The sequence below is a fragment of the Sturnus vulgaris genome, chromosome 19 (genome assembly GCF_052056855.1).
Source record: "Sturnus vulgaris isolate bStuVul1 chromosome 19, bStuVul1.hap1, whole genome shotgun sequence".
NCBI classification, from domain to species: Eukaryota; Metazoa; Chordata; class Aves; order Passeriformes; family Sturnidae; genus Sturnus; species Sturnus vulgaris.
In genome coordinates, this window is record NC_142261.1 from 12,550,668 (window position 1) to 12,808,249 (window position 257,582).

At 55.5% G+C, this 257,582-nt stretch overlaps 17 protein-coding genes across 45 annotated transcripts; 8 read left to right on the plus strand and 9 right to left on the minus strand.

The window, feature by feature from the left end:
* Positions 1 to 1,744: 1,744 nt before the first annotated feature.
* Positions 1,745 to 3,467, minus strand: LIF (LIF interleukin 6 family cytokine). The gene is made up of 2 exons (XM_014894456.2): positions 3,372 to 3,467; positions 1,745 to 3,232 (listed from the first exon to the last, which is right to left on the minus strand). Exon 2 carries the CDS (start codon positions 3,119 to 3,121, stop codon positions 2,795 to 2,797), a length of 327 nt encoding a protein of 108 aa, XP_014749942.2. The 5' UTR covers positions 3,122 to 3,232; positions 3,372 to 3,467; the 3' UTR covers positions 1,745 to 2,794.
* A 5,706-nt stretch (positions 3,468 to 9,173) lies between these two features.
* LOC106864793 (uncharacterized) lies at positions 9,174 to 11,867 on the minus strand. The gene is made up of 3 exons (XM_014894457.2): positions 11,694 to 11,867; positions 10,859 to 10,995; positions 9,174 to 10,745 (listed from the first exon to the last, which is right to left on the minus strand). Exons 1-3 carry the CDS (start codon positions 11,728 to 11,730, stop codon positions 10,281 to 10,283), a joined length of 639 nt encoding a protein of 212 aa, XP_014749943.2. The 5' UTR covers positions 11,731 to 11,867; the 3' UTR covers positions 9,174 to 10,280.
* Positions 11,868 to 13,973: 2,106 nt separating this feature from the next.
* On the minus strand, positions 13,974 to 19,443 carry CASTOR1 (cytosolic arginine sensor for mTORC1 subunit 1). Of its 2 annotated transcripts, none has more exons than XM_014894484.2 (9): positions 19,276 to 19,443; positions 19,081 to 19,151; positions 16,710 to 16,903; positions 16,481 to 16,613; positions 15,786 to 15,909; positions 15,122 to 15,238; positions 14,957 to 15,039; positions 14,740 to 14,834; positions 13,974 to 14,659 (listed from the first exon to the last, which is right to left on the minus strand). In XM_014894484.2, exons 1-9 carry the CDS (start codon positions 19,386 to 19,388, stop codon positions 14,594 to 14,596), a joined length of 996 nt encoding a protein of 331 aa, XP_014749970.1. In that variant the 5' UTR covers positions 19,389 to 19,443; the 3' UTR covers positions 13,974 to 14,593. The 2 variants fall into 2 exon arrangements, with proteins under 2 accessions (XP_014749970.1, XP_014749971.1); XM_014894485.2 differs by having other exon boundaries at positions 15,122 to 15,235; positions 19,276 to 19,442.
* Positions 19,444 to 20,673: 1,230 nt separating this feature from the next.
* Positions 20,674 to 31,581, minus strand: TBC1D10A (TBC1 domain family member 10A). The gene is made up of 9 exons (XM_014894779.2): positions 31,343 to 31,581; positions 28,117 to 28,216; positions 24,854 to 24,961; positions 24,602 to 24,708; positions 23,964 to 24,078; positions 23,680 to 23,745; positions 22,583 to 22,772; positions 22,148 to 22,302; positions 20,674 to 21,965 (listed from the first exon to the last, which is right to left on the minus strand). The coding sequence occupies exons 1-9, from the start codon at positions 31,540 to 31,542 to the stop codon at positions 21,573 to 21,575; spliced, it is 1,434 nt and encodes a 477-aa protein (XP_014750265.1). The 5' UTR covers positions 31,543 to 31,581; the 3' UTR covers positions 20,674 to 21,572.
* Positions 31,582 to 33,836: 2,255 nt separating this feature from the next.
* SF3A1 (splicing factor 3a subunit 1) lies at positions 33,837 to 46,776 on the minus strand. The gene is made up of 16 exons (XM_014894781.2): positions 46,559 to 46,776; positions 44,389 to 44,501; positions 43,093 to 43,297; positions 42,087 to 42,344; positions 41,605 to 41,679; positions 40,949 to 41,099; positions 40,301 to 40,494; positions 39,586 to 39,703; positions 39,305 to 39,490; positions 38,883 to 39,004; positions 38,456 to 38,698; positions 37,641 to 37,851; positions 36,767 to 36,921; positions 35,705 to 35,806; positions 35,480 to 35,551; positions 33,837 to 34,516 (listed from the first exon to the last, which is right to left on the minus strand). The coding sequence occupies exons 1-16, from the start codon at positions 46,622 to 46,624 to the stop codon at positions 34,415 to 34,417; spliced, it is 2,373 nt and encodes a 790-aa protein (XP_014750267.1). The 5' UTR covers positions 46,625 to 46,776; the 3' UTR covers positions 33,837 to 34,414.
* A 128-nt stretch (positions 46,777 to 46,904) lies between these two features.
* CCDC157 (coiled-coil domain containing 157) lies at positions 46,905 to 54,450 on the plus strand. Of its 2 annotated transcripts, none has more exons than XM_088176317.1 (10): positions 46,905 to 47,428; positions 48,574 to 48,745; positions 49,417 to 50,071; positions 50,382 to 50,459; positions 51,187 to 51,344; positions 51,483 to 51,650; positions 52,087 to 52,255; positions 52,646 to 52,785; positions 53,041 to 53,102; positions 53,180 to 54,450. In XM_088176317.1, exons 1-10 carry the CDS (start codon positions 47,181 to 47,183, stop codon positions 53,379 to 53,381), a joined length of 2,052 nt encoding a protein of 683 aa, XP_088032443.1. In that variant the 5' UTR covers positions 46,905 to 47,180; the 3' UTR covers positions 53,382 to 54,450. The 2 variants fall into 2 exon arrangements, with proteins under 2 accessions (XP_088032443.1, XP_088032442.1); XM_088176316.1 differs by having other exon boundaries at positions 46,907 to 47,428; positions 51,187 to 51,377.
* On the minus strand, positions 53,874 to 61,473 carry RNF215 (ring finger protein 215). 5 transcript variants are annotated; one of them, XR_015807726.1, is made up of 10 exons: positions 57,705 to 57,995; positions 56,945 to 57,076; positions 56,573 to 56,639; positions 56,409 to 56,494; positions 55,691 to 55,745; positions 55,287 to 55,391; positions 55,092 to 55,205; positions 54,881 to 55,018; positions 54,640 to 54,742; positions 53,874 to 54,536 (listed from the first exon to the last, which is right to left on the minus strand). XR_015807726.1 is itself a non-coding variant. In XM_088176321.1 (10 exons), exons 1-10 carry the CDS (start codon positions 61,456 to 61,458, stop codon positions 54,514 to 54,516), a joined length of 936 nt encoding a protein of 311 aa, XP_088032447.1. In that variant the 5' UTR covers positions 61,459 to 61,473; the 3' UTR covers positions 53,874 to 54,513. The 5 variants fall into 5 exon arrangements, 3 of the variants coding, with proteins under 3 accessions (XP_088032447.1, XP_088032446.1, XP_088032445.1); XR_015807725.1 differs by having other exon boundaries at positions 55,092 to 55,208; XM_088176321.1 differs by lacking the exon at positions 57,705 to 57,995 and adding an exon at positions 61,354 to 61,473 and having other exon boundaries at positions 55,092 to 55,208; positions 56,568 to 56,639.
* Positions 60,918 to 66,090, plus strand: SEC14L2 (SEC14 like lipid binding 2). Its single transcript, XM_014894784.2, has 12 exons — positions 60,918 to 61,046; positions 63,092 to 63,167; positions 63,251 to 63,294; positions 63,453 to 63,512; positions 63,614 to 63,802; positions 64,506 to 64,601; positions 64,767 to 64,827; positions 64,902 to 64,985; positions 65,108 to 65,214; positions 65,290 to 65,429; positions 65,512 to 65,681; positions 65,760 to 66,090. Exons 1-12 carry the CDS (start codon positions 60,993 to 60,995, stop codon positions 65,888 to 65,890), a joined length of 1,212 nt encoding a protein of 403 aa, XP_014750270.1. The 5' UTR covers positions 60,918 to 60,992; the 3' UTR covers positions 65,891 to 66,090.
* A 114-nt stretch (positions 66,091 to 66,204) lies between these two features.
* Positions 66,205 to 68,645, plus strand: MTFP1 (mitochondrial fission process 1). Its single transcript, XM_014894792.2, has 4 exons — positions 66,205 to 66,633; positions 67,650 to 67,777; positions 67,852 to 68,075; positions 68,440 to 68,645. Exons 1-4 carry the CDS (start codon positions 66,582 to 66,584, stop codon positions 68,513 to 68,515), a joined length of 480 nt encoding a protein of 159 aa, XP_014750278.1. The 5' UTR covers positions 66,205 to 66,581; the 3' UTR covers positions 68,516 to 68,645.
* On the minus strand, positions 68,623 to 73,109 carry LOC148221666 (uncharacterized). The gene is given in 9 exon segments (XM_088176261.1): positions 68,623 to 68,695; positions 68,819 to 68,945; positions 69,113 to 69,337; positions 69,436 to 69,516; positions 69,613 to 69,703; positions 69,706 to 70,068; positions 70,246 to 70,360; positions 70,494 to 70,677; positions 71,158 to 73,109. Coding segments are annotated over 9 exon segments (1,398 nt in total). The 5' UTR covers positions 71,297 to 73,109.
* Positions 73,110 to 73,191: 82 nt separating this feature from the next.
* Positions 73,192 to 79,973, minus strand: GAL3ST1 (galactose-3-O-sulfotransferase 1). Of its 4 annotated transcripts, none has more exons than XM_014894786.2 (4): positions 79,856 to 79,973; positions 79,308 to 79,529; positions 76,413 to 76,546; positions 73,192 to 75,391 (listed from the first exon to the last, which is right to left on the minus strand). In XM_014894786.2, exons 3-4 carry the CDS (start codon positions 76,535 to 76,537, stop codon positions 74,242 to 74,244), a joined length of 1,275 nt encoding a protein of 424 aa, XP_014750272.1. In that variant the 5' UTR covers positions 76,538 to 76,546; positions 79,308 to 79,529; positions 79,856 to 79,973; the 3' UTR covers positions 73,192 to 74,241. The 4 variants fall into 4 exon arrangements, with proteins under 4 accessions (XP_014750272.1, XP_014750273.1, XP_088032449.1 ...); XM_014894787.2 differs by having other exon boundaries at positions 79,897 to 79,962; XM_088176323.1 differs by lacking the exons at positions 79,308 to 79,529; positions 79,856 to 79,973 and adding an exon at positions 77,910 to 79,051.
* Positions 79,974 to 82,112: 2,139 nt separating this feature from the next.
* On the minus strand, positions 82,113 to 89,674 carry PES1 (pescadillo ribosomal biogenesis factor 1). The gene is made up of 15 exons (XM_014894785.2): positions 89,366 to 89,674; positions 88,893 to 88,972; positions 88,121 to 88,274; positions 87,937 to 88,046; positions 86,793 to 86,964; positions 86,507 to 86,596; positions 85,176 to 85,292; positions 84,960 to 85,037; positions 84,517 to 84,606; positions 84,234 to 84,364; positions 83,975 to 84,100; positions 83,696 to 83,880; positions 83,456 to 83,610; positions 82,904 to 83,071; positions 82,113 to 82,596 (listed from the first exon to the last, which is right to left on the minus strand). Exons 1-15 carry the CDS (start codon positions 89,387 to 89,389, stop codon positions 82,510 to 82,512), a joined length of 1,767 nt encoding a protein of 588 aa, XP_014750271.2. The 5' UTR covers positions 89,390 to 89,674; the 3' UTR covers positions 82,113 to 82,509.
* A 968-nt stretch (positions 89,675 to 90,642) lies between these two features.
* Positions 90,643 to 93,447, plus strand: TCN2 (transcobalamin 2). Its single transcript, XM_014894790.2, has 10 exons — positions 90,643 to 90,821; positions 91,291 to 91,480; positions 91,556 to 91,603; positions 91,684 to 91,817; positions 91,914 to 92,072; positions 92,149 to 92,324; positions 92,506 to 92,680; positions 92,767 to 92,959; positions 93,123 to 93,244; positions 93,341 to 93,447. Exons 1-10 carry the CDS (start codon positions 90,761 to 90,763, stop codon positions 93,400 to 93,402), a joined length of 1,320 nt encoding a protein of 439 aa, XP_014750276.2. The 5' UTR covers positions 90,643 to 90,760; the 3' UTR covers positions 93,403 to 93,447.
* A 731-nt stretch (positions 93,448 to 94,178) lies between these two features.
* SLC35E4 (solute carrier family 35 member E4) lies at positions 94,179 to 96,855 on the plus strand. The gene is made up of 2 exons (XM_014894791.2): positions 94,179 to 94,948; positions 96,288 to 96,855. Exons 1-2 carry the CDS (start codon positions 94,333 to 94,335, stop codon positions 96,713 to 96,715), a joined length of 1,044 nt encoding a protein of 347 aa, XP_014750277.2. The 5' UTR covers positions 94,179 to 94,332; the 3' UTR covers positions 96,716 to 96,855.
* A 13,785-nt stretch (positions 96,856 to 110,640) lies between these two features.
* On the plus strand, positions 110,641 to 117,373 carry DRC10 (dynein regulatory complex subunit 10). Of its 9 annotated transcripts, XM_088175928.1 has the most exons (6): positions 110,697 to 110,819; positions 111,432 to 111,508; positions 111,583 to 112,214; positions 113,408 to 113,641; positions 115,831 to 115,902; positions 116,811 to 117,373. In XM_088175928.1, exons 3-6 carry the CDS (start codon positions 111,600 to 111,602, stop codon positions 117,081 to 117,083), a joined length of 1,194 nt encoding a protein of 397 aa, XP_088032054.1. In that variant the 5' UTR covers positions 110,697 to 110,819; positions 111,432 to 111,508; positions 111,583 to 111,599; the 3' UTR covers positions 117,084 to 117,373. The 9 variants fall into 9 exon arrangements, with proteins under 9 accessions (XP_088032052.1, XP_088032054.1, XP_088032051.1 ...); XM_088175926.1 differs by lacking the exon at positions 110,697 to 110,819 and adding an exon at positions 110,641 to 110,668 and having other exon boundaries at positions 111,432 to 112,214; XM_088175925.1 differs by having other exon boundaries at positions 111,432 to 112,214.
* Positions 117,374 to 118,836: 1,463 nt separating this feature from the next.
* Positions 118,837 to 213,555, plus strand: OSBP2 (oxysterol binding protein 2). Of its 12 annotated transcripts, none has more exons than XM_088176213.1 (16): positions 118,837 to 119,175; positions 126,678 to 126,755; positions 129,251 to 129,280; positions 143,993 to 144,201; positions 181,606 to 181,856; positions 196,563 to 196,848; positions 199,080 to 199,200; positions 200,091 to 200,157; positions 200,497 to 200,664; positions 203,683 to 203,928; positions 206,689 to 206,809; positions 207,502 to 207,605; positions 207,883 to 207,978; positions 208,323 to 208,507; positions 209,411 to 209,631; positions 210,570 to 213,555. In XM_088176213.1, exons 1-16 carry the CDS (start codon positions 118,910 to 118,912, stop codon positions 210,710 to 210,712), a joined length of 2,592 nt encoding a protein of 863 aa, XP_088032339.1. In that variant the 5' UTR covers positions 118,837 to 118,909; the 3' UTR covers positions 210,713 to 213,555. The 12 variants fall into 12 exon arrangements, with proteins under 12 accessions (XP_088032339.1, XP_088032340.1, XP_088032341.1 ...); XM_088176214.1 differs by having other exon boundaries at positions 199,083 to 199,200; XM_088176216.1 differs by having other exon boundaries at positions 118,838 to 119,175; positions 196,650 to 196,848.
* Positions 213,556 to 214,557: 1,002 nt separating this feature from the next.
* Positions 214,558 to 220,903, plus strand: LOC148221667 (uncharacterized). The gene is made up of 10 exons (XM_088176224.1): positions 214,558 to 214,598; positions 215,036 to 215,097; positions 215,250 to 215,322; positions 215,989 to 216,687; positions 217,201 to 217,286; positions 217,428 to 217,497; positions 217,665 to 217,763; positions 218,305 to 218,436; positions 218,829 to 219,430; positions 219,703 to 220,903. The coding sequence occupies exons 3-10, from the start codon at positions 215,316 to 215,318 to the stop codon at positions 219,940 to 219,942; spliced, it is 1,935 nt and encodes a 644-aa protein (XP_088032350.1). The 5' UTR covers positions 214,558 to 214,598; positions 215,036 to 215,097; positions 215,250 to 215,315; the 3' UTR covers positions 219,943 to 220,903.
* The last annotated feature ends 36,679 nt before the right edge of the window (positions 220,904 to 257,582 follow it).

Sequence of the window (257,582 nt, forward strand, 5' to 3'; positions counted from 1 at the left end):
TGGCACCCCATGGCACCTGCCACATCCCTGGCGGGGATGAACTGTGGGTGTTGACACAAGGAAGGGCGAAGTTTGGCTGTCCAGCCCTGGACTTCCCAGCATAGGAAATGTTGGCCATAAAATGCCATGGTAACAATAGCCATGGGGACACCTGTGTGTCCCCAGCTGCAGGGTCAGGGTGACCCTGGCAGCCATCAGGGTGTCATGGTGACAAGTGCTGCAGGACCTGGCCCTGAGGCATAATGCCCATCCTAATATGGTGATGCCCTGCCCCATGCCTGTGCATTCTGGGGGGTTGTATTGCTTTGAGTGCATTTTATGTCACAGTGCAGGCAGGAAATGGGCCCCACAAATGCAACTCCCAAATGGGCATCCTCCAGGGCAGGGACACGGGAGACACCCATGGTCCCTTCCTTGACGGCAGGCTGGGCGATGGAAGAAAGCCACATCATGCGTGGGGACACACCGTGGCATGCAGGGATGTCCCTGGGTGCCTCGGCTCTGGGATGGAGGAGCCCCTTCTGTTTTGGCAGTCACCCCTTCCATGAAGGGACAGCAGGGCCAGGCTGGAAATGGGCACCACTGGCCCTGCTGTCACCACTGAATTGTGCTGTCATCACTGGTGCAGCACGAGGCTGCCACTGGCACAGGCCAGTGCCAGTCTGGGGTCAAACCCACACCATGAAACCTCCCATAGGAGCTGGGGGACACAACTGGGCAGCACCAGCCTGCGGGGCAGAGGAAGATGGGCTGAGGGGGCAACTTCTGAATTTCTTCGATGATCTTTAGGTCGGGGCTCCTCTGAGACACGAGAGATGATCACACAGGATCTTAGCTCATCCGCTTGCTGTCTCATGCCTGGGAGGTTTGGCCAGTGGCCCAAGGGCTCTGGAGGAGGAGGAAAATTTCATCATCCTGCTCCAACGTCTCCTGTATAATCAGCCTCTTGTTAACCGCTCCAGCCCCATGCGAGGCGCTCGCTGAGGACCGGGGCACTGGTGCAGCCTTAGGTGGTCTTGGCCGTGGCAAAGCTCTGCTGAGCCTCTCCCAGCCCAGCCTGGGAAGCGGCTGTGATTTTATCTGGTGTGTCCCCTCCACCTCGCACATGCTCACTCAGCTCCCTCAGCCTCTTCCCAGCCTTTCTGCATTTCCCCAGGAACTTGCAGTGTTTCCAGAGCGGGACTCCCCATACCACGGTGCTCCACACGCTGGGATGGTCCCCTCACCATGATGGTACCCACACCACACCCACACCCACTCCCCATGCCAGGACAATCCCTGCACCACCATGGTCGCCACTTTTCACCATCATCCCAGAACTTTTGAGCAGCTGGTGAGTGTCAATTTAAACATTCCCCCCAGAAAAATATATATCCAATCAGCCATCCTATAGCAGGTGGGAAGAGAGGAAGGAACAAGGCGACAAGGGACTGTGATGCCCTGAGGGATTTTGGGGCAGCCCCGAGGTTGCTTTGGGGGAGCAGAGGTGTCTGAGGGTGAGCACAAAAGGGACCCAACGAAGAGCAGCCAAACACAGTCTGTTTCTATGGGTTTATTTTAAAAAAGTAGGGCAAGAAGTATAAAAAAATAAATATTTAAATAGAATTCCACATATTATATATATATTATATATATACATATATATATACATATATATACATATATACATATATACATATATACATATATACATATATACATATTATATATATATATATATATATATATATATAATATTCCACATATTATATAATATAATATATTACCACAAATCTTAGTAATAATTATTAATTATTATTAACAATAAAATTATTAAAAGTTATCTCTCAGTGCATGCTGGGCTTTCTACGGAGGAAATAAATAACACTCACAGCCCACTCTGGTGCCAGGAGCAAGCCAGCGCCACCTGCCACCGGCCTGGGGCCCATCCCTGTGTCCCTGTGTCCCCATGTCCCCATGCCCCCGTGTCCCGGTGTCCCATGTCCCACATCCATGTGTCCCTGTGTCTCATGTCCCCATGTCCCCGTGTCCCACCTCCCCTTGTCCCCGTGTCCCATTCCCCCATGCCAGGGCTGCGTTCAGCCGTGCAAAGCCCAGCCCGTGGCCGTTAGTACATTCAGAGCTCTTCCAATGGGAAAAGCGCTTTCCCAAAGGAGAGCACATTCCGTGCCCCGCCGTGCCCGCGCGGGGGGATGGTGCTCCACAGTGAGGTGACTGTCCCACACAGGTGGCCTTGTCCCCGACGGTGGGACCCAGCCCCAGCCAGCACAGCCACCAGTACCCTCAGTTTGGCTCCTTGCAGAGGAGCCCAGCCTTGAAATGTGCAGGGGGAGCGTGTCCCCATGTCTCCACGTCCCTGCCAGCCTCTTCATCCCAATGTCCTTCCTCACAGTCCTTTTTCCAGGGAAGTGACAGCCTTCAGACGGTGCTCAAGGTCATCTGTCCGCTTGCTCTCCGTGGTGACACCGTCCTTGGGGGACAGAGTCCGGCCCTGCCGCCAGCCCCACAGCTCCCCGCACCCCATGGGAGCACGGGGATGGCTGAGGCACACCCTGGGACCAGCCCCACGCCCCGGCATCTCCTTGGGGATGCGCTGCTTCGTCCTGCTGGATGCTGGCTCTGCTCTGCCCGGGACACTCCGGGCTGCAATGGTCACCCCCTCAAGGGGCAATAAATTACCGGAGGGCGGATGGGGCCAGCTCAGGGTCCGTGTAATAAATAGGGAGGCGGGAATTCGGGAGGCAGCGGCGGGAGCCGGCCAGCAGCAGAGAGGCAGCGCAGCCGGGGCGGGCGCTCATGAGGGGCTGAGATGAGGTAGGAGGACACGCGCTGCCTGGCCGATGACCTGCACGTACTTCCTGAGCACCTGGCAGCCCTGCTGCTTCTTCTTGAAGGCGCTCTTGCCCTTGGAGCTGTCCCCGTACCTGACGTCCACCTGGAAGATGTTGTAGTTCTTGCAGAGGAGGCAAGTGAGGTTGGAGATGAGGCCTCGGGTGGTCTTGGTGGTGTTGTGGAGCCGCTCCAGGAGCTCTTTGGCCATGGGGTTGAGCTCCTCCTGGTCTCGTGTGATGTTGCCCAGCGAGGCGTTGAGGAAGGCGAAGAGTTTGTACATGGCCACCATCACTTCCTTCCTCTCGCTCGTCCGGTTGACGCGGAAAGCGGGGAAGAAGATGCCAGCGGGGTTGCAGAGCTTGTCACTCTCGCTGCTGAACGGCTCTCCCTGGCACTTCAGCTGAGGGGAGAGGCGAGCGTCACCCCATGTCCCTTGTGTCCCCCCTGCCGCCGTCCCCGCCGTGTCCCCAGCCCTCCCCCTTCATGCACTTGTGGCTCAAACCCCCCACGGTCCCTGGCCGTCCCCAAGAGCCACTTACATAGAGGCTGAAGAGCTCCTGGGCGGTGGCGTTGAGCACGGCCACCTGCCTGCGGGTCTGCTCCTGCACGTTGGAGCGGCACAAGCCGTGGCTGGGGCAGCCGGAGCCGGTCACCAGCAGCGCCCGGCCGGCCACGGGCCGCCGCTGCAGCAGGAGCAGGGCCACGAAGGGCACGACGCCTGTGTGGGGAGAGAGGCCGGTGTCACGGTGGTGGCCCACGGGGACCAAGTTACAGCCGGTGCAGAGCATCCACCGAGGATGGCTCCGGTTCCAGGCATCCAAAGGGAGGATGTCCAGCTGGAGCGGGACTCATCCCGCTAGGGTGAGCGCGCAGCTCAGCTGGAATCCCCAGACCCCCCACTCTGCCGTCCCGGCCGTGCCGCAGCTCCCATCCCGCTGCCGTCCCCCTCACCTGCCCCCCGGCGGGCGCTCCCCCGCCTCCCTTCCCGGCGGGGGGCCCCGCAGCATTCCCACATTTCGCAACCGGCCCGGTGGCGACCTGGCGGGTTTAATCAAACGTGCAAGACGCTTTTTACTCCGTTACCCTGGTCCGGGCGCTTCGGGAGCAAGGCCCCACCCCGGGCCGGCTGACTCAGCGGGGCTCCCGCAAGGAAACCTGCTCTCGGCGTGCCCTCCCTCCTTCCTCCCGCCCCTGGCCCCACCGCCTGCCTCAGTTTCCCCGTCTGAGAAGTGGGCGCAGCGCCGAGGAGCCCTGGGGAGAGACGATGCAGCTGCCAGAGACTCCAGCCAGGAAATCCCTGGACGCGGAACAAGGGGACCCTTGAGCCTCCGGCAGCTGGGTCGCCCCGGCGTCCCCTCCTGAGAGCGGGGCGCTGCAACCCCCAATCCGCTGGGACTCCCCCAAACCGGGATCCGTCCCTGCTCGAGGAGGCCAAACCGCTCCTGGAGCCCGCAGTGCGCTGGGCATCCTTGGGGAGGGTGGCCCGGGGTGTCCCCTCTGCTGGGTGACTTTGACCAGCAGGGCCCCGTCAGGGTGGGGGTCCCATGTCCCGCAGCCGCCAGGCGAAGCCCCCGGGCCGTGTCGAGCGCCGAAGTCGCCCGCACTTGTCAGCGCCTCGGACGTGCCGCCGGTGCCGGGTAACCCAAGCCTCGATTTATTTACCCTGCCCAGGTGGGAGAGGACTTACCTGGGCGTGTTCCGATCCCTGCCCCGCCGCTCCCCTCCCGCACGGGACGGGGGGACCCTGCCTCCCCGCGCCCCCGGGGCCCCGGGTGTTCCCACGGGATGCAGATTCCCTGACCCCTCACGAGCCCCTCTCGCTGTGTCCCCCCGGCCGCTGCTTCTGCCATTTCACAGCTGGGCAGGGCGAGGCTCGGTACCCACGTGTGCCAAGGGCTGGGTGGGTGGGGGGTCCCGGGTGGGTGCTGTCCCGTGGGACCCCCCCAGAACGGCTTCTGGGGTGGGGGCTGCTCCCTCCAACCCCCCTCCTGCACTTGGCAGCCTCCCCATCCTTCCAGTGCTCCCGGCAGAGGCTCGCGGCATCGGGAGACCCAGATGGAGGAAAAGCAGGAGGGGGGGGAAAAGTATTTAAAAGTACAAAAAAAAAAAAAAAATCCCCCCCTCCTTGAGATTTTTTTCTTTCCTTGGAAGCATTTCCAGTTATATAAGTGTCCAGATGTTGGCTGTACCGCGCCAGCTCCGCGCTCCGCTCCCGCTGCCAATTCCCAGAGATGCTCATCCCGGGGGGGACGCAGCGCGGCGGGAGCCCTCGCTCCGTCTCCAGCGGTGGCATCCAGCCGGGAAGCGCTTGCACCCGAGCATCACCGGCAAAAGGAGGGGAGGGGGAGGAAAAAAGGGGGAGGGGGAGAACGGGACATAGTATCCCCAAAGTCGATTTTTTTATTTTTTTTACCTGCCGGCACGAACTTCATTGTGAGCCGCGTCCCGGGAGCTACTTAATAGGGATTGGTGTTGGCAGAGGAAGTTTTCAGAAATTCATGTTCATACTGGGGGACTTCTCGGGGTTTATATACCGGTCCGCAGACAGCCTATGTTGTAAGAAGAGGGAGGAGAGGGGGGTGGGAGAGAATCACGGACTATAGTTAATGTTATTGAACGGGAAATCAGGGAGTCAGTTAGGAAATAGTGAATGATTCTTAAACTTCTGAAAAAAAAAGTTTATGTCACACCGAATTTTGTTTCGTCTTTTGTTTCTCGCGGGCTCGGAAAAGTGGGTGGGCTGGGAAAGATGAATTGAAGCCCCCCCAAGGGAGGTGCGCGGCCGCACGTGGGGTTCGGGGGTGCCGAGGCGCGGTGATGAAGACGCGGTGCTGACTCAGGAGCCGCAAGCACTTTCACCCCCGGGTCCCCCTCCCTGGGCCGGGGTTTCTCCCCTTGGCTGCCGGAGCAGGCAATAAAATGAAGGAGGAAAAAAAAAGTCTGGATTGAGGTTTTTGGGGGGTTTTGGAGGGATGAAAGGCGCGGGAAAGTGGTGGCGGGATGCCGCACTCCTCGGTCACGGTGGGATGGCCGCGGTGGCAGCGGTGTCCCCCAGCCCGCCGCTGGCTCATCCCTTTGGGCAAGAATATTATCAGTAAAGGGTGGGTTTTCTGCAGGAAAAAGGACAAGCCCACCCAGGGGGAGAGGCCGGACCGGCCCCCCCAGGGTTAACCCTTCCCTCGGCGGGGCTGTCCCCTGCCTGGAGCGGACAGGAGGGCGCAGGGTCACCGTCTCGTGGGGATCCCATGGGATCGGGACACCGTGGGGCTACTCGCTGCCCGATTGGGGTGAAAAACTGGTTAAATGGATTTTTCTGTCCTTCTCTGTATTTTTTTCTCACCGTGGCCGAACTGAAACTTTAATCAGGTTTAGCAAGTTTGTGCCCCGGAGGGTGAGCCGGCGGTGACAGTCCAGGAACGATGACGCAAGAGCCACCACGACCCCGAGTGTCCTCCCTTGGCGTGGGGGACACGGCCAGGGGGACACGAAGACCCACCTGTGCTGGCGGGGTTGGGCCATAGCTGCTGCGTGCCTCAGTTTCCCCATGCAAGGACCAGCCTCGTTTGCCGGTGGCATTGATGCCCCAGCCCAGTTTAGCCCAGTCTGGTCTTAGGGGGACATCAGAGATGAGCTGAGGACTGTGGAGGGCGGGACCATGAGCTCCATCTCCCGCCTTGCAGCCCCATCCCAGTCTTTTTGGGATACGGGGAGCAGCACATCACGTATTGATGGACATCTGATGGCCTGACGCACTTAATTAGCTGAGGAATTAATAACACTTAATTATTAGCATAGGGAACGTCCTGGGCGGGGGTTGACATGGATTTTGCCCTTTCCCTGGATTTCCCAGGAGCGACTGAGTCCAGGCTGGAGCTGAGCTGGGCTTTGGCCACCGAGAGGTGTGGGACCCCTGATCATGGTGGGATCATCAAGGTGACACCGGTGTCCCCATCCGCAGCTCAGGCCTTAGGGCTAAAGCGCGAGGATTAAAGGATGGGTTTTCTCTAGGAAAAAAGACAAACCCGCGGAGAGACGCTGGATCTCTGCAGGGGGGATGCTCCGATGGGAAAACCCGAATTCCCGCTCCAGACAGGCGGGATAGGGAGATGGCAGAATGGGAGATGCCAGGGTGGGAGGTACCAGGATGGGAGATGATGCCCAGCAATGTCCCCTTTCCCAAACCCTTTGGTAGCAGGAATTTCCCCTCACGGATCCTGTGCCGATGCCCCATGGAGATGGACAGCAGGAACGGGGATGCAGGAGCGTGAAGAGACGGTGACAGGGGCGGGGGGACCCAGAGTGTCCCAAGGAGGCGAGGGAGCAGGGACGGGGGGAGCCAGCCCTCCCCGTCAGAAAAGACTGGGGATCAGGGACCTGGGGGATTTGGGGGCTCCAGGGGCAGGTTGGTCAGAGCACAGCTGTCCCCCCTGTTCCCCCTGTCCCCCCTGTCCCCCCTGTCCCCACTACCCCCTTCATCCCCACTGCCGACATGCCCAGTGACAGGAGGAGAAGCCCAGGCTGTTCCAAGGCCACCGCTGCCATGCTGCTGCTCTGTGCCCTCCGAGCGGTCCCCTCCGAGCACCCATGCCCATCACTGTCCTCAGCTCCATCGCAGACACCCTGCCCCGTCCCTGTCCCCTTCCCTGTCCCCATGATGCCTCTCTGCCGCAACCCTGTCCCCCTGCTGTTCCCTCTTCCCTGTCCCTATGCTGCCCCCTCCTCATCCCTGTTCCATGCTCGCTCATCCCTGTCCCATCCCAGTCCCCATCCCTGTCCCCGTGCTGCCCCCTGCTGCCCCAGCCCAGAACTGGCCTCTCCCCATCCCATAATTGCCCCCGCCGCCCCATCCTAGCTCAGAACTGATCCATCCCCATCCCTGCTCCGGAGCTGCCCCCTGCCCCTTCCCCACCCCAGACCTCTCCTCTCCCCAGCCAGTAACTCTCCCCTCCAGCCCATCCCCCTCCCATCATTGTCCCCCTCGCCCCAGCCCCTCTCAGAACTGCCCCAGCCCCTCTCAGAACTGCCCCCACTCCCCCCATTATTGCCCCACCTCATAATTGCCCCCCAAGCCCGATCCTTACCCCTTTGGCTCCCCTCCAGGTCCCCATCTCACGGTGTCCCCGTGCAGGGGAGACACCCAGATTCCAGGGTCACCAAAAGCCCTGGGTGTCCCCCAAGTGTGGGTATGAGGCTGTGGTGGGATCAGGGGTGTCTGGGGGCCCCTCCCAGGGGGCTGAGCTGGGGCTGAGAGAGGCAGGTGCTCCTGTCCCGGGGAAATCCAGAGCTGAATAACGGAGGGCACCGAATTCCCCTTTGACTCACGACGGGTCCCTGCTGGGGCTTCCTCACCCCTGTCCTTGTGCCCCACTGCTGTCACCCCACTGGTGCCATCCCACCCTTCCACCTCACCAATGTTACCCCACCCGTGCCACTTCAGCAGCGTCACCCACAGGTGTCACCCATCCAGGAGTGGGCACTGGGTCCCCTTGGGTGTCCCCTTGGGAACACCAGAGAAGCCACCATCCCTTCAGGGACACTCAGCTGGTGTCACCGTATTTTTGGGGTCCCCCAGCCCTCCCCATGGTCCCGGGATGTCACGTACCTGCCCCTCCCCTCCGCAGCCCTCTCCAGAGCTGGCTGGGAAGCTCGGTGGTGGCACAGTCACGGTCACTGTCACGGTCACCCACAGCATGCCAAGCTGGCCCGGGCTGCTTCATGGTGACATGGTCCCACCACGAATGTCCCCAGATGGCCGTGGTGGCCGTCCTGGTGGCGATGCTCCCGGGACTGACTCAGGCAGCAGTGCCGGCCGCAGAGCCGGGCAGTGCGGGCAGCGCACAGGGCACCCACAGGGAACGAGTGACTCCATGGGGACACATGACCAGGTCTCAGGATTTTTGACTCAGAGGCTCTGGTGGCAGCGGGTGGCCCTGGCCAGACTGCAGGACACTGCACTCAGCGTGGCTGTGGCGATGACCCAGACAGGGCTGTGACACGTGGCACAAGGTGTCCTGCGGCCTGTGCCGTACCATGGCATGGCACATTCCTGGCACTGCCAGGCCCTGTCGTGGCACCATGGCCTGTCGTGTCACATGTCCTGTGCCACATCCCACGGTGTGCCACATTCTGTGCCATGCCATGGGCCACATCCCAGCATGTGCCGTGCCACGTGTCACACCATGTTGTCCCACATTCCCCACTGCGTGCCACACCACCCCATGTCACATCCCATGTGTCCTGCCAAGGACATCGGGCACAACCTGGCCACCAGAATACAGCCTGTCCCTGCCCACAGCCACCAGGACAGACACAGGGACAAAGGGACACAGAGACACGACATCTCAATGGTCCATGGGCCTCGGTCAGCACTTTATTTCCTTCTGCCATTGTACAAAAAATAAAGAAGTGCCACGTGGACGGGGGCACTGCCCTCCTATGTGTACCAAAAATATCAACGTACATAAATAAATCCTTGTGATGCTCACAGTTTAACACCGTACAAAAAATATAATAAAAATAGATATTTATATATTAGAAATGTCCTTAAATACTTCTGCAAGCTGCAGGAGTTAAATTAACCCCAACAATCAATAAATACAATGAACACACAAATATTAATGTATAAATTAGGGGGAGGCAGTGGGGGCTGTCACCCACTGTCACAGTGCAGTGGCCAGAGCCGAGTCCCTGCTGGGTACAGTCAGGGCTGTGGTGGCACGGCCTGGGAGGCTCAGGGGGGATATGGAGGAAACAGGGATGCTGGGAATATGGGAACATCCAGTGTGCAGGAGTGAGCCTGGGGACACTGGAGCACGGGGACACCGAGCACAGGGGACACTGAGCGTACAGGATGAGGACAGGGATGTGCAAAGGCACACAGAGCTTGGGGACACCAAGCACAGAGGGACACAGACTGTGCAGGGACACAGAATTCCACTCCCAGCTGCTCTCTGGGAGCAGAGCTCGCACAGGGCAGGCAGGAGGTGACAACACCGGTGACAGTCGCCGGTGGCAGCAGCGCTCTCTGTGGGCCCCTGTGTCGGGTGCTGGGCGAGCAGCTCTTAGTCAGGCTGTGTCACCCGACCCATTGAATCACTGGAAAATCCGGCAGGGCTGGGGACAGGGAACAGCTGAGCATCCGGGGGACACCCGCCTCCACTGGGGCTACCTGGATCCACAGGAAAGTGGGGCAGGATGTGGGAGAGCCAACCAGGGCTGTCCTGCAGCCGAGTGGTGGCACGGGGACAGCAGAGTCCCCACGAGGAGCCGAAGCGGCAGGAGATGCTGTCAGCGCATCCGAGCCCTGGCTCCGGTGAGGTGAGAGGGGCTCCGTGGTGCCATCGGACGCATCTCCAACCTGGGAATGGGGTTGGGATCGCGTCACATGGGGTGGAGATGGAGGAGATGATGGAGATGCAGACGGGAACTCCGGTGCCGGCGGGGCTGCCCTAGGGGCGGGCAGGCAGCCGTGAGCCCCGCTGCGATCTCCCCTTCTCCCGGCGCGTCCGGCGGCTCCCGGCGCTCAGCTCGGCGCTGCGCTCGGCCATGAAGCGGGCGTAGCTCCAGAGGATCTGGCACCCCTGCAGCTTCTGTTGGAAGATGCCGAGGGATGCCGCGGGGCTGGGGAGGGGCCGGTGGCCGGGGCGAGGGTTGGGGGCCGGGAAGAGCCCCGCCAGGTTGTTGAGGAGCGCTCGCACCTTACGGTGGGTCCTGCTCAAGCGCCGAAGGATTTCGGCCTCGGGGTGGTGGAGGTTGCGCTGGTGCCGGATGATGTCCTGCAGCGCCTGGTCCATGTGGATCATGGGCCTCCGCAGCCTCCGCAGCCCCCAAGGCCCCTTCGCCGGCCTCCGCAGCCACTCGGGGGTATTGTCGGTGCGGCAGATGTTGTCGATGTCCAGGTGCTGCTCCTTCTCCTGCCCAGAGATTGGAGAGGAAGATCAGGTATGTGGAAGCGGCACGGGGACCGCCCCCACCTGCCCTGTGGAGGGGACAGGCGTGACCCCTCGTCCTGGGGAAGGGGACTCACGTAGAAAGTGAAGAGCTCCTGCGCGTCCTCGGCCATGAGCCTCACTAGCGCCTGGGTCTGCTGCACGGTGGGGGCCAGCGGGGACCTGCCCCCCTGGCCCGGCACTGCCCAGAGGATGAGGAGCCCTTTGGTGACAGCTAGGGAGGAAGAGGAGGGGTCAGGGGCCATTGGGGCATCGCTGGGTGCAGGGACACTGCCCTCTCTCACAGGGTGTCACTACCTCCGCGCCAGGAATGTTGCCTGCACCACAGTCTCCATCCCCTCTCCAGGGATGATCCAGCCCCTGCCCCAAAAACCTGCTGGGCAGCCGGCGGGGAGGAGGATGAGGGTGCTGGAGGTGCTATGGAGCAGTCAGGATGCGCAGACCAACCACAGCAGCTGCTCCAGCAGCTCCCCCTGCCAGTGCGGGCCACCGCAAAGGAAGGGACAGCAGCGACACTCCCGGATCCAGTCCCTCTATCCAGCTCTGGCCAGTCACTGTCTCAGTGCCGTTGTCACGTACAGGACTAGGGATATGGCACTGGGGTGACACACAGCCTTTGTCCCTTTGGAAAGCTGACCCCTGACCTTCTGCCATTGGTCCCCAAACTGTCCCCTCCTGCCTATCTCTCCCAGCATCCCCTCTCTCCCAGTGCTCCCCATGTGCCACGGCGGGGAATGTCCTCGTCCCCGCCAGCGCCCGAGGGAGGCGACACTGCCGTGGGACACCCTCGGTGCCATCTGCCACGGCACGGCTGACTCAAGCGCCATGGGGGCCCCGCGGCCGCGCTCCCTCCGCTTCGCTCCGCGGCCGGGGCGAGCGAGAGGGGACACGGGGACACGGGCACACACGTACCTGCCAGCACCTGCCAGGGCCGCCCGTCGCACCGCATGGCCGGGGCAGGGTGTCCGCCCGGGGCTGCCGGGCGCGCAAGCCACTTCCTTAAGTGCTCGGCGATGGGGAAGCTCGGCTTTTAAAGCGCACCCGAGTCACCCCCACCTCCGAAGGAGGCACCCGGACCCAACGGAAGGCAACGAGAAGTGAAGCCATGCCCCGGGGGCCAATGAACAGGGTGAGAGCAGCGCCGGGAGGAAATGGGGCCGGACGGATGATGGGGATGTTCTTCGAGTCAGTTCCTCGAGGGAGTCCCGGTGGGTCCAGCCTGGGAGGCTGCGGTCCCACTGCTCATCCCGGATCCGGCAGCACTCCCGAGTCCTGGCTTCTTGGGAAAGAGACTTTTTGATTCACGCTGATGTCACCGCTCAGCATCCGACACTGAACTGAAACCAGCGCCGGCTGCCCCGAAACCCCAATGCAAAAGAGGGCAGCGGCGGCTGGCAGCGGGGACAGGGATGTCACCCATGTGCCACCACGGGGTGTTTCGCAACCCAAATCCAGCTATGGGAGGCAAAAATCTACTCTGGCAAGGAGAGAGGTGTGGGAAGAGCAGGGCACCCCAGCACTGCCTGATGCTCCGGGGGATGTTCCATTCTCCTGCTCACACCCACCCACACCTCTGGGTGACAAATTTGGGTGCTGAACCAAGTGAGGGACAGCAGGCTTAGCCTCCCTGCCCAGCAGCACCCACGGGAACACCGAGGGCGCCGAGTGTTGCCCAAGGCAGAGCTGCCCCTTGTGCAACAGTGCCCTGGGAGAGCCCTGGGGCTGCCACGGCCTCGGCACAGCCAGCAGCACCCAGGGTAGTCCCTTGTCCCCTGAGCTCCCCTCCCTGGCAGGCGCAGCCCGGCACCGACAGGAGATTTTCCCGTTCCTTAGAGATGAATGTCGCCGATCAGCGTTTCGAGGTGTGGCGCAATCCCGTTGATTTTGGTGACCCTCGCCGAATTTACGCATTTGGAGAGTTCGATATTGGCGCAGGGAGATGACCCAGAAATTAGCAGCTCCTTCCAGGAGGAAGGATGCAGCGATGACTCACTTTCAGAAATGCTTTCTTTTCCCAAAATTTCCCTGCCCCGGCCGCGCCATGACCTGCACGGTCTGCTTCCCCCAGCAGCTGCTTCTGACGACTCCTCCTCTTCCTCCTCCCCGGGGCCTCCCCGGCAGAGGTGGCGGCTGGGGTGGGTTCCATGGGGCCAGGGTGGGCAGGGCTGTACCCAGGGCACTCCTGGAGAGGTGGAGGAACCAGGAGAAGATCTCACTCACTCCACAGCAGTTTGTCCATCCCTCAGGCTGCCTAGACAGGATGTCCATCCATCCATCCATCCATCCATCCATCCATCCATCCATCCATCCATCCATCCATCCATCCATCCATCCATTTTTTCCTGTTCCATTCTTATCCATCCATCCATGCCCTGTCACGAGGGTGATCAGGGCCCCCACCCTCAGCTCTCCCCAAGCCACAGGTGGCCCTGGCCCCTCCATGTGGCACTGTCACCCCCTGGGCTGGGCCAGCAGGACACCATGGTGGTGGCCAGGACTGTGCAATACCCAACAGGGACAAAAATAGCGCTGGTGACCGCATGGGCCAGTGGCAATTTCTTCATCGCTGGGAGCGCGTCACCGGCGTCCCATGACTTCGAGAAGGGACCGACACAGGAAAGAGAGCACCCAGAGAGTGGCAGGAAGCTGGTGGCTGCAAGTGTGTGGGGCTGACGTGGGCAAGATGTGCCAGGACGAGGGCACAGTCCTGCTTGGAACGTAGGAGAGCAGGGGGCAGATTTTGGGGACAGGATGGGAGCAGAGGTTCCCACCATGCTCGTGCTGGGTCTGGCTGAGGAGCAGGGATGCCCTGGGGGCACCCAATGGCTGCAGCACCCCCCGGAGGGCACAGTCCCCACCCCATGTACCCCACTTTGCCACAGGGTGCCATGCTGCCAGCAAGGGAACAGGACGTGGGGACACAGTGGCAGTGTGACAGGGACATCCCTGTCAAGCTCGTGCCTGGCCCAGTGTGGGGCAGGAGCAGGCCATAAATGTGGGCCTGGGTTTCCCCAGGGCCAGTGATTTGCTGGGGGCTGCAGTTTTAACCCATTTTTTCACCCAAAATACAGAGCAGAGAAAGTGGCCATGTCCCAGTCACCTCACAGCAGGACTCTGTCTCCCTGTCCCATCCCAACCCCTGTAACCAACACAGGGACCAACTCTGATCAACCTCCCTGGGCTACACAGAAATAAAAATAAGAAGAATTTTATTGACTTATCAAAAACTATGTGAAAATACAACTTGTGAGGGGCTGGAGATCACTGTTACTCCTCCATGACAGGTGACAGCCAGGGCTGGCAGTGAAACAGAGCCCATCCACTGCCCCCTTTGAGATTTTTGGAGTGCCAGGGGTAACCCCAGCTCCAGGAATGCTCTCCCCTCCATGGGCTTGTCCCTGAGCATCGTGGCTACCCCTCCCTTCCCAAGGGGACACATCACATCGGCCCCAGGCTGTCCCCTATAGCACCAGGGTGGCACATCATCGCTCTTTGGCATGTCCCCCCTCTGCCCCCACCGTGTCCCCTCCACCTGGACACACCCACTCTGCCCTTGGCCACCCACCCTGCACAGGCCAGGCTACAGGGAGAGGATGGCACACAGGCACTGACCCCTCTCCTGTGGGCCAGTGCCCACGGGCACAAGGCCACCATGTCCCCAAAGCCACCACTCCCCCAGCACAGAGGGAGCGATGCTGTGCCCGGTTCTGTCCTGTGCTGGGGGATCATTAAAATTCATAACTAATGAATTTGGGTGGGGAGGAGGGGGGACACCACGCTGGGACAGTCAGTCAGTGTGGGGACAGTCACCCCTATCTGCTGCTCTCCTGCCGCTGCTGCAGCAGCTGGATGACCTCGGCGATGCCCTCCTCGGGGACCTGCCGGGGGACACGGGGGTGTCAGCCCCAGGGGACACCCCGGGGCTGGCAGGGGGACCCGGGGAGGGGCAGGGGCTCACCAAGGCATGATCAAAGTTGAAGGTGCTGATGTAATAGGCCGAGATGTCGGCGGCTGCCAGCGGCTCTGCGATCTGCGCCACGATGCCACACTCGTCTGGGGGGGCAAAGGGGGGCTTGGGTCACTGCCATGGGGACATACGGGGACAGCAGAGGCCCAGAGCACTCCCTGGGTGGCAGTGGCACAAGAGGGGACACGGCCACCACGGTCAGACTCACCGAAGCCGAGGGGCTGCCCCCCAATCCGCACCATCCGCCACAGCTCCCCTGTGGAGCTGGTCAGCAGGAGGTCACTGGGGAAGCTGAGGGGATGAAGCCAAGTGTCACTCTTTGAGCTCAGTGTCACCCAGACCCAGAGACAGACAGCCCCAGGATGGCACCTACCGCTTCTGGGTCTCAGCATCCATCACGATGGAGATGTAGCCCTCGATGAGGGAGAAGGAGAAGAAGGTGATGGAGTCGAGGTCCTGGCTGCTGGTGGCTGCATCCCACGGGGGGCTGCTGAGGGGGAAGGGGACACAGGGAGGGGTCATGACCCCCAAAATGAGGAGGAGAAGGGCTTGGTGCTGGCACTGGGTGTCTGAGCATCATACTGGGGTGCTGCAGGGTGGGGAGAGAAAGGACAGGAGCAGGTGGTCCCCACAGGGTCTGCAGCTCAGAGGTGACAGACACTAGGTTTTGAGGAATGCTCAAAAGACCACAGTCACTCTGGAGCATGCCACCAGAAGGGACCCCATCCCAGGCGACACGGGAGGACCCGATCAGGAGCATTTCTTCCTCCCAGCTCCATTCCCACTGCCTTTTCCAAACTCACACCCTCTTGCTTTACAGTCTCCCCTCCGGGATTTGCTACAATGGTGGCTTTGTCACTTGTGTCACCTCGGGGTTCCCACCCCTCACAGTGTAGCTCCCGGGAAGGCAAAACCAATTTGGAAAACACACCCAGAGTCTGAAAACCCACTGGGACCAATGGCTGGGATTAATGCCACTGCAGTTCAGGTAGCACCAGGCAAGAGGCCACCCCCATGTCCCCATCCCCGGGACTCACCTGTGGGAGTAGAAGAGGACGTCGATGAGCATGGTGGCGATGGCGGGCAGCGTGTCGGGGGCCACCGTCAGGACACAGAAGCGGGTCTGGGGGCTCTGCACTGGGTGCAGCGTGGGGCTGGTGGCTGGCAGGGGAACGGTCGCGCATCAGGCCTGGGGACAGCTCGGGGACAGTCCCGCAGTGCCACCCCGTGGCCACCGCGCCCACAGCCCGGAGTCTCTCAGAGAGCAGAGAGGCGGCCCGGGGGTCCCAAAGGATGGGGGTACCACCGGTGGGAGCTGCAACATCTCGGTGGGGACTGGATGGCCCTGGGTGTGCTCAGATGGGCAACTCCAGTGGGAACTGGAGCATCTTGGTGGGTCCCCCAAATACCTAAGTACCACTGATGGAAGCAGGAGTACCTTGGCAGGGACTTGGGTGGTCTTGGGAACAGGGTGACCATGGGGGTCCCCCAGGATATGGGAAACATCCATGGGAGTAGCATCTTGGCAGCGACTGGATGGCTCTGGGACAGTGTGGCCTGGGGACAGGGTGGCCTTGGGGGTCCCCCAAAGATGTGGGTTCCACTGCTGGAAACTGTATCACCTCTATGGGGCCTGGGTGGCCCTGGAGGTCCCTCAAGGATATAGGCACCACCAGCTATAGCTGGAGGATCTGGGTGGGCCCCAGGGGACGCAGAGCCCAGTGTCACTCACGTGGCTTGGGCTTGAGGAAGCCGTTGCTCACATCATCGCAGGTGACAGGGACACACTCGCCACTCTCCTCCCTGTAGATGTCGAACTCCCCGGCCAGCGTGTGGATCACGACGGGCAGGTCCCGCTCCCGCACCTGCCCCAGGGCAGGGTCAGTGCCTGCACTGCCACCCCTCCTGCAGGGCACAGAGTGCCACCGTGCCAGCCAGGTGCCACCGTGCCCGTCACTCACCAGGATGAAGTCAGTCTGGTACGTGGAGAGCATCAGCACCGAGACGTGGTGCTCGGCCAGCGGCGCGATGACCGACCGCGCGATCTTGGTGACACCGGTGGCCTGGCAGCCGGGGGGCTCCCGCCCGTTGGAGACGACACTGAGCACCAGCCACGTGGAATCTGCCACCTGCATGAACTCGGAAGGAGGCAGCTCTGCGAGGGACAAGGGACACTGAGGCAGGTGGCTCCACAGGGCTCACCATAGCTGGACACAGAGGCAGTGGCAGCTCAGGCACTGCATGTCACACCATCCCCTGGGTGACGGGGGACCCAAGACAGGATGAGCCCCAGGTGTGGGGACACTGGTTTGGAGGTGCAGATGAGCCCTATCCACAGGTGGAATGAGCCAGACAGGGCTCAGCCTCTCCACACGGGGATTTGGCCAGGAGGAGGCCCAAGCCCACAGCCCCCCCAAACCCCAAGATGTGTCTCTCCTCCCTGGTGCCAGCATTCCAGGCTGGGTGCATAGGGGTGTTGGCACTGCACCTCAAAAATAGCCCTGGGGCTGCCCAGCTCATCCTCTGTCCCCAGAAGCACCCAACCTGGCACCCACCACCAGGGATGCACACGGAGCATTGGAGGGAACAAAGGGAGGGTCATCCCGCTGTCCTGGGGGTCCCAGCACCTGGTGCCAGCCTGGTGCAGAGAGCCCAGGCTGGCAGAGGGCCCAGGGTGGCATATGCCAGCTGTTCCTGCCTCCCACCTCCCTTGCTGCCACCCTCCTGCCCAGCAGAGGGGCTGGCACTGCTGGAGTCGCCAGGACTCAGCCAGGCTGCACCCTCCTCTCTGGGCTCTCCTTCCCAGCAAGGGATGGGCCAGGGCACTCAAGAGGTCTCCAATCCACTCCTCCCATCCAGGAAAGGTGGGAGCAGCTCCCATGGGAGATCACACATGCCCCAAGCCCTTCGGTGGGCATTCAGCGCCCAAGCCCATCTGGGACCCCAAACACATCCCAGCAGTGGTGGAGGGGAGCACGGGGGGAGGGTCCAGCACCCACTGAGAGGGATTCCATCTGTACTCTGCTCCCAAACTCGGCCCGGGGCAGGGCGGGAGCGGGGCCGGATCCAGGGCCTCGGCGGGTGTTCCCAGCGCCTGTTCCTGTGCAGGAAGCGCCAGAACAGCCTCGGCTCCAGCCCAGGGCCCAGTGCTGGGAACAGGGGGGCGGGACAGAGACTCGGGGACATGGGGACCTGTCCCAGAGCTCAGTGTTTAATTGCTTTTCAACACCACCCTGGGCGAGGCTGAATGCAAGGGGACCCCGCTGTCCCTGTGTCACTCACCCCAGGGCTTAATCCTGATCCCCAAGGGAAGGGGGGTGCAGCTCTCCTCTGCTGGGAGTCCCCTTCCAGCCCGGCAGCGGGGGGACACTGGCAGCCCCCCAGCCGAGGGGGGCTCACAGGGCACTGCAGGCTCGCAGGACTATTGTTCAGCACTTCCCGCCCTCCCCTCGGGATCGGGGAATATTTGTCCGCAGGCCCCGAAATAAAACAATACATGGGGAACAGCTCTGGCTCTGGGAGCGGGGAGAGCCCGGGACGCGGGAGGCGAGCCTGGGACCTGGCCGTGAGTGGCCGTGGCAGGAGCCCTGACCCTTGTTCCTTGGGTCACGGCCAAGGATCCGCTGTGCCCGGCTCCTGCGGCCTCGGCAGGAAGGTTTGGGCGTGGGAAGCCGGGCCAGGATCCGGACCCTCCGGCTCAGCCCGTTGGGCCGGTACCGCCGGCAGGAGCGGCGGTGAGGGCGATGCACAGCACGAGTCGTGTCACCAGCGCTGGGGACGTCACCAAATGGCACATCCCTGCAAGACGGACTGGCCCGGAAGGGATCAAACCTCCTAAGGACACCCCAAAACCTGCACCCTGCTGCCGGACAGGGCTCACCCCTGCCAGCCTGGATGGGCCTGTGCTTTACCCTCCTCTGCCAAAGCTCCGGTTGGCCCTCACGGGGCGGAGGGACGGGATGAAATTGGACACGGGAATGATGACAGAGATGCGAGAGCCTGGAGCGCTGCCCGCGGGCACCTCGGGAGGTCCCTGCGCCCTGCCGGGAGCACCCGGGCTCCGGGCTGGCACCGGGCTCTCCGCAGTCCGGTACCACAGCCGGGGGGCAGCTCTGCTGTCGGAGCGGGGGCAGCCACGCCGGGAGAGCCTCGGCCGGGCAAGCCGGCACATCCCGGCGCAGGCGCCGAGGGGACGGGATGGGCACGTTCCGAGGGAGCCAAGCACAAGCCGGGACTCGCTCCCTGCGGCCCGAGCATGGAGCTGGGCTGGGGACGCGCACAGCCCGTGCCTGCGGTGCCAGCCCGCCCTGCCAAGAGGCCACAGCCCGGTACCTTTGAAGCCCTCCTCGTCCAGCATGACTGTGTAGTCCTCGGGGGTCTCCGTCAGGCTGAAGAACTTGCATCTGAAGAAGAAGAAATCGGCGCTGCTGATCCCAAAACCGCCGCCGTCTCTCGGGGCGGGGAATCGGGGGAAGAAGAGGAGAAGGAGGAGGAGGAGGAGGGTGGTGGGGGGAGAGAAGCCGGTACCGGCAGCGCTGGGGCAGGAAGAGCAGCTTGAGCAGCGGGTGGGTGTAGAGCCAGAGCCCGCGGCGGGCCAGGCTCAGCACCCGCACCCGGTGCTCCAAGATGTGCAGGTCCATGGCGGCCGCGCCGCCCCGGGAACCGCCGCCGCCGCCGCTATAAGGGCGGACACGGGACCGCCCCGGGACCGCCCCGCATCGCTCCGGGACAGCTCCGGAACCGCCTCGCATCGCTTCGTCAACGCCCTGTCACCGCCCTCACGCCCAGAGACCGATCTGGGAACGCCCGGCATCTCGTTGGGACCGCCCCGCATCGCTTCGGGACCTGACCCGGCACCGCCCCGTACCGCCCTGGGACAGCCCCGGCACCGCTCCGAACCGCGAGAAACGCAACGAGCCGGGCCCGGCGCTCCAAGAGCGGCCTCAGTTCAGAGACCCGGGATATCCTCACAGGAGCCTCGGAGCCAGCCCCAGTACAGAACTCCATGGTGCCCAAACCAGCCCAAATTCAACGCCCCGGCGTGCCTGGAGCAGCTCCAACTGAGTCCCGGGGTACCCTCGAACTGCAGCCCTGGGTGCCCAAACCAGACTCAGTTCAACAGCCTGGAGTGCCCAACCAAGGGAGATCCTCTGGGAGCCACTGCCAAACCCAACCTACCCCCTACCCCAGCACCCAGCCGGGTCCCACATGCTCAGCCCCAGCACCAGGCCTGGAGAGGGGATTCGCCAAACCAGGGCCACCTCCAGGAAAGAGGGGTTTCTGGAGGGAGGAATGGAGGTTTGGGCAGAAGTCCTGCCTGCAGGAAGCAAGAGAGAGATGGCCTGACCACCATTTTGGGATGGGAAGCTGAGTTCTGGGGTGTTATGGGATTAATTAGGTCTCTGTTCAGCCACAGAACTGCGACAGTGGGAGAAGGGGAAAGGCCTGGGTGCTGGCATGGGAGTGCACCCCATGGCACCTGCCAGGGCCTGGCAGCCACCACTATCACAAACTGGGGCGGGTCACAGCCTCCTCCCACTCCACTTCAAACGGGCAGCCTCAAGGCTGGGTGAGACAGTGGGGCTGGGCCACTGTCTGCGGTGACAGAGCAGTGACAGTGCAGTGACAGAGCAGTGACAGAGCCGTGACAGCAGTGTGGCCCGTCCCAGGACACTGCCCAGCACCTACCCCCAGGACGAAGGCAGCCAAGGGAGATGGGACCCCAGGGAAGGGTGCATGCCAGGGACAGTGTCCAGTGCAAATGGGATGCATGAGGGAGTGCTGCCCAGGGACAGAGAACCATGGCTAGGGTCCAGGTCGGGGTGTCTCCAAAGCTGGCACTGGTGCAGCAAGTGGGAGGTGACACTCTTCCCTCCTGCCACCCTCCACCCCCCATCCCAAGCCAAGAGAGATGGGAGCCAGGGCTGCGCCTTTACACACTCGCTTTATTGACCCCTTTGTACAAAACTGCTTTTCCCACTTTATTTTACAAACCCACCACCCGCCCTCGGGGAGGGCAGGGGGGGCAGAGGGGACCCCACAACCAGGAAGCACCTGGCTGCTGCTCACCCACCCCATCTCACCTGCGCTGGGGCTGGGGGGGGCGGCAGTGGTGGAGTGAGCCCTGGCAGGGTAAACACTTCCCCAGAGCTGTGGGGAGCTTGGGGATGGGAGGGGATGGGATGAGGGGGCTTTAGCCCCGAAACTTGGCATCAAATCCCGCTACCTCTAGCGCATCCTGCCTCGGTCCCTGTCCTGCCTCGGAGAAATAATAAATAGGCTCAGTGAGTAGGTAACTTGGGTACTACATATAGGGCTACAGTTTGATATATCCTCACTAGATAAGAGGGGGGCAAGGGGTCCCCGGCTCCTCGTGTACCCCCAGTGCCCTGTGCCAGGCCTAAGTGCTCGGGAACTGGGGCTGGGGCTGCCTGGCTGGCGCAGGGTGGGGGCTGCAGGAGGGACCCGGGGGGTGATGGGTCGAGGGGCTCTGGGACAGGGAGAAGGGCCCGAGGGGCAGCCCAGCCCCGCAGTGTGGGGAGGAAGCTCGGGTGGCTCAGCCACCCCCTGCCCGGGCTCCCACTGCTCGTGGTGCCAGCACCCAGCGCAGACCCACGGTGTCCCCTTTGGTCACCACACCTGGCCAAGCTCCGTGGATGCCCCGAGAGGGCCACGCTGTTCTCACGGAGCCGCACAGTCCCCTTGTCCCATCCCTCCAGCTCAGAGCCCCCAGCGCCAGGTGCCAGGGTTCCCCCTCGGTGTCCTCGTGCCCGGGTCCGTGCGCAGCCCTGCTGAGCCCGGCTGCCCGGGCTGTTAGCCGGGCCCTACAAGTACGTGTCCTCGCTCTCCCGGGAGCTCAGGCTCTCCTTGGACTGGTGGTGGGGGGAGGCCTGGGGGTGCAGCAGCTCCCGGGTCGTGCCGGGCGCCCCGTTGCCCTCGGCCCCGGGGCCGTTGGCAGGACTGGCCGGGCCCTTTTCCCGGCTCTTCTCCTTGCTCTTGCGGGCCTTGGGCACGGGGGCGGGCCCGGGGGAGACGAAGATGGAGGGGACGGACTCGAGCGCCTTGCGCGGCGCAGGCTCCGCCTCGCTGATGGCCTTGGCGCCGTGCAGGCGCGGGGGGGACTTGCACTGCAGCTCCCCGTGCGTCTCCCGCCACTTCTTCAGCTGGATCAGGTGCTCCCGCTCGATCTGACGCTCCGTCACCGGCAGCTCGATGACCTGTGGGGACACTTGTGCCATCAGCGACAGCGCTACAGGGGCTGCCCCTGAGGGCAGAGGCAACCGCTAACTAAGCTTTTTGGGAGCTGCTCCCCGTGCTCCGCCCACCCAGGGACAGCCCAGTCTGGCAGCACTGGCCAGCTGGGCAGCACGGGCCCCGCCGACCGTCCCCAGCACCTCACCTCCTGCACCAGGAAGGCCTCCTGCATGATTTTGGGACTGAGGGCCCTCAGCCTCTCCATGGTCTCATACTGGCCCTGGCAGGATTTGAGCTTGTCCGAGGAGCCCAGGGTGTGTTTGAGCAGCACCAGGCCCACCCGGAAGATGATCTTCACTCCTGCAAGAGGAAATGTGAAGCAGTGAGTACCAGGCGGGACAGGCTCACGCTGCCACCATATCCCTCAAATGCTATGGGGCAGCAGAGCCCAGTCCCACTAACAGCCAGGACATGCAAAAGGGTGAATTTGGGATATACATGCCTCCTAACCCCCAGGAAAACAGCCCATCTCCACCCCAGGCATGTGGCTACCCTAAACCTACCCTGCTACAGGTCCCATGGCCACAGGGAGTGCAGTCACCCTGGGAGGAGGAGGAGGAGGATGGTGGGGAGCTCCTACCTTCACAGAAGAACATGTCCCAGACACGCAGGACAGAGCTCCAGGGCAGCGTGCGGGAGAAGGCGCACATGAACCACTCCGTCATGTACAGGATGGGGTCGATCTTCTGCTTGCTCAGGTGCTTGTAGGCCACAGGTGACACCTTGTGCAGCAGTGAGAAGAGGATCTGTCCATCCAGCTGGATGGCTTCCTGCAGGGACAGGGACCAGCATCCCAGTGAATACCCCAGCCTTGGAATCACACCCAGCCAACCCTCTACACCTGATAAGACAGCAGAGCTGTGTCCCATGGATGCTGCACTGAGGCCCCTATCCCAGAATGTGGAATGCTTCTGGGAGCCACGGCACAACACAGAGACGGTGGGAATACCCAGCACCTCCCCAGACAACTTCTTTTCCTGGGGAGAGGGGCTGGACAAGTTTTTAGCCTGGAGATGCAGAATCACAGAATGGTTTGGGTTGGAAGGGACCTTAAAAGTCGTCTCATTCCACCCCATTGCCACGTGGCCCCTTCCACTATCCCAGTTTGCTCCAAGCCCTGTCTAACCTGGCCTGGAACACTTCCAGGGATAGGGTGGCCACAACTGCTCTGGGCACCCTGTGCCAGGGCCTCATCACCCTCACAGGGAAGTATTTTTTCCTGCTATCCCATCTATCCCTCTGGCAATGGGAAGCCATTCCCCTTTGTCGTGTCCCTCCATCCCTTGTCCCCAGTCCCTCTCCAGCTCTCCTGGAGCTCCTTTAGGCCCTGGAAGGGGCTCTGAGCTCTCCCTGGATCCTTCTCTTCTCCAGTTGAGCATCCCCAGCTCTCCCAGCCTGTCTCCAGAGCAGAGGGGCTCCAGCCTTCAGAGCAGTCAGAGGGGCAGAATCCCCCTCCCTTGCCGCCCACCTTGAGGGATCATCCCAGGGCACACAGCCAGGGCATGGCCAACCCTCATCAACCAGCATCCCCAAGTCCTTCTCCCCAGGGCTGCTCTTGATCCCTTCATCCCCAGCCCGGATTGATCCTGGAGATTGATCCTGGGGGTTGCCTCAACCCAGGTGCAGGACCTTGCAGGTCCCTGCCACTGCTGAAACCACCATGAGCCCTTTACTCACCAGTTTCTCGCTGTAGTAGCCAGGGAGGTACTTCTCACAGATCTGCACCAGGCACCAGAATGCTTGCTGCAAGCCAAGGGACAGCAGGTGAGCACCCGGAGGATATCCCTGAAGTCCCCTCCCTGCTCCCAGCACAGGACCACAGGAGAGGGTGGGAAGCAGCAGAGCACCCCTGGGGCACTTTGGGCTCCCCTGAGCCAGGCACCTCACTCATCAGCACCCCCCAAAGGGCCCCACACCCTCCAGGAGGTGGCAGCTCCGTCCCCTGAGGCGCGTGCCCGTACCTCGGCCGGCATGTGCATGAGCAGGACGGCGGCGATGGGCGCCTGGGCCTGGCAGTAGCCCTCCTCCGGGCGGTACAGCGTGTACGCCTTCAGCACCCGGAACAGGTCCTGCTGCCTGCAGAGACACCGGGCACGCACTGCTGGCTACACCGCATGCACGGCGCCCAGCAGCCTGCCCTGTGCACGCCAGGCACGAGCCTGGCTCAGTCCCCGGCTGGGATCCCTCTTCCACACAAATCCACAACAGCTCTGGGAAACTCTGCCCAGAGAGCAGATCCTGCCTGGATCTGGGAGTCGAGGCATGGAGACAAGCATCTGGCCCCAGAGAGAGCCACAGGACACAGATGCTCCCCAACACATTGGGAGCAGCATTTTTCTGGTGAAATGGAGGCCGCAGGTTGCCACCTCCTCTGTCTGCCGTCCTGTCATGGCAATTCCCACACCACTGGGTGTCAGAGCTGGTCTGAGCCATGCTGTTTTCAGTCAGTGGATGCCCTGTGACTGGTGGGGGGGGTATAGGGAATGCTGGAGGAATGGGGAGGACATTGGGAACATGAGTGTGGCTCCATGAGCTGGGACAGACAGTGCCCACCCCATCCATGGCTGCTGAGGGCTGGACACACAGTAACTCCACTTACCCATGTCCTCCACGTGAGACGAACATCTCATGGAAGGGGAACTGCCGATGGAGATCCCGCTCGATCACATCCAGCCACTTCGGATCTCCTGGGAGGAGGTCCAGTTCCTGGGGAGGGGAAGACTGTGGTGAGCAACACCCTCAACATATCCCCAAGGTGTCTGAGATCCCAACATACATCCAAACCCGAGCAGGAGCCACCCCAGCACTGCCCCATCCCTGGTGGTGCAGGAGAGTTCCCAGCAGGACTCACATCAAACTTGCCCATGTTCTGCTCCAGTTTGACCTTGCTGCCAGAGAGGTACTGCCAGGCACGGCCCCGCAGTGAGGGCGGGATCCCCTTCTGGCACCGCAGCCGGATCTGCGGGAGAGACACAGCGTCACGGGAAAACCACGGAGCACTGGGAAACAAAGAGACTCCTGGGGCAAGGTGGGAGCCAGGCCAGCATCACGGCCACAGGCTGGTCCCCTGCTGCTTCCCAAACAAGAAGTGTCCCTGAGCCCCTGGGATGCAGGGATGCCAGCTGGAATGGCAGTCAAGGCTGCACCAGCAGCACGAGGGAGCTGCCAGAAGCCCAACAGAGGCTTTGTGGCTTGCAAACAGCTCCAAACAAGCCTGGCACTGCCTCAAAGCCAGATCCTGCTGGGAGCTGGAAAAGCAGACACTGGAGCCAAGGTGGGGAGCGGGTGGCTCTGTCCACATGGGAAGCACTGAGGACACAGGGGAGGCTCCCCAGCCCCCAGTCCAGTCCGTCACTCCCCCGTGGGGCCATGGAAAGCAGGGATGGGCACCCTGATGAGTGTCTCAGCCTTCCCACCTGCTCATCCTGGCCAGAAGGGCAGGTCTGGTCCTATCTCCACGCATGGCCAGATCCTGAGGCCCCTGGAGCCTGCTCCATGCCCAGAGTTTCCTGTGCCCCTGGTTTCCTTGGCACTGGGCACCAGCCAGGACCAAAGTCCAGGCGGGCAGTCAGTGCCTACCCTGCGTGGGGAGCTGAGCCAGCTTAGCCCTGGTGCTGCCTGCACCAGTAGGGACCAAAACAGAGGCCCCAGCATCCCACTCCAATTCCTCACACAGCAGCAGCAGCAGCTGTCAGAATGACAGAATGGTTTGGGTGGGCAGGGATATTAAAGACCATCTCATTCCATGAGCAGGGTCAACTCCCACTATCCCAGGTTGCTCCAAGCCCTGTCCAACTTGGCCTTGGACAATTCCAGGGATCCAGGGGTAGCCACAGCTCCTCTGGGCACCCTGTGCCTGCCCACCCTCCCAGGGAACAATTCCTTCCCAATATCCCATCTATCTCTGCCCTCTGGCAGTGGAAGCCATTCCCTGTGTCCTGGCCCTCCATCCCTTGTCCCCAGTCCCTCTCCAGCTCTCCTGGAGCCCCTCTAGGCCCTGGAAGGGGCTCTGAGCTCTCCCTGGATCCTTCTCTTCTCCAGGTGAACCCCCAGGTCTCCCAGCCTGGCTCCAGAGCAGAGGGGCTCCAGCCCTCAGAACATCTCCATGGCCTCCTCTGGACTTGCTCCAGCAGCTCCACATCCTTATGTGTCCTTCTCCCCACAGTCCTCAGCCAGGGCATACAGCAAGGTGGGCCCGTCAAGCCTGGTGTTTTCAGCACAGGTACCCCCCCAATACCCTGCAAAACCCCAGCACAGCCTCCACTCCTCACGCCCCTGCTCGAGTGGCACATGCCAGCTGTGCCAGGGCTCTGAGAGCAGTGGCCAACAGCTTACAAATCGTCCCCAGGCCTCTCCTGCCTGTCCAGGGCTGTGTTTCCCTGTTTGCTGGAGCAACTGGGGAGCAGGTGGTTGTTTCCAAGCACAGTACCATCACCTCCCAGGGGCTTTGCTGCTCCCTCACTGGTTGTTTACATGGGCAGGTCCCTTTGTGCTGACAGGAAACACAGTGGACGATGCCCAGAGCTGCAGTGGGCAGCTCCATGGCTGCTGACAGCTCCCATTTCCAGGCAGCTCCCCTTCCTGCCGACTGAGCTGCCAGGAAGGAAACCACCTCACTGGGTTTTGGTTCGGCAGCCCCTCCAGCTGGCCAGGCCAGTGCTGCTGGGGACAAGCAGCTCACCATCTTGGTCCCACATGGGGTCCTGCCATCAACTCCATGATCCCACTGGCATCTTCCAGAGACTGGGAGTGTGTCTGGGCTGAGGGATGCTGAAAGCAAGGTGAAGTCGGAGTGCTGCCCATGGCAGGAGAGCAGTGGGAGCTGCCCACCCACACCTCTGCCCTTCTTCCAGCATGAGGTGTTGGCACAGCTTAGCACTGTGAAGGATGTGGGGTCAGGCTCCACTGGGATGGGGGCCAGGCAGGGAGCGTTTTGGGAGCAGTGCAGGTGTGAGCAAGCCCGGCAGGAGCTGGCCCAGGGATCCCTGGGCTGCTTGCCAGCCCTGGTGAGGCAGCCAGAAAAGTACTGGGGTTTTTCAGAGGCTCAAGGAGCTCCCCCAGAGCAGCAGGGACCTGCACCAAGCAGGCTCCTGCCAGACCAAGGATAGTTGACAGCATCCAAGCCCAGGCCTGGCAGCCTTCCCTGAGCAGCCCAGGGATCCAGGCACAGAGCAGCATGCCAGAGCAGCCTCTCCAAAGCTCCAGGCATGGATTTTTGCTGCAGGACAGACTATACAGCACATCAGCCCCATGGAGACTCCCAGAGGCTCGACCCAAGCACAAGGGAGCTGCTGTGCCAGGCGCAGGGCTGCTGGAGCACTCACCCCATCCCAGAGGGCACCCTGTGGCACACGGCCGGAGAGTGGCGGAAATTGTCCATGGAACAAAGCGCCCGCCTGCTGTGGCCCAGAAAACTCTCCCAAATCCTTTAAGAGCAGCCAAGAAACAGATGAGGGATTCCGGTGTCGTTCACCAGGCACTGAGTAGGGACTCTGGGCACACTGAGGGGTGCCAGGAGACTCTGCCAGCATGGGGAGGAGGAGGAGAAGGTCCTTCGGCCACTCTCTGGCACTGCTGTCCCATGCCAGCAGCCTCACTGCTCCCAGCACACACACAGCAACCCTGGACTTCCTGCACCCCAGTTCCCACCTCATCTGCAGGCTCGGGATCAGGGAGCACCACAAACCAAGGCATGAATCCAGCACACCAAGAGTCTCCCAAGGACCCCAGTTCACAGACCAGTGTCACGCGCATCAGGCTCAAACATTTCCTACATGGAGCTTCTTTTTTTGGTCTGCAAGATGCTCAGAACAGAAGTTTCCATGAGCAAACAATTCCCATGGCTGCCTGCAGGCAGCCAAAGAAGCCCTAGGAAGGCTCCAGCCCGGGAGGGAAGAGTTGGAAGCAGAAGTGGGCTGGCTCGGGACTACTCAGCTCCCCCAAGCTCCAGTTTCCAAGGGGAATGAACAGCCCATTCAAGCAAACAGCATCATCCAAAGGCATACAGACGCCTATCTGCAGGGAACCAGTGACACCAGGCTGCCCCAAAGGGACACCACTATGCCTGGCTGTCCCTCGCTGCCACCTTCCAGAGGGGACACAGCTGTCACTTACCTTCTTGTGTTTCTTGGCCATCCACTTGTCCCAGTTGTTGAGCATATCCAGCCATTTGGACTCCCGCTGCCGGAGCACCTCCAAGGGCACCTCCTCCAGCCTGTGGGACCAGGAGGAAGAGGCCGGTCAGTGGGTGCCAGGCCCTCTGTAAGGTGCTGAGCCTCCCGAGCACCCTGGGTGTCCCCCATGCCCAGGTGGCTGCACCCCTCAAGGCACAGGGCTCAGGACACGCTCGGCAGCACCGGCGTTTCGGCAGCTGCCGGAAGCACTCGCCACCCATGAGTGAAGTCACTGCGCCAGCAGAGCAGCTCAGACCTCTGGGGAGTAGCCTGCACTGCACACACCACGTGTCACAGCATCTGCCAGGAAGGTGAGGGATGAGCAAGACCTGATCCCTGTAACAGGGGCCGGCTGCACACGGAGAGAGCTGAGGCCATAAGCATCGTGTCATCCACACAGCTCCAACCACGCTGTGCTCCCAATGCCTGGCGCTGCTCCAGGCCCGGCGCCGAGCCCGGACCAGGGTCCCTTAGGAGGGAGGGGAGCGTTTTCCAGAAACAGCTCAGCCTAGCCAGGGAATCCGATTTAACCCTGCTGAAGCAGGGGGGATGCTGCTGCAATGCCGAAGCCGGCACCACAGCCTCCAACCCCTCATGGCACCGCATCTGCGCAGAGATGGGTGACAGGCAGCTTAGGCAGGCCCAGACAGGGACATCCAAGGAGAGCAGACATTCCTTCAAGCCATCAGAGAAGACTTGATGCCTTCCCAGGCTCTGCTCCACACTCTCCTGTGGCCACGCCAATCTCAGGAAGAGTCAGATCCTTCCTGAGGACCCGAGGCCAATGGCCTGGTGCTGAGCATCCTCCAGCACCCAGCCCCACTACAGGACATGCAGGCCCTGCCTCCCCTCTCCACATTCCGAGCCGGAAAGCGAGCGGCACGGCGAGTCCAGGGCCGCATCCAGCTGGCAGCACTGCCCTGAGCCCTGCCCAGCCCTTCCCCGCCGAGTCCCACCCACCGCAGCGGGTCGGACGGGGCGAGCGCGATTGTTCCGAGAGCAAACCCGCTCCCAAAGGATCTGCTTTGCTTGGCTCCCCACCCTCCCCAGCACGGCCAGGCATGGCCGGCAGCTCCCCAGCCCGGCACGGGGATGGAGGCAGCACTGGCCTCCAGCCGGGGCTCCGAGAGGCGTGGGAAGCTCGGGAGCGCGGGACGCTGGATACAGGAGCTGGCTGTGGGCCTGCTGGAGCCCCGCCAGCACAGACTGGAAGCTGTTCCCAGCTGATGGCTGCTTGGCAGCGGGCAGGGAGCGAGGACCGGCTGCATTTCATATGGCCCAGGCGGGGAAGTGATGAGATGCTCTGTGCCAGCAATACGCTCCTCTGCATCCACACTGTGGGTGACATCCCCACAGCTCGGCCCTTCGCGGTGCCCTCAGACCCTCCCTGGATTCTGGGATACCTTGCCTGCCCTTCCTGTGCTTCCCCTCCCAGCAGGGCAATCCCAAGTCTGCCAGCCACAGCAGGAGGTCATGCATTCCCCTTCATCTGCTCCTGGACAGAGTGAGCCAATAAAGCCCTGGAGCAGAGCAGGATTGGGCCCCAGCACAGCTGTGGGGTGCTGCAGGAGGCTCAGTCCCCAGTGACTGCAGCCACCACACTGTCAGCACCCTTGGGAGCAGCCACTAGCCTCCAGCACCATGACCTTCATCCAGAGTTGCTGCTGCCTGCTGCAAGGACAGGGACACCCACCGCAGGGACAGCCACAGGAATGACAGCCAGGGTAAGAGTCCCCTAAATGTGGTGTGTGGCCAGGACAGGGTGCAGCACCACGGGAAGGAGAGGTTACACCACTCCCGCAGTGCCGAGGGACAAGGTTTATCACACGGAGTGATGCACCTTGCCCAGCAACAACATTCCAACCTCCAGCACCTTTTCACCCCACAGACCCACCCAGTAACATCCACGGGCTATGGGGGGTGAATACTCTGCTCCTCATAGGGAAACTGAGGCACAGCTGGCACCAGAGCACTCAGGTGGGCAAAACCCAGGGAGCCTGCTCCAGGCCGTGTCCCAGCAGGAGAGGAGCTGGCTGGACGCGTTGTCCCCACTGCCATCTCGACTTTCTCTGGGCGTTGCTGTGAAAGCAGGGCCAGGAAGGCAAACACCAAATACGCTGCCGAACCAGCTAGACAGCAACAGCACATTCCTGGGTGTCAGCACCGCCCTGGGGCCCAGCGCCTCGGGCTAGCCTCACTTCCTCCGAGGGTTTCCTCCGCGGAGCGGGGTGATCACCGCGCCTTTGCCAGCACTATCAACAAGGGGTCCTTGGAGGGACACCACGGCCTGGCCTCCTTGGCTTGACAGAGGCCAAAAGTCCACTGGAATCAGGACCTGGAGCTGACCAGACACTGACCTGGGTGTGCTGGCAGCTCCCGGATCCCAAATGGGGTGGACACCACTTCCCAGCCATTCCCTCTCTTCAGAGGGAGATGGAACAGCTGGAACAGCATTTGGTGCTCTTCACACAGCCATCACAACATCATGGAATGGTTTGGGGTGGAAGGCAACCTTAAAGCTCATCCAGTGCCACCCCTGCCATGGGCAGGGACACCTTCCTCTATCCCAGGCTGCTCCAAGCCCTGTTCAACCTGGCCTTGGACATTTCCAGGGATCCAGGGCCAGCCACAGCTTCTCTGGGTACCCTGTGCCAGGGCCTCAGCACCCTCACGGGGAACGATTTCTCTCCAGTATCCCATCTAACACTGCCCTCTGACAGAAGGAAACCAATCCTCCTTATCCTGTCCCTCCACTTCTTGTCTAAAGTCAGGAGTACAGCTTCTCTTGCAGGTCCTTTAGGCAATGGAAGGGGCTCTAAGCTCTGCTCGGAGCCTTTTCTTCTCCAGGCTGAACACCCGCAGGTCTCCCAGTCTTACTGCCTTGTTCACATCCCGGCTGCTGCGGCCTCCGCCGCGGGCACGAACGGTGCCTGACACCGGTCCCGGGCGGCCCCGCGCCCAGCCGGGGGCGGCGGGGACAAACCCCCCCGGGGCGGAGAGAACCGCGGCCGGCCCGGCCCGGCCCAGCCCCAGGCCCGGCCCTGCGGGGGCCGAGCGGCCGGAGCGGACTGGGCCGGGCCTGGGGCGGCTCCTCTGCGCCTCGATTCCCCAGCCCCCATGGCCCCTCACAGTCACAGCCCCGGCCCCCCCTCACGGCCCCAACTCACGTCCCCTCGGCGCCGCGGCTGCCCACGATGAAGCCGAACTTATCGACGCGCCGCTCCTCGGGGCCGCCGCCGTTGATCTCGGAGTCGGAGCCGAGCGAACTAAGCTCATCGCCGCCAGGGTCGGCGAGGCTCTCGCGGGTGCCCGCCAGGCTGCGCCCGCCGGGCGAGCTGGGCCCGCCGCCCCCGCGGCTCTTGGCCATGGCGGCGCCTCAGCGGCGGCGCGGCCGCTCCGCCATGCCGGGACACGGCGGCGGCCACGCCCCTCCTCGGCCACGCCCCCTCTCCGCACCGCCATTGGGCGGGAGCAGACACTCAGCCAATCAGCCGCCAGGATTCATGAAATGGGAGCCCGCCCCCAGAGCTGATTGGTCCAGAGCACGGGGAGAGCTGTCCGTCAAGTGCCGGCGGGTGTCGGTGGGGGGCGGGGCCCCGTGCGCCGGCAGTGGGGCAGCGCTGGGGTGGGAGGTACTGGGACCAGTGCGAGACATAACGGGAGGGACTGAAACCAGTACGACAAATAACAGGACTGTATTGGGACCCGTACGAGACATAATGGGATGTACTGGGACCAGTATGAGATATAAAGGGGCTGCATGAGATGTAACAAGCGCTATTGGGGCCACTATGAGCCATAATGAGCTGTACTGGGACCAGTACAGGCCTTAACATGCTGTACTGGGATCTGTATGAGATACAACACAGCTGTACTGGGACGTGGATAACATATAATAGGGCTATACTGGGACCAATATCGCCCATAGCAGAGCTGTACTGGGACCTGTATAAGGGAGCCACAGTGGGGCTGTGCTGGGTTGGCGCTGGTATTCCAGGAAGGCTGGATATTGGAACTGCAAGAGGGTTGTGCTGGGAAGCACTGGGGCATTGGGGCAGTGCTGGGATCTATGCCCCTCTCCGAAGGGAAACTATCCCTGCCCTGCAGATCCCACAGCCAGACCACCACTGTGTCACCCCAAAGTCGCCATCCACAGCACCCCAGACAGGTAAAACCAGCCCAGCTCTCCCAAAAATAACACACCAAAGGCTCTGTAGGAGACTGGGATGTGCTGGGACCTGTCCCAGGTAAAGCCTTCCAGGGGCAGGTCCATCCCATCTCCAGACGCTTCTGCAGAGCCCAGTGCTCCATTTCCTCCCTCTTACAGCACAGAACAGGGAGTATTGGAAGGATCCCTTTCAAGGTGGTAGCGTGCCAAAGGAAGAGGGAATGAGGCTCCTTAAAATCAGCAACTCAACCTACTTCCAGATTTTTCTGGCAGCTGGGTCCCACCAGTCCTTGCCACTGAAGTGGAAGGCTCCGATGGCACTTGTTTTGTACCAGACCTCCACACACACAGTCTGTTGCAGTATTCATCCCTCGGATTTAGATGGAAACAGGCTGGCAAGGCTCCATGCAAGTGATTTCCAGGGGGAAGTTTTCTTGCTGGAGTGCCGGTAAAGGGGCTTGGCTGAAAATGTTGCTGAGGGAATAGAGGGAACAGCTCCCACCGGGAAGCTCCGTGGGCACAGAGGGAGGAGGAACACAGGGTGACCTTCAGCACAGCTGGGCCCGGCCCCGGATACAAACACAACTTCTCCATTTCACAGCTCCCTTGGCAGTTTTTTTTCTATCCGCTCTGGAAAACCCCGCTCACTGCCTGTTTTCTCCAGGACTGTACCTATTGTCTGGTTTTGAAGAGCGAAGGGAAGTGATTATCCTGCCTTCCTGCGGGGCAGGAGCACCCTGCATCCACCATCCAGCCATTCCTGCAGCAGGGAGGGGAGCAGGCTCTGACAGGGACACGTGGGGACCTGTCAAGAGACAACAGCTGGACACTGTGGCCAGGGAACACGGGCCACCTGGGCTGGGCCAGTGCCAGCCACCTTCCCCACAGCCACAGGGCTTCCTCCAGATCCCAGGGGAGCACACCAGAGCCAGGAGGATGCCGGCTCTTCCCTCCTGCTTCATCCCTCTCTCCCCTCCTAAGCATGGAATAAGGTAAACAGGATGTTCCTGCACTGCCTGACCATGAGTAAAAATACATTTAATAATAAATCTATGGCTTTGGGTTACCCAAAAAAACAGGTACCCAAATCCCAGACACCTGCCTCTTCATGGGCGTCTAATTCCATGGATTAACTTTGCTGTGTTGTGTTTCTATCAAATCTGATTTGAAGGCCCAGGAATCATCTGTTTTTCAGACCCAGATGCTCTCCAGGACCAAGAGATTCCAGCTGCAGTATATAATTGTTAAATCTATTTTCCAATAAAATTCTTGCTAAGTTCAGAGTATTTCCAACCCCCCGCTCACACACAGACATAAGCATTCCTTCAGGAATGACTGAGGAGCACCAGGGAAACTTCAACAAGCCCCTTTTCTTGCAGCTTTTTCCAGAAAATAAGAGGATTTCCTATTGTAAACTGCTTAATTACAAATCCTGATGTATTTCCCCATCCGAGTGCTCAGAAACCAGGCACATCTCCATTTAAAACCCCAAATCCAAGGAAGGAGAACTGCATGTTTATTAAAATAAATCATTAGAACAAATCATAGGCTGTCCAGAGCAGATCCAGACCTCCTTTATCACAGAACAGCAACACAAGCTCATGCCAAGGGAGGAAAAACCTCCAAGTCAGGGTCAGTACAACAACTAAGACAGTGAAAGAACAAGAACAAGGGGGTTAATAAGTGTGTGGAGAAGAAGTTTTCAATTAGCAGGAGGTTAAATGAAGCAGTGAATGCTGAGAGCAGACAGACGATGTTCCTGGCCACCATAAATCCCTCCAAGATGGATCTAAACTAAGCTGGGCATGACCTTGATGATGTCTTTTCCCGAGGGGATTCAAGGGAGAGCCTGCACTCAAGCAAAGCATTGATCACTACAGAATACTCACTACACTGACACATTTCAGGGCTACATCAGCTTCTCCTCTCTCATCAGTGGGGATCAGAGTCCTTCTGCTCAAACTACTGCTGGAGGGCAGTGGGTGAAGCCCCAGAAAGGCCAGAATGGAAACAGGACTGGGAGGGTTGGGGTCACAACATGGACACTTTACATCTTAGGGCTCCACAGCTCCTATTTCTTCCTGCCTCCTCTCTCTTTGAGTGCCAGGTGAATCAGAGAGCCACTCGTCATGTTGTAATAAGCCAGGGAGTTGGAATCCTTGATGAAGATGCCCTGAGGGGAAGAAAGAGCACAGAGCACAAACCTCAGTGTTGCCTTCCCACCAAATCCCACCCAGATCCCAACCCTCCTGGCTGTACACTCGGAGCAGGGGGATGACAGAACACTGCAGGCTTTGAAGACCCCAGAGAGATTTCAGTGTCCAAGATGGACATGGAGGTGGGTACAAAATCCTGGAATGGTTTGAGTTGGAAGGGACCCTTAAGATCCCCCCATTCCACCCCTCTTGCCATGGGCAGGGACACTTTCTATTAAACCAGCCAATATAGGCAGGCACCACAAGGGGAGTTATTCAGGCTCCACTCTCCCCCCATCTTTTTTTCTTTCCCCTTAAAAATAATCAGCTCAGCTCTTTTTCTTGTTAAGGGTTAACAGAGTCTCTGCCCACAGATGAACTCTGAGGAGGTAAGTGCACAAAGTTCACTGCTTAGGCAGCAGGTTGTGCCTGCCTGGGCACATGCATGACTAGAAATAATTCATTAAAAAGGAACGAGGCCTTTCTCACAGCTCTAGCTTCAAGAGGAAGAGAGAAAAGAGAGTGAGCTCTTCCCCTCCCTGTTTTGGAGAAAGTCTTCCCTGAGCTGCTAGGGTTCCAAAGCATGCTCACCCACCTCCACAGCAGAGCTGTGGGAGCAGGCTGATGCAGTTAAATGTCAAAAAAAAAACTCTAATAAAACAAGAAGCTGATTTCAGAGAAAGTCACATCAAGTTTGGAGGACTCATCTGCAGCAGCAACAATGTGAAAATCCACTGATTTAATCACCTACTAAAAGCCTGTCCAGCTGTAACAGAGGGCAGTTCTGTCACAGCTGTGCCATGCAGGCAAGAAAAACATTCCCTTTGCACTTCCAGCATCCCATTGTGCATTAAATTATACACTATGGCTTTTCTTTGTAAAAAAGTCATGTAAGAGAGTGCACTGAAGAAACTACAAGCATTTGAAGGGCTTATACCCACCTCATACTGCAGCTTCTGCTTCCCAGCTGGCATTCCTGTGGCCTCGTGGATCTTAACCTTTATAACAGACACCTGTGGAGGATCAAAGAACTCCTTCAGTACTTTTGTCCCTGTCCTGCTCCCCAGCCCCATGGAGCTGCAGTGTGGGGAGCAGGCTGAGCTCCCAGCTGCTGCTCTCACAGGCAGCACACAGAGCAGGGCAGGGCAGGAGGATGAGCTACATGCCTGGTCTGAGAGAGGCAGGGTGAACACCAGCACTTGGCCATTCAGCTTCCATTCTGTCTTGTCCTGCATGTTGGGAACCTGGACTTTGACTGTGACTGGGCCCTATGGGAAAACACAGATAAAGTGTCTCAGGGCTGTGATAACACAGCACCAGACGAAGTATTTATTTCCATATCTTGGCTCCTCAGTAAACAAACTGAAATGTGTTTACAAGTAACTCTATTGCTCCCACAATAAAACATTTCGTTGGATTTCTCTTCCTTTCGTGTGCCATCTATCGAGCACAACACACACTGACGGTGTCATGGGGTGAAGGTGTGAAGCACTGAAAAGGAGACAGCTTCTCTGTGCACATGAAATCACAGAATCACAGATGGGTTTGGGTTGGAAAGGACCTTAAAACCCATCCAGTGCCACACCCTGCCATGGGCAGGGACACCCTCCACTGTCCCAGGGTGCTCCAAGTTCCGTCCAACCTGGCCTTGGACACTGCCAGGGATCCAGGGGCAGCCACAGCTGCTCTGGGCACCCTGTGCCAGGGCCTGCCCACCCTCACAGGGAACAATTCCTTCCAGGTATCCCATCTCAATCTCCTATTTTACTTTCAATATTCCCAGAAAAACCATACAGCCATTCCTAAGGATTTAAAACTCCTTCTGTGATGCTGGCACTCCCCAGGAAGGAACTGAGGCTCACATTTAGCTCACCTTGTTATGGAATACACCACATTACCCTACTATCATGCTGGGATTGATAACTCTAATCTCTTTGCATCTCCAGCTTAGCCCTCCTCTCCTTAAAAGCTCATTAGCAACTTTAGTTCTCTGCATTATAACCTACCTCTCACTGCCCTTAGTTACCGAAGAGCACTATCCCACTCTGTGTAGCTCTTCCCAATAAGAGACAAAGGAGTTTGGTTTGCTCATGAATGACAAAAGAAAGAAGATACCTCAGGAGCGCCCTTTTTTGCTGGGTATTTTTGCCCCTCTGTGCAGGGAATTGGCTTTACAGCCCCTTTGGAGCTGGAGTGGAGCAGCCCAGGACTCTGACCCAAACATGTACCTTGTTCCTGCGCAGAAATTCCTCCTCTGGTATCAGGCTGTCCTCACTCTTCAGTTTCTTGGAGACTGGCTCGTCCTCCATGGGTGGCGGGGGGTGAACGGGAGGCATCGGAGCCGGGGACGGGACCGGAGCCACGGGAGGAGCAGGGACAAAGGCTGGAATGGATGGGGGACACACAACACAACCCACAGTCACTCCCTGAGTGCACAGCAAACACCCCCTCACAACAAAAACGCTTTGAGCAGAGCAGCACAGGCTGAAAATAAATGCCACAATACATGGAGGAAGTTACAACCAACAGCAACATGCAAACTTCAAACATTCAGAGGGCTCTTATATTGGGAAGCATTCCAGGAAGAGATAACAAGGCATGAGAGCTTCCTGCAGATCTTGCAAAAAAAGAACACGCTCTCAGTTTGGCAGGCAGCGGTGCCAGCTCCTCCAGTTAGGAAAGAAAAGAAGATGAAAAAAAGGAAGAATTGCTTCTTACATCATGCTTTTTAACTTCAAAGCACCTAATGAGGGAAAGGTCCAGCAAACAGCTTTTTCTCCAGCAGCAGCAGCTTCTGTAAGGAGCTGTTAACCCCCACTGAGGTGCTGGCAACTTCTCTTTACCCTGCAGTCTTAATTTTCACCCAGGGAGGCTCCTGGGCCACAGGATTCCCTACATTTCATGGTGCAGGAAGAGCCTTGAGCCCAAAAGCAGGACTAGATAAGCCATACTAAACACCCCCAAACTCTTAACAACACAACTTATGGCCTGCAGTCCCAGTTACACACCAGTACCAGGACACAGAAGGAAAAAGACTCCAAGCCGAAGCCCACCATGAAGGAATTATCCAAGAATTCCCCAGGAAAAGCTGAAGTCACTGACCTGTGGGGACGATCATGGGGGGCGGGCGGGGGCTCATGATGGGGGGAGCAGAGGGGGGCATGGGCACCACGTTGATCCGTGGGGTGTGGATTATGGGAGGCATGGGGGTGGCTATCACAGATCCTGGGGGCAGCCGGACCACGGAAGTCATGGGGGGACGAGGCATGACCGGAACTGCAGAAACCACGGCGGCACGGACGGGAGGAGGCATCTGGGGACAAAAGACGAATTTCCTTAGCAGGAATGCCCAGGGCTGGCCACAATCCCGATTAAAATAACAGGGAAAAACAGAACCATGGGTTCTGCTGCCCAAAGACTCGCAGGGAGCCTTAGTGGCCTCACCATATGGGGAATCCAAGCTGCTCTGAACAGGCACAGAAGCCTCATTAACAGATTAAAGGGGTTCTCCTTCCCTCCCCGCTTCGGGATCACAACTCTAGGCACTTAGTTCCTTTGCTAAATTGCTGTTTGAGACTCACAGCAAATCCTTTCTTATCGTGGGCTGCTTTTGTCCAACATCACTCTACACCTACAAAGGCCCCCAGCCATCCTTTTCTCAGCCATATTCTCTGCCTCCAAGATCCCACTGCCCAGCTGATCCCAGTCTTTTTGGTACCTCTAAGGTAAGAGCTCCACCTAAATATTATATTTTTAACAGCAAGTTCAATAAGGTTCTTCTAGTATTTCCAAAATACTTTTAAACAACAAACTTCCCACAAACTCCTCTTCCATGCCACCACCCGTGCCCTCCATCAGGACCCCCTCCTAATTAACTACAGCCCCAGTAATTGGCTTCTGAGAGCCCGAACACTCACGGTGGGTGGACGAGGTACAGATGTGATGGGCTGGGCGCTGGCAGGGGGGTTGGAGGCTGAGGAAGGAGGGGGTGGCTGGGGTATCTCGTTGGGTTTGCTGGGCCCAATCTTCTCCTTGCTGTCATCCTCTGGCACCAGTCCCTTGGCCTTGTGGATGGCTTCAATTTGCTCTTGCAGAGTGATATTGGCCTGAGCAGCCTGCTGTGTGCGGGCCATGCTGCCCGAGTGGCCATCCCAGGTCACCTGGAGAGTAAGATAAATCAGATTAAACCAACCTGGCTAGACTGCAAAGAAATCCAGAGAGCAGCTTGATAGAAAGAAGAAAAATTAAAGACTCTTGTGTCTCTGAGCATTCACAATGCTACAGGGACCTATTATTTAAAAAAACCCCAACCAATCAAACAAAAATTCCTAATTTCTACTCTACCTTTTCCTCTGGTTTCTGGATCTCTTCTTCACCAATCTTTTTACCAATGGCAGTCTCTTCTACACCAAAGATATCAGTACGACGCTCTGCCAGCTGCTTCAGGCTGCTCTCAATATCCAAACCTGGGGGAAAAAGAGCAATTCTTATCTCAAGGATTATAACCGAACCTCTTACTGATCTCTCTATTATTTGATACCCAATGGCCGAGTGATGGTCTTTACACAGAATATTCTGAGTTGGAAGGGACCACAAGGACCATCAAAGTACAATCCCTGTCCCCTTTCTTCTTTTTTGGAAAGATACTGGCCAGCAACAGCTGACAAACATATCCATGTCACAAAGGGCATCACACAGAGCTACATTTCAGATGGTCCTGACCAGTGGGGGCAGTGAGGGACTGTGCAATCAATGCTCAGGCTGACCTGGGGCATAGACCTCGTCATCACTCTGCTTCTCCCGGATGGATCGATCCCTCTGCTCCAGCCACCGTGGATCCAGGAGCCCAATCCTCATATGCTCCTGCATTTTACTGGCAGGAATCTTTTCTCCAGTGATGGGAGACACCAGGTACTCATCCGGAGCCGGGGCGGGTGGTAAGGGTTTTGAGGCTGGAAGAACAAAACCACAGTGTTGGTTCAGTCCAGAAACAAACGGTTTGGGATTCTTCAGGAAGGAATAAAGGTGGCTTTTTACTTTGGTTTACCTTTAGGATCATAATCTTTCCGCACAATGACCTGATCTGGTGTGGGAGGGAGTGGGGGAGGCATCGGGGTTTCTGGAGGAGGAGGAACCTTCTGGCCTTCATCTTCATCATCTGACCCCTTATTGAAAAGGAAACAAAAATCATCACCAAGTTCCAGTGGTCAAATTCTGTGCTGGAAGAACAGAATATGCAGCCTCAAAGCAATGGGGCTGTTTTGGACACCTATGGCAAAGTGGTTCCTCTGGACCATGATGCAGAAATTCAGCAGCCCCAGAAGAGGAAGCAAATATTCCTGTTTCCACATTACAGCAGCCTTGCATGCAGGGGCTTACAGTTAACCACACTCTTGTTCCCTGTTACCAGAAAACAGCTTACAGTGGGCAGAGCCTAAGATGAGTCATCTTTCAGTGCTCCAGACTCTGAGCACAAAAAAACCCTGGAAGACTTAAAACCACTGAAATATAAAATCCACACCACTGGCACTGGGTGCCAAAATTACCGGATTTCTCTCTTGGAATTTGTATTGTCATGGAAAACATTTTTTAAAACAGCAATATTCCAGTAGTAACAGGTTATTTGGAGATTTCATCAGAAGGAAATTTCATTTCCTCAAGAAACTGAAGAACTATTTACAGTGAAAGTGGGGACCATCATAAACCACAGGAACTTTAGGGCGACACTTTTTTTAGAGGACAAAATCCTATTGTCCAGTTACCTCATCCATATCCTGCACTTGTGTGTCCTGATCCAGTTGGGCTGGAGGCTCATCTGTTTTCTCTTGCTTTTCATCTTCCTCATCTGATTCCACCTCCATCTCCACCTCCTCACTTTCCCCAAACTTCTCATAACGCTCCTGGATCAGGATTCGAGCTCCCAGCTCTTCTGGAGTGGTGGGAGGAGGGAAATTCCCTACAATGCAGAAAAGAAAGCTTCTGTTTCTCTATCCCATGTCATTACTCATCACACACTGACAGAAATACCAATTCTTGAACAAAAAGCAGTGGCAACAAAATCCTTGGCAGCCAGAGGATGTAGAAGGGAATGGATGGATACAAACACCAGCATGACACATGGAGATAAAGTGACTTATAAATGGAACCACTACTAGAAAATGGGACAAGCTCTGGTGTCCTGGTGGAAGTGGAGAAGTGGACACTACTGCAGTCCTGGACTTCCTTTAAGAACATCAGTGGCTCCAGAAAAAAAGGACAGCCCTGCAAAATGTCAGTGTAAGGCTTTTCCCTTCAACTCTGAAGGATAAAAGGCTGTAAACCCAAATGTTTGTCTAAAAACGGCACTTCAAGACACATTTTCTGCACACAGGGAGCAGCTTCATAGAGGTGACAACATTTAACATCAGTACCTTGCTCGTTGGGCTGGAAGTCAACTGTTTCCACAACCACAAAGTCGTGCCAGTCAATCTGGGCATAAGCAACACGCTCCTTCTCCTTCTCCTCCTCTTCCTTCTTTCTCTCTCGCTCCTGGAACTTGGCCCACTCCACTCTGTAATAGACCTGCAGGAGCAGACAGAGCACAAATGAAAGGAAGAACAGCTGGAGCAGTGTCAGGCTGGAGCTCAGGGCAAGGTTCTTCCCCCAGAGGGTGCTGGGCACTGCCCAGGCTCCCCAGGGAATGGGCACGGCCCCGAGGCTGCCAGAGCTCCAGGAGCGTTTGGGCAGGGCTGCCAGGGATGGACAGGCTGGGAATGCTGGGGGTCTTGTGGAGGACCATGAGCTAGGCTGGATGGTGGGATCCTTCCCACTCAGGATATTCCAGGATTCTACTTTGTAAGCACTTGGAAATGGGGTTGTGCAGTATCTCTGTGCTGTCACAAACTACCCCAATACAAACACCAGCTGCAGTTTAAAGCAACTTTGAGCTCCCTGTACTCGAGTGACAGCAAGTGACACATCCATTTTATTCTCTATTTGCTGCCAACAAGCCAAAAACATGCAAAGAAAAATAATTCAACACATAATCAAAATGCTTCAGCATTTTTGCACTTTTTTTCTGGAATACCTGATCCAGGACTTCCTTGGGATTTTCAGCCTCCTTCTTGAGCTTGAGGAGTAAACCCTTCGGTGGGATCAAGATCTGAAACACATTTTGCACGACAGTTGGTGACAATTCTTTGTGCCAAAGCCTCTTTCAGAGCAATTATTCTCTTTCCACACTGCTAAAAATACCAGCAGACCCCCCAGGGCTATATCCCATTTATTCTACTGCAACACTCTCATTACTTACTGCTCATCCCTGCACTTCAAAATATTCACTTGTGGCCTTCCAATTATTCTCCAGATTAAAAAAAGAACAACCTTTACAGATATTACAATAGCGTGTGGTACATTTAGGTGACAGCCCACTGCGTTCAGCACAATATCCTCTCTGAAGAGGAGATTTAAAGGATGGATTTCTGGACCTATACTTCCAACCTGGCTGGTTTGTTCATCAGCCCTCCAAACTCATTCCTGCTGTGGAAGGAATCACCCTGCTTGGAGTACCTTTGTGTACTGCTCCACCAGCTTGGTGAAGTAGTTGAACAGGCTGTGCTGGGGGCGAAGGAAATCAAACTGGTAATTCCTCTGCTCCTTCTGCATGAGCTGGGTGAGGAACTGCCTCCCATTACGGGCCACAAACTGTGCTGTGAGCTTCACCACGTCCAGGTCGAAGGCCGAGATGGACGGAGGGTCCGCGATGAACTCGAACTCGGGCGGGGGCTCCTTCGGAACCACGGTCTCCTGGATCACCTGGGCCTGCACCTGCACGGAGAACAGACACAGGCTGCAAGGAATGCTCACCAAACACTCAGGAGAATCTTTGTTTTCCTCCAGCTGCCGTGGGAAAGCAATGCCAGTTGCCATCCTGGCAGGTGCAAGGATGAGAAAACACCAGGTATATGTTGCTCCAACAGCAAACAAATCTGGAAAGTATCAGGACTTTGCTACATCCCTCCAAGAGCCACGAACACCACAGTGTGACTGCTGGCCAGGATGGCATAGAAAAGCCCTGGATTCACTCCATGCCCTTTTCCCACCCAGTATGTTTAAAGGCACAGCTGAATAAGGTGAGCAGCGTTTTTTACGCCATGTTTTAAGGGGAGGTTGATCCTTCTGGCAGAAAGAGTTTCTACAAAACAGTGCATGCAACAAGGGCAAACAGAACTCCAGGGGATTCTCAAGGCTTGCCTCTGCCACATCCAGTCCAAGTGATCCTTAGTGTAAGTATTTCATCACTCAATACAGAGTTAAACTTAATTAAAATGGACCAATTAAGCTGTATACTGGCAGTTTCAAACAACTCTGAGTTACCAGCATCTGGAGATGCACATCTGCATCAAAACAAAGACCCAGACAGTCAACTCCAAGCCTGTCACTGCTGGCATTTTGACAAATGTATAACCAACTGCTCCTTCTTGGCTTTTGAGCTTCCTTCCTTCTCTACTCCAGGCTGTGACACCACTCCAAAGTGATGAAATTCTTCCCCAAAGTGATGAAAAGGAACACTCACCTTCTGTGGGAGCTGCTGCTGGGCACTCTGCTGCTGCTGCATGACCTTGGGGATGGCAGCTGAGGGCTCCTGGGCTTTGCCCTCCTTGAACTCGCTGACCTTGTGCCGGTAGTAGGCATGGTAAGGGTCGTTGGGGTTCAAGAAGTTGAATTTGGGGTTATTTATTTCATTCTGACGAATTCGGGCTTCAAATTCTGGACCATTTCTGGGGAGCAACAGGAACAATTGTTTAGGCCATCAACTCAAGTGTAAATGTCTCTTTGAGGCTTGTTGAGGCATCAGCCCCTTGGAAGATCATTTTCTCTCTTACATGGGAGGAGTTTCTCTCTCAGTAGCTCATACGCAGCTGGACACACACAAGTTAGAGGCAACTGTCACCCTAATTTTGTCTTTAGTGTGAATATTAAAAATTCACACTCACAAGTGCTCCACAGTCACATCTGTCTGCACTCAAAGGTCATTTCCACCACTGACTGAACTTTATGAAGCACGAAATTCACAACTTACTTACTACATCAATTTTATCTGCGTTAATAGCAAGTTTTCAAGATTAATTTCGGTTCCAGAATGATCATATAAGGAAAAAAAGCAAGTAACCATCTGCAAGGACTGACCAGCCCAGAGTACTGCATTTAGGAGCCCCAGTCCAGGTAACATACCCCTCCCCCCAGCTAAAGCACGAGCCAGTTATTTCAGGGCAGTTTGAGAAAATTCCCAGCTGCCACAGGGTGTTCCTCTTCAAATTCTCTGGATATCTCCCAGGCTCATTTAAACATTCTGCCTCCTCCAAAAGAGGAGGTCTCTACAATCCCAAAGGATAAACACAGTCCCTTCCTTATGCTCAGAAGCAGCCAACACTCCTTGGCAGCACTTTAGAGATGAGTTACACAATAAGGGTTTGACTGGAGCAACATTTAGTAATTCTCTAAAACCAACCACATTTTAGCACTAAAATGCAGCCATGACTCCTGCACCAAGGCTCCCTTTGCACCTGGAATTTGGTTTTCCCTTCAGATCATTCAGAACAGACCCTGTTGCCCAGTTAATTGCAGCACCCATTGCACATCTCAACAAGGACTTAATTTATTTACTACCAGTTTCTCTAGCAAAGGGCGTGTTACACCCTCTTCAGTAGAATATTGTTATTTCTTTTCCAGTCTCACTGGTACAGCCTCAATCCTTAAATATCCTTCATGCAAAATCACAAAACTGGGACCTGCTTTAGCTTCTGGAGCTGCACTGAACAGCAGAAGCATGAAAATCCCAGGAAAAAGAGACACCACCGGTGTCACTTACCTGGCTACGAAGCTGGCAGTCTTGTCCACAATATTCCTGACTTCTGGAGGAGGGTAAATAATTCCCACCACAGGCTTGGCTGGTGCTGCTTCCTCTTTTGGCTCCTCTTCTGGCTGTAATAAAGATTGTTTCATTACAAAAGGTGAAGGGGTGTCAGGATTAGGCATTCCAAACACAATCCCAGTGGCACGCAGGAACATTTAGCCATCCTCCTCCTCAGCCTCTCAATCACTGAACTGGTTGAACAATCTGTATCATCCATCCCACCAATTCCTTGGTTTCTTAGGGTGAAAACAACCTTCTGCCTCTCAGGGGCACCTGCTGCAGGGGTAGGGACAGCAGGACAACAAGGAAACCCCCATGAGAACCAAAACAGTTTTCACTATATCAGCTTCGACCCCAAGTATGTTTTTAAATGCTGAGCCAAGAGACTCTACTTGCATTCCCAGGAATAATTCATCACTCTTCACAGGTGTGGAAATTTGAATGTTCCTAGGGGCCTGTGAGTCCTGAATTACTAACACCACATTAAATAAAACACAGCTTTTAATGCAACTCTTTTGCAGTTTCAACAGAAGCTATTTTGAAGAGAAAATCTCCAACAGAGTGTTTTTCTCACTGGAGGAGGATCCAAACTAAAATTCCAGAACCCTCCCTGTGGACGGCTCAATATTCCAGTAAAACCAGTGTTTGTCCTTCCTCACCTCTCTAAGAAGAGGGGTTATAAACCAGGACAGATCTGCTGGAAATGTTCATAACCCTAACAGGGACAGTCAAGGATAACTTAAAATCCAGATAAAACTTCCAGCTCTGCCAGTTCCATGGAGAATCCAAGCCAGAAAATGTTCTCAAGTTAAACTGATCCCTGGAAATGTCCAAGGTCATGCTGGACAAGGCTTGGAGCACCCTGGGATAGTGGAAGGTGTCCCTGCCCTGGCAGGGAGTAGGATGAGATGGGCTTTAAAGTCACTTCCAATGCAAACCATTCCATAAAATACAACCTTAATAAAGTGTGTTAAGTGAAAGGCACCATGAACATTTTTAGTTTTTATTCCCACTCCCTCAGAACATCATCTTGAGGAGCTGAAAGATGAGGCAACACTACACTTGAGATACTTTATTTAACAGCGATGCTGAGTTGCCTTGGCAACATCAGTGCATAAAAGTCACTGGGTTTTCGGGGGAGGAATCACAATTTTCCAAGGTTCTCAGTGAGATCAGCTCCCTGTCAGCTCCAAGAGTGCTGATGTTGCTGTGTGAGAGCCAGAACAGCAGCTCCAGCTCCGTGGGAGCTATAGTCCCATTAGCAGGAAGGCTGTGAAGAACATGAATATGGCCAAGAGAGAAAGGATCTGGGAGAGTACTGGGATACACAGTACTGCCACACTCCCTCAGACTTCCATACATCATTCCTGGAGCCAGGGCAGCTCCCACAGCTCCTGGCAACCCGCCATACTCATTGGAATCACAGCCCTGGGGCACTGCCAGGGAAGGGCTCCGTTCCTGCCCAGCCCCAGCACGATGCTGCTGTCTTGAAGGAATCCTGGAATGGTTTGGGTGGGAAGGCAACCTAAAGCTTGTCTAATCCCATCCCATTGCCATGGGCAGGGACATCTCCCACTATCCCAAGCTGCTTGGACACTTCCAAGGATCCAGGGGCAGCCACAGCTCCTCTGGGCACCCTGTGCCAGGGCCTGCCCACCCTCACAGGGAACGATCCCTTTGTAATAGGCCTGTCCTCTGGCAACGCGAAGCCATTCCCTGTGTCCTGTCCCTCCATCCCTTGTCCCCAGTCTCTCTCCAGCTCTCCTGAAGCCCCTTTAGGCCCTGGAAGGGGCTCTGAGCTCTCCCCAGATCCTTCTCTTCTCCAGGTGAGCACCCCCAGCTCTCCCAGCCTGGATCCAGCCCTTGGAGGATCTCTGTGGCCTCCTCTGGACTCTCTCGAGCAGCTCCAGGTCCCTCCTGTGCTGGGCCCCAGGGCTGGAGGCAGCTCTGCAGGTGAGGTCTCACCTGAGCGGGCACAGAGGTCAATGCCGCGCACCAGATGAAACTGCAGCTCCCCCAAACCCAGCCCAGACCGGTCCGTGAGGGCCACACTCCCAAACCCCCGCGTTTCGCGCCATGCCCCGCTCCCCTCCCCTGCCTCACCGCCCTCCTCCCCGGCCCGCACCGGTTTGCTCTCGGCGGGGGGCGCGGGCTGCGCCGGAGGCACAGCCTGCACGGGTCCGGCGGGCATGGCGCTGCCGGGGACAGGGGGTCCGCGCCGGGCGGGGCCGATCGAAGGGCGGGCGAGACTCGGTCCGAAACAGACGCGGCGCCGGCACCGACTGGGGCGAAATGGCGGCGGCGGGCGCTGTGCCGCGCGTGCGCGCCGGAGGTGACGCAAGGCCGCCAGGAGCGCAGGCGCAGATTGCCGGGAACTGGGTGGGCGCAGGGTGCGCGTGCGCCACGGGATGTACCATTAGCGCCCCGCACGGGAGGGCCCCCAAATCAGGACTGCACCACTGCGGCGCGGGAGGGGCGTGGTTGCCACGGCGACAGGGCTGGGACGCCGAGGCCTAGCACAGGCCCCGGGCCCGGCGTTTCTTCTCCGCCGTTGCTGCTGATTCCTCCGATCCCCCCGGTTCCCTCCGGTTTCCCAGCACTCCTGGAGACCGCCGGACCCGGGGGGGTACTGTGCCGGTCCCGGTAGGGCGTTCCCTCCATCCCAGGCTTGTTGACCCTATCGGTCCCTGGCGTGGTGGCCCCGTTGTTCCCAGGCCGTGTCCCCCCGTCCCGTCCCACCCCGCACCATGGCGCACCTCCTGGGCCACCGCGGCTGCATGGAGAGTCTGCGGGCCGACCTGCGGGACCTGCAGGCCGCCATCGCCGACGTGTGCTCTCGGGCCGGCGCCGTGCGCTTCCCATCCTGGAAGTTCCCCGACAAGGTGTCCTGCGACCTGGACATATCCGTGCTGCTGCAGCGCTACAGGCACAGCGACAGCGACCCCGAGTTCAGCCAGCACGCACACGTGGTGCTGCTGGAGCTGGTCATAGACAGGTGAGAGGCCCCAGGCACCCCGGAACCGCTCCTGCCCTGCAGGGGAAGGGGAGTTGTATATCTGACACGCTGAGCTTATCCAAGTTTTGGGCACTTCAGCACAGAAAGGAATTAAAGCTATTAGAGAATGTCCAAGTGAAGGCTGAGAGGGTGGTGAAGGGCTGAGGGTGAGAGCTGGAACAGACAAGACTGAGGTCAGACCTCACCGGGGCTGCAGCTCCTCCCCAGGGATACCTCTGATGTCTGTGACCAGGGATGGGATTCAAAGGAATGGCTGGAGCTGTGCCAGGGAGGTTTAGGCTGGATATCAGGTCAAGGTTCTTCTTTCCCCAGAGGGTGCCTGAACACTCCCCAGAGAATGATCACAGAATCAGCTAGGTTGGAAAAGACCTTGGAGATCATTAGGTTCAACCTGTGACATAACACCACCTTATCAATTAAACCATGGCACCAAGTGCCCCATCACAGCCCAAGGCTGCCAGAGCTCCAGGAGCCTTTGGACAATGCTCTCAGGCACAAGGTGGAATTGTTGGGGTGTCTGTGCAGGGCCAGGAGTTGGACTGGATAATCCCTGAGTCCCTTCCAGCTCAGGATGTCCCATGAGTTTATGAAAACTTTTGGATGCTTTGTTGCCCTTGTATTTCCATGGTCAACACCTCGGCCTCATGCCCTGCTGAGCTTTAAAACCCAACTCCTTTCCCTGCTTAGAGCTCCCAGCACAAACTGGCCATGAAGAAGCAGAGCCAGACATGCTCCAGCCAAGAACTGAGGTGGAGCAGATGGGACAGGCTTGTTAAACTCCCTCCCAAATCCTTGGAAACACTTGGACACAGATGTATCGACAGCCCTGGAAGGTCAAAGCCCCTTTTGCAGTCTGGGTGAAATAAATACAGCTCTGATTTGAAAGATGAGCCATTCCCACTGAGCTTTTGGCCCTAAGAGTCAGCAGTACGCGTGCTCCAAATCTTAGGGGGGAGCTTAATCACAGTCTCTCGGAAGTGGCTGCTGCATGAAGTGATCCACACCTGGGGAGCCCCGGGAGCACCAATCCCACCTTCGTGCATCACACCAGCTTTGTGTGGGTGACAGGAGGGGTCGCATTCCCAGCTGCCGTTGCTCCAAGCCGTGTTTTCCCATCGGGACAGGCTGCTGCTGCTGCTGCAGAGCTTCACGGGGTACGCAGAGACGCTGCTGAGCGGGCGGGCAGTGCCACCCACGCGGGGCCTGGGGCCCTGCATGTCTGCGGGGCTCACGGCCAGGACCTTCTGGAGCACCATGCTGAAACTCGGGGCCTTCTGCCAGCAGCTCCGGGACGAGGTGGGACATTTGGGGATGTCCCGTGAGCTGAGTCACTCCCCTCCCCCCAGGATTTGGATCGTGGTCCTTCTCAACACCCTGTGGCCACACCAGATGTGTGTGCAAGTTTTGAGTGCTGGCTCCTGTGTCACACATCTGTCCCCTCCCAGCCTGAGTCCCTTCCCTCCACCCCACCCCTCCCAGCTGTTCCACTGCATCCATCCTGCTCCAGGATCTTGGCATGAGTGAGTTGGGCTGTCTCTAGAGCTTGGAAAATATACTCCTACTGCCAAAATGCTGCAGCTCTGCTGATCCCGCTGTGGATCTGAGCTGCCTCAAGACAGTGAAATAATTGGTAGTAAAAAGAACCTCTCCTGCATTTTATTTTCCCCAAAATTATATTTCTCATGGAAAAGTCTCACAACAATCCATGTGGCAAAACCAGGAGGCAGTGCAGGGGGTGGGAAAGAAGAGATGGTGAGGACTTGGGGAGTAGGTTTTGCTGCTGAGCTTGCCCTTGGTCACTGTCCCTTGGCTACATTGCTGTCCTATCTCCACATCTGATTTCGGCTTTTATGGGTCATTTCCACTTTGATGTGGGCTCTGGTTTTGTTTGGTGCTTTCTCCCTCTGGAGAAGTATTGCAGGTGGGAGATTCCCGCACAGCAATCCACTCGATTCTCTACTCCCCAGGCTGGAAAATACCAGAAGGAGCACCTGAAAAGCTTCTTGCCCGATGTTTTGGAGTCAGGAACTGCCCCAGAAGGTGCCCAGTCCACCTCTGTGTGCCTGTGTCCGAGTGTCCATGTGCTGGGCAGCTCAGGCAGCTTCCAGCCCAGGGCTGGCTCCAGCCGGGCTCAGAGCACCCGCAGTGTCCCCACACAGACCCCGGGGTCACCCCTGGCCTCCTGTGACACCTGCTCCAGTGCCCAGGCCAGCCTCCACGAGGTGGGCAGAGCCATCATCAGCATCTGCCAGAGCCAGAACATCCCTTCAGCTCTCAGCAAATTCCAGGAGGCGCTGGAGGACAGCGCAGGGAGAAGGAACCTCTCTGCAACAGACATGAGCTACTGGGCTGCAGAGCAGAGCAAGGACCTCTCCCGGATCAACAAACACCTCCAGGGGCTGCTGCAGCAGGTGAACCCCGTGAAGGCTGAGCTGGAAAAGATGGGCAAACAGAAGGAGAAGCTTCAGAAACAGGTTGAGGACTTTTCCAGGAAGCTGCAGGCAGAGAAGGACACCCAAGCAGAGCAGCAGAGGAACGCTGAGCAGAGCCTGAAAGCCAAGGAAAAGGAGCATTCCGAGGCTGTGGCCAGGCTGGAGCGGGACAAGGACGATCTCCGGAGAGGTACAGAGCTGTTCCCAGCATCCCCTCCCACGCCCGGGGGCATTTTCAGGAGAACAACAGAGTCCATGGGCAAATTTTGGCCCCACCAACAACCAGCAGGGCTTTCTGTAGGTGCTGGGGGATTTTCCCTGGTGTGAGGCTAATCCTGGGCAGTGAGAGCTGGTTATCTGGATCCTATCACTGCCTCCTCCCTGGCAGAACAACACAATCACTGGATGAAAACCCTTTCGTGTGGCTGTTTGCTGCCCCTTGGTTTAGTTTTTTTTTTTTTGAAGAACTGATTAATGAGAGGGTTTTTTTGCTGTTTTAGGAGCTGCTCTGCTGGAGGAGCAACTCTTGGCCCTGAAGGAGGAGCTGGAAGCAAAGCAGGTGTCTGTGCAGGAGTTGGGTAAGGGGCTCGCCCAGGGGCTCACCCAGCTCAAACCCAGCTCCCCCCTCATCCTGGCCTCATGAGTGTTTCACACCCATGTAGCCCCTAGCACCCCCACATTGGGCTGTAGAGCTCATGGAGATGGGCAGAGGATGGGCCTCCTTCACAGCAGCACCCCAATATCATCCAGTACCAGAGTGGGCTGATGCTGGTGGAGGTTTGGGGGGGTTCACAGGCCTCCTGTCAGACCTGCCTCCCTTTGCCAGGGCCTGTGGAGGGCATGGGGTGCCTCTGAACCACAGAATCACGGACTGGTTGGATGGGCAGGGACATTAAAGACATTCCCATTTCACCCCCTGTCATGGGCAGGGACCTTCCACTATTCAGGCTGCTCCAAGCCCTGTCTTTGGACAGTTCCAGGGATCCAGAGGCAGCCAGAGCTTCTCTGGGCACCTTGTGCCAGGGCCTCAGCACCCTCATAGGGAATAATCTCTTCCCCCTATCCCATCTAACTCTGCCCTCTGGCAGTGGGAAGCCATTCCCCCTGGTTTTGTCACTCCAGGCTCTTGTCCCAAGTCTCTCCCCAGCTCTTTTGGAGCCCCTGTAGGAACTGGAAAAGGTTCTTAACTTCTCTCTGGAGCCTTCTCTTCTTCAGGCTAAACACCCCCATCCCTCTCATCACCTCCACGGTGCTCCAGCTTCTCACCCGTGCCCAGCCTGGGCCATGGTGGCTGTGTCTTCCCAGAGCTCTCCAAGACCATCTTGATGGAGGAGATGAGGACCACAATGGTGGCCCGGAAAGAAATGCTGGAATTGGAGGAGAAGGTGCAGGCACTCACAGATCAGAGGGACAGCCTGGAGCAGAAGCTGAGTGCCACCAGTGTGCAGCTGGAGAAGGAGAAGGTCCGTGTGGAGAGCATGTTCCGGCACCAGGAGGTACGGCCGGCTCCAGAGCACTGGGAATGGCTGAGCCGCTGCCTGGTGCCAGGACTGTGGACAATGGCTGCCACAGCCCCACACAGGCTCACCCCTCCACCACAGTCCCTGCAGGCTAAGCAGAGGACCCTGCTGCAGCAGCTGGACAGCCTGGACCAGGAGCGTGAGGAGCTGCAGGCCAGCCTGGGAGAGGCTGAGGAGAACAAGGCCCGGCTGGCAGAGCAGCTGGAGCAGAGCCGGGAGCAGAGTGGGAAACAGCTCCAGGCACAGCAGGTGAATGCTGGTACCCAGGTGTAGGACACAGCCTGTGCCACAGGGCTGTCAGGAGCCACACTGCCTTGTCCCACAGCCAGAATTTTCCCAGGAGGGATACTCTGGGGCCTGGGGTGACATTGCCTCATGGCCATGTCCTCATGGGATTCTTGGGGAAGAGCCTTCTCCCTCCACCCTGTGCCAGACAAGTCTCTGGGTGAGTCAGGGCAGAGGGGAGCAGCTTCCACATCTCCAGTGTTCTGTTCTTGGACACCTGGACATGCTCCACACTTCATGGCTGGTGCTCCTGCTTCCAGCATACACAGGGATCTCACAGCTAAAACTCTGCACATTGTCACTGTCCACTTCCCACTGTCATAGGAAATGTTGGAGCTTTCCATGAAGGGCTGAGTCCTCACTCTTACAAACTTCATGTCCTCCCTGCTGTGCCATGCAGGAGCTGCTGGACACGCTGCAGCAGGAGAAGCTGGCACTGGAGCAATCCATCCTGGGGCTGCAGGCAAACATATCCCGGCTGGAGGAACAGGCACAGGAGCTGAGAGAGCGGGAAAGGCTCCTGGTGTTCTTCCCTGATCTCCACGTCCCCACTGAGATGCACTTTGAGAGTAAGGGAGCAGATGGCAGCACAGTGGGTTTGTGCCTTGGGGTCTCCAGAGCTCCCAGGGCATCCTGCTTGCCCCAGACACTCCATTTGTCCCACTGATAATAGGAAGGGCTCAGACCCCATGCAAAGCTGTGACCATCCCAACGTGCTTCCCTGCATGGGTGCTGTGCATTCCACGTCTGGGCCAGGAAGTACAACAGGACCAGGACATGGTAGAGCTTCCTTTGCCCACAGGGCTTGGGGTCCCAGCTGCCACTTCCTGGGCTATGCCGGTGCTCCCTGCCCAGGCAGGCTCCTTTCCTTGGGAGGCAGGAGGGATGGCCACACCTCTGAGCAGGCAGGCAGCAGCAGCAGCAGCAGCAGGCTGGGCTCTCTTGGATTTTGTTTGCAGGCAGTGGGAACTTGACAGAGGACATGGAGAGTCAGCTCCAGGCCAACAACATCCGGATCGAGGTGCTGGAGCGGGAGAATGCACAGCTCGAGGCTCTGCTCGCCAAGGTGAAGGCAGCAGCTGAGCAGGGCGTGCTCAAGGTGAGCTGGGTGCCACAGGGGTGGGTGCTGTGTACCCCAAAACCACTCCGTGGCCCCCAGACATCCTCTAGGGACGCCGGGAGGGCCAAGCCCAGGCTCCTCATGCTGCTGGGAGGTCGCTCTAGTTTAACTGGTGTTGCCTGAAGTGCCCGAGGCTGGTTCCAGCTCCTATCCATCACCAGCTGTGGTGGCCAAGGGATGTGACTGGAGCTGAAGCTCTCGGGGGGAAATTTCACCTCCTCTTCCCTTCCCCAGCTCGTCCCACAGGCCCAACTGGGGTCCCAGCTCCGCAGGGAGGCCAGCAGGCAGGACACTGGGTGAGTAGGAACCCAGAGGAAGGGGCTGGGGGCGGGTTCCCTGCTCTTCCTCCCCTTTAATTGCTCCCACCCCGCAGGAGGCTCAGCAGTGGAAGCAGCAGGGCCAGCCCAGGGATGCTGGGATACACTGACAAGGCCTGGCACAGAGCTCCCAGCAGCCAGCACTCCAAGCAGCTCCGGGCAGAGCCCACGTTCCAGACCAAACCCTGCCTAACACTCCCAGTGCGACACCTGGGGCTTGACCTCCCCTCACACCACACCAGGGCTCACCAAAAATAAACACGGATCACTCTGAATTTCCTGATAGAGAAATTGTGTTCCACCAGCAGCCACCTGCCCTGCCCCAGCCCAGGGGACCTCATTACTGGTTCTCTGTGTGTCAGGAAGGCGAATTCCCTCGGGAAACCTGGGCTCTGCCTTGTTCCGTGGGGCGCTGCTCCAGGGACGTTCCTGGGCTCTGGAGCTTGTCACCCCTGGCTACGCTGCTGCTGGAGTCCCCAGAAGAGCCCTGGGGCTGATGCCAGGGCACAGCTTGTGCTAGCTCCTGCTAGCAACCATTCCCAAGACACTGGGATGTGGCCACACTTGGAAGAAGAAAGCAGAGCTGCCCTTAGCCCACCAGCACAGCCACAACCTGGCAAAGTCCCCGCTCCACGAGCACCCAGAGGGGCTGGGAACCACTGAGTCACTGGCACAGGCTGGCCCTGACCTCTGAGCTGCCTCCCCAGCACTGTGAGCCCCATGCACGCCCCACACAAACCACACAGCCAGTCCTTGCTCCATGTTTAATAGGGATGGACACGTGCCATGTAGCAGCCTGTGGGACAGGATCCGGGCAGGGCCCATGGCATGTCCCCAGTCACTGTGCTGGGTGAGCCAAGCCTGTGTTGGCTCTGCAGCCAACTCGTGCCATCCTTTCTAATAATTTATTATAAATAAAGCGTCTGACCCCTGCCCTCCCACATAGTGAGGCCATGAGTCTCCCCACAGCCCTGCCAGCCCTAGCCCTGGCCACCCACCTCCCAGAGGGGCTGGCACTGCAGCCAGGCTCTGCCTACCCTGCCACGGCCACCAGTAAATAGACAAAAAACCCAAGACTTAGAAAAATTGCTGTGAGCAGGGCAAGAGCACAGCAGGACCAGGGCTCTCCCTGCCCCAGCCCCCACCCTGTTACACCCATGGGTGCCCCAAATCCTCCCTCCCCAATACTGCCCATCTGGACCCGCCACCCCTCTACTCAAACCCGGCAGGAGAGCCCCGAGTCCTTCCCTCTCCGAAGTCTGGGCACTGTGAGGGCACAGCCACACCAACCCTGCTCCAGCAGCAAGCGCCGCTTGCTGGGCACCCCCTGCCCCCCTCCCTGTCCCTGGAGCAGCCATGGGTCTGTCCCTGCAGTGTGTCCTCGGGCCAGCTAGCTGTCCGTGCAGCAGTTCCCTGCAAGGGAGGACAGAGAGCCTTGGCACAGGGAGCTTGGCAGGCTCCAGGTCCTCCCCAGCCCGTGCCCAGGGGCTGGGCTGGGTGCCAGGCCGGTTCTCACCCAGGATGTTGCGCTTGCAGAGAGGGCAGGTCTGCTGCAGCAGGAGCCAGGGATCCACACAGTCCCGGTGGAACTCATGGGAGCAGGGCAGCACCCGCAGCCACTGCCAGCAGGGAAGTGAGGGCACATGTGAGCACAGCAGGGTGGCAGGGACATAGCCCAGACCCTGGCAAGGGCACCCTGGCCTTGGCCAGCGACTGGAGGCTCAGCCTAGGGTGGGCTCCAGTCTGCCCAGTCCCACCTGGCTCTTGTGGAACTGGTCCAGGCAGACAGCACAGCTGTCGATCTCGCAGGCCTGGGTCCGGGGCGGCTTCCCAGGATGGTACCGCCGGGTTTTCAGTGCTAACAGCCTCCGCCGGATGTGCTGCTTCAGGTCCAGCTGTGGGGACAGAGCCAGGGGTCAGAGCCCACCCCACAACCCCCGGCACGGCGCACAGCGGAGACATTCCCACCTCGGCATCCCGCTCCGACAGGTCCTGCCGCGACTGGCGCTGGGCCTGCACCATGACGCCGGTGCAGAGCAGCAGGGCAATCAGCAGGATGGTGTTCCACAGCTGCTGCAGGTACTTCTGTGGGGACAGCGCAGTGGGGACAGGAGCCAGAGATCTGGCCCCACTCTCAGCCCCACCCAAACCCCAGCACCGTACCTGGACCTGCGAGCTGCTCTCCCCAGGGCAGATGACCCCCTGCCACTCCCCATAGAGGCCCCCTCGGGACAGACCGCAGGTGGACCACAGTGTGAGGGTCACTCCCTGCAAGGCAGGACACGGCATTGCTGATGGCCACAGGCAATGTGAGCACACGTGTCCCAGGAGGAGGAGCACTGCTGCTGCCAGCTGCGCTGTTCCCATGGGTTCCCTTCCCTTCCCTTCCCTTCCCTTCCCTTCCCTTCCCTTCCCTTCCCTTCCCTTCCCTTCCCTTCCCTTCCCTTCCCTTCCCTTCCCTTCCCTTCCCTTCCCTTCCCTTCCCATGCATCAGGGAAGTTTGGCTAGGCACAGTCATGCCTGTCTCTCCACTGGAGAATGAGGAAGAGGAGGACAGACAGACATACCAGGTTCTCCAGCAGAACTGCCTGGTATGTGATCTTCGCCGTAGCTCGGAGCCCCCTGTGAGAAAAGTGTCAATTCAATGGACACAGCACGATCCAGGCACAGCCCCCCAGTGCCAGGGAGGACTCCCTCCCCACAGGGATGGGCAGTGACCGAGGGGGATCAGTGGAACATGCAAGGGAGGTGACAGCAAGATAATTCCTTCCCAGCTGTGCTCAGCCCCCAGTGACCCTGCACAGGGCTATTCCTCCCAACCTCATGCCTCAGTTTCCCTGTGTGTTACACCATGGCAGCAATCCCAATGTCCCACATGTGAGAAGGATCGACAGGGTTCCACTCCTGCTGGTGGTGAGAACAAGCACCCACAGAGCTTGTGGGGGTGCCGGTGCCATGATGAGAACCAACTGGTCTGCATAATTTCTAGAGTCCTAAAGCTCCTGGCTGAGGCCACTGTCACACCTGCCACCACACGAGGACCCATGGAAGGACCCCAGCCCTGGGAGAGGGCTGGATCTGACACAGATCTCCCCTACAAACACATCTCAGCCCGAGGTGGCCTTGGCATGGTGCAACACCACCCCAGCAAACATGACGGGCTGAGTGAGAGACCCCCAGGGTGGTCCCTGGGTGTCACAGACTGCAGGGGGACAAGGCAAGGACAAGGTAGTGACAAGGCAGGGATCAGGCAGGGTCCAGCCCCTCCCACAGCCTAGCCCGTACCGCAGCAGCGCTCCCAGCAGCCTGGTGACATTGTCCGAGGACTGGATGACGATGACGGGCTTGGCAAGCAGCTGGGACACGTCCAGCTGCAGCGGGAGGGAAGCAGAGCTGTCAGTGGGGCACAATCCCTGCCCGGCCCCCCCGCCAGCACTGCCCTACCTCACGGATGGCGTTCTGGTTCAGCGCCAGGATAAGCAGGGCGGAGGCCCCCAGCACCAGGGCTCGCTTCATCTGCAGGGGCAGTGGGGACACGATCAGGGGACAGCGGGGCTGTGTCCCCAACAAGCTCCTGTCCTGCTGCAGGAGACACTCAGCAACTCCTTGCCAGGGTGAAGGGTCACAATGGACCCAAGATAAGTCAGAAGGTGTCAGAGACCCCCTGGCCACCAAGCACAGACCAGGAACCCCCCAGATCTGGCCAGGAGACACCCCAGGTGACACCCCTGCGGGTCTGTGACCTGCAAACACCTTGTCAGCCTTCAGGCCAGGCAGGGGACAGAGTCAGGCAGAGGGGACAGGGTCAGACAGTGGGTCACCTTGGTGACAACAGCGGTGGTGAAGGACTCCTCTTTGGCACTCCGGGGGCCCTCGCCCGGCTCCTCGGTGCCCACGGGCACCACCCCAATCCAGCTGTCAGCAGCACCCAGGTCTGGCTCTATGTCACCCACCTGGGGACATGGCAAGGAGAAGAAGAGCTGGGATGGACCCCAAGGTTCAAGGCACCCCCAAAGCACCTACATGCCCCCAGGGGTCCTGGGGAGCCGGGCACTGTGTGGGGACAGGGACACACAGTAGGGAACACGGCCTGGCCCCCACTGCCTCTGTGCCCCTGCCTGCACCTCCTCTCTGCTGCTGGCCACACTGAGCAGTGGGCTGCCTGCCCTGCTCAGTCCCCTAATGCCTCCCAGTGCCCTTCAGTTCCCACTCCTCCCCTGCCTCATTCTTTTCCCAATGCCCAAGGACTCACCCCAGCACCCCCTGGCCCACAGTGCCCACCGATCCCCCCTCCCTCCCACACCGACCACTGCCCTGCCAATGCCCCCGATTTCTTAATGTCTCCCAGTTCCCACTGCTTCCCCCTCATCACCCACCCAGCACCCACGTCCCCAACCCCATACCCAGTACCCCTCAATGTCTCCCACTGCCCCCCTGTCCCCACTGTTCCCATCCCTCCCTTACTGCCCACTGCTCCCCCCAATATCTCCCAGTGCCTTCCAGTTCCCACTTCTCCCCTCCCAATCCCTCGCCAGTGCCAACAGCACCCCCCAGCCCCACTCCCCGTATCCCCGCGCTCACCAGCACCAGGCGGCCTTGGATCTCCATCTCCTCCCGCTCCCCCCGCGGGCCCCCCCGGCCCGGCCCGGCCCGGCCGCCCCCCGCTCCCAGCACGGCCCCGCGCAGAGTGTACGAGCCGTCGGGCACCGCGGCCGCGCTGCCGGCCCCATCCCCGTCCGGTCCCGCCGCGCCGGGCCCTGACACGGCCACCTCGACCCGCGCGGGGGTGGCGGGCCCCGACCCGGCCCGGCCGAGCGCCAGCAGCGGAGCGAGCAGCGCCGCCCGCACCGCCGCCATGGCTGCGCGCCCCGCGCCCCGCAGCGCCCCCTGCCGGCCGGGAGGACCCACCGCGCTCTCCACCGCCCGCAGGGGGAGCCCGAGAGCCCGGACGGGGACAGGGACAGGGATCGGGACAAGGGTCGGGATAGAGACAGGAACAGGGATCGAGATGGGGACCAGGACAGGGATCGGGACAAGGGTCGGGATAGAGACAGGAACAGGGATCGAGATGGGGACCGGGACAGGGATCGGGACAAAGGTCGGGATAAAGACAGGACAGGGATCGGGACAAGAGTCGGGATAACGACAGAGACAGGGGATGGGATGGGATGGGATGGGATGGGATGGGATGGGATGGGATGGGATGGGATGGGATGGGATGGGATGGGATGGGATGGGATGGGATGGGATGGGATGGGATGGGATGGGATGGGAATGGAGACAAGGGTTGGGATAAGGTCAGGGACAGGAACCAGTGCTGGGACAGGGATAGGGGCAGGGCAATGGAGATGGGGATGGGGATGGGAAAGGGGATGGGGATGGGGATGCAGACCAGGATGAGAACAGAGAGCAGCAGAGGTACAATGACAGGGAATGGGGACCATGACTGAGACAGGGACAAGGACCATGACCAAGCTGGACACTGGGGCAGAGCAGGGACAAAGATGGGGACACGGACCAGGATGGGGACCAGGAGAGGGACAAGGACAGGGAATGGGGACGAGGATGGAGATCGAGACAGGGACAAGGATGGGGCAGGAACAAGAACAAGAATGATACCAGGAACAGAAACAGGAGCCAGGTGGAAAACAGGAACAAGGAGAGGCACTGGAAGAACAACAGGAAGTGGGACCAACACAGGGACAAAGGCCAGGACCAGGAGGAGGATGGGAATCAGGAGAGAAACAGGGGCAGGGAGTGGGAGTGGGAGCAAGACAGAGACAAGGGCTGGGACTGGAATGGGTACTGGTAGCAGCAGCAAGACAGGGATGGACGCAGGGACCAGGAAACCAACTGTGACCAGGAGAGGGACAGGGACAGGAACAGGCATGGGGACACAGATATCATGTCCACCACATCACCATGTGTGGATACAGGGACACATGGGGACACAGGGACATGTGTGCTCTGGGGAAACAGGGACATGGGCACCCACAGCCATGGCACAGGCAGGGACATGGGCACACCCCCCGCCCCAAGCTGACGTGGGCACACACCAACACCTGAGTACCACAAAACCCAACTGCCCTCCACACCGGACACCCCTGAACACCCCCAGCCTGGTGGGTGCCAGGCAGCCTCCAGTGCCACATCCTGGCCCCTGGGTGCCCCATCCTGGCCCCACTCTGGCCACGTGTGCCCAGCACATGTGCCTCCAGGGGATTTGCCGGCTGGATTAGCTGCGGCATGGGTCTAGGCTGACCTGCTTTTGGCAGGGGCCATGCCAGGGACGGGACTTGGGGCTGTGGGACTCAGTTCCCATGGCTGCAGGGTGCCGTGGGACAGCTCTGGGTGTGTCCCTGTGTCCCTCCTGTCCCCATCCATGTTGTAAGTGTGGGGGTGTAATCACAGGGTGGGCACAGTCCCTCCTCCCACGGCTGCAGCCAGAGCCGGTTTAACCACATGGTGAAACATCCCAATTGCAACGGGTCTGGATGTGCCAGGAGCACGGCTGGCTTGGGAACCAGCCTGGAATGGCGAGGATGAAGGTGGGGGACTGTGTGGATTCGGGGGGGGACACCAAAATGGGGCCTGGGGGTGGCTGCTGCCAGAGCTGCCCCACGGAGGGGACACATAAGGGGTGTGAATGGCTCCGTGGAGCATCCATAGGTTCATGGCATATGGGTGGCTGCCTGGACATCTGCAGCTCCAGGGGACACTAATGGGTCCACAGAACACGGATGGCTCCATGGGACATCTATGGGTCCCAGTTCCAAGGGATACATACGACTCCATGGCACATAAATGGCTCCTTGGGACATCCACAGATGGGACACAGGTGGCTCTGTGGAACATCCACAGCCCCCAGGGACATGCATGGTTTCATGGGAAGCTTCCATGGACATGTATAGCTTCACAGGACACCCACGGGACATCCACAGCTTCATGGGACAAATACGGTTCCACAGCACATGCAGAGCTCTCTGGGACAACCGTGCGTCCATGGGGGACATGGGGCTCTGTGGGACATCCATGGCTCCACTGGACACACACAGCCCCATGGGCATCCTGCTCCTGATCCCCATCTTCAAATCACTGCACCTGACCCCTCAATCTGTCCCTAGTGCCATCTCCCATCCCTGTCCCTCCTGCCTGGCACCCTACCTCAATCCCTGTCCCTGCCCCACTTTTGATCTCTGTCCCCACCTCCCATCCCTGTCACAGTCCTCATCACTGTCCTCTCTCCCTGATACCCGCCCCATATCACCATGCTCCCACCCCACGGCCACATCTCCATACCCCAATGCCCTCCACACTCCCTCTACCCCACTGTGTCCCCCAAACTCTCTCTGTACACTCCATAACCCCCAGGGCCCCCTACACTTATTTCTCCCTTGCCCCCTCCAATCCCTGTTCCCCATGCCCCCCTGTGTCCCCTGTTTTTCATATTCCCCATGCACCCCTACCCCACATGAACCCTAGAGACCTCAAATCCCCCTTGTCCCCAAATCCCCTACACTCCCACCCAAGTCCCTCATATCCCCAAGGCCCTCTATGCTCCCATATCTCCAGTACCCACATAATCCCCATACCCCCTAAGTCTCCTCATGCCCCCAAATTCCCCATAGCTCCCATAACCTCCCAAGTCTCCCATACCCCCCTATAGCCCCCAAGCCCCTCTTTGCCCCCATACCCCCCACCCTCCATCCCCGAGGCAGCAGCGGGCGCTGACCGGGCGGGCAGGGGTCGGGCAGGGTCCAAGGCCAGGGGGTGGGCGGGGGCCGGGCCGGGCGGGGTGGGGGCGGTCCCGGGGAGGTGCTCGGAGCCATCCCGGCCGCCGGGGCCGTGCAGAGCCGCCCGCAGCGCACCATGAGCGGCCGCGTCGGGGACCTGAGCCCGCCGCAGGCGGAGGTGCTCGCCCAGGTGAGCTGGGCCGGAGGGACCGGGGGGCTGCGGGGGCACCGGGGCCAGGGCCGGGCCATCCTCCCCAGTGTGCGCCCATATCCGCCGCGGGACCCGCATCACCCCCACCCCGCACCCCAAACCCGCCGGCAGCGCTTCTGCTTCAGGCCCCGGGGGACTCCACAGCCCCCTCCGCACCCCAAACACACCGGCATCACCCCCGCTCCCGGCCCCGGGGAGCTCCCGCCGCTTCCTCCAGCCCCCCCATCCCAGACTCCGAACCCACCGGCACACCCCCGCTCTGGAGGGCTCCGCACCCGAAACATACCGGCTTCACCCCGATTCCTGGCCACGGGGACGTCCCATCGCCTTCAGCCTCCACCCTGCCCCCTAAATCCGGCCCCGGGAGGCTCCCACTGCCTCCATCCCTCATCCCGGACCCCAAACACACGGGCCGAGCCCACTATAGCGCTGCCCATAGAGCAGGACCGTCCTGGGTGGGTCTCGGGGGTCCCGCTGGCTGGACCATCCCGCTCGTGGGCCCCCATCCCTCTCTCATCTTTCCCGGGATTCGGGAACCTCCTGCCTCACTGCAGGGCCCTTGGGACGGCGCTCTTCTGCCACCTCCACCCTACCCCGGCCCCCAAGCCCACGGGCTGAGCCCCCCGTGGTGCTGCCCACCAGGGAAGGACCATCCCGGATGTCCCACCACACAGGGCACCGCCGAGCCCCATATTCTTCTTCATATTCCCACCTTTCCCATGGGACTGGCAAACTTCTTCCCCTCACCGCCGGGATTGCGGGCCCGGGGACACGCAGAACCCGTGATTGTCACCCACCACGGCCACCTCCGCTAGCCCCTTGTGTTTGGGTGACTGCGTTATCGGGGTTCAGTGCACCCCAACCACGAGGGCACCCTCGTGCATTTGTCTTATCGCTGCCTTTCAGACCCAGCCAAATTCCACAGGCGGGCGATGACCCCGCCGGGTGCTGGCACGGGGGGCAGGGGCAGGCATGGGGCACAGAGCCCAAACCGTGGCCGGTGCCAGCCGTGCCCTGGGCGGGCGAGAAAGGCGAGTGGCCCAACCCGTTTGTCCACCACCATCGGCTTTGTCCCAGGGTGAAGGAGCTAATCCTGGGTTTAATTACCCCTAAATTCAGCGGGAGATAAGCTAATCAGGCTCATTAAGGGGAGGGCCTCGGCTGGTACGGAGATTTGAGCCGTAGCCTGGTTGGGGTGAGCGAGGCCACATGGAGAGGGGACCCTGGGTCCCCAAAACCTCCCAGTCCTGCACCCCAACACCCTTCTGCCTGTGCTGGGGGGCTGTGACCCGCTGGGGGGGGGGGGGGGGGGAGCGTCACAAACATCGGGGGACACAGTGACCAGCTCCATCCCAAAGGATGCCGTTGGTGGGGACTGGTCTGCTTGGTCCCTCCCTGAGAGGACCCCAAATCCCCTAGTCCTGCACCCCAACGCTTCCTGTTTGTGTCATGGGGCTGTGACCCACTGGGGTGTCACTGAAACAGGGGGACATGTGATGTGCTGGTGCTTGGCTTCATTCCAAGGATGGGGATGGTGGGGCCTGGTCTGCCTGGTGCCTGCACGACCTCTCTGAGGGGCCCCAGCTTTCCCAACCCCTTCAGTCCTGCACTCCAACACCTTCCTGCCTGTGCCAGGGAGGCTGTGACCCACTGGAGCAGGGGTACACACAGTGACCGCCTTCATCCATGCCAAAGGACCCCCCTGGAGGGGACTGGTTCACCCAGTCCCTGTGGGACACCCCAGTAGGAGCGGGGTGGTGACAGCCCACACTCACCCCTTACGCAAGGACTTGGAGACACCTTATGCTGGGGGACACTCAGAGCATGGCAGCTGCCCTGGGGACATTCCCCTGCCAGGTGACTGATGATCCAAGGCTGCAGGATGACCCATCTCCCCTGGGAACGTCCCAGTCCTGGTTTTCATGTTTTTGGGGAGACAAGGAAGGGACAAACCTCCAGCCTTGAGGTTTTAGGAGAGGATCAGGAATCCCATCGCCAACTGTCCCTGTTGTTTGTCCCTGCAGTTCCGGGAGAAGCTGCAGGATGTGCTGCCCTCCCTACCCTCCCAGGACGACTATTTCCTCCTGAAATGGCTCCGAGGTAACCCCGAGGTGGGGGCAGCCCTGGCGGGGTGGGAGCCCCTGTGGGGCTGGCAGGGGGCTGAGCTCTCTGCTCTCTTGCAGCGCGCTCCTTCGACCTGCCCAAGGCAGAGGCGATGCTCCGCAAGGTGAGAGGGGCACCCTGCTTTTGGAGGGACCGTGCTGTGCTGGGACATATCTGGCATGGGACCCCCTGCCCTGGGCCACCAACCTCAGCAAGGGGAACCTGCCCATGGGGTTCACCTTGTCCCAAATTTCACCCTGGCCCACTCTGCACCTACTGCAGCACATTGAGGTCCGCAAGCACATGGACGCCGACAACATCATTGCCTGGGAGCCACCTGAGGTGAGTGTCCCTGGCCTCCCAGGAGTGGCCCTGGAGGGGACCGTCCCCCTGAGTCCCCTGAGGTGTGTGTGAGGTGCCCTGAGCCCCCCGTGCTCCCACAGGTGATTCGGAAGTACATGTCCGGCGGGATGTGCGGCTACGACCGGGAGGGCAGCCCGGTGTGGTACGAGATCATCGGGCCAATGGACGCCAAGGGGCTGCTGTTCTCTGCCTCCAAGCAGGACCTGATCAAGAACAAGTTCCGGGACTGTGAACTGCTCCGGCAGGAGTGTGAGCAGCAGAGTGAAAAGGTGGGAACCTGCCCACACTCTGCTGGCCCCAACAGGCCTGTGGGACCACATCTCTGCCAGCTCCATGTGTCCACATCTGGTTTTCCCCTACCAGCCATCATTTTCCCCAACCCTACAGGTCCCTGTCCTGTCCATTCCCTTCTGTCCATGTCCCTGCCAGCCCCATAAGTCCATGTCCATTTCCACAACTCAAAGTCCTTATGTCCATCTCTGGTCCATCCCTAGCAGACAGTGTCTTTGACAGCACTTTATATCTTACAGGTGCATGTCCTGTCCCCCCCCCCCCAGCCTGTGTCCCTGCCAGCTCATGTCCTGTCCATCCCCACTACCCCAGCCCCATATGTCTATCTCTGGTCCATCTTCCAGCCACTCACCAGCCCTACAGGTCCATGCCCAGTTCATCTTCCTCAGCCCCACAGGTCCATGTCCTGTCCACTCCACCATGATCCATGTCCCTGCCATCCCCATCTGTCCATCTCTGGTTCATCCTCCTCCCATGTAACTCTGCATCCTGCCTATCCCCACCAGTCCACGTTTCCACTGTCCCTCAGCTCGTATCCCTGTCCCAGCTCCCATGATGCCCCTTCTCCCCACATCAACACTTAAGAGGAGGCTCTGGCTGGGGTGACCAGCCTCTTGGGGCCACCCTATCCCTGGACCTCTCCATGGGCTCTGTCCAATCCTCCCCATCCTTCCATCCCAGCTGGGCAAGAAGGTTGAGATGGTGATGATGGTGTACGACTGTGAGGGCCTGGGCCTGAAGCACCTCTGGAAGCCAGCTGTGGACACGTATGGGGAGGTGAGGGCTCCTGCCCATCCCCCTTCCTGTTGAACCACAGGGGTCTGGGCTGATCCCTGGGATGATGCAGGAGCAGGTCCCTGCAGTGCCCTGCACCCCCCAGTGTTCTGGGTGGGGTCCTGGTGGGTGCACGGCCTGGGTGACCTGCGCTACCTCATCCTGCAGATCCTGTCCATGTTTGAGGAGAATTACCCTGAGTCCCTCAAGCGCCTCTTTATTGTGAAGGGTGAGTTCAGCCTCAGGGTCCTGCTCCCCTTCTCCAGGTGCTGACACACCCCTAATGCCCCCCTGTGCCCCCAGCCCCCAAGCTCTTCCCTGTGGCCTACAACCTGGTCAAGCACTTCCTGAGCGAGGACACGCGAAAGAAGGTCGTGGTGCTGGGATGTGAGTCCTGACCCTCTCCGGAGTGTCTCAAATGGGGGTGACACATGCCCCCTCTGCTGTCACCCCACCCAGGGGGGATATTCCAACTCGCATCCCCCCCAAACCCGCTGTCCTCTCCCCAGCGAACTGGAAGGAGGTCCTGCAGAAGTACATTGACCCCGCACAGATCCCAGTGGAGTATGGGGGCACACTGACAGACCCTGATGGGGACCCCAAGTGCTCCAGCAAGGTAGGAGGAGCTCCCCCTGGGTTCTTTAGGGCTGCTGGGCAGTTCCCCCACTCCCACATCCTCTGTCCCTTCCAGATAAATTACGGGGGGGACGTGCCCCAGCATTACTACGTGCGGGATCAGCTGGCACAGAAGTACGAGCACTCGGTCGTGGTGAACCGGGGCTCGTCCCACCAGGTCGAGTACGAGATCCTCTTCCCTGGCTGCGTGCTCAGGTGAGCGGTGGCTCCGCGCCACGCAGAGGGGTGACGGCTGCAGTGTCCCCACCCACCGCAGCACCGGCCCTGTGCCCCGCAGGTGGCAGTTCCGCTCCGAGGGCGCCGACATCGGCTTTGGGGTGTACCTGAAAACCAAGGTCGGGGAGCGGCAGCGGGCAGGCGACATGACCGAGGTGTTCCCTAACCAGCGCTACAACGCACACATGGTGCCCGAGGACGGCTCCCTCACCTGCTCCACGCCCGGCATTTGTGAGTGCCGAGCCCTCCCTGGGGCGTCCCCCGTGTCCCTAACCCCACCGTGTCCCTGACACCCCTGTCCCCCCGCAGATGTCCTGCGCTTCGACAACACCTACAGCTTCCTCCACTCCAAGAAGGTGAGCTACAGCGTGGAGGTGCTGCTGCCCGACACCGCCTCAGCCCAGCAGATCCAGGGGGAGTCCCCCAACCACAGCCCCTGAACTTCCCCCGGGCTGCACCGCGCCCCCAGGATGGCCCCGCAGGAAGATGGAGCCGGGGCTGAGCCCTGCAGCTGCCGGACTGAGGCGGGGGCCGGACGGGGCCAAGCACCTGCAGCGCCCCCAAACTCTGTGCCTTATGTGGGTCCCGCCCCCACCGCTGCTGCTGCTGCCTGGGGCGGGGAGTAAAGGGATGGACTGAGCGGGGTCTGCTCCGGTTTGTGGCTCCCTGGACCCAGAACTGCCCCTGCTGCCCCCTCAACCCTACAACCAGACCAGCTGCCCCCCAGCCCCTGAACTGCCCCCATCCCCCTAATGGCCCCCTCAGTCTCATAACTGCTCCCCCCAGTCCCACAGTTACCCACTCAGGCCCAGAACCGCTCCCTAGTGCCATAACCACCTCAGCTGCCCCCAGCCACATAACTGTCCCCTCGGTCCCACAAGTGTCCTCCCAGCCTTCTAACTGTCCCTCCAGATCCGTAACTGCCCCCAGCCCCATAATTTCTCCCTCAGTCCCACAGCTGCCCCCGTGACCGCCGGTGACGCAAGGCCGCAGGGTCACGTGGGAGCCAGGCCCCGCCCCCGCCGCCATCGCGCGGCCCTGAGCGGCGGGGCCATGCAAATCAGGTGGAGTGGGCGGGGTCTTGTGACGTAGAGCGGGGCGGGGCATGCGGCTGGAGCGGCGGCGCGCGCCATGGGGGTGGAGGAGCCCGACCTGTACCGGGACACGTGGGTCCGATACCTGGGTGAGCACCGGGAACCGGGTACCGGCACCGGGTGCTGACATTGAGGGCTAACACCGGGAACCGGGTGCTGACCTTGGGCACTGACACCGGGAAGCGGGTACCGGCACCGGGCACTGACATTGAGCGCTGACACCGGGAAGCGGGCACTGCCATTGAGTACAGAGCACTGATGCCGGGTACCGGGTTACACGGGACACCGGGTACAGGGACCTGGGCACTAACATCAAATACCGCCACCGGGACATTGGGCACTCATGTCGGGTACCGGCTGTGCAAACGGGGCAGTGATGCCGGGCACCGGCCCCTGTTACAGGGTACCGACACCGTGAACTGGGCATTGACAGTGGGTACTGACCTCAGGAGCTGGGCAGCTGTGTTGGGCACTGAGCACACCTCTGGACACTACCAGGTACCGATGTCAGGCACCACACCAGGAACCAGGCACTGACACCCAGCACTGCTTTAGGAACGTGACACCAGACACTGTGTCGGGTGCTGAGCACCAACATCACACACTGCACTGCCCCGGGTACTGGGCACCGCACGTGGTACCGGGCACTGACACCCAGCACCGGTACCACAGAGTGCACTGGGTCCGTGGTACTGGGCACAGGGCACTGACACCCAGCACCAAGTACTGTGCACTTCACCAGGCACTGATATGGGGTTCTGGTACCAGGTGTCAGCAGCACACAGGGCAACAGCACTGCACACCAGCACCGAATACCTGTCACTGTCACCAGCACCGACACTGGCTAGTGGCATCATCCACCAGCACTAGGCACGGGCACTGGATACCAGGACCAGTTATGGATACTGGGCACAGACACAGCACAAGTGGACACTGTCACTAGCACTGGCAGTGGTCACCCCCAGCCCAGCTTTCCTGGTGGCAGTGGGTTCAGGGAGACCCAGGCACTCCAAACACCCCCTGTGCAACATCCATCCCGTGACATTGGGACACCCTGGAGGGGTGGCACGGGGACAGTCGGTCCCTGACCCTACCATCCCCTCAGGTTACGCCAACGAGGTGGGTGAGTCCTTCCGCCCCCTGGTGCCAGTGCCAGTGGTGTGGGCCAGCTACGGCGTGGCCACCGCCTACGTGACCGCCGACGCCATCGACAAGGGTCGGAAAGCCGCCACCGTGAGTGCCACTCCCTCCTTACCCCCCCTAGCCTCTCCGTCCCAACGCTTCCACTGACCCCTGTGTTCCCCCAGGCCCACCCGCAGGACCCCACACGTGTGGGGGTGGCCGTGGTGGACACCTTTGTGTGGCAGAGCCTGGCCTCAGTGGCCATCCCCGGATTCACCATCAACCGGCTCTGCGCTGCCTCGCTGGCCCTGCTGGGCTCTCTCACCCGCTGGCCCCTGCCCGTGCGCCGCTGGACCACCACTGCCCTGGGGCTGGCTGCCATCCCCCTCATCATCACCCCCATCGACAGGTAACGGGGACACCCCTGGGGCACGGGGACAGGTGGGTGCCACCGCCCCATTCTCACAGCCCAGAGGGTTGGAGCACATTTGTCTCCTTGGAGACCGGTCCCAGTATGGACTGGGAGCAGAAGGCAGACGGGACGTCTCCACTCTAAAGGGGCTTTGCTGGGGTGCAGCCAGGACATGTCCCTGTCAGGATGGGGGATTAGCTGGAGCTGAGCCGGGATTAGCACAGTGAGGCTGTGCTAAGCCTGGTTTTGGTGGCAGTGCTGTCTCAGGGAATATTAAGGACAGTCCCACCCATCCCACGTCACGTGTGCTGCCCCAGAGACCCCCCCACCAGGTTCCCACTGACACCCCCTCCTGCCGCAGGACTGTGGATTTCCTGATGGATTCCAGCCTCCGCAAGCTTTACAGGACACCAGGAGAGCCCCCGACGTCCCACTGAGCACCTCCCCACACACTCGGGGAAACTGAGGCATGCTGCTGTGACCCACCTACTGTGACCTCTCACTCTGGTGACCCCCAGAGTGGCCACCCTTTCCCACACTGGTCCTAATAAACCATTTCAAACATGACCCCTGATGGGTGATTCTGAGATGCCACCACGGCCAGGCCATGTCCTCTCCTGAGGGACACATGGGTCTGAGTGAGTCCCAGTCCCTCAGGGGTCTCCACCTGGGAGAGGGGGTCTCTGCCTGCCCAGAGCAGCCCTGCTGTCTCCACCCTGGAACTTCTCCATCTCCACAACCTCATGGGACATTCTGGAGACCGTCCCCAAGGAGCTGCCACGATGTTCATGGTCTCCAAGGACACAAAATTCACCCAGCCAGGAGCCACCATCTCCAGCACCACAGGCTGGGACAGTGCCACAACACCTGGAAAACACATCTCCAGGTACCTGGAGGAACGTGGAGATGCAGCTTGCAGTGTAGGGGCACATCTCCATCCCTTGGTGGCATCCACATACTACCAACCAGGCGAGGCTTTAGAGAAAGCAAAACCCACATTTATTGGTGAGAAAGAGGCCCTGGTCCCATCTCACCCTGTTTCTCTGTCTCCCTGAGGACCAGGGCCCCCACCACGCTCTGCAGCTCAACCTGGAAGGGACACCTCTGCCTCGGTGGCCGCTGTCCCTGCTGGGGTCTGCCCAAGCGCCAGGTGGTCAGGGCCAGTGCCAGCAGCCCCCCAAGCATGGCGAGCACCAGCACAGCACTGCCCACCAGGGCCAGCCCAGCCAGCAGGAACCTCTTCACCGACCGGCACGGTGCTGGGAATGGCAAAAAACACACCTGCGAGTCAGAGGGGGGGCTCAGCACAAGGGATGGGTGTTTTGGGGACATGGGAGAGGGTTGGGGTGTCCCTCACCTTCATACCATGGCACCTTCTCCTTCTGCACCAGCATTGGTCCAATTGTCTCCCGGTGGAGGGTCCCCTCTCCTGGGAATGCTATGGGAGGATATGTCCAATGCAGTCCAGCCCAGGTCTAGGAGCCCTCCCAAGACCCCAAAACAACACGAGGCCACCCTGTCCCACCCCTGGTACCTGGCATGTCTCCACGGAGGGTGTCAGCAGCGGGACAGCCAGTGTCACAGCAGTGGCATGGGGTACTCTGGGCAGGGTCCTCTGCATTGTGCCAGCTGGGAGAGGAGAGGACAGAAGGGGGGGCGTGGAGGGGACAGCTCTAGGGGTCCCCAGACTCCACCACAAGACCCACATGGTGCTACCCCAGAGGAGATGTCTCCAAGCACCTCCCCAACACATTGGCAGCATGAGGAAGCTGGGACCTGTGGCAATGCCACCAGCTGCCATCGAATAAGAGGTGACATCCAGACCAAGTGGAGTGACTTGGTGTTCCCAGAGGTGGGTTCTGCCCCCAACACACCCATGGGGTGCTCGTGTCCCCAGGCACCCAGCATACCTGGCTGTGGTGTGGCTGTAGAAGCCACACCTGGTGGCATGTCCTTGTCCCCATGCCATCAGCAGGCAGTGCACATAGACCTGCTAAGACACCATGTCCTTCCTCAGGGACCCTGCTTGCCTTCCACACCATCTCGTGGGGCTGAGGCCACCCCAGCAGGAGCACTATGTCTCAGGATGGACAATGTTTTGGGACACCCAGGTCATCCTCCTCCCTGGGGCTCCATCCTACCACCAAGGGCATCATCCCCACCTCACCTGCTCTTCCTCGGGCTCACCCTCCAGTGTGGGGGCCAGGATGGAGAGCGGGAGGACAGACTCCCCTCTCTGGTGCTGGACAGACACGTTCCTCAGCTTCTCCCCGTGCAGACATCTGTGGCAGAAGAGTGACACAGGACATTCCAGGGCTGGCTCCAGGTCTGCACATCCCTTTCCATCAGGAGGTCCTGCAGGACCCCAGGGTGGCTGGAGAAGGAGCCCCTACTTCCTGCCCCACCAGCACTGACCCATGGCTGTTCACCACCATGAAGATCCTCCTGGAGTGTCCTGGCTGCTCCATGGTGGTCCCGTAGCACTGGTCCACGTAGATCTTCACAGAGATGCTGGGACTGAAGTGGACACTGGCTTCCAGGCGCATCATAGAGCCGGGGCTGAGCACCAGCAGCTTCTCTGGAGTGGCACTGGAGTCCTCTGAGATGTGTGGGTTTAGTGTGACACCCCCAAGCCTATCCCACCAGAGATGGGGGCACCAGACACATCCCAGACCACCACCCACCGGTGTCTTGTCCCTTGTCCTTACAGCTTCCCCCTTTCAGAGCCCACCCCCTGTCCTGGCTCTAGCCCCCAGGCCTGCCTTCCCTTCTCTACTGAGTCCAGCACCTTCCTGGACCCCTCATGCAGCTGAGAGGGATCATGTCACCCATCGGGGCAGAGCTGACCCCCAAACCCCACTGTGGTATCAGGCACAGGATTAGGAACCTCTCAAAGCCCTGCACCCTCCACAAGGACTGGGACAGTCCTGCAGGGACAACCACCTTTCCTGGGACTCCTAGCTCTGGGGCCAGCCAGGAGAAGGCACTGACTGCTACTGTTTGAGCCCAGGATCGTGGCTGGCCACATCCCATGGTGTCACCCCCCAGCATTTTCCTGCAGCACCCCCAGAGCACTCACCATCCAGGAGCCTCAAGGTGAAGGTCATGATAGGCTCCTCAGAGTTGGGGTGAGCAGGAACCCTCCCTGTCCCCGTGCCTGAGGACATCGCTGAAGCTGTCACCATGTGACCAGGGGGCTCTGAGGCAGCTGGAGCCATGGTGGTCCCTGCAAGGGGAGGGCTGAGCCAGCAGTAGCATGTCCCAGACACAGCAGGGACATCCAGGTCTTCAGGTGTCCCCAGAACTTACTAGGGACAGGTGGCAGCAGCACAAAGGCAGGGAGAGCAGCCAGGAGCACATCAAGGGCTCCTCTGTCCCCAGCCCCACCCCAGCAGGAGCTCACCTGCACTAGAAGAATACATCAGGAGCATTCCCAGCACCGTGACCCTGCCCAGGGCTGAGCACAGACCAGGAGCTACTCATGACCAGTCAAGAGCCACAGACCCCACCAATGTCTCTGATCCCCCCACCCCAAAAGGGTCCCATCAGCCCTGCTGGGACTTTGAGGGAACTCTTGGAAGCCCCTTGCCCCAACCTTCAGAGTTTGGGATGATTTTAGGAAGGCTCCTCTACCCCAGGACAGCCCCCATCAGGAAACAGCACTAGGCAAAGCAAGGGGCACCCACCACCCAGCTCCCCCAGTACAACCAGTGGGAGGACTGAAGACAGACCCCAGCCCCACTTACCTGCCACCTCCAGCACAGTCCCACACAGCAGCACCAACAAACACAGCTCCATTCCCAGTGAGAGGCATCCCCACCCCACCAGCTGGAGGTCTTTAAGGACTTGGGGCTGGGTGTCAGTGGGTCTCAGCTGGCACTGATGGGGTTGGGGGTTTTGCTTTGTCTCTGCAGCCATTGGCATCCCCACACCTGGGGCTGGTCCCACCCCTCACACCTTCACATTCCCACCACAAGAGCCTGTGCCCATCTTCCAGTCCCCATTCCACCCCACAGTCCCAGTGCCACCACTCAGACGGGTCCTACAGGTGGTCCTGAGCCCATACCCACCAGTTAATCCTGGTCCCATACTCACCAACCAGTGCTGTTCCTAGGTGTGATGCTGGGCCTCCCATGTCAATGTTGTGGTCCTGGTCCTCAGCAAGTTGCAGATGCCACCACAAGGTCCCATTCCCACCAGTTAGTCCTGGTCCTGTGCATTGTGCTGCTCCCACTATGTCCTTTTACTCCTGCACATGGTCCTGATCCAACCAGTTTGTCCTGATCCCAGTTCACCACATGGCCTGGTCCCATGGATGTCCCTGGCCCCACCTCATGGTTCCTAAGCCCACTACAGTTTTGACCCCACCATTGCCATGATCCCATGGCTGATCTTGCTCCCACCAGAAAGTCCCAGTCCCCAGCACCCCTCCTTGTCCCATCATAGCTCTGCTTCCAGCTCTGCTGGAGAGGAAAACCACCTGGGAGCAGCAGTTTGGTCACAGCCAGAGACCTGGTGAAGTGCCTGTGTCCCTGGGTCCTTCCTGTCTCAGGTGTCCCCATCACAGCCCCAACACCTCACCACGGGCCTCCTCTGAGTGGGCTGACCTGGTGGCCTGGGCACAGAGGGACAGGGAATGTGGAGAAGTCCCAGTGCAAGTCCCATGGCCACCCCTGATATGGGGTGCCCCCCACCAGCAGCAGAGCTGGAATGTGGTGGCACGAGTGGTTTGTGTCACCAGTGATGCCTGGTCCCATGGCTCTGGTGTCCCTGTGAAGCCAGCAGACCTTCCTGGGGGCATCTGCATACCATGGGGATGTCCACCAGCACCCAGCAGAGACACTGGGGACAGACCCAGGCACCCCACTTGCACTGAGAGTCTCATTCTTCAGCACTGCCTGGGGGACAGGGGGCCTCCCACCCCCAGGATTGATGGGGACAGTGGTGCCAGGACCACCCTGGGGAGCTCCCAGAAGGAGCAAGGACTGCCTGAGCATCCTGCTGTGGCTGTAAGAACATCCTCACCCCATCCGTCCCATCCCGGAGAAGAAGGAGGTGGCTAGAGACCAGCTGGACCATCCTTGTATCAAAAACTACCAAATATACAATTATATTACAAAAGTAAATAGTTTTTTTATTTCTGGTCTTTACAGAAGGAGCTGAACAAAGGTGGGGGGACAAGGGGGTCCCTTTGCTGGGGGGAGTGGCTCAGCCACAGGTGCCACCTCTGTGCCCACCCAGGGCTACTCTCAGTGGGACACAGCGTCACCAGTGTCATCCAGCCCAGCTGGGACGCATGAGGTTTGTCCCCAAGGCAGGGTGGGGACTGGGGATGGTGCCTGGCCTCAGCATCCCCACCGTGCCTGGGATGGCATCACTGGGACAGTCCCACTGCACCCATTTCCATCTCCTGCCCACGCCAGTTGTCACCAGACCCTGCTGGCCTTTTGGGATATCCCCTGTGGGGACCAGGGCCATGGGGCCCTCTAACTGGGATGATGGAGGGTAGGGAGGGGGTGTCCTTTGCCACAGGGACCTGTTGGTAAAGGCCGGGGCTTTTGGGGTGGGTTTTCCAATCTCCAAATGGCTCCGGGTGGCTCTGGGTCACAGCCTGGCATGGAGTGATGGCTGTGGACAGGATGAGAACATGCTGCACTCATCACACCCACGGGCTGACCCAGTGCAGCAGGTTCTGACATTCTCACACCCCAAAACCAGGGCTCAGCAGGGTGATTTGGGGAGCCCCTGAAGGGTTGGGTTCTTTGTGGGCATCTCTGCCCACCCTGGGCAAGGGAGACCCTCTATCACTGCAGTCCCAGCACATCCCTGCCTGTACCCAGCAACCTGGGGAAGGATGTATTGCTCCTGCTGTGACAAAGCCACATCCTTCACAAATCCCTCCTCCAGCTTTTCTGTGGGGAAGGAAGAAGTGGATCCTGCAGGAAAACACCACCCCTGAGCCCTCAGTCCTCGACCCTGCTGATGGAGTCAGCAGTCTCCGCTCTCCTGCCCAAGCTGTGGCTCTGCAGGAAGGTGATGGAGGAACCCCCCAAACAGTTCCCAGGCTCCAAAGCCTCCAGCCAGTTCCAAACAAAGAGAACCATGAGTAACAAAAACGAAAGCACCTGGTTCTTCCCCAGGGAAGCGGGGCACCTGCCAGCCCCTACCACTTGAGGAAGTCCCGCACGTAGCTCCACAGCTTGGTGATCCAGAGGTTGGCCCCCAGGTCAGTCAGGTACTGGATTTCGGGCGTCAGCATCTTGCGGCACAGCTTCTGGTGCTTCTTGCTGATCTTCTTCTTCAAGTTGTACCCCAGAATGGTCTTCTCCCCCAGGGGCTGCCAGGGCTGCATGGAGGACTCCTGGATGGCGCTGGCATCCACGGCGTGGCCCCCATCGATGCAGATGCTGGTCATCTTCTCATTCTCCCTCTGCAGCTCGGCCACATCCCTGGCCATCCTCTCCCTCCCATAGGCCTCCACCTTGCGCCAGAAGGTGGCATTGAAGTAGCGGTAGAGCTTGGCATCGATGAGGTTCCAGGCGGTGGCCTGCTCGTAAAGCTCAGGGGTCAGCCGGGACACAGTGGAGCCCTTGCGGGCGTTGAGCTTGAAGTAGAGGACGTCCTCCAGCTGCCAACACAGCAGGTCCTTGAGCAGCACCAGCGACTCATCAAAGTACTCGAGCAGCATGACGAGGTGGAAGCGGCGGTCGATCTCCTGGATGTGCTCCTCCACCAGCGGACTGTTGGCGTCCATGCTGCTGTCGTAGCCCAAGTCAAAGAACAGGAGGTTTTGGAGGTAGTGAGCATTGAACCCGTTGGGGTCATAGTAGTGCTGGGGGTCCCGCAGGAACTGGTCCAGCTTATCCTCCCCCGTGATCTTCCAAGTGAGGGGGATGACAGGCCCGAAGTAGTGGAAGGAGGACTCGAAGAGGTAGGCGGGGTCCCGCAGCACGGTCACGAAGGTGGTGTCGGGCGGCAGGAGCCTGCGCACCTCCTCGTAGTGGAAGCGCATGTGGTTGCAGATGATGTTGAAGCACACCCCGGGCCGGTAGTGCTGCACCTGGCTGCGCTCGAAGAAGGACGGGTAGAAGAAATCGTTGCGCCCGTTGGGGAAGGCGAATTTCAGGCGATGCTTCTCCCCAAAGCGGAAGAGGATGTTGAGGATGGTGCTGCTGGCAGTCTTGTGGGTCTTCATGAACATGATGTTGAGCTTGGGCCGGCAGCTCCACCCCGAGGCGCTGCCCGTGCCATTGGACGGGGACGGAGCCTGCACGGGGGACAGGTGGGAGGAGCAGGAGACGGGGATGGGGATCCTGGGTGAGAGAAGAGGTGGAGCACCATGGTGAGAGTGGCATTGGCACTTTGAAGGCTTAGGGAGATTCTGTGCTGGAGGAGATAGATCTGGGGATGGGTTCTGGACCTGGGAATGGGTTCTGGAAATGGAAACGGAGCAGGGGGTCTCCATGGGCATGGCCATGGTGGTCCTGGTGGAGGTGATACCATAAAGTGCATTAAGGGGAGCTCTCCATGGCCACAACTCCATGGAGAGGAGCTGATAACATTTTTATGGGGTATGAGACCTCTCAACCCTTTGTACGATCTATGGAGGAGGCCTGGGAGCTCTCAGTCCTTTGTAGGATCGATGGAGGAGGCCAAGGACCTCTCAACCCCTTATAGGAGTCACAAACCCCTCATGGGATCTGTAGAGGTCTGGGACCTCTCAATACCTTGTGGAATCCATGAAGGATCTAGCCTTCAGCAAAGAGGGCAATAACTCCAGAGCCTGGCCCCACAGAAGAGTTCAAGGGCCCTGGAGGAGCACGTGATGACACATGGGACATTATCTGAGCTGCATGGGGCAGCAAGCAAAGCCCACAGCTGAGTGACTTTTGACACCTGTAATGAACTTGCTGGACTCATCCTTGATAAGGATCCCATCCAACAGCACCAGGCTTGTGAGGCACGTGGACTTTGTTTGCAAGCTTGGAAGTTAATTTGATCACAGGTGGCACAGCTGCAAGCTGAGAGCTGCTGAGCACCAGAACTGAAAGAACCCGAGATTCAAGTCCTCTCCTCTTCTACCCTCCCCTCCCCACCCAGGAGCAGTGAGTGCCCCAGGGTGCATCCCCAGCCCCACAGGGAGTTGGGGGCCACCTCTCCCTGGCTGTGGGACAGGGTGCAACCTCCAGCAGGAAAGAGACATCTTGAGATGAAGCTGCCAGGGCCTGGAAAGCCCCAGGGCCATCTCCAAGTCCCCCACCTCCAGCTGGGGGTTCCTGGTGTGGAACAGGGAGGCTGAGCTGTGGGGGGAACACGCAGGGACCCCAGACTCACTCAGTGACGCTGACTTGCAGCGGGGGGACGGCGTAGGAGTAGAGCAGCAACATGAAGCTGGTCAGGAGGGTCCCCAGGACCAGCCCCTTGCACATGGACCTCCAGGGCTTCCCATGCCACAGCATCCTGGTCTCCTGCAGCCAGAGAGGAGAGACGTTGGTGCCAGGGACGCAGGGACTAGTGGGTGTGTAGCTCACACCGGCAGGAGGCACGTGGACATTTTATGGGCATGGCAATTCCCAGGTAAGCATCTCGCTGGCGCCTGGCGTGACCCAGCCATGGGCACAGCAGATCCATGGCTCAGGCCCAGAGCTCTGTCCACCCAGCCAACCTTTGCCCGCCCTGGGAAAACCGGGTGACTCCCAGGGTGGGACAGGCTGCAGGGCTGGGATTGGGGGAAAGGGGAGCTGGGCCATGGACAGCCAGGGCCAGAGTGGGCAACTGAGGGACAGAGGGGCCATTCTCCACTGGGACACCACCAGACCGGCAGGAGCTCCCTGAAGGCGCTGGGATCCATTTTCCCAGGAAAGTCTGCAGGCCGGAGCAGGAGCTGCTGCAGCAGCTCGGGATGGTTTGAGCGCTGCAATACCCTCCCAGTGCGGCCTCTCTAGGCCTTGGGGGGCCCCCTCTGGCCGAGCCAGCTCGGGCTGGTCCAGGGTGGGGGCCAGGGTCCAGGGTGGGGGCCAGGGACACAGAACTGGGGACAGAGGGATGCAGGCAGGATGGCACCCCCAAACATACACAGGGCATACACAGACACAGAGTCCCCTCGTGTGCTCGTCTGTGCACCAGGACACACACACACCAATGCATGCCCGTATACACACACACACACACACACATGCACACACACACACACACAAAATGCGCACGCACATCAGGCATGTTCATACACACACGTGTGCACACCGACACACACACACATACACAGACACAGACACACAGACGCAGAGCCCCTGTTCCCACCACCCTCTCCCCAGCGCTCCCCCCGTGGCCCCCATCCCTGTCCCCTCCCTCCTCTCGGGACTCGGCGGGCACCCTCACTGTGACACCGCATTGCAGTAGAGCCGTCCCCTGCGGCAGGACACGGGGACAAGGGGACACGCCACCCGTGACCGCAGCCCTCCACAGCAGAGCTCCGCGCCCGGGAGCCCCCCCGAGCTGGGGGCTGAGCTCCCCCGGCCCTGCAGCCCCATTGAGCGGCGGGAGCAGCATCACCTGCCTGCCCCAGCTCCCGCTGCTCCCACTGCTTCACATCCTCCGGAATCCTTCGGCCAAAGCTAGCTGCGCTACCACTCAATAACACCCCCAAAAATACCCCCCTGGGCCCCCACCCCCGCCTCGCATCACCCCTCAGCGCCGCAGACCTCCCGCGGATACCTGGGAGGGTTGAAATCCCGCCGGGATGAGCCGTGGATCGCAGCCCGGCACATCCCACCCCCCGATCCCCGAGGCAGAGCCCCCCGGTTCCCGGCTCACCCCCCGCGCCGCGGTTACCGGCGAGCCCGGGGTGCCGCTGCTGCCGCCGCTCCCCCGCTCCGGCCCCCCCGGGTCGGATCGCCTCGTGCTGCCGAGATTTCCAGCTCGATGAATAATGAATGGAAAATGCAACCGGAGCCCCGGGCTGCGGCCGGGTGCTGGGCACAGCGCCGCGGACAGGGAGGGAGCTGGCAGAGGGGCACTTGGGGCACCCGAAAAACTCATCCAAGGCCCCCCCACTTCCCCTGGAGCCGAGACCACTGGATCAGGCGGAGCTGGTGCATCCAGCCTCTTCCCGAGTGGTTTTCATGCGGATGTGGGGGTGCACGGTGTCACCACGGAGGGAGCAGGTGGCTCTGACTGTATCCCAAAACCACCGTGTGGGTGGGAATGCCAGAAGGCTCCATGTGCTCAGGAGAAGCTGGAGTTCAGTTTTACACGGTGCCTTTGATTCCACCTGGCACCATCTGGAAAAGCCACTGGAGAGAGCTGGGGAGACACCCACTTTTGTGGGTGCTGCCAGGCGAGAGCAGAGCTGGCACCAACTCCACAGGAGTGAGTGAAATGGCACCATGAACCCCTCTGATGTGTCCCAATGGATCCCAGTGAGTCCAGATGGGTCCCACTGGATCCTGACAGATCCCTATGGGATCCCACCAGGCCCCCAGGACCACACAGCACCCCACTCCGGAGCTCTGGGATGCCAAGGGGATGCTTCTCTCCACCCTGTCTGCCTCCCTGGGGTGGTTCTGGCAAACACGTCCCAGCCAAATACTCTATTGACTTTGCCTTCAGTGAACAGCTTAATTATTAATAGCTCGTTAGCAGAAACCATGTGCACTGCGTGTTCTCCTGGGGCTCCCACGGGTGGGGGCTAGCTGTGGCGCCAGTCGGCTGAGATGCCCAGAGAGAACACGGCTGCACCCACCATTCCTCAGGAGTTACCCCCAGGCCAGGCCCAGCCACGCAGCTCTGCTGTCCCAGCAGCTCCCCTGGGGGCATCCCAGAGGCTGCTTTTGGGTTTTCCCTACAGGATTATTTTTTTTAGGGCCAAGCCCCTGCCATACACAAGGTGCATGCACCTGCTTGCTCCTGATCCCACAGATTCATGGACACTGTTTTCCACAGGCCCCATCCCACACAGGCACGGTGCTTCCTACCCCCCTGTCCCCTCTGTGCTCCCCCCATCATCCAGCCCCACAGAGCTGCTTCCTGATCATCCCATTGCCACCCCAGCATCCCAACACCCCCTGAAGCATCCCATTACCTCCTTATCATCCTGCTGCCCCCCTAGCATCCCACTGCCTCCCAAGCAATCCAACAAGCATCCTACTGTCCCCCTCACCATTCTGCCTCCCTCCAAGCACCCCACCACCTCCCTCAAGCATCTCGACCCCACTCCCCAGTATCCATCACCTTTTCCTCTCCTGCACCGCTGGCGCTGGGCCGAGCCTCTGCTCTCCTGTGCTGACCGGGCTGCCAGGGGAGCGGGCGGCACGGGGCGGGGATGCCGATGCTGCTCCGACATGGAATAAGCTCTTCCCGGGCAGGTCCCCGCAAATGCCGGCTTTTCCAAAGCCTCCCCACTGCACCGCGGTGTTTATGGCATCACCGGGATCGCGGCCCTGGGTCGCCGGCCTGGGAGGGGGGAACGGGACAGGAGTGGGAGCGGCTGGCGGGGGGACGCGGGGCTGCGGCCGGGCAGTGCCCGGCTCCCCGGGGCCGGCCCTGGGTGCCTGCGGCCACCCCGAGCCGCCCGGCCCCCACCCACTGCCGGGGCACAGAGGAGCCATTCAGCCCGCGCCCGGAACAACGGGGACATTTGTCTCCATCTGTGACCGCGGCCTCAACGGGGACATTGTCCCCGCGGGCCCCACTTGCCGGCCTCTCGGCTCCCCGCCACCAGCCCGGCTTGGCCCCGCAGCCCTGGGTGACGGTGGCTGTCCCTGGGCGGTGGCACTCACCTTTCACCAGCCTCCGTCCTCCTCCCGCAGCCAGAGCTCACCTGGGTTTGGGGAGCTCGCTCCTTCCACGCATGGTGCTCTTCATTCTCCCGCAGCTTCCCCGCCCTCCTTCCCTCCCACTATGTTTCCATGGATTTATAGCCTTTATGTCAGCAATATTGTGGTATGGGTAACCTTGATGTGACAACTGTGGAGCAACCATGGTGCCACCAGCCTTTACACCCTCCTCTAGTCACAGCTAAATGGGTGCTCAGAGGGTGCCCTGTCCACACCAGGAGGGCTCCGCCCTGTCGCTGGTCCATCTCCCTGCATGTGGCAAGATGAAAAAGGGGCTCTTGTGTCCCTGGATCCAGGCTTGGCTCTTCCTGCTGACCTCAGATCCAGGGCTCTGTCATTAAAGGAGGTGGTGTCGGTCTTGGGTCCCCAAGCAAGGTCCCCAAGCTTGGCCATGTTTGGGACTTACCATCCCTGTTGGAGGTGTTTGGGGTTCAGAGCTTGTCCCTCCAGGATTTATGGGCATCACCTTGCAGTGAGCTGGCAGCTCTTGCCTTATCCCTGGCAGCTGCCCCATCCTGTCTGACCTCATCAGGACCAGTTCCCACACCAGGGTAACCTGCACAGCCCTCCAGGATCAGGAAAAGCCAGAACACCTCAGTTTTCGTCATCATCATTGTCGTTATCATTGCAATAGGAGAGGTGAAGACAAGTGATTACAGTCACAGTCACAGGATTTCCTGTGGAATTGGTGGCGTGGGAGCAAGGAGCTGTCCCACCCCTTTTCTGCAGGGCACCTCTCCTAATTCCTGGTTTCTCCCTGTTTTTTGGGATGGGTCACAAAAAGATTCCAGGTTTCCCCATTTTTGGGGGTGGATGCTGAAGAGATTCCATATTTTTTTTGGGGGGGGGGGGGAGATGGATTGCAAATATTTTCCAGGTTTCCGCTTATTTTTATTTTTTTTTTTAATGGGTCACAAAGTGTTTCCAGATTCCCCTTTTTTTGGGGAATGGGTTGTAAAGGGTTTCTAGCCAGAAGAAAGCTGCCGGTATGTGGCAGCTCAACCATGGAATGCTGACAGCCTGAGGACAGCCTTGAGGGAACCAGGAAGCCACAACACCCCATTTCCCACATTTCCCACATCCACCATGTCCCACATCCCACGGGGAGTGACCAGGAAGGCTCCACCACCTGTCCCCCCACCCCTGATTTGGAGGTACAAGTAGCACTCACTGAAAGCCGTGATAGCCGGAGCCGTGGATCCCGATTGTGTGAGCAGGCCGAGGGGGTGGCAGCACTGAGGGGCCGGACACACACACGCCTGGCTCGGCCACAGAGGCGCCGGGCGGCCGGGCCGGTCTGTGGCCACCAGCACCGGCCTTGCCCGGCCCGCCCAGGCCTGGCCTGGCTTTGTGAGGGAGGCCTGGAGCTGGCCTTTGTTTGGAACCAGGTTTGCTGGTTGGGAGCCGGGGTTTTTGGGAGATGGTGTTGGTTTGTTTAGAGCTGGGATTGGTTTGTTTGGAGCTGGGGTTGGTTAGTGGCTCCCAGGGGTTGAGGCCCTGCTCGGGCTCTGCTGCTCTGAGGGGAGCCCCAGTCCTGCTCCTCGTGGGAGAGGAGAAAAAAAAAAAAAAAAAAAAAAAGAGGGGGAAAGAGGAAAAAAATGAAAAGGGGGGGGGAAACAGGAGGGAATAAGTGAAGGGCAAAAAAAAATTAAAGAAAACAAGAAATAAAAAAGGAAAATAAAAGGAAAAAGGAAAGGAAAAGATAGAAAAGAAAAAAGAAAAGGAAAACAAAGGGGAAGAATGGAAAACAAAGGGGAAAAATGGAAATGGTAAAAAGAAAAAAGCAACAAAAAAAGGGAAAAAACAACTAGGAAAAGAAACTAAATCTGGAAGTCCTTCGAGCTGGGTGCTCCCAGATGTTCCCTGTTTGAGCTCACTCCCTTCCAAGGGCTGTCACTTCCTGGATCCTCTCTGTGTCCCTACAGCAGTACCAGGGCTGTCCTCCAAAAATTCCTGTGTGAGACAGAGCCTTCACCACATTTGGGGGCAAAGGTGTGTCCATAAACCCCATGAGACACCTTGTCCCAGCTGTGGTGTCTCTAAGGTGTTTTTGGGGAAAAACCCAGGATTGACAGGTAACTGCTGATGCCAGGAACACATCCAGTAGGATCAGCAGCCCTGGTATCAGCCATGGATCTCCACATCCACATCACCCCTTAAGGAGCCTCCCCCAACCCAGGCAGAAGGAGCAGACAACAAATACCACCAGGAAAACATCACCTTCTTTAATTAAAAATAAAAATACAAGGGAATATGGTCTTCTGTGTGGATACTGGGAAGCAGCTCCAGGCTCTGCACTCCTCTGCCCCAGGGAGCTCCTGGGAGCCAGGATCCAGCACCCAGGGCTGTGCAAATTCACATGGACCGATCCCAGAGCTCTCTTTGGCCTCTTCTTCCTCACGCAGAGGTGGCACCAGCATGGAGAGGACAGTCCTTGTAACACCGATTCCACAGAGGGGACAAGGGGAAAGGCAGAGCAGTAGGTGTATTTACAGATGGGAAATGTTTCAAATACAGCGTTTCTGTCCCAGGAGCAAAGCCAGGGGTTTTCCACCTGAAAGCAACAGTGGAAAACTATCCAGGAGCCCCCGGCCCTGTCATGCTTGTCGCGCCTTCTTGCTCTTCTTCTTCTGCTCCTTGAGGGCTGCATCATGGGCTTTCCTCTTCTCAGCCAGTTTGTTGGCCTGAGGAGAGACCCCCAAGACCCTCAGTCAGAGCAGAACGGGGACTGCCACCCCTTGGTCCCACCGAAGCTCCAGGTGCACATGGAGGATGGACCCCATGGCACCGAGACCAGGAGTGGGATACAGAGAGTGGCCGCAGGAGCCATGGCCCTGAGGGGGCACAGGGAGCTCTGCCCTCCCATGGGGCAGCCTGGGGACACTGGGAGGGACCTCAACACCTTCACCGGGGACAGGGAGGAGTGGAAGGGGCGAGTGGGTTTGGGAACAGCCCATCGCAGGATGTAGGTGAGGGGCCCAGTCTCCGTACCTCACGGATTTTGCGCTTCTTCCCAAACATGATCTTCTTGTAGAGGTACTTCTCCCTCTTCTTCATCATCATGATGGCCAAGCGCTTCTCCTCACTCTGCTGCTCCTGCTCCAGGCGCTGCTTGTCCTCCACCCGCACCTTCCCTGCCGTCACCTTCACAGGAAGTGCCTGTGGGGAGCCAGGGAGCTCAGCACGGGGGAACCCACCCTCCTTCCACAGGGATAGAGGCATTTCCAGCCCTTTCACTGAGGGCCAGGCAGAGCCACAGCTCCCTCTGGACCTGCGGCAGGTCCTGGCAGGGATGGGAGCTGCAGCTCATCAATGTGAGGCCAGGAGCACCCCTGAAGTGTTCAAGGCCAGGCTGGACAGGGCTTGGAGACAGCTGGGACAGTGGGAGGTGTCCCTGTCCATGGCGGGGGGGGAACAAGATGAGCTTTAAGGCCCCTCCCAACCCAAACCATTCCATGGCTGTTTGATTGTCCCAGTGGTCCCAGGACAGGGACACCCCTTAGCAGGGACTGTGACACTGGAGCTGCCTCCATGGGCTCCCACCTTGTTGACCTGAGTGCTCTGAGTCTTTTGCTCTTCCATCTTCTGTAATTTCATCTCCTCTTCTTTTTCAGACTCATCTTCCTCTTCCTCCTCTTCTTTGTCATTGTCACCTTCGTCTTCCTCCTCTTCTTCCTCCTCCTCTTCACTCTCTTCATCTACAAGGAGACACCACCGTTACCCTTGGGATGCTCTGGAGCAGGCATAGCCCAGCTCCCAAACTCCTCCAAGGGCTCCCAGCACCTGGATTCTCTCCCCTCTGCAGGGCCAGCAGCTTCAGCTTCTCGGGAGGAATGTAGTCACCCTCCTTCTCTGTCACGAAAGGCGAAAGGTGCGGGGGCAGCAGGACCCCAGGGAAATAATCAGCCACAGGCAGGCACAGCTTGGCGTTGACCGAGTCAAAAACCCACTGGGGCTGCAGGTAGTACCTGGGCGAGGCAGAAGGGTCCCACCTCAGGCTCTGGAGCCCATGGGACAGCTCTGGGATGGCTGTTCTAGGGAGGACCCCCGTGCCTCACCCACCTGCCAACCACCTGCTTGTCCAGGCGGGGTCGGTCGATGATGTGGTGGGTGATGGACGGGTCAGTGGCCTCGTAGGTGGCACCGATGCACAGGGACTTATCCCAGGACACCTGGCCACCAAAGGACCTGTGGGCAATGCCACCGAGGAGTCAGGCAGGCAGGTGGGACCCTCAGGGTCACCCCACCCGCAGGATGGGTGGGTTACCCCCTACAGTCCTTCCATAGGGGGAGGCCAGGGCTGCCAAGGCTCTCCACGCACCGGATGACGAAGGCCAGCGGCTCCCGGGGCACCTCCCTGTTGAGGAAGAAGCGCAAGCCCTCAAAGAGCTTCTTGTGCTTTTCCAGAGCCTCCTGCTCCTTCTTCTTGGCATCCATCAGCTCTGCTGTCTCCTGCTCAGAGCAAAGCCCTCAGCCCACACACAGCCCTTGCCAAGCCCCCCTTGGCAAAGGGGGGGTTTCAGGAGCTGTGCCCAAACTGCCAGCCTGGGCACAGGACAGGATCCCCTAAGGGCAGGGATGAGCCCCCCCCACCAGGGTCTTACCCCCTCCACAGGAAATTCATCCATCTCCACCTCGTCCTCGTGGGTTGGAGCCACTGCCCGGGCCAGGCTGGCGCTCAGACCTGAGAGTTTCTGCAGGCAGAGGACAGAGTCAAATCCAGGGGGTGGGAAAAGGGGCAGCCCCATGGGGAAAGCGGGTTTCTCAGAGCAAGAGGCCAAAAGAACCAGGGCCTGGACAGAATCCAGCCTCCTCCAAGCACTTTCCCCAGCATGGGACCCTGGGGTCCCTGGCCATGCAGGGGGAGGCTCGTGGTGCCCGAGGCCAAGCCCAGCTCTGCCTTAAAGGAACAGGGAGTTCGGGATCAGCCTCCTCCACCCTGCAGGGATCTGTCTCTGTCCTTCTGTGCCACACCAGGAGGGCTGTGGGCAGGACATGAAGACCACACGGTGTCCCCATGGGTCACAATGCCAGCAGTGTCCCTCACCTCCAGGTAGCTCTCCGAATCCATGGCATAGTCCTTGCCCTCAGCAGGCTTCAGCTCATCCTCAGCTTGGCTGTCGATCTGGGAAGGAAAAGGGATGTGGAGGGAGCTCCCATAAACAGACATCCCAAAAATCCCTCATTTCCACCCTCCCTCCCACCAATCCGTGTTGCCATCACCCCAGGGTGGGACACAGTGACTCCAGGGTGGTGGCCTCACCTTTGGGGGATACACCAGGTTCAGGGACTGGTAGAGGCGGAAGTTGACAAAGCCCAGGAGAGTGGTGTAGAACTCGGTGAATGTGGCCATGACCCGGTAATCCACATCTGTGGGGTGCTGCCAGGGATGGGGGGGATACAGAGATAAAGAATCCCTCTCTACAGACGCCCATCTCACCCACAGGGAGAAATATCACATAATATCCCCATTTTGGAAGGGACCCACAGGATCATCCAAGCCCAGCCCCTGTCCCTGCACAGACCCCCCAACAATCCCAGCCTGTCCATCCCTGGCAGCGCTGTCCAAACGCTCCTGGAGCTCTGGCAGCCTCGGGGCCGTGCCCATTCCCTGGGGAGCCTGGGCAGTGCCCAGCACCCTCTGGGGGAAGAACCTTTTCCTAAAATCCAACCTAAACATGCCCCAATCGCAGAGATATCACAGCCACCACCGGACCCTGGGCAGGGAGAACTCTGCAGGCTTCCCCGCAAGGTCCTGCTGCCACCTTTCCACGCCTGGGTACATGGAACACTTAATCCCATCGTGGATGGGGACCTTGGAGTTTGGTCCAGGGATTCCAACTCTTCAAGGTGAATAGTGCAGGGTATGGCAGAGCTGGGCAAAAGCAGGACATGGACAGGGGACAAAGGCTTCACCAGACAGAGGGCAGGGTTAGATGGAATACTGGGAAGGAATTCCTCCCTGTGAGGGTGGGGAGGCCCTGGCACAGGGAAGCTGTGGCTGCCCCATCCCTGAAGTGTCCAAGGCCAGACTGGATGGAGCATAGAGGCACCTGGTATAATGGAAGGTGTCCTTGCCCATGGCAGGGGTGGAATGGGATGGGCTTTAAGGTTCTTTCCAACTCAAAATATTCTGATTCAGAACCATAAAACCATAAAGCCTCAACCCAACTGTGCCCAGCCTTAGAAATCCCAGGAGTGAATGGACAGGGCCCTGTGACTTCCTGCAGAGGCTCAGGGGGGAAGGTGTCCCAGCACAGTGGGGACCTCTCCTTGCCCTGCTCCTTGAGGTACACAGCAGAATTCCCTTGGAGAGGTTGCAGGATCTGACTCATCCCTTCCCTCCTCTCCACTAGCCTCGCTCCTGCAGGTTAATCTTCAATGGCTGATAAAGGAGTGCATTAATGATTGAGGATACAAAGGACTGGGGAGACTAGTACAGGCAGCTCCAGGGGATCCCAAGGTGACAGAGGGATGTGTCCCCACGTGCCTCTGCAGCCAGGCCCTCACCACAGGCTGGCACAGCCTCATCTACCCTGGGATAGTTCCTCACCCCCGCCCTGGTGATCCCCCGGGCTCTTCCCAGGTACTCACGTCGTGGGCAAAGGTGTAGGGGGTGATCCAGGTGATGGGCTGGCCCAGCACCTCTGCTTGGTAGTAGATGCCCTTGATGGAGAGGAACACCTGGCAGGACAGAGCGAAGGCTCAGTGAGAGGAAGGCTGCTGTGTCTCTGCCATTGTCACCCTTCCCCCGGCAGGAGGCTCCTCGGGGAGCACCAGACTCCAATGGGGTCTGTGATGTGACATTCCAATGGCTTCCAGCGCCCAAACCCAGCACCTCCCAGCCCCTGGCAGATCCTGGCCCCTGCCCTGCTCCCACCTTGCGCAGGGAGCGGGAGGCGATGACGTAGTTCTGGAATTCCACGGCCAGGCGCCGGCACAGCTGGATGGTCTGCACGTGGCACTTGCCCGTGCGGGGGAAGGTGGAGAACAGGAAGCACATGGATAGGGCATCGTCCAGGTCCCGCAGGGCGTCTATGAACGTGGGGTACCTGTGCCCAGGTGGGGGACAAGGGGGGGTCACACCCAGCCACAGAGCCCTGCAAAAGCTGCTGGGGCTGGGGGAGACCCAAGTGAGAAAGGCATGGGAACTGTGGAGCATCCAGCTCCACATTCCAGCAGAGCTGGTCAGGGAATGATGGGATATCCCGATTTAGGAAGGGACCCACAAGAATCATGGGGTTTCCTCCCTCCTGTGTCCCCTCCTTGCTCACTGTCACCAAATTTACCAAAGCCTTGGCAGCATTAACCCCCCAGCAGCCCTTTTGAGAAAAACCTCCCACAGGGAGAGCAGGGGAGTTCCCTGCGTTCTCCCGGAACTACCCAGAGTGGGCAGGCATTCCCTGCTCTCTCATTCCTTCTTCTCCAGCCCAGAAACACAAAATTCCATCAATAACTCCAGAAATTACACATGAGGTGGAAAGAGGGACAGATGTGGTGAAAGATCAGAGAATCCCAAGATGGTTAGGGTTGGCAGGGGCCTTAAAGCTCATCCAGTGCCATCCCCTTTTATGGCCAGGGACACCTCCCACTATCCCAGGCTGCTCCAACCTAGCCTTGGACACTGCCAGGGATCCAGGGGCAGCCACAGCTGCTCTGGGCACCCTGTGCCAGGGCCTGCCCACCCTCCCAGGGAACAATTCCTTCCCCATATCCTATCTAGCCCTGCCCTCTGGCAGTGGGAAGCCATTCCCTGTGTCCTGTCCCTCCATCCCTTGTCCCCAGTTCCTCTCCAGCTCTCCTGGAGCCCCTTTAGGCCCTAGCAGGGGCTCTGAGCTCTCCCTGGATCCTTCTCCTCCCCAGGATAGCACCCCCAGCTCTCCCAGCCTGGCTCCAGAGCAGAGGAGCTCCAGCCCTTGGACATTTCTGTGGCCTCCTCTGGACTCTCTCCAGCACCTCCAAGTCCTTTCTGTGGTGGACTCCAGAGGTGGATGCTCCAGGTAGCTGTGCCAGGGCTGCCTCACCTCTCTTTGACAATGTGGTCGAGTTTGTAGGTGGGTTTGTTGTCCTTCAGCCGCTCTACAGTGCCCCACTCACTCTTCCCGTACGCCTTCCGCAGCTTCCGGACAAACACCTAGAGGGACAGCAGGACATGGGGGCTCTGTGGCACAGGACGAGCCCTAGGGGCCCCTTGGGGGGGATAATCACCTTGTATTCCCGGAATTTGTTGACGATGGGCTCATGGAGCAGGAATTTGATGTCCTTGAGCAGGTAGAAGGTCCTGGGGGCGGTGGAGCCCTTGTTCACCTTCTTCTTGTGCTTGGGCTCGTGGGGGTAAATCCCCTTGAGGATGCAGAGGCGCCTGGGGACGGGAACAGGGCTGGGACAGGGGGCCACGGCACCTTTGTGTCCCCTGGCACACCCCAGGCCTTTCCTTGGAGGGGGAACCCCAACTTGGCAGCTGAAACCCACGACACTGCTCCATGACCCCAAGGGAAACTCCACCTCTTGGAGAGGAGTTTAGGGTGTCCTATGGCCACCCCACACCCCCAGGAAGGCCCGGGGCTCTCAGGAAGATGAAGGAGGTGATCAGTGGGGTCTGGATGGACAGAGTTCAGGGGTGACCCGGGAGAAGCAGGAGAGCTATGAGGTCTGAGGGTAGTGCACGGCTCCCATAGCAGGTTCCTGAGGATCAGGAGCAGGGGTGGAGTATTTAGGCTGTCCCAGAAGGCGTTCAGAGGTGCCTGAAAGGGTTCAGGAGTCTGGGAGGGAGTTCAGAGGCACCGGGGATCCCGGGGTTTAGGGGCCACCCCAAAGAACAACCACGGGATCCATCCCCCACTGCTCCCCTGAGTGGGTACCGGGGGTACTGAGAGAGTTCCAAGAGACCGAAGTTCAGGGTGTAGGGGCACCTGAAGGGGGGGAGGGGGGGGGGGGGTGTCTCAGGGGGTCCGCGGAGTTCTGGGGGTCCCAGGCGCACCTGAAGTCGGGCAGGCTCAGCTGCAGCTTCTTCCGCGCCCGGTTCCGGGTGATGTAGTTGGTGGCGGCTCCGCGCTCGTACTGGAGAGACACGGGGGCGTTGGGGGGAGCTCAGGGGTGCTGAGGGGACCCCCGCAACCGCCCCGCGGCCACCGGGACTCCAAGCGGAGAGGGAGGAGAAACGGGAACCGGGGATGGGGAGCTGGAAGGGGGCACCGGGCATGGCCAGTGCGGGGGGCAGGAGCGGAATCGGACACCGGGAGAGAGGGTCAGCACCGCTACCAGGGAAGGCTGCAGAGGCACGACACGGCCGGAGGGGTGTCACCGGCACCGGAACGGGGGAGCAGCAATGGACCGACACCGGGAGAAGGCAGGGAGAAGGAGGAACAACGGCACGGGAAGACACCATGCGGCAAAAACAGGCCCCAGGAGCATGACCGCGGCTGAAAGGAGGGGCCGAGAAGGGTCCGGTACCTTCTTCTTCTCTAGCCCACCCATGGCTCCACCGCCGCCGCCGCCGTCGCCACGTGCCCCCGCTCAACGGAGGACCCCGCGCTGGCCGCGCCCCCGCGACCGGGCCTGCGCACAGCGGAGCGGCCCCGCGCTGGGCACGAGGGCAGCGCGGACACGGAGAACAACGCGAACAGAATGAGCGGTGCGGGCAGAATGAGCGGCCCGGGCGGGTTGGGGCAAGCGGGTGAAGGGGACTCAGTCAGGCGTGCCGCAGGCAGTCCAGAGCCCTAGAAGGCGGGGGTCCTGAGGCGCAGAGTACACTGGGACATTGCGGTGCCTCGTAGGGCATGCCGGGATATAGCGAGGCGGCCATGGCGTGAAGTACGTTGGGATATACCGAGGCCTACTAGCGCGAGGCATGCCGGGATGTACCGGGACGAGGCTGTGTATGGCATGCCGGAACATAATGAGACAGTTGGGGCGCGGAGCACACTGGGATATAGCGAGGCAGAGGTGGCGCGGAGCACGCCGTGATGCGCCCTGGCGGAGCTGCGCGGGGCATGCCGGGATATAGCGAGGCAGGAGGGGCGGGCTGGAGGGCCTGGCCTGGGGTCGAAGCTGGTCACATATCGGAGTCGCTGCCGCAGGTCGCTGCCTGCGGGTCCCACTGCCCTCCTGTGGTCCCTGGCGCCGCAGCATCGACCACAGGCCACCGGCCCGGGGGTGCCTGACCTGCGGGGCCCACAGCCGGGGAGGTGTTTGGGGAACACCCGGGCACGGGAGGGTCTCGGTGGCAGGGGGTCCCCAGGCCCACCCCCCGTGCTCGGGTGTCCTCAGGTTGACGGGACCCCAGCAATGTTCTGGGATCCCCTCCTGGGCTCGGGGGATCTGCTTTTGTGGCGCAGGACTCCACGTCCCCCGCCCCCGGCAGGGGGGTTTTACCTCTTGGGGCTCAGGACCCCCAGAACCCCCGGGTTTAGGGATTTATTTTTTGGGGTTCGTGCCCCCTCCCCGCCTGTTCTTCGGCTCCGATGTGGGGTTGATCAATCTCTGTTTTCTCAATTAAATCGTAGCTCGAGGCGAGCATAGGAATTCTCGTTTCCAAAGGGGCCGGATTTGGCCCGGTTTCACCCCTGTTTATTTTCGGGCTGTGACCGCGAGTGTTGACCCGAGCAGCGGCACCTCGGGCCAGGCTGCCCCGGGCAGGGTGTCCCGGGCTGGCCGGGGCTGCCCCCGCTCCCCTGGGCTGCGCCTCAGCCAAAGTTCTGCCCCGTTTGTGCTGACTCGGCTCCGGCGTGCGGAAGCGGCCTCTCGCCACACCTTCCCGTGCTGTCCCGCTCCGGGCCCGGCTCATCCTGCCGCTCCCGGCTGTCCGGGCTGTGTCCCCCCTGTGTCACCCCCCTGTCCCGCTCCAGCATGTGGCTGCCGCTCGTCCTGCTGCTGTTGCTGCCCGCGGTCCTGCCCGCCCGGTGCTGCGGTGAGTGCGGCCCCGGCCCCCAAACCTGCCCGGGACCCCCTGAGCTCGGGGGGTCCCCGAGGAGCGGGGCTGGGAGCCCCATCTCCAGACCCTCCGACGGCGACTCGTGGCAATCCTCGGTGACAAATTCTCCGGGGCTCAGATCCCCCCAACTCCTGTAACTCCTTCCCCTGCCTGGAGCCAGCCCGTGCCCCCCACCCCTCCACGGGTCCCTGGGGACACGGGTGTCACCCCAGCTCTCTGCTCCTGCTCCATGTCACGTCTCTTTGTTTGTTCCTCTTTTAGTTTGGTGGGAAATCTGGAGGTTATGGGATTTGGGGGGCACGCGGAGGGTGTGGGGTGCATGGAGGGGTGGATGCTGGGGCACCACACAGATTTGGGGGGCTATGGAGCTGCAGGGCCGTGCCTGGGGTGGGTCTCGGCCCTCTCGTGCCCCCTGACCTGCCCTGCCTCTCCCGGGCCGGGGCAGAGGTCCCTGAGGGCTCGGCGGGCGCCGTGCGGGCGCTGAGTGCGCAGCTGCTGGGGCTGGCGGGGGACCCCGCGCGGGACCCCGACCCCGCCGTGTACCTGGCCCTGCGCCTGGCCCGCGAGCACGACCCCCGGCTGGAGCAGCGGTACCTGGAGCGGCTGCAGGACGCCTTCCAGCACCCCTATGGCAGGTAGGGGTTACCAAAGGTCCCCCACGGGTCTTTGGGGCCGCCCCTGTCCCCCGTGCTGATGGCCTGTCCCTACAGGAGCCTGCAGGCCCACGGCCACTCCCGATGGGACGCTGAGCACAGCATGTACGTGTGGGTGTCCCGGGGTCCCCTCAGGGCAGGTGACACCTCAGGCAGTGTCCTGGGAGGTGACCGGTGCCTTGCAGGAGCGTGGCAGAGCCCCCGCACACGGGGCGGCTGGCACTGTACCTGCTGGGGCTGCGGGCCACCTGTCCCCCACCCCATCCCCATCGCTTGCTGGTGACGAGGCTCAAATACTATCTGGAGGAGGACTGGACAGGTGAGAGTGTCCCTGTGGGGTGAGTGCCCACTTGGCACCTCCACGTCCAGCTGTGAGGCACCGGCTCAGCCCGGTGATACCACACGTTGTCCCCAGGCTCCCAGCGGCACGGCCACCCCCTCACCAGTTACTACCAGTACGGGCTGGGCGTGCTGGCGCTGTGTGTGCACCACAAGCGGGTGCGGGAGGAGGTGATCCGGCGGCTCCTCACGGCCCAGAACCATGGAAAGCTCGGGCACAGTGGCAATGCCGTGGGTAAGGGCCCGTGGGCACAGGTGGTGGCACCCTGGTGGGTGTGTGACTCCAGGGTGACACTGGGGTGTCCCTGCAGACACCGAGGCCGTGGTGGCACTGGCCTTCACCTGCCTGGAGCAGAGGAAGTTGGTGGGGAGCAAGCTGGCGGCTGAGCTGCAGGTGGCCACACACAGGGCCAGCAGGGGCATGGCCGAGGCCCAGGGCCCTGATGGCCTCATCGGCAACATCTACAGCACCCCGTGGGCCCTGCAGGTGGGTGTTACCTGAGGGGACATCTGGGCTGGCACTGGGAATGGGCATAGCAGGAAGTGGGTGCAGATGTGGGTGCCCAGGCAGGGGCAGCTGCCCCGGGGCAGGTGATGCTCAGCAGTGCAGTGCCCAGGTACCCAACCCTCCTCCCTCTTCCCACCACCTCCATCCCTCCCCGTTCCAGGTGTTCCTGGCCACAGGCACATGCCAGACGGAGCCGGAGTTCAGCCAGGCCATGGCTGCATTGCTGGAGAACCTGAAAGCCTTCGGCACTGCCGCCACCATGGCCCAGGTGCTGCCGGTGCTGCACGGCCGCTCCTACCTGGACATCGCCTCCATGCACTGCCAGGAGGAGCCAGGTGGGAGCGGGGGTAACAGGACTGGGGTCAGTGCTGCTGTCACCACAGTGACTGGGTGTCACCAGTGCCGTGGTGGCTTCTCACAGACACCCTGACACCCCTGGACATGGAGCCCCTGCCTGAGGTGCCGGGGAACAAGACGGTGCAGCTGGTGGTGGAGTGTCCCCTGCCATGGTGCTACGAGCTCCGGCTCTACGACCGCCCCGTGCTTGTGCCCGCCTCTGCCTCCCTCCTGGATGTGCTCCAGGCGGCTGCTGCGCTGGAACCCCATGACTTCAAGTATGTGGGGGTCACGCTGTGGTGGCCACGTGCCCTGCACCTGTGCCCTGTGCGGGGCTCACTCCAGTTCCCACCACACAGCTCCCTTGGGAGCAGCTCCCTACCACTGCCAACAGTGCGGAGCCAGACCCTCAACCCCTGACCCTGCTGTCCCACTCCTCAGGTTCCACACCCAGGATACCCCCCAAGGCCCTTTCCTGACCCAGGTGCTGGGGCTGGAGGCCCGGCAGGAGAAGCGGAACTACTGGCAGCTCCTGACCGCTCCCGACAGCCCCCTGCAGATGGGTGAGTGGTGGGTGGGGGTCGCTGGGGAGGTGGCAGGGGTACCCCACAGCCCCATGGCTGCTGTCTCACCCCAAACCGTTGTCCTTCTCTCCACAGGTATTGCTGACTACAGACCCCAAGATGGGACGACCCTCATTCTGCGCCTCAGCGAGTGGTAGAGGGTGGGGGGTGATGGCAATGAAACCCCCACTGTGGGCACAGGACCTGCCGGCTCCCTGCCTCCTCCTTTCCGTGGGCCAGCACTCCAAATCTGCCAGGGGCAGGAGGAGGGGATACACACGATTCCCTTTGTCCTGCAGGTGCAGTAGGACGGGAGCACCAAAACCAGCAGCTCCTCCAGTCCTGGTCTCACTCGGGAATGGGACAGGTGGCCGCTGGGAACAGCCGTTTTTGGGGTGTCCAAAGTATTTTTGGGACGGCCAAAGATTTGGGGAGTCTGAGTCAGTACTGTTCATCCTCAGCAAGGTGCCAGCTGGAATCTTCCTCCCCTGTAACCCGCCGGGGGGTACTGAGCTCCCATTGTCCCGGGGCTCGGGGGACCGCGGTGCCCGCGGGGAACCCTGAGGTGTGCCCAAATCCGCGTGATTCCCCCGGGAGTTTAATCCAGCCCCCAAAATCACCGCGTCAGCGGCGGTTTGGGGCTGGGGTCGGAGGGATAGCAGCGGGGACCAGGCGGGGTCTTGGAGGCGGCCCCGCTGTCACCACAGAGCCACCGCAGGGTGACGAGCGCCGGGGGCTGCCCGGCGGCACCGCTGGGTGTGTCCCCGGTCCCCCGTGCCCGCCGTGCCCCGCCCGCCCGGCAGTGACGCGGGGCCTTCGCAGGGAGGAGCCTCCGCCCTCCCTCCCGCCATCGCCAAACTTTCCCGGGGCCCCGGCCGGCGCCGCCGCCGCCTCCCCGGCACATGGCACCGCCTCCCCGGCGCTGAGTGCCGCCAGCACCCCCGGCCGGGCCACGCCACCGCAGCCAGCGGGGACAGCGCGGCCGCCACCGCGCCAGCACCGCTGTCACCGCCGCTGTCACCGCCACACAGGAGGGGAGGACGGGGCAGAGCGACGAGGGGCGGCCGCAGGCAGCGGAGCCGGTGCCCATGTGCCCGCGGTCGCGGCGGGGCGATGAAGCCGCGATGAGCACGGCGGGCGGGGGCGGCCTGCGGCCCTGGAAGCCCGACCCGGGGCAGGCGGGCGGGGGGCGGCCCGCGCCGGGGCCGGGGCCGGGGCCGGGGCTGCCGCTGACCCTCAGCGTGCTGGCCTGGCTGGGCACCGGCACCACCATGGCCGGCCTCAACAAGTGGATCTTCGCGGCGCACGGGTTCCGCTACCCGCTGCTGCTCTCGGCGCTGCACATGCTGTCCGGCGTGGCCGTGGGCTACCCGCTGGGCTGGGCACGGCCACCGGGCCCCCGGCCCCGCGCCAGGATCTACCTGCTCAGCCTCACCTTCTGCACCAGCGTGGCCCTGGGCAACCTGGGCCTGAGCTACGTGCAGCTGGACGTGGCCCAGGCCGTGGCCACCACCACGCCGCTGGTGACGCTGGTGCTGGGGGTGCTGTGGGGCCGGCGGCCGCACCCGCTGCAGTTCTGGGCCATGGGGCCGGTGTGTGCCGGGGCCGCCTGCAGCATCGCCGGCGGGCTCTGCTTCTCCCAGCCCGGCTGCGGCTTCCTCCTGGCCGCCACCGTGCTCCGCGCCCTCAAGTCCATCCAGCAGAGTAAGTGCCACCTGTCCCTGTCCCTGTCCTGCATGTCCACCTGCCCCTGGCACGGCCCCTGGGGCACGGGGGTCACCTCGGTGCCACCACCGGTGCTGGGGGTTCTCCCTGTTTGTCCTGCCACCCACTGTGCACCCTGGTGTCTCCCCAGCCCCAATGCCACCCCACTCTATCACTGGTATTACCCCAGTGCCACCTTTGTGCTGCTGACACTCCCTGGCCACAGTGTCACTCCAGCCATGGTGGCACTCGGGCTCCCAGTTTCACCCCAGCCCTGGTGCCACCCTTGTATCACCCCTGCCCCAGTGCCACCCCTGGTGCCACCCTTGTATCACCCTAGCCCCAGTGCCACCCCTTGCCCACTCTGTTTCTGATGCCACCCCAGAGCCACCCTTGCCCCTCTCAGAGCTGTGTTGTGCTTGCAGCCCTGAGGTGACGTGTCTTGAGTTTGTCATTGATGACACCATTAGTGTCCCTGTGGTGTCCTTGGGCCATGGGGGGGTGGAAGTGCCCTAGCTTGGCACAGGGTCGCCCAGCCTGTCCCATCTCTGTGGGCTGCTGAACTCCCTGTGAGTCCCCGTGGTGCCACTCAGGCCGTGGTGTCCTTGGCAAATGGCAGCGAGGAGCCAGCTGGAATGTTTTTGGCTGGGAAAGGAGCATTTCTTCTGGAGCCTGTGGGGCACCATGGGGACAGGCTCTGGCATGGGGCCCTGTGCTCACCTCAAGGTCTCCAGGCTGTACTGGGGTGCTCTGACCCCCCAAGGGACACCACTGGTCATTGTGCCTCTGTCCTGTCACCTTTCCACCCCCGGTGGGACGTGGACAGTGGCCCTGAGGAGAGTAGGGGCATGTCTGTGTGTGGTAGCCAGCCCTGCTGTGCCTGCTGTCCCCACTGTCCTCGGATGACCTGGAGGGGGGGACATGAGTACGAATGCTTGGAAACAGCCTGGGAAAGCTGCCCTGTCCAACTCTCCCTGTGGCACTCTGACCCCAAACACAGACAACCTTGAAAGCAGACACCCTCTGAATCAGGGCATCCCCAGAGTGAGACACCCCGTGAACCAGTGCATCCCTAAACCAAGGAATCCCAGAAATGAAGGACTCCTGAATTCCTGAACAGACACATCCAAACCAGGGAATCTCTAAACTGGGACTCCCCCAGCCCATGGCAGGAACTGGCCCCCCCCCCCCCATTTTCCCCTTCCCAGTGAATCCCAGTTTGGGATTTCTTTACTGCTTGGTCTCGTGTTGGTGCGTGTCTCCTGTGGGTGCTGGGTGTCCCTGCGGCAGGTGGGTGTTCCCGTGGGATGTCCCACTGAGTGTCCCCCTGTCCCCCCAGGTGTGCTGCTGCAGGAGGACGGTCTGGACGCGCTGTCCCTGCTCGGCCTGACGTCCCTGCCCAGCTTCGTGCTGCTGTTCGGGGCGGCCGTGGCGCTGGAGCTGGGTCCCTCCTGGCAGGGCATCCTTCGCCCCGACGCCACGCTCTGGGGCTGCGTCCTGCTCAGCTGCCTGGGCTCCGTGCTCTACAACCTGGCCACCTCCTGCCTCCTGTCGCTCACCTCGGCCCTCACGCTGCACCTTCTGGGCAGCCTCACCGTGGTGGGCAACCTGCTGCTGTCACGGCTGCTGTTCGGCACACGGCTGGGCGCGCTGGGCTACGCCGGCGTGGCGCTGACGCTGGCTGGGATGGTGCTGTACCACCAGCCCCGGCTCCTGGCCGCCTGCTGGGGCCTGCGGGGGCTGCGGCGGCCCCCGCGCCACGAGTAGGGTCCTGCGGGGGGGTCGGGGCCAGGAGGGCTCTGGGGGAGTGCTGTGCCAGTGTGTGTGGGTCTGCACATGCTGTGCCTGTGTGTGCCAGTGTGTGTGACTCTGTGCATGTGTGTCCGTGTGCACAGCTCTGTGCACAGACAGGGGCACACACGTGTCTGTGCATGGCTCTGTGTGCACACGGGTGCTGAGGAGCACACACGTGTCAGTGAGTGTGCATGTCCTGCTTTGCACAGTGTTTGAGTGTGCTGGTGTGCACAGCACTGTGCATGTGGCCGTGCTGATGTGCACACGTGTTGTGTGCACAGCTGTATGTACGTGTGTTGAATTGCACACTCAAGTGTGAGTGGCTCTGTGCACAGCTCTGTGCTTGTGGGTATTAACAGGCTCTCCAGTGTGGGCCTGGCTCTGTGCAGGACATGGTTGTGTTCATGTGTATGACACTGCACACATTTGTGTGCACAGCTCTGTATGCAAGTGTTGGTGTGCATGTTGGTGTGCACAGGCTCTGTGTGCAAGCCTGGTGCAGACTGTACATAGGTGAGTGTCTGTGGCACCTGTGTGCACGGGTGTGCACTGCTCTGTGTGTGTGTGTGTGTGTGTGTGTGTGTGTGTGCATGCGTGTGCTGCTCACAGGTCCCGCTGTAACCAGGCCTCTGTGCAGGTGAGCAGGTACCTGTGTGTGTGCCCTGGCTCTGCATATGGCACACTCAGGGACGTGGCTCTGGATACACAGTTCTGGATACACAGCTCTGTGCATCCAGCTGCTGTCCCACCTGGGAAAACAGAAGTGTGTGTGTGTGTCTGTGTGTGTGTGTCTGTGTATGTTTCTGTGTGTGTGTGTCACTACTGGGCTCTGCTGGCTGGAGTGGCCCTGGCTCTCTGTGTACACTCTGTTCTTGTGGCTGAACCCAACGCCCAGGACAGGGCAGGCGCATGTCACCTCTCCTGTCCCCGTCCCCACCGTGTCATGACAATCCCATGGGGCTGCTGGTGGTGCTGCCAGTGTCGTCTTTGTCCCCACCATGCCCCTCAGCCCCCACAGCTGTCCCCACCCCTCCCAGCTCGCTGCAGACCGGCATCCGTGGCAGAGATGGTGAGAGCCCAGCCGAGGGGACAGGACCAGCTGCCATTGCTCCAGGACAGTGGTGGGCTGTGACACGGGACAGTGCTGGGCTGTGACATAGCACATGCTCACCATGGCAAAGGGACAGCCCGGTGTGCGTGCCTGGCACTGCTGCTGGGGTCCGTGGTGGCCGTTGCCACACTTGTATTGCCACACCAGGGCCGAAGGACCCAGCTCTGATTGCACTTATCCCAAAATAAAGCTCTATTTTTGTTGTACTCCACCCTCGGCTCCCAGTGATCTCCTGGCCAAGAAGGAAGGAAGTGAGGAACACCCAGTGCAAGGATAGGAAACTGAGGCACAGAAATGCCCGAGGATGTTCCAACTTCTGGGAAGCTGTGTCCAGCATCTCCAGCTCCAGCAGGGACAGCTGCGGTTTGGCAGCCCCAAGGCTGACACTGGGACACCCCACAGGACACTGGAGGGATGCAGTGACATGAAAAGCAGTCACTGACCACAACTGAGCTTTGCCCTGCTCTGGGGTGACATGACGCTGGAGCTTCCTGTCCCTTGAATCATGGATCATGGAATATCCTGGGTTGGAAAGGATCCACAAGAATCATCGAGTCCAGCTCCTTGCCCTGCGCTGGACAGCCCCAAAAGTCACACCATGTGTTGCTTGTTCCGTCCCTTTCCAGCCTGGTGACTCACTTGAACACACAAGCACAACCTCACTTCCCCTGAAAAATCCCCACTGGTTCCCGCCCTCTTTCTCAAACAGCGATTTTTTTCCATTGTCAGGGCAGTGATTTGAGGCTGCTTCCAGCAGCACCCGAGGAACGGCTCCTCCCCAGCACTCAGGTGAGGGGCGGGCAGCTCTCCGGGGTGTGCTTAGCATGCCACCGCTGCTGCCACCTTTGCCAAGGTGCCCCAGGTGTGGCTGGAGTGGTGCCCATCCCAAAAGGAAACAAAGGGCCCGCAGTTATCAGCCAAGGGCCCCTGCTCTGGCCAGGAGCCTGTTTGCTTTCTGGGCTCACGTTCCAGAGGCTTTGTCATAGCAGGGGGTGTTGGAAGGGAGGAGTGAGACCTGTAAACCTGCCACCTGCAGCATCGCTGGCTCAGGAGCCTTCCCCCATGGACTCCCAGCCTATCCTGACTCATTTGTTGACACTGAGGTCTGCCTGGATCCTGGCTCTATCCATGGCTTTGCCTTTTCCACCTTGGATTCAGTGCCTTGTGGTGCTCCCGGTGCCCTGCAGCTCCAGGGAGCATGGCCACTTGTGGCCGTGTGTGTCCCTGTGCAGTGGTGACAGCAGCTGGGCTGGTCAGGGGGGTCCCGAGGGCAGCACTCCTGCTGGGATTTGGGCTTGTGTTGCCCGTGGAAAGCCCAGCAGTGGTGGGAGGGGTGGCTGGGTGTGGTGACCCTCTACGGGTATTCCAGGCCATGATCTCAGCCTGGTGTTATCCCTCTGCTCTGGCCCCAGGAAGGATTTGGTTTCCCACCCCACTGACAGCTGCCCATGTGCTGAGTCCAGTGCTGCTCTGGCCAAGCTGGATGAAGGAAAGGCATCCCAGCCCTGGGGTTTTTTGGGACGGGAGAAGATGGGACACCCTCCTGGAGAGCAGCCCCTGGCACAGAGCAGGACCAGCCCAGCTGAAGCAGGGAAAAATGGGCACAGCCCTCATGTGGGCATGGGGAGGGGTGGCTGCTTGTGAGGAGAGGTCACAGCTCTGAGAGCATCTCCACATGCTTGGAGGTGCTGGCTGAAAATCATGGAATCACAAGACGCTTTGGGTGAGAAGGGAACCTTAAGGTCGTCTCATCCCACCCCCTGCCATGGGCAGGGACACCTCCCACTATCCCAGATTGCTCCAAGCGCTGTCCAGCCCGGCCTTGGACACTGACAGGGATCCAGGGGCAGCCCCAGCTGCTCTGGGCACCCTGTGCCAGGGCCTGCCCACCCTCCCAGGGAACAATTCCTGCCCAATATCCCATCCAGCCCTGCCCTCTGGCAGTGGAAGCCATTCCCTGTGTCCTGTCCCTCCATCCCTTGCTCAAAGTTCCTCTCCATCAAGGAAGTCCAGGTGAAGTGTGAAAGTCCAAGGTGGGAGAAATAAACCCGTGTCCAGTGGGACAGTGTAGTTATGACATTGGGCCAGACAGTTTTTCATGGGTTTGCTGCTGAATCCTTCCTTGGAAGTGGTGATGGAACGTGCTGGGATGGTGCTGGAGCAGGAGCAGCATGTGCCCACGCAGGGGAGAGGAAATCCAGCGTGGATTTACTGTGTGCCTGGGAGCACAGGGTGGAAATGATCTCTGTTTCAGCACAGGGATTAACTGCTGCCCTGGGGCCCGTCAGGAGCTCACTGCACTGGCACAGTGGGATTTGGGATCTGCTGCAGGGACAAATACTTGCTAAGCTGGGAAGCCTGAGCCAGGAAATTATATCCTTCCGGGATATGCTGGGCTGTGCTATCAAACCTACAACATCCCAGTCCTCAAATTGTGTCAGGGACTGTCCTGGGTATGGAGCTGGAATTATGGCAAAGCCGTTTTTAGCGTAGATGTAGGAAAATTGCATATTTCTTTGTAGGACAGCCTAACCCAGAGAGCTGAGGGCATTTGAAGCTGCCCAAATGAGACTGGAGGCCAGGAGATGGACAGGATGACCCCTTCTAGCCCCACAGCCTCTGCTCCAGCACCCAAAAATCCCCTCCAGGCTTTGTCCTTAACCATTTGGTGGCTTCACTGCTGGCTCTCTGTGTCACAGGCTCCTGCCCTGTGCTGAGCAGGCTCTTGGCTGAGTAGCTGAGTTTCTAAAACTTGAAATCACAGGAGCTTAAAGACATTTTAAAAGTCTTAGAATCAGAAAAAGATGGAGTGGTTAAGTATGCATATGCTCCCTAAGATCACCAAGTCCAACTGTTCCCCTAGCATTGTCAAGGTCAGCGCTAACCATGTCCCCAGGTGCCACATACTCACAATTTTTTAACATTTACAGGGATGGGGACTTCACCACAGCCCTGGGTAGCCTGTTCCAATGCCTTACCATCCTTTCTGTGAAAAAAGTTTCCCTACTATCCAACCTAAACCTCCCTTGGTGCAACTTGAGACAATCTCCCTTCTTATTCCCTGCGAAAAGAACCTGATCCCTACCTGGCTCCAACCCCTCACATCTACTGGGGCTATGGGACCCCACCAAGGAATGGGATTCTTCATGATCACAGAGTAGCTTGCTCAAATCATAAGACATGGAATGATTTGGGTTGGAAGGGATCTTAAAGTTCATCTCACTCCAATGCCCTGCCATGGGCAGGGACAATAACCATGGATCTCGCAGGGCATCTCCTGAGAAACTGTTGTGGCAATCAGATGGGGGAAGAGAAAGGGTTGTGACATCTTTGGGTCTCTCCCATCCAGAGATGCTGGAACCTGTGCTCTTCCTTCCCTCTCTTGAAGGCAGCAGACGATGGACTTTGAGTTGCTGTCTCAAAACCCAAAGCAGTATCCCAGTTAGGAAAAACAAGTGTCAGTGACATTCCAAGTCTTCTGACTCACAGCAAGTTGCTGTCCTGCCTCAGCAGCACATTTTGTGCTGGAATAACATAACACTCCCTGAGCACGTGGGTTTTGGAGTCTCTGTCAAGGCCCTGGTACAAATGAGATGTGAAAACTGTGCTGATTTTATTAATAGTAAAATTCACTACTTGCTGGGGTATCTCAAACCCTCTGTACTTTCAGCAGCACAGACTTCATGTTCCAGCTCCTCAGATGTGAGTTTATTTTCAGTGCTCCAGCATGGATCTGGAAGAACTGCTGCTGGCTTTCCCTAGATTTCTTGCCAAGAGGTCACAACAGCTCGTTTGTACTCGAAGCATCAGTGTTTCTCCTACTTTGTTTCCATAAACATGGGGCACCACCCCTGCTGGAGAGCTGAGCATCTGGATCTGTTGATGCTGAGCTTTGCACTGGCCTGACCCTGCTGCCAGGAGCTGTTGTTGGGCTCTATGATGGAACTGCAGGATTTGACCTTGGAAAAAGCCACTGTGTGCTGGGCTGAGCCCCCAGTGTGGGCAGCAAGGGAGGGGGGATTCTGCACCTCTGCCCCATGCAGGTGAGACCCCACCAGCCCTGGGGCCCAGCACAGGAAGGACCTGGAGCTGCTGGAGCAAGTCCAGAGGAGGCACCGAGATGATCAGAGGGATGGAGCAGTTTTGCTGTGAGGAAAGGCTGAGAGAAGTGGGATAGCTTGGCCTGGAGAAAAAAAGGCTTTAGGGTGACCTAATTACACCCTTCCAGTACCTGAAGGGAGCCAACAAGAAAGATGGAGAGAGAACAAAAGATGGAGAGAGACTGAGGATAAGGGTCTGGAGGGACAGGAAAAAGAATGGCTTCAAACTTAAGGAGATTAGGTTTAGACTGCATATTTTGAAGAAACTTTTGTGAGTGTGGGCAGGCCCTGGCACAGGGTGCCCAGAGCAGCTGTGGCTGCCCCTGGATCCCTGGCAGTGTCCAAGGCCAGGTTGGATATTGGGGCTTGGAGCACCCTGGGATAGTGGGAGGTGTCCCTGCCCATGGAACAAGATGAGCTTTAAGGTCCCTTTCAATCCAAACTGTTCCATGATTCCATGATTCTATTCCTGTAGGGGATATGGAATGGTGCTCCATCAGGCCAAGTAGCCAGTGGGGACTGACTCATCCCTGTGTGTCCCCATGCTGTGGATCCCAGCTGTCACTGAGCCCAGCTGCTGGAGATGCAGGCGGTGGGGGTGTCCATCATGGGGACACACGGTGCTCCATGTCGGACAGAGCCTGGTCACTACTCCAGGCAGACATCGAGGATGGCACTGGTGCAGTGGGTGAAGGGCAGGAGAAGCTCTTGGGACCACTGTGTCACTGAGGGAGAGTTTGGAGGTGTCAAGGTCACCATGACAACTGACCACCAACGGCAGAGGCAGGGGGTCATGGAGGAGCAAGGCCAAACACGGCCTCGTGTCACCTTCTTTGCACCACCCCAGAGCCAGCAGATCAGCAGGCCTCGGTGCAGGGCTGGGGAACCCTCACACTGAGCTGGGGAACCCTCACACTGTCCTGGGGCTGGGGAGCCCTCACACTGGGCTGGGGCTGGGGAGCCCTCACACTGGGCTGGGGCTGGGGAACCCTGACACTGGGCTGGGGGCCCCTCACACTCCAGGATCAGGTCCATGGGCCTCTGACACAAAGCCCTTTCTCACCCAGAGCAGCCCTGCAGATTGGGACCTTGACCTGGACTACCCCCTGCCCACCTCCAGTGGCCCCACCAGTGCCCATAAGCTGCAGCTCCTGGAGGAGAAGGTGAGGTCTCCTCTTCCCTGGGTCAAAGTTCATGGCCCCCTGGGGCACAAGAAGGCCTTTAGGTCTTCAGCCTGCTGCATCAGGAGGAAGTGCCTAGGCTCTCCCCAATGGCTGGGAGAGATTGTTGGATTTGGGCCACCTTTGACACGAGTGGTTGTGCCTCCATCCTAACCTCAGGACATAGCTGTCATCTCCAAGTCACCTGTGGTTTGGAATAAGCTACAGGCATCATTGGCCATGGACTTAACCTGGACTCAGATGTTCTTCCAGTGATACCCTGGAAGAGCAAAAGTTTAGGTTGGATATTAGGAAGAGGGTGAGGGTGAGGAGGGCACAGGGTGCCCAGAGCTGTGGCTGCCCCTGGATCCCTGGAAGTGTTCCAGGCCAGGTTGGATGGGGCTGGGAGCAATTTGGTCTGGTGAAAGGTGTCCCTGTGGATTGAAGCAAGATGAGCTTTAAGGTCTCTTCCAGTCCAAATAATTTTGTGATTCTGTGATTCTGGGATTATGCATATTGGAGCTTTTTGCTTGGAGATCACCTTGGCCATCATGAGGGATGTGGCCGGATCTTTCTCCTCCTGAAGACAAGCACCACTTTGGAGTTCTTTATTTCATGGTAGGAGAGGGGCAATAAGGTCTTTTGTTTGCTCTCGCAAAGGTAAAAAGCTTTGACGAGGCCAAAAAGAAAACTCGTCGTCTCCACAAACAATTACAGTGGCAGTTTTTGAAAGAACAGGAGAGAAAGATGATGCTGAGAAAGAAGAAGGCCGAACAGTTTAAAAAGTCCCTGGAAGCGTTCGATCGCAGGAATGGGAAGGTGCCAGGTCCCAGCACCCGTTTGCCTGCGGATGAAGAGAAGCCCTAGGAACAGGCAGAAGCTGCCGGCAGAAAAGCAGCCAAGAGACACGTCCAGAGAGCTCCTCCTGCAGGCCTGGCCCGCTCCGGCCACGGCTTACAGCACACAACTCAACGCTGCTTTTACAGCAATAAACCAGTGCAATCCCTCTGGTGTTGCTGCCTTTAAATCGATGGCAATGGGGTCGTTGGAGAGGCTGGGCTGGGAGGGAGCGGTGAGGAAGCTGCAGGAGTGAAACACCTGTCAGGAGAATTAATCCACAACCGCCAGAGGTTTATGTCCGAAAAGGAGACAGAGGAGTCCTTTTTGCTTTATTCGAATAAAGGGAGAGGCCATGGGGCATTCCCCTGGGATCTCTCAGATTTTTGGAGGATGCAGCCTCCTTTTTATCCCAATTTCCCGGCCGCATTTCCCTCTCTCTTTCCCCATTGGCTGAGGTTCTTGAGAGGCACAGACTTCCCTGAACGCCTGATACCAAAGATTCCCTTCTAATGTGTTACCCTCCCTTTTAATTTTTAATTCTTATGGAATTAATGGGTTTTCCCCATTGCTTCTTTCATCTTTCAATATCCAATTTCATTTATCAGCAAACATACAGTTTGTTTGTAATGGCAAATATCTTTTTCCATTCTGCAATCAGTGGAATCCTTCCCATTGTTTCTCTTCTCTCTCAGTGCTGGTTTTACCTACCAGCAGACCCACAGCTTGTTTGTAAAGACAAATCCGACATTCCTCTCACACCTCTTCAAGGTGTGCTTTCCTGTAAGGGAGTGGGAGAGTGATGTGAAAGGGATGGAGTTTTTCCTTGGCTCGTGCTTTGGGGGTGGCTGGGCACTGCCCAGGCTCCCCAGGGAATGGGCACGGCCCCGAGGCTGCCAGAGCTCCAGGAGCGTTTGGACAGCGCTGCCAGGGATGGACAGGCTGGGATTGTTGGGGGGTCTGGGCAGGGACAGGAGTGGGACTGGATGATCCTGTGGGTCCCTTCCCACTTAGGATATTCCATGACTCTGTGTCCTGGTTTTCCAGCCACCATTGCAGTGTTTGCATTTCACAACATAAACCTTTTCTGCTTGAAATAAAACTGCTTATTTTTTATGCTTCCCAGTGACCTCGAGGGAATAATTGGACCTTGGAAGATATCTTCCATGTCCTCAATCATGTCATGTCCCCAATCAAATGTTTCCTTCACTGGATTAAAAAAATGCTCAGTACCTTCAAGCTGTGCCCCTCAGCTTGGATTTCTGAAGGGAATTCTCAAAAATGATGGGAGAGGCATAGCTCAGACACCAGGACAGCACAGGCAAGTCACACTTCAGTGCTCAAAAATAAGGCGCCATCAGGCCTCGGCAATAAATCCTTTATTTACTGTTAAAGCTGTTATTTATTAAGAAGAACAAAACTTTCCCCTAACCTCTCCATAGACATAATTCAGGTGCTACAAGGCTGTAGAAACACTGCATGGAAAATCAGAGTTTGGCACCTGAATTGGCTTCAAACCAGATCTACCAAGTCTTGTTTTTCCAGAGTATTTAAGGTACGTTCCTGTCTTTTCTCCTCCCACTTGTGATAAATCTGCTCTGCATCCTTTCCTCTCCATGGGCCGGCCCTTCTTGATCTCTGTTTTTGGCTGCTGTGTTTGATGAACTGGATGATCTTTAAGGTCCCTTCCAACCCAAACCATTCCATGAGTCACTGTGACAGCTGCTGGACAGGAGAGACAGGGAACATCTCTGGTCATGCAGGCACCAGTGCCAGGCTGGTGTCCACCTACCCCAGCTGGCTTGGTGACTGACACCCAAGAAGAGATGTATTGCGATGAATAAAAATGAAATGTCAAAAAGCAAATAATGTCAGAAGTTTTTAGAGAGGAGCCTGGAGGATGTCACCTAGAGGTGACATGCTGGCCACCCCAGGGTTTTCCCTGTGGGAAGCTGCTGTAGGAAAAGGAGTGGTTTAGAAGCAACAGCACCCACCTTGCACACTAAGGGGGTCCCCAAGTGGTTCTGGGCATGCAGCAGCACCCAAGGGGGAATGGGGGATGTATCCCCCTCCTTGCTGTAGAAGCAGAGAGGCTTCAGGGCTCTAACAGAGCTCGGAGTGGAGGTTACAGAGCTCAGCCCCTCTGAGCCCCTCTCAGTCCTCCCCGTGCTGGCAGAAGCCTGTCACCAGTTTCTCTGGTCCCCCAGCTCAGTGCTGTCTTTGGTGCCAGCATTCCCATGGCAGAGTCAGCCCTGCCACGCAGCAGCACCCCTGGGATGAAGAGCCCCAAGCCTGGGTGCTGCCTGTCCCCCTTTGCCCTCTCCTTGCCCCCTTCCCAGCCCCATGGCCTTGAAGCCTCTGGAGCTGCAGGAGCTGGAGCATTCCCCAGGGCAGGCTGGGGGTGTTGGCACACCCTGGGCCTGGCTCGGCAGGGGCTGGGTCTCGGTGCTGATCGATCCCTGAGTGTTCCCACTCGTTACAGCCAGGGAGCAGCTGGCTTTGTCTGGGAGATGGGAGGTTGTGACTTGCTGCAGACTCACAGAAACATTAAAGCTGGTAAAGCCTTCTGAGAGCATGAAGTCCAACCATTCTCCAGCACTGCCAAGGCCACCAATAACCCATGTCCCCAGGTGCTACATCCACATGGCTGTTAAATCCCTCCAGGGATGGGGATTCCAGCACTGCCCTGGGCAGCTGTAACAGGGCTGGAAAACCCTTTCCAGGAAGAAATGTTCCCAATATCCTCCCCTGCCCAGCCTGAGGCCGTTCCCTCTCCTCCTGTCCCTGTTCCCTGGGAGCAGAGCCCGACCCCCCCGGCTGTCCCCTCCTGTCAGGGAGTTGTGCAGAGCCACAAGGTCCCCCCTGAGCCTCCTTTTCTCCAGGCTGAGCCCCTTTCCCAGCTCCCTCAGCCTCTCCTGGGGCTCCAGCCCCTTCCCCAACTCCCTTCCCTTCCCTGGACACGCTCCAGCCCCTCCAGGGCTCTCTTGTCATAAAGGGCCCAGCACTGGACACGGGAAAGGTGAGGTTTGGCCTCAGCAGACAGATTAGGACCAAACTCACACACTCTGGTCTCAGTGCCCTGACAGCTCCAGAAACATTTTCCTGTGCCACAGCTGCCCACAGCTGGCTGTGTCCCTCTGCACTCCTACTCCTGCCACCCAGCTTCAGCCTGATGCTCTCAGAGCCAACTCAGCACCTCCAGCCCTCCCATTTTCCCTGTTAGGTCCTTTATCTCAGAGCTTACACCAGCCCCACTACACTCATTCCTTTGGCAAACTCTGCCGGGACTCCCTGGTTTCTCTGTGCCCTGCCTGAGTCTTCCTGACAGGTTCTGGAGGCCGGGGAAGTGCAAACTCCTTCCCACCTGTTCAGGATATGGATGCTGTCATCCCTCTGACAGCATGACATGGGAATGAGGGAACAGCAGCCAAAGCTGCGGGAGGGATGTGGTCAGGGATCAGTTGGTCCTGTGGAGCCCTCCAGGGCTTGGTGTGGTGCCAGAGCTCCATGTTCCCAGCGGAGCACAATGGAAGGCCACAGCCAAAGGACTATGGCAGGAGCTGGCTGTCCCTGCAGTGACAAGCTGGGGTGCTGCTGCCTGCAGCAAGGCTTCATTGTGTGCTTCTGCTCTTTCACATCGTTTCACAATCAGTTCAAATCATCGCCCTGCTTGATGTCCCTTCCTAGGTCCCACACAGGGGTAGGTGGTAGCAGGAACAGGGAATTATTTGGGAAAATGAGGCTGGAGTGAATCATGGTTTTCCAAGCAGATTGACCAGCCAGCTCCCATACACTGAGCTGTGCTTCCCTTTACTGCAGAGGAGCTCGATTCAGCACGTGGAGAGGGGTTTGGGTGGTGGTGAAGCCAGCTGGGGCCAGGGAAATCTCTGGTCTTCAAGTATCTGTCACAGAGTCCTGCTGTTGGAGCACAGCTGGACTCAGACTGTGGGGGACAGTGTGCCAAGACTGTACCAGGGGCTCCTGGCTCTCCTTCCCTGCTTGGACATGCCCCACATACTTTGGATTCTTGGGCATCTCTGGCTCAGGCAGTGATGCAGTCTGGCGGGTTTGGGTGCAGAGAATTGTTTGAGGATATATCTGAGGCTTTCCTACATCCTGGATGAGGTGGGATTGACGCAGGTTCGGTGGTGTTTCATCCAGCTCACAAATGACCCAGTTTTCTTCCTGGCTGAAGAGCCGTGCTGGCCTGGAGCAGTGTGTGGAGCTGCAGGACTAGTCAGGGCTGCTCTGGACATGTGTCATCACCCCCACCTCCTCCTGCAAGATGGGAATGTCTGTAATTACCCAGATCCAGGAGGGAGCAGCAGTGATCCACAGTCTTCCCTACTTTAGAGGAGGTTTGGATGCGACCCATGGCTCCACCCCTTTCCTTCCTCTTTCCCTGGATGTCATAAGGACTTGCTGTCCCTTCAAGCAGGCTGTGCACACCAGGACACAGGGGACTCTGGTGACAGTCACTGGCCAGTTGATGCCATCTCCAGGTCATGGCTGTCAGGAAGTCCAAGTCTGCACTACTCGGAGAGCAGTGGCACATTTCAAACAGAGCAATCAGGACATTCCTCAGTTTTTGGAAAGACATTCTTTTTATGATGGATTTCATTCCAAAATATCTGCAGGGCATATGGCAACCTTTCAGGGGGGGTCGGAGATCCCTTCTGGAGTCCTTGCCAGGAGAAGCAGCAGTTCTCCATGTCTCAAGGGCTGTTCTCTATTATATGATGAGCTCCATGAGGACACATCCAACTCACAGCACACCCCTCTGGAGCCTCAAATCACAGCTCTGCTGTGCTCTCAGTCATAGTGCAGCCAGGAAATCATAGATCTTCTGGATTTAGATCCAGTGTGATCCCAGTTGCCAAATTAGAGCCTGAGAAGGTGTTCCTGGGCAGGTCACTTGTCCTGGAGGTTACAGGACAGCCTGGCCCAGACTTGCAGTTCCAGCTGCTCCTTCTTCCCACAGTGGGCTGGGCACATCCCAGCTTGTGGTAGACCCAGACCCAGACTCACTGTCACACTCAATCCCATTCTTGATTCAAATCAGTCTTTTGGCTGAGCCACTCAGGGCAGGAGGGAACCCACATGGAGGTCACTGCTCCAGGTAATGAGCCTGGAGGAGAATGACCTGGGGGTGCTGGAGATGGTGTCAGATATGCCCAGCAGCAGGAAGGCCAAGTGTCCCCTCATCCATCCTCACCAGTGCCACACCAGAGAGCCCAGCACTGGTGATCCCACTGCATCTCCCTCCACCAGCCCCTCATTTGCTTTGTGCAGGGAAGCAGTTGGGACTGCAGATTTATTCATGGACTTGGACAATCCCTGCACAGAAATAAAGGAGCTGCTCAGGCCAGGTAAGGCTGGGATCCGGGACAAGGCTGCCTGTGAGGGCACAGCCACTCCACCACTGTGCTGTGCCAGCTCCTGCGAGGGACAGAGCGTCACTGTGAGCATGGCCTGTGTGATAATTGGTAAAAGATTCGTGTTAATCACAAAAGCATTGGGGTTTGTATAAACCAGAATACCAAGCTCTGAAGTGAAGCATGGACACTAGATAAAGGAAATTATATGATAAAATAATTCTGTTTAAAACCACCTTGTTATATTATGTTACATTATATTATGTTACGTTTTCCAAATAAGTTGTATTGGCTCCCAGCTTGCAAAATCAGACTTCCCAATAGCCTTTCCTGCCTTTGTCTGATCAATACTGCCTATCTCAAGAACCAGACTTCCAGAACTTCTCTGGTGGTTATCTACAAGGACCAGATGGCTACCTGTGACTGATTATCGCCCGGAGGCTTTGTGAATTTGTGTAAGGATGTTTATTCGACCACCACTGCTTACCTGGCAAAATTATGACAGCAAAAAACCCAAAAATTATTGATTACAACGAGAAACCACAGTATAAGAAGAAGCTGCAAACCAAGGTTGGGTGGAGCGTGGGTTGGGTGGTGACCCCTCACGTTCCCCAGTGCGATGCTTGCTCTTTCTATATCAAATAAAGCAATCTAATTTTTTTTGAATATCGAGACTTTTGTCTCTCATTTATAACAGCATGGAATTCAGCATTTTGCCGTGTTTCCTGCTGGAAAACCAAATCCTCCTGTCCCGAGGGCATCCATGTCACTGCCTGGGCAGAGGGGGAGGGCACGGCTGTGGTGCAGCGTTCAAGGGCCATCATGTTCAGATGTCATCAACTCACAAGTAATCAATTAACTCAGCATGTACAACATCAGCATCTTCATCAGCTGAGGTTCATTATCACTTTTATGGCCCCGTAAAATCAGTCACGTTAACAGCGCGGCTTAGGGGAACTCCTTTGCGTTCTGATGTTTCAAAACAGCCCCCTCGGGGCTCCTGGACACCCACTGGGCTGACCCGCGCCTGACAGACGTGAACTCGGGGGGATAAAGTTTATTCTTCAGGTTACTTGTGGTGCTCTCAGGAATACAGATCTGGGCAGCCCGGGGGGAAAGAGACGCCGCCTATCCCTCATCCCTCACAGTCCCTGTCCCTCATCCCTCACAGTCCCCGCGGGGGCCATGACCCCGGCCCCTGGCAGTCACCGCCGCGGGATCTTCATTGGACAGCGGCGCTGCCAATCAAGCGATAGGGGCGGGGCCATCTCAGCTCACTATAAATTACGGGAAAGCCCCGCCCCCTCTCGAGTCGCCTGGCAACGGGAGGCGCTGACGGCTGGGTCGGGATCGGGATCGGGATCGGGATCGGGATCGGGATCGGGATCGGGATCGGGACCGGGATCGGGATCGGGATCGGGACCGGGACCGGGACCGGGATCAGAACTGAGTGCGCTGCAGGGGGTGGAGGCCGCCTGGGGCCGGCATCCCCCGGTAACCGACTCCTGAGACACCCCGTCCCACCCCGGGGTCCCACAGACCCCCTGGATCCTCCCGCACTGTCCCCGAGCCGCCCGTCCCTCTCACGGAGGTTCTTCCTACCTGGAATCACCCCCCGTCCCAAACCCGAGGGGACCCTTCACGCCCTGTCGGCCCGCCCGCTACAGCTGTCCCCATCCCCTCCCTCTCTCCTCTTCTTCCTCGGTCCCTGCCAGATCCCTCTCTCCCACCTCCTCCCTGACAGGAACAGGCCTGGAAGGGCAGAGGTTTTTCCATAGAGGTTTCCCACTGGGAACCCTACCCTTCCAGGGTGGCCCCAGGGCCCTCTAAGCCCTTCTCCACACCCCTTGGGGACTGCAGAGCTGCACCTTGTGCTGCTCTACCTCACTTGCTTTTCTCCCCACCACCCTTCGAAGCCAGGAATCCATCTCCCCTTCCCATGGGTGTTTGACAACTTCTCCGGAACAGAGATCACCTCTAATCCACAACCTCATGTTCTGACCCCCTGCCCAGACTGGGAGAGAACTCCGGGGTAATCTCGGTCTCCAGTCTAGTTTTTCCAAATTACATTGTTTCTCGAATGCTGTCACCATATTTTCCTTTTAGAGAAAAAATCCAGGAAGGGCGATTACGTGACAACACCAGCACAGAGACCTCGATTTTCTTCCAGAGTCTCATCTTGTGTAAGAGCTGCCCTGTCCTTTCTAGACCTCAAACCACCCAGGCCACTGGTGTTTAACTGAATCCATGGCAACAGGGGATTCAAGCAACCTCATGAAGAAAAGAACCTTGGTGAAGGGCATGGCAACTCCGAGCAAGGCAGGGATCCCATTCGGTGCCACGAAGGTGTTAGATCCAGGCCAGTTAAAGCCTGATAGCATGGAGACAGAAAGAATCCTGACTGTCTTGGATGAGACCATTGTTAAGCTGGAGATCACCAGGCTGATCCTATGGATTATTGGCTCCCTGGAGAGGTATGCTAGGATGCTGGGACCTGAGATCACAAGCAGCCTTGTGGAGCATCAGAAGCTTTCAATGGAAGTACAGCACCTGCTCTCCAGCCCTGGAGATGAGGAGAGCAGGAGAGCTGTGGAGCAGCGCCTGAAATGTTCCCTGAGAAACATCTTGAGGCTCTTCCTGGCCAACCCCTTGCTTTACCACGGACTGAAATACGAAGTTCGGGTGAGAGAGTCACCAGCTGATGTGTTTGTCAAAGCCTTTGTGGAATTCCGGGATTTCACGCTTGAGAGGCTCCTGACCAGTCCTGATGAAGAGAAGGAAAAGATTCGATTCATGGAAGACATTTCCCTTGAGGTTGAGAAAAACACAGAAATTATCTCAGCTCTACAGGAAGAGCTCGCATTAGCCATCCAGACTCGAGATGAGGAGGTATGATCTTGTGGGAATGTGTTTTCCAACCAAGTATTACTGGAGCAAAACCCTGGTAACTATAAACTGATCCCTTTATTGCAGTTCCTAAAGAGCAAGTTCCAGAAATCCTTTCTAAACCAGATCTAAAACTTAAAAATATTTTTATTGTAAAATATAATGAAAAATGCTTATTGCATGCTTGATATTTTTTTAAACCCGAATTTGGCATGTTTTGAACCTGTTGTCACCAGCTAACTTAAACAACTTAAGTCCCTGAGTTCCAGAGGAGTGGCAGGACAGGCACAAACTGCTGTGGTGGTATCCTGGCAGGGTGACAGTGCCAGCTGCATCATTCCCTGCTGCTGAAAGAATGAAAAATCATTACAGGGAGAGATTGCTCTGATTAAAATCCATTTTTAATATGTGCTCTGTCTTCACTCTTGCTTAAAACCAACATTTCAGTGAGTCCCAACTCTAACAGCTGCCTTGGAGCATTTGTGATTAATCAGTGATTATACAAATTACATGAATCTTTAATTTTATCTGCAGCTGAGGTGCAGGTAATTGACTGGCACTTCCCAGGCACTTTCCAGCCTGTGTGCCAAGCCCAGTGCTCCTGACAAAAATCCTTTGTTTTCTACCTGTGCTTCTCTTTCTCCTCCGTGCAAGAGGGGTTAGCTGAGAAGGTTTTGCCCTGTGCTCACTGATGGCAGAGCCAAGGGCCTGCTTTCCCCTTTCCCTCTGCTCCTTGGAGTTCTGGGAATCAAGATTTTTATGTGCAATTTGGCAGCTTGTCCGACACATGGTGAATAAATCTGTTTCACTGATCCCTGCTGGGGATTTCCCTCTCTGAGCTGTGTCCCCCAGACAGTTGCTTGGAGACTCATCCAGCCCTTGAGGGAGCCATGGGGCTACTCCAGGGAATCTGTTTTGACTGCTCCTCAGGTGGCAGTGCCAGTGGGGCTTGGGATGGTTTGTTCACTCTGTGCTTTTACTAACAGGGTCCCAGAGGAGCCAGGGGAAGGTTTCCAAAGCTCCTGTGTAAATCTAACTCTTCCCTTGGCCGGCAGTGGCAGGTCCTTGGTGCTACCTGAGCCAGCCCCTGAGGGTCCCTTCTTGGATCTCCTCCATCTTTGCAATGTTTTTTTTCTCCTGCCCACCTTATGCCTCAGGGACATTTCCACAGATATTCCTCTTGTTTTCTGGTCTAGGTTAACAGGAAGGACAAAACGATTGAAAACCTCAAAACCAGCATGGAAAATCTGGCCAAGAGCTGCAAGGCTGACATCAAGCAGATCATGAAGGAAGGAGAAAAGCAGCAAAAAGAGGATGAGAAAGCCTCCCAGGACAGGTGTGCCAGGCTGGAGCAGGACATTCAGCGGCTGGGAGCACACTTCAATGCACTGGTGCTGAAGCATCGAGCCTCAGAACTGGTTCTCAGGAAGGTAAAGGGGAGGAGAGCTCAGGGACAGGAGGTTTAAGCCTGTTTGCAGAGCTGTCAGTTCTGGCTGCTGCAATTAGTTCCTTGGTCCCTGCTCGTTCCTGGCAGGATGCACATGGTGTTTGTCAGAGAGCACCCGCCCTGTCCTCATGCTCTGCTGATTGCAGTGGAAAGCAGCCCTGCAGCGACAGCAGGGACAGCCTGTCACAGGTCCTCCTCCTGCTGGCTGCCTCGGCTCTGGGAACACCTTCACACTGAGCTGTGACACTGGGCAGAGCTCAGGGCAGCAAGGCTGGAGCAGGACAGGTGTGGGAGAGTGAGAAACCAGGGATGTGCTCTAGGGGGAGCAGGACAAACAACAGTGGTTTGGTAGAAGGCATCTTATAGAAGAGATTTAGTGTTCAAGGTGGAATGGGGCTGATGCTGAAGGCTCGGCAGGTCCTGCTCTGCCCAGCTTGGCAGAACAGACAAGCCAAGGAGTCAGGCTGGGCTGAATGAGGGGGAAATGTGATTTCATAAAATCATCCCGGAATAGTTTGGGTGGGAAGGGACCTTAAAGCCCATCCAGTCCAATCCCCCTGCCATGGGCAGGGACACCTCCCACTATCCCAGGGTGCTCCAAGCCCTGTCCAGCCTGGCCTTGGACACTTCCAGGGATCCAGGGGCAGCCACAGCTGCTCTGGGCACCCTGTGCCAGGGCCTGCCCACCCTGCCAGGGAACAATTCCTTCCCAATATCCCATCCAGCCCTGCCCTCTGGCAGTGGGAAGCCATTCCCTATGTCCTGGCCCTCCAGCCCTTGTCCCCAGTCTGTCTCCTGGAGCCCCTTTAGGTCCTGGAAGGGGCTCTGAGCTCTCCCTGGATCCTTCTCTTCTCCAGGTGAGCACCCCCAGCTCTCCCAGCCTGGCTCCAGCCCTTGGAGTATCTTTGTGGCCTCCTCTGGACTCTCTCCAGCAGCTCCAGGTCCTTCCTGTGCTGGGCCCCAGGGCTGGAGGCAGCTCTGCAGGTGGGGCAGAGGGGCAGAATCCCCCTGTCACCCCCCCCTCCCCTGCTGCTCACACTGGGGTCTCAGCCCAGGGCATGGGGGATTTTGGGGTTGGGGCAAGTCCAGCCCTCACCCACCAGCACCCCAAAGTCCTTGTCCCCAGGGCTGAGCAGATACAGGAGGAGGAACAGGACCAGCAGGCAGGCTCAGGCCCCTGTAGCAACAGCCTGCCCTGAGCAGAACACACTGGTGACACAGAGAATTGAGAACTGCAAAAAAGGCATTTTCCTTCTCATTTGGCTCATCCTGGGTATTCTCTCCAAACCAGCACAGCCTCCCATGGGCAGGAACACCACATGGTGATGGGGCATCTGTCACACTTGCATTGGGTGGTGCAGCATGAAGGGCTGGGCACTGACAAAACATCAAACTCAAGTTAGAGCTGCAGTACAACCCCCAAAATCTTTGGCAGAGTGGCTGTGTCAGGTAGTTCCTGCCACAGCAGGACTGCTTGTGGAGAGCTCAGCTCATTCCAGCATCTCAGCAGATGCATTTACTGACCACAGAGGCCTCCTTTCCTCAGCAAGTACAAGTTGTACTTGTGGTCTAAATAACTCAGGTGGAACCTCGTGATGGCCTGGGAGCCCTTGGGACATCCTGGGGCAGTGCCACACAGGAAATGGAGCAGGAATGATTCCACAGAGCACACATCCAGAGCTGCAGGTAAATTGCCCCAGGTTGTACAGCAGTACAGCCACTGCTAAATTGTTTTACAGCCAGAAAGGTCTCTCTATTTTAAAAGGCACCATCTTCTGAGTACTTTCTGTCCCACATTCATGTTTTGCAGTTCTCTCTTGCTTCAGTTTTAGGCTGGTTGCCTCAGTTTGTCGATGACTTGCCACATTCCATCAGATATGTTCATTTCCTCCTGCAGAAAGCAACTTCCAGGTGCTGTTCAGCCCCCCAGCTCCATGCTGTAAACCAAATAAAGCCCTTTGGGAATGTCCCAGGAGAATCTTCAAACCAGGGCAAATCATATATATGTCAGCTGAGGGAAGCTTGTCACAAGGAGGAGGTGAAATACTCCTCCCTGATATAATAATAAGGTATAATGATGCTGTGTCTCAAAGTTTACCTGTTTTCTCACTCAGGATACTTTTTACCAGGCCTCAGATGTCTGCAAGGATCTGATCTTGTTTTGTGTTTCAGGAAAAGTGCAAAGTGGAGATGGAAATTCAGAAATGGGTCCAGAAATACGACACAGACATGTCAGAAAAACAGGTATTGGTTTAAAGTGCTTGGCTCTGCCATGAGGGGATTTGCTCAGGTAGATTCGTGTCCAAAGGGACACATGGCTCTTACCCAGGAGGCCGTGGAAGTGAGAGGCAGTTCTGCATTCAGGTGAACTACAGGAAAGGGATCTTTGTCCTGCCTTGTGTCCCGGAGTCCTCTGCTGCTTTGGCTTTAGGAAAAGTTACATCCATTGCTGTATCCCACAGTATCTGGGGGCAAATGGCTCTCCATGATCTGTCTGGGATATCCACCTGATGCCAGGTTTTTCAGTTTTGCTGCAATCCTCAATCCTCATGGCCCTACCTGGTGTCCAAATCCTGCTCCTGTTCCTGCTGAATCCTTGGGGTTTGTGGTGGGTGTTAGGAAACTCAACAGCTTGCATCTAGCTGAGCTATAACAGGCTGAGGGTCACATGAGCACCCCCAAAACTTGCCTCTGGAAAGGCCCTGGTGGCTTTCCTGCTCTTGCTATATTAATGGGGTTGGATAAAAGCTGCTGGATTCCTTACAGAGCAAAATGCAGGGAGGGGCCTGAAAGCTGCTGCTAATTGTAAGGAATGATGCCCCTGTCAGATGTTTAATAATGGGATTATTTTGTTTTCCTGTCTGTGGAGAGGCAGGAGCCCCATGTTTGGGGCAGAATTTTTCAGGGCAGACCCATCTCCACACTGCTGGTTCTCCAAATCTTCCATTGTGGGAGCATTTTTCAGGGGAGCATCAAAGGACCCAGCATCTCATGAAATTCCCTGAGTACTGGACACATGCCTTCCTTTTGAATCCCTTTGGAAAGGCTCCAAGCAGTTGAGGTTCCATGACTTTGCACTGGGTTTCAGGACCCTCCCGTGGGGATGTGAGGAGGAGCTGCTGACGTGCTCCTGATCCCTGCTGTCCTGCCAGGCTGCCTATGAGGAGCTCCAGGCTGCCTACAAGGAGGAGAAGGAACAGTTGTCCCTGCTGATGGAGAAACACGCGCTGCTGCTCCAGGAGTACACTGAGATTGAGGAGGAGCGCAGGATGCTTAAGGAGAAGGAGGAGGAAGCTGCACAGGAAGAGGCCAGGAGGAACGATGCTGCCACCTGCATCCAGGCCTTCTGGAAAGGCTACTTGGTGCGCTCCATCTACAAGTCGAAACTGAAGAAGGGCAAGGGCAAAGGCAAGGGCAAGAAATAAAGCCCCACATCCCTTTTCTCTCCCTGGCAAAGCTGCTGTGTCTGAGCTCTTCCAGATGAAAGCATTGAATTGTTAAGATTGGAAAAGACTTTAGATTATCAAGTCAAGCCAGTACCACCATGTTCACCACTAACCTATGTCCTCAAGTGCCACATCCACATGTTTTATGAACACTTCCAGAGATGGTGACTCTACCACTTCCCTTGGTAGTCTGTCCCAGGGCTTTAGGACCCTTTCCATCAAAAACGTTTTGTTAATATTTAATATCAACATCCCCTGGCACAACTTAAGGCCATTTCCCCTCATCCTGTCAGGTCCTGCTTGTGTGGATTTGACAGTCCGCTCCTGACTTTAGGGCCCTTCCTTGCAGCCTCCCTTCCCAGGAGAGAGTAGGGCACTGGTGAGTCCCCTCTCCTCAGACATGGCCAAGGAAGGCGTGTTCCCTTCTTGGCAGCCACAAGACATACTGGGATCCATGAGACTTTGAGAAGTTGGTACCCATGTGGATGGTTTGGGGTGTAGTTACATCAAGGACATTCCCTGTCCAGATAAGCTTCAGTCCCCAAACCCCAACAGCCTCCAGGGAGACCTTAAAGCCCCTTCCAGTGCCTAAAGGGACTTCAGGAGAGTGGGAGAGGAACTTGGGACAAAGGGGAATGGCTTCCCACTGCCAGAGGGCAGGGCTGGATGGGATATTGGGAAGGAATTGTTCCCTGGCAGGGTGGGTAGGCCCTGGCACAGGGTGCCCAGAGCAGCTGTGGCTGCCCCTGGATCCCTGGCAGTGTCCAAGGCCAGGCTGGACAGGGCTTGGAGCACCCTGGGATAGTGGGAGGTGTCCCTGCCCATAGCAGGGGGTGGAACTGGATGGGCTTTAAGGTCCCTTCTACCCCAACCCATTCCATGGCTCTCTGAAAAGCAGCCTTTGGAGTTCAAAGCACTCTCAGGCTGTTGCAGACCCAGGAGTGGCCCCACAGGCTGTAAGGTCCCTAGTGCTCCTGGCTGAAGGACACTCCAGGAAGGGATCACTCACCCAGCTCCAGAGGAGCAGGAGCTCAGCCCAGAGCAGCACATGGAGTGTCCTTCACCCTCGGAACCCAGTGCCCTATCCAGAGAATTCCCAGGGCTGGGGGACCCTCCTGAGACTCTGGCATGGCTGGGACTGTGTGTGAAGGTGATGGGTGAGGATAATGGGATCAGGGGGATGAGAGTGGATCAGGCAGATGAGTGAGATGTGATCTATGATGGGAGGGGTGGGAATGAAGGGGAGAGGACAGAGGAAGGGGAAAGGTAAAAGGGAGCAAAGAAGGGGGAAAAAAGCTGGGAAGAGAAAGGGGAATGGGGACACAGCAGACATGGGGACACCTGGGCAGGCAGCAGCTGCCACAGGCCTCCACACTGCCCTGTGGGCAGGTACCTCCTCAGGCATAAAACCCAGGCCCGTGTGCTGCTGGAGGGAGCAGGTGAGCGGACAGCAGAATGGGGCTCCTCCTCCAAGCAAGGCCGGCGGCACCCAGCAGGACTTTTTTAATGGGAAGATTTACACGGAACAATTTCCAACCTCCCCCCGCCCCCGGTACGAAATGGCGGCAGGGGGCCAAAATGGCGGGGGAGGGGATGAGGGCGGGGGCGGCGCGCGCTGTTCCCGCGCTGTTCCCGCCCCGCTCCCGCCCCGCCGCCGGGGGGCGCGCGCCGCCCCCGCCCCCTCCCTCACCCCCTCCCCTCCCCTCCCCTGGCGGTCACGTGGCGGCGGCGCCGCCCCCGGTCGGTGCGGACGGGCCGGGGCCGCCCCGGGAGCGGCGGAGCCTCGGCCGGGCCCCGCGGGGTCTATGGGGAAGGCAGCCGCGCTTTGCGCCGGCGGCACCCGCGGGCTGGTCTCGCTCCTCAGCGCCGTCCCCTGCCTGGCCTGCCACGAGCTGCCGGCCATGAGCGCCGATCCCGGTGGCCGCGGCGGCGGGGGCCCGGCGGGGGGCCCGCCCGCCGCCCCCCCGGGCTCCGACACCTACAAGGGGTGGCTCTTCAAGTGGACCAACTACCTGAAGGGCTACCAGCGCCGCTGGTTCGTGCTCAGCAATGGGCTGCTCAGCTACTACAGGTACCGGGGCTGGGGGGCCGGGCAGGGGCCGCAGGGAGCGGGGACGCACCGCGCTTGCACAGCGCAGATCGTCTCGTGTTGCTTAGTTTGGGCTTTTTTTCCTCTTTTAAAGCCAAACTCGGGTTTTGATCCTACAGAGCCGCGGCAGGGTCCGCTGCAGGGCCCCGGGATGATGGAACGCCCTGGATCTCCCGTCCTTCTCTCTCTCCATCCCTCCGCTCCTGCTGCAGCGGCTCCGGCTGCTATAGCAGCCCAAATCACGACCTTCCAGCCTAACACCCCAAACCCTCCTGCCTCGGCTGTGTAACCTGCTCCTGCTGCTCCCTGCCAGAGCCTGGGAATCCTTCCCCCAGCAGAGCCGCTGGCTGCGGGCACTGCGGTGGCGGTGGGAGGATGGCCTGGGATGTTGTGCTGGGAATGTTGGGCTCGGGAAGTGAGCCCAGGCTGGGGGCTGTGCTCCTGGAGGATGGAAGGAAGGAAGCTCCAACAGTGGTGCCGAGCCGTGCCTGGCTCCCTGCGCTGTCTGGCGCGGTGGGTTTGTGCAGACGGGCTGTGGGCTCAGCCAGGAGCGTGTCAGACACCCCGAGGCTCCGTCCAAAGCGGTGTCATCTTCTGTAGCTTCCCTTGTGCTGCTTGTCTCACTTGGCTGGTGAGAATACAAGCATGAATGTTGGTGTTTTTATCCTCCAGGAAGGTGTTCCTGTCTATGGCAGGGGGGTGGAACGAGAGGAGCTTTAAGGTCCCTTCCCACCCAGACCATTCAGGGATTCTGTGATTTGGATCATGTTTATTTTTGTCACTTGGAACACAAGTGTTCTCTCACCCTTAGTGTTGTGCAGCAGATGTTGGCTGTACTTCAGGACACAGAAACAATCCTGGATATTAGAGATGGTTGAGCTTTATAAAATAATACGTCTTTAAAGTGCCAACCCCCCTGAGACAGGAATTCTCTGTGAAGGTTATATGCCAAAGCTGTTTTTCCTCCCGACATAAAGTTCATCAGCTGATTTCCTCTCAGCTCCAGCTGCTGACATGTAGCCTGAAGCAGATCGCAGAGCTCCAGCTCCCTGTCAGATATGAATATAAACTCTTCCAGCTCTAAGAGAGACCTGGGTCCTGGGGTAGGACCACAGCAGGTAACAGTGCAGAAAGTAAATGATGTATTTATCTACTTGACGTTGTTGAAAACCCTGAAAGACCCTAAAGCCAAACAACCTCTCCCCCCAAAAATGTAATTACCTCTCAGTAATTCAGCTAATTCACTGTAATCCTTTCTGGAATGCCTTAGCTCTGCTCAAAAAGGCTGTTGGAGTTTGACACCCAACTTGTAACCATGTCAGTATATTATTTTTACGTGTTGATGCAAAGTCTGCCATGACTGAACAAGTGGTTTTCTTCAACAATTATTTTAGATGGGAACAACCAGGTTTATTTTGAGACCATTTGATCTGTTTTAGGCTGAAACAATAAACAGAAACACCCAAGGAGATTATTCTGAGCAGCATGTGAAGGAGTTGAAACTTTGTGAAGCTTTAAGGCAGGGCAGACCTTCAGCAGCTGCTTGGGGAAAGGGATGCTGGAGGATTTTGTGCTTCTTTTCATTGCTGGGCTTGATGACAACTGAATTAATTTGGTTGTGAGTCAGGAGTACAAAAATACAGTGCAGAACACGTGGTGAAATGTTTCTTAAATGGAGAAAAGCCTCCATGATACTCTTCAAAACCAGCACTCTGAAATAGTGGCAGTGTCAGCTTGAATTGCTCATCTGGGAGCATTCCTTGGAGACAGTCTGGGGTAAAAACTGGCAGTTCTGTTTTGATATGAATTTAGCTCCATGACAGGAGCCAGGCAGGTGTCAGGCTGCTGCCTGTTCACTGATAAAGAGCATGTATCTATATTTGTCTGTCTATATTCTGTAGAGGTCTCTGGCATTCTGAGAGTGACGGGTCTTGCTTTCTGCTGTCTCTTTGTGCTCATCCCAGCTCAGCAGGTCCACACCAGAAGTCTCCTTTCTGCCCTTGCAGGTGAACTGTTACTCTCTCCTTGTGTTGTCACCTTTGTAGCTGCACAGCCCACCTGGTTTAGCTGTGGCTGCTCTGGGGTAGCTTTGTAGAAACTTCATTTTGCTTATCTGCTAAAATGATCTGAACTAGGAAAGCTGTCCCCTGGTGCCCAAGCCGCCTCTTTGCGTGGATTGATTTCGTTCCAGGTTGAAGCTTTTTGTTCCATTTGGATTTCCTGCCGCTCGCTCTTTAGCTTTAAACCCCAGCCTGTCACGTTGCCTGGGAGGATTTTTGGTTTACAGAGTTGAGCTGCTGAAATCTCGGGTGTCCCCTTGGTGTCCCCGGTGGTGCTGGTGTGTGGGTGGGTGCTGTGCCATCCTTTGGAGCTGTTCTGAGGGGTTTGCTCCAGCAGCCAAGTGCGACGCCTGTTTGCTGCCCAGTTGGTTTCACAGGGACAGTTTGCTGAATTAAAGCTTCTAATTACAGCATTTTTCCCAAATGGAGCATTTAAAGCCTCCTGTATCTTGGCTACATCGATGAAGACATCAAGTCTTGCTGCCAGGGAAACTTCATGTGCCTTTGCTTTGTATTCCCTGCTCTGAACCTGTGAAAAATAACAACTGCTGAGGAATTCTTGAGGAGTTCCTGTGCAGAATCCTTCTCTGGAGCGACTTGTGTGGGTTTAGGAAGTTCCTAAATCCACACCAATATGGTTGGACCATTTTACTTCCCCTTGATTGTTCCTCCTAGGTTGTTTTTGACCAAGTTTTTTGGCTGATTCAGTGATGCCGGCGTGGGAAGGCAGTTTGGGGATGCAGGACTAGTCTGCTTGACTTGCTAATGATCCAAACTCTCTGAACTCCTCTCGCAGGCTGCCACTCAGATTAATCATTATCTATAATTAGCAGCTCTGTATGGGAGAATCTAATCACCTTGAACAGATAAGTGTTTTCAAGGAGATTAGAGAGGATCTTCAGGTGAGTATTAATTCATGGAAGATTGGCGTTGGCTCATGTGACCATGGATCATCCAAGTGTTGTGTTCTCCCAGCAGCTCGTTGACCTTTCTAAGAGCTCTGGGCTGTGTTGGCTCCTCTGTGGGATGGACTGGAGCTGGGTACCTGTGGGTTGGGTGTCTGGAGAACCTTCAGCAGTGCTTGGAGTGGGCACAGGGTGTAAGAATGAAAGCAATGACAAATGGAGAGGGGAAAACCATGTCACTGTTGGGGAGAGGCTTCTCCATCAAGCAGCATTAAGTCCTCTGGTAGAGCAGTGATGGGTGCCTGGGGCACTTTAGCTGTCTTGTCTGGGTCATCCTGCAGCTCATTTCCCTGCAAAAGCTTCCTTTCACAGAGCAGCATTCTTCACCAGCTCTGTTTATCCAGCAGTTAACTCTAATTTGGCATCATAAGGGCTTGAGCACAACCCGGAGGTTTTTTTTCTTGTTTCTTGTGCTGAGACTCCACTGAAAGCTGAGGAGGGGAGTTCAGGAAAGAGCTTGAAAACCACTGGTGATGGTAGAGATGTGGGGGGATTGAGGGAGCCCAGGAGAGACGTCTGGGAGCCTCTGATCCAGCTGTTCCCCCAGCACTGCCAAGGCCACCACTGACCCGTGTCTCCAGGTGCCACAATCATGTGGCTTTTAAATCCCTTCAAGGATGGGGACCCCACCATGGCCCTGGGCAGTTGTGCCACCCTCATCACCCTTTTCATGAAGGAATGTTCCCAAAATCCACCCTGAGCCTGCCCTGGCCCAGCCTGAGGCCGTTCCCTCTCCTCCTGTCCCTGTTCCCTGGCAGCAGAGCCCGACCCCCCCGGCTGTCCCCTCCTGTCAGGGAGTTGTGCAGAGCCACAAGGTCCCTGTTGAGTCCCTCCAGATCCCTCAGCTGCTCCTCATCACACTTGTGCTCCAGCCCCTGAAATCTCCAAGGTACGAGCTGGCAGAGCCTCTCCAGGCCCCTCTTCCAGTGTTGGACCACCCTTGGAGAGGAAAACTTTTCCTTACCTTTGGCTTGTACATGATAGAATGAGCCAACATGCTCCCCTGGAATGTTGTTTGTGACGCCCTGTCCCTCTGCAGACGAGTCCTGGCGTGTTTGTCTCTCTTTGGGTGCTGGAGCACGCAGGTTTCCTGGACAGCTCTGCAGCTCCTGGTGACTTTTAGCTACTTGTTTTTAAATAGTGATGAATAATTGGTGTTCCCAATCAGCTTGTTTGCCCATGGCATTCTCTGGATCCATATGGTGCTTTGCTGTTGCTCCTTGTTATTTGCCCATTCTGGAGGCAGCTCCTCACTGTGCTTTGTCACTGGGGACACGGTGCTGCCACAGCTCTGTGGGGACACTTCATGTGCACGTGGCTGTTGAGGGGTGCCGTGGGGGTGGGGGGATGCTCTTTGGGCTGCTGGTTCCAGGCTGGATTGCTCTGCTCCCAGTTTAGTGCTGTGGAGGAGGTCAGGCTCACTTGAGTCCCAACAGCAAGTGCTGCTGGCTCTGCAGGAGGGTGTGAGACATAGATCTTACCCTTGAGGATGTTTCCATCATGGCTTGGTTATAAGTGCTGGGTGAGGGGATTTACAGCTGTTGCCTGGTTCTGTTTGCTGGTTGCAAACTGTGACAAGAGCCATGACCCGTCTTTCTGCTTTATTTCTATCCATATCATCCTCATTCAGCTAGATGGGATTGATGTCATCCCTCATCCCATTCCTGCAAGTTCCAGGCTGAGTTGGACAGGGCTTAGAGCAGCCTGGTCTTGTGGAAGATGTCCCTGTCCACTGCAGGGGAGTGAAACCTTTAAGATCCCTTCCCCACCCAAACCATTCCATGATTCTATACTGGCCAAATACTTAATTTGATGTCATTGTAGAAGAAATAACTGGTTTGTCTTGTGCAGAACCAAACTTTGAGGGGGCAGGGCACTCTGGATTTGTGTGGGAGCACAGCAGCCTGTGCTGCTGTCTCGGTGTTGGTCAGGTGGGGATCCCTCAGGTAGCTTGGGTCACATGGCAGTTTTATCTCCTGGAGCTGTTTGCAGGTATGGAGGGTGCTTATGGGCTCAGCTGCCTGGGTCCTTACCTGAGTGAGGTGTCTGTTACCCCTTTCTGGTGTACCCTGGTCCAGCTTCCATTGCTGCAGCACACACTGGTATGGTTCTGCTTTGCTGTCCCAGGCAAGGACAGGGGGTCACTGTCCAGCCCTGCATCTCTCACTTGGCGCTGGAGCTCCCTCAGCTCTGCTGGAGTGGGACAGCAGGGGCTGTGCTGACCTTTAGGAGCAGAGGTAGGTGTGGGTTCCTGCTCCAGGACATCATCCGGGGCTGTGCTTACCCGTGCAAAACCCTTGCAGCCCTTGGTCTCTCTGCTGTCAGGTTGCTCTAGGAGCTGGATGGCTGTCCTTTGCCTGCAGAGGTGACTGGCATCACCTTCCTCTTCCCGCAGCTCCCCTGCCTGTCTTTTTTCCAGGAAATGTGCATTCAGCTCTGACTTGGCTTGCTCCAATTACAGGTTTAAGTTGGTGCTTGTGTGGCCTGTCATCCTCTGTACCCATAGTGAGTCACGGGGAAGGAGCTGATCCTTCTTGTCAGGAGTATTGTGAGGAGCCTGCTGTGCTTTTCCATGCAGCGTCCCTCGTATCCTGCCTCATTTTCCCCTGAAAAGGAGTTTCCAATCAGTGCAGTGTGCTCTTAACTCACCTCTGAACGATGATGACATTCGTTGTCTGTAGGTTGAGTTATGCTGCAGCAGGTCAGACTGCTGAGGTTCTCTGTATTTCATGCTTGTGTATCAATTGTTGTAGCTGGGTAACAGCCTGGTAATTTTAGGTGCCTGAAGTGTTATCAGTGATATCAGAGCCCTCTGCTCCCTGTAGGTCTGTTCAGCTGATGGCCAGCAGCTCAGGTTGTCTCCCTGAAATGTGAGTTGTCCCAGCCTGCTGTCGGGAGGGCAGGCAGCATCCTAAATAAGCTAGTGCTTCCAAACCTGAGCTAACTGGAGGTGTTAAGTATCCCTTCAGGTCCTCATTATACTGTTCAATTATTGTAGCAGTTCCTACAGCACCGTGGCAGGGATCTTGCTACACTTTGCATCAGCCTTTGTTTGGTTTCGATCAAAAAGCTTGTTTAATAATTAATGACATAATATTCCCGTGTCTGCTGGCTGCGGGCTGGGCAGGCAGAGCTGAAGCTGGAGGAAAACAAAGCTGGATGTGTGTGTGTGTGCTGGGGCAGTGGCTGCTGACTCACAGCCGTGTGTGCACAGCCTTGGGCTGCGAACGGATCAACGCTGGAATTAAACATGCAGATGGGAAGCGTGGGACTGCGTGTCAGTGGAGCTCTGCCATGAAAGCAGAACAAATGGGAGCAAATCTCCTCTTTGGTCCCCTTCCAGGCACTTGGGATTCGCTTCTCCCTCTGCAAGCCAGGGCTCCTGGCAGGGCTGTTTTGTACCTGGCCTCAGGTGATGCTGCTCCTCGCTCTGAGCATCACTGTGGGGTTGGAGCTGCTCACAGGTCACATTGTGACAGGGGCAATGATAGAGCTGCTGCTGTGTCAGCACTGTTGACTGTGGCCAGACCCGTTGTCACTTCTGTTTTCCCTGCCCTTCCTTTCACACCAAGCTGTGTTAGTATCTGCTTTCTTGCCTTTTTTTTTTTTTTTTTTTTTTTTTTTTTTTTTTTTTTTTTAATTTTTATTTTTATCTAACTCTTCAAGGCTATTTCTGCTTTGAATCACGACTGGATAGATGTATGTATGTCCCTGCAGTGACTCGGGGGGAGGTGCTTCATTCCCTAAAAATAGTCTTAATTCTCCAAATCTTTCTGGATGAGGGCACTGTCTGGGCACGCGTGGCTGTTTAAAGCATCTTCTGCAATGCATATGGGGGTAAATATGGTGAAGTGGGAGTCAGTGCCTTTCTCTTTTCCTTCTTTAACACAAAGCAGTTATTCTTAATCTGTTATTAATAGCTAGAGCAGGTTTCTTCTAGGAACTTTATAAGAAACAGAGCAGGAAAATGTTGTCCTTGGGGCTTGCTGGTTGTGTATTGCTGTTGTGAGTAAGTTCTTCTCACTTCAGGCTGGTTGGTTGGCACAGACACCTAAACACTGTGCATGGGGGGGCTCTCAAAGAACAGTGAACTCTCCTTCCCATGGCACAGCCATAGATGTGACAGCAGGGCTGGGTAACCTGGATGGGAGCAAAGCTCCTTTGGGGTGTCGCTTGGCCTCCTGGTGCTGGTGATGTTCAGGTCCATGGTTTAGTTTCTCAGGGATGCTCCCAGAGACGTGGGGCTGTGTGTGCTGTGTTCCAGCCGTGCTGTGTTGCTGTTCCCAGCTGACTTGGTGCTTTGTGCCTGTCACTCACCCCAGCACGGAATTAGAGTATTTGTCACAGCAGCAAATATCCATGGCAACTAATTCCCCAGCTCTAGAAATCTTCATGATTTTTGAAGTTTCTCTTTTCCTGTGAAATGCACAGGGGTGGTTCCACAAACTTTTTTTTTCAGGTCTTCTGCAACTGTCAGGAGTGGTGGCTCTTCTTGGAAGCGCTTGAAAAATACACCGGTCCCAGTTCGGAAGATGGGGTGAGTTTGGGTGGATTTGGCTGGAGCATGGACATGGGTGACTGGGATGTGCTCGTGACAGTGGGACACAGACATGCCCCTCCTCTCCAGGACTATGCAGGAGTGGAGTCCACAAGATTGAAGAAATAGGTTTTTGTCTTGAGTTGTGGAGATGCTGTGCAGCAGGTGGGGGTGGCAGTTGTGCTCACAGCTCGTGATGAGTCAATAAAGTTGTGTCAGGGGAGGTTTAGGTTGGATTTTAGGAAAAGGTTCTTCCCCCAGAGGGTGCTGGGCACTGCCCAGGCTCCCCAGGGAATGGGCACGGCCCCGAGGCTGCCAGAGCTCCAGGAGCGTTTGGACAGCGCTGCCAGGGATGCCCGGGGTGGGATTGTTGGGTTGTCTGTGCAGGGACAGGAGTGGGATTCAATGATCCTTGTGGGTCCCTCCCTACTCAGGAGATTCCATGATGCTGTGGTTCTGTGTTCAGTTTCAGCCTTTGGTTTGCAGCCCTTTTGGCAGGCTTTGTCCAGGAACGCTCGGATGGTGCCTGATGTCGGGGCTGTAATTTCCAGTAGCCCCATCCCTTGTTCTTGGAAGACTGAGACCTTCCATCTTTTCTGTTTCCAAGCATGCACATTCCTGTGGCTGATGCTGGGTGCTGTTTATCTGCTGTTTATTATTCCCAAATTGCCACCGTGGTGTTTCCCAGCGGGGCTTGTGGAGCAGAAGGCCCTGCAGGTTTATAGTGTGTGGTCAGGTGGAACTACTCCGTGGCTATATTTTACCCCAGCAGTGTTCTCCATTCCTTGTCAGTTGGGTCTGTGCTGGGGAGAGTCTGCTTGAGGCTTCCTGGCTTTGTTTGCATCACTGCTGGGATGGAATTTTTTAAGCAGGAGGAAGAGAGTGCTCAAACTAAAAGCCATTTTGTGACGGTACAAAGGTGACAATCATCTTAATACTGCATAATTTGCATTTGGCACACATGGCACATTACCAGCTCCCACATGGAATTGTACACAGCATGCAGGACTCCCTTTGGGAGCTGGGGTGGTGGTGGTGCTCCAGTTAGCTGTATCCTCCCAGACATTGATTAGGAGCATGTATAATTTGATTGGGTTTTGGTAGCTGTGATAAGATCACAGTTCATTAGTTGCACTATTTGCTGTGTAATGTGGTTATTAATGGGTGAGTGCCATTGCAGCTAGGCTGTGGGTGATGCCAAGTGGAGCAGAGAGGTCACAGGTCTGGATTTCAGAGGGACCTGACAGGCTGGAGCAGCAGCGTGATGGGAACCCCGTGATCTTCAGCAGAGGCAAACACCAGCCCTGCCCTGAGGTTGCTGCTTGAAGCAGCTTTGCAGAGGAGCCCCTGGGGACAAGAAGGTGACCAGGAGTCACCACAGGTCAGTGGTGGCTTTGGCTGTTTAGCAGAAGTGTTGAGGGAAGGGACTGTCCCCTCTGCTCAGAGGAGGGCCCGGTTTGGGGCCTGTCAGGATGAGGCTGGAGCAGAGGACAGGAGACCCACAGCTCCATGGTGGAGAGAGGACAGAGCCTGGCTCTGCTCGTGGCAGGGTGAGGCACAGGGCTGGGAGAGCACATGGGAAATCCTGCACAGACACATGGAAGCATGTTGACTTGGGATTGAGGACTGAATACTGGGATAGGGGTCTGGAGAGGTGCAGGAAATTCATGGCTATTCCAGCTGTGGATAGGCAGGGTCATGAGCAACCTTGTCTGGATGCAGATGCTCAGAGCAGGAGACTGGACCTGAGGCTTCCTGAGGTGCCTTCTAGACACATTTCATGGACCATTTTATGATTGTTTTTGACACTTTTTGTGAGTTTGCCTTCAGCTCTCTGGGTGCTGATGGGGGATGAGGAAAAGCCATGTCCTGTGTTTAGCTTGTCCTGTCAGTGCCAAGGGAGCCCTGGTGATTTCTGTGTCTGAACCCTTCAGGCTGTTTCACAGACCATCCACTTCCACGGCACTCTGAATTGAGGGAGGAGCTGCCTGACACTGGGACAGCCTGAGGATTGGCAAGCCAAATTTATGGGATTAAGCTGTGCTTTACTTCTCTATCAGGCTTTTATCTGTTAAAGCTTGTTTTAAGTGCAGTGTTTTGCTGGAACACTTGGGAGGCAGAGACCCAGTGGTGTTTCTGATCCTTTTAGGACTGGGATTGGCTTAGGAGCTGATGGACAGGAATTTTCCTATTTTTTTGCCTGTGCAGTCTCTGGGATGTCCCAGCTGGGTGCTGTCCTGGAACTGTTTTCCCAGGAACTTGCATTTTTTTGTGGGTAAACATTGAGTATGCATTGGGTGAGGCATCTGCCTCTCCCTCTCTGTCCTCTTCCTTTTCACCACAAGGAAGGAAGTAAAAATTTCTACTTCAAAGTGGAAAAACCTATGGATACAAGCTCCGTGAAAATTTAGTTTTAAATTTGAAAGTTGACTGGTAAAAGTCTGGAAATTTGTGCTTTGTTGCTCTGTAACAAGCCCATTTTTTCCTCCTTACAGCTGCAGACATCCAGCCTGGAATTGTCCCTTGTAAGTACCTTGAGAGGCTGCAGCTCTGTGTCCCAGCACAGATAAGGTCTGTAATTACTGGGTTGGATTGAGTTCTGCTGCACAACTGCAGCCCTGAGGAGCCTTTGCAGTGCAGGAATGAAACCTCTGGCTGCCCATAGCTGGTATTCCCCATTTTTGGAATGTGATAGGTTAATTTAAGCACAAAGCACACGCTGTGAGAACGGGATTGATCCCATCAGGATTTGTACAATTGATTTCCAAGTGCACAATACCTGAACAGGCTTAATGGCTGTGAGAATCACATTCTGCAGGCAGTGGAGACTGAGAGCTTTAGGGAGGAATCCCTGTGGATGCTGCAGGGAGGCAGTGACACTTCTGTAGGATTGTGGTGAGGAGCTGGAGCTTCTCTCTGTCATGGGCCTGTGGTGTCAGGCCTGGTGTGTCACAGGGTCACACTGGGGGGGAACAAAATCTTTAATAATAGAATGGAATGGCCTGGGTGGAAAGGGACCTTAAAACCCATCCAGTGCCACCCCTGCCCTGGGCAGGGACACCTCCCACTGTCCCAGGCTGCTCCAAGCCCCAATGTCCAACCTGGCCTTGGACACTGCCAGGGATCCAGGGGCAGCCACAGCTGCTCTGGGCACCCTGTGCCAGGACCTGCCCACCCTGCCAGGGAACAATTCCTGCCCAATATCCCATCCAGCCCTGCCCTCTGGCAGTGGAAGCCATTCCCTGTGTCCTGTCCCTCCATCCCTTGTCCCCAGTCCCTCTCCAGCTCTCCTGGAGCCCCTTTAGGCATTGGAATGGTCTCTGAGCTCTCCCTGGAGCCTTCTCCTCTCCAGGCTGAACAATCCTAATTCTTTCAGCTTTAATGTAGTGAGGTTAATGTTGGCAATTTGGTCCAAGGTGTTTCCATGAAGATTTACAGTTTCTGGAGTTTTAGGAAGGACGAATTTGTAAAGTAACTAAAACACCAGTATGAAGTCAGGCATCCTCATGGGTACAGAGGGAATTAAGAGTTTTGTTTGACATTCGAGACACCATCCTTCAAATATTTCTGCTGTTTTCCCTTTGCCTTGTAAAGGAAATAACTGGTGAGCCCTTTGTCCCACGGGGCAGGTACATAAACTCCACTATTTGATTTCTGAGTTCAAAATATATCATTGCCATTCTACCATATAATAGACCATTATACCATTAGGAGTAGTCTTAATTTACAAATTGATTTATTTATGGAACTGCTGGTTTGATGTAAACCAGCAGAGGTGCTTGAAATCCCTGTGTGGGATTTGTGCATTCCTGTGCTGGCAGTTTGTGGGGGCACATCCTGCTGCTGCACCTTTATCCCTTAACACATCCCCATGAGAAGTGCTTGTGCCATGCAGGTCTCTATAAAAAGAATCTGCTCCCATGTGGAAGTGTTGGAGTCGGAACAGCTTAGCTTAAGTGAGCCTGGATGTGATGTGATCCTGCTCCCACGCTTGGGAAAAGGGCACTGTGCTGCTTTTCACTGCTCTGTGCTCCTTGATATCATAGAGTCATGCAATATCCTGAGTTGGAAGGGACCCACGAGGATCTTCAAAGTCCAACTCCTGGAATATGTTCCTATGGGATAATTCCCTACAGTGGCCTGGCTTCTGTCCCCTCTTACACCATTTTTAAAAATCTTTGATAACATAAAAATAGATACACAATTGCAGGTTTAAATCTGCTTTTCTTCTTGCAGAAGATTAAAGAAATAAAAATGGGTAGAGAAGGTTAAAAAAAGTTTTCAAGCAGTTTGGTGGATTTTGGGAAGAATGGAGGAGGATGGTCCCAGCTTTATTTGTCCCCTACGTGAAGTCGTGCTTGGGAAAACCAGCTGAGCACTGAGCTCTGTTCCTCTGCAGCTCAGCTGGCCTCTTCCTTCTCTCTTGGCACACTTCCTGTGTTCTCCCTTGTGTGCCAAATTTGGGCTCATTTGGTGGAATCCTTCCAGCTGCTGAACCTGCCAGGGTGAGACCCCCCAGGACTGATGGTCCTACAGGGGAGAAGTGCCACTTCTTGGAGGCATTCAAGGAGCACATGGATACAGAGAGTGACTTCCAGGCCAAGCTTGGCCGTTTATCTGTTTTAAAATTTGTATAAATAGGTGCTCTTCACCACGTGGGAGTTTAAAACTGGAGAGCAACATTCATCTCCCTGCTGTTGGCTGGAGAAGATGAAAAGCTCTGGAAAAGCTCTGGAGAGCTGGATTGCTTGTGTTGCTGGCTGCACTTGTGGTGTGTGTTTGTTGTCTCACACCTCACTGGGAGCGTGGATCACTGCACAGATCCTGCTGGGGCACGTGGCAAAAGTCTCTCTGCTTCTCCCGTTTTCCCTGTTTTCCTGCATTGGCAAAGCACCCAAAGTGCCACAGCCTGTGTGTGGTACCTCTCTGCTTCCTTGCTCGGGTGGGATTTGTCCTCAGGAGCAGCCAGAGCCCTGCATTCTGTCCCAGCAGTCTGGTTTTGCAGTCGTTGGAGAGGCAGGCGAGGAGGTGTTCTGTGGAAGGGAGCATTGGCTGCTGCTGCTACGGAAATGAAAGATGCTGAGGGCTAAAAATAAACCATTCCCAGCCCTGTCCCTGTGACAGGAACCGCTGGACACGAGCTCTCAGGGATGGAGGCTTTCAGTGTCCTCTGTGAAGCACCAGGGCCTGGGCTGCAGTGGGATTTTGGGACCTCCTGGCACAATCCTCCTGCTTCCCAGGAGTCTGAGCAGCTGAGGGGGTTGTGGTGTTGTCTGGCCAAGCAATGTGTAAAGTTGGGGTTTTTCTCATGACGAAACAACAGCTAAAGGGGCTCCAAAAGGGCTGGAGAGGGAGTTCAGATAAGAGCCTGGAGGGACAGGACAAGGAGGAATGGCTTAAAGCTGAAAGAGAGTCGATTTAAATTGGATATGAAAGGAAATTGTTCCCTGTGAAGGTGGGCAGGCCCTGGCATAGGGTGCCCAGAGAAGCTGTGGCTACCTCTGGATCCCTGGAAGTGTTCCAGGCCAGGTTGGACAGGGCTTGGAGCAAGGTGGGATAGTGAAAGATGACCCTGTCCATGGCAAGGGGTGGAACTGGGTGAGCTTTAAGGTCCCTTCTGACCCATTGCATGCTTCCATGGATTGCTTGGTTGCCTTTATGTGTACAGCAGGCTGCTTTGGAAACCCCTGGGCTTCCCAGAGTGGCTGCTAGAATGGGAAGGAGTGACTTTGGGTAAAGTGCTGGTGCTGCTTTTGTGGATGTGAACGTTTCCTGTGTGGAGCAGAGGGGTGGCATGGTGGCTGCATGCTGTGGGAGGTGTGAAGGTGTCCTGTGCAGGGAGATGATGGCCGGGCTTGGCTGCAGCCAGGGGAGCACGAAGGGGTGAGAGTGAAGGGCGCGACTCGGATTGGGCTGAAACAACTGAAATGTTTCTGCATTAAACCCTCTGAGCATTTATTGCACCACACAAGTTGTCTTGCAACACAATGCACTGCAATGACACAGAGAGTCTGGTCTGAGCAGTTGGGAAATTGGCTGAAAGTTGTAACTCACCCTTGTCTATGCGTGAGAGCTGTCCCTTGTGAAGGTCAATGACTTTGCCTTCCCTCTTGGCTGTTCCTGGTAACCCACAGTCAATATCTGTAGAGTTTTTGCAGAAAATGTGCAGCCCTGAACACTGATCTCAGGGCATGTCTTGGATTACAGATTTATGGAATGGTTTGGGTTGGAAGGGAATTGAAATAGCATCTTGTCCATCCCTGCCATGGACAGGAACACCTTCCTCTGTCCCAAGTCCCTGTCCAACCTGGCCTTGGACACTTCCAGGGATCCAGGGGCAGCCACAGCTGCTCTGGGCACCCTGTGCCAGGGCCTGCCCACCCTGCCAGGGAACAATTCCTGCCCAATATCCCATCCAGCCCTGCCCTCTGGCAGTGGGAAGCCATTTCCCTTTGTGCTGGCTCTGAGACTCAATGCAGGAGGATGTTGGGTCTCATAGTGAAGCAGCTGGGATATGCCAGACCTGTCCCCAAGTTGTTGGCCAAAATCACTTGGGCACCTGCAGGATTTGATCCAAAAGCACCTTCAGTCCCAGTCATGGCCCAGAAAGTGGTTAACTCTTGATTTCTGTTATAAATGAAACTCTTGGCATTCCAGCATCTGGAATGCCAGCTGCCAACATTTTTTATTTTATGGGTGGTGTTGTAAGGGATGGGAAAGGTCTTGCACTGTGCCACACTGCCCCTTGCACTCACACTGCTGCCATGGTTTGCTGTGCTGCTTGCATTTCCCTCTGTTTCCTCAGTTCTCATGGGAAACCTGCTCTTCCCAAGGTTGCTGACTCCACACTCCTCAGGAGCGTGTCCTGCAAGGATCAGCTGATCGTTTCCTGGGTAGTGGAGGTCACGGAGGCACCTTGTATGCAATACTCAAGTTCATGCTCCCTCCTGGTCTCAAGTAGTGATTTCCTGCCTACTGGAATCTCTTCTGGAAGCAGGCAGCTGCCTGCACTGACCACTTTCCCAGGGGTGACTGCTCCCAGAATTAGGATATGCTGATTGTAGAGCTGGATTTATCATAGAATAAAGTTCGGGGTGGTCACAAGAGGCTGTAGAAATTGCTGCTGTTGGCTGCTGTTGGGTGTTTGCCTTGGGCAGAGGCAGCTGCATGTCCTGTTCAGGGAGAAGATGGAACTGAAGGATCCTCTCTCCCTGTCTGTCCTAGACAAACACCTGAAACCTGCCTCTACATAAACGTGTAGGAAAGTGATTGTTGAACTGAGGATTTCATAGTCAAGGGTTGAGAAGCAGCAGTCCAGCTTTTAAAGATGAAGTTTCATCTTCTCATGCCTTAAAATAGAGGAAAAAATATATTTATGCACCCATGTGGGCTTTGCATCCGGATATCTATCCTTAAGGAATATTTCATCCAGAAGGAAATTCTGCATCTAGATATCTATCCCTAAGGAATATCTCATCCACACAGAGATCCTGAGCTATAATTGAGCATTGTTTGAAAGCTGGCAAGAAGTCAGGAGTGTGATGACTTTAGAGTGATGTTTGAGGTCACAGACTGTAATTCATGAGCTGTCTCTGAGGGAAATTTATTGGGTACTGAAAACATTAACATTGACAGTAAGTTGCAGAAAAGAGAGATGCTTGCAGCATGGAAAAATTGTTGAAAGTGAGCTCTTCTACCCACCCTCAATCTCGAAAAGATGGGATAAGTCTCGTGCTCGAAGCAAATACATCCCTAAAGTTTGTAGTCTTGAGAACCAGGATTTTTTAACCAGTCTGAATATTGAGATAGGAATAAAAATTGGGTTTTAGTGTTGACTCTGTGTGCCCTGTGTCCTATTATGTCCTTGGCTGTGGTGGTGAGAAAAGACAAACATGAGTTGACTGTGGCTGATCTTTATGCTGATTATTTAACACAATTCCCAAGGGCTGAAGCACCAGTAAAAACTTGAAAGCACAGGCTGGAATGAGAAAAATGACTGCTTGAGGCTCTCATGTGCTGCAGTGCATTTATTTCTTGTATAGAAAAGAGCATTTGTCAAATGAACCTATTGTGTGGTCACTCCTTGTTCGTTCTTGATAACAAATGAGCCACTGAGCTCTTGGGTTGGGCCTGGCCCAGGCCTTGGATTATCCTGCTGGCTTTGGAGGTGATGGGATCAGGTCCAGAACTTCCATCACTGATGTGATAAACTCAGCAGCAGCTGAAAGTCTTGGTGGGCTTTTGTGCCAAAGTCTTGGTGGGAATTTCTGGATCTTGGGCATTTTACATAGAAAAGTAAAGAAAACAACAAACTGGGCTGAATGTGGTGCTTCCTTTGGCATTTTGGGAAGATCTATGTGCAAAAGCCTGGCTCCTCACAGCCATTCCCAGCTCCATGAGCAGAGCCTGGCTCCTCACAGCCATTCCCAGCTCCATGAGCAGAGCCTGGCTCCTCACAGCCATTCCCAGCTCCGTGTTCAGAGCCTGGCTCCTCACAGCCATTCCCAGCTCCGTGTTCAGAGCCTGGCTCCTCACAGCCCTGCTCAGTGGCTTTGATGATGCTGCTGAACTGGTGTTTTGGTTTTTTGGCTTTGAGGGACAGCAGTGTCCCTGTGCTGGTTCAGCTGAGAGCCAGCTGCCACCAAAGATACAATCTTAGAGCATTTTCTTAATTTTCTTCTGGTCACATACTGAGATGCTCTCCCCATGCCGAGTTCCTTGAATTCTGCTCTTGCAGGAAGGGAAGGAGTTAAAGCCCTTTTTGGCTGGGAGTGAGTCTGGGGTAGTTCAGTGTCACACCAGCTCAGGGAGCTGCCTGTGCCCTGCAGGGCTGGGGGACGGTGGAGCAGGTGAGGCCCCAAACCAGTGGCTCCAGGAGCTGCTTGGGTGCCCATGTTTGCAGGGTGATATCCTTATCAGCCAGGGCCACACTGTGTCTGCAGAGGTGCAGAGGAGATAACATGATGTGCTGGGAGGAGTGGGAGTGCTGCTAGTAAGTTTTTTAAGATTAGTTTTATTTTTCTCCCCCCATAAAAACTCCAATACAAAGTCTCTGTGCTAAGCATGTCTGCTGATATCTGCACTATAGTTTAGTTTTATCTCCTGGCCACTGCTGAGCTGTCCAGGTGGAAAACCTGTACCATGCATGAGAGAGGCAGATGTGTGGTGTAAAAGGCAATCCCAGAGGTGTGCAGCAGGATGTGCTGACTTTCAGAGTATCTTTGTATTTGGAGTGGGAGTCTTGTCAGTGGGAGCACTGCTGAAACAACATTGAGGAACGAGGGGAAGGGAACTGTGCCTTTTGCTGTGATTCTGATTTTGGCAGGGAAAGCATTTTGGGGTCTGAGTGCATTTTTGCAGGTTTTACACAGATTTTCATGAAATTAGCCCCTGTACTTGGCACCTGGTCAGATATGTTGTGTATTGGGAAGAGCTTGCTCTGCATTCCTCAGCCCCCCAGCAGCTGAACCTCGATTTTGTTTAGGAAAAGAGATGAGGGGTGGGTAGCCTGGGTGTTGTTTTCAGAGCCCTTTCTACTTGGCAGTGTTGGTTTTCGTGCCCTGAGCACGTCTTACACTGGTGCACTTCCCCAGCAGGGTGTTCTGATGGAACTCTCTCAAACTGAAGATGTTTCCAAGTGGGAAGTGCTGGCGTTGGCAGAAGCTCCCATCATCCTGGGGTGTTGCATGGAACCTTCCTGCAGGTACAGCCAGGTCCTTCACTGTGGCTCTGAGGGGATTTGTCTGACAAATTTCCTGTCCTGAGCTCCTCTGGAGGTTTTTTTCCTCTCTGAAGCACGGAGAGACAATGTTTGTGAATGATCTGGAGCAGAAGGCATCTTCCACGTTCTTCCTTGTCCCTTTGCTGGGGTATTGCAGCCAAATCAAAGTGGAAAAGCACTGGAGAAAGGAGTGTGGATTCCAGATTGCTGTACTTACTGCTTGCTTACAGAAGAGCTGTATGGCCAAATCTTCCTTAAATCCATGCTTGGGTGGTGTTGCTGAGGCTGTTTGGTGTTGGGTCCTAGCGTGGGCAGGAGTTTGTCCTGGAAACCAGCTTGGAAGCTGCTGGATAGGTTATCAGTGAATATTCCCGTGATTTGTGGAGGTGGTGAGTACCCGAGCTGCAGACATCCCTCAGGCTGGTGAGGATTGCAGCCAGGATTGCATCCCTCAGGCTGGTGAGGATTGAAGGCAGGATTGCAGCCAGGATTGCAGCCAGGATTGCATCCCTCAGGCTGGTGAGGATTGAAGGCAGGATTGCAGCCAGGATTGCAGCCTGGATTGCATCCCTCAGGCTGGTGAGGATTGCAGCCAGGATTGCAGGCTTTTCTTTAACCCCAGTCTGTGCCCATCCCAACTGGAGCCAGTTACAGATTAGATGGCCTTTAAATAGATCTGAATCCTATGTTTTTGTAGCAATCTCAGCCCAACACTTGCCATGTACTTGTTTGGGGTCGGTTTGTGCTTCCTTGGTTTAGGGGAAGGGGAAAAGAGGAAGCAAAGGGGAAATCTGAGCTGTTTGTCACATGGAACTTGTGGTTTGTGAGAGCCCTGCTAACCAGCTGTGATGTGTTGAACTCACTGGGAAAATACCTCTGCATCCCCTTGGGTATTTGAGTTCTGGGATTGAGTTGTCATAAACTCCCTTTTTCCTTGAACCCGAGGAGAGTTAATAACCCCAAGAGGGTTGGTTTCAATGTTCCATGCCCTGCCTTCACGCATGTGAGCTCAAATTCAAGTGCTTTTTAGGATTTCTCATGTCTAAAAGGGAAGCAGAGATTTCATTGGCTTTATACCCCCCCAAAACTGAACAAAGGACGTGGGAAATCTGAAGTTTATTGGGAAATGTGCCTTGGAGCACTTGTGCTCATCTGATATTTCAAGGATGGAGTGTGGGGTGGGGGTGACAGGGAATTCAGACTCCAGATGTGGGCATGGATGCTCTGGAAGTGGGAGCTGTTGTTGTCTGGTGCGGTAATGCTGGGAGGGGGTGGTGGCACAGCAGCCTTTTGTTGGCAGTGAGCAATGGGGAATGCAGCTCCTGTCCCTGCACCCCGTGGGAATGCTGTGAGGAATGGGAGAGCTTTACCTAACCCCTGAATTCTGCATGGGAATCCTTGTGCCTTGTGCTACATCCTGTGGGAAGAGTGAGCTGTGCTGCTCAGGCACAGCAGGGACTCAGGGCTGTGGCTTCTCTTGTGCTGCCTCCCACTCTTAGCAAAGAAATAAAATACTGTCTCCACCTATTGAATTGTCCAATTCTGCCTGGTTTGTTCCCTGTCCTTGATTTATCTCCTTCCCTCTGTCTGCAGCAGTCCTTGCACCTGACTCCAAAGGGCGTATCCCAGTTGGTCACGGGTATAAATATTTCTCTATGGCTGCAGAGTCCCTAATGTTACAATATTTACCAGTATGATGAAGAAATGAATTTTATAAACTGGTTTCTACTTAATCCATAAAAGAAACAGTAGAAAAAACCAGGTCTTAATCTCTGAGTCTGCAGAGGTCAGTGGTGTAAGAAGCAGTGAGGCTGTTGCAGAATCATAGGGGTGGATGGGACTTCAAATATCATCTTGTTCCACCTCCTGCCATGGGCAGGGACACCTTCCACTGTCCCAGGCTGCTCCAAGCCCCAGTGTCCAGCCTGGCCTTGGACACTGGCAGAGATCCAGGGGCAGCCACAGCTTCTCTGGGCACCCTGTGCCAGGGCCTCCCACCCTCACAGGAGGGAATTTCTTTCAAATATCCCATCTAATCCTGCCCATGTCCATGGGAAGCCTTTTCCCCATATCCCTCCAGGCCCTTGCCCAAAGCCCCTCTCTGTGTGTTTTATGAAGCTCTTGGGTTTGTGCTGTGGGGGAGTCTGTTTGCTCCTGGCTGTGTTGGATTGGCTTTTGAATGTAACCTGCAGCACTTCAGGAGCCTGGATTTGTAATTCTGTTGCAATCTGACAGCCAAAAAGTGTTTCTGAGCTCCAAATACAGCCTGGTGGTGGAGCTCACTGGGAAAGTCCCTGGATGTGACCGTCTGCCAGCCCTAGGGATGGACCTGGGACTGGTGTCCAGCTCCATTCCACGTGTGTAGTGACAAATGTTGCTGTGAGGTCTCTGTACCTCACAACCAGAGACTCAAAACCCACCCCAAACCACAAACAATTGCACTTTTCATTTTCACACTCTTCAGATGTTTCTTATTTTCTCCTTGAGTTCTGCCTAAGGGAGGAGGAGCTGGGAGATCCCTGCTGGCTCTGTCCTTGTGTTGTGCTGCCCATCCAGCTGAAGTGTGGGACCTGCAGAAACCTGTCTGGTTGTGCAGGGGAGGCTGTTGCTGGATCTACAATCACCCCCCCAAACCTGGACAGCAAAACTTCCTTGGAAAACAATTTAAATAGTTACGTAAGGCAAGGAAAATCCCCCAGGATTGTGCAGCAACAGCAGATTTTTCTGTAAATGCTTTTTAAATTAGGAAATACTTGCTGGGTAAGCAGTGTCCAGGATGCTGAGTGGTGCCCTGCAAATGATCTGCTGCTGCCTCCTGCTTGTACCAGAGCTCCCAGCAGGTCCCTGTTGGAGCCCTTGGTGCTGCTTTCCCAAGAGAAGGCTGAGTCAGAGGCTGCTCATGAGCTGTTCTGGCTCCTCCTGAGCCGTGCTGGCTCCTGGATAATGCTGGGGTGAAGTCTCTGGAGTGTATGATCCGAGGCTGGGGTTCAGATGCAGCCTCTGAACCCCTCAGTGCCCAGATTTCACTGGTTGTGGTGTAACAGCAGGGAGTGAAAGCCCAGGCTGAAGGAGACACTGGGATAAGGAAGACAAAACCTCCTGAGTCTTTAGGATTCTCTCCTGCTCACCTTGTGCTTCTGTGAGCCTGTCCTGGGGACGTGGCTCAGTGTGAGCCCTGCAGTGACCTACATTTCCACCAGGAAACAGTGATAAGATGGGAATTCAGTGTTTGAGATCCTATGGACAGGCTGGGAGAGCTGGGGGTGCTCACCTGGAGAGGAGAAGGATCCAGGGAGAGCTCAGAGCCACTTCCAGGGCCTAAAGGGGTTCCAGGAGAGCTGGAGGGACTGGGGACAAGGGATGGAGGGACACGACACAGGGAATGGCTTCCCACTGCCAGAGGGCAGGGCTGGATGGGATATTGGGAGGGAATTGTTCCCTGGGAGGGTGGGCAGGCCCTGGCACAGGGTGCCCAGAGCAGCTGTGGCTGTCCCTGGATCCCTGGCAGTGCCCAAGGCCAGGTTGGACACTGGGGCTTGGAGCAGCCTGGGACAGTGGGAATTGACCCTGCCCATGGAATGAGATGGTCTTTAATGTCCCTGCCAACCCCAACCATTGCATGATTCTATGATGTGAAATCAGGTGTGCTGATTTCTGAGGCTGATAGCAAAGCAATGATTTTGAGATAATGAGGGAAACCTGTAGGATGAGTATGAATGTATTTCAGGATATAATTTAAACTGTATTTGGATTTCCATGTGGAGGTGCTTTAGAACACAGGTGATACTGGAGATTGGCCTTGCCAGCTTTGAAGGGGGACCCTGAGCTCAGCGTTTGTGTGGCTCCCTGCTGGGTTTCAGGTGATAATCCACTTTGGAGACCTGTCCTTTATTACCCTATTTCTAGCCCCCTCCTGATGCTTCTGCTCCCAGCCAGGACAGATTGTCACAATGTCCCTCCTGGGCAGCTGGAGCTGCCAGGATTGCTGGAGTGCTCTGGTCCTAGGGTTGGGCTGCTGGGAGCTCCCTGACCTCCTGTGGATGCTCAGGCTGGAATTCTGCTCTGCATGGGACACGAGGACAGTCTTGGCTCCCTGCTGGGTTCCTCTGCCTGATGTTGTTGGAGCTGTCAGCCAAGAAGTCGAGTTTTAGGAGGGACAAAGCTACCCAGAATGGGGAAGAGCCTTGCTGGTGGAAAGAAAATTGTAAGAGAAATTCCATGGGCATCCCTTGTGCTTATTAAGTGTTGGGAGCAGAGGTGAGCTGGGCTTGTTCTTTCCGTGCTGTGTCCTGTTAACTTCCAGCAGAGCCACACAGTTATAATTACAGATTCTGTGTAAGCAGCATCCAGAGCTCAGTCTTTGGCTGTTGGGATAGCACCAAAGCCACAGGTGTGGAGCTGGTAGGCAAAAACCGTTATTATCTCCTTTTTCACCTTCCTCTCTTTGCTCTGTAGATAAACCTGTCCTGTGAGCCCTTACAGGGAGATATATTATTTATATCCAGGGAGATTTGGTACAGTTGTTAAAAATTGGGAGCATCTTTCTCTTGCACAGCACTGGCATGCTGAGAAGCCTCCTGGAGCTCAAGTGTCTCTTCAAAAGTATGAAGCAGGTCTTTAAATTATAATTTGCTGCTCTTTTATAGCACTGCAGTGTGTAGCTGCTGTGTCAGGCTGTAGAATCCAAGTCACTGAAAATCAGACTCCAGGAGTTTTAGACTGAAGCCCTTTTAAGGAACTGATGCTGTAAATTGTCTTGTCAAGCTCTCTGTGTTTAGATTTGTGGTGTTAAGGAGCTGAAGCAGCTTTTTCAAAAAAGAAGGGTGAAATGCTATAAATAATATTTTAAAAAGAAAATCTTTCAAGATTTTTGCAAAACCTGTCATTGTGAGTGGCTGGGAATACAAGAGATGTGCTGGGCTGGTGGGTTGGGTGGGTGATGGAGATGCCAGTATTTTCACCAGTCTGAAATTTCTATGATTCTGTTGAAATAAAAAGGAGAATATATATTCAGAGCAGCAGCATCTGCTGGCTTGGACTAAGTCCATGTGGGAAATGGGACCTGTGTGTCCAGGGGAGGTTGGACAGGAGCTTGAAATAGGGTCTTGCTGGCATCGTGGTAAAAGGTATCAATGGTTTTAGAGTAAGGAATCTCCTCTCTGATGATCTTAGTACATCCATAACAGCACTGGTCTTGCCACAAACGTGATTTTGGGGATAAGCCATGACATCTGTCTGTGATTGCTGTCCTGCCCTGTCTGGAGCTGGGTGCTTGGGCTGGCCACTGTTGCCTTGGGCCGATCACTCAAGGCTCCCATGGAGCGCGTCCTGATGCTTTGGGATCTTGCTGCTGGGAAAAGGGACGTATTGATGTTGATACGATGATGTTTGCTGTCCCCTGGCTGGCTGGGTGGGTGCTTCAGTCCTGCCTATGGTATTTTGGGATATTTTTTCTCTCTGGTGTGTCCTGGCCAGGACTCTCTCCAAGGCTGTCATTCCCCCAGCCTCCCATGCACAGCTCTAATTCTGGCTCTCCGAAGGCGAATCCCGGCGGTTTTTGCTCCCTCGCAGAGCTAAAAAATCCTGGAGGCCCAGCTGCCTCCACCTCTGTGTGCTCCATGTCCATGTTTAACCTCCCTCAGCCAGGTGCTCTCCAAATGCAGCGCTGTGGGAAGGGGAGAACTAGGAAATCTGCCGGGATCACGTTATGTAAGAGCCGAGTGTGAATGGTGAATAAGCAGATCCAGCTGACCACGAGGGCTCTGAAGGGCACCTCTGCTTCTCTCCCCATGTGTGGACACAGGAGATTGCTGTTGGCTCCAGGCTGGGTCAAGTGCCTGCCTCGTGTGTGGGTGCTGATTGATAGGCATTGATTTCCCATGCAGATTGGCATGGGAAGGGAGTTGGGAGGGCAGCATCCCAGTTCCTTGGGTGGGAGAGTGAGGCTGTTTGAATGTCTGCAGTTGATTTAGTGCAGTCGCCTCAGAGGTCTTCGCTTTGTGGAGAAGAGAAAATGATTTTAGCAGCTCTGTCAAGGTGGGAAGGGATCCCTCCTGGGAACACAGTACGTGCTGCAGTGTGAAGGGATGACTTGGGAATGAAAATTGGGGCTTGCTTCCTTTGGGGCCAACTCATCCCCTGCAAAAAGTGTAAGCACACTGTGCACTGGATCTGAACTTACCCTGTGGTGCTGAGAGACATGAACTGTAAGTCTTTAGGAGGTACCTGGAGGATTTCATGTCCTCATGTCAAGTTTGGATATGGACCGGGGATAAATCAGTCCCATAAAGCAATGTCAGGGCTGAGCAGGTGAGAGATGCTTGAGATGTTTGGGGGATTTGAGTTCCTGGCCAGGCAGAGTGGCTTCCTTCTGTGTAGCAAGCAACCTCAGGTTGGCAGTGGGTATCCCTGGATTGCTGCCCATTCTTCCTTGAGAGGGACCATGTCTCCATCCTGTAGTGAACTTGATCACCAACACTTTTTGAGAGCAGCTCTAGGCTGTGCCTGTAAAACCTCCCTGCTTCCAAGTTCTTGTGGATTTACAGAGTCTTTGAGGTTGGTAAAACCCTCTGAGATCATTGAGGTCAAACATTAAAGTGCCACTGGCAAGGCCACCACTAATCCATGTCCCCAAGTGCCACACGACTGTTAAATCCTTCTAAGGATGGGGACTCCAGCACTGCCCTGGGCAGCTGTGCCAGTGCCTGACCCTCCTTTCCAAGGAGGAATGTTCCCAAAATCCACCCTGAGCCTGCCCTGGCCCAGCCTGAGGCCGTTCCCTCTCCTCCTGTCCCTGTTCCCTGGGAGCAGAGCCCGACCCCCCCGGCTGTCCCCTCCTGTCAGGGAGTTGTGCAGAGCCACAAGGTCCCCCCTGAGCCTCCTTTTCTCCAGGCTGAGCCCCTTTCCCAACTCCCTCAGCCTCTCCTGGGGCTCCAGCCCCTTCCCCAGCTCCCTTCCCTTCCCTGGACACGCTCCAGCCCCTCCAGGGCTCTCTTGTCAGGAGGGGCCCAGCACTGGAGGTGTCCCAGCACTGGAGGTGTCCCAGCACAGGGGACGGGCACTGCCCTGCTCCTGCTGCCACCCCAGGGCTGGCACATACAAGGTCTAAGCACGTTTGGACAAAAACAGTGATGGAAGGGAGAGGGTAAAAAGAGCCACAAAATGCTGGATTCTGCTAGAGGTGGGACAGCTGGGAGAAGGGAGGAAAGAAGCAGTGGAAATGAGATGAGAAAGACAGTGTTGTGTATTCGGTAACTTTGCTTTTAGAGCAGCCCGAAGCCGTGGAAACAGTGGGATGTGAATGTGTAAGGAATGATGGAGTGTTGCTCCTAAACACCTCAGCCTGTCCTTAAGTTTCTCTGTTTGAGGATCTTTTCCGGCTTTAGTGAATTGAATGTGAGTGCTGCCAGCTTGGGATGTCTCCACAGGTCTGTGCTGTGCAGGAGGGTGCCTTGGAGGTGTTTTGGGGTCAGGTACAGGGGAATTGACACTTCCTTGTCCCTCTGTTCCCGTGCAGGACACAGGCAGAGATGGCCCACACGTGCCGAGGCACCATCAACCTGTCCACAGCCCACATTGACACGGAGGACTCGTGCAACATCGTGCTGTCCAACGGGGGCAGGACCTACCACCTGAAGGCCAACTCGGAGGTGGAGAGGCAGCGCTGGGTCACGGCCCTGGAGCTGGCCAAGGCCAAGGCCATCCGCATGAGGAACAACCAGTCAGGTACGGGCACGCCGGGGGCAGCCAGGGCCTGCAGCCCTGCTGGGCACCCAGCTGGTCTGGGCCTGTGCAGAACCCACCCAGATACGGTTCCAGGCATAGCTGGAAGTTGCTGGTGGTGTCCCAGGGACAGAAGGGTTGGACAAAGCCCTGCTCCTCTCCCTCTCCCTCTCCCTCTCCCTCTCCCTCTCCCTCTCCCTCTCCCTCTCCCTCTCCCTCTCCCTCTCCCTCTCCCTCTCCCTCTCCCTCTCCCTCTCCCTCTCCCTCTCCCTCTCCCTCTCCCTCTCCCTCTCCCTCTCCCTCTCGTCTCCTCTCCTCTCCCTGGGCAGATCTGAGCAGGTCTTTAAAGCCATGGGAATGGCTGTGAAATGTGGGGAGCTGATGATGATGCTTCTGGAAAGCAGAATGACCTGGAGACTTTGTGCTGGGAATGCTGTCAATGCCGTGGTCAGAGGCCTGGGCACCACATGGGTGGTGTTCCATAGCTTGGTAGCTCCAAGTAGTTCCATAGTTTGCTGGATGAATGACACAGATATTTAGTTGAGCTGTTTCTGTGTGCATCTCTCTTTCTGTTCCTTTGTTGTGGTGTTTATTGGAGTAGGTTTGGGACAGCTATGATTTGTAAAGTTGTCAGAGCCCTGTGCCTGGTGCACAGCTCCTCCCCAGGGTGACATTGTTCTGCTCTGTAATGGGTCAGTTAGGCTTGACAAGCAGAATATTTTAGGAATATTTCAATGATTCAGTGAGTCTGTATTTCAATGTTCATAACTCGTCTGGGATTAACATTGGGTTTTCTTCTACAAGCAAGCACAGCTTCAAGCTGTAGTAAACAAACTTCAGAAATGGAAGAGAGAAGGCTCCAGAGAGACCTTAAAGCACCTTCCAGTGCCTAAGGGAGCTCTAAGAGAGATGGAGAGGGACTTGGAACAGGAGGGACAGGACACAGGGAATGGCTTCCCACTGCCAGAGGGCAGGGCTGGATGGGATATTGGGAAGGAATTGTTCCCTGGCAGGGTGGGCAGGCCCTGGCACAGGGTGCCCAGAGCAGCTGTGGCTGCCCCTGGATCCCTGGAAGTGTCCAAGGCCAGGTTGGACATTGGGGCTTGGAGCACCCTGGGACAGTGGGAGGTGTCCCTGCCCATGGCAGGGGGATTGGATTACATGGTATTTAAAGTCCCAACCCAAACCATTTTGTGATTTTAATTGCTGTGAACTTTCTGTCCCTTAAAATTCCATCTCTGGAATATGCAAATACTGACAGAGAGCCCTGCTGATCCAGGAAAAGGAAAAAGTTTCTGGGCACACTTGTTTAGCTGGGCAGGGTGGGACACTCTGCTGGTCCTGGCTGCACTGAGGTGGCTGTGGGGGCTGTTGAGTCCTTCGGCTTGGTGGGTGTGGGAAAGGATCTCCTGGAGAGGGAGGTGTGTGGCTTTACCTTCCCTTTGGGCCCATGGGGGTGTGGCAGTGCTGGCTCAGGGTGCAGTGGTCACAGGGGTTGTCAGCCACGCTGCCTCCTGAGTCAGGCACAGCTATTTTGGTTTGTATCTGCCCTTAAAAATAGCAAATGCAGAGCCTGGCTGTGCTGAGGCTGTGGCTGGGCTGAGCTCCCAGCTCTGGCTCCAGGGTCTCTGGGATGAGGGCAGTGTTGTGGATGTGGCTGCAGCTCTGCTGACTCAGCTCTCATCCAGGCCACAGAGCTGATGGGAGAGAAAATCCACAGCAGATTCCTGCTTTTCCAAGCTTTCCTGATCTGATCAGAGGGGATAAGACACTCTGTAAATGAGTGCTGAATCCTTGTGCTGTGGAGGCAGAGCTGAGCACATCAGTGCATTGTTTTATGCCTTGATGTTCACCTGGCTGATGTTTTGTCCCTATTAGAGATCTTTAAATTATAGTACAGAGTGCTCCAGAGCAGAGGGGTTCCAGCCCTTGGAGCATCTCTGTGGCCTCCTCTGGACTCTGTCCAGCAGCTCCAGGTCCTTCCTGTGCTGGGCCCCAGGGCTGGAGGCAGCTCTACATGTGGGGCAGAGGGGCAGAATCCCCCCCTCTCCTGCTGCTCACTCTGGGGTCTCAGCCCAGGGTATGGGGGATTTTGGGGTTGGGGAAGGTCCTGCCCTCACCCACCAGCACCCCAAGTCCCCAGGGCTGCTTTCAATGAGTTCCTCTCCCAGTTTGTGATCATGGCTGCGATTGCCCTGACCTGGAAGCAGGACCTGGTACTTGGACTTGCTGAACCTTGTGAGGTTCTCCTGGGCCCTCTCCAGCTCTCCACCCCCCTGGATGTCCTTGTCCTTCTCTTGTGTCAACTGCCACACTCAGCCTTGAATCAGCCACAGAGCTGCTGGAGCCTGAGCTGGGATTCCATTCACTGTTTCTGCAGGAATCAGTGATCCCTCAGTGCTGTCAAAGTGATGAGATTTGATGGGAAATTTGATGAGTAGAAGGACAGGAAAATTGTTGCCCATATCTTCACTGCAGGGTCACTATTTTGGGGTGAATGAAAAGGGTCTTTGCCCCAGGACTACTTCTGAATTGAGCAGCTGTGGAAGTGTTTTTAACTTGGCTGCTGGCTGGAGCTGTGCACCCACGGGCCATTTCACAGGACTGCTTTTCGTGTCTGTTTTCAACAGCAAAACCTGTCCCCAAAGCAAGTATGGGATGGGAGACTTTGCTGTTCTGTGCATGAGGGAGCTCTGGTTTCCCCTCTGCCCATTGTGGAGTCAGGAGTATTTTGGTAGTGAGCTGTGACCTGGGACATTGGTGCTGTGAGATGTGGCCTGAGCTCCCTGTCCTCATCCTGCTTCCCAGGGAGGAACCTGCGCAGGGATTCCGGCGGATTAGCGGCAGAAAGTGAGAGCGGAGCTGAGCTGCTGGCTTAGCTCTCTGCTCAATTACCACATGTGCTTAATTCCTCTAAACACATGTAGAGTGTGACAGGAGGACAGCACAGTCCCAGACCAAGCTCTGCTCAGCCAAACCTGGCATTCCTGTTTCTAGGTGGGTTTGCAAATTGTTGGTAAAGTTGTAGTAAACTCAATTTGCCCTCATCCAGCTCCATCACCTGCTTTTATCAGTACTGGCTGTGCCCTGTGCTCTTACCTGGCCTGAAAATCAGATTTCTGTATTCACCCTCTGTGTTTGGTGACTGTGGGTGGTGGATTTTCTTTGAACAAATAAAAAATAGATATAAAACTTCTATTTCTTTTTAGAGCAGTATTGTGACATCCAGGAATTGTATGAGTGCTGAATATATGAGGATTGTTTTCTTGGCTCCGTAAGAAGGGGGTCTTTGGAAAAGTGTGCAAGGGAAGGGTGGATATCTATTGCTGGTATTTTAAACACTAGGAAAACTCCCCAAAATGGACTTGGGCTGCTTTGAGAGGGATTTGGTGACTCCTTTTGGTTCCCTGGGGGATCCCCGGCAGGAGAGAGGGTGAAAGCTGTGCTGTGATTCCAGCCTGATCCGGAGCAGATTCCAGGCTGGCAGAAAGTGATTTTGGTGTTCATGGTGCTGAAATCCAGGGGTTCACTGGACAGGTCAGTGCTGGTGTCTGTGCCAAGAGCAACTCACCTGCCAGTCACCCTCAGAGGCATCTGATTGCTTTGGCTGGGGCTGGAGTCAGTGCAGCAGAACTGGGAATTGATAATCAGAGTGGAAAAGAAGGAATGCAGGTTTGCTCTGTGTGCTGCTGTGATCTCTTCCCTGGAGATGCCCTGTCTCTCCCCACAATGACTCACAGGGTTTTCAGCAGAACTTGAAAAGAAAACTCAAACAACCAAACAGGCACAAGATTAACCAGAGAAACAATATCTCCTCCGACAAGGGAAGGAGGATGAGTGAAAGTAAATTTTTCATATGGGAGAAGGACAGCTGAAGGTGCCACATGGGTGATGGTCAGTGGTGCAGGAAATGTGCTGGAGCCCCAGGAGAGGCTGAGGGAGCTGGGAAAGGGGCTCAGCCTGGAGAAAAGGAGGCTCAGGGGGGACCTTGTGGCTCTGCACAACTCCCTGACAGGAGGGGACAGCCGGGGGGGTCGGGCTCTGCTCCCAGGGAACAGGGACAGGAGGAGAGGGAACGGCCTCAGGCTGGGCCAGGGGAGGATATTGGGAACATTCCTTCATGGAAAGGGTTTAACAGCCATGTGGATGTGGCACCTGGGGACATGGGTTATTGGTGGCCTTGGCAGTGCTGGATTAATGGTTAGACTTGATCTTAAAGGTCTTTTCCAACCTCAACAATTCTGTGACTGTCTGGGTCTAGGAAAAGATGGAGACAAGTGCTTATAACAAGAGAAAGGAGAGAATTATCAGGTCATAGGTTTAAATGGAGCAGGAATAATTAATATTTTGTACAACCTCCAATTAAATGGTGGCACTTGCTGCCGGGAGCCAGAAAACCCGGGGAGACTCAACAGATTTGGGCACAGTTTCATCCCCTGGGGTACAAGCTGTAACTGTCTGGGTATGGAATGTGACCTGGGGGCTCCTTGTGCAGCACAGCTCTGACAGTGAAGGATCAGTGCCCAGAGGAACCACTGCCTGTGCCCTGTCCCAGTGTCCTGTTTTCAAAATACCAATTGCAGTTTGCTTGCTGGGGAAGAGATGGAATTTCCTGGGGTTTTAGGCTGACCTTGTGCGACCATCCCGGGGAGGATTCACTTTGAAACCAACACCCTGTGCTGTGGGTCAGTGATCTGGGACAATGGGGGTTGATTACTTGGGTTACCTGGTTATTCCTCCTGCCTTCATCCATTGTTTTCTTCTTGAAAAACGGGGAAGGATTGCTTTTAGGGGCTTTCTGTGGACTGCAGGAGGGTGGGAGCTCTGGGCAGGGGGGAGGAAGAGAGTTGGTTGTGCTGGTGCTGCCCTCTGCTCTGGTCCTGGGGTGAATTCCTGTTGCAGTTGAGTGGAAAGGGAAAATCCAGCTCTGGAGAGGGACACTGGAGCTGTGGAGATCCCACTGCAGGGTTGGGGTGCAGTTGGGTGGGGGAAAGCCAAGGGGCAGCTCAAGTGAGCAAGGAGTTCCCCTTCAGCATCCCAGATCCAGCCTTTATGGCAGCATTAAAAAATAGCCAATCCTCAGCTATTCCTCCATTATTCCTCAGCTTTCCCTTTAATCACTCCACTGATTAATGTCACTTTTGTTGCTCAACTCATATTGTCTGTTTTTTCTCCTTTTTCCAAGGCAGGGGCTTGTTTGAAAAAGCCATTTTGATTTGGGCCTGTGACACTGCAAAGCATCTGGCACCTTCCCTGTCCCATTCCATGAATTGTCCCCTTGTTGCTCCCCCCGGCCTCACAGAAGCTCCTGGCCAGGTGGCCTTGGCTTGTGGCTCTGCTGGGGTTGTGGCAGGACAGGACAATCCCTGTCATTGTTGTCCCAGCTCATCCTGTAACAGTGCAGCTATTCCCAGCTCTTCTGACAACAGCATTCCCTTTTCCCCTCCTCCCTGGGAGTGTCCCCATCCCTGTGAGCTGTTTTCCCTGTGCTCAAGGGCTCGTGCCTGGAGGCACCTGCCAGCACTGTCACCTTGCTCTTCTAATTGTCTTTTTATCCTTGGAGTTTTGATTTTCCCAGGATAGCCAGCTGTTGTTAGCTCTGCCAGGAGCTGCTGCCATGAGAAATAGAATTGGCAGTGCTGCTGCTGGAGTTACTTGCTTGAATTTTCCATTCCTAATGGTTCCTGTCTCCTCTTGGTGCCTTCTGCTCTCACTTGTGTTCCCTCCTGCAGTGGCAGGATGCTCTGCTCCCCAGTTTCCTGATGGATTGGGGTGGGTTAGTCCATCTCAGCCACCCCCAGTGAGCTGCAGGTAACACTTCAGCTCCTCCTGCCACAGCCACAGGGATGCTGGACGGCAGGAAGGGTTTGCAGAGGGATCTGGACAGCTGGATCCATGGGAACCTGTGCCAGGGAGAGGGACTTTGGACAAAGGCCTGGAGTGACAGATTAGATAGGATACTGGGAAGAAATTGTTCCCTGTAAGTGTGCTGAGGCCCTGGCACAGGGTGCCCAGAGAAGCTGTGGCTGCCCCTGGATCCCTGGAGGTGCCCAAGACCAGGTTGGACCAGGGGCTTGGAGCCACCTGGTCTAATGAAAGGTGCCCATGGCAGGGGTGGGACTGGATGAGCTTTAAGGTCCCTTTCCACCCCAAACCAGTGTAGGGTTCTCTTATCTGCAGAGCCTCCAACTGCTCTCTTCTCCTGGCTGCTGCCTGCTGGTGCAAACATGAGGAGGATGGGAGGAATCTTTGGATTTTTCTATTTCTCAAGCCAGGAACCACTTCCCTCCCCTCCCTCCCCCGCCTTGTTATTTTTCTAATCTGTTTTTAATTCCCTTGCTGCTGTTTTCCACTCCACTTGCATGTGGGGATGAAGTAACCCCAGAGCTGAGCTCCCCTCCTGGCTGTGGTGCTGCTCTTCCCGTGCTTCCCAGGTACCACACCACGTTCACTGCTGTTGTTTTGCAGCTGTAATCCGTGATAATCATTCCCAGTGAAGGAGCCCAGAAAACAGTACTTACATAACAGCAGGAATTAAACATTCCAGCAGGAGCTCAGAGCAGCCAGCAGTATTTAGGCCATTCCTGCTGCTCCAGCCTCATCCTCCAGAGCGAGTGAAGGAGTCGTGGCTGCTCCTCAGCACTGGATGGTGTCCATGGTCCAGTGGAAGGTGTCCCTGCCCACGGCTTTAAGGTCCTTTCCAACCTAAACTATTCCATGATTCTGTGACAGGACACAGGGAATGGCTTCCCACTGCCAGAGGGCAGGGCTGGATGGGATATTGGGCAGGAATTGTTCCCTGGCAGGGTGGGCAGGCCCTGGCACAGGGTGCCCAGAGCAGCTGTGGCTGCCCCTGGATCCCTGGCAGTGTCCAAGGCCAGGTTGGACATTGGGGCTTGGATCACCCTGGGACAGTGGAAGGTGTCCCTGCCCATGGCAGGGGAACTGGATGAGCTTTAAGTTCCCTTCCCACCCAAACCATTTTGGGATTCTGGGGTTCAGAAGTGGGGTGGGAATTGATGTCACAGCTCCTGCTGCTGTCCAGTGCACATCCCCTCTGCCTGCCCTGCCCTGTGCCACTGCCCAGGGAATGCTGGTGCTCCATTCTCTGGGCAGTCACCCTGTCCTTTCACCCTTTTGGCAGCCTCTTGGAATGGTTTAGGGCTCCTGAAATCCCTCAGCAGGGTTGGCATTCAGCTATGTGTGGTGAGCCAGGCCCCGTGGCAGTTTCTCGGTGGAGCATTTTGGGCTCCAGTGTTTTCAGCGTTCCAGGTGAGGCTGCAGCAATAACCCCCTGGAAATTAACGCAGGAACGTGACAGAGCAGAGGAGGGCTGGGGGCGAGGCTCTGGGAAGGGCTGGCACAGCAGGAGGGGAGCAGGGTGGGCAGGAGGCTCCGTGCCCACGCTGGAGCTCAGGAAAACGCTCCTGCCGGAGGAGGGGGTGGGATGTGCAGCACGAGGATCCTGGGGGAGGTTTAGATTGGATATTGGGGAAAATTCCTTCATGGAAAGGGGGGGGGGTCAGGCTTAGGAACAGGCTGCCCAGATGATGGAGTTGCCATTCCTGGGGGGATTTAACAGCTATGTGGATGTGGCACTGGGGTGTGTGGGAGGCCTTGGCAGTGCTGGGGAGCAGTTGGGCTCGGTGATCTCAGGAGGGCTTTTCCAACCTGAGTGATTCCACAATTCTCTGAACTCTGCTGGCACGCCAGGCCCCTTCTTTCCTCACCAGGGTGACCTGGGACAGCTGTGGTGAAGGAAAAGGCCTTTTTCTGGCTGAGCTGATGCAGAAGGAGTTTGGTGTAGGAACACCAGGAGGAGAAATCCTTCTGGGTTCTTGCTCAGTCCTGCCTGGTGCCTGTGGGAGCTGGGAGGGTGGGCAAAACCCAGGGGCTAAAATATCCTGTTGTACACATAGCGCTCAGTTCATGGTGTGGCAAGTTGGAGAGCAGATTCTTCTTCAGCAAAAATGGGAGGGAGAGGGATAAACTCCTATGGTGAGGATTGTGCTGCCCCTGGAGTTAATAAATAGTAGGGAAAAACTGGTTATAAATTGATAAAGTGATAAATATCAGGACAGAATGGTCTCTGCTGTGCCATGCTTGTAGGTACCACAAAGCCATTCTTATTTCCAAAAATGCTGTGGATTGTGTTACTGGTTTGTGTTTCTCCCATGCCCATCTCCTCTGTTTCTTTAAATCTATTTTTTCCTTCATTTCATTATTTATGGCCCTTTCCTGCTGTGCCCTAGACAAACCCTGTGAGTGTGTGACCTGAGTAAGGGGATTTCCATCATTCCATGTTTTCCAGCTGTGAGTATAAGTGAGTGTTTCCTTTCTCTTATTCTCAGTGCCTTTTTTTGTTGTTTCCACAGGATCTCCTCCCTTCCACACATCTTTTTGACAAAAGAATTTCCCAAGGTCACTTGGCAAGTCTGCAAAGCCCAGAGCAATGACCCTGGGCAGCTGTGCCCACATTTCACCTGAACTCAGGGCTAATTATTTCCCTTGGGGAATTGCAAGTGGTGCTTTGTGACCTCCAGCCAAAGGGGTTGGAGCAGCCTTTGCAAGGTCATAGAATCGTGGAATGGTTTGGGTCAAAGGGACCTTAAAGCTCATCTTGTCCCACCCCCTGCCACGGGCTGGGACACCTTTATCCCAAATGGGCAGAGCTTTGCCATTCCCAGTGCCCAGCTGGTGCCCTCCAAGGAGGGAACATCTGCACTGGGTTCATCCCTACTCAAATGAAAGTTCCCAGAATGACAAACAGTCAATGTTGGCAAGTGCAGCAGGGAAGGAGCATCAAGGATCATCCTTCCCACTTCTGCACCCACGCAGAATGGGGGATTTTTAAGATCCCAGGGAATACACAGTGCTTGCCTGGCAGGGAACCAGGAGGGACTCACCCTTGGTGACAAGGCTTTGGTGTTTGAGCAAGAAAACACTTTAATATGCTACAAACTTGTTATTTTTCACAACAGGCGAAAAAATGTGGTTTCCCTAAGTACCAGTGACACACCAGGTTTAGCTTGGGAAGACTTTCAAAAATATTTGTGCTAAAAATAATATCAAAACTTTCAAGCACTTCTAGTGCTCTCTAAAATGGGAATATGCATCGTATTTATGTGCTGGAAAACCTTACCCCCAAACTAAGATTCACAGGTTTCTGGAAAAATGACACAGAGTAGGGGACTGGACTGGGCTTTATCCACTGGGAGAACCAAAGGATGAGAGTACCTGAAGGTGGCCTACAAGAAGGATGGAGAGGGACTGGGGACAAGGGATGGAGGGACAGGACACAGGGAATGGCTTCCCACTGCCAGAAGGATGGATGGGATATTGTGAAGGAATTGTTCCCTGTGAGGGTGGGCAGGCCCTGGCACAGGGTGCCCAGAGCAGCTGTGGCTGCCCCTGGATCCCTGGCAGTGCCCAAGGCCAGGTTGGACATTGGGGCTTGGAGCAGCCTGGGACAGTGGGAGGTGTCCCTGCCCATGGGATGAGCAATTCCAGTGCAGGAGTTCCCAGCATGGTGAGGGGATGTGGTGTCCTCATGGAGATGGGGCTGCAGGAGGGGGACAAAGCCAGGTCCTTGCTCACCCTGGCTCATGTGCCCTGCACTCTCAGTGCTGGGAACAGACTCTGGTTACTGATTTTTAAGGCAGGTTTCACCTGTAAGTAGATTTTAATGCCACCTTTAGCAGCACAACAGGAATTTTCATACAATTGGGAGCACCAAGGGGGGAGATTCCCAGCTCAGGGAATCAGTTCAGTATCTCACTGTTATTGTCAGTCATTCAGAATTCCCACGGGCTTTCTTCTTTACCTGGCACAGCAAAAGGCTGTTGGAGATAAATCAGGTTTGAACTCTGAAAACAATAACAGTCCTTGCTAATTAGAAATGAGTCACTGAGTGAAAATTGATCCTTCATTGGGTCTGAGGGCATCTCTGGAGGGTTGGGCTGGGGCAGAGGGGGAGGTGGCAGAGCTGTTGGACACTGAGGAATGAGGAACTGGGAGGGAACCTTGTGGTGTTTGTGTCTCATGAAGCCCAACAGCTCCTGCTCCTGGCCACAGAAGGGAAAATAGGATTTGGATTGGTGGTGGGATACAGCAGCTCTGTGCAACTCTGGCTGGGCACAGGGAGTCCCTCAGGGTTCTCCCTGCACATAAAGGAATTTGTGTTGGATGTTCATTTGTTACCCAGGTATCAGGGAATTGCTGGGACTCACAGTTTGAGGGAACACAGCACCTGCAGAGCCATGTGTGGCTTCCATCCCCATGGGATTTCTGACATCCCTCTGGACAAGGTACAAGGGATATGTGAACATCCTGCAGTTACAGAATCGCAGAATTGTTTAGGTTGGGAAGGCCCTTAAACATCACCCAAATCCCTCCATTCCCCAGCCTTGCTAAGGCCACTACTGCCCCATGTCCCCAAGTGCCACATCTACATGGCTGTTAAACCCCTCCAGGGATGAGAACTCCAGCATGGCCCTGGGCAGCTGTGCCAGGGCTAGACAATAATTTTCCCTGAAGAAATGTTTCCAAAATCCACCCTGAGCCTGCCCTGGCCCAGCCTGAGGCCGTTCCCTCTCCTCCTGTCCCTGTTCCCTGGGAGCAGAGCCCGACCCCCCCGGCTGTCCCCTCCTGTCAGGGAGTTGTGCAGAGCCACAAGGTCCCCCCTGAGCCTCCTTTTCTCCAGGCTGAGCCCCTTTCCCAGCTCCCTCAGCCTCTCCTGGGGCTCCAGCCCCTTCCCCAGCTCCCTTCCCTTCCCTGGACACGCTCCAGCCCCTCCAGGGCTCTCTTGTCAGGAGGGGCCCAGAGCTGTCCCAGCACTGGAGGTGTCCCAGCAGTGCCAGCACAGGGGACGGGCACTGCCCTGCTCCTGCTGCCACCCCAGGGCTGGCACAGCCCAGGTGCCTTTGGCCTCTTGGCCACCTGGGCACACCTGAGCTCGTGTCCAGCCACTGTCACCAGCACCCCCAGGGCCTTTCCTGCTGGGCACTCTCCTGCCGTGTTGTTGCTCCCTGCTCCCATCCCAGGCCATGCAGCAGGAGCAGGTTGCCCTCTCCTGGTTCGCTGCTTCCATGGATTCCTGGCTGCCTGTGGAGCTTTCCCAGCTCTTACATAATCCCTGTCCAAGCCCTTGTCCAAGGCCAAGCCCAGCCTTGGAGGCACTGAGATTATTTGCTACCTGTGCTTCACTTTGCAACTGGCCTTTAATGGATGTCTTGGAAAAGAGGGATTTGGCAGGCAGACCTTGCTTGGACATTGCAGTAGGGCAGGAGAGTCTGCTTTCCCGTAGGGAAGAGCTGCTTCTCCTCTCGCAGCATTCCAGCCCCTTTCCCAGCCCCAGACTGAGCCCTCAGGCTGCTCCCAGCACGTGGGGACCCCCAAATTCCCCCTGCACCGCCACTCCGGGCTGGCAGTGGCTCATCCAGCTGGGCTGTGCTGGCACCTGGTGGTGCCTGTGAGTGTCTGTTCAATTCAGCTTTGTCACCTCCTGTGCTCCTGCAGCGCCTCGGCTCCTCCCTGTGCTGGAATCTGATGCCAGCAGAGGCTCCTTTGGGCTATTTTCCCCGATCCACCTGGGAAATTTAGAATGCTTTTGGAGTTTCAGGAGTCTTTAAGCTAAAATTGTCACTCTAGGGAGTGAAGATCAACTTGCAGAGGATATAATGCCACTTTTATTCTGCTCAGCTTTTTATTTTATTTGAGGAAAATCTCTCTTGTGTAATAACTTGGAGCGTCCTCCACTGGCTCCATTGGTGGGGGGTGGGATGGGATTCATGGAATGCTGCTTCTGCTGGGAGGTCAGATGGGGATCCTGGCCCTGCTGGGCTGGGGACATTTGGTGCCCTGGGTGGGCTCAGCAGCCTGTCCTGCAGGAACCCTGTCCTGGGACAAGTGTGAGCAGGGATCCAGCTCCAGCTTCCCCCAGGAAGCCGTGCTGGAGGTGAAACACAAACCCTAGCGTGGAGTGCAGAGCCACTTCTCCAAGGGTGGATACAGCACCAGAGCCTGCCTTTTTCTATGGAAAATGACTTCTGATGGTGCTCTAATAACATCATGTTGGCAGGGATGCTGCTCCTGAAGATGGATAACCAGGGAGTTTTGACCTCACTTATTAGATTTGTAGCTTCAGCTAAAAATTTAGCTCTAAGGAGTGTTTCCAATTTAAAATGAATCTCTTCAGGGAGCAGCTCTCCCTCTGGCAGTAACTCATTCATGAGCAACTCAAGTATTCATTTACTGTTAAAGCTCGACAAGGGAAGGGAAAACAAAGAGGACTGAAAGCATGACAAGATGATAAACACCCAATTTGGGATTCTCCCTGAAATGTGCTGGTAGGAGCTTAAACTGCTGCCAGAGCCTCACTGAGAGGTGTGGTGGGTGTTGGATTTAGGAGCACAGTGGTGACAGTGACACACTGGGTTATCCCTCAGCTCCTGACAGGATGGAGGGAGGAAGGGCTGAACCCTTGGATGCAGAGAGCAGCAGCAAGAAGGATCTGATGGTATAAGGTGCTGACACTGACTTGGGAGAAGATGGAGGGGCACAAAAGCTGTTACTCCTTTATAAACAGGGTCCTAGGTGCTGCAGGTGGAGGTTTTCCAGCCATGGAGGTTGGTTTATGAAGAGGGAGTTCAGGCTGGAAAAATTTCCTTCATGGAAGGTGTTGTTAAACACTGGAAGAGGCTGCCCAGGGAGGTTTGGAGTGTCCAAGGAGGGCCTGGATGTGGCACTCAGTGCTCTGGGCTGGTGACAAGGTGGGGATGGGGCACAGCTTGGATTTGATGGCCTGGGAGGGCTTTTCCAGTGATCCTGAGATGTGTGGTGGTGAGGAGGTTGGTGCTCCCAGTGCTGCCAGGTTCAGAGCTGTGACCTGCAGGCAGCCCAGGAGCACAGGCAGCATCACTGCTCCCTCCTCCCAGAAATGGGGCAGGGTGTGCTTGTTGCTGGCAGGATTCCCTGCTGGAGGAGCAGAGCCCATTGCCATGGAGAGCGAGTGGGGCAGGCAGTGCTGCCATCCCAGGGTGCTGCATGGGGCTCCTGCCTGAGTGTGATTCCTGCACACTGCAGGGAATAATGGACTCCGTGGATCTCTGTCTATCTGTGTGACTGGCTCTGGAATTCCCAGCTAAGCCATTTCTCCTTCTGTAGCTCTGTTGTTTTAAGGCAGCTCAAGTGGTTCCTCCCTTCCCTCTCTGCCTGACCTAGAGGAGCATTTTCCTGCTCCTTTGCCTCCTTGGCATCTTGTCATTAGGCAGTGCAGAAGAAATGTGCTGAAGGGTGAATATCTGGCTTTAAACAAGGAAAGGAGTGAAAGAAACTCAAATTCCCTCCAGGTTCTTCCTCTGCTCTCTAGCCCCTGGCTGCAGGATGGAGCTCCTGGATGAGCCAAGTTCCTCCAGCAGTCTGGGAGCAGAATGTTGGAGTGTGATGGAAAACTCAGGTATGAGCTTTTCCAACTGCCTGTTTACATTAAAACAAGGATATTTTCATTATTCCACTGATTTCCTTCGTGAGGGTGAATTGTGTAACTGAAGGATCCAAGATTTCCATAGCACACAAACCCACCATGGGATTCTGTGTCACCAGGATGGGGCAGGTGGGAGTTTCTCACACTTCAGCAGCATTTATGAGAGGAAGAAAATAAATGGAGTCAGGAGCAAACTGTTAGTAACATCCAGTTGTTGAGCAGAGCTGTTGAAGAGCCTTCAGGGAGCTGTTCCTCTGGAGACAACCTTTGTGGTTGACCTGGGACTATGCTGGATTCTTGGCATCCCTGGTTTGAGATCTGCAGCCTGGCTTAAACTGCTCAGGACCTGCAGTGGTGTTTCCTGGGGATATCCAGGGGCTGGAGTTCTCCTCAGTCAGGAAGGAAAATCCCCCCAGTAGAAGTGGTAGGTTTTTTCCTTTACTTTTTACTATGTAAATAATTCTTTCTTTAATTCACACAGAGCAAGAGAGAAGATCCAGTGTTACCTCCTTGTCCAGAGAAGGTTTCAAGTGCTGAATGGGTTTCCTTTTGGGAAATCCTAGAAGTTTTCTGACAATATAGGCCCTGGGAGACTGGCTTTTCCTGGGAGGGAAGAGAGGACCAGGAAGGGTTGAAGAGGCCCTGGCACAGGTTGCCCAGGGAATTTGTGGATTCCCCTGGATCCCTGGCAGTGTCCCAGGCCAGGTTGGATGGGGTTTGGGGTACCCTGGGACAGTGGGAGGTGTCCCTGCCCATGGCAGGGGTGGCACTGGGTGGGATTTAAGGACCCTTCCCACCCAAACCATTCCACGATTCTGTGATATTTAAGACACATTCACTTCACTCCTGTGTGTTTGAATTTATGTGGGGTGGTTTTGGGCATCTACTGTAAACAGACAGCAGGAGTTTGGGGAGTTCAGGGACACCCAGCCCTCTAGGAAACACTTAAAAGAGTCAAATTGTATTAAAAGCCCCAAAAGCAGCAGAGGATGAAGATATTTTGAGTGTTTTCCAATACAACGAAGGTTTTTGCAGAAGGAAGTGCCACTTCTCCTTTGTGTCTGCAGGGGGCAGAGATAATCTCTGCAGTTGGAGCAGGGAAGGAATTTGAGGGTTGGGAATAACTCTGCCTACAAAGCACAACAATCCCAAAGCAGGAACACCTGGAATCAACGCAGCTGTTTTATTTTGGAATAGTTGGGCATTTCTGGGAAGAGTATTTCAAGGCAATATTAGATTATATACAGTAAATTACTACATTTAATATCTCCTATTTAGTGTATTATGATGTATTTCAGTGCAGGCACAAGTCCCCAGAATTATTTTTAGGTGGTTTTATCACCATAAGATTTGAAGCAAGGACTTGAAATTGGGCAAGGAATGTCTGTGTCACCCTTGACATGCAGCTCTGCCCTGGTGTACTCCAGAAGAGACCCCAAAAACGGGCTGGTTTTGGACTTTTCCACTGGAAACTTGTAAAAGGTGACATTTCCTAAGTTTATCTTTTTTTCTGAGCTCGTTTTCCATGTGCTGGGGCAGCACAGCTGCTGTGAGTGAGGTGTGGGAGAGGGAGAGGGAGAGGGAGAGGGAGAGGGAGGAGGAGGAGGAGGAGGAGGAGGAGGAGGTACTCCCAGCCCTGAGCACGGGGAATGAGAGCTGCGGAGAGGGGAAGGGAAGGGAGGAAATGAGGATATGGAGCCTGCAGAGAGCATCCCGGGGGAAGGCTGATCCCACACCCCCCAGCCCTGTCCCTGCCCCTGCCTCCCCTCCGGAGCACTGGATGAGGAAGAGGTGCTGTGGGAAACGCAGTATGTAATTCCCTAAACCCTGCCTGGAGGGGGGCTGAGCTTTCTGGGTGCAGTGTGTGGGGCCGGGCTCCTTTGGGGTGTTCAGTGGGTTTGGAGGTGTTTGGGAGAGCCCCTGGAGTGGGTGAGACATTTGAATTGATTATAAATGGATCAAGTGATGGGTGTTGCCATATGTGAGGGGGTCCTCCAGTGGGGCAGCCCTTCCTCCCACCCTGCCCCGTGCTCAGGCTGGATGGGGCTTGGAGCAGCCCCATGGGGCTGGAACGAGATGGGATTTAAGGTCCCTTCCCACCCAACCCGTTCCATGATCGTGCCTGGTGCAGGGAACCTCTGAACCAGGGAGAAGTTATTGTAACTGCTCCAAATAAAGCATTTCCAATCGGTTTTAATGGATGAGCTGGAGTTTGAGGTGGTTTGGTCCCACTGGTCCTGGCAGGGCTCTGTAACAATCACCTGATGTTTTTGTCAGGTGGTTTGGGAGGTGGATGAGGCAGAGCTGCAAAGATATTGGAAAATTAGGGGTTATGGAGGCTTTCAATATTAACCAGATAATGATAAAGGAGATGTCAGGCTGAAGAGTGCAGCGACTGCAGCTGGGAGTGTTGTTGGCAACACTTGGGAATGGGAAAACAGAATTCTTGAAGTTCTCCAGTTTGTTTTGGAATTTCATCAAACTTAGAAAAGAAGTCAGACCAAACTCAAACTGCAGTAATCCTCTGACCTACCCGCCTTGTTTTCTTGCAGGCAAAATGTTTGGAAAGTCGAAGTTGCATTTTTAAGTGGCTTTTAAAATTTGATACAGATTCTGGGAGCTGAATGGTCTGGTGTTGCTGGGAGATCTGTGGTGTGGGATGCTGTGTGTGCCATGAGGGGATGGATTGTCTCCTCCTGCTTCCCCTCACTCTCTGTGTTTATCCCAGCCTTTCCCTGGCCCCTCATCCAGCCCTGGCTGTCCCACACCCTCACTCCTGTTGTCGTCTGAGCCACCTCCTGAGTTTTAGTTGCTCAGCAAGAAGAAACATCCTGATTGCAGCATTTCCCTTGGAAAGAAATGAGAAGGCTCATCCTGACACAGAGCAACAGGGCAGGGAGCCTTTCCCAGGCCCCTTCTGCTATTCCTGGGAGCCAGGTAACCCCTGATTTCCAGCAGAACGAGCTAAATCCAGGGACAAACCTGCAATCTGATGATAAACAGGGAACTTCAGGACTGATTTCCAAATGTTCAGATGAGTGACTTGAGGGTGTGACTTAAATATTGGCAGGAGGAGGCTGGGGTCAGCTGGCAGAAAATCTTAGGTGTTTTTTTCTGTGATCCTGCCTTGGTTTCCTGCAGCAGGAGTGGAGCTGAGTTGTGTGATCTCCATCCCTGCTGATCAGGGGTTGGGAATGAGGATATAATACAGAATATAAATGTCTATGTGTGTGTATATATTGCTCTGTATAGGGATCGACTCTGGTCTCAGTGTCAAAAGCCAGATCCTGCCTCCAGCTGGTCCTTGGATCTGATATCTGAGTGGGAAATGCTTGTTTTGAGCTAAATCCCATCAAGACCTGCCTCTCCTCTCTAATTAAAAATCCAGTCTCTTGTGGTGGTAATTTTCCCCTTAAGAGCTGCCGATTCTTACCCAAAGCATCAATAAATGTTCCAGTAATTTAATAAAATCTTTGTGTGTATGTGCACTGCCAGCATTACTTTCCTTGGCTTGAATGCACAGAGTAAAGATAGTGTGATAGTGGCTGAATTCCTCCTTTTTCCACATGGAATTCTTGCACAATCCCTACCTCTGTATTTAAATGTGTCCACAGAAAGTGGTTCCAACTTAAAAGCCGGAATACAAACGTTTTCTTCTTGCTGTCAAATCCTTGTAATCCAGCTGGAGTGGGAAAAAAAAAAAAAGATCAAATGTAAACTGTTAATCCATGTGGGTCCTGGAGATTCCCAATTCGTGCTCCATGCTCTGGATCCTGCTGCACACACGCAGCAGCTCCTGGCTGCAGCTGCTGGGCTCTGAATTGGGGTTTATGCCGCATTTTTCCTCCGGAATTACTCATTCCCTCGAGACCGGGAAAATTAAAGCTGGGAAAATCCAGTGGTTTTGGAGTGGAGGGGAGAGAAAATGGATCTGAGGAAGGACAGGGCTGGAGGAACCTCCAGGCGTTTGTTACTGTTGGAGCTGTGGGATGTAAAATGTGGCCGAGTGACTAAAATGGATAATGGACTTTCTGATAAAAAAAAAAAAAAAGGAATTCTGGTCTTTATTTTAAGCCAATGTCCTAAAAATAACCTCCAGCAGCATTTAAAGGGACAAGCTTCCAAATCTCTCCCTCCCTCCCCAAAAATCCAGCATCCCTTTGGGTTTGGGGCTGGATATCCAAGAGCAGCGCTCCGGAGCCGGCTCCCTTGGAGCTCCCCGGGCTGGGGCTGCTGGGGCCGTTCCCCATCCCGTTTTTTTTTGGCAGGATGAGGCGTTTTTCCGGCAGGGATGGAGTTAAGGGCTGCTCCGTGGTGCATGCTGGTATGAGGCTGATGATGGAGCCGTAGTGCCCTGCTAGCGGCATGTGCCGGGAATGGATGATGGCAAGCGTGCCACTGGAATAAGGACATTTCCCCGGGCCGTTGTCTCTTCGTTGCTGTGGGTTCTCCTCCATGGCAGCCATGTAGGAGGCAGGCTCGGCTGAGCGATCCCGCGGTGGGGATGAAGGGTAGGGGCTGCTGGGAGACAGGATCCCTCCGCTCCTTCTGCAACGCCGGCTGTCTGAATAAATTCCACAAGGGTCAGTGGCCTTCCCGGCCTTCCCCATGGATCCCTGGGGCTTCCCTTGGGGCTGCTCTGCTGGGGTGTCTGCCCGGGCTGGGGAGGGGCTGTGTGACCCCACAGCAATATTAGGAATGCACGTGTGGAATCTGCCCTGCAGGCATCACTGTGCTGCATCCCTGCTGGGTGTGCTTGGACATGGACAAAGAGTGGGGTTCCTGCTTTATCAGCTCTTTAAAAAAGTCCAGACTGACTCAGATTAATACAAAAAATCCTTACATTTGCTGATAATTTGTTCTTTTCAGGCACCTTTAATTGCACATTAAGGGGTATTTGGTCTGTTTGTCATGGGTAAATCAGTCCCTGTGTTGGTGTCAGGATGTATTTTTTTAGTTCTAAGCCAAATTCCTTTGGAGTTGAGATGGAATGAGGGTGGTGCTGTTGTCCTGTGCTGCTCCCTGCCCACGCCATGGTGAGAGGCACAGATGTTCTCCAGGAACACTGAGCTGTGATTTAAGGTGTGCACTATTAATGTCCTATCTGTCACTGCCCTCTGTGATATTCCAGGTGTTTCCTAGTAGAGCTCAGTGCTGGGTGTGCAGGAGCATTGGCCTTTGTGGGATAAAGGATGCTCTGCCCAAATCTGCACTGGTTTGGGGCAGAAATCCCCATTTTGGTGTTTTTCCCTGAGAGGGATGAAGCAGGAAAAGGCTGGGGGTGGGTCCTGGCTTTCAGTTCAACTTTTGTGTTGCTTCGTGGCAGCACAAAAATTCATGGAAGTGTTCCAGGCCAGGCTGGACAGGGCTTGGAGCAGCCTGGGACAGTGGGAGGTGTCTCTGCCCCGAGCAGGGGGTGGGACTGGATGAGCTTTAAGGTCATTCCCAACCCAACCCATTCCATGATTCATCAGTGGAGGGGCTGAGCAAAATCCAGTGTCTGGATGGTGAGAAATGAGGATTTGCAGGATGTTCTTTGCTTTCTTTGCAGACCAGAAACAGCTTCTCTGATCCTGGGCACTGGCAACTCATCACATCCCATGTTTTATTTCTATCCCTGCTGTGTTCCAAGGGTCTGTCTGCAGGGACCTGGGAACACCTGGTGATTCACACCTAGGCCATGTGATGGTGAAATCCAAATGTTGTTTCTTTGACGTAGTTTGGGATAATGGCAGGACAAGAGAATGGCTTCCCACTGCCAGAGGGCAGGGCTGGATGGGATATTGGGCAGGAATTGTTCCCTGGCAGGGTGGGCAGGCCCTGGCACAGGGTGCCCAGAGCAGCTGTGGCTGCCCCTGGATCCCTGGCAGTGTCCAAGGCCAGGCTGGACATTGAGGCTTGGAGCAGCCTGGGACAGTGGGAGGTGTCCCTGCCCATGGCAGGGGTGGCACTGGATGAGCTTTAAGGTCCCTTCCCACCCAACCCATTCCATGATCCCATGGTCCTGTGTCACTGTGCTCCCTCCTGTGGTCCCATCCTGCTCTCAAGCATCGCTTAACAATAAATTATTTTATCTAAATGCAATTTCCTTCCTCTAGAAAAGGGTAAGGAAAGGAGGAATGCAAATAGGTCAAATCAAAATTCAAGCAATTGAAGATTTACAGCTGGCTTCAAATGACCAAAAAAAAAATAAAATCTTTTTTATCAAATCCAGATTGCCCCCTTCCCCTTGCTTTCCTTCTGGAGCTGTTTTTCCAGCTGGGTGACGTAAGGACATGCGTGTTCCAGGAGTTCTGCACAGAGCTTTACATAACGAGGCTTCAGTGGAGAATAAAATGCCCCAAACCAGAATTATTCTCATCAAAAGCTGAAACCAGCCGTGTGTGAAAATTCGGGGGAAGGTGAGTGGTGAGCACTGGAGAAACAGGGCTTGGGAACTGCAGGGAAGAACCTGGGGAGATGATTCCAAGTGTGTCTGAGGTGAGATTGGGGTATTTCCATGGCTGGCCTGGTCTTTTTCTGCCCCCAAAGCATCTTTCCCCCATTTTTGGTGGTATTTTGGGAAAGCTTTGCAGTGACATAGAAGAACTTTCTCTGTCTGGTAGGGTAACATCCATTTCACACATGTGGAATAAATTTGACAAACCCAGAGGCTTTGGCCCTGGGACATGACAGACAAATATTTGTGATGTTTTAACAGCCAACTGAACCCCAAAGCTGGGAAAATGTTGGCTTTTAAAACCAATTTACTGTAAAAACTGTGATGTGCAAAATGTGTTGCTCTGGTAAGCACATTCCCCATTGGAAATGCAATCTTTTGGATGGGAAAATACATCCCAAGGAGGCTTTGCTTTTCATTTGGAAATCCTCATGCTGTGATTTTTTTTTTCCCCTACCAAAATTTTGTCCTTAAATCCACTTATCTCCTCAAAAGGAGTTGTCTGAAGCATGTTTAAAATGCTGATGACTTTTAATGAGCAGCCCAGGGAAAAGCTGGGCCTGGCTCTGCTTGGCAGGAGGTTCCTTGGGAACAGAAGAGCTCAGCCTGGAGGCTTTGGGTGGCTTTAGGAGTTCCTTTTGTACTTGTAAGATAAAACCAATTATTGAATCTTTGAGTTGAATGATTCAATATTTCAGAATGATTGGGTTGGAAGAGTCCTTTAAGCTTCTCTGGTGCCACCCCTTCATTGTTCAGGGACATCTTCCACTGTCCCAGGCTGCTCCAAGCCCTGTCCAGCCTGGCCTGGGACACTTCCAGTGTCCAAATTGTGCCAGTGCTCTTTTGATTCTACAGAGACGAAGGTGAAGATGGATTTAAGGAGATGTTTTGTTCTGTGTTTGTGTTAAGGGGCTGATCTGGCTCAGTCAGAGCTGATGGGATCATGGGTTTTGGGTTCATGGCCAAATTAAGGAGGCAGGACTGTGGTGCTGAAGTCTTTAGAGAAAGAAGGATGCAGACACTTCACTTGCTGTGCACAGAAAGGTCTGTGGGTAGCTTACAGACAAAGATAATTAGCTTATCATTAGTTAATTCTGAGGATCTCAAAGCTCTTGCCAGGTGAAGCAGCGCTGTTCCTGCTTTCAGAGGGCATTTCCATCAGGAATTTCCCTCTCCAGCTCCATGCTGTGTGTTTGGTGCTGGGTTTCTTACCATGCCTGAATGCAATCTGTCATTAATATTTGATGATGACATGGATTATCCTCAAAGGAATGTCAGATCCTGGGCTGCACCTGGCCCACGGCTTCAGCACACAGAGGGGACCATAAAATAGATGGAAAAATGCATTTCTCTCCCTACAGACATGCAGAGTGTATTTATTTCATGGCCCAGCTAGGAACCATTTAAATGAGTGTTTAAAGTCTGCTCAGGAATGAGCTGGATTAAATTTCCAGGAGGACCAAGCACAGGTGGCTGCTGGAGTGTGGATGATGGACAGGCTGTATCCTGCTCCCAAAGCAGGTATGTTGGTTCAGCCTTTCTCCAGATTTATGTAGAGATTGCTTGACGTGGGGACCTCTTTCCTGAGAGTTTTGGCATGAGGAGGTGCTGAATCCATCAGTTGCATCCTGGTTGTTCAGCTCCTGGGTTAAGAGTCTGGAGTTTGGGCTGGGGCTGTGCCTGGCTGGAGCTGCTGGAGGTGTTTTGTTGCAGCTTTAGCAGTTGTGGCTGCTGATTTATTTGTGAAAAGCACTTAAAATCTGTAATGAGGGCTGATGGATTCACCTTGTTTAAAATTAAGCCACGGCTGAGTCATGGGTCACTCAGGGTGCACTGAATCTAGTCCTGCCTGGTTTCCTTTGCTGTGGATGGTTTTTCCAGGTGAAATAAGGATGTAGGAATGTCCATGGAGATGTTTGGAGATGCTTCATGTTGTGGAATCCTCTCATTTCAGGAAGTGGGAGCTCAGGGAGCTCAGTGTGAGCTGCGATGTCCAGGTCAGAAGTGGAAGGAAACCCTTCCCCTGTGACTGCCCTTGACACCCACCCAGGGCTGGGGGAGGTGTCTGTGTGTACTGGGCTGTGCCAGGGGGAATTCAGGCTGGAGCTCAGGGCAAGGTTCTTCCCCCAGAGGGTGCTGGGCACTGCCCAGGCTCCCCAGGGAATGGGCACGGCCCCGAGGCTGCCAGAGCTCCAGGAGCGTTTGGACAGCGCTGCCAGGGATGGACAGGCTGGGATTGTTGGGGGGTCTGTGCAGGGACAGGGGCTGGATCCATGATCCCTGTGAGTCACCTCAGGGTATTCCACGATTGCATTCCATGATTCTCATGGGGATGAGCTCATAGGGCAGTGAGTGTCCATGGGGCCATCAGGGAATGTCACAGTGTCTGGAGCTGGCCAAGCCCACCCTTGGCATCAGGGAGCCCTCAATGCTCAGCAAAGCAGCAGATCATGTGCTCAGGGCAGGGCATGTTCATTTTCTTTCCAAATGATATCCTCTCTGCCCTGTTCCCTTTCATTTTTAGCAGTTGTGAAGGTGGATTCCTGCCCAGGAGCACATGTGGCTTGGCTGGGAGAGGATGCATCCCAAGGATGTGCAGGTGCCATGGAAATGGTTCAGGGACACGGTTTAGGGTTGGGCCTGGAAGTGTTGGAGGTTAATGGTTGGACCTGATGACCTTAAAGGGCTTTTTCAACCCAAATAATCCTGGGATTCTGTGACATGGATGCACTGCCTAGGAGCTCTGGGTGCAGGCACAAGGCAGGAGTTGCTCTGCACCTCAGAGCTGATCAGCAGCAATCACTAATAACAGGAGTTTATTAGCTTTATCTTAATTACAAAGCACAGTAATTAGGGAGGAAGTGGCCATCTTGACAGCCTGATGGTGTTAATTAGAGACCAGGAACACTCTTATAGGATTGGAAGGGAGATGAACTCCCAGCTCCATCAAAGGGCTCTGCCAATAGAGACCCTGGCTGCAGCAGCAGTAGATTTCTTTATTTCTTTTCCTTTTTGCCTGATCTATCTGCACTGACATCCAGCACAGCACTTCCTTGGGGGGACTGTGCAGCATGGAGTGCCCTTCTCCCTCTGTGCTGACCTGCTGAGACATTCCAGGGATGGACTGGTTGTTCTGAGGAGCTTTTGGCAGTAAATCATTGACAGGACCTGCTGTGCAGGGAGCAGAGCTTGGGCCAGCCCCAGCCCTGCCTGCTCTGTGTCCTGCTGCTGGAGCAGCTGTCAGTGCAGTCAGTGCTGCTGTGCTGCTGCTTCCTGCAGAGATCCAACCTGGATTTACCTGTGCTCCCACGGCAGGAGCTGAGCCTGCCCGGGAGGGGCTTGGGGTTGTCCTGGCTGTGAAGGAGGTTGGTGCCAGGCATGGGGCCCATGTGGGATTGTCCCTGGCTCACCACAGGCAGTGGAACTGTGACTTTATGCTCTAACCTGGGACATGTGACAGTGCCCCTGGCTTTGAGGACAGGTCTGTTATCCTGTGACACTCTGAAGTCACCTGTCCTTGCAGGGGAGGTGACCTGGGGAAAGAGGGGCTGGAAAGCTGCTGATGGGAAAAGCCCTGGAGGTGCTGGTGACAGTGGCTGGACACGAGCCCAGGTGTGCCCAGGTGGCCAAGAGGCCAAAGGCACCTGGGCTGTGCCAGCCCTGGGGTGGCAGCAGGAGCAGGGCAGTGCCCGTCCCCTGTGCTGGCACTGCTGGGACACCTCCAGTGCTGGGACAGCTCTGGGCCCCTCCTGACAAGAGAGCCCTGGAGGGGCTGGAGCGTGTCCAGGGAAGGGAAGGGAGCTGGGGAAGGGGCTGGAGCCCCAGGAGAGGCTGAGGGAGCTGGGAAAGGGGCTCAGCCTGGAGAAAAGGAGGCTCAGGGGGGACCTTGTGGCTCTGCACAACTCCCTGACAGGAGGGGACAGCCGGGGGGGTCGGGCTCTGCTCCCAGGGAACAGGGACAGGAGGAGAGGGAACGGCCTCAGGCTGGGCCAGGGCAGGCTCAGGGTGGATTTTGGGAACATTCCTTCCTGGAAAGGATGGTCAGACCTTGGCAGGGTCTGCCCAGGGCAGTTTGGAGTCCCCATCCCTGGAGGTGTCCAAGGAAGGCCTGGATGTGGCACTCAGTGCTCTGGGCTGGGAACAAGGTGGGGATCGAGCACAATTTGGACTTTATGGGCTTGGAGGTTTTCCCTGCCTGTGGGTTCTGAGGGAGTAGGACTGAAGTCCAGAGGCCCAAGGGATGGAAGTTGGATGCCTTTTTGGGGCTGCTGCTGCCCCCTGCCACCCTCCCCGAGCCTGAGGCTCTTAGCAGAGCGGGGTGCTGGGAGGCTCCCAAGTCCTGCACGTCTGTGCTGTGCCTTTGGCATGTCCTGACCTTTGGGAATTGGAGGAGGGTGGATAACTGACACCCCTGGATCCTCTTACCCCGGGTAAGCTGAGCCCTGGCAGCTCAGGAGGGTTTCAGTGCCCATCAGGACGTGTCTCCATCTCGGTGCCCGCACTGCGGCTCAGCCTGGGGTGAGCTGAGCTGGGGGCCTGCAGGGATGTGCTGAGCCCTGATCCCGAGGCAAGAGACGTGGGAGCTGCTGGGTTTGGGAGAAGGGAGGCTCAGCTGCTCTCTCTGAGCTGCTCTGGGTGGCACAGCAGTGGTTTGGGATTGGCTGCCCGTGTCCCAGCACACCGTCACTGCTGTTGTCCTGGTGCTGCCGGGCTTTGCTGTTCCCCTGCAGAGCTGTGGCTGTGACAGGGACAGGGCAGTGATGGCCCTGTCCCTTCCCTTCCTCCCTCTCCCTCTGCTCCCCCGCCCTGGGAGTGAGGGCCCTTGTCATCCCTCTCCTTGTTGACAGGGTTAGTGAGCAAGGAGAGAGCTGACAGGAGTGTCCTTGTGTCCTTTGCACATCTCCCACTGCTTTCTGGGAGCAGGAGAAAGCCTGGGGCAGGACGTGTGTTCCCTGCTGCTCCGAGAGTTCTAGAAAAAAAAGAAGCTCCTGGTAAAAAACATAAAATAAAAAAATCCTAGGCCAAATTGACTGTGGTGAACCCCTGGGAGTGGTGCTGGGTACAAGGATGATGTTATCCTCAGGGATGGGAGCTCTCCAAGGCCATTGGCTTCCACGTGTCCTTCCCTGATGGATGTCAGGGGAGAGGCCAGCCCATCTGTGAGCTCCCCTCCTCACCCTGCTGACATTGGAGATGGACCTAGGGCTGGAAAATGTTTAAGCATCATAAAAAATGGATGTTCAGTGATGCAGGAGGAGATATCCAAGACATGGGATGGTTTTGGTAGCAGCAGCCAGGACTTGCTGTTGTCTGTGCAAGAACAGGGTGTCACTCCCCAGCTGTGACAGTGCTCACTTCTGTGAGTTTCTGCTCTGAAAAAACTCATTTCCTCCAAAATACTTGAATTTTTGTTATTTTTGGGATTGTTCCTGGCTAAGGAAGCTGCTCATGCCTGGCCTAGTGTCCTGCCTGTCACCCTTTCAGGGACTTGGGGACTTCTTGTCCCCAAGCTCATGGTGCCACCAGACTGTGGCAGCTGCTCCATTTCAGTGTGGGGGAGTGATGCAAATCCGTAGTAATCACTGCATACTGAAGGATTCAGTGACTAAACGAACAGAAACAATTAATTAACAAGTTTTGTGCATTTTCTGACGTACTTTGGACAAGAACAAGTGACTAAATTATTTATGATGCCACTTGAGTCCATGAGCTAAATATTCTCTTGGAGATGGTCTTGGAGCTGCAGGCAGGGCAAGTCCTCCCTGCTGGGATGTCTTGGATCAGATGTGGGCTGTGAATTCAGGGGGTACAGAGAAATAAGAGCAGGGCTGGTTTAATGAAGGGCAAGTGGGAGATGTTCAGTTGGATGTGGATCTTTGAGAGGCTCAGAAAGGGACACAAAGGTCTGTGCCTCTGTCCTGCTGATACGGATCTATCCAGGGATGAGAAATGCTTTCAGACAGCTTTGGGAGGGGCTGGTGGGGAGAGTAACTGGATATCCAGGCTGACTGCAGGATTTTGGAGTGATGGGGCCTCCTGCAAGGTCACCAGAGCTCAGAGTCATGGAATGGTTTGGGTGGGAAGAGACCTTAAAGCCCATCCCATTCCCATCCCCTGCTATGGGCAGGGACACCTCCCACTGTCCCAGGCTGCTCCAAGCCCCAATGTCCAGCCTGGCCTTGGACATTTCCAGGGATCCAGGGGCAGCCACAGCTGCTCTGGGCACCCTGTGCCAGGGCCTGCCCACCCTGCCAGGGAACAATTCCTTCCCAATATCCCATCCAGCCCTGCCCTCTGGCAGTGGAAGCCATTCCCTGTGTCCTGTCCCTCCATCCCTTGTCCCCAGTCCCTCTCCAGCTCCCCTGGAGCCCCGTTAGGCACTGGCAGGATCTGCTGGGATCTCTGGACACTTCTGGGCTTGCAGGAGAGATGAGGAGCTGAAGGTGATGCTGCGGGCAGTGGGGCTGTGTGCTTGCCTCCTCCCAGTGGGGCCAGTTCTGGCTTTTCCCACAGGAATTCCTGGCAGGGATGCATTTTCCAGGTGTGACAAAGAGGCAGTCACTGTCCCTGGTCCCAGCTCTGCACTCCAGCTGCTCCTGGAGGGGTCAGCACTTTGTGTGTCACTGCTGTTCTGAGCTGCAGAATGAATAAGTTTCTATTTTTATCAAGCCGTTATTTTAAATTTTTAAAATTTTCTTTCCTGACAATGAGCTGTGCTGCTGAGCCCCCAATTATCTGCAAATGAGCTGTTATTTCCCTGTAATCACTCCTTCCACTCCATGTTTTTGCTCATTGCTATTCACAAGTGCCCAGGGGACAGGAGGGACATTTGGCCCTGTCCAGCAGGACGAACTGTGACTCTCCAGTGCTCCTACAAAAGCATCAGCTGGGTTCATTTTATCTCCTCTCGTGTTCCTGCCAGCTCTGCTCCTCAGTCTCTGAAATTCCTCTTCAGGAGGTTTCAGGGCTGGGTCCATATTTTCCATAGAGCTTCCCAACTTCTTGTCCTCTTGGAAATAGGGATCAGAGTATTGTAGTCAAAAGGCAGAGGAAAAAACCAACCACCAATCTTCCACCTCCTCCAAAAGCCAGCAAAGTGGCATCTTGCAAAGCTCTCTTGGCTCTTCCTGAGAAGAGTTTTGGACAGATAGTGAAGAATTCCACTGGAAAGGCTTGTGGAAGCAGTACTGATGCCTGCCTGTGTTTCAGCCCACATACCTATATATATATATATATATATATATATATATATATATATATATATGTAGGTATTTATTGAATCACAGAATGGTTTTTAGGTTGGAACAGACTCCTGAGAGCATCAAGTCCAACCATTCCCCAGCCTTGCCAAGGCCACCACCGCCCCATGTCACCAAGTGCCACATGTACATGGCCTTCACATCCCTCCAGGGATGGGGACTCCAGCACTGCCCTGGGCAGCTGTGACAGTGCCTGACCCCCTTTCCATGAAGGAATGTTCCCAAAATCCACCCTGAGCCTGCCCTGGCCCAGCCTGAGGCCGTTCCCTCTCCTCCTGTCCCTGTTCCCTGGGAGCAGAGCCCGACCCCCCGGCTGTCCCCTCCTGTCAGGGAGTTGTGCAGAGCCACAAGGTCCCCCCTGAGCCTCCTTTTCTCCAGGCTGAGCCCCTTTCCCAGCTCCCTCAGCCTCTCCTGGGGCTCCAGCCCCTTCCCCAGCTCTGTTCCTTTCCCTGGACACGCTCCAGCCCCTCCAGGTCTGTCCTGCACTGAGGGACACAGGGACAGTGCTCTCCACCCCTCAGGCTCTGTGTGTCACAGCTGCTCCGTTTTCCAGCTTTGCTTCTTGAGTATCTCGAGTTGTTCCTTATGGATTGTCAAAATGTCTCCAGTTGACTTTTCCAACTTCTGCCCAACCCTGTCCTTCTAGTCTCTGTCCCTTTGGGATGTGTTTCCCAGCCCCAGTGCCATCAGGGCTGTCCTTTCCTGGGACACTCTGGGAATGCAGGATCCCAAGCTGGCCATGGGCTGCTGAGGAATTAGCAGAAATCACCTCATGTCTCAGATTTGCCTTTTCTGTTCCTATAACCCTGAATTCATCTGCTCTTTTAAAAAGTTTTTTAAAGTTCCATTGGAATTTGTATGGATTTAGAAGTAGCCATGACCAGTGGCTCCCAGGGTATTGGGTTGAGTCTCTCCACTTATGGAGCCTTGGATTGATCACATCCTGCATCTCATCTCCATTCCTTCAGTGTGTCCATCCTATTTGTAGTTTAAACCCTGCCTTTTGGTGTGTTTTAAACTCAATCTGTGTGATTCTGCAGCCTGAATTTCAACTTGCTGGGGTTGTTCAGCTGTTTGGGTGTTGGGAAAATCCCATTTGTGCCAGGAACTGCATGACTGCAGTCCAGACAAAATGCAGCCTGTGCTGCTCAGGATTATTGACTAGGAACATCATCATTTTGTAATTGCAGCAATAAAATGTTCAGTAGCTGGGCTGAGAATGCTGCAGTGGTGGGAATGGAGATGCTTTGTGCTTTCCCACTGCCCATTTTTGTATCCTGCTTATTTTTGTAGAATCATGGAATGGTTTGGGCTGGATAGGCTTCAAGCCCGTCTCCTCGCACCCCTGCCATGGCCAGGGACACCTCCCACTGTCCCAGGCTGCTCCAAGCCCCAATGTCCAACCTGGCCTTGGACACTGCCAGGGATCCAGGGGCAGCCACAGCTGCTCTGGGCACCCTGTGCCAGGGCCTGCCCACCCTGCCAGGGAACAATTCCTTCCCAATATCCCATCCAGCCCTGCCCTCTGGCAGTGGGAGCCATTCCCTGTGTCCTGTCCCTCCATCCCTTGTCCCCAGTCCCTCTCCAGCTCTCCTGGAGCTCCTTTAAGCCTGGCAGGGGCTCTGAGCTCTCCCTGGAGCCTTCTCTTCTCCAGGTGAGCACCCCTAGGAGCAGTGGCCCTTGATCTCTGGGTTTGCTCCGTGGGCCCTCTCCACCTGCTCCCACTGAAAGTGACTTCAGGATATGTCCCAGCTTGTCACAAGCAACCAAGTTTTCTATTTTTAGGCTCCAATTTGCCTGTGCAGCTTTCCCTTTGCATTAGCAGGAAGAAGCAACAGCCCTGCCAGGTTGGTGGTAATTGCTGAGCGATCACCCGGATTTGGAATGATTTATGAATGATTATTTTCCCTACTATTTTGATGATTAATTCTCAGTGTAATTCTTTCTAACCACCAAAATTCTGCCTGTTCCTGCATCTGCAGCTGCTATAAACCTCATCCATCTCCCTGGCAGCCGGGCCAGGCTATTAAATATAGATCCCTGCTCCATTTAATATTCATAGCGATTAAAAGTGATGAAAGCAGCTGTGTCTGCCAGAGCCAGGGTGGAAATTGCTCTGCTTCAGGAATGATGGGTGAGCAGCATATCCCAGAGATCCAGATAATTCCACACAGGAAGGGCTGGTGATTCTGAATCATACCCTTTCTTGTTGTTGGGATAAAAGGGGAATCTGGAAGGGAGGTGGGATTGATTTCTGTGGATTTACTGTGAGGAGAAAGAGCTTGAAGTTTTGGCTGGTATGGCTGCAGGATTTGCTGCTGGCTGATCCTCATGGACATCCTCCACTCTGTCTGTGGGAGGAGAAAAGGCTTTTCCCAGTCAGGGGGATACTTTTCATACTTTTAGATTCAAAACTTGCAGACAAGTGTGGGAAAAAGCAGGAGAAAGTGTACAAGAGGTGGAACTGGGAATAGAGGCATAATCCATGCTGTGCTGGTGGTTGGACCATTGGGGCACCTGAAAGATGCTTGTTCCAGGGACTGGGAGCAGCCAGGGTTGGCCTCCGATGCTTCCAAGCTCAGCTCTCCCTGGCAGATGTGCAGGTCCTGCTGCTGATGGGCAAATCAGCTGCTGAGATGCCCCACTGTCACTGCTATGATCTCTGGTGGCTTTGGGGCAGCCCAGGAATGCTGCTTGAATGAAAGTCATCAGCGTTCCTTCTATCCCATCAGAGCTTTCCCTGTGGACAGCACTCAGGGATCTCTGCTCTGGCTCGACTTCACTCCTGCAGTATTGATCCTGCACTTCCAACCCCCCCATCAGCTCATTCCAGCTGCCTCCAGGAGAAAGCTGGGTTTAATTTCCAGCACAGGCACAGTCCTGCCTTTGGGAGGCTCCAGTGGAGGGGTAGAAAAGCAGCTCAGGCTTGCAGGGGGATTGGGGAGAGATTCGAGGTGATGTAGGAAGGGCGAGGACTGTTGCTGAAAATGAGGATACTTGGGAAGGGAGGAGGAAGGTGAGGGATGGAGGGTGAGGAGAGCTGTGCTGGACTTGGAGAGGAAGATAAGCAGGGCTGAACTGCCTGCTCCAGCCATGGTGTGGGGCTGAGGAGCTGTGGTGCTTTGGGCTGGAGATATCACAGCCAGACTCTGGATGCAGTTTGGGAGTTTTGGAATAAAAGGTCTAATGCTGAACCCTTCAATCCCTTCTCCTCCTCCTGGTTTATCCCTGAAAAGGCTCTTTCCAGCTCTGCTCATCCACAAGCAGCCCTGGAACAGCCCAGCCGTGGGCAGCAGCTCCCTGGGATTGCTCCCTGGTGGTTTTGGGGTGGGAGCTCAGTGTGGCAGTGCCTCCTGTGGGATCCCTGTCCCTGGGATCCCCGTGGACTGCACTACAAAGTGCCAGCGTGTCCCTTGAGCATGGGGATGCTCTGGTGTTGTGCCTCCAGCCAGCGGCTTTTCCACCAGCTCTGGAGAAATTCCAGGCAATGGCAAACATTTATCTGAGGGAAGCTTTCAAGATGGAAAAGGGGGTGGAAAGGGAGCTCTGCCTTGGTGGCTCTGGCAGGATGCTGCTCCAGGCACTGAGATTTGTGTTCTCTGGGCTGAGAAACAAGCCCGAGGAGGCTTATGGACAGTGGTTGCCGATCCATTTTCCATAGATTAAATTGCATCACAGCTCCAAAAATAATCTGCCCAGCTTACGGTGAGGCTGCCTGTTCCTATAGCAACCCTGCCAGCCCGTGCCCTACAAACCAAAGCCAGCCCGGATCGCCAGGGCTGCTCCCGAGCCCACACAAAGCACGAGGGGCTCAGCTTGGGGAGCACTTGGGTTTGGGGGTGGTGTAAAGTAGAGCCTGGAGTGTTCCTGGAGAGGGGATTGATGAGAAGCTGCTGTGGTTTGTGGTTTGTGTCTCTGGGATTTGAGCCTGTGCTTGCAGAGTTCCCCGAGTGCATCGTGAGGAGAGCAGGAATCAGCAGCTGCGTTTGTGGAGCCTTCCCGGAGTGAGGGGGGAAAGAGGAGGAAAAGGAGGAGGAGGAGGAGGAGGGTGTTATGTGGGTTACCACAGTTCCTGGGGCCAGCCCTGCTGTGCCACGCTGGTGTCATGGCATGGGGAAGAGGGATGGGGTTGGAGTTGAGTGGCCGTGGCCGCTCACTCTCTGCTCAGCACAAGTCCACTGCTCCGGTCCAGGTCCTGGAGGTGTTGGCACCAAGCCCTGCACAAAGGCAGGACAAAGCTTGGCTGCAGGACAGAGAGGGGGATGAATTAAAATCATGGATAGTCGCTCTGTGCCACTGGTAAGCACAGGGAGATCTCCAGAGCACACTGGGAATGCAGGAATCCTTAGGAGGATGCTGTGGAGGCTGGGCTGCCTCATCCACAGTACAGGAGCCAGAGGAACCTGGCAATTTGTTGTCAGATTTTTCCTGCCAGCCTTTAATGTTTGTTTTCTTGAGGAGCTTTTGTTCCCTGGGGAATAACGACAGGAATTCCTGCTGAATGTCTGCCTTTCATTCCGAGCAGGAGGAGGAGCAGGGTGAGCCGGGGTGAAGCTCCTGAGCTGGGGATGTGCTGCTTCCAGAGGGGATCCAGGCCCTCCTGCATCCCAGCATGGGACTGGGAGTCCCCCACCACCCCCTGAGGGTTTGCTGCTCTAGAGAGGCTCTTTATTGATGGAGAGCAGATGGCAGAGCTGGAGCACCAGGAGTGATGAGGGTCCGGTGGGAGCCCCACATGGAAAGAAGGAATCCATCACTGAGCCCTTCTCTCTGCAGGGACAGGGTGTGCTGGACAGGGGGCTGAAAGCCATGGATTAAAGCATTCTTTGTGTCCTTGGAGGATCTCCCTATGTGGAGGAGCAGGGAGACCTTCCTGGCTCCTGCAGGGCCTCCAGGCTTTTTGCTGGTCCTGGACACGGTCCCGATCCACTTTGGCCCTGCCCAGCTGGGGGATGTTGGTTTGAGGTTCAGTGGGATTTAGGAGCTGCTGGGAGCTGAGGATCCAAAAAGACCAAGCTAGAGGAAAGGGGTGAGGGCAGCATCCAGAGACAAGGAGCACAGAGCATTGGGATAGAATCCCAGAGCCATTAAGGTTGGAAAAATTCTCTGAGGTCAACGAGTCCAGCTCTTCCCCAGCACTGCCCGGGCCACCACTGACCCATGTCCCCAAGTGCCACATCTACACGGCCTTCACATCCCTCCAGGGATGGGGACTCCAGCACTGCCCTGGGCAGCTGTGCCAGGGCTAGACAATAATTTCCCTGAAGAAATGTTTCCAAAATCCACCCTGAGCCTGCCCTGGCCCAGCCTGAGGCCGTTCCCTCTCCTCCTGTCCCTGTTCCCTGGGAGCAGAGCCCGACCCCCCCGGCTGTCCCCTCCTGTCAGGGAGTTGTGCAGAGCCACAAGGTCCCCCCTGAGCCTCCTTTTCTCCAGGCTGAGCCCCTTTCCCAGCTCCCTCAGCCTCTCCTGGGGCTCCAGCCCCTTCCCAGCTCCGTTCCCTTCCCTGGGCATGCTCCAGCCCTTGAGCATCCTCCACCTCAGCCTGTTCACTTCCCCTCTTCTGGTTCCTCCTCATCCTCTGCATGTTTGGAATTCCCTTCAAAAACATCACTAAAACTCCTTCTGAGCTGTGCTGGAGAATGTTTCAGTCAGATTCTGCTGGGTGTCCCTCACCATCACCTTGTGGGAGTCATGTTTCCCCTCTCCCCCTCTTCCCTCTCCTAAATCCTCCCAACTATTTAGGAATCTGTGTTTCTGCAGCTTCCAAGAGGTTCTGTGACCCTGAGTGGGTGCTGTTAGGAATCCCTCATTCAGGTTGAAGTCCCAGTGCTGTGATCTTGCTGCACTTTGGCTTCTTCAAATCTCCTGTGGTCCATGCTCGAATGAGGAGCCCTGGATAGACTCTCTCTGTGGGTATTTCCTGACCTCCAGGGTGTTTTCCCTGCCGTAGCAAAGCCAAATATTTTTTTTCCCTGTCTGAGCTGATACAAAAGCTGGAATAAGGGCAGGATGCTCAAAGCTGTGGTGTTTGGCTGGGCTCCAAGCAAAGACCTCCAGGCAGAGGCTTGCTGCTCTCCCACCTTTCTGGATGAGTGAATCCTTCATCCTCAGCAACAGGATAAATATTTCTGCAGCTCTCTCCTCCAGCCCTTCATGATAATCTTCAGTTGTAGCTCCAGGAGTTGGTGTGTCAGGTGCAAAGGTTGGTCAGAGGTGGGACATGATGGTCTTGGAGGTCTTTTCCAGCCTATATGATGCTGTGATTCAAAGCAGCATTCCTGATGGAGAATGAGGGGATGCCCGAGCCCAGAGCCCCTGTCCTGGCTGTGTCACAGCATTCCCGTGCCAGTTTGTCCTGCTGGTACCAGGAGCAGCTGGTGGGGAGTGGGGATGACCTGGTGGGAGCAGGGCTCCTCTCCTGGGATCTGGAGCTGATGCTTGCTGCAGGAAACAAGGATTCCTGTTTCTGTGGATTTGGGATTTGGTCAGCTTTCCCAGGAGCTCCCAGGAGAAAGGTGGAAGCACCTTCAGAGCCAGTGTCAGAGCTCCACCTTGGGAATGGCAGTGAGGAGGTTTGGGTGCTCTGTGTGATCATTTCTGCTTTCAGCTACTCTGATTTATTTGACTGTGATATTGGATTTCCTTCTTCCCATGCTTTGATTTGAGATGATTGCAACAAATTATGTTGCTTGATACTATATATATATATATATATATATATATATATATATATATATATATATATATATAATATATATAATTAATTGGTTCCTGCTCTAGTGGAAGGTGTCCCTGCCCATGTGAAGAAGATGGAAGGAGGTGAACTTTAAGGTCCTGACCCAGGCTATTCCATGATTCTGTGATTGCAGTTGCCCAGGCAGGAGGAGGAAGGTGGGGTCCTGCTGCCCACCCTGGCAGCATTCCAGCATCCCACAGCAGCAGCTTTGGGACAGCAGGAGCTGGTGAGGGATGCTCAGCCAGCTCAGCTGGAATGAGCAGCATCACTGGGCTGACCCAGGTTCCTTCCCCCTTTTCCTGGGCTTTGAGGCATTTATATAATTCTGCACAGTGATAAAAAATTAGGCCATGCTGTGTTCCTGCCTCAAGCTGAGCACTCTGACAGGGATTGTTCCCACAGCCTCAATCAATGGGCAGGAAATAATGTCCTGGCAAAGTGCAGAGCCCGTCCCTCTCCGTGCTCTGCCATCCCTGTGTTGGCACTGCCCAGGCTCCCCAGGGAATGGGCACGGCCCCGAGGCTGCCAGAGCTCCAGGAGTGTTTGGACAGCGCTGCCAGGGACAGGGTGGGATTGTTGGGGGGTCTGTGTGATCTCTGTGGGTCCTTCCCAACTCAGGGCATTCTGTGATTCTATGAAAAATCCCCTGGCTGTGGTCTGGGATTGCACCTGGGCAAGGTGATCCAGGCTTTGCTGTGGAAATCCCAGAGCACTGACAGCCCATGGGAGCCAGGACTTTGGGGCAGCATTTTGTGTAAGGCAGGATGGGGGAAAAATTAAAGGGAGGGGTATGGGGGTTAATGCTGCCTAGGGATTGGCAGAGAGGCATTTTCTTTGTTTGGCACAATTTTTGCAGCGCTTGTAAGCAGATAAAATTGTCTTTTTGAATTATTTTTGGTGTCTGCAAACAGAGAATTGGAAAATTTGAATTGTCCCCCGGAGTCCCTCAGAGGTGGGGTTTGCCATGTTCAGGCTCCTGTTGGCAATGACAGCTGAGCCAGCAGGGTTGGCTTCTGCTCCTGGCAGCTTTATAGAACATGGAATTTTATTATAAATTGGCTCTTAAAGTCCAGCCTCGTTAGTGATCAGATCCCAGAGCTGTGGAGGGGAGGTTCTGCCTTCTGGAGTGAAGCTGGCACAGCCTGCAGAGACTGCTGGGATGCTGGTGGGAAGAGCACAGTTCCTCACCTGGAGAGAGAGATGGTGAAGGAGGCCAGAGACTGCCCTGGACAGCCCCAGGGACACAGCTCAGAGCAGCAGGAGCAGCCTGGTGTCCCCAGTGAGTGTCCAGGGTGTGGAATGCTATGGAAGCACTGGCTCAGGACAGGTGCAGACAATATCCAAGGCCAGGAAACATGCCCACACTGCTGGGGACCCTTTGTGTGCCCCAGCATAGGTGGAAGGCACCCTGGGAATACTTGAAACTTTTGTATCCAGAAATGGACTTTGAGGAGGTTTTGGTTATTTTCTGTACTGGTAGAAAAGTGGCTTTGATTTTCTTGCCAGGTCTTTTGGAGTTGTTCTGTGGTGTGAGCCTGTGCCATGGCTGTGGTGCCTCTGTGCACCCTTCTGGGATGGAGTCCTTGGAATCCTGGAGTTCCTATTCCCCTGCCCCTACCAGCTGCTCTGGGGCCTCCCCTGATTCCGGGTGTGTTTTCACACCTCTGGTCCTGTCCCCTGTCCAGGCTCAGCAGCTCCCCAGCCTGTCTCAGACACCTCAGCTGGCAGCTCCCCTTCTTGGGAAGCTCTCAGCTGGGTGCTCTGGTTGTCCTTGGTGGCCTCTTCCTCTCCTGGCTCCAGCAGCTGCTGCTTGTGGTTGTCAGCTGGGCTGCACAGGGACCAAGTGGTGACATTGGGAAACGCTGTCCTGGTGCTTCATGAGCCACTTGGGGTTTGCTCTGTGCCCTGTTTCCCTTGGATTTTCTCCCATTATTCTTGGGCAGTGAGGTGGGTCCTGCTGTGGAAGATTGTCCCTGAGCTCTGTCTCCTGTGCCATCACATCCATTCTGGGGAGGTTCACCCTGAGTCCTGGTGTGACACTGTGCTGTGCTCTGCTCCTGCTTCCACTCCAGGTGCATAAATGTGATCTGTCACATTTATCCAGATCCTCGCCTTAAGATCACAGTACTCAAAGGCTGTTCCTCCTCTGGTTTCCTTACTGTGGATTCAATCTGAGCAGTGCCTCAACACCTCTCCCAGTACCCACAGCATTTCCAGAACTTCTATTAAGGAGCCAGGAATAGCAGCCAAACACCCACCTGCTGGGGAATCACGGGTTTCCTTCCTTCCTTCCTCGCAGCCCTGAGAGGGAATGTGCTGCTCCCCCATTACACCAGAGCCATCCCTGAGCTCCGTGCCTGGTTTGTTTGGAGAAAGTTCTCACTCCCCCCAGCTCCCCCAGACCTGGCAGAGAAGCTGCAGCCAGGTTTTGCTGGTGCCCATCTCTCTGAAACCCAGAAACAGAAGAGTGGGAGAAGGGAGACACAGGAGCAGCTCCCTGCTCTGCTGCCTCACTGGGTTTTGGGAGCACCTGGAAAATTCTTGGCTAAACTTTGGAGCATAATGATGAGGCACAGCCCCTGCCCAGGACTTGTTTCTCTCTGTATTTGCTTTGGGTGCTGCTGCATCCTGAGGCCAATCACCTCCTTCCTGGAGGAGCAGCGGGGTGATCATAAATCATAACAACTGAGTGGATTTGGGTTAGTTTCCTGGTTTTAAGTATTCTGGAATTGCAGGAATTTTTGCTGTAGCTGAGGTGCTGATGGTGGAGTTTTCTGCCGTTTGATTGTGGTGGTTTTGGGTGAAGTGTCACAGTGATTTTGGTGTCTCTGTGACCTTTCCCTCAGGTGACACAGTTCAGCCTGCCCCAAACAGAGCTGGCAGATCCCCCAGTGCAGAGTAGAGCCCAGTGAGCCTGGGAAGGGCAAGTTTGGTGTGTGGCACCCCTTGTGCCACCCCAGCACCCAACCCTGAACCAGATCTCGGTGACAGCCACAGGAGCAGCTGCTCAGGGCTCTGGGTGCCACCCCTACCACGCGGTGGCATGACCCCCAGCCAGGCGCTGGCAGGAGGTGGGAGGTCCCTGGTCTCTAGTCCCTGGTCTGGTGTCTGGTCCCTAGTCTCTGGTCCCTGATCTCTGCTCCCTGCTCCGTGGTCTGGTCCCTGTTCCCTTGTCCCTGGTCTCTGCTCCTTGCTCCCTTGCCCCTGCTCCCTTGTTCCCTGGTCCCTCGTCCCTGTTCCCTTGTCCCTGGTCTCTGCTCCTTGCTCCCTTGTCCCTGTTCCCTTGTCCCTGTTCCCTTGTCCCTGGTCCCTGCCCCCTGGTCCCTCGTCCCTTGTCCCTTGTCCCTTGTCCCTGCTCCCTGCTCCCTCGTCCCTGCTCCCTGCTCCCTTGTCCCTGCTCCCCGGTCCCCGGTCCCTGCCCGTGGCGCTGCCGGGCTCAGGGCCGGGGGTAACCATGGAAACGCTGTTCTCTCCATCCCTCCCTGTGCAGATGACTCGGGTGACGAGGAGCCCGCCTCGCAGTCAGACAAGAGCGAGCTGCACGGCCCCCTGAAGACGCTGTCGAGTAAGCTGGAGGACCTGAGCACCTGCAATGAGCTGATCGCCAAGCACGGCGCGGCCCTGCAGCGCTCGCTCAGCGAGCTGGAGAACCTGCGCCTGCCGGCCGACAGCGGGGAGAAGATCAAGGCGGTGAACGAGCGCGCCACGCTCTTCCGCATCACCTCCAATGCTATGATCAACGTGAGTGCTGCTTCTCCTGCCCCTCCTCCTCCTCCTCTTCCTCCTCCGTCCTCCTGCCCTCCCTGGTTGCTCCCCGTGGCTTGGCTCGTGTTACCGTGGGGCTCGGCACTGCCGTGAGGGGCATGGAAAGTTGGGAAGGTGCAGCTGGGAAGAGGGCATGGATATGGACTGCACTGAGACACAGATGTGCTGCATCCCTACAGCCTGCTCCATGCCATAGGTCATTTTTGTAAAGCTGGGAAATGTGGATGTGGGGAATACTGAATTCTCCTCTCCGTGGGGGGAATTCTGCCTGGCACAGCACTTCAGAGCCCGCTGCCCACTGCGAGTTGAGACCCACATCCCACATGCCTCACATCCTCATTGCTTCCATGAAGCTGCTGGTGTCCCGCATGGCTGTGGGATTTAACCCCCTCGGGGTCTCGTGCTGGCTCTGCTCTCCCAGATGTGTTGTCAGAGGTCAGGAAATGGTGCTGGCACTGCCACTGCTCCTGTCCTGTGCAGCCTCACAGTGCTGCTATCCTCACAGTGCTGCTCCTGCTCCTGCCCTGTGCAGCTCACAGTGCTGCTCCTGTCCTGTGCAGCTCACAGTGCTGCTCCTGTCCTGTGCAGCTCACAGTGCTGCTATCCTCACAGTGCTGCTCCTGCCCTGTGCAGCTCACAGTGCTGCTATCCTCACAGTGCTGCTCCTGCCCTGTGCAGCTCACAGTGCTTTCCAGTTGTTTTTTGGAGACAGCTGGTGTTTGGAGTGTGCCTCTGCCTCCATCGCAGTGAGACAGTCCTTCCTGGGAAGCCTGGTTTACCCCGGGGAGCTCTGCGAGAGAGAAAAACTGAATAAAATATTTAAAGGAAATAAAACCAGAAAACCAATCCCAAAGCTTCACTGGGCTGGAATAATGCATGAAGGCAGTGCTTAGGGAATTATGAATGGAACAGAGCTGTCGCTGTGCTGTCCCAGCCCTGAGCAGAAGGAGGTTGGGTGGTGTTTGATGTGGGCTTTAAAGAATAACAATAATTCCCAGCAGGAGCTGGAGGGTACTCAGAGCCCCACGGGTCTCAGCATCCTCCCCATTCCCATTCCGAGGATTCTGTAGGAATTCCTCCTTCTCACAGAGGAAAGGGCTTCCTGAGTGTCTCTTGTGTTTCAGAGCTGTTTGGGGATGCTTGTGCAGTGCTCTCCCCATGCAGAGTTTGTCCAAGTTTTGGGAATGGGGTTGCAGCGTGGTGGGAGGTGCCAGCAGACCCTTGGTGCTGCCCAGGTTTGCTGTCAGGAGCCAGAACAGCAATGGGATGTGGGCAGAGAATTGCCAGGGAGAAGATTTTTCAGCAGCCTTTGGGAGGGGATGAGCAGAGCAGTATTTGCTGTGTCCAGCCCAGAGAGGAGGAGGAGGAGGAAGAGGAGGAGGAGGTTGTGGTGGTTGCAACGTGATAAAAGCTTGAGCAAGACTGGAGGTTGGGAAATTCCACAAAAACCATTTTGCCAGGGTAGAACAGCAGGAACGTGCCTTGTCCAAAATCCCAAGCAGGTAAGAGGGGCTGGGGGGCTGACAGGGCATGTTCTCACACGGATGCTGTGGATCTGTTTCCAGCATCCTTGGGTACTTCTGCTCTGGATGGGCATCCTGAGGAGATGCCCGAGGGAAAGGACGTGCCCAGGAAGGGGCAGGACTGGAAGGAGCAGGGTGGGAGCAGCGTGGCAGCTCTGGGAGGAGGTTGTTGCTCTCCCAGATCCCTGCTGAGCCGGTGGGAGGAGGTGACAGGGCTGTGGGCAGGGGGGCACTTTGAGGGGCTGGGTTAGAAAGGCAGGAGAGGGACAAACAGTTGAGGGGGGACCAGGAGACAGGGCACCAGCCTGACCCCCCTGTCACAGGGACTGGTGGCTCCAGCCACACTGTCACCTTTTCCAGCATAGATCCCTTTCTGTGCCTTGATTTCTCCTTTAAGATCAGCTGATGCCTTCTGGAGCTGCCAGGAGCCTCTCGTGGGGGAATGGGGGGAGCTCTGTGCAGTGCAAAGGACCCCAAATCTTCTGTACAGAACGTGAAACATCGCTCCAGGAAAACACGTGGAGCTTCCTGGTAAAAACACACCGTGCTCGTGCCCACCTCCATCCCCGAGCACATATCCCATGGGAGCACAGGGTGCTTTTGCCAGGCCAGGAGTTCCTTTCAGGAGAAATTAAAGTGTCCTTGCTCACCAGGTTTGTCCTGGAGAGATCCCAGCCGGCAGCACTGGGCTGGTGCTGGCATGTGGATGTCCTGTGTCCATCCTCTGCCCTGGCTGCAGCACCAAACCTCATGATCTGCTCCAGGGGAGTGGATATGGATCTGTGAGGTTTGGTGCTGTGCCTGTGAGCAGAAGGGGAGGGTGCTCCTGGGAAGAAGGGATGGGTGCTCTGGGGAAAGATCAGGGAAGAAGGGGATGAGTGCTTCAGGCAAGGGAGGAGTGCTAGGGGAAGAAAGGATGGGTGTTCCACAGTGAAGGAATGGGTGCTGTAGGGAAGGGATAGGTTCTCCCAGGAAGAGGGGGTGGGTGCTCCAGTAAAGGAAAGGGTACTCTGGGGAAGGAATGGGTGCTCTGGGGAAGGAATGGGTGCTCCAGGGAAGGGAAAGGTGCTCCTAGGAAGAAGGGCCGGGAGCTCTGGGGCCGGCTGGCGCGTGCAGTTCCTGTGCAGCCGCCTCTGATCCGATTATGTAAATGGCCCCAGAGCCGCGGGGAGCACAGCAAGCACAGGAAATAAATAAATAGAGATGGAAATGCAAGAGCTTTGCTGCGAAGGTGACCTTCCCTCTGCGATCTGGGTGCTGCCACGGCTGGCACCGGGTGCTCCTCTCCAGAGGCTGGGAGCATCACCTGGGCGGGTGGTGCTGGGAGTGATGGGGAAAGGTTTGGGCAGAGGCAGAGCGGGGTGTGCTGGGCTGTTGTGTTACAGGTGAGGATTTCAGACATGCTGGATTTCAGACTGGCTGTTGCAGTGCTTAGAATGAAGCCCAGAGCTCTCTGAGCCTCCTGTTGGCTCTGCTCCCTGTTGGAATCTCACCAGGCAGAGTCCAGGCTCGCTGGGATGGAGGAGCCCGGTGTCAGCAGGGCTGGGCAGCAGACACGGAAAGCCAAGGCACAATCTGCCACGGGGGAGGAGTGGGAGATGTGTAAAAATAAGAAGCAACAAATCAGCAGGATGAGAGGCCCAGAGGATCCAGAGCAGTGCGCTGAGTTGTGTAGACTCATCCAAGAGTGGGGAAAGCTCCGTCTCATCATTCAGCAGGAGACAGCAGGCAGGAGGGATGTGTGGATGCTCTGAGGAAGCCAGTTTGGGCGTTGGGAAAAGCTCACAGGGCTGTGGGTGGTGATGGAAATAAGTTTTTAATGGGAATGGGGATGCTACGGCAGAGCTTTGTGCTTCCTCAAGGAACGGGAGCGTGGAGGGCAGAGGGCTTGGGCTTGCCTGTGTCATGCCTGGATTGGTTTGTGTTTTCTCTTGAGGTTTGGAGGAGCAGAGGTGCAGGAAGGCTCTTCCAGGCCAATGCACCACAGGGAAGGGTGGGAGGAGCAGGAGTGTGGTGCTGGGTGGGAGATGCTGCTCCATCAGGATTTGGTAAGAAGGGATCACCTGGAGCAGGCAGTCCCAAGAACAAAGGACTCACGTGCTCTTGAGAGTCACTGCTGGCCTCCCCAGCCTGCCCTGCAGGAATGCCAGTACGTGCTTTGAGGCAGGGTGATTTCCCATCCAGCTTTTCCTTTCCCATGGGAATGAACCTGTCTGGAGCAGCAGCACCTGAGACATCAGCACAGAGCACCTTCCATCCTTCAGGCCTGCCAGGAGGGCTTCCAAGAATGTGAAACACAGAGCTGGAGCCAGAGTGAGGTGGACAACAGCATGTGCTGCCTCTCTTCCAGGAAAAGGCCCCCAGGCTGTCAATTTAAGCCCCTCCAGGACACCCAACAGCATCCCAGAGGCTGCATCCTCCAGTCCCAGCAGGATTTCTCCCTGTGGATCCCTCCAGGGCTGTGCTCTGGCTCAGCGGCACTTTTGGGGTGGCTCTGTGCCATCTGCCAGTGGTTCAAGGAACCTCTGGCCTCTCCCTGCAGCCACACTGGACTTTTTGGGGACTCTTGAGTGACATCTGCCTGGTGGAGTTGGTTTATCTGGAGCCCTTTGGGTGCCTGTCCTGGAATGAGCTGCCTGGGCACAAGATGTGCTTCCCCAGAGCTGCTCCTCTGCCTGCAGCTTCCCTGTGGAGCACTGAGCCCCCTCTGCCCCATGGGGATGCTGCTGTGATTGATCCATACTCCCCAAAGTGTTTCCATATTCACTCAGGTGATGCTGAGTACCTGCTCTGAGCAGCCTCAGGTTGCCCAGCACAGCCTTCAGCCCGGTGTGTGAGTTCTGGGTTTATCCAGTGGTAGATGATGGATACACCCTGTGAGTGTGTCTGTGTCTGCTTGGGAAACTGGGGGACACAGAGTCCCTGGGATCCCCTTGCTGGAGTGACTGTGTGGCCAGGGTGGTGCTGTTGGTCCATACCTTGGACATGTCGCTGTGCTGAGCTGCTTCCCCGTGTGGATGGACATATGGTCTGTCCCTTGGGGTCCCCAAACTCATCATGGCACAGGCAGAATGATGGAACTGACATCCTCCATCTGGGCAGCAGGGAGGGACCAGCAGCCTGCTGGGCTGCTCCCAGTTCACCCCAGTACAGCCAGTGGGCTGGAGGAGCTCTCTCTGTGCATTCAGGGGTTAATTTCAGCACTGCAGTGACAAAACTCCATCTTTAACCCCTGGATTTGCTTCTTCAGGGCAGGGATTCCCTCTGTGACCCCAGGCAGCTGCTCTGTTGTGCAGAGCCCCAGCCAAACCCCACGGGGGGCCAGGGCCTGTCCCCCGTGCCCGTGGGAGGGTGATGGTGCAGGAGCTCTGCTGGCATGTGGCACAGGCTGTGTTAATTATCCGTGCTGCGCTAACGACGCGCACTAATCAGCGCCTCGCAAACCATGTCACCGACCCAGAAAAGCCCCGGCAGTGGGATTAAATCCTAACCCAGCCCTAATCCCCCTCGGATGAGAGGGCTGCAGCGAGGGCTCTGGGTGTCCTGCGTGTTCTGCTGTGGAAATGCTGACCAGGAAATAACCGGTGGGTGCTTTGCTCTTACTGGGGGGAGAGTGGGTGGGTGACAGTGACACCCTGGGGTCTGTCCCTACCTGAGTGGGGCTGGGGGAGTGGAACTGGGAAGATGTGGAGCCTGGCCCCTGCTCTCGGAGCTGCTGCACCTTTCCTGGAGCATCCTGTGATGCTTTTAAATGTAGAGGTGTGAGGGCATCTCTGATCAGATCTGTTCAGACAGGCAGTGCCTTCCTCCCATTCCCTCCTCACCATCATTCCTTGAGTGCTTCCAACTGGATTTTATCGGGTTTGTGGGTACTCAGCCCTCGTGTGTGGCCATGGGGCCTCTGAGCTGGCTGGGGCTTTCAGTGGGTGCTCCTGCTCACCCTGCTGCAGGGATTTTCACCTTTCTTCCCCCTCTTCTCTCTCCTTCTCCTCCTCCTTCTGTCTGTCTGACCCCCAAGAGGTTTCAGACTGTCCCAGGGCTCCTCTCAGCGCCTCATGCAAGAACTGGGAGGATGAATCTCTCCCCAGCACCTGAAGGTGCCTCTTGCAGCTCTTCTCTCCTGGATGTTTCTGGCTGAGAGGGATGACTTTTCACTGAGGAGAGCTGGGAGTATTTGTGCCGTGCTGCTGGGTCAGCAGGGCTGTGACAGTGGGCCCAGCAGAGCCCTGCACTGTCAGCAGTGCCTGGGGCTGAGCAGCAGCTCTGCTGAGCCGGGAGCCAGCCCAGCCAGGAGCCACCTCTGCCATTAACCTGTGCCCTGGGATCCTCCTGGGAATCCTCATCCCTGCCTGGAGGCTGGGGCAGGATGGAGCTGTGGGGAGGGCAAATATCAAAGCATTGCTGGGTGAATCCCTTTGGGGTCACAAGGGCTGCGTTTGCCTCTTCCCTGAGCTGGTGCTCTGAGGTGCTTCACTCTGGCTCCTTCCTCCAGGAAGGAAAAAGCACTGGAATGGCAACCCTGCTGTCCTGTGGATTTACCCAGGAAGAACTTAGAGCACTGAGGGATGAAGGGATTGTGGGGGGCTGCTGCTGCTCCTGCAGCCCCTCTCATGCCGTGGGGAGGTCTGCACGAGGCTGAATGCAAGGGACAATCCGAGGCAGCTTCCTGCAGATCCCGGGGTCGGAGCTGCCCACGGGCAGTGCCAGCTGCTCCTGCTGCCGAGCGCTGGGACAGATGCTCCTCCAGCCTGGGATCTGCTCCATCAGGGGATGAGGAAAGCAGCCAGTGAGAGCCTCAGGAAATGTGTCATCCTGGGAGCCATCGGCAGGACAGAGCTCTCTGGGCACACCAGCACCAGGATTGGGGCTCCAGGGATCTGGAAGTGGAGATTGGAGCTGCTCTTCTCATGGTAGCTCTGCTGTGCAGACCCTGGGAGGGTCCCTCACTGCTGGGGTGGGTTTGGGGGCTTGGGCAAGCGAAGGAGAATGAAGAATGTGCAGCAGCCACCTGATGGTAACTCCCTGCAGGGAAAGAGCCAGTGCTGGGAGCTTCCCTGGGAGGGGAATTTTGGCACAGGTGGCAGTGGAGAGGCCCCGCTGCTGTGCAGGCAGGTGAGAGCACCAGGACAGGCCTGAGACTTTTCCTGGCTGGAGGAGAGCAGGGAAGCCCTGCAGGGACACAGTTCTGGGGTGGCCACTCTGCAGCAGGAGGTCCCAGCACAGTCTCAGCTCCCAGGATATCTTTACTGGTTCCAGCATGACATGGCCAGTGGAGGCTGCTGGGTGCTGCTCACTGAGGTTTGGGGTGGAAGGGTCAGCACCCCCGAGTATCCAGCAAATTCCTTGGTTGTCTTCCCACCAGAAACCAGACCCAGATCCTTCCCGTGGCACAGCTCCAGGCTGGCATTGCCTTGCTCTGTAACCCATGGGCAGTGTTGGCTCGTTCCCCTTCCCAGAACCACACTGAACACATCCTGCTCTCCTGCCAAGTGCCTCTGGTTCTGGATAGGTCTGTGATTCCTCCTCTGTGGGGAGGCCGTGTGGGGTTGGGATTAGAGCCTTTTAGCACAGCCAGCCCGGTGGATTTGCCACTGTTTCCCTCTAATCCCCTCTTTATTGCATGGGGTGGATTCCACAGCACTGACAGTGGTGCTGCAGGCAGGGTCTGGGTGCTGTGCCAGCCCCGGTGCTTCAGGATGGGCTCAGCTCTGAGGAACCTCTGAACAGGGTGGATCTGGTTGGAACACTGCTGTGTCCATGGCCTTTTGGGCAGGTGGCCCAAAATAACATGGTAAGGTGGAAAAATTCCCAGATTCACAACCAGGAGACAAGATCTGGCCCCACCACAGTGCGGATGTCTCCATCTTGGACTTACCTATCCCAGACTTCTCAGTCTTGGACATCTCCATCATGAGCATTTCTGACTCCCAGGGAATCCATGAACCCCAGAGAGAAGCAGGCACTGCTGGGGCACAAGGTGCCACATGGAATGGGACTGTGATGGGATTTTGGGAGCACCTTGTTCAAGCACTGGGGTCTGGCTGCGTTGCTGTCAGTGGCATCAAGGGCTGGGCTGGAGCCTGCTCTGGTGTCTTCCCACTTCCTATTGGGTCACTAAAGATCTTTTCCACGTCTGTGCTTTTTTGTAGCACCCATTTCCCCTGGATGCAGAAGGAGTGGGATGACTTTCTGTGTTGAACTCACAGGGTTTTGTGCCATGTCACCTTGTTTTCTCAGGGTGTCACGATGTGCTGAAGTTCAGCCCAGCACTCCCCACTAGCCCTGCCCCAGGAAGGAGCAGTTCCCAGTGTTCCCATATCCTGCTTCAGACAGCTGGGATGCTGGCTGAGGGTCACTCCAAGGATTTGGGACAGATTTGCTGTCATTTCAGCAGGCTGTGTTGATGTGGCTGAGCAGCAGCTTGGCCTTGGGCCCCGGCATGGCTGTGGGTGCCATCGTTGTCGAGCAGATGACCACACTCCAGACCGTGTCTCATTGCCATCTGACTGTGTGTGGGATGATTTAGGATTCAGATTGGCTCTATCCTTATATTTCCCCTTTGCTTGCTGCTCAGAGTGTTTTTTGAGGGGAGGAAGGACAAATGAGCCCTCCCTGGTGCAGTGGCAGATTGTGACACTGTATCTCACCACTCTGAACCCAAATGGCTTCAGCCCCTTCCCTGGGAGTGTTCAGGGTTGGACAGGGCTCGGAGCAGATAAATGGAAGCTCCCCCTGCCCATGAAGGGGGTGGAACAAGATGAGCTCCAAGGTCCCTTCCCACCCAGCCCATGATCCTGTGATTCTCTGGTTTCGTGCTGTGCCTGGCTGTGTTCAGAGCTCTGCAGTCGCCCTTCCCTCGGGGGGCTGTTCTGCAGCAAGCAGCAGCCAGCTGTGTCCCAGCCTTTTGATGGCTCCAGGAAGGAAGGGAGCACTTATCTCCCAGGCACTCGAACGGCAGAGCTCTGTCCCTGCTGAGTGCAGTGACAGCTCCTGCTCTGTGATTCACCCAAGAAAAAGAGATGATTGAACACATCTGGCACTTGGCTCCTCTCATGTCACTCCTAGGCCATGAAGTGGTCCTTGTCCCATCCTTGAGGAGCAGAAGGTGTTGGTCCCACAACAGCAGGCACTTCCCTGCTGGATTTTTCCTGCCCAAAGGTTGGATTTGTGTGGCTGATCCTCCTGGATTGCAGGTGTGACCGTGTTCCCTCGGCATCCATCAGCGTTGTGCTGGAGACAGGGAATGCTCAGCTGTGCTGGGGCTGCCCCAAAGATTGTCACCTCTGTGGTGACCCCAGGCAGGAATTGTTCCCTGTGAGGGTGGGCAGGCCCTGGCACAGGGTGCCCAGAGCAGCTGTGGCTGCCCCTGGATCCCTGGAAGTGTCCAAGGCCAGGCTGGACAGGGCTTGGAGCAGCCTGGGATAGTGGAAGGTGTCCCTGCCCACTGCAGGGGGATGAGACAAAATGAGCTTTAAAGTCCCTTCCAGCCAAGCCATTCCATGATGACATGCAGTCTGGCAGGCCTTGCTGTGATCATTTACCCTTTCAAGCTAATTAACCTCATCTCTTTGTTCCTTCCATCCGATTTTGACTGTTTGCTCCACTGAGGAAGAGGAGATCCCCGGGGGTGTGTGACACCAGCACCTTGGAAGGACGTGGGTGACCTCGGGTGATTGTTTCCCATTGCATGAATAATCTCGGGGCTGTTAACGACGTTCCCATTAGCCAGCAACAAGCTGTGAAATTGGGATATTTGCCGTGACAAATGTGTGAAAGGTGTTAAATGTGCCCTTGGCAGTGGCAGCTGCTGGGCACAGGGAGGGACCGAAGAGCTGATGGCACCAAGTCTTTCCTCCTCCTCCTGGGCAGGATCTCGATGGCACTTTGCCTCTTCCTCCACGGGAATTTGCAGGAGCCTCAGTGGTATTTTTCCATTTCTTTTGGCCACCTTGGCTGTGCCTCCCTGTCTTGGCTGGGATTTACAGTTCCATCGGCCAGTGCTGGATTAGGACCGGCCACAACTTTTTCCAGCCATGGAGAGGAAGGGAAACCACCTCTGTCCCTCCTGCCACATGGTTGCAGGTAACACTGGGGTTCCCCTGAGGTCAGGGACTGCACAAGGATGGAGCTTGCTTTTATGTCTGTCACTGGTGACCTGTCAGCCTGGCTTCTGCTCTCCAGCCCTGTCTGTGCCGTGGTGATGCTGAGGCAGAGCAGCCTTTGGAACTTCAGGATTTGATCCAGCTCTGGCCCTGGGACAAAATCCAGGTCATGTTCTGTCACCTCCTGTACCTGCTGCCCCTCTGTGAGTGGGAGGCAGCAGTTTGGATGCTGGGAAGGATACACCCAGTCTCCTGATGGCATGAGAAGTACGTGGGCATGGGCACAGCATCCTCTGCCCTTTGCTCTTCTCTGCTCTCCAGAGGGTGGATCCTGGGAGAGCTTTGAGAAGGGTCTTGCCTCCCAATGCTTCATAGCCTCACTCAGCCCTACAGCTCACTGGGGAATCACTTTTCCTGCACTTTCATCCTTAAGCCTGGGCTCTGCACACTCCTTTGGATGTGTTTCTTAAGGAGCCCTTTCCTGCTGTCCTGTGTCCCTGTGCCAGCCTTGTGTGGATTTGTGGCTCAGTCTTGCTTACATGCCCAAGCAAGTTAGCTGGAACTAAATTTAGCCACCTCTCCATGAGAATTTTATAAGCTGGATTTCGAGGTGTTGCTGCTGCTCAGCGGCTGGGATGGTTTGTACCTTGGGAACATGAAGGTAGGGGATTAGTGCTGGAAATGAGTGGTGAGCTGGGATATTCATGTCTGAGCTCCTCACCCCAGTGCCCTGCAGCCCTTGTTCCATACAGAGATGAGTTTTCGCTCAGGACTGAGCTCAGTCGACAGAGACTGTGAAAAAATATCCCCTGATCCCTGTTTGGTGCTGCTCCCACCTCCAGTGAGCATCCCTGTGGAACTTGGCACTGTCTGGCTGTAGGGGCTGTAAACCCAAATTAATCAATTTCGTTTTCTTGGCTACTGGTGGCAGCCATGGGGGCTGAGTTTGGCAGATCCCTTTTGCAGGATATTCTCCCCTCTCCACCCTTGGCATCACAAGGAGCAAACATGATCCTTCTTTGGGCTGACCTGGATCCTTTGATCCGGGTTTGGATCAAGCCATTGTCTGAATTACAGAGGAAAAGGCTGCAGAGAGGGGCCCCTACAGCCTTTCAAAACCAGGGAATAATCCCTATGCATATCCCAGCTCCTAAAGCCACACGGACACCATTGTGGGATGCAGTGTGGACCGTACATTGTCCTGACCTGCTCCATGGAAGCTCCACAGCCCATGTGGGATCTGTGGCCTTGTGAGGACCATCCTGATCATCTTCCCAAAACCTCCCTATGCTCTGCAATGCTGACAACCATTCTTCATCACTTGGATTTTTTTATATGGCTGTAAGTGAAGCCCAGTGGTGCAGATTTCCCTTTGGGATACAGCATGGAATCCTCCCCGAAGCTTTGGGATAGGAGATTCCGAGGTGTTACCTGCTGTTTTTCATTAGATGTTGATTCCTCCCAGCTCCCAGCCCTCTGTAATTACCTCCTTTCCCCCTAATTCCCTGTTACACCTTCAGCCTTCCTTCCAGTGGTTAATTGCAATAGGATAATTACAGGTGATCTCGTTTTAAAGCTCTCAGACCCTGAGCTGAGAGCAGCTGGCAATTCCCCCCCTCATTGCCAAACTGGGCATTTCTGTGCCTGCTGCCTGTGGAGCTGGACCTTTGGAGCAGATAATGAGCTTTGCTGGGATGGGAAGGTCACGGCCATATCCCATTACTTGCCCTCGTTTCATCCTCTTAGCCCAGTGCATCCATGGGACACACGGAGCCAGAGGCCAGCCTGGGATGGTGTCACTGGGAAGGGCCAGGGCAGGGTCCCCGTGGGCTTTGGGCCATGGGTGGCTCCCAGAAGGATTTTTGGGGTGGGGAGGAGCTGAGTTGTTTCCAGAGGAGGAGGTGAAAACGGCCCTGAGAATGTGGGGTCTGGTCTGGCCCTCTGAGAGCATCGAGTCCAGCCATTCCCCAGCACTGCCCAGGCCACCACTGATCCCTGTCCCCAAATACCACATCCCCATCGCTGTCAAATCCCTTCAAGGATGGGGACTCCAGCACTGCCCTGGGCAGCTGTGACAGTGCCTGACCCCCTTTCCATGAAGGAATGTTCCCAAAATCCACCCTGAGCCTGCCCTGGCCCAGCCTGAGGCCGTTCCCTCTCCTCCTGTCCCTGTTCCCTGGGAGCAGAGCCCGACCCCCCGGCTGTCCCCTCCTGTCAGGGAGTTGTGCAGAGCCACAAGGTCCCCCCTGAGCCTCCTTTTCTCCAGGCTGAGCCCCTTTCCCAGCTCCCTCAGCCTCTCCTGGGGCTCCAGCCCCTTCCCCAGCTCCGTTCCCTTCCCTGGACACACTCCAGCCCCTCCAGGGCTCTCTTGTCAGGAGGGGCTCAGAGCTGATCCCAGTTTTGAACACATGTAAGATGGAAGTATGTGGAGGGAGCAGAAAATATTCATAAAGAAGAAAGTCCCTCTGCATCCTCAAAACAAGCCCCTTGGAAAACCATAGCTTAGAGATAAGAAATGTCTTGTTAAATGACGAATACAAAAAGGAATCCAGCTTCCCCCCTTTAGTAGACCCTCTTATCTATCTTCAGTATTAGTGGTTCATTCTCTTTTAGTATCCATAGGCCAGCTTTGAATGTGAAATCCCTCAGGGATTGGTTAGAATGTAGAATTCCCTTGGTAATTGGTGCAAACGGCAAAACCCTCAAAAGATATAAAACCCCATGTAAAACAATAGCCGTGGGTATATGCTAGATAGGATGCCTTCATAGAATAAACCATGGATTTGTGCCTCTCTGCATGTGCTGGTCTCTATACCCTGCTGGTCTGAGAGCTCACTGCGAGCCACAATTCCATCTGGGCAAGGCTCGGGAACGTGCTCTGTCACTGAGGGCTGCAGGAGCAGCCTCAGGGATCCCAAAGGGACCCCAAAAACCCAGCCAGTGACAGAAGTACAGGCAGGAATTTGAGGGGACAGGACTCTGAGCCCTCTCTGCCTTCAGTGGGAAAAGCATCAAAGGGGTGATTAAGGGGACACATGTAGGGTCTGGTCCTTCCATGTTCCAGGTGTATGGGAAACAAAATCTTAAAGGAAAAGCTTCTTTCCCTGGATGAGTCTCAAATCCTGCTCCTATCCAAAGGAAAGGTTTGATGAACTGATGAATTGGAGCTTTTCTTGGACAAATCCTGGTAAAATCAGAGCAAGTCATGGAAGCTGAAACCCTGAATCTTCTGCTTGACCAGGAGTTACCTCGATCCTCAGGTGCCACCTGCAGCCCAAATGCTGAGTAACCAAGCCAAGAGCTGGATGAATCATCTGTGGAATCCAAATAGCTGGCGACAGAAAATAAGCAAGTCCTGGGAATGCTGGAAGTCTGTCAGACATCCAAAACTCTCTGGTTTGAATAGGTTTGAGTTTTTCAGTTTCATCCATTGGACTTCCTTGGTATGACAAGGAGTTGCACAAGCACAGTTAATTTCCCTTCATGTTGCCAGCTCCTGGAGAATGTCCATAAAAATCCTGTGTTCCTGCTTTGAAACATAAGAAGAAGTTCAGTGTGTTGCATCTGGCAGAGATTTGGGGTGGGAGGAGCAGCCCTGCCTCCGTGCTCAGCTGCACGTGGGGCTGGTGGCAAAGGAAGCGGCGAGGCCACGGGAACTCGGGGTTTCATCCAAGATGGAAAATAACCTAAAAATAGAGCAGTGAGGGCCAGGCTGTGCTGTGAGACCATTGTCTGGGATGAGGCAGTGTGGGACAGCCGGCAGTGTCCCGGTGTCCTGGCCCTGGGCGGATGTCCTGCTCCCGGAAATCTCCTGCTGGGAGTCTGGCGCAGCTGGGGCTGGGGGATGCCAGTCCTGGGGGGCTTTGGGAGGGGGGTTGGTGCCAAAGGGTGCTCCTGCCAGCCTGGATTGTGGTGTCCCAGCTGTACCCTGCCTGGTGGCACAGGATGGGGATGCTGTGTGTACTGCAAGGCTTCACTTGGAGCATTCCCTGAGCCCTCCTTCCCTGTGCCCAGCGTGTGTGCAGGGTCCCCGTGGCTGAGGGGTGTCCTGGGCTCGTTAGGGAGGGGAATGAGGGGTTCTGGCTGTGGTGGGTGGATTGCAGGAGCCAGGCCAGGCCTTGTGCTGTGTCCTGGGCTGTGCAGCCCTGGGGAGGAGCTGGGCATCCTTCCTCTGTGCCTCCCTGGAGCACAGGGATTGCTGGTTCCTGGCTTGAATAACTCAGAGAAGCTGTGGCTGCCCCTGGATCCTTGGAAGTGTCCAAGGCCAGGTTGGAGCAGCCTGGGAGAGTGGAAGGTGTCCCTGCTCATGGAACTGGATTATCTTTAGGTCCCTTCTCACCCAAACTATTCCATGATTTTATGATCCTCTCCTGTTTGTGGCTGTCACCCCAGGGACCACTGTCTCATCCAGCTTCTCGTTATTTGCTGAATTTGAGCATGAGGGTGCCAGTCAAGACCTTTGGTCTTGGCTGAGGGCTGTGAGAGCCCAGCCTGGACTCCTGAGGAGCACAGTGGGATCAGGGATGGGGACAGGGACAGGCTGTGGGCAGGCCCTGGCAGGTGCCATGGACACTTGTCCGTGCTGCAGCCACCTCCTTGGGGATGGTTCAGCTTTGGATGGCCAGAGCTGAACTGGGGATATGGGGATGGAGCAAAGCTCTGGGAGTTGGTACAACCACACTCCTGGGAGAGGATCTGTGGGACACATACTGAGAAAGGAAGAAAATTCCAGCCTGAAAAATATTCCAGGCTGGAGCTTCTCAGCTCTGTGCCCAGCCGATAAGCTAGTCCAGCTCAAAGCCAGGGAGAATTTCTCCCAGGGTGATCATTTGGTCAAAATAAAAAAGAATTAATAACAAGACAGAACACCTGTTGTGGTGTGTGCCCAGGCCCTGGCAATGGGGTGTCTTCTCTCTGAACCAATCACCTTTTCTCTACTCTTGGAGTTGCAGTCATGCTATAAAACCAAGTGCGTTTCTGAATAAACTTGGCTCTTTCTATCATGAAAGACGACCATGTAGCTGGGCCGCACTTAAAGGGTTAAAACCCCTTTCCAGGGCTACAAGGAGCAGGGGGGGGCTGTTGGGGATCCAGCCCCAGTTGGGGTCACCGTGTCCCAGCTGAGCCGTCCCTTCCTGCCACAGGCCTGCCGTGATTTCCTGGACTTAGCCGAGAGCCACAGCCGGAAATGGCAGCGGCTGCTGCAGCATGAGCGGGAGCAGCGGATCCGGCTGGAGGAGACCATCGAGCAGTTAGCCAAGCAGCACAACAGCCTGGAGCGAGCCTGCCGCGGGGCACCCGGCCTGGCCTCGGGCACCGCCAGCACCGCCAGCACCGCCAAGGGTGAGCACCGCATGGCATGGGGATCCCTGCGATGGCATGGGGATCCCTGCGATGGCATGGGGATCCCTGCGATGGCATGGGGACTCGGGTCCCTGGGGTGGGATAGGGCTGTTAGGGGATCCTGGGATGGGATAGGGCTGTTAGGGGATCCTGGGATGGGATAGGGCTGTTAGGGGATCCTGGGATGGGATAGGGCTGTTAGGGAATCCCTGGGGTGGGATAGGGATGTTAGGGGATCCTGGGATGGGATGGGGCTGTTAGGGGATCCTGGGATGGGATAGGGCTGTTAGGGAATCCCTGGGGTGGGATAGGGATGTTAGGGGATCCTGGGATGGGATGAGGCTGCTCAGGGATCCTGTGGTGGGACACGGCTGTTTGGGGATCCCTGAGATGAGTTAGGGCTGTTAGGGGATCCCCAGGATGGGACATGGCTATTGGGGGATCCCTGGGATGGGACATGGCTATTGGGGGATCCCTGGGATGGGATGGGATGGGATGGGATGGGATGGGATGGGATGGGATGGGATGGGATGGGATGGGATGGGATGGGGTTACTCAGGGATCCTGGTATGGGACACAGCTGCTCAGGGATCCCTGGGATAGGATGGGGCTGCTGAAGGACTCCCAGAATGGACCAGAGCATTCAACTGGGGAACATCCAGGATGGCACAGGGCTGATCAGGGATCCCTGGGATGGACGAGGGTGTTGCACTTGTGGATCCCTGGGATGGGACACGGCTGCTTGGGGACTAGGATGGGACACCACAGCTCCTGGGATCAACCAGGGCTGCTCAGGGCCCTCTAGGATGGATCAAAGTGTTCCACTCAGGGTCCCCCAGGACAGAGCTGCTTGGGGGCCCTTGGGATGAATCAGGGCTGTTCAGAGACCCCTGGGATGGGACAGGGCTGTTCAGGCACGTTCAGGGCATTCTGCCTGGCTGCTCCCAGTGAGCTGCCAGCAATGGGAAGGATGCTCAAGGCAATGCCCTGTATCCCCATGGTATTTTTTTAAATGGATCCCATTACACCATAATTATTTCTAATTGTCCTTGCTCGGGGACTTGGATGTCCCCAAGATTCAGATGGGAGAGACGGCTGTGTCCTCAGATCATGCTATTCCAGGCTGTTTTGGGAGCTTTAACCCTTACTGGTGGGCACATTTCCGGGTGCTGGAGGGCAGCCATGGCACTGGGAAAAGGCTCAGGGTCCCCTGGCACTACTGAGTTGGCTGTGTGGGGTGGCAGTGGAACAGCCAGGGCTCATTTGCAATAAGATCCAACAGCTTTGCAGATTCTTGCCAAATGTCCTTCCCCCAGGGAAGCATTAGTTAGAGCCACAAAAAGTGCTAGTAGTGCCGGGTCTTATTTTTATAGAAAATGCAGACTCGAGGGAGAGAGCAGTGGCTGCTGGAGAGGGGGTGATGTTGGTGCCAGGCACTGCCCTCGTTCCTCTCTGGCCTCAACAGAGGTTTAGTTTGGATATTGGGGAATATTTCTTCATGGGAAGGGTTTTCCCGCCGTGTCCCCATCCCCTGGGGGGATGTAACAGCTGTGTGGATGTGGCACCTGGGGACACAGGTAGGCGGTGGCCTGGGAGAATGGCTGGGCTCGATGTTCTCAGAGGCCTTTTGCAGCCTAAACAATTCTGGGGTGCAGCTGGGTGGGAATGGCTGCAGGGACAGGCACAAACCCGCCTGAGCTGGTGACCCTGCTCCTCTGGAGAGTGGCAGCGAGGCAGGGAATGGGATTGTCCGGGATGGGCCCGAGTGGGGAAGCTGCAGCCGGGGCTCCGCAGGCAGCGCCTGCTCCGGGCACAGCCATGGATCCCTCCCAGCACAGCCATGGAGTGTTTGGGAATGCGGGGCTGGCAAACCTCTCCGAGCATCACCTGAAACCCGTGACTTTATTTTCCTGCTTTAATGCAAACCGGATTTCCCGGCGCACGGGGCGGTGCTGGAGCGGAGCCACATCTGACATCAGCGGGTTGGGCACGCCCGTGTCACCCTCAGGCGGCCTGGGGACATTCTGGGGGCTGCTCTCGAGCATGGCAGGGTCACCTTGTGTGCCTGGGTTGGGGAGCAGGGCACATCCTTGCTTCTAGGAGCTGGAAATCGGTACAGCATCCTGGGGGTGTGGAGCGGGATGCAGAGGAGGGGTCGGGCTGTGAAGGGAGCCGGCGAGGAGGGGACACAGTGGGGAGGGGACCAGGGGATCTCAAAGTCTGTGTGCCAGCAGGGAGTGTGCAGTCTGCCAAAGGAGAGGCCAGTGATGAAGATGAGGAGACGGAGTACTTCGATGCCATGGAGGACGCACCAGCTTTTATCACTGTAACCGCAGACCCCAAGCACCACAGGTACCACGCCCGGCCTGCCTGGGGACAGGGAGGGGCTGGGGAGGGCCGGTTTTCCTGCAGCAGCCCCTCCCTGTGGTCACTCTGTGGGCACGGCCTCCTAAACTTCCTCAGCCTCTATCCAGAGGTCCATCCTGCTCCGGCTGCTCCTGCATTCCTGGAGGAGGCTGAGGATGGCCCCAGTTGTAGTGAAGCAGGTGAGGAAGGGCAGAGGGAACCCTCAGCCAGTGCTGTGGGAGAGCTGGTTCCTCTGGCCCTTAGCTGATGGGAGCAGGGCCTTGGAGGGAAATCCTTCAGTGTTGGGCAGAGGCAGGGAGCGCCTTGCCTTGACAGAATCATGGGATGGGTAGGGCTGGGAGGGGCCTTAAAGCTCCCCTCATTCCACCCCCTGCCATGGGCAGGGACACCTTCACTATCCCAGGCTGCTCCAAGCCCCATCCAACCTGGCCTTGGACACTGCCAGGGATCCAGGGGCAGCCACAGCTGCTCTGGGCACCCTGTGCCAGGGCCTGCCCACCCTGCCAGGGAACAATTCCTTTCCAATATCCCATCAAACCCTGCCCTCTGTCTGCTGTCACCTGCTCTTATTCCTCCATGGACATCTGGGCTGGAGGAACCTGTGGTCTGACCCATGGTCACATCGCTGGACTTGGTGACAAAAGCAGAATATCTCTGTGCCCCCAGGGCTGCAGCTGAGAATCCCTTCTGGAGCATGCTGCCCTTAGAATCCCCTCCTAACACCCGTGCACAGCCCCTGTCACCCCTTTTCTTTCCTGGCAGTCATCTGGGGAGGTGCAGGGAGGTGCTGTGGGGTGATGCTGCAGCAGCCCTGGGTGTTCTCTGCCCTGCTGTGCCCTGACCTGTGCTCACCAGCCTCTGTTTCCCTCCCACAGGCGTTCGGGCAGCAACCTGAGCGGGGCCAGCGAGGGCCACCCCGAGGACTGGAACCTGGAGGACAGTGTGAGTTGGCTGGGCAGAGTGAGAGGAATGTCCTGGTGGGATGGACCCAGGGGAGAGGGGATGGGATCCTCCATCTGGGCCCATCTGGGTCCAGATGCTCTGTGGTGGTTCCTCTGTGAGTCACGGGTGGGGGACAGATGTCAGCAACCATCAGCATCCTAAACATTCTCGTGAGGGAAGCAGGAAGGTGTTTGGGGACAATTGTACCTCTATGTCCCTGGAGGACAGGCTTCCAGCAATGCTCCTCAGGTGTCCCCTGAGCTGTGGTTGCTGTTCCTGGGAGCTGCTGGGTCTGGTTGGGTCCAGTTTAAACCTGAATTCCTTCTGTTGCTTCCACAGGTCTTTGAGAGCTCGAATCAAAGCAGCTACAATGAATCCACGGGCAAAGATCTCCTGCCGAGGAAAAGGAGGCGGAGTCGCATTCCTGACAAACCCAACTACAGCCTTAACCTGTGGAGCATCATGAAGAACTGCATTGGCAAAGAGCTCTCCAAGATCCCCATGCCCGTGAGTCTGAGTGTCCCTGGCACCCAGGGCTGGCACAGGGGGTGTGTTTGGGCAGCTCTTGGCTGTGCACAGGGTTTGGGTTACAGCTCTGGATGGTTTGCTGGTGCTGTGGTGGCACATCAGTCCTGAGCAGGGACAGGAGATTGTCACCAGGGACTGGATTTTGTGCTGGAAGAGCCCTCTGCAACTGCTGCATGCTGATCGTGGCATTGTGGAATGGTTTGGGTGGGAAGGGACCTTAAAACCCATCCAGTGCCACCCCTCCCATGGGCAGGGACACCTTCCACTGTCCCAGGCTGCTCCAAGCCCTGTCCAGCCTGGCCTTGGACACTGCCAGGGATCCAGGGGCAGCCCCAGCTGCTCTGGGCACCCTGTGCCAGGGCCTGCCCACCCTCACAGGGAACAATTCCTTCCCAATATCCCACCTAAATCTACTCTTTTTAGTTTAAAGTCATTGGCTTTATTCTACTTGGCAAGGATATTGTATTTTAATTGTGTATTCCCTGTTCTGTCCAGAAACAAGGATAATTTTCACAGACTGAGAAGTGTTGGGCCCTGGCTCTTCAGACAAATTATTTTCCTGGGAATTCTCTCCCCCATTAGGCTTCTTTACCTGAGGCAAAGCTCAGCATGGTCCAGCTGTACTCCCAGGTGTCCCTGAGAGTCTGTTCTAGGAACAGCCTTTGGATTTTTTCAGAGATATGTATTCCTTCCCAATATCCCATCCAGCCCTGCCCTCTGGCAGTGGAAGCCATTCCCTGTGTCCTGTCCCTCCATCCCTTGTCCCCAGTCCCTCTCCAGCTCTCCTGGAGCCCCTTTAGGCCCTGGAAGGGGCTCTGAGCTCTCCCTGGATCCTTCTCCTCTCCAGGGGAGCACCCCCAGCTCTCCCAGCCTGGCTCCAGCCCTGGGAGCATCTCCATGGCCTCCTCTGGACTGGTTCCAGCACATCCTTGCTCCAGGGCAAGCTGGAGCAGAGGGGCCATTGCCAGAGTGTCCTGTGCACATCCAGCCATGCAGAGGCAGGGAGGGAAGCAGGACTCTGTGAATCCCTGAGGATTCATGAAGAAGGGACCCTGTTGCTGGTGATGTTTTCCCCAGTGTGATCCAGGACAGAAGACACCACACCAGGGCAGGGCTGTGTTCTGTCCCAGGGGCTCAGAGATCCTAATTTTCCTTACAGAGAGCAGCTTTTTGGTGAAGGAGGTGCTTGGGGTGGATTTTGGGTGCTGATGGTGCAGCCCTGGAGGCAGAGGCTCTCTGTGATGGCCAGAAAGGGTTTGCTGGGGGTCTGTGTGGATGAGCCCCTCCCATGGGCTGCACTGAGCCATATTCATGGTCCATCCTCTGCTGGGTAAAGAACAAGCAGTACATTCCAGAGGCTGGGATGCTGAATTGGTTGTGTTTTGTCTATTCAAACAGAGCCTGAGTGAGAGCTCAGAGCTGTGACTGAGAGTGATGAGCTGTCTCTTCCTCGTGCTATTTCCAGCTGGGATGGACAGCCCAGCACCATCCAGTTCTGCAACAGCAGCAAAACAGGGTGTGATGGGCACAGGAATAAGCTCAGGATATGAAATCTTAGCAGCTGCCGGTGCCTGGAGAGAGAAATTTGTGCTTCTCCTATCAATCAAATCATCCTGGGAACTTCTTGAGTCCAAACATGAGGGTAGTGTGGAAGAGAGGAGGTTTAGATTAAATATAGGAAAAATTTTTCCCCATGAGGGTCTGAGGCCCTGGCACAGGGTGCCCAGAGCAGCCGTGGCTGCCCCTGGATCCCTGGCAGTGTCCAAGGCCAGGTTGGACAGTGGGGCTTGGAGCAGTCTGGGACAGAGGAAGGTGTCCCTGCCCATGGCCCTTGGGGATGGGCTTTAATGTCCCTTCCCACCCAAACCATTCTGGGATTCTGTGAAATCTTGAAGGATCCCACAGTCTCTATGAAATGAGAAGGAAGGTCCTGCCAGAGATGCATCAGGATCCACCCCACAAGCTCAGCTGTATGTGGATGTTCTTTGGGGAGATTCCTGATGAATCAACAGCATTTCTGAGATATTCTGAGGTCCTCTGAGATCATCTCCCTCCCAGGGATGATGGACTGACAAACCTCTCATGAAAAGCAGCTCCTTGATTTTCCCTCTGGATGAACAAACCTGCAGCACTGAAAAGGAGGAAAACAGTTGTAGGAATTTGGAATTTGGGTGTATTCATCTTCTTCCCCCATGAAAGGGTTTTGCTCCTTGTTGCCTGAGTAGTGCTGAGGGTGCAGCTGCTTTGTTCTTTGCATCTCTCCTGAGAATTATCTCAAGTGATTTGCTCTTTATGTGGATTTGATGCTGCTCTTTCTCCCCAGCTCTCTCTTTCTCTCATGCTGTAAGATCCCTCTGCCACTTACAGGTTAAATCCCTAAGTGGAAAAATCTCAAAAAAGCTAAATCCTAGAATCTGGAGTTTGTTTTTTCTACTATGAAATATTTAACTTGGCTTACAGAAGCAGCTCTTCAGCCATCTGGTCCTCTTAAAATATATTTCTTTGTTTTCAACTGAAGTTAAAAAGGCTGAAGACCTTTCACAGCTCTGTCTTGTTTTCAATTATTTTTAAATTTCAGTATTTTCAGACTGAAAAATAGGGATGTTGTCATGAGACTGGAATCCCAGGAGTGGGGAGACCCCAAAATGGGGCTTTTCCAGGTTTTCTGGTCAGCTAGGTCACCTGGCACAGGGCTGGTTTTCCCTGGAGGTGCTGAGGGCAGGCTGGGGAGCAGCACATCCCTGTCCTGTGGTCGGTGGGATGCTGGCTGGGAGGCAGCAGGCGGCTGATCTCATTGTTGAGGCTCATTTTGGGGTCAGGGTGATAACCTGGGGTGACCCCTGGTTATCCCACAGGGCTGTTGGCTCCCCCACACCCCGAGCCCTGGTGCTGCCTGGCACAGAGCAGGGAGCAGAGCACACACTGCCTTCCTTCGGGCTTGGTGGTGCCTCTTGGGCATCTCTCCTGCTTTCTTAACCCTGCCTCGTTCCCCTGCAGGTAAATTTCAACGAGCCCCTGTCCATGCTGCAGCGGCTCACAGAGGACCTGGAGTACCACGAGCTGCTGGACAAGGCAGTGAAGTGTGAGAGCTCCACGGAGCAGATGTGCTTTGTGGCTGCCTTCTCCGTGTCCTCCTACTCCACCACCGTGCACCGCACTGCAAAGCCATTCAACCCCCTGCTGGGGGAGACCTTCGAGCTGGATCGCCTGGAGGAGCTGGGATTCCGATCCCTCTGCGAGCAGGTCAGGGCTGCGGCTGCCTGGGCTCACCCTGCTGAGCTCACCCTGCTGGGCTCACCCTGCTGGGCTCACCCTGCTGGGGTTCTGCACCACTTCATCAGTGCTTTGTCTCAGTCTCTTCTGCCTTCACTCAGAGCCAGGATTAAACAACACACAAAGAAAACGGATTTTCTCATGTTCGGGCTTGGTTGTTTATTAAATCTTATCTAAAGTACAGAGAGTTCAGCAACACCTCAAGCCACCAGCTAAAAGTGAGCAAAATGGAGCCAGATCCAGCTGCTACAAGGTCTCTTACAGCTAAACAGTCCAACAGAGAATTAACACCTATATTATTTATACTTTTAACCCAATAACCAAACTCCTGTGACCCTCAGTGCAGCACTCACTGACCAACCAGAAACTACTGCCTGAAATCATGGAGAAGGAAGATGAGCAGCAAAAGAGACACCACCCAAATTCCTCCATCTTGTCCCATACCAATTACTATATTATAAAAACCTCAAATTCAAAACCCTTCACCCTGTGAAATCACATACCTCTATTTAACTACACACCTGTGATTTTAACTCCATCACTCAAATTTGGGAGCCTTCTCCAAGGGCTCAGGTCAAAAGCAGTGTTCTCCAGGGGGTCAGTGCCAGAAAGCTCAAAAACCCCAGGTTTGTGGGATCCAGCACTGGTGCTCCTGGCCTGCTGGGAGGCGCCAGCACCTTCCTGAGCCTTCCATGGGCTCTTCTCCCAGCAATGGCATGAGGACAAGGTGGTGGAGTCCCCACCCCTGGGGGTGTCCCAGGATGTGGCACTCAGTGTTCTGGGCTGGGTGACAAGATGGGGATGGGTCACGTGTGGATTGGCTTGTCCCTTTTTTCCCAAGGTTTGGAGCAATTGCTGCACTGGTGCCAGGCTCTGCCACCAGCTCCTTGCAGGACAGCCAGGGGTAGGCAAAGCCCTCGCTGGCAATGAGTGTCAAAACTTGTCAGACATCTGTGGAGCTCTGGTTTGAGGCAGGAGAGCACATCCCATCCCATCCCATCCCCATCCCCATCCCATCCCATCCCATCCCATCCCATCCCATCCCATCCCATCCCATTCCACCCCACCCCTCTTGGCCATGCTGCTCTGGGCAGTGACAGGGAGCACTGTCACACAGGCTGTGTGGGGTATCCTGGAAGTGTGACCCTGTGCTTGTGACACAGGGAAGGTCCTGCAGTAGATAATCCCCAAAATTCCTGTGTCTGCTGTCCCTCCACACCCCCTAGAGCTGTGTGCCTGATGTCACCCAGCTCTGCATTGTCCCTCCATGGTCCATCCCAGCCTGGGAACCATCCCAGTGCCCGTGGTCACAGCAAGGTGGGGACACTGCCAGCCACAACCTGAGCCTGGTGCATCCCCCTGCCTGCCAGGGCCAGAGGTGGCCTCAGCCCTCGGGCCAGCCCAGCACTGTGGCTGTCACAGAGCTCAGGTTCTCCCACCTCAGCAGTGTCACACCTTCACCTCCCCTTGCCTGGCAGCAGTTCCTGGTCTGTCACCTGGTTTAGCCTGGGCCATTGGGAGTGGATGATTCCTGGCCAGGATCCATCTCTTAGCCAGCTGTAACCTTCACCTTCCTGGGGTACAGCTGGAACTCCTGGGTGGATTTATCAGCCTCATCCCAGCTGTGGTGCCCAGCCCAGGGCTACCTGTTGGGTTCCTCTGGCTACCTTAGAACACAGTAGTCCCAGTCCTGCCTGTGCAGTGCTGCTGGACAACCCTGACTGCCTCATTCCCAAACTCTGTCATCCCTGTTCTCATTCTTCCATCCCCTTTTCACCACAGTCCTTTGTCCATCCCTGTTCTTTCCCAAATAAATAACTTGCCTGGAGTTCCTTTCTCCAGTTGGTCCCAGTTTTCCTCCATTTGTACCCAAATCTGATACTCCTGACCAATTCCAGCCTCCTTTCCCAGTGCTCTGAATTTCCTTGGGTACTGCCAGTGCTGCTCAGCTCACAACACACCCAGCCAAGCAGTGATAATCCAGTGCCTGAAATCCAGTTATCCAAATAGGATTTCCTGCTGCTGGTGACTGGGATTTAATGGCAAGGTCTTGTGTGTGTAATCCAGAGCTCGGGGTGCTCAGCCTGTAATTACAGCAGGGAAATCATCCTGGAGCTCTGGGGATCCGTGGGTGCCTGTGCCAGGCTGTGCCACCAGCTGAGAGCCTGCCTGGAGGACAGATACCTCTGGGATATTCCTGCTCCCACCTTTGTTTTGGGCAGCTTTTCCAGGGCAGGGCAGTGTGAGCACCATCCTCTAACAAGTCACTCTCAGGATTTTGGATGCTGTTTCCCTTTTCCAGCCCGGTGTGTGTGTGAGGGAAAAGCCAAAGTCTTGCTGTGTTTTTTGGACAATTTGTGTCCTCTGGGATTTCTGAGGTGCTGTTCCACTGGGGTTACTGGGGTGCTAGCACATCCAAGTTTCTCAGCCAGGATCCAAGGAAAGTAGGGATCATGAAACAACAGGATCTTACAGCAGTGGTTGCTCAAGTGAAGATTTCATGGATCATGCTTTGAAATGAGCCTTAGCAAATCCTGGCAGGATCCTGGTGTGTCTCCCTTTGCTGCCAGGGCACCGCCTGGGGGTCCCCCCAGTGCCCAGGAGGAGAGTGGGCTGTCCAGAGCCTGGAGCCCCCCTAGTGCTGAGCTGATGTGCAGCTGTCCCCTCTCCAAGCGCTCAGCGGGGCTCTCTGGTGGCCGTGTCCTCACGGGCTGTGTGTCCTGTCCCCAGGTGAGCCACCACCCCCCAGCGGCCGCCCACCACGTGTACTCCAGGCGAGGCTGGACGTTGTGGCAGGAGATCACCATTGCCAGCAAGTTCAGGGGCAAATACCTCTCCATCATGCCACTGGGTAGGTGATGGATTCTGGAATTATCTGGGATTGGTTGGCCTTGCAGTGCTCATGCAAAACCCAGCAGTTAAAGAAACTGCTTCCTTAGCCTTTAGGAATTGCTGGGGTTCACCTGGGGCACAGAGAATCCCCTGGGCTCACCTGGGGCTCAGTGAATTCCACCCCAAGCAATTAAGGAGCCCAGATTTGTGCTCCTGATGCAATGATCCAACAACAACATGTCTGCCCTGCAAGTGGAAATGATGCCAGCTGCAAAGGCTCCTTTGCTTTGGAAATATCCTGCTTGCCCAGGAACTGATTTCTCTTTCCATGATGTTTAAAGTTAACTTGCTGCCTGTTTTAACCCTCTCCCTGCCAGTCAAGTGCAATTAGCTGCCTCCTTCCAGCATTTTGTTTTCCTTTTGCATGTCCCTGGGCTGGGCAGCATTCCCAGAGTGGTGCCAGTGCCTGAATCAACCAGGCAGCACATTTCTGATCTGCTTTTTAAAATGAGTACTTTTGGCAGAGGGCCTGGCAGGAGTTGTACCTCCTTTCCTGGAGCAGACTAAGGGAGGGATGAATCCAGAGCCAGACGTGGTTGGGGGATGCAGGGAGAGGGATGGCCCTGAGGATGAGCACAGTGCTGGGGTGGTGGTGGGGGGCTCTGGGGAGCCTCTGCCCCTGCTGAGCTCACATCATTCCTGTCTCTGCAGGCGCCATCCACCTGGAGTTCCACTCCAGTGGGAATCACTATGTCTGGAGGAAAGTCACCTCCACTGTGCACAACATCATCGTGGGCAAGCTCTGGATCGACCAGGTGGGTGAGGGGACAGCTCTGCCTGGCTCTGGGGGCTGGAGGAGCACTGCCCTCCTAGGGCACATGCTCCTGCCATGATGGGAAGCTGTGCTTCCCTGCAGGGATGGGAAAGGCTTCCTGGAACCTTCCCTGGCTCTTCTCGAGGCCAGCAGGTGCTGGGGGTGGCTGGTGGGGGGAGCAGCCACTGGTGCTGCTGTGCCCAGTGGTGATTGGTACCTGCACTGCAACTAACACCTCCTCTGTCTCTCCCTGCTGTGGTTCTGTGTCTTTTATCCAGTCTGGTGAAATAGAGATTGTTAACCATAAGTCCAAAGATAAATGCCAGCTGAAATTTACCCCCTACAGCTACTTCTCCAGGGATGTTCCCCGCAAGGTGAGTATCCAGCAGGGACTCTGCTCCTTTTCAGGGGTCACACCTGGCTCTTCCAGGCTCCCAGTTCCACTGGGATGAGCCCTAGCATGGGGCTGAGGGGCTGGCCAGGCACCTCTAACGTGGGTCACCAGGGAGGGCTGGGTGGCACCTCCATGTCCTGAGGTTTGGCTCTGATGTGCTGGAGCTGCAGCACTGAGACCTGGGAGGAGTTTGGTGGGCTGGACACCCACCTGCAAGTCAGGGATGTCTCAGGAGACACAGCAGCACATCCAGCTGGGCACCTGGAGACTGTGGTGTCCTTCTGGGCATTCCCAAATACCAGCAGAGCCCTGTCCCCCTGACAGGTGACAGGAGTGGTGAGTGATGCCGATGGCAAAGCCCACTATGTCATGTCTGGCACATGGGATGAGAAGATGGAGTGCTCCAAGATCATCCACAGCAGCCACGGCAGCAGCAGCACCGAGGGCAAGCAGAAAACTGTGTACCAGACACTGTCCCCAAAGGTCCTGTGGAGGAAGTACCCTCTGCCGTGAGTCCCTGGGGGTGGGATGGGGCAGCAGGGTTGGGATGGGGATGGGATTTCCCAGAGCCTTGTGGAATGGGAGCCTCACATGCCCAGGCCTGAGGACTTGTGGGACTTGAGGGGCTGAGTGGCTTTTCCTGAGGTGGGAGAATAGGTCCCTGAAAGGGCAGGGTGGCTCTGGGGACCCTTGTGGGTGGGTTTGGGTCACTTGTGTGGGCTGGTTGGGTTTTTGGGGCTGTGGGCTCTGGCAGGGAGGGCTGTTGACTGCTTTGCCTTCCTGGTCATCGTGTCCCTGGCCATCATGTCCCACCAGTGACTTTGTCCCCTTGGAGACCAGTCCTCCCTTGGCACTCATGACCACGGCAGGACTGGGCTCCAATCAGTCCCTGAGCTCTGGGAGCACCAAAGCAGTCCCTGCTTTGGGGATATTCTGTTGGGATGGGGACTCCACCAGTGACCTGGGCAGCCTGTTCCAATGCCTGACCACCCTTTCCAGGAAGAAATTCTCCCTGATATCCAATCTGAAGCAGCTGTGGTACGGCATGAGGCGATTCCCTCTCATCCCATCCCTTATTCCCTGGGAGCAGAGCCCGACCCCCCCGGCTGTCCCCTCCTGTCAGGGAGTTGTGCAGAGCCACAAGGTCCCCCCTGAGCCTCCTTTTCTCCAGGCTGAGCCCCTTTCCCAGCTCCCTCAGCCTCTCCTGGGGCTCCAGCCCCTTCCCCAGCTCCGTTCCCTTCCCTGGACACTCTCCAGCCCCTCCAGGGCTCTCTTGTCAGGAGGGGCCCAGAGCTGTCCCAGCACTGGAGGTGTCCCAGCAGTGCCAGCACAGGGGACGTGGATCAGTGGGGCGGGGACTCTGTGCCTGAGCTGTCCCCCAGCCCCACGCTGAGCAGGCTCTCTGGGTTTAGGGAGAATGCAGAGAACATGTACTTCTTCTCGGAGCTGGCGCTGACGCTGAACGAGCCCGAGGAGCGCGTGGCGCCCACGGACAGCCGGCTGCGACCCGACCAGCGGCTCATGGAGAGCGGCCGCTGGGACGAGGCCAACGTGGAGAAGCAGAGGCTGGAGGAGAAGCAGAGAGCCGTGCGCCGGCGCAGGGAGGCCGAGGCTGTGGAGGCCCTGGAGGAAGGTGAGTGCTTTGGGATGGTTCAGCATGGTTCAGGATGCAGGGACTGCGCTGTGGGATGGTTCAGGATGGTTTGAGATGGTTCAGGATGGTCGAGGATTGCTTGGGATGGTTCAGGATGCAGGGACTGTGCTGTGGGATGGTTCGAGATGGTTCAGAATAGTTCAGGATGCAGGGACTGCACTGTGGGGTGGTTCAGGATAGTTCAGGTTGCAGGGACTGTGCTGCCCATTCTGTGGGATGGTTTGGGATGGTTCAGGATGGTTCGGGATGGTTCAGGATGCAGGGACTACACTGTGGGATGATTCAAGATGGTACAGAATGGTTTGGGATGGTTCAGCATGCAGGGACTGTGCTGTGGGATGGTTCAGGATGGTTCAGGATGGTTCGGGATGGTTCAGGATGGTTCAGGATGGTTTGGGATGGTTCAGGATGGTTCGGGATGGTTCAGGATGCAGGTTCAGGACTGTGCTGTGGGAAGGTTCAGGATGGTTCAGGATAGTTCAGGTTGCAGGGACTGTGCTGCCCATGCTGTGGGATGGTTCAGGATGGTTTGGGATGGTTCAGGGTGGTTCAGGATGCAGGGACTGCATTGCCTGTGCTGTGGGGTAGTTGTGGAGGACAGACCCTGCAAGGGGGGCGGCTCTGGAGGACCCTTGTGGGTGGGTTTGGGGCATTTGTGGGGGCTGGTTGGGTTTTTGGGGCTGTGGGCTCTGGCAGGGAGGGCTGTTGGCCGCTTTGTTTTCCTGGTCATCATGTCCCTGGCCACTTTAACCCCCTGGACACCAGTCCTCCCTTGGCACTCGTGACCACGGCAGGGCTGGGCTCAAATCAGTCTCTGAGCCCTGGGAGCACCAGCAGCCATTTCCAGCTCTTGGGGCAGCTGTGGGATTGCAGGGTTCGGGTGCAGGAGCCCCCTGACCCCCGTTCTGCCCGGCCAGGGAAGGACTACGAGGGCTACACCCCGCTGTGGTTCGAGCGCAAGGTGGACGCCGTCACCGGCGAGCTCATCTGTGTCTACAAGGGCGGCTACTGGGAGGCCAAGGACAAGCAGGACTGGAGCGTGTGCCCCGACATCTTCTGAGCCCCCAGTGCTGCAGGGCCACCCCTGGGACAGCAGCACAGCCCGAGGGACAGCGAGGACATGCTGGCAGCGTCCTGCCGGGCCGACAGAGTCAATACATGCAGAGATCCAAACAGGGATTCCAAACCTATTTTTTTATGCACTAATAAATAGCACCCTTTTTTTTTTTTTTTTTTTTTTTTTTGGTGGGGGGGGTCGTTTTGTTTTGTTCTTTTTTTTAAATGATGGCTTTTCCAGAGACTGCTTAGGTGGAGCTGGGTTGGGTTTAGGATGTTCATCTCTGTCAGGAGTTGCTGCCTATATCCTCCAGTGCCTCGGCTCTGGTGGCCAAGACGTCGACTTCCAAAGATGCCCGGGTTGTGGGAATGCTGTGCTTGTGTGAGCTCTTCTCTTTGCCATTTGTTTTTTTGGTTTTTTTTTGGGACTCCATTTCTGTGTGGACTTTATGGAATTATTTTTTTAAAAAAACAAATCCTGCTCCTGGTTCAGGTTTCCTTCAAAGATGGACACAAGTCTGCTTGGAAAACTGTCCCCAGGAGCCATGGCACTTCATCCCGGAGGCTCTTGGTGGTTCCACAGTTCCCAGTCATCCCAGTAACATCAAGTAGGATATTTCAGCTGGTGACTTCGGGGTTTTTGACCTGGTTTTTGTTTCATTCAAGAGCGTTGGAGGTGCTTCCCCTCAATCTGATGTGTTCAGGCAAAGCTTGGGCCTGTCTTTATCGTGTGGGAGTGGTTTGAGTGAGGTTTGCTTTGGTTTTCCTGCAACCACATCCGAAGGGGGAAATGGCCTCAGCGAGGCTGGGAATGCCAGGCTGATGCAGTGAAGAGTTTTTATCCCAGTGATGCTCCTGGCTCCGTGTCCCTGCTCCATATCCCTGTACATGGGGGCTGGGTCTCGATTCCAGCTTCTCCATCAGTGTCTCCCTGCTGAACTGTGCCTCATGCTGGGTGGGAGAGGAGAGGAGAGGAGAGGAGAGGAGAGGAGAGGAGAGGAGAGGAGAGGAGAGGAGAGGAGAGGAGAGGAGAGGAGAGGAGAGGAGAGGAGAGGAGAGGAGAGGAGAGGAGAGGAGAGGAGAGGAGAGGAGAGAGGAGAAGAGAAATGCCATGGTGCTGCTGGGATGGAGCCTTGGTCCCGCTCAGCCAGACAAGCCTGGCCTAGGCTGAGGCTGGAGGGTCGCTGCATCCCAGCACCTGCTCCCAGCTCCTGTCCCTCTCCTCCCTCATCCTGGGCTCTCCCTGGAGCAGCTCCAGTTTTTCAGGGCAGGAACCTCTCATCCCCCTCACCCCTGCTGGGTGCCACCACCCTGCCTGGCCCTGGGTGCACCGGGACAAGCGGAACGAGCACTGCTGGTGACAGGTGAGGACCCAGAGCACCGAGGGGAAGCAGGAGGTGGCAGCATCCCAAAGATGGGATCTGCTGGGCCAGGGAGCAGCAGGGAGCACCTGGAGACATGCACTGACCCTGCTGGATCTCATTTTTGCTGTCTCCTTCTCTGGCTCTCCATCATATCACACTGACCCTGCCTCCGGGGCCGCCCCGAGCTGGGCCTGTCACATCCACGTGGAAATTAATTAGCAATAAAGAATCTTGAGGCAATGGTAACTGGAATATCCAGGCTGCACACGGGACACTTATGCAATCAGGTTCCTCATCCATCAGTCTCCTCCTGATCAGCTTTCAGCACTTCCATTCCTGTGATCCCCACCGTGTACAGTCCCCACGGTCCCGGAGAGTGTCACTGTGCTGCGGGGCAGCCCCCACTGCTCTCAGTGCACCCTTTAATCTTATTTATTTGCTTCTAATTTATACATATATATAAAAATATATATAAAATTATTTTGCTTAAATTTCTATGGTACACAATAGATGTAAAATGATGAAGACAGAAGTGTCTGTCTGAGTTTTTACAGCACGAGTACGATTCCCCTCGGCTCGTCCCCGAGCTCGGGTGATGGTGATGGAACGATTCCCATTGCAGGGAAGGGACGGTTTGCTCCAGAACTGGATCCTGTAGCATGGAAAAGGTGTTCCAGAGACATTCCCACCTGGAAACGATGTGTTAGGGGTTTGAGGAGTGGCACTAGGGGTTCCTGGGAGTGGGATGCTCCAAGCTGCTTCCCAGTGTCCCGAGAGTTGCAGCAGCTGCTCTGGAATGTTCACTTCTCCCTGGAGCTTTGCCCTGGCTCGGGAAAGCTGATCTGAAACGATCCAGCCTGGGAGTCAGCCTGTGCAGGGCTGCCCATGTCCCAGCCCCAGGTGTCCTGGGGTGCTCCCACTGATCCCTGGTCCACTCGAGGCCTGAGTCAGGTCTGTAAATGGCTGAAATGGAGCTCTTCAGAATGCCTTATTTTCCTTTCTGCTGTGTCAATGCAAGTGTCACCTGGGAGCTTGGAGCAGGGAGAAGCTCCAGCACAGGCTGTTCCCAAGCTGGATTGGGGTGTTCCCAGATGGAGCAGAGCAGGGAGCAGGATGTTGCTCCCTAAGTGCTGGCACCGAGGGGTCCCCTCTGCTGTGCCCCCATGGCCTCATCAGTCTGGGAACCCCTATCACAGACCCTGCACAGCTCCACGGAGTGTGGGGGAGCACAAGGAGCACCCCAACCCAGAAATCTCCTGGATTTTAGGCTAATGGAAAAAAATTGCTCCATCTTCCAGAGATCATCTTAACAGCAGCACTTAACCAGAGCACCATCTCCTGGTCCTTCTGTTCCTCCTCGAGGATTTTAATGTCATTCCACTATAAATGCTGTTGAATGTATTTTCTTTTTGAACAATAATATATTGTGAGTGATCCCTCTTCTCCTACACGGAAATAAAACTTGGATTCGGGAGTTTTAAAAGCTGTGGTGCTGAGATGGTCACTGGCTCCCAGGGCTGCAGGTCCTGGGGGAGCTCTGGGTGTGAGAGGGGACATGGACACAGGGAGGGATCCCGGAAGGTGGCACAGGAAGGAGAAGATCCAGGGCATGCTGCTTAAAGGAGGAGGTTGCCCAAAGGACAGGGAAGTGGTGGTTCAGGGAAGGAGAAGGTCCAGGGAGGGTGATTTGAGGGGCGGGAGGGGAGGTGATCCAGGGGAAGTTATCCAAGGCAGGAGGTGGCCAAGGGGAGGAGGTCCAGGGAAGCAGGAGCATGGAAGGAGATTATCTGGGAGCAACAGCTTGAAGGAGGAGAACGAGGGCAGGGTTTGCCCCGAGAGGGAGAGGGGCCAGGAGAGGAGTTGAGATGTCCCAGAGGATTAACTGTGGTCACTGCGCTGCAAAGAGAGAGAAAGAACAGCAACACACACGGAGCTCTTTGGGGAAAAAAGGCCAATTTATTGTACAGACAGCCCGGATTTAAAGTGTGTTAGTGCAGCCAGGACAGGACAGGAGTTCATTGGACAATTGGGAAAAATATCCCTGGGACAGCACCTCAGGATGTATCCCCCAGGAAAGACACCAGGTGTTAATGTTGATGATGAATTCTCACCCTGGGAGACTCCTCCCTAACTGAAGCTGCAGTCAGCTTGTCAGCCTGGGAATGGAGCTGAGAGTCAGGAGAAATCCAGGCCTGGAGAGAATTTCCAAGCTGTGATTCCCCAGCTCTCTAAATGTGTGTGTCCACAGGGATCTGGCCAAGGGGGAAGATGGCTCAGAGGAGGAGGAACAGGGAATGAGGAACAGCAAATGGGGCTCAGGGGAAGGTACCAGACGCGGAGATTCCCTGGAGATGGTGGGGAGGAGCTGCCCCAGGGGATGCTGAGCGGGGCAGGAGCAGCCCGGGGGAGCTGGAGGAAGGTCTGGGCAATCCGGGCAGGCTGAGGCCAGTCCCTGCGGGAAGTTGCCGGGAGACAGGGACACACAGCCCTGCCCGGCTGGCTCTGCCTCCTCTGTGCCGGCCCCAGGTGAGTCGGGGGATCCTGGCCCTGGGACCCTCCCTGTGCGCTGGGCACGGCGGGGACCCCGGGACCTGCAGCTCCCGGGTGCAGCTCCAGTGCCGATGTCCCGGTTATAAGGAAAAACAATCCCCGGTCCCCATCACCCGCTGGCACCGCAGCTCCGGAGGCGGCTGGGCCGGGCTGGGCCGGGCTGGGCCGGGCTGGGCTGGGCTGGGCCGGGCCTAGCACACCTGGCCCAGCACACCTGGCCCAACACAGCTGGAACAGCACATCTGGACCAGCACACCTGGACCACCTTTGCTCCATCCCCTCCAGCCTGCAGCGCTTTGGGAGCCCAGGGTGGTTCCTGCCCTGCTCGGCCCCACTGGAGAACCCCCCTGGGGATTTCTGGCCCATCCCCAAGGGCTTTGAGACCCTCGGCGCTTCTTTCCTCCTCTCTGCAGCCCTGGACCCTGGCGTTTTCAGGATCCTGGATCTGGACCCTGCAGATGCCCGGCAAATCCAGGTGTGGGGTGTGGGAACGGGGGGCTTTGCAGGGCTCAGATGTGGGGGTGCAGATGCAGCACCAGCACTGGGATACTCCTGCCTTGTCCCCCCCGGTGAACACATCTGGCACTGCCCCATTCCTTATTCCATCCCCTGTTCCACCCCCTGCAGCAGCCAGGTGTGGCTGTGCTGAGCGCTGGAGGCAGAGGGGACAGTGACGGTGACATCCTTCCCGGGATGGCCGGTGAGTGGGGATGGGGAACTTTGGGGGTTTTTTAGCTCTGCTTGGCCCCCCACCCCCTCTGCCAGTTCTCATGAATTCTCATTCCTGGCTGGGAATGATGGTGGGAACTGGGGAAGGGGCTGGAGCCCCAGGAGAGGCTGAGGGAGCTGGGAAAGGGGCTCAGCCTGGAGAAAAGGAGGCTCAGGGGGGACCTTGTGGCTCTGCACAACTCCCTGACAGGAGGGGACAGCCGGGGGGGTCGGGCTCTGCTCCCAGGGAACAGGGACAGGACAAGGGGAAATGGCCTCAATTTATGCTGGGGAGGTTCAGATTGGGTATTAGAGAAAATTTCTTCCTGGAAAGAGCTGACAGCATCCCTGCCCCATCCTGGATGCTGCCAGCCCTCCCTGGCACTGTCCCCCTTCCAAGCTGTGCTGACCCTGGGAGCATCAAGGTCAAAAATAACCCTGGTTTAAAATTAAAATAAGGATGATATTGTGGCTTTTCCTGCTGGAAGCAGCTGAGGATCTGGTAGGAGAGGGTGGGATGTGTTCATGTCGGTGCTTTGGTGCACCCCAAGTGCTCCCTGATAAGAACAGGAATTGCCAGCCCCTCCAAGGTGGTTCCAGCAGGATGAGATGCCTCCTTCCCACTGGGCTGGGCTCACGGCTCTGCTGTGCTCCACAGAGCTGTCAGGACGTGGTGCTGGGTGTGCCCGGGGTGCCAGCCCTGTTCCAGGGGAAGAGAAGCACTCCTGGGCTCAGCTCCTGGGCTCCCGGCCCAGCCCGGGGCACTGGAGCAGCTCCAGCTCCGTCTGCACCGAGGACTTCGCTGCCAGATTTTGGGAGGGAATGGTGGAGCCGTTGCTGTGCCAGCAGGAGCCTGCTGGGGATGTCCCCAGGGAAGGAGCTCATCCTGGGCAGGATGAATCCTTGTTCCCCACAGGGAGGAGCCTGGACACTCGGGCACAGCCGGACAGACAGCCCTGGCAGGACGGGTCTCCATCCCGGAGCAGGAGGGAGAGCCTGGAGTCCCTGGGAGCGAGGATCTCCCGCCTGAGCCAGAGCCATGTGGGGGTGGCCTGGGGGGTCCCCTGGGCATCCCCCTCTGCCCAGGCAGCCCTGGGCTGCAGGAACTCTCCCCGTGGGGACCTGGTGGCCACGGCCTTGCCTGGGCATTCCTGGAGAACTCCAGGGATCTCTGCTGGCAGGAGCAGGGCTGGCACAAGGACAAGCAGAAGTTTTCCCAGGGCCAGCAGTGCCAGAACCAGGGGACATCCTGCCCTGGGCAGGAGGCGACAGGAGCCACCAGCTCTGCGGGGACGTGGAGGGAATGTCACCTTCGCTGTGGATGACACGGACAGGGAAGGAGCAGACAGCAGCAGGAGTGAGTCCGGACTGGCCCTGGGGCACCGGGAGGCGCTGGAGGAGGGGGCAGGGCTGGGAAAAGCAGGGAAGGGATGTGGCAGGCCAGGGACATGGTGACAGGGACCAGCCTCAGTTGCCTGTGGGGTTTCTGTGGGTTTGTGGGGCTCCCGCCCCCAAATGCCATTTTCCCTGCAGGTGCCGGCACAGCCGTGGGAGCCCCCAGGCGATGGGGGTCCCCTGTGTCCCCAGGGCTGCGTGGGGACCAGAAAGGGGAGCTGCCCTGCAAGGTATGGCCCTGCAGTCTGGGGTTTGGGCTCGGCCACGGCCACAGCCCCAGCTGGGACTGGATGCATTGGTGGGTGCAAGGATGGATGCAGATGCTCCTGGCTCTGCCTCCTGCTGGGATCTGGAGAGCAGCAGGACGAGGCCAGGACACCAAGCTGGGCCCTGATCCTTGTGTCCCATGGAAATGCACGAGGAAATGCAATGGAAAAGGGGCAAATGGGTTTGTAACCCCAACTCTGGATGCCAGGGGGTGCCACTGTGCTGGAGGAGCCAGGAGGGGACACGAGAGCTGGGATCTGGTGCCGAGCCTTGGAGCCAAGGGGACAGAGCCAGGTATGGGGGCTCCAGGGATGGGCCCTGCCCTGAGGCTGGAGCAGGAGGTGGCACTGGAAGTCCAAGAGGAGATGGGCACCCTGAGGGCAGAGCTGGGCTCTGGCATGGCTGGGGATGTGGGTGACGGTGTCCCTGGCACAGGACTGGCCTGGCACTGCCGGGACACACCTGGGACAGCCATCACCGGTGCCACACGGACCTGCAGAGCATGGTGAGGTGACCCAGGCAGGGCTGGCCTGGCACTGCTGCAGATGGCAGGGACAGGCTGGGGTGGCTGTGCCGTGGCTCTGCTTTGCTGCTCCTGGGTGTGATGGGAGGGCCAGAGGGCTCCTGGAAGAGACAAAGATGTGGGAATGGGAAAAGAGGGGGTTTTTCCAGTCTTGGCAGGGACAGGGAGCCTGTGTGGGCCAGGAGTGGCTGGACAAGGAGAGAAGGAGAACAGCAACTTCACTCGAAGAGAAACTGGAGCTGCTGGAGGTCAGTGCACTCCCGGCTTTCCAGAGGGGCCAAGATCACACCCGAGGGGCCGTGGGAATGAGCACACACATCACTCACTCCCCTGTCAGCAGCTCAGCCCCTTTTCCTTTTCCAGCCACACACATCCCGTGGGAAACATTCCCTGCCGCCCAAATTCCTAAAGAGCCAAACTGATTTATCCACAGGGAGGTTTTATTGAAGGACTGAGGCTTTTAGGAGGAGAATTTGTTGGGAAAACCAACCTTGTCGCTGTAGGCAGACTGGGGTGACTGTCTGCAGGTCAGAGGGTCCCAGGGGAGCCCTGGCAGAGCTGGATTTGGGAAGGGCAGAGGAGCAGGCAGGGCTTGAGGGAGGGGTGAGAATTCCTGGGCACTGATTGACCAAACCTCAGCTCTTTTCCAATGGGCATCGAGGCTGGGGTAGTGCCAGCACGCAGGGATGGGACCTGGGCATCCTGCCTGGACACTGCCCTTGGGAAGAGCCCCCCAGGGGCTGGAGGGTGGCCCTGGGCAGCCAAAGGGTGACTCCGGTTCTGCTGCAGAGGCTGCGGGAGCTGGAGCGGGGCAGCCGCGCCCTCCTGCAGCAGCGGCTGCGGGTGATGCTGCGGCTCCAGGGGCTGCTCCAGAGGGACACGGCACAGACCCTTCGGCAGCTCCGGGAGGCCCTGGAGCAGGTCAGGGAGGGGAGGAGGGGCCGGGGGGATGCGAGGGAACTGCCGGGACACAGCCAGCCCCAGAGCCGGGGGCTGCGGCTCCCGCGGGGAGCGGGATCGGCCGGGGGGGCACAGCAGCCCAGATGTGCTGCCCCTCTAAGGCCACCCCGAGGTTTTTCCCCCCCCCAGGCTGGTGGGGACAGTGGTGCCGGGGACTCGGACTGCGCTGGGGGTCAGAGGATGGTCCCCCCCCCCGGTGTTTCTGTGCTTGTTCTTCTCCTGCCAAACCTCTGGGGGCTCCAGATGTTCCCTGGAAGCTCTGACCTGGCTCCAGAGCTTTCCTAGGGGAGGCTGAGCAGGCTCGGGGGGCAGAGCTGGTGCTGCTCTGATCCCTCTCTCTTTGTTCCCGCCAGGATGTGGCCGGCAGGCCGGAGCATCTCCCGAACCGCCCGCGGGGTCCGGCGGTGCCGGGGCGGGCCGGGGGCTCCCCGGCCGTGGGGACCCCCCCGTGGGGACACGGCCCCCGCCCCAGCAGTGCCCTGGCACCGGGCCCCTCGCCCGCAGCTCTCGGGTGGGTCCCAGGAGCTGCCCGGGGGGACAGGGGGGGGTCCCACTGGTGCGACCCTTCCTCCCTCCGTGTCCCCCCAGCTCATCCCTGCCCTCCCCCAGCCGCGCTCTCCTCGTCCTGCGGGGGCTCCGGCAGCAAATCCAGCGGCGCCTCGGGCAGTGGCAGAGGGTGGAGGGAGCCCTGGGAGCCGCTGGGCAGAGGAACGAGGTGATTTGGGCACTGGGAGGGAGGACACGGAGTCCGGGACAGCGTCAGCCCTTGGAGGAGCCCACGTTCCTCATCCTTGGAGCCTCCACTTTGCAGGGCAGGGTGGGGATGCCGGCCCCTCCCAGCCCCTGTGTGGTGACAGGGAGTGGGGCCAGCCGTGTCTCTGTCCCCGTGCAGGACGGCGAGCAGAGGCAGCAGCCAGAGAAGGCTCCAGGAGCCCCGAGGGAGCCCCTGGCCCAGGTGAACGCCCCAGCTCCTGCTCCGAGGCTGAGCTGGGGTTCAGGTGCCCTGGTCTCGGGGAGCCTGGGGACCCCCAGCTCAGCTCCAGAGGCTCCGTGTCCAGCACTGGCTGGTGAAATGCCCATCAGGTGACAGGATGCGTGTCCTGCCACCTGGAGCTGCCCCGTGTGTCCACGGCTGATCTCCAAGCCAGGAGGAGCCAGGGGCGTGTGGGCAGGATCCTCCTGGAGCTCCCAAACCTGGGCTGAGCTGGTTTTCCCTCTCTTGTGCAGGGACAGAGGGAACATCCCCATCCCTCCCCATCCCTGAGCTCCGGGCTCTGCCAGCGCGCCCGGGGCTCCCGGGGGCTCCTGCACCACCTCCAGCACCGCTTCCAGGAGCTGCAGCTGGAGAAGACACGGAACGAGGGCAACCCGACTGCCCTGGGGACACAGCTGGGCACCAGGGCCAGAGAGGGGGGACAGGGACAGCCCGGGGTAGGGACCCCCCCTCTGCCACAGCCCCGGTGCTGATCCAGGGGGAGGCAGAGGGGCAGAGCTCCAGCATGGAGCACAATTCCTGCAGTGGGATGTGACCTCAGGCGGGTCCCACCACCATCAGCCTGTGGCACGGCACCAGTGACCCCTTGTTGATCCCGAGGGAATGCGGTGGGATGGCCGTGGAATCCCAGGAACCCCTGCAGAGCCCGCCTGGATCAGGCACAGGAGCACAGGATCTTCCCACAGCCTCTTCTCACGTCTCCTCCTCTGTCCAGTCTCCCACCCTGGATAGAGCCAGGGACAGGCGACATTTCCTTTTCTACCGATTGGATATTTGGGAAAAATTCCAAGCTGAAAAGGAGGTTAAACACAGGCCCAGGCTGCCCAGGGCAGTGGTGGAATCACATCCCTGGAAGTGCCCAAAAAATGGGTCTGTGTGGCACTTTGGGGTGGGGTTTAGTGGGGTTTGGTCAAAGGTTGGACTTGATGATCTTGGAGATCTTTTCCAGCCTTAATGATTCCATGATTCTGAGTTTTCTCATTGGACACTGAGCTCCCAGTTATGGAATTCAGTGCACAGAACAAAGCTCCTGCAAACTCCTCCTCAAAAAGCACCACGAGGTTGTGACAGATCCTGAAGCTGCCAAGTGCCCTTGGACAAGTGGGATCTGCCCACGGAGCCAGGCTGGGATTGCTGACCCTGGGACAGAAAGGTTTAATGGAAAAAACCCGGGGAATTGTTCTGTTTGGATGCTTTAATTTAATTTGGAAAAGGAGAAACCCATTCCTCCATCTCTGCACGTCTTGGGAAATGCTGGTGTTAATTTGTAGAATATCCAAGGAAAGTTTCTCCACGTGAAAAGGGGAAAATGGGAGTTTGCAGGATTTTATTGCTGTGCCTCATTCCAGGGGGAGGGAGGGGATGAGGATTGAAATATCTGTGTGCTTTCTTTCCAATGAAAATAAAAGTGGGTTTTATTGTGTTTCTCTGCAATGTGGGATCAGGGAAAATTTGGAATCCCTCAGGATGCTCGGCCAGTCTCTGGCTGAAGTTCAGGATTTATTATTTTCCTTTTAAGTTTCACAACCAGAACAACTCCACAAACACATTTTTATACAGAGCTTTTAATTAAACCCCAAATGTTTGCAAGGCTCCAGGAATGTCTCTGCCATGACACCAAGGGACACAAAACTGATCCTTCAGCAGAAGATTGCTGGAGAAATGTCTCCCAAATGCCTGAATGGTGACAGCCAGGACTTCATCCTGGGGAATTTTCCACCTTGTCCAAGCCCCAGGTGTTCCCTCGGGGCGTCACAGGACCAGGGAATGCTGGGGGCACCTCTGGGGGCACAGCCTGGGGTGGTGAAGCAGGGACCCAAACACTGCAGGATCCAAGTGTTGGGGTGCAGAGTCTCACACAGTGCTGGGACCCAATCTTGGGGTGCAGAGACCCAGTTTTGGGCTGTAGGGTCCCAGTGCAGGGGTACAGGGTTTCAGTGTTGGGGTGCAGGGTCCCAGATAGGGTTGGGTGCCCGATGTTTGGGGTGCAGGGTCCTGGAGCTGGTGCCTGGTCCAGGTCCTGGTGCCTTGTGCAGGGTCCTGGATCCTTTGGAGTCTTCCCACTGCCACAAGAACCTGAAATGATTCCCCAGAGGGAAAAAAAGAATAAAAAGGATGTGATTTAATCGAGGTTTTGTTTGGGCTTGGTTCTGACTGGGTTTGGTTTCCAATGGGGAGTGAGCTGGGAAGGCTCTTGGGATGGATTTTTACAGCCCTGTGGTGCCATTGGGATTTGGAATCAATTGAACACTTTGCTGTGAGGAACCTCTAAAGGAGGCATGAGGCAGCAGATGGAGTCAGACTTTTCAAAATATCCACTAATTCACCTTTCCCCACCCCTATTTTGGACCTTGTTTTCCATCCTGGGATGCTTTAGAATGTGCTCAGGATGGGCACCCACAGCCACTGCCTTGCTCTGGAGCCATCCAGAGGATCCCAGGTGTGGACACACACATTTAGAGAGCTTGGAAATTTTTTTCAGTGGATTTCTCCTGACTCTCAGCTCCATTCCCAGGCTGACAAGCTGACTGCAGCTTCAGTTAGGGAGGAGTCTCCCAGGGTGACAACACGGTGACAAACAGAGTGGAATTCATCATCAACATTAACCCCTGGTGTCTTTCCCGTGGGACACATCCTGAGGTGCTGTCCCAAGGATGTTTTTCCCAATTGTCCAATGAGCTCCTGTCCTGTCCTGGCTGCACATAACACACTTTAAATCCGGGCTGTCTGTACAATAAATTGGCCTTTTTTCCCCAAAGAGCTCCGTGTGTGTTGCTGTCCTTTCTCTCTCTTTGCAGCGCAGTGACCACAGCCAGGGATTGCTTTGTTTTTGTTTTGGAGCCATCCAGAGGATTGGGATTGCTTTGCTCCCTGGCCAAGGGAAGAGCTGCTGCTGTTAAAGGGTCTGAAGTGCAGCACTTCCAGCAAAACAGCCGAGAATTCCTCATCCTCTGCTCTGGAGCCAGGCTGGGAGAGCTGGGGGTGCTCACCTGGAGAGGAGAAGGATCCAGGGAGAGCTCAGAGCCCCTTCCAGGGCCTAAAGGGGCTCCAGGAGAGCTGGAGAGGGACTGGGGACAAGGGATGGAGGGACAGGACACAGGGAATGGCTTCCACTGCCAGAGGGCAGGGCTGGATGGGATATTGGGAAGGAATTGTTCCCTGGCAGGGTGGGCAGGCCCTGGCACAGGGTGCCCAGAGCAGCTGTGGCTGCCCCTGGATCCCTGGCAGTGCCCAAGGCCAGGTTGGACATTGGGGCTTGAACAACCTCATCAGCCTCAAATGAAAATGAACCTCCCGAATTCCCACTTTTCCTGGACAATCCTGGTTGATCACCTCAATTCCTTTGATTCCTTTGTACTCCAGCCATGCCATAGGAACGGGCTGGGTTTAGGGGGGATATTGACCACCTGCTGATTAATTCCTACTATTCCAAGGCTATATCAGCCTGGAAAAGATGGTTTTAGTCTCCTGGTTAATTATTACCCACAGTAATGAGGGTGCAGCAGTGCTGAACTGCAGGTGCATTTGCTGTCTCCTTCCTAATTCCAGGAATTCCTGTAGGATGCTGCTCCAGCAGAGCGTTTATCCCATTTTAAGACATTTTGTAACTAAACCCCTCTGAAAGGCACAAGTGGCACTGAGTGTGTTACTCCAGAGGGTAACTCTGCTTGGAAGGGGAATCTTGGAGGTCCCACAGGAAAAATTCCCACCCAGCCTGGAGAATTCCACTCCTCCCACTGCTCAGGCTGCCCATCCCCAAGGAGTGCTGCTCCATCAGGTGTGTTTTGAAACACACCAGGTTTGAAACACATCAGGTGTGTGTTTTGTTGAAATCCCATCATTTCCATGGAATGGCTGGGATTGCTGTTCAGTCCTTGTCCATTATTGCCCATTAAGCAGGGCCAATTAATTCTCTTAATTTCGGTGTAATTAAATTTATTGGGTGCATTTTGTACTCCCACTGAACAAGCCCTGCCATCATTTATGGCTCTGGCAGCCAATTCCTGGGGATTTCTTCTCATTCCCATTCTCTGTGGATGCTCCCACATTGTGCCCATGGTGAGAAATTCCCACCTTTCCTCATTGAGGGTGGAAAAGGAGGGAATTTGCCTTTGGCTGATCCTGGAATCCCTGGAAGTGTCCAAGGCCAGGTTGGATTTGGCTTGGAGCAGCCTGGGACAGTGGCAGGGGTGGCATGGATTTAGGGATTTAGATCCTCCCATCAGGAATGTTCTTTCATCTCTTGTGGAAACAGAATAAGAGGGAAAAAGAAAACAAAGCAAACTCACCCACTCAAGCAGGAGCAAAGAAAATCTTTTTCTACTTGGGTGATGTGAGAAACTGGATGGAAAATTGGATGGGAAAAGGAAATAAAAACAAAAGGAAACCACTGAAATCAACGGAAAAAGATGGAAAATGATGGGAAATAAATGAGAAAAACGAAAAGCAATATCTGCCACCATTTTGTCGGGGGATAAATGATAAGAAAGGAGATGAAAGTTCTGCTGCCCTGCTGGGATTTAGGATTTTGGCAGCCAGGGAGCAGCAGAGCAGGGAAATTGTCCCCCTTCCCAATTCCAGAGGCAAAGAATAGGGGAGACATTCCTTCACTTCCCCCACACCCCCCACGGAAAAAGTAAAGCAAAAAAAGCTGGTGAAAAAACTTTTCCACACTTTACTGAAAAAAGGGAGAAAGTCTGAAGAAGATGAGGGAACAAATGGGAGAATCAATTAGAAAAACTGTGGAAATAAGAAAAAAAATCATCTCATGGAACTGTGAGAGCAAGATCTCTTTAACAGCAACATTGACACAAAACCAGGACACACGGCTGGGTTTGAGCAGGACTGGGAGAAATCCGGGAATTAACCATGGAAAAGCCAAGCAGGGAGGGGCTGGGAGAGTGGAAGGTGTTTGGAGTCAACAAATGGAGCAGTTTGGGAGATCCTGGTGCCTTTCCCTGCCCAAACCAGGGCCTTACACACGGATTTTTAATGGGCACCTGGGACAGGGGGAGGTGTCCCTGTCCTTTGGCAGGGGTGGCAATGGACGGGATTTAAGGTCCCTTCCCACCCAAACCATTCCAGGATTCTCTGAAATCCCACAAAATTCCTGATGCTTACTGGACAAAGGTCAGCAAATCAACAGCTGCCAAATCTTTTCAAAATGTGGGATACTCATAGAAGGCAGAGCTGTGGAATTCCCATCAGGAATTGCAGCCTGAGCACCTCTGGGAGTGTTTGGGGAAATTTGGGGGTGTTTAGGAAGTGCCCCCCTATGGCTCAGGGGAGCACCCTTTGTGTGCTGCTGATTTGTAGGAAAAAATTATTACCTTTTCTTTTGGCTTTTAAATCAAATTCCCCGCAGGAGCTGCATCCAGTGGGTGTTGGAATCACGCAGAGCTCCTGTTTTAATTAGAAGCCTGGAAAATCTGGCAATTAGGGAAGGAGTCAGAACAGCTCTGCAGTCACTGAACTCTGCACTGGATCTGCAGCTGCAGAGCCCAAACCAAGTCCCAGCCAGGCAGAAAATTCCCAGAACAGAATCCTGTGGCTTTTCCCCTCCCATGGCTGCACACACAGGATCCATCCTGCCTAAAATTAGTGCAATAAAGGCAAGTTTGGGGCTAAAAGCAAGGTGGGGGTTAGATCTGGGCATTGAATCTGTGCGCGAATTGCGGATGGGGAGCGGTGGCGCACGGTGGGAGGCTCTGTGCTCATCCCAAGGGTGACCTGGAAGCTTTTCCTTTCGGGTAATCCCCCCTGGGGCAGAGTCCCGGCGCAGGGCTCAGCCCCGGGGCAGCTCTGCAGGGATGCTCTGCCCCACTAGATGGCAACTTCGCTCTGCGCAGCGCTCGGAGCGCTCGGGAAACGCGAACGAGATAAAAACGCAGCAGCTCCCGCTTCCCTGGGGACCTGCAGGGGTTTCCTGCTCGGGAAGGGACACGGAGGTGCACGGCACAGGGACAGCTCTGCACGCAGGGAGGGATGGAGCACATCCCAAATGTGCCGCCTCCCTCTGCAGGGGAAAGCTGCTCTTCCCAAACGCTGCCTTGGGGATTTCTGTCAGCCTGAGCCAGGGGTCTCTGCGAGAGCGTGGAGTGGAGAAATGGCCCTGCCAGGATTGAGATCCACGGGATCCTTCCCACACTCCATGTCTGAGACCCAGACCTTGGATGAAACATCCTAAAGCCAAAACTTAGGCCTGGGCTTGTAGAATCATGGAATATCCCAAGTTGGAAAAGACCCACAGGATCCTGGATCCAGCCCCTGTCCCTGCACAGACCCCCCAACAATCCCAGCCTGTCCATCCCTGGCAGCGCTGTCCAAACGCTCCTGGAGCTCTGGCAGCCTCGGGGCCGTGCCCATTCCCTGGGGAGCCTGGGCAGTGCCCAGCACTGCTCCGTAATCCCCAAAGGAGGGATAAGGAGCAGTTTTCCTTTTTCCCTGGTGTTTCCATGTTTCCCTGGGCAGGTCTCCCCATTCACCACTTCCATCAGAGCAGCTTTGCCCTGCTCTCAGGGAGGTTTGAGCAGAGCAGATCTATCCCAGAGCACATCCTCCATCCCAGGAAAACTCCACATGGATTTTCCCTACATAGCCAAAGCAATGTGAGGAACAATCTCCTCCACAAACCAGGAGATTTCCATGTCCAGCCTCACGGGGGGCTTGAGAGCAGGACACATTCCTGTCCTTCGTGTTCATCCTTGTTGGCACCTCTTGGACCACTCCTGCTGGACAGAGGCTGCTTTAACCTGGCTCAATCCAGCAGCAGGAACTGGGAATTGTGCCCCACCCTCCACGGTCCTCATTCCTACAACACATGGAAGGAGTTCCCTGAGGTGATTCCTCTTCCAGAGGCACAGGGCATTGCTGGCTCCTGTGCACCTGGAAGAAGGGGGCTGGAAAAGTGTTAAAGGCTGCAGGTATTAATGCTGATCCTCACTGGGCTCACACGGAGCCCAAGGAGAAACCCGAGGCTGCTCCAGAGCAGGGGGAGGGAGGCACTGAAGGAGCAGTGGCACCGTCAGGGATGGTGACACAGTGACCAGAATGTTAATGCTGGCACAGCTCCCTCTCCCAGGCACGAAGTGCTTCTAACAGCACGGCAAATCCAATTTCTGCTGGATACAAATTCCACCAAGCAGCCAAAGCCTCGGTGAAATGCTCAACGAGGCTGGAATTGAATTGGAGCTGTGGGAGACAGGGAGCAGCTGTGAGCTGGGAGGGGCTCTGGGGGAATGGGGGCTTGGGACAGGACAGGGAGATTTTGGGAGCACAACTGAGGCTGTTGAAGGAGAACAGGATGGAGGAGAATCTGGATCTGCCTGGGGGAGAGCAAGGGGGTGTGGGGGAAGTTGAAGCTGGGTCTGCCCCATTCGTCCCTGGAAGTGGCAAAGGCCAGGAGTGATTTGGCCACTTGGCCACTGCTGCCTCCAGCCTTGGAATCATGGAATGCTTTGGATTGGAAGAGACCCTAAAACTCAACCAGTGTCACCCCTGCCATGGGCAGGGACACCTCCCACTGTCCCAGGCTGCTCCAAGCCCCAATGTCCAACCTGGCCTTGGACACTGCCAGGGATCCAGGGGCAGCTACAGCTGCTCTGGGCACCCTGTGCCAGCGCCTGCCCACCCTGCCAGGGAACAATTCCTTCCCAATATCCCATCTAAATCTCTCATCTTTTAGTTTAAAACTTCATCTCTCGTTCTCTGCCCATGTAAAAATGACTCCTCCGTGAGGATTTGGCTGCTGTTCTGCAGGATCTGGGTTACCCCAGTGCTTATCCTGGGGAAAAGGAGGCAGCAGAGAAAGCAGGATTGGGCCCTGGATTTAAAGTCCTGGATCCTCCATGAGGCTCATCCTCCACACCTTCCATAGGACTCTGCCTCCCTCCCTGCCCACTGGAAGTTCAGGCATTGCCTCCCAGGGGTATTTTCTTTCCCAAACACACCTGAGCAGGAAGCTGCAATAATCCAAAGCATGGAACAAAGAGGATCAAACTGCAGCAGAGAACCAACTGCGGGTTTCCAGGACAAAGGAGTTTCCAGGAATCCTCAGTCTGGAAACCTTGACGGGGGACGAGTGAGAAAATGTGGCTCAAAGCAATGTCTCGGTGGATAAAGTTATAAAACAAGCTGACAAAATAAACTGTAACACTCAGGTAGTGCCAGCAGGTTCTCATTCCAGAGCTCCAAAGGAATTCAAGGATGAAATAGCTGAGCTATTAACAGCATTAACTCTGCTGTGAAAGCTCTCACTTAACATTTCCTCACCATCAGAGGGAAAGAAAGCAGCGAGACCTTGATTGGAAAAAATGCTCCTGAGCAGCTCCAGAAACAGCAGATTATTAAAAGTGATGTCCAATGAGGTAGAACTGCACTAAGGAGGGGAATTAAGGAGCATGAGAGACCAGTTCCTGGGAAATTCAACCAGGCTTTTGTCCTGGAGTTTGTGAAGGAGGCAGCCAGGGAGGAGATCAAGTGGCCCAGAGATCCAATGGGCAAAATCTATTTGACTTTCCTAAAGATTCTTACCAAGTTCTCTAATCAATGGACCTGTAATAACTTCAAAGACACATTGTCACAGGGGCATGGAGTGACCAGGACAAGGGGCATGGATTAAAGGTGAAGGAAGGAAGGTTTAGATTGAATATTGGGAATAAAATCTTCTCTGTGAGGGTGGGCAGGCCCTGGCACAGGGTGCCCAGAGCAGCTGTGGCTGCCCCTGGATCCCTGGCAGTGTCCAAGGCCAGGTTGGACATTGGGGCTTGGAGCAGCCTGGAACAGTGGGAGGTGTCCCTGCCCATGGCAGGGGGATTGGACTGGATGAGCTTTAAGGTCCCTTCCAATCCAAACCATTTTGGGATTCTGTGAAATCTTGAAGAATCCCGAAGTCCCTATGAAATGAGAAGGAAAGTTCTGCCAGAGGTGAGCAGGGTAAAGTCTGGGAAGCAGAGAAGGAGTTCAGGGATGAGCTCCACAAGGCTTAACCTTCATAATGTTTGAAAGTCTGAGCTCCACAACTGAGACACGAGCGAGGATGGAACCAGAGCCCGACTGTCCCACGTTTGGACAGAAGACACAAATAATTCTGAGTGAGTTTCTGTGAGAAACCGAGCTGGGACAGCCTCAGCCAGTGATGAAGAGGAGACACCAGGGCCAAGCCTGGAATGAGAGCTCCTGGACCTGGGCCCATGTTCTGCTTCTCCCGTGATCTCTGCACCCCTCTGGCTCCTGGATTATCCCAAACACTCCTGCCCTGGATCTCACTGCCTGGAGCAGCAATAACCACGTGGTCAGTGCTCAGGGGAGCCTTGGAGAGCAGCACCAGCCTGGAGAGATGAGAATTCCTTGGCTCCAGCTGCCCGTGCCTTGGGAATTCCCTTTGGCCTCTCTTTAATAGCTCTGCACCCAATAATGTCTGGTTTTCCTTCCTTATTGCTCCTCTCAGTAAATCCTCTGCCCTGTGCCTCTGGAAGTTGGGATGAGGACAGGGAAGACTCCCAATTTCCTGCTTGCAGCTGAACCTTTGTGTTTCACCAGGATGGTTCCTTTTCATTCCCTGCCTGTCCCCACCATTCAGTTTTCCCATTTTTCTGACCCCTGCAAAGAGCTGCATTGACATTTCCTCAGAGATGTCCCTCATAACTCCAGCCCTCCTTCCTGAGTGGGGATTTTTCAGAGCCCATTATGGCCCAGTTGGAGTCAGGGTTTGTTTTCCCTGTGTGCATCCATTTCCATTTGTCTCCACTGAATTCCAGCTGCTGTTCTGTCACCCTCTCACTCACTATTATGAGCTCCTCACGGATTTCTCTGAAGGGAGCTCCTGCCTTTTCCACCTTCAGTAACTCAGCCCTGCAAATCTGGTTATGATTCCATCCTGTCCTTCCCAGACCATGGAGAAATGTCCTGCCTTCAGCAGAGATCCCTTCACAATCCACTTCCATGCACTCCAGGAACCAAGAACTTATGCCTGTCCTTTGCTTCCTGCTTTTTTTTGACTTTGTTAGAGTTTTTAGACTTTTTTTAGCCATTTTAGACATTTATCTATGAGGATCTTCTCTCATCATCTCAGATCATCTCCAAGGCTTTGGGGGGACCATGTTCCTGCTCCAGCAGCAGATTCCTGAGCCTGATGAGGTGCTCAGCACCCCTTGGTGCATCTTTCCCCAATTCCTCTCCCACTTTTCCCGTGGGTCCATGCAGGATTTCAGCACTTGCAGTTTTCCTTGGTAAGGAGCCCAGCAAATCCAATACCTGTTGCATGAAGAAAGAGGTTTTCTGTTTGTTTTGACCTTGATTCTTGCTTGTTTCCACTTTTCCTTCTTCAAGAAGAGAATCAAAAGCTGAGTCCTTGACGTCCTCTCATGATTTTGTTGACTTCTTTTACAGCTTTGTTACAGCAAATCCCTTTTCTCTACTGGAGAGTCTCATCTTCCAGTTTTCCTCACACAAAACCATTCCAGACCTTTGACCTTGTGCCCCTGTTTTCCTGTCTCTGGTGTATCATGGCGTGGTTTAGAAAGAATCCTAAAAACCATCCAGTTCCATGTGTCTGAGGAGAGGAAGTGACAATGGCACCAGAGGTCAAGGACATGATCCAGCCATGGATTTACATGGCTCTGGAAGTGCATTTCCATGGATCAGATCATTTTCCATGGATCAGATCACTTCCATGGATCAGATCACTTCCATGGATCAGGTCATTTTCTGTGGATCAGATAATTTCCATGGATCAGATAATTTTCTGTGGATCAGATCACTTCCATGGATCAGATCATTTCCCATAGATCATCACCATTCCCTACGAGGTTTTCCATAGTCACCACTGGTTGTGTTGCCATCCCTGCTGACTGGTTTGATGCTGGAGATGCTCCCTGGACCAAGGATCTCCCTCTACCCTCGGGGACCTCTGGGCTGCTGCTCCATGATTTCATCCTGTGATTTACAGCACTCCTTGCTCCTCTCCCTGCCCAGAGCTCTGCTCTGACTCCCTTTCCTTCCCTCATCATTTTACAGCTTTGGGGTCCCTGTTCTCTTCCCAAACCAATCTGCAGCATTGTCCACTGGGGTGCTTTGCTCCCTGCTTGGGAAAGGCATCGATTTAATTATTAATTTTGGCACTTTTTAAAGAAGGATGTGAAGCCCTAAATCACATCCCACTCACAAGAGCAGAGTGACACCCACAAGTTGTGTCCTGGCTCAGGTCATCTTTCAGGGGACACTCAAATGCTGCATTATTTGGTACCTGCTGGGGTTCCACAGCCTCTTTATAACATCCCAGTGCTCATTTGCTGCAGAAAATGGTCCCTCACAGGAGGCTGAAGGAGATTCCTGCTGGGCACTCGGCTCTGAGGAGGTGCAAGGAGATGCAATCAAGGATAAAGCTCTAATACCTCATATTGCAAGAGATGAAAAGAATATCTGGGCTGTTTGTGCTGAGCTGCCACCCTTTACAAAGTGGGCACAACCTCTTTTCCATCCTCAAGGTGGTTTTTTTCCTCCCTGTTGAACTGGTAATGGCTCCTTTGGATCCTTTGGAATGGAGATTTCCTTGGCAAGTGACCTGTGAAATATTTCACTGAAAGCTCCTCCCAGAGCCAGAGAATTGATTTTCAGATGTCTCAGCAATTCCTCTGAGAGAGCAGCTCTCCAGGACTCCTTGTTTTTGAGATATTCCAGCACAGAGATAACAAGAGAAGGCGCCTTGCCCATGGAGATGGAGCTTGGCTGAAAATATCGTGATAATCTCGTTCCCTAGGACCAGGATTGCTCCCTGCTGACATCCTTTGAGTCACCCCTCAGGGGTCAGGAGCACAGCAGGAGGGGAGGGGACCCTTCAGACCATTTATGTATCAAACTCCTTGTCCATCATTCAGGAATATTTGAAAACACTCATGTCACAGAACGTGGCCACAGTTCCAAGCACTCCATAGGGGATAAATCATTGACATGCACAAAATCCATGTGGGAAAAAGACACCCAAAGGATCCTGAAGGCCCAGAACCCAGGGCTTGCATTTATTGAAATTATTTTTGTTATGGATGCAGCTTCCTGTTTCTCAGAGTCGAGGATGCTCCCAAACACAGCCCTGTGGCTCTGAGCTGCCTGCAGGGAGGTTTGATTTATGGAGCCACGTGTGAAATGCTGGCAGGGAACCCCTTGAACTGACCACATGGAGCCTCTCCTGAGATGGGATCAAAAATTCCTGTTTGAACCTGTGCACTCAGCCATCCCCTCATTAATGACTGCAGCAGGCACAGCCTTGATGCTGACTTTGGGCTGAGGTTTTTCTCAGCAACTCAAGCTCATGGAGTCTCTGAACTGCTCAGAGCTGCAGTTTGTTCCTGTCTTTGCCCCTCACCAGGTCTCACACAAGGAGAGGTTGGGTTTTGAGCATCAGGGAAGAACTGAGCTGAAGGTTCCTCAACCACCCAGGCAGTGAAGGCAGTGCTGCCCCACATGGAATCATGGAGCTGTTTGGGCTGGAAAAGCCCTGTGAGCTCATCACTCCAACCATGAACTAAGCTGAGAAGAAAATCTCAGCCTAAGGCTGTGGGAAAACCCTTGGTCATGGTGAGCCCAAGGCTCACTCCCAAAATCCCCCTGGTCAGGTATGCAGATTGTTACTAGAAAGTTCTCAGTTCTCTCTGTTACTATTGGTTACTTCTCACTGCAGAAATGAAAATATTCCCAATTGCTTTTTCCCATTGGATCCCTCCCTCAGACCCCTCCCTGCACATCCCTGCTCAAGCCCAGGCCCTGCTTTTTCCCAGTTTGTTCCTGGTGCAGTGTGCTCCTTCCTCTTTGTAGTTTTCATCTCATTAAAGTTGTGTTTCCCAACAATGGGATCAAGGCTGTCTCTGTCCATAAAGTCCCCAGAACCATTTCCCAGGGAAGCCACCGGGGTCAGACTGTCCGGGCTGGGACTGGGGGGGTTTCACACCAAAATGTTCCCCACGGCCCCATGTCCCCACTGCCACGTTCATGTGACTTTTAAATCCCTCCAGGGATGGGGACTCTGCCACGGCCCTGGGAAACTTATTCCAGTGCCTGACCCCCCTTTCCATGGAGGAATGTTCCCAAAATCCACCCTGAGCCTGCCCTGGCCCAGCCTGAGGCCGTTCCCTCTCCTCCTGTCCCTGTTCCCTGGGAGCAGAGCCCGACCCCCCCGGCTGTCCCCTCCTGTCAGGGAGTTGTGCAGAGCCACAAGGTCCCCCCTGAGCCTCCTTTTCTCCAGGCTGAGCCCCTTTCCCAGCTCCCTCAGCCTCTCCTGGGGCTCCAGCCCCTTCCCCAGCTCCGTTCCCTTCCCTGGACACGCTCCAGCCCCTCCAGGGCTCTCTTGTCAGGAGGGGCCCAGAGCTGTCCCAGCACTGGAGGTGTCCCAGCAGTGCCAGCACAGGGGACGGGCACTGCCCTGCTCCTGCTGCCACCCCAGGGCTGGGGCTGTCCCTCTGCAGAGGACACATTAGGGACCAGCATCACTTTGCAAGGTAAATTACAGAAACACTTCTAATGTTTCTGAAGTGTCTGTAGAGCCCCTTCTCTTTTTAACAATGTAAATCCTTGCACTGGAAGCTTAATTCCAACTAATGGGGGAGAGATTATTTCAAAACATACAGAATTTTCCCTTTTTCCTCTGAGGAGTGCAAAACTTGGAAATAATATGGAAGAAGAAATCTGTATTCAGACACAAACACAAAACACAAGCAGGAACGTCTCAGGGTTTCTCTGTCCCCTGCCCAGGCTGGCAGTGCCCTGCTGCACTGCTGGGAGATGCACTGGATCCTGTGGAAGGATTCTCCAGAAGCCAGAGCTGGGCCTGGCTGGGTCCTTCCTGCAGCTGCATTTTGTGCTGAACACTCCCTGATTTGCAGCTCTGTCTGACTCCCTCGAGGTGTGCTGGTTATCCCACTGAATTCCAGTGGAGCTGAGGTTTGCCTGCTGCTCAACCCCACCTGTGGATGAGCCAGCTGAGCCTTTTTTGGGGCGTCTTTGGGGGATTTTGGGAGGTGGCCTTAATGAGGAGCATCTTCCCAGTGCCTTGGGATGATCCCTGGCACTGATTTGGGCTCAGGTGATCCCAGCTCCAGGTGTTTGCCCCCAGTTTATTGGGATGGCACCTGTGTCCTGGCCACCTCTGGACTTCCCAACAAGACCCTGCTTCTCCCTGCTGTCTCCTCTCTTTCCAGGTTTGTGGAATCCCAGCAGCATCCTGAGCTGGATCATCCCAGACTGCCATGGCTTTGGGATGCAGCAGCTTTCAGCAAAGCAGGGCCACAATTTTGGAATGATTCAGGTGCTCAGGTTACCTAAACCTTTCCCTGTCCCTGTCCCTCTGCTCCCTCCCTCCCACTCCCTGTCCAGTGCTGGGGATGTGCTTCCAGAGGCAATTCCTCCATGCAGAGGGAATGTCACCAGTCCTGAGTGTGTCCCACCACTCTGTGACCTTGTGGGCAGCTGTTTCTCCCTCCCTGGCACAGGGAACTAGGTGGGGACAGTCCTGTTTATTTTCTCTGTTTTCCTGCCAAGGGTTAATTCCCCCTTCAGTGCCAGACCCAGGAGAAGTTTCCAGGAGCAGCACCCACGCCATATGCCCAGGATTTAGCTTTATAATCATCCTGGCTTTAGCAGCAAAGCTGGAAAGAGAAGCATTTTTTGTGTTTATTAGACATAAGAAGATCTCAGTGGTTAAGACTCCACAGGGCTGAAAATGGGAAAAAAAAGAAGGGGAAAAAAAAAAGCAACAAACTCTTTGATAAGCCTGAAAGATTTAAGAGCTGGAATCTGCATCTGTGTTGCCCAAAATATCCTGGATAAAGCTGCTGGGCAGGGGGAGCCATGTGAATTGTGCCACCCCACTGGTCCTGCCCAGGAGCACCAATCCCTTCATCCTGCCAGGATCACTTTCAAGTGGAATCAAACCCAAGCTGTTTGTTTTCACTCAGTGTTTTCTTCCCTAAATGAATCCTGATTTTCCTCAGGGAGAATCCCCAGCAGGTGTCGAGAGCACACAGGAGTCTCTTCCTTCTCCATGTTGAGGAAATTAATTTAGTGGTCGGATTTTCTTATTTCCAAACCAACACATCGATAGAAAGCAGCACAGAGTGGGTGTCTCTTTCCCCATCCCACCCCAAAACCAGGAGCCACAGAATCATGGAATGGTTTGGGTTGGAAGGGAGGTTAAAAATCACCCAGTGCCACCCCTGCCATGGCAGGGACACCTTCCACTGTCCCAGGCTGCTCCAATTCCTGCCCAGCCTGGCCTGGGACACTGCCAGGGATGCAGGGACAGCCACAGCTGCTCTGGGACATGCAGGGATGTTCCTGCTCCATCAGCCTGAAATGCTGTTTGCTGTTTCCTACTGCTGGAGAATCCAGGGTTTTTTAAGAACAAAGCACAGATGCCCAGCCCAACTCCAAATAAACTTTTCTGAATTCCACTCTCGAATCAGCCTCCTTCAGTGTGAGCACTGTGGGATTTGGGATGAAGGAAGGCGATCCCAAGCATTTTTCCCACACCAGGATCCTTTGTTTGCAGAGTGTTTTTATTCCAGTGGGTGTCATCGAAACAAAAGGGCCACAACTGAGAATAAACTCATCAAACATTAATGGCATTTTCATGGCTGAGCTTGAAGAATTCTCCCTCTTGTCCATGGAATCCTCCTGCTTGCTTCAGCACATCCCTGGGTGCTGGCACAGGGTGACCTGGCAGTTTCTGCAAGCAAATATCCAGAAAAATAACTGGGAAACCTCCACACTCCATTGTAGGCTCTGTGTAAAAGTCTTGTAACGTGACCTGGCTCCATCAATGGCCTCATTTTTCTTTTCCACACTCTCTCCCCTGCTCCTCTGCCAGAAGATTTGTCTTTTAAAGGTTCATCCAGGCCCAGATGTGGCCTCAGGCCAAGGCTGGAGCAAGTTTTAGGTGTTCTGGCTGCTTTAATAACTCAAACTGGGCTCATGTTCAAGGGTAAGGGCTCAGGGAATCAACTCCCTCTGGAAGTGGCTACCTCCAAATTAGAATAAGTGGAATTAAACAGAAATAACAAACCTTTGGGTTGCTCCTCTGGGTTGTGGTGAAGGAGAAACCAAGGGGTAGGAAGTGGCCCATTAGCCCCATGTCCATTCCCTTCAGGCTTTCACACTTCCAAAGCTTTTGCAAACATTATTTATTTTAGTTTATTTTAGATTATTTTAGTCCAGTTCCTCTCATTTTTTTGCTGTCCTGTCACTGTCACCATGCTCTGGGACATGGACCATGGATGGTGAAAGCACCACCATTCCCAGGGGTGGGAATTATTTTTCCAGGTGATAAGGTTGGATTTCACAAATTGCAGGCCTTCTTAAAACTATCAATAAGCATTTACAGCCCTCAGACCATGTTTTTATGGAAAGTCACACATTCTTCCTTTGGAAACCCCTCTGGAGCACATTCCCAGTGGTTTCCAGGAGGAGCAGGCGGTGCCAGAGGTCCCTGGAGCCACCCCAGCCTTTGGTCACCTGTGCCAGGTGTTCCCCAGTCCCTCCCAGCACTGAGGAATGGGGCAGGGAGCTGATGGGGACAGGCCCTGGGTGTGCTGGTTGTATTCAGGACTATTGTGTTAAAATAAACCTTTAATAAATCTTCTATGCCAATATCCAATTAAATCTGGGAGCAGGATCTTCCTGTTAAATTTTTCACCCTTCTCCCTTCAGTTAAGACATAGAAAAGTTTAAAATGTTTATTTTATTAATTGTAGCTTCCTTTCTTCCCACTGTCCTCAGCAAAGTCATGGCCTTGGAGTTCGAGTTTTCCTCTTTTATATTTAAATGGATAAATCTTTTCCCACAGATCCACCCAAGCTGTGTTTTCCCCACTGAGCCAAGTTTTCCACTCCTGTTTCTCCATCCCTGGGGAGGCAGTGGGGCTTTGCTTGAGGAGAATCCCTGACTCTGGGGTGAAAATAAGAAAATATACACCATGGACACTTGTCCTGCTGTCCCATCCTTATCCATGCCAGTGCTCTTCTCTGCTGCACTTCCCAGTTGGAGCTGAGAGGTGCCAAAGTGCAAACAAAGGATCCTGGTGTGGGAAAAGTGCTTGGGAAACACCCCCCACCTGGAAATCCTGGGATTGCAGGATCTCCTTCCTTCATCCCAAATCCCACGGTGCCCACACTGAAGGAGGCTGATTGGAGAGTGGAATTCAGTAAAGTTTATTTGGAGATGGGCTGGGCATCTGTGCTTTGCTCTAAAGCAAAACTCCTGAACCAAAAAATTAATTCTTTCCCTATCCCATTTATTATCCCCTCCTTTATTTTTACATGTATTCCATATTATGGTCAAGCTTGGATTCTCCACATTGGCTGCATTGCCTCACTCTCCATTTATCACTTGGCTATCCAGGATAAATTCTAAGTGGCATTCCTTCAGAATATTCCTGGGAGTTTCACTGTGGGTAGCTTCTCTCTCATTTTTGGGTCCCTAATTCTTGCTGGGCAGAGAAACAATTTCCATGGTGAGGTTGGATAAACCTTTCCCAAATGGAGTCTCTCTCTCTTTTCTGCTTGATTTGATCTACAGCCCTTGGGTTCCCCTGATTCCCTTCCCTGGAATAGTTTGCAGGGGATGAAATGTCCCCCAAAGGTCATCAAGTTGTGCCAAGTTGTCACAAGTTCCTGGGAGGCTGCTGGGAAAGTCTTGATCCTCCTCAGGATCCCGAGCCAGGCGTGCCTTAAATCATCCATGGATTTTGGATGTGACACAAACTGGTGCTCAGGGACAAGGAGGTTTGTACAGAAATGGGAATTATGTGAGAAAAGGGGCCGTGGTGAATGTGGATTTTAATCTTGGTAAATGCAGGTGAGGCCATTACCATTTTTAGGGAATGAAGTTTATCCTTGGGAAGTGGGATTGTGCCCTGTGGAGAAAAAATCTGGGAGAGTCCAAAAAATGTGCAGTGCAGGGACTGCAGAACTGACCTGGTCCATAAAAATGCAGGTGCAGGTGGTAATCAGCAATGAAAGAAAAAGGATGGGAGAAAGGACAGGGAAAACCAGTGATGGCTTGTACAGAAAATGTTGCAGCTATTTTCCTTTATTGTTGGCAGCAGATGAGTGCCCTCAGCCCATACACAGAAGTCAATTGCTGAAAAGTGGAAGATCACAAAATCACAAAATTACAGAGTGGTTTGGGTTGGAAGGGACCTTAAAGCCCATCCAGTGCCACCCCTGCCATGGGCAGGGACACCTCCCATGTCCCAGGCTCCAAGTCATGTCCAACCTGGCCTTGGACACTGCCAGGGTCTCTCCAGTCCCACAGGACAGGACAGGTGAGGTGAGGTGAGGTGAGGGGCAGGCAGGGCTTTGCTGAGACAGGAGGAGAGGAGACCTTGCCAGGAAACCACTCCTGCAAGCTTGGCCCCAGAAGTTGTTTCCCAGAGCAGCTGTGGCTGCCCCTGGATCCCTGGCAGTGTCCCAGGCCAGGCTGGACAGGGCTTGGAGCAGCCTGGGACAGTGGGAGGTGTCCCTGCCCAGGGAAGGGGTGGCACTGGATGAGCTTTAATGTCCCTTACAGCCAACCCATTCCAGGATTCTGAGTGGTGACTGAAAAAGGGACAAACGAAAATCCTGGATTAAATGGAGAATTTTCTATCCCGTTCTGGACAGGGAGAGTGAGTGCAGAGCTCCAGGTGAAAGCAGTGACCACCACGAGGCCCGTGCTGGGGTCAGTCAGACCCTCGGGGTTGAGGACACCTGGTGTGGCAGGACTGTCTGTCCCTGGGATGCTGCAGCACCTCTGCATCCCACGGGAACATCCAACAGATTCACCCCAGAGCCCTCCATGGCCAGAGCTGCCTGCTGTTGATCTCTAAACCCCCAGACATCTCCTGGCTGTGCTTCCTCCTCCTCCTCCTGACCATCCCCATCCCTCTCCATCCCTTCTCCCTCAGCTGCTCTGAATTCATTTCCCACAGATCCCAATCTATGGCAGGGCAGCGGGGGGGGGGTTGTGTGTGGAAAAATAGTTTCAAATTTGCACATCAAAAGGAGGCCACGTCTGCTATCAGGAAAATTAATAAGAATTAAGACCCTTTCAAGAGCTGTGCAGCCCCGTTTTTGAAATGGAACCAATTAAAAATATTCTGGAGATGGGAATGCTCTTGTGGGCTCGGTCCAGGCTGAATAGGCCTTTCACTGATGAAAGGAGCTCTTCCCCCAGCTCAGACAACCAGGAAAACATCCAAGCACCCGTTTTTGAGGGAAGAATAGACATAAATTTCTGCCTGGGAGCATGCTTCCCAGGAGCTGCAGAGAATCATCTGCTAAGAGAATAATGAGGAGACAATTGTGGGCACCAGCATGCGACAAATTAAAAAACCAATTTGTTTATGGGGTGAAAGAGCAGGAAGATGATCCTTTGTGGCAGGGCTTGGAGCAGGGAAAAAAGGGAATATCTGTCAGTCTGTGAGAACAGAGACTTGGCTTGAAACAAGAATATTCTGGAAAATGCTCCACTGTGCTTTATTATTATTGTTATTGTTATTTATCTGTTAGAGAAACAGAGCTGATTGCTAAAGCTGCATTCCAAGATCTCTGATTTTTTTCTGGGAGGGGCAGGAATGTATGGAAGCAGCGGGATGGATGTGGAAAGAACTTGGGGAAGAGGGAAGACAGAGTCCTGAGACAGCACTGGCATTTCTGGGGTCCTGTTCTTCCCTCAGCTGGCTCAGCTCAGTGGTTTGGTGCTGCACATCCTTAATTTGGGACTTGGATCCATGGGTAGGGAATTACAGTGTCTGTTTTGGAGGTGCCTGTGTCTGAGCAAACCCTCCTGGGGCTTCTCCTGGGCAGTGGCACCTCGGGGGCTGCACCTGGGGCAGTCTGACTCCCCTGAGATGGGGAGGTGTGTGCTGGGCTGGGCACCACTGCCCCACCCCTCCTCTCCATAAGGAACCAGGGGCTGGGCATGGATTTGTCCATGGAGACCCCTTCAGTCACCTGGAGAGACTCTGCTGCTGGGCTGGGACTCTGGTGGGGGCACTTTGCTGCACCAAAGGCACCAGTGCAGCACCAGACCTCAGAATCTGGCTGTAGATCCCAACAGCTTTCCCATTTTCCTTTCCCATTTTCCTTTCCCATTTTTCTTTCCCATTTTCCTTTCCCATTTTTCTTTCCCATTTTCCTTTCCCATTTTCCTTTCCCATTTTTCTTTCCCATTTTCCTTTCCCATTTTCCTTTCCCATTTTCCTTTCCCATTTTCCTTTCTCATTTTCCTTTCCCATTTTCCTTCCCATTTTTCTTTACCTCTCCCTTTCCCTTTCCCATTTTCCTTTCCCATTTTCCTTTCCTATTTTCCTTTCCCATTTTTCTTTCCCATTTTCCTTTCCCTTTCCCTTTCCCTTTCCCTTTCCCTTTCCCTTTCCCTTTCCCTTTCCCTGTTCTTCCCTCCATTTCCTCTCACTGCCCTCTGACCTTTGTCCAGTTTGGATTTTTCCCCATACCGAGCTGTACCTGGTGCTCTCCTCACTCCCCTCCCATCCCAGGGCACGTTCCTGCTCCAGGCAGAGGGGACATTTCCCACAGGGTGCTCATCCTGGCTCCACTCCCGCTGGAGCTTTGGGCTGTCCCAGTTTGCACCAGCATCTCCTTTCTGGGCACTGCAGAGCTGAGACCTGGAGCTTTGTCCTAGGAAAGGACAAAGGAGATCAGGGAGGGCACAGATCAGGATATTCCCCCTTTCCAGCTGCTCTCCCTTTGTGTGTGGGACCTGCTGGGTCCTGTCAGGAGCGTTTGCTGAGTCCTGGTCCCCTCCTTCCCTGCCAGGACCTGCCTGTCCGTGTCACCTCCAGCTCCCTGCTGCTCCCCAAATTGTTCCAACAAATCCCCAGAGGGGATGAGCAGGCCCAGGGCCACCGTGGGTGTGTGGTGCCAGCTCTGTGCCACTGCTGTGACCTCACTGTCCCTCCCTCGGGGAGCCCCAGTCTGCCACCCCAGTGCTGGGCTCAAGAGCTGCCAGGACCTGTGACAAGGGACCTTTGCAGCTCCCAAAGCTCTGCCAGCTCCTGGCACAGCTCTCCAGGCTGTTCTGTGCCTCTGGAGCCCCAGGGGCCATCTGGGGAATGTTTTGGGAGAACAATTCCTGCCTGCACAGGCTGCTCCCTGGGCTGGGTTTCCACCACACCCCTGACCCACACTGTGCCCCCCACGTTCCCCAGGGATTTGTCCTCGTGGAATCACAGAATTCCAGATTGGTTTGGGTTGGAAGGGACCTTACAGCTCATCCCATCCCACCCTGCCATGGGCAGGGACACCTTCCACTGTCCCAGGCTGCTCCAATTCCTGTCCAGCCTGGCCTTGGACACTGCCAGGGATCCAGGGGCAGCCACAGCTGCTCTGGGCACCCTGTGCCAGGGCCTCCCACCCTCCCAGGGAACAATTCCTTCCCAATATTTATTCCAAATTACTCCTCTTTGAATTTAAAGTCATTACTCCTTGTCCTGTCGCTGTCTGTCCCTGTAAAAAGTCACTCCCCTCTATTCCATAACCCCATCCAAGTGCTGAAGGGCCACAGCAAAGCTCCCCTGAGCCTTCTCCAGGCTCTCTCAGCTCTCTCAGTCTTTACAGAAGAGCTGCTCCAGTCCTCTCATCATTTTCCAACCCTCCTCTCACAGAGTCCTGGAATCTCCTGAGCTGGGGGGACCCACAGGGATCATGGATCCAGCCCCTGTCCCTGCCCAGACCCCCCAACAATCCCAGCCTGTCCATCCCTGGCAGCGCTGTCCAAACGCTCCTGGAGCTCTGGCAGCCTCGGGGCCGTGCCCATTCCCTGGGGAGCCTGGGCAGTGCCCAGCACCCTCTGGGGGAAGAACCTTGCCCTGAGCTCCACCTAAGCCTGCCCTGGCCCAGCTCCAGCCCTGCCCTGGGTGCTGTCCCTGTCCCAGAGGTCAGAGCTGCCCTTTGGGAGCAGCTGCAAACTGCTGAGATCTCCTGTCAGTCTCCTCGATCCCTCGGGACCTTTTCCAGAGCTTCCCCCTTTGCTGGGATGTGCTCCAGTACGGGCTCCCCCTCCCTGGGAGCTGTGCTGTGTCACAGGGATGGCTGCTGAATGGTGCTGCTGTCCTTGGGAGCAAAAAGGAATTTTTTTTCCTATTATGCAGTGGAGGAAGGACCAACAGCCCAACAGAGTAATGGGGACACAGCTTTGGAAAAAAATGAGGCCCAAATAAGAAGGGCTGTGGAATAGAACAGAAAAGGATCCATTTGTTCCTCTCCTGATGTGCAGTGTCAACCCAGCATGGGACACCCAGGGCAGGGAAAAGGGGCTGGGATGGCAGAGGAGCCTTCTGCTCCCTCAGCCTCTGCAGCACAGCCCTCACCTGGTCACTCTGGTCCCTCAGGGGACACAAAAATGTCACTTTTCTCCCTCAGAGCATTGCCTTGGGGTTGGATAAAATCCCTGTCTCATTTTAATGCAGCAGCAGAGCTGGAGCTGGGATGGGCTGTGGCACCAGTGCTCCCATTCCCTGTGCAAGTGCCCATGGATCAGGAGGCTCAGGGAGTTTGAATGAAGTGTCCACACAGAGCTGTTGTCCCAGGAGCTAGAGAAGACACATCATCTCTCAGTGACACTTTGGGACAATCCGGGGTAAAATTCAATTAAATGCAAAATCCAAAAGAAGCCTGACAGAGTTTCAGGTGCTTTTCAATTTGTCACTTTTCAATATTTCTGGAAGCTCCCCAGGAACAAATATGCAGAGGTCATTGCAGAAGCTGCTGTGAGGAATGAGCCAGAGGAGCTCTCCTGGGGGACCCACACTCGCCTGGTGATGGAAAACTCTCTCCATGAGCCGGAAATTTGGGAGCAGACAAATGTTTTGTTGTGTCACTACAGCCCTCTGGATCTGCCCTGTGCATTTTGATGTGCCTGGAGCTGCTGCTGGATTGGAACCCACATCTTTCCTGGGGGCTTATTTTGGCTTTGCTGCCATCCCCATCTCCTGGAATTTTGGGATTCTGAGCCTTCTGCACCCAGGGAAAACCTTCACACCTTGGGGTGACAATTCCAACTCTTACATTTACATGTTAATGAAATCATTTGCATTTTCCTTTGTGTTTGGAGCTCCAAATAGTGGGAAATTTCTTCTTTCCACCCCGGGTAAAGCCCTAAACTCATCTCAGGGAGAATTAATCCTACATATTGCATTTCAGTGTTTTTCAGGGAAGGCCTGCTTGCTCCACAGACTATCCCATGATGTGTTCCAGCACCAATAAACTCCGTGCTGCCAATCCCAGCCCCTATCACAGCTGTACTGGCTGCAGTATTGATCACCTACAGCAGTAATTGCTTCAATTTACTGAAGAAACATTCACAGGAAACAAGGGCAAGTGGTTAAAACATTGTAAATCTGCAACTCCATGGAGAGGAAGCAATGGATAAGGGCAGATCCAACCCCCAATTCCACACTTTTAAATGTGTAAGTCTGGTATCAAAGCAGCACAAAAATTGTGGACCTGGAAAAAAACAGTTGAAGAAGTTTGCCAAGGAATAGAGGACAGGGGTTCTGTCGAAATTCAGCCCCAGAAAGTCTGGGAGGCTGATCCTCTAAAACATCTCCCTTAAAACCCCTTCCTGACATTTTTGGGATCATCTCTTCCTTGGTTCTGCTGGTCCAGGGGGCTGTTGGTTTCTTCTGTACCATCCTGAGGCTCCCTTCTATTCTAAAAGCAAACAAGCAAAGAAAGAGCTCTCAGAAGACAAATAATTACATTTAATTCATCTGTGACCTCCTCCATCCTCTTCCTGAGCACAGTAATTTGTGGGAGAGCTCCCTGCAGTCTGTGGGCTCATATCCATTGGAATGACTACCTGATTTCCACAGCTTTGACCCCTGGGATTTCAGCAGAAGGGAGATTTCATCACTCCTGGGGAAGGAGCATCCATTCCTTCATCCCTCCCTCCATACCCTCCATCCCTCCCTCCATCCCCTCCCTCCATACCCTCCATACCCTCCCTCCATACCCTCCCTCCATCCCCTCCTGAGCTGCTCAGACTTGATCAGGGAAAGGAATCCACTACCTGAGCATGAATAAATCAATCACACCACCCATCCTATGGGATCCATGCAATTCAGGGCATCTCTGCCCATGGCAGGGGGTGGAAATAGATGATCTTTAAGGTCCTTTCCAACCCAAACCATTTCACAATTCTGAGCTTGGAAATCCAGAGGAGCTGGGGATTGGTGTAACCAAAACCTGGTCGATTTTTATCCTTGGGATAAATCACCTTTCCTAATGCAGATGTGGCATCACTTCACTTCCAGCTGCTCACTGGGAACTTATTTCAAAATCCTTCTCTGCTGATTAACACCTGGTAATCCTGGGGAGACAACCAACCTCTGAGCCACGTCCATTAACTCAGCTGATTTGTTTTAATTGGGCTGAGAACCATTATTGAGCAGTTGGGAATGTGTTCATCTCCTCCCTCCCTCCCTTCCTTCCTTCCTTTACAGACCCCAGGGCAGAGGAGGAGGGCGTTTGGGAGCAGTGAATTATTGCACACATCCACTTCTCCTGCAAAACCTGCACGCTGGGCATTGGATTTTGGCGTTCTAGGGATGCTCAGTGGGGCAGCTTTATTTGTTCAAAGCCCACAGAGATGTCTGTGGAGAGATGAACCCCACAAAGCTGAGAGCAGCTGGAGCTGCTGGACTCTGTGTGGTCACAGCTCCTCTGATGATCTCCAGCTCATTAAAAGTGGTAACTGGACCCATTTACTCTTCTTAGCAGAAGCCGTGAGGAATTAATGAGCAGGAGAAGTCCTAAAGTTGTCTCTGAACACAGATCTGTGAACTCCAGAGCCCTCCAGGTGCCTCCAGGCTCTTGGCCAAGGGCTTGTGTGAAAGGAGGGAGTGATGGGTGGGCTGAGGATCTGGGGCTTGGTGGTGTGGATCAAATCTAAATCAAAATTCTGCTGCTGCACTGGAAGGACCTGGAGCAGAGGGATGTAAAAGCACCCTGAGGGAGCCAACTCCAGGCAAGGGCTCCACTCTTTCCTTTCCATCCCTTCCAACACTGCTGTCACTGCTGTCCCAGGTTTGCAGAATCACAAATTCATTAAAGGTTGGAAAAACCCCCAAGATCATCAAGTCCAACCCTTGGCCTATTTACTCACATCCCCACTGAACCATCCCAGGGAGAGCCGTGTCCTGTTCTTTGGGCACTTCCAGGGAAATCTCATCCAAAGGTCACACATTCACTGGTGACACACCCAAAGGTGACACTTCCAGTTCTGCTGCTGTGGCCTCAGCCCTGCCTTTTCCACCTGTTGGGGACCTGCCCTACTGGTCCCCAAGCTGTGGCAGTCCTGGAGATGCTCTCAGGCCCCTTTGAGTCACTGCACACAGCAGGGCTGTGCCTTTCCCGGGCCAAGAGGTGGCTCTGGGGACATCTAAATTCCAGTCGTGCCCTGGAGCGTTGTACCAGAGCAGGAGCCCCAATCCATCACTGGGCTGGGACAGGTTAATCTGATTTATCAAGTTTCAGCGTGCAGGCTGGGCAATGATTGCTTCTCCACGGAATTGTGGGGGAGTTGTGTGCTCGGATCCGACTTTGTCACTGCAGGAGCCCCTGAACAACGGAGCAGCTGGGCTGGGCTTTGGGTGCTGACTGCAGGAGAGGGAGAAAACCCCAGCCCAGGGATATTCAAAGAACAATTTTCCTCTCCACTGTGCCTCTCCAGCTTCTCCAAAGCAGGGCTTAGGTGCCCTCCCAAGGGGGGGGTCCCCCATGGGCAAAGGGAGCAAGAAATTTCACAAGAGTGAAAATCTCCTTTTGAGAGTCACGTGCAGAAGCTGAGTTTTCCAAAGGCATCATCCTCTGACAGACTTTAATCTTGGCCTGAGAGCAGTAGGAAGTCTAATTTTGACATGAGGGGTGCCAGTTAATTTGAATTTTGGTTTTGTGGATGAACCCAGCCCTACCCATGCACCAGTGCATGCCCAGCTCCAGTTTTCACCTTGGCCAGAGAGCTGACCCTGCCTGTGGGTGTGGAAGAGGAGCAGAATTCCAGAGAGATGCAGTTCTGCACACAACAGCCTGGGAGCTCATTCTTTAGACAGCTCCCTAAAAATAATCCAAGCTCCACAAATGACACAGTTTGAGGAGCTGCAATGTTCATTCCCAGAGCTGGAATTCAGAGCTCCAGGACCCCCTCGTGCCCAAGGGGAATTTTGGAGCTGTGTTGTGGCTACAGACCAGCAGAGCTCTCAGTCTGAGCTCTCCAGAGTGAAGGAATATTTTCCCTGCTTAGATCTCCAAGGGGATGGATGGAAAGACCCCAAATGTCAGCAGGGCACCCTCCAGGGATTTGGTTTCCCAGAAAAGCCACGGGCATGGACACCTTGCACTATCCCAGATTGCTCCAAGAATCTTGGAGAGAAATAGCTGAGAGCAATGTGGGATAATTCATCACCACAACACCTTTCCAAAAGCTGTTTTTTGTTCACTGAAATTGTCCATTTTTCAGTTTAGCTTTTGTTCTTCTTCTAAAGGAACAAATTTTGGTACAGATAGGAGACTGGAAGAGGGATAAACACAGATAACACTCTGGAAAAATGTTTATAGGTGATCACGGTGGTTGTTCCATCTTTCTACCAGTGAGGTTTCTTTTCCTTTGTGGAAAAGTGGGTGAGAAATGAAGGAATTATTTTTTTTTCTGTCAGTATTTTAAAGTCCAGCTCTGAAGCAGAAATTTGATCAGATCTAAAGGAGGTGAAAGTGTGAAATCCTTATTAGCAAATGTTATCCTGAGTGATTAATGGGGGCTGCTGAGGGGACTTTGCCTTACAAGGGTTATCAGGTGCTGAAGAGAAAGGGGAACACATTTATTTGCAAATGACTTGTCTGAGACAACTGATAAGAGGAACTGGGTTGAAAAGATTTCTCCCAGCTGTTTTTATGGATCTGTTCTCAGGACAAAGGGAACAGGCAGCACCAGGAATCAGCCAGGGAATCACTGTCCCTGAGCATCCCAGGACACTGGGGACAGAGCACACACAAATGTTGTGTTTGGGACAGTCACTGCGAGGTTCACACCCCTCCAAACACCCTTTGCACTGTCCCTGGTGGAAACAAATCTGGATTCCACCCCAGGATGGCAATGAAACCACAAAACACAACCCACACTGAGGAAGTGTTCAGAGAATCCTGGAATGTCATCAGTGGGAAGGGGCCCACAGGGATCACCCAGTCCAGCTCCTGGCCCTGCACAGACACCCCAACAACCCCACCCTGTGCCTCGGTGGCATCAGAAGGTCCTGGAAGCCCTCACATGGTGGGAGAGGGTGTTGGAACATCAGCACTGCCTGTCCCCAGCAGCTTCAGGTGGTTCTAAGCAGTTTAACTCTGTGTAAAGGTTGCCAAAACTCCTGGAAAGAGTATTTTCCTTGGGCAGTTTGCTGAGAGCTTCCTAAAGCACGGGGAGAGATTTAAGTGGCTGTTTACAGAGCAAACACAGAGAGCAGCAGCTCAGGCTCGGGGGACACTGCCACATGCAGAGCCAGCAGGGGCAGATCACACTGCAGGCACAGCAAAGGCCAATTTTCCTCACTGCAGAGAAATAATTGGATGGTGGGAGGTGCAGAAGGTGCAGTGTGGATAAATATCAAAGATGGGCCTATGGGATTACATGGGAGGCTTTTTAGTATAGAAGTTCTTTCTGTGGGACACACTGGGGACATTGAAGCCCCCCCACATTCCAGCTGGGACACCCAGTGAGTTGTGAGTGCACCACCTACAGCCAGGAGTTACTCCTGGGGTGGGAGACAAATACAAACTAGGCTCAGTCCAGCTACCCAGAGCTTATCTCCTCATAGCCAAGATAACGCTGCCATGTATTTGGAATTTGGCAAACATATATTCCTTTGGGTTTTTCCTTGGGAGCAATTTGAGCTCAGGTTGCTTTAAGGCATCCTTCTAATGATCCCTAAAGGAATGACCTAGGAGAGGGCAGCACTCCTGGCTCCCCAAATCTCTGCTCCAGGTACTTCCCGAGCAGGGCAAGTGTCCAACACCTTCTGTGGCAAGTGTGACACTGGGATGGGCCACTGGTCACTGGAGTCAAGTAATGGGGATATTTTGAGAACTTCTGAACTGCTCCAAACCTTCAATATTGTCATCTAAGAGAAGGAGGGCTAAGGGGGACTGGACTATCCATGGAATTTTGGGGATCAGCTTCCCAGCAGCATGGGAAAGGGCTGTCCTGAGCTGATGCAGCAGAAATATTCCTGTTCCTGGAAAAGCCTGGGGATGGAGGGAAGGCCCAGGAGGAGAACAGGAGGTGATGGTGGGTTCAGAGGGAAAGGTGGAGGAGAAAGGAGAGTGCAGTGGGATTGGAGACCCCTGGGACCACAGGTGTGTCACAGAGGGACAGGGAGAGGGGGTGGAAAGGCAGCCTGGAGTGATGTGCAGACAGCACCGAGCCCCTGCCAGCTGAGCCAGGACACACGGGGTGAGTGAGGAAAGAAAAGCCCATCCTGCCCAAGCAGCAGCGTTTTATCCCTCTGTGCTGCTGCTCCAGCCTTTCCTGGGTCACTGTGAGGGATGTGATGGAATGGCCTTTTCCAGCTGCACTAAGAACCTGACAGATAATGCATTGCACTGCCAGGCCACAGCATAACTTTTTCCACAGTAATTACTTTCGATTTTCTCCCAATAAATACACTGCTCCTCTTCCCTGTGCAGTAATTGAGGGTATTTATTCCCCAGGAAGACTGACTGTCCTTTGGAGCCCAGAATGGATGGGGGGGCCTGGGGAGATCAATGTGAGTGCCCATCACAGCTGTGTCTTTGAGCACCTTCCAGCTGACCTCAGGTAATCCCTTCTCCTTTCTCCCCGAGCATCCTGGCCCACTGGGAGTGCTCCCTGCCCAACACGGTCCCTTCCCACCCACGCCATTCCCTGATTCCATGATTCTTCTGGTGGCCTCCCACTGTGCTCCAGCACAAACCTCTGTTTAGGCTGGGCCTTGTGGGTGTGTCCTGCTCATTCACCCCTGGGATAAAGCACAGATTTAGGCTCACCCCTCTTTTATTACTCTGTTATTTCCCTAAGTTGTTCTCTTGTGCCTTTGTCCCTGAGTTCTGTGGCCAGTGTCCCAAGGAAGGGAAGGATTTTCTCCATGATTCCGTGCTGTGGGGTGTGTTCTCCCTGAGGAATGTGTATGAAAACAGGCAGTGAGAGATGGCACCGAGACATGGAATTCTGGAGAGCAGGGGGAGAACTCAGCCCTGGGGATGTCCTACAACACAGCTGAGGGATGGTCCTAAATCCTCACAGTTCTCTTGGACTTCACAGGGGAAAATGAGAGAATGCAGCTTGGGAAAGAGACAAATCCCTGTCTTTGGTCCTGGGATAGCTCTGGTTCCCATAGGGATTTCAGCCATGGCTGGCTGGTAAGATTTTGTCACATTAGAATTACTTGAAAATCAATAAAATAAAAATAAAAATAAAAATAAAAATAAAAATAAAAATAAAAATAAAAATAATAAAAAAATTTAAATCCCTCCCTGCTCATCCCTGCAGTGGCTCTGCCTTCCCACAGCAGCCAGGACCAACATCCTTATGGATGTGGAAGGGATGGTAAAACGTGGATGTGAAAATCCCAAGGAAAAACAGCTTGAGCCCAGGCCTAAGGTGAAAGTCTGGACTTAAAACCAGTGGGAACAAGGCCTGAGTTGTGCATCTTTCAGGATTTCCTACTCTAATTGCAATAACATCCACTGGGGACTGTGATCCTTCCACAGCCTTTCCCAGGGCTCAGTTTTCCCTTTGGTGACAGGGATGTGCTGGTAACATGGAAGAGCTTAAGGAAGGCAGCAATCCTGTGGAATATTTTCATGGGAATTTGGTTTTTTTCATGGGAATTTCATGGCCTTTTCATGGGAATTGTTGGTGCCTCAAAGTGATGTCTGTGTTTCCCATCTCCTTCTGCACAGGAGGAGGATGTCAGCCTGCTTGGAAAACGCAGGAATTATGAGCTGGTAATCTTTTGATCCACAAAAATCAAATTCAAGACCTTATAGAGTTGACTGAGCCAGCAGGGAGTGCCCTCAACTTCTCCACCTCCACATCCAGGGAATATCCAGCAGGAGGGAGGCAGAGCTGGCAGAGTTTTCCAAGGATGCAAAGACCAATTTTTGAACAGTTTTTGATCTGTGCCGGGTGAATTTTTAATACAGCTTTAAAAAATTGCAAAATATGAGAAAGAAGTCCTGGCACCCCAGAAATGACAGCACCAAGGAGAGAGAGGGACCTACACCCCTGAAAACTCAGAAAATAAAAAATATCTCCTTGAACTTTTGCCCAACAACCTCCTGGAGGCTCCAAAATTTCCACTATGCTCAGGCAGGTATTTTTAGGACCATTATTAAATATTAATTGTAAAATCATCATATGAAGATTCCTTCCACTGTAGATATTCTTAACTACCTCATTTTGACCTAATTACCTTTGAAAGTTTCCAGGTTTCTGGGTCTTCAGTAGAAGCCCTCTTAAAGGAAAATTTGATTTCCTCATTTTCTTTGCCCCCCTTTTCTTTCTGTTTTTGCCCAGGGATTTTGTCCCATCCCTGGAAGTGTCCAGGGTCAAATTGGATGGGGCTTGGAGGAACCTGGGAGAGTGGAAATTGTCCATTTAAGGTGCAAGGAGATGTTCCAGTGCACATCCTGGTGGGAGCAGAAGACAAATTCCACAGTCCCTGGTTCCTCTCCTTTTGGAGCCATTTGTAGCTGTTGTTAATGGAAGTGAAATAAAACAAGTGCATATCTCATTTTCTTGTGAGGTTGGACTCAGTGCCCTTAAAGGGCTTCTCCAACCACAAGGATTCCATAATTCCATGATTCTTGTGCATTTCACCAGAGCATTGCCAAGGGCAGCTGAGCCCTCTCTGAGAAATGCCTGAATTTAGAAATTTCCATCAGTCTGGAGGGCACCAGACCAGACCAGAGGGGTCTCTGTGATGATCCAGTAACAGGAATTTTGGCTCCTGTGTCACAGGACTCTGGGAACATCCCATCCACCCCTGACCTCAGCACCAAGGTCAGGACAGGCTTGGGATGATTCTCATCAGGATTCAGCCCCACAGCTCCCACAAACTTTGGCTTTCCTCTCACTGTCCTGACTCCTCCAAGGGAAAGCACAATGATTCTGTTCCCCCCATTAGCAGGCATTTGGTAATTACTGGCCAGCATAAATTTTAATAATTATTATTATAATTCCTAATGCAATCATTAATCAATTCCTTATTATTGAGATAGCAATTATAGAAAGATTAATAACTCCAGCTAATACTTTTAAATTAATGTAATTTGGGGAGGTGAGGGAGTGAAATGGAAACACTGCAGTGCAGGCACTTCTCAGGGGGATTTTATCTTTTGGGCTTTCTGCACAACTCCTGTATTTCCCCCCACATTGCTGGACTTTTCCTACACTTATAAATGTCCCTACGTTTTTTTGGGGGGATACTACAGCATGGTTATAGAGCTTTTAGTCCTCTGGAGAGGAGGAGTTTTCCTCCAAGTCTTTCCAAACACCTCCCTTATGCCACACAGAGCTTCTCCTTCCCATATCAGAGCAATAGGGATAAGAGTTGGGTTTCCCACATTTGTTTTCCAGCCTCGACATTCCCAGCTTCCAGGTCACTTGGAATCTCCTCCCTCCCTGCCATTCTTCCACTTTGAACCTTCTCCTGTGTCCACCCTGACAGGAAGAAGGACCTGAAAGCCTTCAGTAGGATCGTGGTTTTCAGAGGGAATTGGATCAATGCCTGAGCAACACTGCAGTGAATGGGCTGAGCATTTATTCCCAGGGTAGAAATCTCTTCCCTGATTCCTGCTCTGCCATGGAAGAGTTTTTCCCAAAGACCACAGACTCCAAAATCCCAGCTGGTGTTGGTTGGGGTGTTCCTTTCTCTGAAATTGCTATTTTTCATGAAAGGTAAGAGAAGCAGGAGCTGGGAAAACCCAGAACTGATCCTGTCCCACATCCTCCCTCCATGGCCTGGCCTGGCTTCCCTTCAGCCCTGAGCTGACCTTCAGAATTCCAGGATTCAAACATTTGCATGTGACTCCAATTCCATGCTGGAATGGTAGAACCACAGACTGGGTTGGGATGAGCCCATCCCACTCCACCCCTGCCATGGGCAGGGACACCTCCCACTGTCCCAGGCTGCTCCAACCCCAGTGTCCAACCTGGCCTTGGACACTGCCAGGGATCCAGGGCAGCCACAGCTGCTCTGGGCACCCTGTGCCAGGGCCTGCCCACCCTGCCAGGGAACAATTCCTTCCCAATATCCCATCCAGCCCTGCCCTCTGGCAGGCTCAGACTCTTTTGCAAGGATTAAATTTCACACAGAAATCCCAGAATATTTGAATTGGAAGGGGCCCACAAGGATCATCAAGTCCAGCTCTAAAGTGAGTACAGGGATCAGATCCACGATTTTGGTGGTCTCAGCACCCACTGAGCCAATTCCAGGTGGTTTTGTAACTCCACACATCCTGTTCACCCACAAAGGGGTGATCCCCTCTCTGGGACACTCAGGAATGTTTAAAGACAACCAGTGGAATGCTCTGGAATCCCTCCATGGGGTAGATATTCAGCTTCAGGGGTGGGGAATCCTCCCAGCCTCTCCAGCCAGGCTTTCCTTGGATCACTAAGACTGGAAAAGACCTCCAAGATCACCAAGTGCAACCTTTTAGTTGTGGATTTACTTTGTTCTCCTTCCCTTCTCCTGTTTTTTTCTCACTCCTCTGGAATCTCATGGATATTTCTGGTGGATTTTCCTCTGTGGGGAGAGGCTGCTCAGTCTGTCTCAGCTGGGTTCCAATCTAACATCTCACATCTCCTTTTGTCTCCTCATTTTGGGTCATGGAACGCTCGTGGCACTCCTGAGCTGTTTAAACCCCCTCTGTGCTGTGAACAACCATCATTCCCTGGCCTTTTAAAATTCTTTTTTAAATTATTTTAAATTTTTTTTTTTGGAATTGACTTCCTCATTTAGTATTTGCACAGAATAACTCGGGGGCTGAATTTCAAAGAAAATCTGTGAATTTTTACCTGTTTGTGCTCTCCCTGTGATAATTGCACAGAGGCTGACTTTTAATTAGCTCTGAAGCTGTGTGATATCTTTGGGAGTCAATACAGTCCTTTATTTGTGGAAAACACATGGAAAATATGCTGAATAAGCTGCACAGTTTCCCTCCAGAAAGCAAGGAAAGAACCAATGCAGTTTATGTAAGTTCACTCTGAGTTTGTTTTTGCAAGTTAAAAAAAAGATGGAAAAATGGAAACAAAAAGAAAGGAAAAAAAGAGAAGCATTTATTACATTTTAATGAGGGAAAACTGAGCCCACACAGCAATGGGGGAGCTGACAATAATATATGGCTTTAATTAGCAATCAGGATTTGAGGAACAGCTTATTATGCTAATGGGTTCAAAGCTTCCCAAGAAAAAAAAAGTGCCTATGGAAAGAGTTGGTAATGACATGGAGATCTCCAGTTTGTAACAGGATCCTGGAATGTTCCAGACAATAATTTCACATTTCTTTGTGTGTTTGTGATGAAACTCTGGATTTCAGATGTGCTGGGTAATCCCAGTGGACTGAGGCAGAACATAATGACCCCAAACTTTTATCCCTAAAGACAGGGAATGAGGGATTCTGCTCTCCAAAAGAACTCTGCCAGTGCCATGGGTTTGTGTTGAAGGAGTTGGAATCTGAGCTGAATTAATTGGAAATGCAGCAATTTCAATAAATTTGCTTTAAATAAGGCAATTAACCTGCTGGAGTGTGTCCAGACTGGAGCTGGTGGTCAGATCTGTGGTTCTGAGGCTGAGCAGTGGCTGGGAGACAGGACACACTAATGAGGTGCTGGGTAATTAAACTCCCAGCTGCAGGATCCCCAAGGGAATGGCTGCACAGCAACGATCTGGGCATTCAGAATAAATATTTCAGGGATTTATCCAGGAGGGAATGATGGGTGAGGAGCAGGAGGGGAACTTCTCCCAGGAGGTTGGTGGGGAGGCACCGTGGTGTTTTCACACCCAGCTCCCCTTTGGATCTGTTCCTTCCCAAAGGACAATCGGGAAAGTTGTGTTAAGCCTTTTGCATTCCTTTTTTTGGGAAGATGCCTTCCAACCACGGCCTGAAAGCTGCTGAAAAAAAAGAGGCTGGAGAGTTCCTCAAGCTCAGCTCTCCATCCTCCTCAGGATCTTCTCCCAGAGATTTCAAAATCCTCCCTGGGACAGGAAAAAAAATTCCGAATTTCTGTCCCATCCCCTCTGCAGTTCACTGGATCTCCTCTTCTAATCCCTGCAGAGGGATCCAGGGCAGGGGGAGCTTTAGGAGCATCCTCTGCTGAACCTCGGCAGGTCACAAGGTCCCACCCAGGCCCCCCGGGATGAGTCTTCACTTTGGTGTGTGAGAGGAGAGACACAAAAATGAGTTTGGTGCAGAAGGCATGGGGAATGCATGGAGTGAAACCAGGGAAAGGGAGAGAAGAGAAGAGAAGAGAAGAGAAGAGAAGAGAAGAGAAGAGAAGAGAAGAGAAGAGAAGAGAAGAGAAGAGAAGAGAAGAGAAGAGAAGAGAAGAGAAGAGAAGAGAAGAGAAGAGAAGATCTATTTTTCTTGGAACCTTTATCCCAATGAATTGAACATTTCCACTTCCCTGCACTTTCCAGGTCCATTTGATAAGCAATCCATGTATGCACTAACTCAGGAACTGTGACACTTGATTTGATGGAAAGAATTAGAATTATGTGGATCTGTAGACTGAGATGTCTGGAGTGTGCAAGGAGACTTTCCATTTTCTGCTGTAAAAACAGATAGAAAATAAAATACAAATAATAAATAGTGAATTTTTAAGTGCTTTCTCCACTTTGGAGGTTGTATTGCTGTACTAATTCACCCAATTCCTTTCAATTAAGCAATTAATTTTAATATTCCAGGTTATTATACAGCATTTTTAAGTTACTCAGTGTTATTGCCTTCCTTGTGCTGGCAATTTCCTTGCATTCCTCAACATGACAAAAATTTAGGGAAAACAGTAAAATCCAGGAGTTTCTTTACATGTATGAGGTTTCATCCATCTATTCTTTTTTATATCCAATATTTTTCAGCCAATGTTCCTGATGATGGACACAGAACAGCAGTTAAAGTACAAGACAGATGAGCCACATATAGAAAAACGCATTTCTGAGTCATAAGATTAATAAAATACACCGGGTTTGTGGCTTGGAGTCTGGGAGTTAATTAGGAAAATTCTTCTCCAGAACTTTTAATTTTCTGCTGTGTTTTTTTCCCCCCCGTTGGATGAGTAAAGTCAGCCTCATCTCCTTCCCTCAGTTCAGCTGGAAGGAGGAATCCAATCTGCTGAGCAGAACGAGCTCTTCCCACCTCGGAGGGGGAAATGGCAGCTGATGGCAAAGAGCTGCTTGGGATGCTCCGTGATCCAGCCAGGGAATTCCAAGGAAATGCAGCAATTGCCAAGCACAACCGAGCACTTCCCAAGTGTGATTTAATCAGCATATGCAGTTTGATAACCAAGATGCCTTGGCAAGAGCAGAGATTTGAAGATTACAAGAAGATTGGATCAAGACTGGCGACAGGAAAAGAAGATTGAACTAAGTAGAAATGCAAAGTTTGTCTGTGTTTAACCCAATGAATGTAGTAAAAAATTACAAACCTTCCTGAAAATGGGGTATAAGCACCTGTAGCTCACAGTAAATTCGGATTCTGGTCACCAGTCAGCAGTTCTTGTCTCTCCCTCAATAATTGATACCCAAGGTGTGCCCTGGAGTGGCTGCTCCGGCTCAGGAGGGAAATCCTGGAGCAGCTCCGAGGATTCCTCTGCACATCCAGGCTCGGTGATGCCTCGGATTCTTTAGGTGGTGTTAGGGGGAAGGGATGGAGGGGACACCAGGGGTTCCTGCTCCTCCACTCCTGATCCCTGTGCTGGAAAAGCAGGAACAGGCTGGACAAGAGAAATTGGAGCAGAGAAAGGCAACAGGAGGCATGGAGACCTGGAATGGCCTCCAGGATGGACAAGGGAGGCTGGGCTGGTTCAGCTGGAACAGGGATACAGGAGCAAATCCTAAATCCAGAATGGGGTGGGAATGGGAATTCCTGAGGTCATCCAGTGAAAATGGGCAGCCAGTGAACAGGATGGTGTGAGAGCACATATAGACCAGACTCAATGGAATGATTTGGGTTTTTTCATTCAAAATTTCATTTCATTTGGTGTCTTTTCCCTCAAAATAAGGCTGAATTGCACAACTCTTGTCCTTGGTGTCTGCAAAGATCAGGGAATTCCATCTGTGCCTAAAGAAACACCTGGAGAAAGGACAGGAGGTGTTATTGAAACAAAGATGCACCTGAAGCCCTCAGAGGATCCTTTCTCTTTGTTTCCTTTTTTTCTTCTTTTTTTTTACTTGTAAAAACAAACTTGAAGCCCTCAGACTGAGTTCTGAGCTGTAGTCACCACGAGATGCTCAAGCACAGGGATAAAATTGTGTTTTCCTTTCCTCTGTTCTCACATGGAGATCAGGGAATGGGAAGATTCCTTAGTGTTGTCAGAATATTTTGGTTCCATCAGGTCCTGGTGGGATTTCTGGGGAGTCTCTGCAGGGCTGGGAGCTGGATTTGATGTTCCTGGTGGGTGCTTCCCAGGGAACAATTCCTTCCCAATATCCCATCCAGCCCTGCCCTCTGGCAGTGGAAGCCATTCCCTGTGTCCTGGCCCTCCATCCCTTGTCCCCAGTCCCTCTCCAGCTCTTTTGGGTCCCTCCCAGCTCAGGGTTTTCCACGATTCTGTGATTCTACATCTCAGTGACAGAAGTGAGCTGAAATCGCAGGCAGAGGAGCTGTCCCTGGAGCTTTGGCCATGAGTGTGACCAGGAGCTGCCCAGTCCCTGTGCCCTGGGCCAGCACCACTCTCAGAGGGCTCTGCACCAGACCAACAAATTCCAAGGACCAGAGCTCCTTCCACTCCAAAAGCCCACAGCATTTCCCTCGGCCTCCTCCTCTCCAACTGGAGGATTTTTGATCCCTGCAGGATATTGCAATGGAAGCTTTCCCCATTTTCTTTTCCAATTGTTGCCTGCCAGACTGCAGAGACCAATATGTTTATAATATAATATATTGTAATTGATTATCCAATTTCAGAATCAAAATCCCGCTGCATTGTGTGCAAATTAAATCCTTTCATTGGCTCTTTGAAATTTCCCCCTCAAGAATTACCCAGGAAGAAAATATCAACGTTTGGTTTCACGTTCCTTTTGGGACTATATTTGAAAATTTTTAAAATTCTTTGTGCTAAATCCCAATTCTTCTCTTCTGCTCTGGTTATCAGAGCCCTGTTAAACCCACACGAAGCAGAGCTTTGTCCTTGGCAGGGAGAAGGATCAGATACTGCCTGGAGCTCACTGGGGATTTAATTCTTGTTATTTATTTTATAGAGAAACTGTCCAGATACCACAAAGAAAGGGCAGGAGCATGTCCCCCTCAAATAGATCATCAGCTCGAATTTATTAACAGGAGCAGGTTGGAAAGGGAGAAATGGGGCTGGTTTTTGGGTTTGGATTCTGCTCTGGGTTTATTTTAGCCTTTGACACAGGGAAAAGAAAAGACAAATAGCTCAGCTGTGGCTCAGCTGTGTGTTGTACCATTAGCAAGACATCAGGGTTGGGGTAGAAATAGGAGATTTGTTTTCCCAGATAGTTTATTTTTTCCTGGTGAAAGCAGGGTTTGTAGCCTGTGCCAGCTCCAGTGAGGGTGATCCTGTGAGATTCATTCCTTTGAGCCCTCACTCCTTGGGGACACTTACAGATGTGAGGAAATGGCCTTGAGCTGCTCCAGGGGGAGGCTCAGGTCACACATAAGGAGGAATTTCTCCATGGAAAAAGTGCTCAGGGATTGCCCAGGGGGGTTTGGAGTCTCCATCCCTGGAGGTGCCCAAGGAAGGCCTGGATGTGGCACTCAGAGCTGGGGACAAGGTGGGGATTGGGCACAGCCTGGAATGGTGATCCTGGAAGGTTTTTCCAGTCTCGGTGCTTCCATGATTCTGGAATGCATATGAGAAGA

Coding starts and splice junctions, on each gene's coding strand:
- TCN2 (XM_014894790.2), top strand. CDS start 90,761: ATGTGGCTGCCGCTCGTCCTGCTGCTGTTGCTGCCCGCGGTCCTGCCC. Junction 90,822..91,290: donor CCTGCCCGCCCGGTGCTGCG/GTGAGTGCGGCC, acceptor GGGCCGGGGCAG/AGGTCCCTGAGGGCTCGGCG. Junction 92,681..92,766: donor GCACTGCCAGGAGGAGCCAG/GTGGGAGCGGGG, acceptor GGCTTCTCACAG/ACACCCTGACACCCCTGGAC.
- GAL3ST1 (XM_088176323.1), bottom strand. CDS start 78,116: ATGAGTTTTTCGGGTGCCCCAAGTGCCCCTCTGCCAGCTCCCTCCCTG. Junction 76,547..77,909: donor GCGGCACCCCGGGCTCGCCG/GTAACCGCGGCG, acceptor CTCTGGCTGCAG/GAGACCAGGATGCTGTGGCA. Junction 75,392..76,412: donor CTGCAAGTCAGCGTCACTGA/GTGAGTCTGGGG, acceptor TCTCTCACCCAG/GATCCCCATCCCCGTCTCCT.
- CASTOR1 (XM_014894484.2), bottom strand. CDS start 19,388: ATGGACCTGCACATCTTGGAGCACCGGGTGCGGGTGCTGAGCCTGGCC. Junction 19,152..19,275: donor TTCCTGCCCCAGCGCTGCCG/GTACCGGCTTCT, acceptor CTTCTTCTTCAG/ATGCAAGTTCTTCAGCCTGA. Junction 15,040..15,121: donor GATGCTGAGACCCAGAAGCG/GTAGGTGCCATC, acceptor TCATCCCCTCAG/CTTCCCCAGTGACCTCCTGC.
- TBC1D10A (XM_014894779.2), bottom strand. CDS start 31,542: ATGGCCAAGAGCCGCGGGGGCGGCGGGCCCAGCTCGCCCGGCGGGCGC. Junction 24,962..28,116: donor TGGCCAAGAAACACAAGAAG/GTAAGTGACAGC, acceptor TCTCTCCCGCAG/ATCCGGCTGCGGTGCCAGAA. Junction 21,966..22,147: donor AGGCCTTCCTGGTGCAGGAG/GTGAGGTGCTGG, acceptor GTGTCCCCACAG/GTCATCGAGCTGCCGGTGAC.
- LOC148221667 (XM_088176224.1), top strand. Junction 216,688..217,200: donor AGGAGCAGACAGCAGCAGGA/GTGAGTCCGGAC, acceptor TCTGGATGCCAG/GGGGTGCCACTGTGCTGGAG. Junction 217,764..218,304: donor AGAAACTGGAGCTGCTGGAG/GTCAGTGCACTC, acceptor GTTCTGCTGCAG/AGGCTGCGGGAGCTGGAGCG.
- LOC106864793 (XM_014894457.2), bottom strand. CDS start 11,730: ATGCGGTGCGACGGGCGGCCCTGGCAGGTGCTGGCAG. Junction 10,996..11,693: donor GCCCTGGCAGGTGCTGGCAG/GTACGTGTGTGC, acceptor CTTCCTCCCTAG/CTGTCACCAAAGGGCTCCTC. Junction 10,746..10,858: donor AGGAGCTCTTCACTTTCTAC/GTGAGTCCCCTT, acceptor ATCTCTGGGCAG/GAGAAGGAGCAGCACCTGGA.
- LIF (XM_014894456.2), bottom strand. CDS start 3,121: ATGGTGGCCATGTACAAACTCTTCGCCTTCCTCAACGCCTCGCTGGGC.
- SEC14L2 (XM_014894784.2), top strand. CDS start 60,993: ATGAGCGGCCGCGTCGGGGACCTGAGCCCGCCGCAGGCGGAGGTGCTC. Junction 61,047..63,091: donor AGGCGGAGGTGCTCGCCCAG/GTGAGCTGGGCC, acceptor TTGTCCCTGCAG/TTCCGGGAGAAGCTGCAGGA. Junction 64,986..65,107: donor GAAGGTCGTGGTGCTGGGAT/GTGAGTCCTGAC, acceptor TCCTCTCCCCAG/CGAACTGGAAGGAGGTCCTG.
- PES1 (XM_014894785.2), bottom strand. CDS start 89,389: ATGGGTGGGCTAGAGAAGAAGAAG. Junction 83,072..83,455: donor AGAGCACTCAGGTCAACAAG/GTGGGAGCCCAT, acceptor GGCTCCCCACAG/GCACTTCCTGTGAAGGTGAC. Junction 82,597..82,903: donor AGAAGCGCAAAATCCGTGAG/GTACGGAGACTG, acceptor GTCTCTCCTCAG/GCCAACAAACTGGCTGAGAA.
- DRC10 (XM_014894459.2), top strand. CDS start 111,406: ATGCTGTCACCATATTTTCCTTTTAGAGAAAAAATCCAGGAAGGGCGA. Junction 113,642..115,830: donor CAGAACTGGTTCTCAGGAAG/GTAAAGGGGAGG, acceptor TTTGTGTTTCAG/GAAAAGTGCAAAGTGGAGAT. Junction 115,903..116,810: donor CAGACATGTCAGAAAAACAG/GTATTGGTTTAA, acceptor CTGTCCTGCCAG/GCTGCCTATGAGGAGCTCCA.
- SLC35E4 (XM_014894791.2), top strand. CDS start 94,333: ATGTGCCCGCGGTCGCGGCGGGGCGATGAAGCCGCGATGAGCACGGCG. Junction 94,949..96,287: donor CCTCAAGTCCATCCAGCAGA/GTAAGTGCCACC, acceptor CTGTCCCCCCAG/GTGTGCTGCTGCAGGAGGAC.
- MTFP1 (XM_014894792.2), top strand. CDS start 66,582: ATGGGGGTGGAGGAGCCCGACCTGTACCGGGACACGTGGGTCCGATAC. Junction 67,778..67,851: donor AGGGTCGGAAAGCCGCCACC/GTGAGTGCCACT, acceptor GTGTTCCCCCAG/GCCCACCCGCAGGACCCCAC. Junction 68,076..68,439: donor ATCATCACCCCCATCGACAG/GTAACGGGGACA, acceptor CTCCTGCCGCAG/GACTGTGGATTTCCTGATGG.
- CCDC157 (XM_088176316.1), top strand. CDS start 47,181: ATGGCGCACCTCCTGGGCCACCGCGGCTGCATGGAGAGTCTGCGGGCC. Junction 50,072..50,381: donor CAAGGACGATCTCCGGAGAG/GTACAGAGCTGT, acceptor TTGCTGTTTTAG/GAGCTGCTCTGCTGGAGGAG. Junction 52,786..53,040: donor CTGAGCAGGGCGTGCTCAAG/GTGAGCTGGGTG, acceptor TCCCTTCCCCAG/CTCGTCCCACAGGCCCAACT.
- OSBP2 (XM_088176213.1), top strand. CDS start 118,910: ATGGGGAAGGCAGCCGCGCTTTGCGCCGGCGGCACCCGCGGGCTGGTC. Junction 203,929..206,688: donor TCCGATCCCTCTGCGAGCAG/GTCAGGGCTGCG, acceptor TCCTGTCCCCAG/GTGAGCCACCACCCCCCAGC. Junction 208,508..209,410: donor TGGAGGAAGTACCCTCTGCC/GTGAGTCCCTGG, acceptor CTCTGGGTTTAG/GGAGAATGCAGAGAACATGT.
- SF3A1 (XM_014894781.2), bottom strand. CDS start 46,624: ATGCCCGCCGGACCCGTGCAGGCTGTGCCTCCGGCGCAGCCCGCGCCC. Junction 39,491..39,585: donor GAAAGATTATGATCCTAAAG/GTAAACCAAAGT, acceptor TTGTTCTTCCAG/CCTCAAAACCCTTACCACCC. Junction 38,699..38,882: donor TCCAGAAACCAGAGGAAAAG/GTAGAGTAGAAA, acceptor CTTACTCTCCAG/GTGACCTGGGATGGCCACTC.
- RNF215 (XM_088176319.1), bottom strand. CDS start 57,980: ATGGCGGCGGTGCGGGCGGCGCTGCTCGCTCCGCTGCTGGCGCTCGGC. Junction 55,746..56,408: donor CTGCTGGGAGCGCTGCTGCG/GTACGGGCTAGG, acceptor CTTTTCTCACAG/GGGGCTCCGAGCTACGGCGA. Junction 54,743..54,880: donor ACCAGTTCCACAAGAGCCAG/GTGGGACTGGGC, acceptor CCCTGCTGGCAG/TGGCTGCGGGTGCTGCCCTG.